At 43.7% G+C, this 288,358-nt stretch overlaps 1 protein-coding gene and 1 pseudogene across 1 annotated transcript; one reads left to right on the forward strand and one right to left on the reverse strand.

Moving 5' to 3' along the window:
* Positions 1 to 9,651: 9,651 nt before the first annotated feature.
* Positions 9,652 to 202,053, reverse strand: LOC124795355. The gene is made up of 8 exons (XM_047259346.1): positions 201,914 to 202,053; positions 64,209 to 64,394; positions 41,955 to 42,095; positions 15,142 to 15,265; positions 14,185 to 14,349; positions 13,883 to 14,008; positions 11,083 to 11,265; positions 9,652 to 10,625 (listed from the first exon to the last, which is right to left on the reverse strand). The coding sequence occupies exons 1-8, from the start codon at positions 202,028 to 202,030 to the stop codon at positions 10,522 to 10,524; spliced, it is 1,146 nt and encodes a 381-aa protein (XP_047115302.1). The 5' UTR covers positions 202,031 to 202,053; the 3' UTR covers positions 9,652 to 10,521.
* A 24,655-nt stretch (positions 202,054 to 226,708) lies between these two features.
* LOC124796478 lies at positions 226,709 to 226,826 on the forward strand (annotated as a pseudogene).
* Positions 226,827 to 288,358: the final 61,532 nt, after the last annotated feature.

Genomic DNA, 288,358 nt, shown 5'->3' on the forward strand with positions numbered 1-288,358 from the left:
AGAAATGGGTATAGCAACAGGCAGATAAGACATGCATTTAGGCAAGTTATACATAAATAACAGCAAGAAGAAAAAGAGAAGCACAAATCATTAGAATACATCTCAATTGTAGGCAACAGAGAAGTCAGTGCAGTAACACAATGTCAGATGTGTATTTTGCCCACAATATAAGATGTTGACTCTACTAGGTTAAGTAAGGCCAATGAAAACCAGGGGTGTATCAAATGCAAGCCATATATAGAGGAAACTGTAGTCATGATAGAAGAGAGGTGTCAGTAGCAGAGACATCACACTGAATTATGCCAGGCTACCAAATCAGCAATGGCCAAACATAGAGAAAAAACTGGCTATGCTATAGACTGCAACAAGACTACAATTCATAGGCATTCTTCTTTCTCTCAGGAATGCTTGATTAAAGAGGCCACTGAAATTAGGATCCAAGATGGCCCAATTAACAAAGATAGTGGCCTACAGCTGAGTCAGATGTGGAAACCCAACTGAGCAGGAAAAAGGAAAAACATTTATGTGCAGTGAGGTCTGCACCTGGTGGCCATTCCTGTATGGCCAGCTACAGAACAGCTATAGAACAAAGACTGAAGACCCGAATCTGCAACCAGGCATTACCACCTTCACCACCCAACAAGGCAGCTGCAGAGATAGTGACAGGAACGGAATGGTTGAGAGCATAACACCCAACATATATAGGACACTGACCCGGGTAGAACAGCAGTCATCAGGACCCACCTCAAAGGTGATAACAAGTCTTTTTGCCAAAATGTCATGGAAAACTTAGGATGTGACCCAGTCAGACACCTGAGGATTTTACAATTTTGTGTTAATACATTAAACTGATGCTTTGGTAATATCCACATCTGTCAGCACCTGCTTTCCTTGGAATTGGGATTATCATATTCTTCATGAGGGCTAAGGGTATTTCTTCTGCCTTATATATCTTGCACACAAAGTGGAATAGTTTGGTTATCTAAAAGATGTTAACAGTTCTGTTTCAATGACATCTATTCGAGGTATTTTGTTTTGTGGTATACTGAGATACCATACAAGAAGAGATTCTGCCAGTTGGTATCAGAAGTACCGTGAACGTCTGTCTGCAGCAGGAACAATACTGCACGTTAACCAATAATGCTGTCCACAAGAACCACATCCCCTGGAGCAGCAGCACCACCAAGAAGAGAGATACAAGCTTAAGTAAACATGCACAAGCAAACATTGTCAGTTGCAAGTTGTAAATCAGTCCAAGTCTTGATATTGCTTTCCTGCAGAACATTCATTGTGTCTTCAAGTTGTAAAGTGAGACAGAAGCTGTGGCTGACAGGTAGACAGTAAAAACAGAACAGTTAACAGAATTATCATGTATGGACAGAGACTGCCTCCTTAGCGATTTAAGTGAGTACTGTTACATTTGTTTTGTAAATAAAAAATGCCTTCCTTTGCATCACTGCAGCAAAAAAAGGCATTTTTCTTTACAAAACAAATATTTCTGTGCTTGCTGTGGAGGATGGCCATACAAACAAACTTGTTGAGTACTGTTAGTTTGGAACAGTTGTTTGAACATTATATGAAGACAGAAGATTAGTTTTCTTCCAATTTTAGTTCAGAGAACATTATTTACTTGTGTTCATGGAACTGTAGTCAACACAGGATAGATGGGCTAAACTTGCATTCCACAACTGCTGTAACCAGATTTACCAAAGTTGAGTAAAATATTCTACTATTCATTATTTTGTATTACTTTCTACTTTCATTGTGTGTGTGTGTGTGTGTGTGTGTGTGTGTGTGTGTGTGTGTGTGTGTGTGTGTGTGTATGCACTGCCCTAGAACCCATGTTTCCATCCTACCAGGACAGTTTTAATAGTCTTTTTCAGCAGCACAAGATTTTCATCAAAGTCTACATCCTCAGTCCACAAAATGTTTTGACTCATGTCTGCAGCACTCTGTCAAATTCCTCAAGCAGTATCACATTTCCTGTCTCGTCTTCATCAACATCTTCTTCCATTTCCATAATATTGTCAAGCTACCTTCTTTTGTACAACTCTCTTGCATGTTACTTGCACATTTCAGCATTCCCTTGTTTGCTTTGTACAGATGAGCCATTTGAGCTTTTGATTTTAATACAACTATTTCTATATTCTTCAAATGTTTCTTTAATTTTGCTATACACAGAACCTCTGTTTCTTATAGTCATACAAGCCTCTACATCACTGTGCTTACCTTCTAGCCATTGACTCTTTCCAGTTTTGCTCATTCTGCCAAACTCATTTTTTAGATGTCTGCTTGAAACCATGCCACATCATGTAAAACAGAAGGCAAATCAGAACAATCTGTTTTGTGACATTTTGTCATCATGATAGGAGACAGCAAGTTACAATACAGTATACAGTTTTCTGTAGTTCACTAGCCCACTACACACTTGTGAGGCCTGGAGTGGAAGGCATGAGTAATAGACTTCTGTCCTCGAAAGACATTTGACAAAATTATTTCACCTTGTTTCAGTGGCCAGAAGGAGAAACATCATGACTAGGTGATTGGTTTCCTTGATCATAGCTTGTGGTCCATCAACCTTATTCACTCTTCCTCACACTAACACCTGATCCTGTCCCATGACAATGTGAAGACAGCACTTAATAGGACAAAAAATTATTCCACAGTGTTCCTCATCCATTTATATGGTTTTGCTTAATTGTAGAACAAGCAATGCAATGAAACTACAGTGATACTTTTTTCTTATTTGTGCCCATCAGAACTTTGGTAGTGACATCAAACAAATATTTATTTGCAGAGATGCCAATACAAAAATCAAACAGAGAAGCCAAACAAGTTACTACGTTCAGTCTTGATTAATACTTCCTCGTTTTGCCTGAAAATCCTGGAAGGAATACAGTAAGTCGATAATTATAAATTATTTGTTTTTCTCTTCCTTTACAGTTAAGAAATTTTACTGCATGCTTCAGGTTTTCAAGAAATTAACCTTTAATAATTGATTAACATAAATATACATGAAAATCTCAGTATTTTTCTGGATACATCTCTGGATTATCATATTTGGATAATCACATCATTGACTGCATGGTTTTTGTAAGCTGTTCAGCAGCTGTCTTATGATAAATGACTCTTAGTAGTGTATTGGTAATAACTTGACTAAAATACAGGACATATACAGGGGTTATGATGGTTTTAGAAAAGTAATGAGGCTGGGAACAGTGTGCATGAACTGACAATGCTGTTGCCTTATTGCTAATATGATAGATAGGTTGCATTGAGCATTTAACTCAGTACAAATTTGAACTTCCTACAGACTAAGATTCACATCTTGCAAGTATGTGAAGCAAAATTATGTTTGTTAAATGTGTTGCTAACATGAATTGAACTGACAAAAATACGAAACACATTGTGTAATCAAATTTTCTGTAAATCTTGGTGAGATTGCTGTTTATGGGGAACATTCTCTATCCAGGATACAAGTTTTCAGACTGCATAAGTAATTTTTCGCAGACTGACAATTAATAGAAGACAAAGGTCATCTGGGAAGAAATTCAAATTCAAGAATGTATGGGTGGAGTGAAGTATTTTATGAGATATTTATTGATGGTGAGAACAATCAGTAGTAAGTTAAATTTGAATGTGTTAAGTGTCCATCAATTTTCAGTACAATATTTCGACATGCAGAACGAGTGCACAAACATGGATTCAAAAAACATAATGACAGAGAGGAGAAAAGTTGGTAGAATGCGTGTGTTCATCTTCAGACCACCTTCAGAGGGAGTCAGATTTCTTTAGTAGTATTGCCATGATACATGGTGGTACAGATTCTCAAATTCCAAAGTCGGATATGACACGTGTACACTTTCCCTATCCCAAGAAAATGAACATGAAAGAACCTAAATTGAAATGGATTTTTTTACTTTCTTTTACAGTCAGGGAATCATATTCAAATACTGCGACACCAGGAGTCACACAAACAGTTTATCATAACATACTTGAAAGGCTCAGGAAAAAGGTAGCATGGGTGTGCCCACTGTCCAGGCATTGCATGTACTGGGGGTGCTGCACCTCAACAATGCTCTTTGTAACACAATAATCCCTATTAACAAATGAGTGACAAGGAATGTCATTCTTGGAGTTACTCAACACCTCCCTACCACAGCTAATCATTGAATCTCAATCCCTGTTACTTCTCTTTATTCCCTGACTCAAAATAGTCTCAAAATGTCATCCCTTAAAAATGTCATGACAAAAGCCTGCTGGAACAGCTACAGGAGGGAAACTATTTTGAAGGGGATAACCTTGATGTGTAAAAATAATTAAGAAACACTAGAAAATTAGTGAATTACTTTTCTAAAAGAACCTCCTTCATTTGACTGGCAGTTTTAAGAACCTAAAACTTCTGTCAGTGTTGGTAAGAAATCCAAACAATGAAAAATCCAGAATGAAAAGGAAAGTTGCTACTCACCATTTAGAGGAGATGCTGAGTCACAGATAGGCACAACAAAAAGACCACACACACACACACACACACACACACACACACACACACACACACACTTGACTGCAGTCTCAGGCAACTGAAACCACATTTAGCGTGTGTGTGTGTGTGTGTGTGTGTGTGTGTGTGTGTGTGTGCGCATCTATCTGGTGCCTATTGTTGACAAAGGCCTTAATGTCCAAAAACTTTATTTGTGACAGTCTTTTTGTTGTGCCTATCTGCGACTCAGCAGCTCTGCTATATGGTGAGTAGCAACTTTCCTTTTCATAATATTGGTAAGAAATCACACACTTTGTGGCCAGTTATTTCAGTTTATCTGTGTTATAACTAATGTGAACATATTGCTCACTTGTCTCACAGGTTTTTTTTTTTTTTTTTTGTTTTTTTTTTTGCTGGAAATACATCTCCGGTCTACTTAGAAGTTCCTATATTTTATTGCTTAGCGCATCCATCATGAATATTTTCATACACACCAAATTAGTGTTGGTTTGAGAACCTTTTCATTCTTGACAGTTTTGAGTATTTAAGTCACTGATAATACATTAAGTGGTAACGTCAATGTAGTCTGTTACACATACCTTACTCTCATTATAATGTCAATGAAATCCACAGTATTTAACGTAAAAGTATTCGACCATCTATATCTGCATCTACATGACCATTCTGCAGTTCACACATAAGTGCCAGGGAGAGTCTGATGTAAGGAAATATTATTATTATTATTCAGCATCAGACTGAGAAGGGGAAGCAACATATACTTGCACGGCTCCCTTTCCCATTTAGAAAGTGCTGCGTACCATTGTGAAACAGTGAGGCTTTGTGCGAGCAATGTACGATTTGAGAAGTGAAGTTGGCTAAGAAATTCCCGGACATCACTCACACTGAAAATGTACCTAAGAGCCAGTTTACAACACAATTTGAAAAATATTACAAGGGGGGGGGGGGGGGGGGAATAAAAGTAGTATGTTAAAGTTGGCCTCAACTGTTCTGTCCACACAATGACACGTCAGACAGGACATGGTTGGATGGCAGTAACAATGACAGAGCCTGAGTGGTGACTTGTTATGTCCATAAAAGTTTATAAATCATGTAGAAATGTCCATTCATTAACCACTCTGTGTTTTTCACACATACTAGTCTCACATGCAACAAAATAACAGTATTTCTGAATAGATTAAACAAATTACAAATCTTATAATGACACCTATGTAATGGTGTGTCTGTATTATACAGGAGATAAAAAGAGAGTAATATCGTCCGGCAGTGGACAACGGGTTGCGCGCTTGTTTTTAGTAATATTCAAATTTCTTCAGAGTCTGTCTCTAATATCAATGTTTTTACATGTGCGTTGAATCAGTCTATAGTCTCTTAGGCACGTCAGTGGCGCTGGATTCATTTCTCCTCGTAAATCGTTAAAATACATCATTACAATGTTTAGTTAAATATTACACATTGGCAAATAAATGGCTCTTGGCCTCTTTCATTACAACATCTCAGAGAGGGTTCATCAAATCACTTTCACACCATCTCCCTACCAACCCACTCTCTAATAGTATGTGGGAAAAATGAACACTTGAATTTTTCTGTGCAAGCTCTGATATCTCTTATTTTTTTCTAGGTGGGTGTCAACAAAATATTTATGAATTTGGAGGAGAAATCTGAAATTGAAAGTTTGAGAAAACATCTTGCTGCAGTGAAAAATACTTTTGTTTTAATGATTGCCATTTAGCTTGATCATATGTGTATTTAATTAATCTACAGTTTAATATAAATATTCTGATGTACAGATAATGATTCTCTAACTATGAGCTGAAAATATGAGAATGTAAATAAATAAATACTTGGACTGATTTAAATTGTTGAACATGTTTTTAGCCTTTGCAAGTTATTTAGGTACTCATTACACAAACTGTTTTCATCTTGCAAACAGATGATAACCATTCTTCCAAGACTTCACATTTGTTCATCAAAATGGTTCAAATGGCTCTGAGCACTATGGGACCATTTGTTCATCAATCAGCCGTACTGTACATAAGTATTATCTTTAAGTTCACATATTATTGTCAGCAAACTATGAGGTGATATTCCTGTAATACATAAAACTTTTATATTTCATCTTCCTTTTCTAAAGTGTCTGCAGAAAAGTCTAATATTAATAGCTACTCATTAATAATTCAATGAAAATCACCCTAACTTTAATGTCAATGAACATCATTTCTTTTCTGCTTTTAAATGACAGTTACCATTCATTACTATGTTCTAAGAACTTATAATGGAGCAATTATTAAATGATATTTCTTTGTTGATGACTGTATAAAATGGAAGCAATCTGAGGTTAAAACTTGTACATCTATGAAGCAACTGATCTGGAGTCTGGTACAATCGGCATAATATTACGAGTTGTATTTTCAAAGGAGTTTCAGTTGAATTATGGATACTGTGACAAATCCTACAGAAATAGAAATGTTTTGTTTACTTGATAGCAGCATCAGTCTACTAAAAGAACATTGCGGCTGATTCGTAGGTTTTAATGTTCTGTCAGTATAATGATGATGCTACCAAGCAAAGAAAATGTATATTTCTGTAGGATTCATTATTTTTCCAATCTGAGTATAAACTGGCTGAGAGTTCTGTATAACTAATGCTCTAAAATCTGTTCACTACTTCTGCTACTGTGCTTATGATGCACAGAATGTGCTCTAGAAAACTGTAAAAAGTTAATATTAGCACAATTTTTTGACCCAGATTTCTTTTTTCCAGTCTGTGAACAGGCAATGCTCTTCAAAGTCCTATGCTAAGACAGATAGTACTTCAGCTACCACAGTGTCAATTACCATGGTGATCAGTAGTAGTTCTCCAAGATTATCAGCATACTCCATTTTTTCTGGGGTAAGTAAGTAATTCTATACATATGATTTCTTTGTTGCCAGCAATAATTGCTGTGTCAGGTTCTTTAGGCAGTCCTTTTAGGCACTTCGAAAAAAGAAACATCCTACTCTGTCTTGTCCCCTTATTTTTGCCCAATCTGATTCCAAAAACAAGCTGGTCACTCTCAACCTGGAGTCTGAGTGGTCTGATCCTCCTTTCTAACATTCCCCAACTTACATGTCTTTCCTCCCTGATGAAGCAACAGTTCCAAATGGTAAGGTAGTACTTTCTACTTTTATATGTTTCTGTCATCAGTACTTTCCATTTCACGATCAGCAATTGCACCTCCTCCTAATTACATAGTTTTCTAGTATCAGCCAGTCACATGTAATTAGTCAAGCTCATGGAAATGCACTTGAATGTGCACTGCACTTGAATGTGCTTTCAAAATGAGCGATATTAATTTTGTCAGCATCAGCGTCTTAACATTATTTTAAGCTCAATTGTAAAAATAAGAGTTTGGAGAATTCCAAGACTCAGTGCACAGTTTTCTATTTGATTCATTATAGTTTCATTGCTGATAGAAGTAATGAATACACAAACAAATATTGAAATGAAAGTCTTACTATGGCACAGGATTGCACATTTCAGGGTCTGTGTGGTTCTGTGTGAATGTATGTACTTTTGTTAGAAAAACAGCAAGAGATCGAAAGCTAGTGTCAATGCTTTTTCCTGTTATATGTGTCTGTGCTCTTGAATTGCTGCACTGTAGGTAAATAGCTGGCTTTCCCTTGATTTACATGTTGCACCATCCAGGAATTTCCATTATTGTTGTGAAATGAAAAACGTAACTTTTCAGAATAGTACCAATGAGTAGCACAAATAATTGATCAGAGTAACACAGACGCTGAGCACTTCAGCAAGACATATATTATTCATGTAAATAATAAGGCAATTGCACATATTCTAAAGTGGCTTGTGTTCTCTTTCAGTTATTTTCTTTTCCTATGTGTGCAACTCGTATTTTGCCTAGTCAAGTACTTATTCCTATTTACTTTGAATTTATGCTGTTGTCATCCTTTACTATCAATTAGCTGATAAGGATAGCATATTTATTGCTCTAAATGTGTGGTTTGAGGGTGGCACTAAGTTTTTTTTCTACCTTTTGAAGAAATGGCTTGTATAATTTTCAAATGGTCTAATTAAGGTTGTACATTGTAAAATACAATTGGCTGTAGATTATTCACACTGACTATTTATACTATTTAGGGCAATAACATCGAAGATAAGCAAAATAAACCTGTCCCTTTGAAAACCACAAAAAGCAATTACATACTACTGACTGCTCAATACTTCACTATTAGAAATGTATTCATTTCCATTTTGTTTTGTCAAACGGACATTATGACTTTTTTCCCCACTCATATTTCACAAGTAAATTAAAATTAAGCATAAAACAGCGATAAACATCTTGGTAAAAATGGAAATGCCATGTGGCTAGGGCCTCCCGTCAGGTAGACTGTTCGCCTGGTGCAAGTGTTTCAAGTAGACGCCACTTCGGCAACTAGCGTGTCAATAGGGATGAAAGGATGATGGTAAGGACAACACAACACCCAGTTCCTGAGCGGAGAAAATCTCCGACCCAGCCGGGAATTGAACCCCGGGCTGGTAAGTATGAAAATTCCGTCGTGCTGACCTCTCAGCTACCAGGGGCGGACAACACCTTGGTTATCAATGAATTTCAGACTCTTCTTTTTGTGTAATTGAATGAAGGTTTACTTCAATCCACACCATGTTTGGCTTATTTATAATTTAAAGTCCCTCCAGTGGAAAGTTATACAGCTGCTACTTGATTAATGTGTTTACGTGTTGCAATTAGCCACACCATACTGACTACGCTGTGCTTCATACCACGAGAAACATAGACATGACAGTTCTGTTCTCAAAATAATGGATTTGAAAATAAACCATTATGCAGTAATTACAAATTGTTGCTTTGTTTTTCATTTACTGATGGTGTCCTCCTCTGCCAAAAAATTTACAGATGAATATTTCCATAATATGTACAACATGCATGTCCTTTCTTACTGAAAATTGTAAAGCTACCATTATTAATTTCACAGTATGTTGCTGAAGAAATGGTATACAATCTGTTACATTTGTCATTGGAAGGGCATTATTTCTTAATTTAAATTGATAAGTCTTGTTTTTCAGACATTTTTATTCAAAACTCACACAAAAAAATTCTTAAATAATTTAAAGTGAAACAAACTGTTCTTCAGTTTGGTCCCTTGATTTATTAAGAACCATGAGATATATTAAACATCACAAAGGTTTAAATATGCCGTCTTTTACATCTTTTACATGAAAAATAATGTTTGTTTCATAATAAGGAACAGCAAAATAAAATTAGCACAGAAATCTTGTCACAAGATAGCAGCTGACTGAAACAACATGCAAATGTTGGAAGATACACCAGATTTCAGAACACTTCATTCCGTCATTACTATTAGAAAGAAAAAATATTGGGACAAAACCATTCTTAAGTATTAGGCAAGATAGGCACCAAAATCCTTAGGACAATGAAGACCAAACACTTGAGTTTTCTGTTCTTCAGATATGGAATTTGGCAGAGGATTACTACAAAGTCATTTTAATTTCAGAGTTTCAGTTTACTGCAATCTCATTAACAGACATTTTATTTTTTATTTACATTTATTTTAATTTTTGGTTGTTCTTTACTTTATACAAAAAGATTTAAAAATTACACTAGAACAAAATTTCTTCAAAACTGAGTATCCAAAGAACACATAAATAATGTTTTGCACATCAAAAAACTATTTGTTGTCTAAGAGCTGACCACATTACTTGCTAGCACTTTTCTTCTTATTAGCAGAAAAGACCATAGTTACACGCATAAAAATGAAGTGGTACCTTGAACTTTACAGAGGATAAATGTGCTGAGATTTATAACTTTAATTAAAAAAAGTCATTTATTAATTAAAAAACACAGAAAACTGTAAATAGGAGAAAAGTTCTTCAGTATGGAACAAGCTGAGGAACATATAAGCAATATTTGGCAAATCAAGAAAGTCATTTGGTTTTTATGAGCTGTCCACATTATTGGCAGAGCACTTTTCCACACGTACATGTCACACCTGTGTACCCTGAACTGCACAACTTGTTCTCCTTGTAGTTTCAGGGAAGAACTTCCAGTTAGGACGTTCCAATCTCTGTGCATCACTATGAGCTCGATCTGAAAACAAGAAAAGATATAGCACTCATTTTTTCTGTTTTTGTGGCATTGATCTACTATTTAATAAAATAAATAGTATTGTTGTTGAATTTTGTCACATTCGACCACAGCCTAATGTCCATGTAGTGAAAATCAACAACAATGCGAATGTTAGTCATTAAAGCAAGAAGTTTGTTTGATAAAAAATATATTGTTTGTATTTAAAAATGCTAAAAATTAAGAGAGAAACATAGTAACGTAAAATAAAATTTATATGCATCAAGCTATTGTGGGAACTCTGCCACAGTGATAAATTTTATGGTTGAAGACAACTATATTAAAATGGAAATAAGGTAATGGTTGTAATCATCAAGTATTTGTCACATAGAAAGCATTTATCATTTTCTTCAAACTTAATACATTGATTGTGCAGAATTGTACTGATCACAGTTTGCAACTACATTGGATGTACATTTACCTCTAAATTTCATCAGCTGTGGAGATTCCAAAATGTCAGAGTTACATTCTGTGGCAGTCCTTGTACGGTGAGGTAACTGAGTGTGCCTGAATGATGCTATTGATGTTAGTACTGAACGAGCACTGGAAACAGTCTGTGTTGGATTTCTTTCAGGGAGACGGAGTCTATCATGTGGTTCAGAACCTGTAAAATAGATAATGTACTATTAAATTTAGTAGATATTGAAAATTTCCAAAGTAATTACTACTACAGAGGAAAATTCTATAGTGATTGTTTTAGCCTATGTTAATTTTGTGTAAATTAAATTAGTCATGAGCTAAAAGTGACATAACCCTCTCTTTCCATTGAGAAGCATCACAAGTAAGGTATATCAGGTAAACAAAATAATGTCTGTAAGTGATGAGAACTCATTGTGATGTAGTTTATAGCAATATCAATAAAGAAACTAAATCAGATATTCATATCTGAAAGTTAGAGAGAGAGGACAATCCTAGAGCACAGAAGAGAAGACTGGAAAAGAAGAAGTCACTCAGAACACTGACAAGCGATCTAGACCTGATTCAAAGGCAGCAAACCCTTATCTTTTGTCTTCTTGTAATGAGAAATATACACTGGTGTCCAAAATTAAAGCAACAAATGGAAATTTTGCAAGGTTGCATTTATTTTTCCACAAGACAGTATTAATAGGTGATAGTAAAGTAGAACCAATGTAAAGAATACAGAATGCAAACAAGTGCAACCTGTGTAATGTGTTCATTTTTTCCAACTTAATGGATTTGCTCACACATTCTGACAATTGGTTAATGTGTTCAGTATGGGATGTGACCACCTCTGGCAGCAGTAAGGGCCTGACAATAATGTGGCATGTTGTAAATGATGTCATCAGTCTTATGATGAAGCAATAATGCCCTTTCTTCCTGCAGAGCTGCTCGCTTCTTGGAGAGTGGTTGGTGGATGCTGAGGTGATGCAAGATGTCTCCCTAGTGCATCCCAGACATGCTCTATGGGATTCAAATCGGGAGAGTGAACAGACCACGTCATGCTTGCAGTATCTTCTCTTTTCAAGAAAACATCAACCACATGTGCTCTATGATGTCGAACGTAAATAGTAAGTCTAGGCCCACGGCACCTCGCAACAATGACAAATGAGGTCCCATGATCTCTTCACAATAACGGACAGCAGTTAAACCTTGCCAATTCACCTGTACAATTTTATGAAGAGGGACATGAGTGGTACACATAACCCCTGTCCACACTATTAGGGATCCTCCTTGATATCAATCTCTTTCCACAACATTTGTGTCCCAAAATCATGTTCCCCATTCCCTCGAATGCGAATCCATTGAGAACCACTCTCCAGACTAAATCAGGATTCATCAGTGAAAACAAGACTGGCCTGCTGTTTGACCATCCCAGGCGGCATGTTGATGTGTCCATAGACAGTCCATTCAGTGAAGATATGTCAGAGGTAGACACACAGCAGAGCACTGCTGAAGCCTTCTGCACACCATTTGCCTCCATAGCTCAAATGCTAGTTGCTATGCAATGCAAGATGGTACTGTCATGCCCTTAAACCAAATAATGGTCTTCTCTTCTGAAATCAAACAAAGGGAAATCCAGAATGGAATGTAACAATATCAGAGAAGGAAAGTTGCAACTCACCATATAGCGGAGATGCTGAGACGCGATAGGCACAACAAAAAGATTCACACAATTATAGGTCTTTGCCATTAAGGCCTTTGTCTGCAATAGACACATATACACATACGCACACACACACTCACACAAACGCAACTTCCACACACATATGCAGTCTCAGACACCTGAAACCAGTAGTCTGAGACTGCAGACGTGTGTGCAAGTTGCATTTGTGTGAGTGTGTGTGTGCGCGCGAGTGTGTATGTGTGTCTATTGCTGACAAAGGCCTTAGTGGCTGAAAGCCATAATTGTGTGAATCTTTTTGTTGTGCCTATCGCGACTCAGCATCCCCGCTACATGGTGAGTGGCAACTTTCCTTCTGTAATATTGTTACATTCCTCTCTTCTGAAGTCACATTTCAGCCCTACCCTGGTCTTCAGGATACAGTTTCAGTCTGTGTAAACGGTTGCCACATCTGAGAAGCAACAGAACAATTCACATTAAGCCATCAGGCCAAATCAGTTTGCGACTGTACGGCTTCTTTTCTTTCTATGGCCCTCCACTGTAGAGAGTCTGGTAGGTATCTTCTCTGTGCCATACTGCACCACATATGACTGTGTACACAGCGATTGTGGATGTCAGACTACCCGGCAAACACTCCTCATTTTGTAGATGCCCTGATGCCATTGTCGGCATGGTTGTCCACTGACTGGAATGCCATCTTCTGTGCAGAACATGATTGTACAGACACCTGGTTGACAGTTTGTATGATTATATTGTGAATTAGACACAAAATAGGGAAATAGCACATTGTTGCTTTAATTTTGGACACCAATATAGTAAAAATCTTGAGCAGCTACCTTATTTTACATTTCTCATCATGCTCCTGTATCATACAGGATTGTTTAAGATATTTCTTTAAGAACTACCATGGCCTACATTGCATGTGACAGAATAATTATAAATGAAAAAAGCCTTCTGTAGCTTCTGCAGGCACATGCTGTATTTATTTTCTCCTTTATCTCTGAAGTTTTATATCAGATGAGTTTACCATTTTTTACTTGATGCCAACGTCAAGGCCCTTCCACTTCTGGCCATATTAACAGATTTTACCACTTTTCACATACTTTGAAATGTAGTGTATGCAATAAAATATATTTACCTGAAGACATGAAGAACACATCACTGTTGAGACGATAGCTTGTAGGTCTGCCCCTGAAGGTCGAAGCAACTGATGGAGGATTTTCCGATTGTATGTCACAGCTATTGATGTCAATATCTGTTAACACTGGTAAAAAATTCTGGTTTTATTTGTGTGCAAGTAGCGTTACACATGTAATAAATTCTTGTTCCTACAACTCAGACCTATATTTCATATGAATGTTTAAAACTGATGACTGTTTCAAATGACATGATATGGTACAGACAAATTTAAGGGTAGAGGATAATGCTCAAATCACTTACATGAAAGTCTATTTTCCCTGTCAAAGTGCTTACGTAGGAACCATCTTTCATCATCGTCTGTGTCTGTACACTCTGTTCTTCGGCGTTCTTCAGTTCGGAGATGCTGGTGACGATGATGTTGTGCCAGATCAGGAACACTGTCTGATAGCTGTTGCTCAAGGTGACCTGCACAAAAATTAATGTTTGAGTTAAAAATGTATACAGTAGTTTATTGTATCTACTATATCCAGCATGTATTGATACAACTGATCTACAAGAACTGATTCATACTCAACATGAGAATACTTCCCAGAAGAACATGTGATTTCATATGAGCTGTTTATTTTTTAGATTTCTTTAGTGTAAATCACTTTCAGTCTAGTGGCACTCAATCTGGAGATGGCAGATATAAACTCTACTGCTATAATATTTGCTCATCACCAGTATTTGAGGATCAAATACTCAAGAGACAGTTGGTTACAATTCTTGATCACTGGACTGAATATCAAACCTCTCCACAAACTCTTGTGGAGGGAGAGCATGTGCTGTTGACAGCAATCTATCTGTCTGATTAGAGCTTTAAACTTGGGACTAACTGAGAGGAGTAGGGTGTGTATTGATCCTGAATTTCATCCTCTCCCTTCCTTTACTTCCATGCTAATCCATAACAACACGAACTCAGATCTATAATGTACATGCACTAAACAATCATCCACAGTGTTAAGAAATGCCTGTGAGATATGACCCTACAGAAAAGGATTGAAACCATATCTTAGTGTACATAAACCCTTCAGATGAATGGCTAGGTGGGTCAGCTGAGAAAGTTGTCCAAGTTGATTGTGAATCATTGTGTAGAAACCAGATTTGCCCTACCCCTCCAACTCAGTCCAAGACACAGTGGCTGTACAACTTCTCACTTTTAGGGGTTTAATGATGTAGCATGAATCTGAAGACGTAACGACAATTATCTGTGCTTACCAGAGTTCCTGGTTAACAACCAGTCTTGCAAAGGTGTTCCACGGTGAGGAGTTGGCGATGGCCAGCCTGGGTTGTGAGATCGTCGTAGAGCACGACGCCGCTCCTTGCTTGCCAGTGTACATTCCTGAAATTACAGACAAACACCAGTCAGTTGGTTACATTGCAGTACTGTAAATGAATTCCCTACAATAAATTAAAAACAGTGAGCACTCCTGAATTAAGGCACCTGTCTTCAGTTCTGACAGATTTGTCTGAGCTATCAAGGTTAGTCAGTGCTGTTACCTCACAACATTCTATCTTATGATGGGAAGTGTGTTTAAATATAAGCTTGTAAGCTTCTAAAATTGTATTTCATCACATCAATAACATTACAAATTCAACTTATGTGAACACTAATGTCTACTTTCCTGTCAGTATAGAGGTCACTGGGGATACATTACAACCACACTCCAGAGTGAAAATTGCATAGTAAAATACTGTGTTAAACATCGTGAAGGATAATTTCTAGTGCAATCTACTTCCGAATAGCAATTTTTGACCAACCCACTTGATCTTCCAACCTTGGTTATGTATCACACAGATCTGAGTCTGTTACTCCATTTCCAACTGAAGTACAAGTGTGCAGGTTCCCCACAACAAATTTCTTTTGTTTATGTTACTATTGGGCGTTAATATGCAGAAATTTTCCAGGAATTCCACTTTGTTTGAATTGACATGAAAGTGTTGGGGGGAGATGATTGAACAGTTGATGTGAATGTCAACTGTAGTTTGGATGACTATAAAAAATCAAATAAAATCATACTGAGATTGACATGTATACTATCTGATCAAAAGTATCCAGCCACCTCAAAATGGGGAATCGACCACTAGACGCCACAAGAGGCCAGTATAAAGGATATTTTTTTTTGGCTGGTGGGGGGGGGGGGGGGGGTACTGTGTCGTCAGCGGTGAAGCAAAGAGCAGAATGGGCTGGTCAGGAGAGATCAATGATTTAGAATGGGAACTGGTCCTTGGATGTCACCTGAGCAACAAACCCATAAGAAGGACATTAAGCTGGGCCCAAATTTGTAACGTTCAAGTCGATTGCTGGAGATGTGACTGTGCAGTGGAAACACAAAGGAACAACCACGGCTAAACCAAGACCGCACAGACCACAGAAATGGTGTACATAACTGTTAAATGGAATTGAACGAAATCAATCGACATGTTTGACAGAAAATTGTATCATGCTTCAAGTCTAAATATTTGTTAATCTTCGTGCATAGTTCTGTAGTTCTAATTGTCAAAGAGGTTTACTAAATTGTAATTTGCCATGACTAAACTCAGACTAGCAAACCACGAGTTTCCTCGCTCTCGATTTGTATATTATTAGCGTACTTGCTGCCTGGGAGCTGTTTAGGTTACTGCGGCTCCCGTAGTAGCAGTCGATGCACGCTCCAGTTGTTGTGCAGTTGCGTGCAGCTCCTGCTGTTACGGCCTGATTCCGGCCCTACCCTAAATTGTTCCGCGGAAATTTGTTTCCAGTTAAAATATTTGACGTTCAAACACACTCTTGCTACGAAAAATAATAATTAACTGTAATCCTCTAAAAATTATTTTCATCTCTTTTCGCTACAAGTGTCTCCTGCCTGGTGTTTGGTTTTCTGTACAATAATAGGTCTACTAACGTTTGTCGTTATTCTCCAGCTTAATTAGACAGGTAGCACACAGGAAACGTTGTCCTGAAATGCTCGGTCTGTGCTGCAAACATCTCGTATTTATTTGTTTCTGCTACCGACGAGTGATTTTTTATTTTTATTTTTTTATATTTTTTATTTATTTATTTTTTTCAATCTACCTTATGCTGTAATACTTTGCTTTTCGCTCAGGTCTTTGTCAAATGTGGGTTGGTCTGTGAGCGCGTGTAGATGGCTCAGCGTTATCGTGAAGCTGAAAGACCCGGATTCTATTCCCAGTCTGACACATACGTACTTATTATCCATTCCAGTACAAACGTGTCGGCATATGTGAAATAACCTACCTTTAACCGTTGCAAATTTGGCCCCAACTTAATGTCCTTCTACAGCGAAATACTGATAACGAGGACGTGGATGACAGACGAAATGCTCATAGATCCAATATCGTGCTCAAAAGCTTCTAGTATGTCTATATGTGTGCGTCCAAAAAGTTTGGGGCTCCAGTGATAGTGACTTTTGTTCATACTCTTATTTCCGATCCAAACAAAAGAATCTGAATGAGTCAGCAAAAATTTCTTATAATAACAGGCAGACTTCATTGAAGGTCACAGATAAACGTGATCGAAAACTATTAAATTAGCTCCATAAATATGACTGGAAAGATTTGCGTCCCAGCCAGAGGCTACATGATACTATACCTACTTTCTACACCACTGTTCTTAATGACACTTGCGTCAAATATGTATATATAGACGCCGAAAGCTCTCAGAGACTTTGCTGATAACTAACCTACGTAATCCTGAGAGACATTTTTTACCTCAGTAAACGTTCTCCTTCATGAGGAGTTTTCCTTTTAAGATTACGGAATAGATCGGGTGGGCTTCCTGTGTGCTTCATAAATAAACAAAATGATTTTTGTCACTGATGGAGGCATTATATGATGCAGAGGATCGTTTAAAATGCTGGCAGGAAATAAGATTTGAATATAATGCTTTCAATCCGCAGTCAAGCGCGTCATATTTCGTCTGTAAAGAAGACGTTATGTTCCAGGTCTCTTTATTCTTTCCTGCTCTTCGATGGATGATGTCTGCGTGTGTGATGTATCATAACGCTTTTCATCACGAACTTCAATTTACTTTTAATTAGTAACTTATTCCCTGGGTGTGAAGATAGCTGAAAATACAGACTTGTTTACGATTGTTTACAGACAGCTGCAAACGACTATTACGCACGTCGCATGGATAATTTATTACCATCTTTTTTTCAAGGTGAAACCCGCGGTTTACAAAATTTTAATGCAAAGCACATAAATAGTCACACACGTTAATGCTAGCGCGCTTTCTAAGTAAATGCCGTATCCGACAGGGCCATAAATCTGCGACTTTCGCTAAATAAAGCTATCTGTAGTTTACGCTTTTAGATTCTGCTTTACGACATACACAGAACATGTTCCTTCCACTCGTTTCTGTTCTGTGAAATTTTCTTTGTTATAGATTTCACATCAAATTTTGCTCTTATGTGCGCGTTCCTGATTTTATCTGCTCTGCTACACATTTTTACTGATCTGAGTAGCATCTTTTCTAATGTTTCCGATTGTCTAAGATCCTTAATTCTTGGAGCGCAAGTCTGATCCATCCAACGAGGTGGAAACTATCATTAGTTCATAAACTGTCTTCTGCTACTATAGGGGTTCTTGCAGTTGTCCTTGCGCTCTTTTGAATGTTACACGGACAACGGTACATCATCGTACCAAACATTTGGCCCAACTAAGTGAAAATTCTGACTGATTAATGAACAGTGATGCTGTGTGCTAAATGCAATTGGGATACATATGGGCCATCACCATTGATTACGAAATACAAATTACAGTCATAACGAATCTTGTCCAACCAATCAACTTATACAATGAAAGACTCGTTTTACAGAGCTCATTGGTCTTGTGCGGGATAGATGCTCACGTATAGTATCAGCCTTGTCACTGGAGCAAGTTTTTTTATTGTTTTTTATGATTTTTCATTCCACCTCTGAAGGAGATAGTGGGTTGCAGGAGATCACAGCACTGTCAGCCAGTAGCTGTAATCTACGCTGTTGTGTCACCATTTACTTACGACAGTTGGGTGTTTATTTAATTTTTTTAGAATTTTTAATTGCATGCAGATGAGTAGTTGAGAGGAAGATGTTGCTCATTAAATTTCCTTCATTCCAGATCCCTGAAATCGCCTTACAGCTGGGGGAAAAAATTCTAAGTCGAAAAAAACTCCAGTTGGGATTGGTTGCCTGTTGTTCAGCTTATATATTTTCATATTTTCTCAGTGATATAATGTTATATCGTGATCTTGAAATTCTGTTGATGTAGAAAATTTCCGTTTAATTCTGTAAAAGATGACAAACTTGAAAATCTAGTCGATGTAGATAATATTGCCTTCTTCTATAGGAATTGATTGAAGTAATTTTCGTCAATAACTTGTTCTTTCTACGCACTCGACAAAAGTTTAGAATATCGTAGAATTACTGCAATTACTTCTTACAGTACATCCTTTGAGATTTGTACAATACCTTATTAATAAAATAACGTAATTCCTCTTGAAAACAAAATCGATTTTGGTTAGCTATAAAAATCATTACAAAACAATGCAGACTCTTTCCGAAATGTACATCTTGAAAACAAAAACAGTGAAAATCCTTATCTCATGGTGACGATTATCAGTGTTTGGTAGTGAGTATATCCTCCGCGCGCACGGATGAGTTCTTCAACTCCACGAGCCATGCTCTGGATGAGATCCTCAAGTTTATCTTGGGTCATGAGGTCCACTGCTCTGTGGCAGCTTGAGCGAGGTCCCGAAGATTGTCTGGTGGATTCGGACGCTGCGCAATGGCCACCGTCAACAGGACCCATGCATGCTCAGTTGCACTTACGTCAGGGAGTGTGCTGGCCAACGCATTCGGTTGATGTCGCGTCTTTGAAGATACCGAGACACTGCTAGAGTATGGCGCGGTCTTGCACTGCCAGCGACTAGCATGAATCACCGACTTCACAATATCTGTAGCGCCTTACAATCGTTTGTAGAACCTCTTGAATGTATCGGGGACCGGTCAAACTGCCGTAGATGAGAATTAGAGGAGTCCGCCGTCCCACCATTATTGCCGCCCAGAACATTACATTTCCACTTGCAAACGGATGGATTTCCTGAACGTATCTGCGTTCCCGGTGTCGTATAGCACTTCTTGAAACCCTAACGCGTGTAGTGTCTGGTCGCAAACCAATCCTGGTCTCGTCAGCAAACATGATATAACTCCATTCTGCAACGGTCCCTCCGCAGCTCGTGGTCGTGCGGTAGCGTTCTCGCTTCCCACGCCCGGGTTCCCGGGTTCGATTCCCGACGGGGTCAGGGATTTTCTCTGCCTCGTGATGACTGGGTGTTGTGTGCTGTCCTTAGGTTAGTTAGGTTTAAGTAGTTCTAAGTTCTAGGGGACTGATGACCATAGAAGTTAAGTCCCATAGTGCTCAGAGCCATTTTTTGCAACGGTCCAACGTTGATGTGCAAGAGCCCAGGTCCTTTCGATTGCGTCGTTTCCGTTGATTCAGAGCAAAACTTCTCAATGATCATCTGGAATGACGACCACTCTGATGCAATCCTCTCGGCATTTTTTGGTCTGAGATACGAATCCCTATTGCCCAGGAGAAGTCATCTCCAATATTTCTGGCAGTTGATGTTGGATGCTGGGCACCTGCGAGCCGGCAGTTGGAGGAAATGATCCTGCATTGATGTTGTCATACGAGGACCACCACTGCAAGGTCTATAGTTCACATTCCCGTCTCTCTGTACTTTCTCCACGCCTTAGACACCCCACTATGAGTGACATGTAACCGATCGCTAACATCTTGCTGTGTATAACCTGCTGAAAGTAAAGCCACTATCCTGACTATCAAAGTGCTGCATGCCTCTACGTGGCATGTTACTGCAGTGCTGAACACAAACCGAATGAAGCTGTTGTCGATACTGGACTACTCGTGGTGTGCTGCTGTGGCAGTGGTATGTTTACATGACTCGGAAACGGCCCCAAAGCATGTCAGCAGTAAACACCATCCAGTATATGGGCTCTAACTCGATAATGCATGAAGTGCCTAGGTCAGTGCGACATCCAGTATCGTTGACTACTTTTTACGATAGTATTCCAAACTTTTGTTTATCAGTGTATATCAGGCTGCTACATCATCCCAAATCCTTGTCAGAGTTCTTGGCCTGTTGACAGTCTCATTGATTTCATCGTTTTCCAGAGGATTCTGCTGGAGTGAATTCGATACTGCACCAAGAACAGTGTACAGAGGAAATGCTTATTAGAATTTCGGAAAATTAAACGTTGTAGGATCGTGCTGCAAAAGTGATTTTGTAATTCCATTGTTTTATAGTCTGTTGAGCTCGAATCTGGTGATTTAATCTTTTCTTCTGTCTATCATGTTCTTGGTTTCAAGTGTTTTGTGTTTTGTGAAGGGAGTTTGTTGGGAACTCATAGTGTGAATCTCCAGCTACTCGAAGCATCGTCCAGTCAGCAGGTAGAATTTTTTTCGTTTGTTTAGATGACACAATCCAAGGTTGAGATCCACATTCGAGAATGAGTCGGACAAATATTTTCTATGTAAGAAGGGCAATTGGTTGCTCCACTCCACGTGTTAGTTATTTCATGAGACGTACTAAATTAAGTAGGCTTTCAGCTTCTTTAATCTTTTCAGACGTGTTTTTCTGCCAATTTAAGAGTTCATTTAGATAGAGTCCAAGATATTTGACGTTTGGTTGCGAAGTAATTTCTTGTCCCAGAAGATGAATGTTGAGGTTGTGGGGTCCTGTTGTTGGTGATCAGTAAGACTTCTATGTCTGAATAGTAAAAGTTGACTTTTGATTGGATTAGGTCAGATTCTCCATTTACTGAGCGAGATTTCAAGTCTGCTGATGTAGTTGTTGCTTTTTTTGTATTAAGGTTTTTGAATTTGATGAAAGGTTTCCTCTTGTGGGTGTTATTTTTGACAAGGGTAATAGCCGCTGTTTTTATGATAGTTGGCAGATGGTCACTGGAAATGCTATCCCATATTTCTACTTCTCTGCAGTTACTAGCAATTTGCGGTGTGCAAATAATGTGATCAACTATGGAGGTTCCAGTTGATTGATGAAAGTAGGTGAATTATTTTCTAAGAGGATCAGATTTTCGTTTAGAGTTGCAATGAGAAGGTCGCCATTTTTGTTGTTGATTTTGTCACCAAGAACAATGGATCTGGCATTAAGGTCCCCTAAGACGACTGCTGGGCCAAGTGTAGAGATATAATCAAAGAGATTTATTGGTAGTTCCTCAGTGAGAGATACATATACAGCTGCAAAGAAGGTCGGTTTCCTATATTTTCCTACTATTTTTAAGACAATAGCTTGATGGGTGTTCAGTTTTTCTGATAAATCAGATCATATAGGGGCAAGTTGTTTTGTATGAAAGATGGCGACCCCTCCTTCTGAACATCTTCCTCTGCCTGTTTTGGGTTTGTCTAACCTATGACATGGATAACTGAGAAGTCTTACGTTTCGGCAATTCCAATACTAATAATGTTTTCTTTTCGAACCAATTTTTCTAGGAACTCTCTTTCAGTACAGAAACCATTTTCGTTGACAAAGCATATAGCTGCAGTGTCTTTTCTGGACGTGAGTGTGAAAAGACTGCCAAATTTGCAGAGTGCGTAGCAGTAGGTTGGGATTGGGAAGATGAGTCAAGTGGGTTGCTGATGTAGATGTGCCTTTTGTTCCGGACATGCGTAATTTCCATAGCCTGCGGGAGGAACTTTCTGGAAACCGTTTTCATCGTTTCAGTAATAAGGGATCAACATACCGGGAGAATGTAGAGTAGTGCAGTGATGAATGCACGCATAAAGTTGAAGTTTGTGAACGTTCCTGCACTGAGTAAGTTGGTTCATCAGTGCATTTGATCTTCTCCGTTCTGTCGGCGGAGATGGGTTGCTTCGGCCTTTCTGAGCAATTTGAATCGGTAGCGAGAAGAGTACCACTGTTATTGCTGTATTTAAGTGTTTCCTTTTCACTCCAAAAGAAATGCAGACTATTTTATTTGGATCCATCTTTTAGTCTAAATGTTTGAAAGTTTTACAGTGTGTAGATTTGTCCTTTAGGTACAATATTTTCATTTCTCCACATAATTTCCATCCCTCTCAACTGCCTTACGCCATTTTGGAACCAGCGCCTGTATACCCGCACGGTAAAATTCTGGACCAACCTGTTGGAGCAACTGTTTGGCAGCGTGCACAAGGGAGTCATCATCTTCAAACCTTGTTCCACGAAGAGAGTCTTTCAGTTTCCCAAAGAGATGATAGTCACATGGAGCCAGGTCAGGACTGTAAGGCGGGTGCTTCAGCGTTGTCCATCCGAGTTTTGTGATCGCTTCCATGGTTTTTTTTTTTTTTTACTGACATGTGGCCGTGCATTGTCGTGCAACAGCAAAACATCCTGCTTTTGCCGATGTGGTCGAACACGACTCAGTCGAGCTTGAAGTTTCTTCAGAGTCGTCACATATGCGTCAGAATTTATGGTGGTTCCACTTGGGATGATGTCCACAAGCAAGAGTCCTTCGGAATTGGAAAACACCGTTTCCAGCAGAAGGTGTGGTTTTGAATTTTTTTTTTTTATTGAGTGAATTTGCATGATGCCACTCCATTGATTGCCTCTTTGTCTCTGGTGAAAAATGATGGAGCCATGTTTCATCACCTGTCACAATTCTTCCAAGAAATTCATCTCCACCATTTCGTACTGTTCCAAAAGTTCGCTGCATACCGTTTTTCTTGTTTCTTTGTGAGCCACTGTCAGCATCCTGGGAGCCCACCAGGGACCAACCTTTTTTAACGCCAACACTTTTAGTATTCTGCAAACACTTCCTTCCCCTATCCCAACGTAGCGTGACAATTCATTCACTGTGATGCGTCTGTCAGCAGTCACCAATTCGTTAACTCTCTGTACATTGTCTGGAGTGTGTGCAGTACGAGGCCTGCCACTGCGAGGACAATCCTCAATATTGCCGTGCCCGCTTTCATCACGTAACCTGCTTGCCCACCGACTAACTGTACTGCGATCGATAGCAGCATCTCCATACACCTTTTTCAACCTCTTGTGGATGTTTCCCACTGTCTCGTTTTCACAGCACAGGAATTCTATGACAGCACTTTGCTTCTGACGAACGTCAAGTGTAGCAGGCATCTTGAAGACATGCTGTGACGGCGCCACTCACGAGAACAGGTTGAACTAAGTTTGAAAACAAGCGGGAAGGAAGTATATACACACTGTAAAGCTTTCACACATGCAGAATGAAAACTGTATTTTTACAAAAATAGTGTGCATTTCTTTTGGAGTGATCCTCGTAGTTTGCAGTCGAAAATCAGGTTAGGTCCGTTACATTTCCATATTTGATGCATCGATACAGTTTTTGGAGGTAATCCGCTTCATACTTAAGATATTTCAATCGAGTAGCTCGCAACTGTGATCAGGTACTCTTTGAGCCTCGGGGAGCACCTGATGAAGACTGCGAGTTAGTCAATCGAAATATCGTGCAAGTACGACACGGAATATCAGCAGAAACCCGATTTTCAAAGATGGCAACACAATAACTCTTTTTCAGGAGATTTCAGTGTCACAACAACAACCTAAAACAGGTTTTAACTATCAGTACTTGGGGCCGGCGGCAGACTTGTCGCGCCTTTACTACCCCTGGTCTATTGGTGGCACATATCATACTAATTTATGTAGGCTACCAATTAGACTTCAAAAAGAATATAATAATTCCAATCCCAAAGAAAGCAGGTGTTGACAGATGTGAAAATTACAGAACTATCAGTTTAATAAGTCACAGCTGCAAATACTAACGCGAATTCTTTACAGACGAATGGAAAAACTGGTAGAAGCCAACCTCGGAGAAGATCAGTTTGGATTCCGTAGAAATGTTAGAACACGTTAGGCAATACCGACCTTACGACTTATCTTAGAAGCCAGATTAAGGAAAGGCAAACCTACGTTTCTAACATTTGTAGACTTAGAAAAAGCTTTTGACAATGTTGACTGGAATATTCTCTTTCACATTCTAAACGTGGCAGGGGTAATATACAGGGAGCGAAAGGCTATTTACTGTTTGTACAGAAACCAGATGGCAGTTATCAGAGTCGAGGGGCATGAAAGGGAAGCAGTGGTTGGGAAGGGAGTGAGACAGGGTTGTAGTCTCTCCCCGATGTTATTCAATCTGTATATTGAGCAAGCAGTAAAGGAAAAAAAAGAAAAATTCGGAGTAGGTATTAAAATCCATCTAGAAGAAATAAAAACTTTGAGGTTCGCCGATGACATTGTAATTCTGTCAGAGACAGCAAAGGAGTTGGAAGAGCAGTTGAACGGCATGGACAGTGTCTTGAAAGGAGGATATAATATGAACATCAACAAAAGCAAAACGAGGATAATGAGATGTAGTCGAATTAAGTCAGGTGATGCTGAGGGAATTAGATTAGGAAACGATACACTTAAAGTAGTAAAGGAGTTTTGCTATTTGGGGAGCAAAATAACTGATGATGGTCGAAGTAGAGAGGATATAAAATGTAGACTGGCAATGGCAAGGAAAGCGTTTCTGAAGAAGAGAAATTTGTTAACATGGAGTATAGATTTAAGTGTCAGGACGTCGTTTCTGAAAGTATTTGTGTGGAGTGTAGCCATGTATGGGAGTGAAACATGGACGATAAATAGTTTGGACAAGAAGAGAATAGAAACTTTCGAAATGTGGTGCTACAGAAGAATGCTGGAGTTTAGATGGGTAGATCACATAACTAATGAGGAGGTATTGAATAGAATTGGGGAGAAGAGGAGTTTGTGGCACAACTTGACACGAAGAAGGGACCGGTTGGCAGGACACGTTCTGAGGCATCAAGGGATCACCAATTTAGTCCTGGAGGGCAGCGTGGAGGGTAAAAATCGTAGAGGGAGACTAAGAGATGAATACACTAAGTAGATTCATAAGGATGTAGGCTGCAGTAGGTACTGAGAGATGAAGGAGCTTGCACAGGATAGAGTAGCATGGAGAGCTGCATCAAACCAGTCTCAGGACTGAAGACCACAACATCAACAACCAATTAGTAACGCCGGTACGTATGTGGCCCGAGCTGCCGCCCCACAATGTAGTATTGGCTCTTGACCATTGCCCTAGTATGTTTCTGGCGCCCAGAGTGTGTTGATTGCAGGGAGCAGCGGGGTGATTAATCGCCGCGACGGCGGAAGCTGTGAGGCCCGCCGGCTCCACGCCGTCTGGCGCGCCGGCAGCGGCGGACGTCCGCCCGCCCACCGCCGAGATAGAGAAGCGCGACAGCTCAGCACGGCGCGGCACCGTTTGCGCTGGGGCGACCTCGTTCTCGCTTTGCGTGACAAACGGGACAGATCTGCACCGGCCTTCGCCGCCGTCTCGACAGTCGAGAAAAAGGCTTTGCAGCAGCAGCCGTCGGACAATCGCGGCACCATTCGAAAGTATCCTCCGCGTTGCTGATTTGTGCTCGTTGCTTTTTGTACAAAACGTACTTTCTCCAACTATTGTCTTTTTTTTTTGGTAGCACAATACGAGCTTTAGAGTAGTAGCTTGTCACAAGGCTACAAATGACTGAGCAGTTACTACAAATAATCTGACCTTCAGGAGCGGGAAGGCGATCAAATCTTACACAATCTTCTTCCGAAAATGGAGACTCGATAGAAATCTCAATTACATATTCGCACGTAGCCAACAGAATATCTACTTCTAGGCCTGAAAATCATTCACAGGACCAAATTAACGAATAACCAAAATACTGAAATGGAAACTGTGGAAATTTGTAGCAGAGTCAGGAAACCTATTGATGCGCTTTCGTATTTAAAACATTTCACGACAACTACCGGGTGGAAATCAAAAGAAATAAACAAAAGAGCGAAAGCGGTCTGGGGTGCTTTTAGTAATCGAAATTGTGGTTTCAAAAGTAAGCTTTCGATAGGGCTCAAACAGACAGTTCACAGTTATTATACGTCACCAGTTTCGGCTTGAGACGAAACTTTTAATCCAAAAACAATTCAGGACCTGAGGTTGCTTTGGGAGCGATCTTAAGGTACGTGTTGGGAACTGCCAGTGGGGCAGAAAAACAAACGAATGGATCAGGGAAGAAATTTGAATGCAGAAAGTGGACTGTAATGAAAATAAAACTGAAGATGGTGACATGTAGCCAGACAAATTTATGTTATGGTTATCTGACAATGCTAACGGCAATGATCCTGACAGATCGCCGAAGTTAAGCGCTGTCGGGCTGGGCTAGCACCTGGATGGGTGACCATCCGGTCTGCCGAGTGCTGTTCGCAAGCGGGGTGCACTCAGCCCTTGTGAGGCAAACTGAGGAGCTAAGTGACTGAGAAGTAGCGGCTCTGGTCTCGGAAACTGACATACGGCCGTGAGAGCGGTGTGCTGACCACATGCCCCTCTACATCCGCATCCAGTGAGGCCTGTGGGCTGAAGACGAAACGGCGGCCGGTCGGTGCCGTTGGGCCTTCCATAGCCTGTTCCGACGGAGTTACCTGACAATGTCGGCAGGAGATCGAGCTCTGAATTTGAATAATGTAATCTTCTTTCTAGTTTCGGCAAGTTAAATTACCGTCTATATACTTCTATATACACAGACCATTGTGGCACTCTACGTGGTACACGGTTATTTAGCCGTTCATCAAAGACTTGTTTCCAGGTATGTCCGTTACTACATGACCGTGCACTACATAGCACAGTGATGTATGTATGTAGACGATCTGAAGATGCCAATTTAACTCGCCGAACGTAGTTGGCTATAGGTGTATCTGTTGCGATGTGGGCAAATAAACTTCTCTAGTAAGAAGATTACATTATTCAAATTTATGTTACAACAGTCGCAAACATCTAGTAGTAAGTTAGATGCGTCTAGCTGAAGAAAGTGACTAGCAGCAGACTTGCAGAAACTATAGTCGTAAGCTATCGGTTCCGCAGAGGCCCTGAATGTCATCTCTTTAGGTTTATGATGTATTGACATGGGTGAGTTTGCTAAATGTGGACAAACTGTAGGAAACGATCCCTGAGAGGAATAAGTAGCAAAACAGACCATATGTGTTTGGAAATGCGTTCCAGAGGAGGTATATCCACTTGAAGGTGAAAACAATAGAAAGCACACAGAGCATACCAGGCAAGTGGGAATGTTCTGACTGTACTAGCGTTTCAGCCCAGGCTCCATAGGGCAGAGTGCTGGAGCACCGTCACATAGTGGCCACACTACCCTTCGCATCCCAAAGGCACGTCTTCCAGCAGGGGAGAAAGGCTCACTCGCAGGAATTGCAGGCATGCCTCGCCTGCGAGGCGTTGTAGAAGGATGACTAGTCCCTCAAATCGCCTCCCCCCCCCCCCCCCATTATCCCCAACCAAATATTGAAGCCGACAAGGTGTTGATGGTTTGCTGTAACCCTACCATGGGTATTCTCCGTATCCCGCAAGTGGGTGATGTGACGGTTGGCAATATCTGTGGTATCCTCCAGCATCATGGTGGACTATGCGACGAACCAGCGACTAAACCATTGCCGCCGAGGCAGGTCCGTATGTAATAAGGCCAAGTGATACGGACAGTGACAGCTGTTCTGCAAAATGTTCCACACAGTCGTCTGGCTTAACTCCCCCCCCCCCCCCCTCCCCCGCCCGCGGGCCACCTGCCTTGTACTGATACCAGAGTCACTGTCAAAGATCTTTTATCTCCAATTTCAGGTCTGTGTAACTCCCATGAAACGCATTTCGGGCCATATATCCATATGACCGGTTTTACTCACTATCCCCATAGAGAACGTTCCATACATTTTGTTCCCATTTAAGAAAACCACCCTGCATAAGAGGACTTTCTGTCACCCTTCCATCCTTCTTCTCCTTTATGCCTTCAAAGGAGGTAAGGTAGAACAGGCCTTAACAACAATAAGGTCATTAATAGTAGAGATGGAGCAGGGACTGGGCAGAGGAAAAGGTTCGTGTCTTTTCCAAATGGAGCATCCCACAGTTCGCCTTTATTTTACTTAATTTCGCGTTGTAACGGACTCTGAAAGTAGTTTCGATGAGTACACCACGAATTTTGCCTCATCCCCATTTTCAGTTATGAATGCTGTGTCATCTTCAGATCTCGTTAACTGTTTCATTCATACAGGTCTTAACAAGATACAAAAGATTCCATATCCTCATCTCCTGGGTCGTTATAGTACATAGTTGTCAAGATGGCATTCCTTTTTAAACTATCAGTGTTAAAATTTGTTTTTCGTTCCAGTATATGTTACTGCAAAATCGTGTTTCGTGAACAAGCTCCCAAGCTTTTTCTTCGTTTCCACACGGATGGAAAAAACATCCGGCTTCGCACCTGATAGCTTTCATTTCGTAGTATTTGCAACTCCGCTGCGTGTAACGAACAGGAACCAGACCGTAGTTTGCAAAACATCCGGGCCAGTATCGCAGAAGTGGCCGGGCACAGCTGACCCGCACGCGCGACAGCGCCTGAAATCACGAATTGTACAGGAAGCTGCGGTAGGATGTGTGACGTAGAATTCCTGAGGTAGTGAGTCACAGACTCTCACAGGAAAGTGATTCTGCCAGCTTGATTCTTTATACGGCTTTTCTATGTAACAGCACGCGAAAGGTTTTAGTTGGTCACGCTTGCATTAGTCCCCTCCCACAAAAAAAAAAAAAAAAAAAAAAAAAAATACTTCACCTTCAAGTAAACATGTTCTTCGAATCTATATTACTGGTTAAGCGAGCGAATTTTTTGCGATCTTTTGGTCTTAAGCTCTCGAATTATGAATTTTGCGTATAAGCTCTCGAATTGTGAAAGATAATCGAGTGAACATGCAAAGTTTCAGTTAAAATACGTACATATTGTAAAAATGTATGTGTGTGTGTGTGTGTGTGTGTGTGTGTGTGTGTGTGTGTGTGCTTCACTTCTCCTCCTAAACCATTGGACTGATTTCAATCAAACTTGATACATATATGCTTTACTGTCAGTCAACAATGCCTGTGAGGGTAAGAAGAACCTAACATAGTTCACAAGATATGACGTCATAAAAATGAGACGCTTGAAAAACTGCCGCATCATGCACGACGTTTAAATCTATTACTTCTGTGTTACTAACTATAATCTCAATAAATTTCGCAGACAGTATCCAAATACCCCGGCAAATGGGCAAATGCACCTACAGAAGTAAGGAGTATATCATGGTACCAGACAGGTCAGAAGATATGACGTCGTAAACACCGAAATGCTTCAAAAACTGCCGAATTATGCACGATGTTTAAATTTATTACTTCCTTTCTACCAAGTCTATTCTCAAGATATTTTGCATAGAGTATCTACATATGCCGCAGAATGTACCTACACAGTTACGTCATTGTATGATACATAGATCAGGAGATATGACGTCATAAACACTGAACTGTGTGAACAACTAGCGCATGATGTTTGGCGTATAAATTTGTTACTCCTCTGGAGACAGCATACACTTATGGCGCTGAGTGTACCTGCACAAATGCGTCATTGAACGACACACAGTTTAAGAGATATGACGTTATAGACACTGAGATGCGCGAAAAATTGCCGCAGCATGCGTGAAGTTTTAATACATTTGTTCTTTATTACTGAAGACACTCGTGCAGTCGAGTCAAATAAAGGAAAATTCTTGACATCTGACACCGCTTTCGACACCTAGCGCCTGAACGGAAGTGGTGGGAGAGGAAAGGAAGAGAAAAATATTAAAAGTGAAAACAAGATGTTGACACTATATCAATGACAAGATCATTATAGGCAGAGTGTAAGCATGGAATGAACCCGGGGAAGATAAGAAATCTGAACTGCCTTGGCACTGCCATTCGTGATATAGGGAAACGATAGAAAATCTAAATTTGGACGCTTAGGCAGTGATTACTCACTCGCAAAAAACAAAAAACAAAAATGTTTTGATTACGTGCACACAGCTGAAAATGGAAGTACATAGAAAACTACAAGGTGTACAACTTTGCTTCCGCCGTTTGCCGATAGGTGGCGACAACGGTAAGTAGCGGTCGAAAGAAACAGATTGCAGACGTCAGACAGTTAGTTTGGACCTCGGTCAACATAGCCTCATTCAAACATTAGTCGATTTGTGTCTGCATCATAAAGTTGTTCTTGGTTGAAAATGTCAGTTTACGAGCCTAATTCTCGTCATTTGCGGGAAGTGTTACTGTTTTGTTTCAATATGAAGAAAACAGCGGCTGAGTCTCATCGAATGCTCTCAAGTACGTATGGTAAGGATGCTATTAGTGAAAGAACGTGTCGTGAGTGGTTTCAACGCTTCAAGAACGGTGGTTTTAACATCGTAGACCGGCATAGTGGTGGAAGAGAGAATGTTTTCGAAGAAGCAGAATTGGAGACATTGCTGAGTGAAGACCCGCGTCAAACTCAAGAAGAATTGGCACGATTAGTAGGAGTGACACAGCAAGCCATTTCAAAACGTCTCAAGGCTATGGGCATGATACAGAAAGAAGGAACTAGGGTGCCGCGTGAGCTGAAACCAAGAGACGTTGAACGGCGTTTATGTGTTTGTGAACATCTGCTTCAGAGGCAAAAACGGAATGATTTCTGCATCGCATTGTGACTGGGGACGAAAAATGGGTTCATTACGATAACCCTAAACTCAAAAAATCATGGGGATATCCCGGCCATGCTTCCACGTCTACGGCCAAACCGAATATTTCGGCTCCAAGATCATGCTCTGCATTGGTGGGACCAGCTCGGCGTCGTATACTATGAGGTGTTAAAACCAAGAGAAACAATCACAGGTGCTCGTTGTCGAACGCAATTAATGCGTTTGAGCAGAGCATTAAAAGACAAACGGCTGCAATACAGCGAGAGACACGATACAGTGATTTTGCAGCGCGTCAACGCTCGACCCCACGTTGCAAACGAGGTCAAAACGTACTTGGAAACGTTAAAATGGGAAGTCCTACCCCACCCGCCGTATTCTCCAGACATTGCTCCCTCTGACTATCACCTGTTTAGATCAATGGCGCATGGCCTGGCTGACCAACACTTCCGATCTCATGAAGAAGTCACAAATTGGATCGATTCATGGATCGCTTCAAAAGATGAACAATTTTTTCGATGCGGGATTCGTACACTTCCCGAAAGATGGGAGAAAGTAGTGTCCAGCGATGGAAAATACTTTGAATGATACATGTGTAACGAATTTGTTTCATTAAAGCCTCAAATGTTGAGGAAAAAACGGCGGAAGCAAAGTTGTACATCTTGTATGACAAATTTGTACTTAAAAATTTTGTCCTTCCGTGTCAGACCAAGTAGTTTCTTGATGGCAAAAATGCTTCTGGGTGTCGTACAGCGTCATTGTATAAAATACACTACTGGCCATTAAAATTGCTACACCACGAAGATGACGTGCTACAGACGCGAAATTTAACCGACTGGAAGAAGATGCTGTGATATGCAAATGATTAGCTTTTCAGAGCATTCACACAAGGATGGCGCCGGTGGTGACACCTACAACGTGCTGACATGAGGAAAGTTTCCAAGCGATTTCTCATACACAAACAACAGTTGACCGGCGTTGCCTGGTGAAACGTTGTTGTGATGCCTCGTGTAAGGAGGAGAATTGCGTACCATCACGTTTCCGACTTTGATAAAGGTCGGATTGCAGCCTATCGTGATTGTGGTCCATCGTATCGCGACATTGCCGCTCGCGTTGGTCGAGATCAAATGACTGTTAGCAGAATATGGAATCGGTGGGTTCAGGAGGGTAATACGGAACGCCGTGCTGGATCCCAACGGCCTCGTATCACTAGCAGTCGAGATGACAGGCATCTTAACCGCATGGCTGTAACGGATCGTGCAGCCACGTCTCGATCCCTAAGTCAACAGATGGGGACGTTTGCAAGACAACAACCATCTGCACGAACAGTTCGACAACGTTTGCAGCAGCATGGACTGTCAGCTCGGACACCATGGCTGCGGCTACCCTTGACGTTGCATCAGACAGGAGCGCCTGCAATGGTGTACGCAACGACGAACCTGGGTGCACGAATGGCAAAAGGTCATTTTTTCGGATGAATCCAGGTTGTGTTTACAGCATCATGATGGTCGCATCCGTGTTTGGCGACATCGCGGTGAACGCACATCGGAAGCGTGTATTCGTCATCGCCATACTAGCCTATCACCTGGCGTGATGGTATGGGGTGCGACGGGTTACACGTCTCGGTCACCTCTTGTTCGCATTGACGGCACTTTGAACAGTGGACGTTACATTTCAGATGTGTTACGACCCGTAGCTCTACCCTTCATTCGATCCTTGCGAAACCCTACATATCAGCAGGATAATGCACGACCGCATGTTGCAGGTCCTGTGCGGACCTTTCTGGATACAGAAAATGTTCGACTGCTGCCCTGGCCAGCATATTCTCCAGATCTCTCACCAATTGAAGACGTCTGGTCAATGGTGGCCGAGCAACTGGCCCGTCACAATTCGCCAGTCACTACTCTTGATGAACTGTGGTATCGTGTTGAAGCTGCATGGGCAGCTGTACCTGTACACGCCATCCAAGCTCTGTTTGAGTCAATGCCCAGGCGTATCAAGGCCGTTATTACGGGCAGACGTGGTTGTTCTGGGTACTGATTTCTCAGGATCTATGCACCCAAATTGCTTGAAAATGTAATCACATGTCAGTTCTAGTATAATATATTTGTCCAATGAATACGCGTTTATCATCTGCATTTCTTCTTGGTGTAGCAATTTTAATGGCCAGTAGTGTACTATAATTATACACTTAGCCTTATTGCAACAGCCTTCCTCTTTCCCTGAGGAAGGTCATTGCAATAAGGTCGAAACGTTGGTTTTAAGTTTACAAATATAGTATTTTATACGATGACGTGGTACAACACCCAGAAGAATTTTAATCATCATGAGACCGGTCGCAGAAACCTACGTAGTTTTGACTAAAGAGTGTCTTGTTATGCGCCTAGTTTCAGTGTGCAGACGTAGACGTAGCGTAACGTGGTGACAGAGCACTGGCAAGCAGGCAGCAGGGGCGGCGCGTCGCGCTCTGCTTACGTCACGAGGCCGTCGAGGGCCAATGCTCCAGCCGGGCGCCACCTTCCCACCAACAGCTCCCAGACAGACTCACGGTACACCGCCAAGTGTCGCGTGCTTGCTGACCAATAGTAGTCACAAGCACACGTTTACGCTTTCGCGGCTTATCATCCGTTCATAACCGTCTCATAATGCTACAGCTTTCTTGCATCGACTGGGAGTAGAGGGGAATTTCCTATCTCCTGAGGTAGTGATCACTATAACTCAGTTGTCATTCAAAAAGTCGAAACATTAATCGGGGTACTAATAAAATCGGTAGTACGTTTACAGCCATGTAAAGAATGGCAGCTAACTCTCAATATAGATAAACGTAAATTAATGCGGATGAATAGGCAAAAGAATCCTGTAATGTTTGAATACTCCATTAGTAGTGTAGCGCTTGACACAGTCACGTCGATTAAATATTTGGGCGTAATATTGCAGAGCGATAAGAAGTGGGACAAGCATGTAATGGCAGTTGTGGGGTAGGCGGATGGTCGTCTTCGGTTCATTGGTAGAATTTTGGGAAGATGTGGTTCATCTGTAAAGGAGACCGCTTATAGAACGCTGGTGCCATCTATTCTTGAGTACTGCTCGAGCGGTTGGGATCCCTATCAGGTCGGATTGAGGGAGGACATAGAAGCAATTCAGAGGCGGGCTGCTATATTTGTTACTGGTAGATTTGATCATCACGTGAGTGTTACGGAAATGCTTCAGGAACTCGGGTGGGAGGCTCTAGAGGAAAGGAGGCGTTCTTTTCGTGAATCGCTACTGAGGAAATTTAGAGAACCAGCATTTGAGGCTGACTGCAGTACAATTTTATTGCAGCCAACTTATATTTCGCGGAAAGACCACAAAGATAAGATAAGAGAGATAAGGGCTCGTACAGAGGCATATAGGCAGTCATTTTTCCCTCGTTCTGTTTGGGAGTGGAACAGGGAGAGAAGATGCTAGTTGTGGTACGAGGTAACCTCCGCCACGCACCGTATGGTGGATTGCGGAGTATGTATGTAGATGTAGATGTAGCCATGGTTGCTGGACCGCAGATCTAGTTTAGCCCACAAACCGTGCCCAACAAGGGGCCAGAAAGCGGGCAGAGATTGAGTCGTCTGCTTAATGAAATGGAACGGGTGCTAGCTGATAGCTATAATCACAGAAACAAAATGGAAACTAAAGAAAAGGTGCGCGCAGGAGGTAGACATGAAGGATGGCGAAATGTTGAACAAAAGAGTGTAGAGGAAATGCATGGATTTCACCATCTGGAAGATAGAGTAAGTAGGAAGGAAAGACATAGTAACAAGGATTGCATGAGGAGAATGGGCTTTCAGAAAAAGAAACAGCTAACAACATCTAGACATATAAACCCTGAGAGCAGAAGAACATTTATGAAAAAGTTTAACTGGGAGCACAGCTCTATGTGATTGCGAAACATGGGCAATGGGGAAGGCGGTAATGAAACGCTGAAGTCATCAAAATATGGTGTTAAAGAAGACTAGTGAAGGTTCAGTGGACTGATCCGGACGTCCTGCATAACATAATGAATCGAAGATAGAGAAAGGCTGGACACAAATTAAGACATGAGTCGTCACTGAAAACTGCAAATGAAGGGATTGTGGAAAGAAAGAACTGCAGCGGCAGGCCTATATGTGAGTTCGAACAGCAGATCGACCATGATCTGGCATGCAGCAGTCACGTCAGAACGAAGAAGAGGAACGGGAGGCGACAGAAATGGAGAACTGAATCTAACCAATCTTAAACATCTGCGTTAAATATCAGACGTAGTTCAGGGAACGCTGTTTTTAGTTAACGATTCACCTCGCGGTTAAACTTCCAAGGAACTCGGTCGTTCTGAAAACAAAGTCCTCGTCAGGTAGCGAAAGAAGCCTCTTCCAACAATAGACCAAAACAAATTCGAACTAATCGTGTGTCTTAGAAACTGTTTAGTACAAAACAGGCACAATTAACTCACCATCTATCACAACGCACCAAAAATTTTTGAAATTGGAGATGCACTGGCAGCGCGAGATTAGCCGAACGGTCTTAGGCGCTGCAGTCATGGACTGTGCGGCTGGTCCCGGCGGAGGTTCGAGTCCTCCCTCGGACATGGGTGTGTGTGTTTGTCCTTAGGGTAATTGAGGTTAAGTAGTGTGTAAGCTTAGGGACTGATGACCTTAGCAGTTAAGTCCCATAAGATCTCACACACATTTGAACATTTGAGATGCTCTGCAACAATAGTTTATGGATTACTGCGGAATTGCAGAAGTGAATTAAGATGCTGCAGGTACTGACCGCAAACGAAAGCAATTTCAGCTGTCAAAAATACACTCCCCCCTCCTCCCCGCTCAAAAAAAGGATGCACCACAGAGGAATTATCCTAATGGGGCGAAAATCGTTAGATGTGTTGTACAAGTACAGAAAAACACATCACAATTTCAGAAAAAGTGGATAATTTAATCAAGAGAAACAACTTCACAAACTGAACAAGTCAAGTCCACCTCTGGCCCCTGTGAAAGCAGCTGTTCAGCTTGATATTGATTAGTAGAATTGTTGGATGTCCTCCTGAGGGCCATTGTGCCAAATTCTGTCCAACTGGAGCGTTAGACCGTCAAAGTTTCGAATTGGAGAGCCCTGCCCATAATGCTCCAAGCGTTCTCAATCGGAGAGAGACCCGGGGTCCTTGCTGGCCAAGGTAGGGTTTGGAAATCACGAAGACAAGCAGTAAGAACTCTCGTTGTGTGTGGGCGGACATTAACTTGTTCAAATGTAGGACCACGATGGCTTGCCATGAAGGGCAACCAATCGGGGTGTAGAATATCGTCGACGTACCGCAGTACTGTAAGGATGCCGCGATGACAACCAAAGAGGTGCTGCTATTAAGTGAAATAGCAACCTGGACCATATCTCCTGGATGCGGGCCATATGGCGGGTGACAGTCATACTGGTATATCGTTGCCCTTCTTCGTTGGTCATCGGGGCTCAGTTTGAAGCGGAACTTATCACTGAAGGCAATTCTACTCCATTCAGTGAGATTCCAGGCCGAATGTGCGCGGCACCACTATAAACTTATTGCTCTGTCCTCACCTCCTCGTCTCTCTAGGTCGACCACTTCCTTCTTGACGCCGTTTTCGGCCATGGTTCAACCATTCCTACCGACAGCGTCGAATAGTGGCATGGCCCACATTCAAATGTCGAGCAATTTACCGATTACTCCGACTGGCTTCTTTCAGCCCAACAATACGCCCTCTCCCGAATGCTCGTACATTGTTCAAGTGCCTGTCCTCGACGCATAATTACTGTCCGAGTACATGGAATGAAATTCGCAGACTTCATGCCCTGATTTCGACATGTCGTCTGTTCGCTATAAGTGTCAAATGATTCAAATGCCTCTGAGCACTATGGGACTTAATATCTGAGGTCATCAGTCCCCTAGAACATGGACCTACTTAAACCCAACTAACCTAAGGACATCACATACATCCATGTCCGAGGCAGGATTCGAACCAGCTACCGTAGCGGTCGCGCGGTTCCAGACTGAAGCGCCTAGAACCGCTCGGCCACAGCGGCCGGCTGCTATAAGTGTCAGTTGCTCTGTGAAATTTTATTACAGCGCCACTCGTTCATCCATCGGCCGCCAAAGTTTAAAGTTTTTCATTTTCCGTCTACACCTGTACGAATAGCAGTTTGCGACAAACTTGCATAATTCCTTCGTAGTGCTTCGTTTTTCGTCTTAGAGTGTATTAGCATAAATAATAAACAGTTAACGATAACCGATTTCCAAAATAGGAATTACCTACGTTCATTTCCGTCTTGGAACTGTTGTACTTGGTGATAAAAACAAATGACTTTTTTGACTTGAAATCGTTGTGGTACAACATTCACAAAATATTAGCATGTCCCCTGTAAATGTAAGGTTGATTCGTACAGAAAAATACCGACGTGCCACATAATAATAACGTTACTTATTAAGGACAAATAGCGGCGTTAGCGTCTCAGGTTCACTATCAGATTGCTGTTCTCCTTTATTTTTGCATTTAAATTACCCTGAACGCGAAGTGTCGGCTGTTTTTTTTTCTTTTTTTTTTATTCTGATGAAAGTTTCTGGCGATAGTGGTGCTGTACAGCAACAACCCTATCAGAAAAAGGACTGCTGTACTTTAACCAGTCCTAGTAATGAGCTGAAAGAGGAGAAATTCTGCGCCTATAATAAAACCCAAGGCACTGGCTAGCGAAAAAAAAAAAAATAGAAAATTATGAGTAACTACAGGGTGGTTCATTGATCGTGACCGGGCCAAATATCTCGTGAAATAACCGTCAAACAAAAAAACTACAAAGAACGAAACTCGTCTAGCTTGAAGGGGGAAACCAGATGGCGCTATAGTTTGCCCGCTAAGTGGCGCTGGCATAGGTCAAATGGATATCAACTGCGTTTTTTTTAAAATGGGAACCCGCATTTTTTATTACATGGTCGTGTAGTAGGTAAAGAAATATGAATGCTTTAGTTGGACCACTTTTTTCGCTTTGTGATAGATGGCGCTGTAACAGTCACAAACGTGTAAGTACGTGGTATCACGTAACATTCCGCCAGTGCGGACGGTATTTGCTTCGTGATACATTACCAGTGTTAAAATGGAACGTTTACCAATTGCGGAAATGGTCGATATCGTGTTGATGTATGGCTATTGTGATCAAAATGCCCAACGGGTGTGTGCTATGTATGCTACTAGGTATCCTGGACGACATCATCCAAGTGTCCGGATCGTTCGCCAGATAGTTACGTTATTTAAGGAAACAGGAGGTGTTCAACCACATGTGAAACGTCACGATCAACGGGCCACACTTATAGCAGGCAGGCTGCTACGAAGCAGGACGTTACATATGGAATCTGGCAAGGACTTCCGAACGGGGCGTCAACGATCGTCAGTAGGAGATGTGGTACACTTCCGACTGTACCGGTTCGCAGAGCCTACGCGTTCCCGCTGCGATTCTTCTGAAATGCAGCCGGACGGAAGCAGCTAGTTGAGGTGCAGGAACTACAGCTGCAGGGACCGTCCCTCTCGTGTAAGGATAACCGCAGCGGAAGCCTGATTCACCAGAAGCGTTGGCGGACATTGCGGGAATCGTTGCACCACGACTATCCGCCGCGAAATCTGAACAGAAGAACGAGCCAGCTGCATTCCTAAGCTCACAGGTGGCAGCATTCCGTAGCTCGTCTCTTGAAAGCTTGCGCAGAAGTTCGTTGAATGATGTACTCTAGTTACGTAATTCGTATTCACCATGAGTGTGGTTCAAGTTTCCATTCGTCCATGATGATATTTGTTTCCGTTTCACCAACTATCTTTAGACGAATGCTTGGACGGTTCTTCCGACGAAGTCACAGCCGGTTCTTCTCTCCGTTCTCGTGCCACTTAGCTTCTGCTTCATCTCTAAGATCTTTGATGTTAACCAGATGTTAAGTTCTTAGTTTACTTCCATACTGCTCAATGCAGATTTGTTTTTAACCCGCCACATTGTGTAATACGTAAATACAGAGCAAAAATCTGCGTACTTTTTCGACGAATGTTCCTGCGGCAGATACGTGAGCGCTGTGGTAATCCCCACGATGGCACCCAACTCTGAAGTTTTCGCTCCAACTGAAAGTGCTGAACCTGACCCATACCGTAAAGTGGTGTTGCTAGTGAGGAACGAATCTCCAAAGTATTCTTCGCCCAGACTGTAACGGTACGGATATCACAAGGCGTATGTATAATTACAGAGAGTTTATTTACTAACATCACATCTTTTGACATTTTTCAGTAAACTTGACAACCGCACTTGTCAACTATTACATAATTCAGCATTGTGTTACTGCATTCAGTAGGCACGTGATGTTCCAATATGGTGTGCTTCGTTCTACCTAGCTATAAAATTCCCTACAGTCACAATAAAAAAAATGGAATAGTATCATCTTCGGAGAAGAATTTAATGTATCTGAATGCGATACCAGATACTAACTACAGTGTTACTTCGACTCGAAACGAATAAAATTTTTCTTCATAACAAAAATACAGTAGCTGTCCTTATCAATAGCTCCACGAATTTCTGTTGTTAAACCTACATTAAAGAAGACAGATAAAGGGAAATACCCTATGGAAAGAAAAGCGAATTCTCAAACGAGTTGTGAGAAAAATTGTGATATCGCAAGGGCATCAAGGACTTGGATCCACAAAAAAGCCAGCAGCAAGCTGTAAGTGTATTTGAACTCTCCACTTATGTCGAATAATTGTTTGCACCTGATTTAAGGAGTAAAAAGAATATACGTCTGCTTTTAAAGTGTAGAGAATTTGGACCGGAAGAAGCTGCTATGTTCAGTAGATAGCGCTCAAGCGAATGAAATGGTTGGGTGTGACACATGACTAAGGTCCCATCAGCATCCTTACTGATCGTCTGAGTGAAAAACGCGACATCTAGGTTGGACAACACAGGAAATCCCAACGTGTCTATGGAGTAGCGAGGCCATTCGTCTCTTCATTGACCAGTAGGGAAGAGACAAAGCGAGCGCTAAACCTATCGTTAAATCGCAGCTGATACTGTGGTTAACACCACCTGGATGACAGGTGTCAACATCGGTTAGTTGAAACTATAACGATATACAGCGAGTTGCATATGCCACAAACATATCGTCGACTAAATAATTAAAAAAAAATAATATTTTAGCACCCATAACATCCAGAAATATTTCCTTGCTAAGTCGTACTGAATCCTCTTCCTCCAGTAGTAGTTTTACCAGCCGCACGTCACAGGACATAGAAATTAGGACTGGTGCAGGAATACCACTACTGAACGCCAGACGCATGTAAGAAGGTCTCTTCGGCTGATGAGGTGAGTTACAATTTGGTACTCGCCCTTGGGAGAATACATTGCAGGCCGGTAATAACAGCTTGTTGTGGGGAATTCTTACGTTCTTCGTCTGTCATTGTCACTCCCTCAAAATTCATAAAAGGGTTCGTGGGCAAATATTTGCTAGCATTCATGGGCTCGGAAGAGACCTGTAGTTTCGATTCACCTGTATATTATACGGCCTCATCGCTCCCATAGAGGGTCAGAATGGTTCAGTGAACATTATACGTGCCCCAAGAACCATACTGAGCATCGATAACACACTTAATCTTCAAAGCTGCTGAAAACATGTCAGAGTAGCATGTGTCGCTGGAATCTTTCGAGTTCTGCTCAGTTCTGTCTCAATATGACTCTTCTACCACCTCAAAAAGATGGGATGAGGGGAGGTAAAGAGGGAGTGAGCGTCTAAATCAAGTTACTTATCTGAAATGACAGATTCTTGTAGTGAAGTGGAAAACAAGTATCGTAGTCACTTAGTTACACAGGGTAGTCAAAAATAGTCTGAAAAGCGTGTAACTGTGTTGCAGGACAGGTTGTGCTCAGAAATAAATTTTTGAGAAACAAAGTTCGATACGTTGCGCCGTTTCCGAGTAATTTAGCATTGAAATTAGCCAATCAGATCGTCGCGCTCGTAAATTCACGCAACAGCACCCGCTAAAATGAGATCGTGCACAGACACTTTTTGGTCTGTGAGTTATCACTTGTTGAAATGCTCATTACCAGTTAAAATGTGCCTTTTTCGGGAGTGATAAATTTAAGCTAGGTGAGCAAAAGGTACATTTGTTCTGTTTGAGGAAACAGAAACAGGAACAATTTTGGGGGCACTGTCTCTGACAGGCTGCTTGAATTTCCCCGCGCAACTACCTCACTAGCTAACTTCAATGACAAGCAAACCGAAAATGGCGCAACGTACCAGTGTTTTTCTTAATAACAATTTCTCAGCACAGTCTCGCCTGCAACGCCTTTACAAGCTTTTCAGACTGTTTCTGATCATCAACGGAGGAAGAATAAGCTGTGTGTACGAGGCATAGAGTGCACAGCATTATCGACTCTGAACTAGAGAGCAGCACCGAATACGTACCTCTAGCAGCTCGAACCAGTCCTCGAGTCCGTCGGGGGCCCGTAGCAGCAGACGGCCGTCCCTGGGACCCAACTCGAGGGCCACCGTGCTGTAGCTCTTGCGGTTGATCCACTCCACGCGCTCCACGTCTACCAGCTTCAGCTGTAAAAAGAGATACGACAGTAGATTATCACATATGTCACTTCGCCCATCTACAGTTTTATATATTTTCTACATGAGAAAACCGCCGTTGTGTAGGCATCTGTTTACAGCTGTGCTTTCACACCCCACACCACGCAACGTCTGGCCTTGTGCTTAGTGTTTATAACGTCATACCTACTGAATTATGTGTCGTACAATGATATAATTTTGTAGCTAGATTCAGCAGCATTTGTCGATACCGTTGCGAAATTTATTGTGAACACACTTAGCACCAAAGAAGTAGTAAATTTAAAGATCAGGCATGACGCAACAGTTTCCCGCATTTCATTGTTTATGACGTCATATCTCCTAAAGTATGCGTCGTACAATGATATAATTTTCCATTTTCATTCAGTGGTTCATGTCCATACTGTTTGCAAAATATGTCGTAAATACAGTTAGCAGCCGATAATATAATTTTGTAGCTACATTCAGCAGCTTATTTCGATACCGTCGCGAAATTTATCGCGAACAGACTTAGCACCAAAGAAGCAGTAAATTTAAACGTCATGCATGACGCAGCAGTTTTCGGGCATTTCATTGTTTATGATGTCATATCTCCTAAAGTATGTGCCGTATAATGATATAATTTTCCATTTACATTTAGCGGTATATGACCATACTGTTTGCAAAATATGTCGTGAATACAGTTAGCAGCCGGCCGGGCACAAAAACGTGCAGTAAGAATTATATGTCGTGTGAACTCAAGAACATCTTGCAGAATCCTGTTTAGGGAACTAGGGTTACTAAATACTGCTTCCCAATATATTTATTCCTTAATGAAATTTGTCATTAAAAATATATCAGTTTTTCAAACCAACAGCTCAATTCATGGAATCAATATTAGAAATGAGAATAATCCTCACAAGGATCTAAAGTCACTTAGTCTTGTACAAAAAGGTGTGCATTATTCAGGAACACACATTTTCAATAACTTGCCAGCAGCCATAAAAAGCTTAATAATCAATGAAATTCAGTTTAAGAGAAGGCTAAAGGATTTATTGGTGGCCAAATCCTTCTACTCCATTGATGAATTTCTCAGTAGAACCAACTGATATAACTTCTGCACAATTTCAGTGCAGTAATGTGTTCATTGTAAATAAGTGTGTGTGTGTGTGTGTGTGTGTGTGTGTGTGTGTGTGTGTGTGTGTGTGTAAGTAAGTACAATCTAACTTCTGCAACAGTTCAGTGCAGTAATGTGTTCATTGTAAATAAGTATTTAGTAGATGTATTACGTGTTTATTACCGTATAAGTAAATAAAAAACTTTTTTATTTTAAATTCAGTGCATTAGTATTTGTAAAATGATTCTTTCATATAGCTTTCATTAAAAAATGGCAACCATGCCACTTGGGACCTGTGGAATGGTACATTAGCTTATTTGTTTGAGTTGTAAATATTTGTCATGTATTGTTGTTTTTCTGACATGTTCTACATCCTAGAGGACCTCCTCACTACGGATCAATTGGAATGAAAGTAAATCTAATCTAATCTAATCAAAACAATACATGAACTTCAGACTGTGTGATTGGATTGAAGAGTTCCCAGCAGACAGACACAGCGTCTCATTCTCAATGGAGAGACGTCTTCAGACGTAAAAGTGACTTCGGGCGGACCCCAATGGAGTGTTCTAGGTTCATTGCTTTCCACGACATGTATAAATGATATAATAGGCAAGTTCCATGAGGCTTTGCGCGGATAAAGGTGTTGTATACAGAGAAGTCGCAATGCTGGAAAATTGTAGCGATATGCAAGAAGACCTGTAGAGGAGTGATACTCGGTGCAGAGAGTGGCAGTTGCCCCTCAGCATAAACAAATGAAAAGTATTGCGAATATATAGACAGAAAGACACATTACTGTATGACTACACGATTGCAGAATAATCACTGTACGCAATTACTTCGATAAAATATCTAGGAGTATGCGTACGGGTCGGTTTAAAGTGGAATGACCATGCGAACCCTATTGCAGGAAAAGCAGTTCTTGGATGGGCAAGTTCTTTCGAGCGCTATTGGCAAGCGGGGTGCACTCTGCTCGGGTCACGAAAACTGAAAACTCACAATGGCCGGGAGAGCGGTGTGCCGACCACATGCATATGGTAACGCCATCGGCGGAGGTTGATGCGGCGGTCGGTCGGTACCATTTGGCCCTTCGAGGCCTGTTCGAACGGAGTTCTTCAGTTTTAGGTAGTGTAATTTAATCTGTAAACGCACGATTTCTCCAGACTAAGCGGCAGACAATTGTCAGAAGCTTAGTGTCACTAATAACACAACATTGTATGCTCTTCATATCACAGAAATAGTTCCGCTATGCCATTTTTTCCCCTCGTTTGCTATGATGAACAAGTTCTTTCTGGTCACATTCGCATGGATCTGATTCCCGCCTGTTGACAATCGGTAGGCATCATGGCACTCGCGAGGTAAGAGGCTTGTGCTGGTTTCCAGGTATTGTCAGGGTTCTTTTGGTACCACGACTATCGGCAATAGGTGCCTTCTAAGAGAGCGCACTTCCTCCGCCTTGAGTCATAGGGTGTCTGTCGTTTAGGACCTGTTGTTAAACGACTTAGCCGAGTGTTTGCCAACGACGCAATTATTTACGACAAAGTGTTGTGACAGGAAAAATGTACGATGTCCGGCTTGCTGCTGATAAGATTGTGGCGTGGGACGGGGAGTGGCCGCTGGAGGCTCGAAGTTGACTCACAATTCTACTGATGTTGAGGCTTCGCAGTAACAACTTGATACGCCGTGCCTGATTTAGTATGGAGTCGCACAGAAATGTAATCAGATAGCGACTTGCTTCATCCGCAAACTGGAATTGGCACTGATTACTTACGAAGCATTGAAAAGCAATAGCATGTGATTAGTATTCATTAGTCGGCTATGAGATGAAGTGATCCTCTTGGGTCAGACAGGTGGACGAAGCAGTGAAAGAAACTGAAAAAGGTGATATATACGAAACATTTTCATAATAAAATATTGACGCGTCCTGTAATGAATATAATCTTCTCAGAACTTTCATACTTCAGTTGAAATGTTAAAAAAAATGGTTCAAATGGCTTTGAGCACTATGGGACTTAACATCTGTGGTCATCAGTCCCCCTAGAACTTAGAACTACTTAAACCTAACTAACCTAAGGACATCACACACATCCATGCCCGAGGCAGCATTCGAACCTGCGACCGTAGCAGTCGTGCGGTTCCGGACTGAGCGCCTAGAACCGCTAGACCACCGCGGCCGGCTTGAAATGCTCGATTCTGTATAAATTTAGACCTGACTTGAGTTAATTTTTATATTTAAATTATATATTCCACATCTAAAAATAATTCTTCATATATTGGATCACAAAAGCACTATTTTTCTGATAATATAATTTCATTTTTCGTATCGATCCATTTAGCAACATCGATCTTGAACCATGAAATTAGTTATCACAATTGTTAACTTAAGTGAGTCAAAAACTACTTTACAGCGAAGCTAGTATTTTTATGCTTTAGTTTTCATGCACATAAATTTCTGTTTTCAATTTTAATTTTTCTAGTTATATTACTGATAATTCAATCAGCAATTATAGAAAGACAAGAAGCTGATAGTTTTCATATATACTGCCAAAATTTGCAACCTCCATTATTATTAGGGGCATAAAGCTTTATGTAAATAATTATTTCCCAGAGACGTTATGTAAATTATACCCGAAAAGTAATTTCAGTAAAGAAAGATTCATTTGAAGTACGTCCTGTTCTATAAGGATCCGGAAGCTAGGTATGTATTACTTACAAAAATCTTAGGCTTCAAACGCTCCATAATAGTTTCAGTTGTCGTCGAGATTTGTCAATGTAACTCACAAGTTTTTTATGTTATGTTGAAATGCTGCACAATACATATACTTAACAATTGGTGTTGTAGAAAGTGTCAGGAATTTATGAAAAAATACTGATGGTATCAAAAAGCAACAATATTCCAGTGACTTTTACTGAAACAAAAAACCTTGGACCTATTCGTTGGAAAGCATAAACAGAAACTGACATCCTTGACAACGAGACAGCCACAGAAAGATAAGTAACATTTACCTGCTAAAAGAATGTTTCTACCCTTATGAAATTATATGAGCGTTGACAATGCTAGAATAGTTTGTCCGACGAAGGCTATTTACTTTCTGTACATCTACGAACATTTTGATACGAGGGTATATGTAACATTAGAGCCCTATACTGCACGAGAATCCGAGGCAGCGCATCAGACCGCATTGAGTACGACTGGCGTGAACTCTTCTCGACTGGTACAGGTTGCGTGAGAACGTTACAGTAACAAAGAACCGTACAAACTGACTGCTACAGTCGCTCACATGCAGCTTTCGTGGGAGTTGCGAAGAAATAACTGGATCAAGTTACATTGAGCGCCGAGGCACATCACCTGTTCCCGGGAACAGTATATACGAGGGCGTGCTGAAAAGTAATGTCAACGAATTTTTTATGTGAAAACTCGGAATGGTTTTTAAATAAGACAAAACCTTATTAACGTTCCACAGCTTTATTCTTCATTCCTACAGATTTGCAGCACTCTGCCGCTAGAGGGCTCCAAATGGTAACGCAACTATGTTGATGCTTGACAAACAGCATTCTGTATTCGAGTTTCGAATTCGAAGAGTTCGTCCACACATGGAACACCCTCTCCTGCAGCACGACAATGCCAGACCACATACGAGCGCTGCGACATATGCAACAATCTGACGCCTTCGGTTCACTGTCACGATCATCCTATATAGAGTTCCCATTTCGCCCATCCGATTTGCATCCGTTTCCAAAACTTAAAGAACACCTTCGGGCACATCAATTTGATAGTGATGGAGTACCGCATGCAGATATTGTGGCTCCACCAACAAAGTCAAACATTCTTCAGTGACGGTATCATCAAACTGGTCTGTTTAGAAACAGTTATGTAGACATGAAGAATAGAGGTGTTTTATTTCAAAAGTTTTAAGAGTTTTCACATAAGAAGGCATTACTTTTCAGCACGCCCTCGACTCTCCTATCAGGTACATGATAATCATTATCAAGTAAGTACAGATTCAAATTGCCCTGTAAAACTGATTTTACTGTTTATTGCGGAAGAAGTGGTACTGAAATCCCAAGCCTTTTGCGTTTAACATGGACTTATGAGAACTTCGGTACCGTTGTCACAACGCGAACGACCGATTCCTCCGCCCACGCTTATCCTTCTGAAGTTCTCTGTGTGTAATAATTACATAAATAGTGCTCCATCTCCAGCGACCTCGCTACAGACCACACGTAAAATTACTTTCTTACAGTGGGGGTGATATCAACTAGACGTTCATTAGTGACGAAAGATGAATGCTGACAACAGAAGGATTCCGCAAATCAGTATTCCCGACCCAGGCAACTTTTAATGACATGGTTATCCACTGTGTAGTCTATTTCTCTCCCGTACTCCCCCTTCACCTGTCTCCAAAGCAAAGAGAGAGAAAAAAGAATAGATACAGAAGACAATTTCAGTCTTTTTTTCTCTCGTTACTATTGTTCTACACTGTCCTCCGACACAAATGCACGGTTGAATAGCTGCTCTAATTGTCTTGCTCTGGCGATGGCGAGTACCTGGTATCTCTATGGAGGCCTATTGATAAGAAGCAAAAAACGGCAGGGCATAAAGTCTCTTCGACAGCGAGGTCATTAAGAGGCGGAGTAACATCTCGGGCGAGAGAATTGGCCGTGGCGTTATCGCAATAATTATCCAGATATCCACCTCTAGTGCATTAACGGGTGCGTCACATAAAGTAGTATAGAGCCAGGAGGAGAGAGAAGGAAGGGAAAAGAAGAAGGATTAGGGCTTAACTTACCGTCGACGACGAGATCGTTAGAGGTGGGGTACAGTTCAAAAAAAAAAATGGTTCAAATGGCTCTGAGCACTATGGGACTTAACATCAGTGGTCATCAGTCCCCTAGAACTTAGAACTACTTCAACCTAACTAACCTAAGGACATCACACACATCCATGCCCGAGGCAGGATTCGAACCTGCGACCGTAGCAGTCGCGCAGCTCCGGACTGAGCGCCTAGAACCGTGAGACCACCGCGGCCGGCAGGGGTACAGTTCAGATTAGTTATAAAGGAGGACGGATATCGGCAGTGTGCTTTCCTCAGTAGGGAAAGGTAGTGCCCCCGAAAGGCAAGGTTCCGAGTTCCAGTCCCTGTCCGGCATACTGCTTTAATATGTCAAGAAGTTTCAAAATTTTCTTTTTATTTTTTTTCAGCAAAGAAATATTCTTGCAGTTGTGTGTTGCGTCATCTTGGTGTGTACCAGTTGAAAGAATGGTTTCAGTGTATCATAGAACTCGTAAAATTGATTCAACGACATACGAGAGAAATGGAAAAAATTTCTCGAGTTCTGGTGAAGCGTCTCGTGACAGCAGTGGGAAACTCTTAAACGTAATCTGTGACAAGTTGCTGAGAGGCATCGGTTCTTTGATTCTCGTATTTCGTGTTTCTTATTAACGATCATACTCCTGTAACTTAAATATCAGTATAATTATTTTTACAGATCTGAAGATGGTTCTGAATGAACCGAAACCGGTCATATGAATAATAAAAAATTTGCAATCAAGACGGATTTAAAGTAACATATGATCATACTTGTAGCAATCACAATTAACTTCTCTGTCACAAGCATTTTTACTACCCCTCGGTAGCTGAATGGTCAGCGTGACGGATAGTCAATCATCTGGGCCCGGGTTCGATTCCCGGCTGGGTCGCCGGCCGGAGTGGCCGTGCGGTTCTAGGCGCTACAGTCTGGAACCGAGCGACCGCTACGGTCGCAGGTTCGAATCCTGCCTCGGGCATGGATGTGTGTGATGTCCTTAGGTTAGTTAGGTTTAATTAGTTCTAAGTTCTAGGCGACTGATGACCTCAGAAGTTAAGTCGCATAGTGCTCAGAGCCATTTTGAACCGGCTGGGTCGAGGAATTTTCTCCGCCCAGGGACTGGGTGTTGTGCTGTCCTCGTCATCATCCTGTCATCCTCAGGTCGCCGAAGTGGCGTCAAATTGAAAGACCGGCACCTGGCGAACGGTCTGCCCGACGGGGGACCCTAGCCGTACGATTAAATAAATAAACTTTTGCTATTCGACAAAGCGAACCGCAGACCCAGCCGTAACAAAAACTAACTTCATCACATGACTTGGTTTAGCCACGTCGCAGTTCAGAGTAGTGCACATTATTACCTCGCAGTACGAGCGCAGAGGGAGGTCGCGGAAAAGGTTTTTGAGGCCGTCGCGACGGCTTGCTACAAACTTCTTTAAACTTACTGATGATGGTGAAAAAGGAGTGACAGTACTGACCAAAAAGGATGTCGGACGTGCAAGCAAACTGTTTAACTTGAGTAAGTCGATAAGGAGCAAGTTACGGAAGCGGGAGAGGATGTCGAGTGAACTGGGATTCAAGTATGTACCACAAAAAAGGTGAAACAAAGCGAACACAATAAATATCCGATTGACGATAGGTATAAAGATGGCATTAGCAGCAGTTTCGGCGACATTATGAACGATACAAACGCTAACTTCGTGAAACGATGTAGTTTTAAAAGACACATCGTACATGGGCTTTTCACGAAAAAAAATAAAATCTGTGTGGGCACTGCGGTTCCTTGTCGTAGAGTTTTCTTGAAAGCGTCGGGATAAAATCGTAACATGTGTTTCGAATCAACGTATAATTTAGTTATTCATCTCTTTAGTACAAAGATAACACACAATAGTTGTTTGTTGTGGTCTTCAGTCCTGAGACTCGTTTGATGCAGCTTTCCATGCTACTATATCCTGTGCAAGCTTCTTCATCTCCCAGTACCTACTGCAGCCTACATCCTTCTGAATCTGCTAAGTGTATTCATCTCTTGGTCTCCCTCTACGATTTTTACCCTCCACGCTGCCCTCCAATACTAAATTGGTGATCCCTTGATGCCTTAGAACATGTCCTACCAACCGATCCCTTCTTCTAGTCAAGTTGTGCCACAAACTTCTCTTCTCCCCAATCCTGTTCAATACTTCCTCATTAGTTATGTGATCTACCCATCTAATCTTCAGCATTCTTCTGTAGCACCACATTTCGAAAGCTTCTATTCTCTTCTTGTCCAAACTATTTATCGTCCATGTTTCATTTCCATACATGGCTACACTCCATACAAATACTTTCAGAAACGACTTCCTGACACTTAAACCTATACTCGATGTTAACAAATTTTTCTTCTTCAGAAATGCTTTCCTTGCCATTGCCAGTCTACATTTTATATCCTCTCTACTTCGACCATCATCAGTTATTTTGCTCCCCAAATAGCAAAACTCCTTTACTACTTTAAGTCTCTCATTTCCTAATCTAATTCCCTCAGCATCACCCGATTTAATTCGACTACATTCCATTATCCTTGTTTTGCTTTTGTTGATATTCATCTTATATCCTCCTTTCAAGCCACTGTCCATTCCGTTCAACTGCTCTTCTAAGTCATTTGCTGTCTCTGACAGAATTACAATGTCATCGGCGAACCTCAAAGTTTTTATTTCTTCTCCATGGATTTTAATGCCTACTCCAAATTTTTCTTGTGTTTCCTTCACTACTTGCTCAATATAGAGATTGAATAACATCGGGGAGAGGCTACAACCCTGTCTCACTCCCTTCCCAACCACTGCTTCCCTTTCATGTCCCTCGACTCTTATAACTGCCATCTGGTTTCTATACAAATTGTAAATAGCTTTTCGCTCCCTGTATTTTAACCCTGCCACCTTCAGAATTTGAAAGAGAGTATTCCAGTCTGAAAGAGAGTATTGCAGTACAATAGTATAACAGTAAAAAGAATAGATAAATCACAAATTTTTCATGTGTGGGAAGGATCTGTGGGCTTATGAAGACAAACGAGTGTGTTGAGGGATGTTTTAAGGTGTGCGTAGTATCACAATAGAGGAAATCAGCATGACAACGAGTGGCATATTTCATAAAATAGACAACGGCCTGAAGCAGATCAAACGCGTACGTCACGTGAGCTGCGATGAGCTCTACGTAATACTGTGAGTGATATGCTCCTCGATGAGCCAGCTTTGCGCCGAGTTTTCATTTCCTTTTCGGCGCTGCCGTAGCTGCTGCATTCACCAGGCACTGCACTTTTTAGGCATTTTGATTCCTTTCGACTCGAGATTTTCTCTGACGTGGCGCTTCCGACTGTTTTGTAGCTGCCTCTTCACTCCCGACCAACCAGTTTTGCACCAAGGTATTTCCGACGAGTGCCTACCCCACCCTTTCGGCTTCCTTCAACGCGGCAACACAGACCTGTACCTTCATTGCTACTCGTTTCGTTAGCAGCTTGCCTGACCACACCTTCGGAAATTGCAAAATAATCAAAAACAAAGTCACGTAATTGTGACCAGCAAGAATATCATTATCAATAGTAAGATACGCTACAGTTGTAATATTTACTTATTTCTAATAAGGAAAGCACTACTTTGCTTCAGGAGATATGTTCCATCTTCAGGTGCATTTGCAAAATTTTAAATGAGTAATAATACCTATCCTCTTCATTAAGATAATCAAAGCTAAATAGAACCAACAGCAATTCTTAGCAGAATAGTTACATTAAAATGTGAGTCCACAAAGGATGCATAGCTATTGTTAAAATAGGTTGAATATGTTAAAATAGTGCCTCCCTGGTACAGGACATGCAAGAGAAATCCTCCTCTTCAATTCTAGGTCTGCCAGAGAACCTTTCGCAGAGAATGACCTTCGTAAAAGGATAAAGGTCCTTGATTAGAAAAGCGGAAACCACCGACAAATGAAATACAACACATAAAAAATTAAAGTGCAAACATCCCTAATGCCCCATCACGAAACTTAAAACGGTCCAGGTTTAGGGGCGCGCCACACACGGATCCGCATTAAGACAGAAGGCTAGTCTTCCGAACACTGAAACGTCCAAATCAGGGATTACTGCTCACATGCAGGTATGTGGGGAAACGAATGTAACCCCCCCCCCCCCCCCCCCCGAGTATGCGACTTACCAGTGCTTCAAAGATCAGTTCGAAGCACAACCCCAAAGTTGAAATGCTGGTGGGAGCGGCGGTGTACCCGTGACGTTAGCGAGAGGATTGCTCATGCCATCCGACGGTCAGAATTCACATTAATGTAGCCGCCAACAACAGGTCTAACAAACCACAAACTGTCATCCACTGCAGTGAAAGCTGCTCTCGTGTACCAACGAGGCACTAATTACAAGTTTACCGCGTCCGTACGTGAATACATTGCAAACCCACCAATAGGGTAACCTGAAGATGGGACATACGTCCTGAAACCGGGCAGTGTTTTCCTCTTTAGAAACAAATAATTTTACAACTGTAGCTGATTTTACCATTAATCATTTGCCGTGAAGGGAGACAATATCAATGTCACTGATCTTCGTTTCACTCGCAGCAATTTAAACTGTACTCTTAACATTCCTGAAACACATAATCGGAAATCTAAACATATTCGGAGAAAAACAGCAAGAATACGAGTGCCAATTCTGCTGGTTTCATTCGCACGTATCTGGTTCCACTCGCAGAAATTCAGTCTTCCATTTTTTACTCAGACTAAAAATTAAAAAAAAAATTATGTTTCTGATCTCGCTTTCCGTTCTTCTTCAGAGATTTGGATTGGTTCTTTGGTTTTCATTTTGACTTTGAACCTACCTTTCTTGTCTTTACGTGTGTTTTTTTTTAATTTTTGTCTATGAACATTTTCTATGATTTGGAGTTCTCTTAAGTCATTTCCTATTTCCTTAAACCAATTTGGTCGGGTCTTTTGTTGTGGAACTGACCAAACCTTTTTTGTTAATCTATTTGGGCTGATTCTGAGGAAGTGACCCTAAAAACTAATTCTCCTTTTCCTCATTGGATCTGAGTGTTTTTCGGTAGTTCGGTAAAGGGTTGCATTTTTTATGTGAATTAGTTCGTTGTTGAGGAATCTGGAGCCAAGGATATTTCTTAATATCTTCCTTTCTTTGATCTTCAGTCTTTCAAATGGGCCATGGTTGGTGATGGACAATGTTTATTTCAATACAATGTATTTTTTTTCCTGCGTTTAATAGCCAATTTACTTTATTTGCTTGAAGAAAGTGGCAACCTTAGTCTTGAGAACGACTAAAATGTGAACGGATGTTCTTATTGACAAAAGGACAGGAAACGCCACGGGTGAATATAAACCAGTTTCACACAGTGGTATTTCAGATCAGAGTTCTCCACCCCCCTCCCCTCCATCTACCCCCACCCACTTTTACGGCTTGTTGGACTGTCGGAAAGGCCATGGCTAAAATATTTCTGGTCGGACACATCACGTTGACATCACAGGTCGCACAAGTCCACGACACCCAATGTTGTATAGACGTCTAGTGTGTGTCGGGGCAGCGCTCCACTGGATTGTACGTTGTTACTAATACAGTGTCCCGCCCCCCGTTTTTCGAGCGTAAACACGACAGTGCTGCCGCCCTGGTCAGGTCTTAAATTTACTTTGCCGGGTAATAACTGCCTAGTACTACAAACAACACACCGACAGGCGGCAGCTCGGCCGCCACGTGGCATCTAAACTACGGCGAGCGAGACTTCCGCTCTGTGTGCCGCAGACCGGCTGCTGTTAGTGGATCACACCATCCAGAAGCACGACCTGCCGTGTGAAAGGGGACTTTGCCAGCCGGTGCCCCCCGGTGGGGTTTTGCGTATCACAGACCGCTGTGTGCGAACTCCCGCCTTCCGGTGCGGCGGAGCTAGCTCCGTCCCAACTAACTGGAGCCCATTTCCTCTGTGAAAGTCCCATTCACCCCGAGCTCGCGCTGACTTAGCATTCGCAGCAGCCATGAGCTCCCCTTCCTTCTCCTCTGGCGATGCCGCACTCGTTTGTACAGCAGTGATGCCAGATGCACACACTTTCTGGGACAGCCGCAGCTCCGTTCTCATGCGGCAATATTCACTGTGACGACGTAACTCGCGGCATTGCGTCAACGTGCCACTAAGTACACAACCAGGTTTCTCAGGAGAAGAATTGTACAGTGCTCGTAGGTCTATGGTCTCTGCCAGCTACGTCAACGTTTATGAAGGCTTCCTGTATAAGGGCGAAGGGTGTCTGCTGGGAGGGAAGAGGGCTTAGCGTTTAGCGACAGTTGCAGCCGACATGTTGTTGTTGTGGTCTTCAGTCCTGAGACTGTTTGATGCAGCTCTCCATGCTACTCTATCCTGTGCAAGCTTCTTCATCTCCCAGTACCTACTGCAGCCTACATCCTTCTGAATCTGCTTAGTGTATTCACCTCTTGGTCTCCCTCTACGATTTTTACCCTCCATGCTGCCCTCCAATACTAAATTGGTGATCCCTCGATGTCTCAGAACATGTCCTACCAACCGATCCCTTCTTCTAGTCAAGTTGTGCCACAAGCTCCTCTTCTCCCCAATTGTATTCAAAACCTCCTCATTAGTTATGTGATCTACCCATCTAATCTTCGGCATTCTTCTGTAGCACCACATTTCGAAAGCTTCTATTCTCTTCTTGTCTAAACTATTTATCATCCATGTTTCACTTCCATACATGGCTACACTCCATACAAATACTTTCAGAAATGACTTCCTGACACTTAAATCTATACTCGATGTTAACAAATTTTTCTTCTTCAGAAACGCTTTCCTTGCGTTGCCAGTCTACATTTTATATCTTCTCTACTTCGACCATCGTCAGTTATTTTGCTCCCCAAATAGCAAAACTCCTTTACTACTTTAAGTCTCTCATTTCCTAATCTAATACCCTCAGCATCTCCCGACTTAATTCGACTACATTCCATTATCCTCGTTTTGCTTTTGTTGATGTTCATCTTGTACCCTCCTTTCAAGACACTGTCCATTCCGTTCAACTGCTCTTCTAAGTCCTTTGCTGTCTCTGACAGAATATCAATGTCATCGGCGAACCTCAAAGTTTTTATTTCTTCTCCATGGATTTTAATACCTACTCCGAACTTTTCTTTTGTTTCCTTTATTGCTTGCTCAGTATACAGATTGAATAACATCGGGGAGAGGCTACAACCCTGTCTCACTCCCTTCCCAACCACTGCTTCCCTTTCATACCCCTCGACTCTTATAACTGCCATCTGCTTTCTGTACAAATTGTAAATAGCCTTTCGCTCCCTGCAGCCGACATAGAAATTCAAAATTCGTTTCCTCTTGATAAGCTCTACTCTTAGAGGTTAATAGATGTTTTTGGTGATGAAAGCATGAGAAATTTAACTAACTTTGTGTGCCGCATTTCATTAACTTCATATGAAATACTTTCTGCGAAAATTCTACATATACATGCTGCATCACAATTGATAGCGAAAACTGTCTCGGGAGAAAGTACAGGGGTTTGATAAAACGTAGAAACACAGCGAGAAATCCATGCTTGAAGATAAACAGATACTCGTCAAGCTTGTAAGCTGCGCTGTTGTATCTGACCAAGAACACGTCACCTCTGCAATATCCTCGATACGTTGTAAGTGTCTGTCGTGGTAAGAACAGTGTTCTGTGTAGTTGTGTGTGCACTACATCGGAGATAAGTGAATTAGTACGTGAGAAAATTGTTCCATATTGAAGATTTATACAGCACACAGGGGAAGCGGAAAAAAAACAGCCATTAAGCCACAATGCAGACAAAAGTGCGTGTTTCGTGATCCTGTTCCGGTCTTCGAAGAGAATCTTGCCGAAAAATAAGAGGACGACAGCTGCAAAGTCACTAAATGTTGCACTCGCGAACCATATCAGCTCCGAAACAGCAATGGAACTTCGTGGGCTGGGAATTGCAGAGAGAGGTGGAATTCCAAAACCACTCATCAATGATTCAAATGCTCGTATCAGGAAAACGTGGTGCCGAAACCATAAAACCTGGACTATAGAACAATGGAAGAATGTCATTTGGTCCGATGAGTCTCGTTTAACACTGCTTCTGAGTTTTGGAAGAATTTACGTCCCAAGAGTGAAAATGGCGGGGGTCCAGTGATCTGGGCAACCATATTGTGGTATACCATGGGCATTCTGCAAAGTCGATCTACAGCCAAGGATTATGTGGCCATATTGGCTGATCAGGTCCATCCCATGGTACAAAGTTTGTCCCCAAGTGATGATTCTGTGTTTCAAGGCGACAGGACCCCTGTTTACAGAGATCTCATTGTTCAGGACAGTTTTTTGAGCACGAGAATCAACTGTTGCATCATCGCGAGCCATCACAGTCGCCAGGTCTCATTATTATTGAGCCTCTGTAGACTACTTTGGAGACTATCCACCAACATCATCATTACCTAAACTTGTCACTGTTTTGTCGGAGGAGCGGTACACGATGCCCTTGAAAACCAAACAAGGCCCGTATTTATTGACTGCAAGACGCCTGGAAGCCCTTTTGAATATCAACGGTTTTCCTAGACCGTATTAGGCATGGTGATGTGTTCTTGGTGTTTCCATTTTTTGTCCATTTCCTGTGTACGATAATATGTATTAAAAATGTAAACTTCTCGATTAAGGCCCCATATAACTGGGGTCATGGTTGGCGAATGTTGTAGATGCGTATTGGGGCGCCTGATCATTTTCATGCTGATGTAAGACCACACGTAACACGCCAACTTAGCGCAAGATGGGTAGGCTGAGCCTTCAGCATCACCGGCATCAACCCACTCGATTTTTCTGCGATCATCTCAGAAGTAAAATTGGAAATTTGTGGTAATATCTTATGGGACCAAACTGCTAAAATCATCGGCCCCTAAGCTTACACACTACTTAATCTAACTTAAACTAATTTACACTAAGGACAACACACACACCAATGCCCGAGGGAGGACTCGAACCTCCGACGGAGGGAGCCGTGCGGACCGTGACAAGACGCCCTAGACCACGCAACCTTCTCAGAAGTAAAGTATACAGCAATCCCGTTTGTGTGATTGAAGGATTGCAGCAGGGAACTGTACAGTCTTTTCAAGACTTTCGTCATGATTCAGGGATGTTTGAAAGAATTTTTGTCAGGGTTTCCGTGATGATCCAGGGATGCTTGAAAGAAACTCACTCACTGCATGGGTGAGTGGAGTATCGCATACAATAGCGAGAAAGACAAGTCGAACGGCTCCTTCAACCAGCACGAGTATTCAGTACACTGCAGCGCTTAACACGATGAAGTAGTGTTGTATTTTTTGTTAAGGTAAGTAATAGGAGATGTTTCACACAAATTAGATGGGACTTAATCGATAAGTCAACATACCAAATACTTTTGTACTACCTAGAACAATATTTCCTGCTGAAGTCAGTAATGCCTTCTAACTAAGCATTCGTGATTATCTTGTTAATGTCACGTTCGCGGGTCTATGTTTACTGAAACGTTTTTGTTTCTATTATCGTAAACTTTCACCCGCGACAGTGTTCGGTATTCACTATGTACATCCTCTAGATACACAGTGTTAACTGCAAATGGAGGTATAGTAAGGATAATATGGTGTCCATCGTCGATTTTCATGCAGGCAAGTATTTAAAAAAGTGGGTGTACTGACTACAGCTTCACAAAAGATTTACTCTCTTACGAAGTATATGTGTCGAAAATACGCAAGTACTCCAGTTATTGAGACGTGTTCAGCTCTTATATTATTGCTGGTTGCTTGTGAGAGAAGGTGGCACTTCTATACGCTACAACCATTTCGTTCCCGGAAACAGGGCAGCTACCTTTCGTCATCTAATATATCAGTGGTCTGCCTAAATAAATCAGTACAACCCGTTCAGCAAACACCCTTATTTTTCAACATACGTCCTCAGCGAAGCCAGCGTCAGAGACGAGAAGTAAGACTCTGACGAGAGAAATTAGCGGTAAAACTGTATTTAACGTTGATACTCCAGCACGAGCAACGGACTGAAGCGAAAACAAGCTTGGTGTGGAAAAGCTCACCGCGCCTTCCGCTTATGTAGGCCCGCGTTGAGGACGTGTATTGTGGGTTGCCTGTTTCGCACGCAATGCTTTCAAGGGCAATCTTTTGATAGGTCTGCAGCAGTTGGGCAGACAGAGGCTTGGAATACGCATCCTAGGAACATAAAGTTAATAAAAGAATAAAAAGAAGGAAAAACCTGCACAAGCAACAGCAGCCCATTTTCTGGCTTATTTAAATATACTATTGTCCTTGTATTCTTGTTGATTCAGGGAACTGTAATTAATCACAAGAATGCGAAAATGTGACGAAAAGTTATTTAACACTTCATTGCCAAATACAGATTATTGTTACTTGTCTCACTAAGAATTTTGTGTTAAAAATACAATAGGAGGATGGATCGCAGCTCGAAATAATTTGTAAACGAAACGAAGTGGTTGACTTGTAGGGGAAAAAAAGAAAAGCACGAAAAAATGCGTTACTGACTCGTAAATGACGCATTCAGTTTTCAACACGTGATTAATATTAAATTACGCATGTGTGTCAGCAATCAAAGAACCGTATCATTCGTTTAGAAAATAATTTAAATTAGTTTTCACTGATGCTCTAGCTCGGACTCTTTCAATCTGGAAACGAGTCAAAATAACTAGACGCTAAATTCACTGACAAAGAAGCACTGTCTCTTCTAATTTAAGCTTCGCAAGGCCATCCGTGTTAGCGCTATTGCATTATTATTTCGTCGGCTTTCTCAACAAACTGTACACGTTGTTTCTTGTTTTATGTGTTTCAGTTTTTCCACAAATAAATTCTTAAATATTTTTTCCACCGTTTTCTTCGACTATAGAACCCATTTACTCTGTAAATCTTGTAATAGGTTTTACTCATCCTTAATGTCCCTAACTCCATCAGCTGAATACTGATCGTACTTTAGTTTTTAAAACTATGTTAAATGTCAAGTATTACAAGTATTAGCGTGATAAAGAGTTTTGTGGCTGTGACAGTTGTAACAGAAATAAAAAAAAATCAAACTATAGTTCGCATAAGGAGAAGGGGGGGGGGGGGGGGGGGGAATACGCGAGACAACAGATGGTGCTGTTCAATATATTGTTTTGTATTCTAATTGAGTTTTGCGACGCCGGCCGGAGTGGCCGTGCGGTTCTAGGCGCTACGGTCTGGAGCCGCGTGACCGCTACTGTCGCAGGTTCGAATCCTGCCTCGGGCATGGGTGTGTGTGATGTCCTTAGGTTAGTTAGGTTTAAGTAGTTCTAAGTTCTAGGGGACTGATGACCTCAGATGTTGTCCCATAGTGCTCAGAGCCATTTGAACCAAGTTTTGCGACGTTCTTCGATCAACACTGTGATACGTGTCATAAAAAGGCCGTCTATTTCGTCATAAGAATGTCACAATATGCTGCAGCTGCTGCTTCCGGCTGCACGCAGCCATTCTCATCGCTGCTTCCTGTTTCCAGTCGTCGTTGTGTGCAAGAGTGTCGAGGCACTCGCAGCAGGGTATCACGGTACTGAATAGTGAGCTGTCATTTAGTGCTATGGCATATCCCATGTTTCAAGACTAATATCAAGTACCGAAAAAAGCAAATGTAAACGAAAATGGGGATTGTGGCAGGTATGATCCAGGCACTACTAATACATCTTTACGTTTGCCTAAGTGCCGTGTAACAAAACGACTGCGTACATGTGAAATTATTAGTATATTATTATGACTTCTTCGTTACAAAATGTACCTGGGTTTTCTTTCTTCCCTAAGGTCGCTATATGCTATGTAGTTCTACAACTAACTGTGGTATAAACGTTCGATACCACACTCGTTAGGGGTTGCAGTTATCGACCGCGGCCCGTGTTAGTGTCGTTGGACTCGCGAGTCGCGGCCAGCGCCGCTCCGCGGCTTGTATCAAGTTTCTAGCGAGATCTCGTCCATCTTGCTCGGGAAGTCAAGTAGAAAAGTAACATAGCCTTCAGCTGATAGGACGCAACCTCTAACAAGGCGCTTAGTAACGTATGGCCTAAGTGAGGCCTCAATAGCTATCTATTTATAATTATATGTATGCCGCCAAGAACAATCCTGTACAACCAGTTAAGTACAATATATAATATTTTTTACCAACGACTTCTAATTATTTTGGTCGTTGTTTCTGTTTAGCATTGGGCACCAGCCAACATTGGCGACGACTCGTTCGTTGTCGTCATAACAAAAATGGTTGGCTCTGAGCACTATGGGACTTAACATCTGTGGTCATCAGTCCCCTAGAACTTAGAACTACTTAAACCTAACTAACCTAAGGACGTCACACACATCCATGCCCGAGGCAGAATTCGAACCTGCGACCGTAGCAGTAGCGCGGTTCCGGACTTAGCGCCTAGAACCGCTCGGCCACATGGCCGGCGACCACAGCAATACAACAACCTTAATCTGGCGCATCTATCTATAACGAGCGCTTCGAGAGCACGTATGGGGAGACGTTTTGGCCACTGTAGTATTCAATGCGGGTAACATAAAGAGATTGCAACAAGTATTAGCTGTGCGATAATGTTCTGACACAAAAATGTTTTCAAGAAAGGGGCAGAAACGGAACAGTATTCTGCGTCTCTCTCAGCGCAGAATGCAACACGCATTCGCCTTCTGATTTGCTCACCACTGTACAGGACGAAGCAAACGAAAGTAATAATCAACGATAAATGACTACCTACTGCCGAGGTCCTCAGTCAGGAGCTTTTAAAGACTCTGTTGACGAAATGAGCCTCTTTAAGTTGTAACGACCGCAGTCTTTCTTACGAATCTCCGCTACTGGAACACGTTCATTTTTATTTATTTTTTTAAACTATACTAGCGAACACTTGCAGACGGTGCCCAGGGAGTGAGTTGGCCACTTTCCGCCGGACCTTTCTCCCGGCGCTGCTAGTTCTGCTTGTTAATCAGGACGGACAGCTTTCGTTGGAGGATAGAAAAGCAAGTAAGAGGAGCTGTCTGGCAGCGGTAGAAGCAGCTTCCCCGTACAATTTGCTGGTACAGCTGAGACGTTCCGTCATCTCATTCTCTGTGATGCGTGGCGTCGCGCGAAGATTCACTCGTGTCCCCGGCCAAAAGCCATGTAGTCAGAGGCATGCAGGACAAACCATGCGACGTATTGCACCACTGAACCGCAATGAAACCTTTATCGGCGGGCCCGGATCGATCATCGTCACTTCTACACTTCGCGCGCCAGCCTTGATGGAACCCGCGAGACAGGATTTAAACTGTAACAACTTCAACACTAATAAAAAAAAGTCCGGTAGTAATTTAACTCCTGCGGATCTCGGCAGTTAGCGTGTCTGGTTGCGGGTCGGAGCACCCGCGTTCGATTCGTGATGGGCCCAAAGTGTTTTCGTTGTTGGGAGGACTGGAACAGGACAACTGAGGAACTGCTTGGAAAAGAATGACTCCAAGGTGCGAGAAGCTGACAACAGTGATATGCCGTATCAAAGTGTAGGGACGGTCAAAAGGCTTCCGTGTTTAGGGCGATGCTGTAACATGCATATATGCAACGTAGCGCGACTCCGATGCAGGTATACGAGCACCGATATGGAGGCAAGGGTTAGTGTGACATTCGTGTCTTTCCAATGCGTCTACGGTAAATAAGGCATCATGAACAAGGCGACGTTATTACCAATGAGTATGAAGATGGTATCTGAAACTTCCTGGCAGATTAAAACTGTGTGACGGACCGAGACTCGAACTCGGGGAGACGAGGTAGTTGGTAGAGCACTTGTCCGCGAAAGGCAAAGGTTCCGAGTTCGAGTCTCGGTCCGGCACACAGTTTTCATCTGCCAGGAAGTTTCATATCACCGCACACTCCGCTGCAGAGTCAAAATCTCAGGAAGAGGATGTGCAGCAGGCAGTTTCGGACTTCTTCAGGCAACAAGACATGGTGTTTTACCAAACGGGTATCTTCAAACTAGTGCGACGGTGGAATGATTGGCTCGATGATCACGGCATTTTGCCTGATTGGCAAGCCGATTCTGGACTGTACGCCATTCGAATGGACTCTTCGTGATCGTCCCTTACAACACCATACGTCAGAAGATGACACGGAGGCAAAACCTTACCGAGGAGAATCTATACTGTTCTGGACAACATGCATTGCCAACAGTGAGTACCGTGCCATCAACTAGATCGTTGCTACATTGATAGAACTGTTTACAGCGACTAAACAACACAGCAGTTTAAAACCATGTAGGTCGAGAGTCAGATTGAAATCGAAACACTTGCAGTTTCCACTATAGCAAAAGGTGTTTATTAGCTTCAATGTATGCTCACCAATCATCTCTCTATCATCAAGCGCCACCTCCAGCTCGTCATTGGCTCGATGTTTTTATGTGAAACTTGTTCTGACAAATCTCGTGTGGCCACACTAAGACGCAACGCTCGATTATGAATTCGGAAATGACCGATCATAATTTCATGCCCACAAAGGGGAACGCACGAGCAATCTGTTTTAAGCTCCCAGTACTAGCAGAATATCGTTACTGGTCATTAAGGATCACTACCTCCCAATTCAGCGGCACTTGCCTAGAGCTGCGCGCCGACTCACAAATCTTGCTTCAGCCATCTTGCAGAAACTGCATAAAAATTCAGCCCTTCTAGCCAATCAGACATGAGGAACAGAATACAGACATTCGGACTGGAGATCCCTTACTCCCACTTATAACACCGCTTTTGTGCGTTCCGCTGCCAAAACTTCTTGTAATATCGTTAATGATGCTCCTTGAGTACCTGGAGGTAACGGAAACCCAAGGAGAAGCCGGCTACCTCTAAGCTAGCCTAATAGTTCCCGACCACAACAGTCAGCATATACTGCGTCCTCCCCTTCAGCATAATTTATATGGATTAGAGATACCCAACGCACAAGCTACGGGCCTCAGAGAGAGAGCTTTCTAGCTGATTAGGCTCGGGGGAAACTCCGTACAACGCCAGCCCCTGCACAATTAACAGTTAAGATCACGTTCTCCAGCAACAGCAGTCCGTCGGGACAGATAAAAAACGTAGTTAAATCCCTGGTTGGAAGGTCATAGTGCGGTGTCTCTGATGTTGTAGAAACGGCACAATATTTCAACGAGACAGCTTGTTCATCATCTTCAGGCGTCACTGTGCAGTAGGCTGCAGAGTGCATACACTCATGTTCATAAAAAAACAATTTAAATGACTAGAGCTACGCCGTTCATATTTACAGGACTAGTACATTAGTATGTTCTGTAAAAATGATTAGCATTTCAGTCGCCGGCCGCGGTGGTTTAGCGGTTCTAGGCGCTAACTCCGGAACCGCGCTACTGCTACGGTCGCAGGTTCCAATCCTGCCTCGGGCATGGTTGTGTGTGATGTACTTAGGTTACTTAGGTTTAAGTAGTTCTAAGTCTAGGGGACTGATGACCACAGATGTTAAGTCCCATAGTGCTCAGAGCCATTTGAACCATTTGAACTACACACCCAAATGGATACACAACATTCTCTCATGCCAATAATGCTCCTTCTTTCAAACTCACTGATCTGACGTGTGTACGTCGGCGAGCCATCCTGTACTTCTGCTCAGGTCACACTGATCCATTACGTTCTGTTTATAGCGACAAACGAGAGCCAAAGACACATTTTACCGGTAGGCGGTGTTGCGCCGCGATATCGATGTTGACCTTGAACCCGCGGGCTTACGTGGTTCAAACGCTAATCTGCTGAACATAGTAATGTATATGTCCCGTGAGTATGAACGTCCTATCTCTAGTCGTTCAAGTGTTATGTTTCTTCTAAAAATGAGTGTCTGTAGATGTAGATTTTTGTGCCTGTTAAAACATTGTGCAGCTCCCACTGCAGCATCCGATGCAACCTGAGAACCCTTCAAGCAATTAGTACGTCGAAAATCTTCAAACACCGAAATAAAATCGATGCTCCAATTAAAATCTGAATCGGATAACTCTGCTTCCGAGTTCTTGTCCCATCCCGCTCCAGAATGATTTGTTTGTTGCAAAACGCTGACTCCGAAAGGGTGAAACGTCAGTATTCTTGCAACTCGAGACCACTGCTTTACTCGATCCAGAGGGGTGAAACGAGCGATACATTTACTGGCTACCTATAGCAAACAAAGAGTGTGTGCGATCGGCGGACCCACCTTGAAGATAAACTGCCCCATGTCGGAGATGCGGCCCGGCGTGGAGGCCCTCTTGAAGCAGTGCAGGTAGTCCCTGGTGAGGACGAAGTAGCGCTCCTTCCAGCGCGAGAACAGCCGGTCCCGCTGCTGCCACAGCACGCCTCGCTTCAGCGCCGGCGAATCGTAGCCGGAGCCCGCGATCAGCGACTGGAAACACACGAACAAGTACACAGAGTTAGTCATCAGTCAAGAGGACACATTGCTAAACGTACATGACACCTCGAATGAAAGCTCTCTAAGTGCCTGAGGTGCGAGGTTTCAGGGATGGAGAAGGGTTTGTACCTCTTTAATTCAGACGAATCTTGCACGAGAACGAGACATCCACTCGACCTCCTCCTTATCTACCAGCTAATTAATTATGTGCACAACGGTAACGGAAGGAAATGATGGTGAACCCAGCTAGTTGGTAAAATAAGGAGTGCACAATCACAATTTATTAGAAATTGTAATCTGCCAAAAAAAAAAAAGAGAACTTTATTGTGGTGTGCGTACTGTAAGACCTTCGGTACACACACCATCAGATTATTGGACTTGTCGGTCTAACGAAGTAGGTGAGTGTCAGCAATATGTCTCGTGGTTTTATCGTGGCGTGTTTATCTTCTGCTGTAAGGTCAGACGATAGAAATTCCATTTGCACTCTTAGAGTAGCAGATTGACGGTGACCCACTTTAAAGAGAACTTGATTAAATTTCACACACATCTATTAAAATAATAAAAACGTAGATATTACGTAACTTGATTCTGGATGCTGTTTACAATTGACAATCTGAAGTTCCTTTGGTCTTGGTACGTTAATCTTATTCTCACATATCACTGATACTTGACAAAGTGTCTATTCATTTATCTTCATGGCTATGTACAGGAATATGGTAATCTTATTAGGTGCAGACTAATGCAGACTGACTAATCGGAGGTCTGTACACTCGTTATAATACCTCGCGCGTTCTGGTATCACTGCGCGAGTGTGATCCGCGAGGAGAAAAGGTTCTACGTTAGCAGCAATCTCATTGGCTGCGTTACATATTAATACGCGGATCGGCGGAAGCAGAATTTGGTCCGTCTCTAAGACAGCGCCATCTCGTAGTGCGGAGACGGACGAGCGCTGCGCCTGCGCTGTTGTGCTTAACGGGGCGCACTCTATTGGGAAAGATGTGTACACGCTGACTACGCGGAACTATGTACACAACATTTATAATAATAAACAATAGGAAATGGGATTCTGCCTATAGCTACGAAATGATATGCGGATTAAATATTACAATGAGATTTAAAATATACATCAGGACATAAATGCACATGATTGTCTTCACACACAGTAAGTTAAACGATAGGGTATACCAAATATTATGAGAATAAGAGTTGACTCGAGAACAAGGGGCTCCTACTCTGTGATGCAATAGATTCACGATAATGACTGGAGGTCCTAATGAATCAAATATTAATCTCCCGACTATATAGCAGTATCGCAATTGGCAGTGAGAGCTCAAATGGGATCACATGGAGAAACAAGCAAGTTGGCCTTGGAGCAAAGCGAGCGCGCGTGCTGCTGAGGGATTCAGTATGAAATTGATAAGGTCCTACAACGCTGGAGCCGCAAAATACTGAACTAGTACTGAAATCTGCAGCACGTCGTCGGTAGGCAGAGTCCTGATGATGTAGGCGCCGACTTCTGCCGTGCACCAACCAAGTGTCAACCCCTGGCCGCGAAGGCTGTCCGAGAATTCTAAGTTCTTCCGAAAAAGAGCGACCAAGTCGAAAGACCGTCCGACTCCGACTAAGATCAGATCCCGAATCCCCCTCTGCGATGCGATGCAAGCGGCGAAGCCAGCATTGCTCTACTTCCTACTCTCCTCGAAAACTGCGCATCAGCATTCAGTTCTGATTCCAAAATTCCCCCACACTGTCTCAGAACATCATTCGCGCCAATAGCGACCGTTCCCTCCAATTTCGAGCAGGGCTTTATGACGTCAACTAGCCTCACTTTAAGTTGACCAATCATGCCTCTGCCATTCAGCTGAGGGCACTGAACTTGCCGTTTGACCGGCTAAGAAAATAACCTGCCTAGACTACCGGCCATCCGGTGCCAGACAGTCGCACTCAGCATGGCACAGTCTACAAGTTTTCTCCAAATCAAGAGGACAATGCAATCAGTCGGTGCCAGGAATCTTCGTTCTGGACGCGCCGGAACGGCAAACAAACTGCGGCGACACTCAGACGTCTCGCAAGTCGTTTTGCCCTGCATACAATAGGCGACACTCGACCGACGTCAGTCGTTCCGCCAGGCGCTTAAACCTATTGTAGGAACCCCTCAGAATTTAGGTAAGTGCAGCCCCCAACCGGAAATGCCGTGTGCCGCGTCCTCCGATGCTCGCCTCGCACAGGCCACCCAAGAAAGTAAATGGTTCAAATGCCTCTGAGCACTATGGGACTCAACTTCTGAGGTCATTAGTCCCCTAGAACTTAGAACTAGTTAAACCTAACTAACCTAAGGACATCACACACATCCATGCCCGAGGCAGGATTTGAACCTGCCACCGTAGCGGGCTCGCGGCTCCAGACTGCAGCGCCTAGAACCGCACGGCCACTTCGGCCGGCCAAGAAAGAAAAACAACATGTTTAGGAATCAAGTGAAAAGTATTTTTGAGCTCTCAGTACAAATACTCTCATTACAATAACCTTTTTTAGTCTGTTACTACCGTGCAATGACATAGAACATTAATAAAATTGGTGAAAATGAGAGGAGACATGCAAAAGAGGGCATGGAACCTCTCAGAGGTTTGCCGGCCGTTGTCACCGTGCGGTTCTAGGCGTTTCATTCTGGAACCGCGTGACCGCTACGGTCGCAGGTTCGAATCCTGCCTCGGGCATGGATGTGTGTGATGTCCTCAGGTTAGTTAGGTTTAAGTAGTTCTAAGTTCTAGGGGACTGATAACGTCAGATGTTAAGTCCCATAGTGCTCAGAGCCTTTCAGAGGTTTCTGGGCCGATCTTAAACCGACGCTATCTGTTAGCGTAATAGATTCCTACGAAAGGTTCCGCCTGATTAAAAACGTGTGCCACCGGACCAGGACTCGAACCTGGGACCATTGCCTTTCGTAGATTACGGGATTAGCACGCCTGGTAGGATGTTATTGTATCTGTCGGCAACAATTTATTTCCAGTACCACGGAATACCAGAGATGTACAATAGTTTCTTTTATTTCTGTTTCCCGACTCATAGAAGCCCTCTTGTGTCACACTTTTGTCCAAAGCAGGTATACCACTTCCCGAAACCCCTCTTCCCGCCCCCTCCCCCGAACAACCCGACCTCATATTCACCTCGTGTCGCCCAAGGAGATATAATGCTCTTCCATGAGCTTAAATCAGCCCTCAATGGAGAGCGTTTTAAGGCAGTTGAATTGATTCAACGGACTGTGACCACTACTTCGAATAACAGTCCAGTTGAATATTTTGCGAGAAAATGTAAAATAAGACCAGTAACCAGTACTCTAGCAGCGACAACACCGACCAGGCCTGCGCTAGCTGCTGCCACAATACAGCAGCGCTGCTCAGTCGTTGCTAGAGTGCTGGTTATTCAACGGGTTTTGCTGTCCCGAATAACACATATCGATAAAATGAATACCGAAGCAGATTAATTTTGAGCGCTTAATCGAATGGGAACATAAAACACCTTTAAAAATCACTATGTTTGCAACGCTAAAAAACCGATTATTTCCATCGACACCAGAAGTCGAACGAAAGACGTGATGACAAGTATTTGTTTGGGATGACTCAAATCAGAAGTTAACGAAATCGCAAATATCTCCCGAGTAAACAAAATATGTGATGGGAGATCCTGGTGGGGCTAGGTGAGACACTTCAATAAAAATAAATGGCAAGGAGTACCAAGAAGTGGAAGGAACCTGTCTTGACAATCACCAAGGCTATGATCAAATTAGAACTACGGAACTGGCTTAGGAAACAGCAAGCAGGATATTGGACCCAGTTCCATAAACAAAAACATGGTAAGGTAATGATGCCCAAGACATGTTTTAAAAGAAGCTCTGTAATCCTGGGATTGCACAAGAAAGAGATCAAACTCATGACTGGATTGATGACCGGCCATGGGAACTTCAAAAAACACCTACACACAATGGGTATAATCGAAGAGGAACCTAAATGTAAAATCTGTGATGAAGGTGAATAAACTGCATCACACCTAATCTTTGAATGTATGGCATTGGAGAGTAAAAGATACAGAATCTTCGGGAGAACTAGACCTGAAGAAATTGTGTCTAACGAAAAACTGGTAGAGGGACTCCTTGCACCATTTAAGGGCATTGGTTGGCTTTACTAGATATACAGGGAGCGATACCGCACAATAACCCTAGTTTCGGTGCGGGCAGTGGCGGGTTAGACCTTTAGCTCTCCTGTTAAAATCAATCAATCAACCAAGGAGTGGAAATGTTTTAAGATTTATATTCGAAAAGAACACTAGATAACAAGAAAACAGCAAAAATTCAAGAAAGGACAGCAAACGGAAACCTATGTTCTTATTCCTTGCAGAATATATTCAGGTCAATAAATGTTAGCAGGAATACAAAAAGGCAAATATATTTGACTATATTATGATCTATAGTAACGCTTCGATCGGAAGGCTGGGTGCTGACTAGAAAGGTTCAAAATGGTTCAAATGGCTCTGAGCACCATGGGACTTAACATCTGGGGTCATCAGTCCCGTAGAACTTAGAACTACTTAAACCTAACTAACCTTAGGACATCACACACATCCATGCCCGAGGCAGGATTCGAACCTGCGACCGTAGCTGTCGTGCGGTTCCAGACTGAAGCGCCTAGAGCCGCTCGGCCACACCGGCCGGCGACTAGGAAGGAAGAATAATGGTTGTTGAGAAAGGAAAAGAAGATTTTGAGATAGATACTTGGGGCAGTGAGAGACGCAGGGTGCTGGAGTATGACGATCAACGCAGAATGCAGTCACTTCTTGGACAGACGAATATTGTAGTAAAAATCAAGCAAAGAAGAATAATACGCACTGGTCTTGTACAGAAAATGCCAGATACTCAAAGTGTTAAGAAAGTGTTCATAGGAAAGCCCGAGGGAAGAAGAAGACGGGGAAGATCCAGGAAAAGCCGGCCGCTGTGACCGAGCAGTTCTAGGCGCTTCAGTCCGGAACCGCGCTGCTGCTACGGTCGCAGGTTCGAATCCTGCCTCGGGCATGGATGTGTGTGATGTCCTTAGGTTAGTTAGGTTTAAGTAGTTCTAAGTCTAGGGGACTGATGACCTCAGATGTTTAGTGGCATAGTGCTTAGAGCCATTTGAACCAAGATCCAGGAAAAGGTGGCTCGAAGATACGGGAGAGGACTCAAAGCAAATAGGAATCAGGAATTGGCGAAAGAGAGAAATGGACTGAGAAGAACGGAGGCACGTAAAAAAGGAGACCACGATTCTACTCGGACTGTAGCGCCGACCAGTAAGCAAATATCTGCTGAAACACAATAGAACCTAGTTTAGCTCACGATGTGTCACCTTGTCTTTTCAGATAGCCGCGGGACTCAAGTGTAGCTTCATTATTGTCTAAGTCAGTTTGGCAGCCAAAAGTAATGGAGGGATGATACTTGTTCCAGTATCACGTAGTCACGGACGTGAAGGATAGAGAGTGGTGTGGTGTGTCGTGTCGGGTCGTGTCGTCCTCTTGCGAGTTTCGTTAGAAGCACTGAGGGGAGGGGAGGTTGTAACAGAGCCACTGTACCTCGCAGCCCCCCCCCCCTCCCCTCGACAGTGGAGAGCTCTCGGCAAGTGTGGCAGCGCGCGATCTCGCTGCAAGGGCACTCCCCAGACAGCTGACTACGCGCTTCTTCTACTCATGCGGGGCGAGACGCCAGGGCTCCGACAGTCAGCAGCTTCCGTACGAGTAGCGAGGGGGAGATATCACTGGTGCGACAGGGGCGCAGGAAGCACCCGCTGCATGCTAGACTCGCTGCTCAACACACTTGGAAAAGTTGAGGCCCGGTACAAGTGGCATCTTTTACTCATGGCTGGGGATGTTCGGAGGCGCCTCAATAACCGTACTCCCATTGTGGCTATACAACTTCACTGCTGACCATTAAAACTGCAACAATGTAAAGGCGGCATGCGACAGACTGGAACGTAGTGTGATTCGATATGCAAATGATTAGCAATCCGCTACCGTCGCACGAAGTAGGCAGCGGCTACGCCATCTACCAGGTGGTTATAATTAAACTTTTCCTATTTAACACGTTATAACAAGGAAACTAATTACCGTACGAGTACCAAATTTGGTAGTAAATGCCTTCGAATTTTTGTGTGTGAAAACCCTTAAAACTTTTTAAATAAAACAAACGTTGTCAACATTCTACATCCTTATTCTTCATGCCTACGTATTTGCTTCGAATTGTAGCGTGTAACACGGCGGTGTGAAAAGCAACGATGTCGGTGCGCGAGTAACAGCGTGATGTAATAGAATATCGAATTCGAAGAGTCCGTCCGCGTGTGGAGCATCGTCTGCTTCAGCATGTCAATGCGAAACCACGCAAAAGCGCTGTAACGTCCCTAGCAATCCGACGTCTTGTGTTCACCGTCATCGATCATCTTCCAAACAGTTCCGTCTTGGCTCCATCCGATTTTCACCTGTTACCAAAAAACAAAAAACACAAAAAAAACAAAAATCGAGGACTTCACTTTGATAGAGATGAAGCAACGCAAGAAGTGACGTTGTGGTTGCGTTCAACAAGGTCAAACATTCTGCAGTGACGGTATCAACAAACTGATATCTCGTTGCGAGAAATGTGTTCGTCGCTAGGGTGACTATGCTGAGAAATAAATATGTAGACATGAAGCATAAAGATGCCGAATTTTACTAGCGTTTGTCTTACATAAAAAGCTTTAAGAGTTCTTAAATAAAAATTGGAAAGCATTATTTTTCAACGTGCCCTCGTACAATGAAAATATTAAATACAACCACTTTACTATTGACATAGACTGCTTCATATCACCGTGTTTGTCTCTGTTGCGATTTCATCCGTAGAAACAGATAGATAATGCACAGCATATCTATCCCGCTGACTGTTGTTAGAACATTCAACACAGAATTCCAGTTGTACGGTTAGTTCAGAATCTGCCCCACGTATTCTTTCGAAAACTGTCTTCTTTCTCCCTATGACGACAGCATGCAGAATCACAGGAGCATTGTCAGATGCGCAGTATCAATATCATTTAGTACCGAAGTTTTTACTCTTTCACATATTGAAGCGAATCGTGGATTTGAGAAAACTGGAGAAGAAGAGAATCGAAGCGTTTAGGATGTGGAATTACACAAAGATGCTGAAAACTAAGGTGTCTCCGCATAATCTACCAGAAGAGGAATATGTGGAAAACAAAGACTAGAAAAAGGGATAGAATGTATTAAACTATCGGGGAATAACCTCCACGCTACTAGAGAGAGCTGCAGAGGACAAAATCTGCAGCAGAAGACCGAGACTGGAATGCATCCAATGATTAACCGAGGACGTTGGACGTAAGTGCTACTCCGAGATGAAGAGGTTGGTACAAGAGAAGAAATCATGGCACACCGCATCAAACCAACGGAAGACTGGTGAGAATTCAGGAGAGCGGTTCAGAAATGATACAAATGTTTACTGAAATGGCTGACGTTAGCGAATATTTTATATCAGCAACCAATTTTATAAACCTAGAAGATTTCAAATAGAGGCAAGTTACGATTGCATCTTTCTGAGAATCAAAGGTGATATTCACGTGATTCACTCTCGCAGAACACAAGTAGATAAAAGACTATAGATGTGATCACCGATGAAATATGCTGTACATCGATAAACAGTCATACGCACATGTTATGCGTAGCTTATCACTGCACTGCAAGCGTCTACTAACAATAGACCTGGTTGATCCACTTCTGACCAAAAGATTTCCGCTGTGCTGTTAACCCAAAATTGAACACATCGCTCCTTAACAACGGAGGAGGTCAAGTTAATCATCTTTTGTTTTAATGTTTGCGACGAAGAAAACAGTTATCTCTCATTGCAAAAGTGAATAAAATATCAAATTACCGATGCAAGATAACATGAAGACTATCTGCTGCAGACGCAGCGTAGGTTTTGAATACAGTGACAGATAATGAATGCAGACGCCAGTCACTGTCTCCGTTGACACAAGTGCTTTCCTCGTCACGTGGTAACTTACATAACCACAGGAAAGCAAGTCGTCTATGACAGTCGATAAACGAGGCAGTTACACCTGTCGAAATATTTAGCGGCAGTAATCAACTCTCCACATACCAGGACGTCACGGTCAGCCGCTGTGACCGAGCGGTTCTAGGCGCTTGAGTCCGGAACCGCACTGCTGCTACGGTCGCATGTTCGAATCCTGCCTCGGGTATGGATGTGTGTGATGTCCTTAGGTTAGTTAGGTTTAAGTATTTCTAAGTCTAGGGGACTGATTACCTCAGATGTTAAGTCCCATAGTGCTCAGAGCCATTTGAACTACACGTCACGAAAACCGAGCTTGGCGCACTGTGTAAACGCCTCTCGAGAATAAGATTCAGAATGACTACGCCGTAGCGGGTATAAAGTTAGACGTTGCGTATCTTCAACTTCTCTTAGAATTTTGTCTCTGTTTTACAGCTTGCGTGGAACGTAATTAACTTACAGCAGTCCCTGCATTCGTAGTCAGCTGTTTACAGCGCGAATATGACACATGATTCGTCTGAGCTGTGTGTCACTCCCGACGTGCAGCTTAATCCACTGGTCATATCTCCTCGGATATTGCCACAGGTTCATTATTCTCTGCATGGTCGACAAGGAGCTCGAATTTAGAAAATTTCAAGCTGCGCTTGGTTTTGCAAAATCTCACGAAAACATGAAAGAAGCTCACCAATTCTGGGCTATTTTTGGTGTAAGTGAATAACTACCTGTAACTGCAGATATAATACATATTGTCCTTCTGCATGTTTGCTGTACAAGCACTTTAGGACCGCAATAGGAAAAAAGGCTCTCGATTCTGCAGCAAAATCTGTCCCAAATTTCTCTGAGGGACTCTTGGAAGAGCTCTTGTGACATTGTTTACAGCGATCCGCCCGTTGGATGAAGCCTTTTAAATCCGGTCACCTCTTTCGTACTTCACCTGCTCCGTTTCCCAGTGCCGCTATTCCCACATACTCTGTGGGAAAAAATAAGGAAGCGTGTTGGAAACGCAGGTTCAAATGCAAGTCATTCCATATTCATTACCTTGCTGGTCCTCCATATCTAAACGGTTTGCAATGATATTATTTCATGTCAATGGATCTTCATTAATTTCAGTGCTTTTGATTCATTTCAAGCACATCCCATGCGGCAGGGTAAGACATGGCCCTCGATCAACTCCGTTTCGAACATAATCTGCGGAACAATCTCTGATAGCAGTTTCCGGAAATCATACATGGGGAACATCAATAACGGCGAAAGTTTTGAGTTAGGCTTGGAGACATGCTCTGATACCCTAATAGTTAAGGCGACTACTTGCGAAAAGTAATGAATTCGGGCGGAAGGCAGATCTGGCAGAACTGTTCAAATGTCACGACATACTCCTTCGTACAAAATTATTGAGACTTTCTTGGTCACTTGTTGGTGTATTGCCTATTGGCTTCTAACTCGTGCTCCCCGGCCGACTTTTATAGTTCCATTAGCAATGGAGCAGAAACTCTGACAACGCTAGCCACTAATATTGGTGAAACTTCAGAAAAATCTTTAAACAAACGTTAGCCGAAGATCGCGACCAAAAGCACACAGGCAGTACGTCATATTCCTTCGTTCAACTCCTCGGTCCTGATTCAGGTCCAACACTTTATAAAACAGTAACAAAGTATATCGACTATGACGTTGCCTAGAACAGTCATACCGAATTCCCAATTTGACTCCCATGACCATTTAAGAAATGAGACATGGTGTCACATTTTATTTTAAAATAACAACTACCTTCTTACCGAACGATTTCGTCGCACTTCGTATTGCAGACTTCAAAACGACAGCATAAATTAACGAATTATGACAGGCGAGCATAACATGATGACGCTGCTGCGTATCGAGGAGTCGGGTATCTGCAAGTGAGAGAAAGCCGTCGCCAGCAGGTTCCGCGTCTCCTCGGCCGTCCGCGAACACCTCCCTGCTTTCTACCCCAAACGGGTGACGCAGAGACGGGCTTTTCAAGGGGGGACGTGCCAATCAGCTGGTTCTGAAAGCTGTCCGGCGCCTGCCCTTGGTCGACGATGTCCGATGGTATCGTCCACACTTTCACACCACCCCACAGCGGAACGGCTCTATATGGACATTCAGATACCGTCGTCTGGAAGATTTCTGCTACGAGACATATTCATATAGGTTATCGCCAGTAAAAAAAATACCATTACCTGACGAAATTCCGCGATTAAACTTCAATGGCTTTATACACTCCTGGAAATGGAAAAAAGAACACATTGACACCGGTGTGTCAGACCCACCATACTTGCTCCGAACACTGCGAGAGGGCTGTACAAGCAATGATCACACGCACGGCACAGCGGACACACCAGGAACCGCGGTGTTGGCCGTCGAATGGCGCTAGCTGCGCAGCATTTGTACACCGCCACCGTCAGTGTCAGCCAGTTTGCCGTGGCATACGGAGCTCCATCGCAGTCTTTAACACTGGTAGCATGCCGCGACAGCGTGGACGTGAACCGTATGTGCAGTTGACGGACTTTGAGCGAGGGCGTATAGTGGGCATGCGGGAGGCCGGGTGGACGTACCGCCGAATTGCTCAACACGTGGGGCGTGGGGCGTGAGGTCTCCACAGCAGTACATCGATGTTGTCGTCAGTGGTCGGCGGAAGGTGCACGTGCTCGTCGACCTGGGACCGGACCGCAGCGACGCACGGATGCACGCCAAGACCGTAGGATCCTACGCAGCGCCGTAGGGGACCGCACTGCCACTTCCCAGCAAATTAGGGACACTGTTGCTCCTGGGGTATCGGCGAGGACCATTCGCAACCGTCTCCATGAAGCTGGGCTACGGTCCCGCACACCGTTAGGCCGTCTTCCGCTCACGCCCCAACATCGTGCAGCCCGCCTCCAGTGGTGTCGCGACAGGCGTGAATGGAGGGACGAATGAAGACGTGTCGTCTTCAGCGATGAGAGTCGCTTCTGCCTTGGTGCCAATGATGGTCGTATGCGTGTTTGGCGCCGTGCAGGTGAGCGCCACAATCAGGACTGCATACGACCGAGGCACACAGGGCCAACACCCGGCATCATGGTGTGGGGAGCGATCTCCTACACTGGCCGTACACCACTGGTGATCGTCGAGGGGACACTGAATAGTGCACGGTACATCCAAACCGTCATCGAACCCATCGTTCTACCATTCCTAGACCGGCAAGGGAACTTGCTGTTCCAACAGGACAATGCACGTCCGCATGTATCTCGTGCCACCCAACGTGCTCTAGAAGGTGTAAGTCAACTACCCTGGCCAGCAAGATCTCCGGATCTGTCCCCCATTGAGCATGTTTGGGACTGGATGAAGCGTCGTCTCACGCGGTCTGCACGTCCAGCACGAACGTTGGTCCAACTGAGGCGCCGGGTGGAAATGGCATGGCAAGCCGTTCCACAGGACTACATCCAGCATCTCTACGATCGTCTCCATGGGAGAATAGCAGCCTGCATTGCTGCGAAAGGTGGATATACACTGTACTAGTGCCGACATTGTGCATGCTCTGTTGCCTGTGTCTATGTGCCTGTGGTTCTGTCAGTGTGATCATGTGATGTATCTGACCCCAGGAATGTGTCAATAAAGTTTCCCCTTCCTGGGACAATGAATTCACGGTGTTCTTATTTCAATTTCCAGGAGTGTATATTAAAATCTGATATAGCAAACAGCTTACTCGAGGGACATTTAAAGACTACGATACCATGTTAGAACTGAGGATGGAACTATATATTCTAATGCAAATGTGTTCAGAGCCAGAAATTCTTAAACCCCACCAGTTCCAAGGAAAAGTAAAAACATGTCCGCTTAGCGAACCCCCTAAAAGTCATTTGGTTGTCAATAGCGGAGGATTGAAAATACCTGTCAGTTACACGGTACGTAGCAATGCATTATTGCCACATAAGCAGAACTCTTCTGTTAAAAAATGCATTAACTTTTTCCCTCGAAAAACATCAGTGTTTTAGTGTACATATTAAGCTACCGACAGGAGATAAATAGCTGAACAACTGAAGAAGCACCAGCATTTTTCCGAGTAATGGCCTTCCTCCCAATTTACTACGATTTATTTCGCTGGCGTATGCACAAATAATATTAAGCTGCATAGTGATGTCCATTATTAATGTAGGGTACAGATTAATTTCCTAAGAGTTGTTATTTTTTTTTAACGTATACATTGATTCGTTCCACGACCCTGAAGTTTCTCCTCCCTGATGAGACCTACACAACATGATAAATGAATGAATACACTTGCTTTGAAACTTCCTGGCAGAGTAAGATTGTGTACTGGACCGGGACTCAAATCCAGGACCTTTCCCTTTCGCGGTCAAGTGTTCTACCAACACAGCGACCAAAGCACGACTCATGACCCGTCTTCGATACTTCAGTCGCGCTAGTGTGTCCTCTCCTACCTTCCAAACTGTCATGAACATCTCCCACCTTCGAAACTGTCCTGAACATCTCCTACCTTCAAAACTGTCATGAGCATCTCCCACCTTCCAAACTGTCATGAACATCTCCTACCTTCAAATGGTTCAAATGGCTCTGAGCACTATGCGACTTAACTTCTAAGGTCATCAGTCGCCTAGAACTTAGAACTAATTAAACCTAACTAACCTAAGGACATCACACACATCCATCCCCGAGGCAGGATTCGAACCTGCGACCGTAGCGGTCGCGCGGTTCCAGACTGAAGCGCCTAGAACCGCACGGCCACTCCGGCCGGCCTCTCCTACCTTCAAAACTGTCATGAATGGCCCAGTCGGTAGAGCACTTGCTCATGAGACACAAATGTCCCGGATCAATTTGCCAAGAAGTTTCATACAAGGGCACACTTTGTTGCAGAGTGAAAACTTCATTCTGGACTCTGCTTTGTAATTCCACTAATATAGTTTATTATCATCCTGCTTGAAACGACACGAAAACGCACATGAATTTACTTTAAATGACAACACATTCACCGCGAGAATTTAAGAGGAAGACAAAAATAGCAAACAGTAACATTATAAAAACTACAGACTGAGATGGAGATGAAGCACAGTTGTGAACCATGGCGAGAGGATTAATGCGAGCAAGTAGTAACTGCACATAATGAAGCATTTTGAACAGAGACGTAATTATTCAAAAAGGACTGCGAACACAGTACCAACATTAAATCTTTAATCGGTGGGTAGTAGAACCAGACGAATCCAACGTGGGTACCGCGGGAAACCGGGGGTTTCAAACACTGTTACGGGTTACATGAACACGCACTGAAGAGATCCAAAATCTCACAATGATAAATCACGAGACAGCATCATATAATTCCATTTTACTTCAGGTAGTCAATATCAATATGAAACTGATAAATCAGGCGAAAAAATAACATCGATAATTTTTAAAGTGGAATCCAAAGTTCGTTTGACCTTACAACTACGAAGTGTTTTCGGAAATTCAGCCGAGGTTGTTATCCATTATTCAATACGATATTTGGACACATTCATCTAGTTCATGTTCTACGAACTTTGTTCTGACGCAGCGGGTGCGCATACTGACACGGAGAAGATAAATATGCCAGTCATCGAAACATCGTGCAGAAAAATGGATTCAACAACTCGGCTGAACACGGAAAAAGACATTTGATCAGTCACGCTGAGAAAACCTGAGAGATCATAACAATCTAGATTCTTTTTGCAACTGAGAAATGGGCGCGGAAAAGATAAGAAACAGTAGAAATCTTAACTCACCATAGGGAGCGAAAAAGATATTGTACGAAGTACAAAAATACACCACAGGAAACTATACAGATCAGATGCTGCAGTGCAATAAACTTCTCTGTCAAACGTCAGCTGTGGCGTTACGTCATAGAACTGAAACAGCACGATATTCTTCGATTTATCGACGCACGAAACTACTAACGCTTTTTGCAGTAGACCGTAGATACAGATAGAATATTCATGATCTCATGTCTGCCGTGTCAAGGTTTGAAACCAGCTTCCAAGTCACGTGAGGTAGGGTAAAAACCTGAGTTTTGTACGGTTAACTCATCGTTTTTCGAAACTTCTTGTATTAATTCCCTTGTTGTCTTTTTACTTGTGGCCAAGTGAAAGGGTAACGATAATTTGAACATTGTGTTTTACAAGCGACAGAATTACAGTTCTTCACTGAATTCCTTTATTTGTTGCAATGCGAGTTCACCGCTTTCACATGAATAAAAGACAAAATATCAGCTTGGCAGGAAGACAAGAAGCATAATATATTCGAAAACGTTGATTATAGAGATAAATCTGGTATTGAGTTAGATATTAACATTTTGCTGTCTCAAAATCTTCGTCATTCATCGAGATTTTCATGTGAGGACCAACGTACTTTCACAAGACTGGTATACAGGGTGTCCCAGGAGGAATTGTCAATGCTCAGGGTATAACAGGGATGAACATTCGAAGAAAAGAGGTCTCCTAAAAATGGGTTCTGTAATGCATATCTTAAAAGCTACAAGAACTTCGCTACTATGACACATATCTTTTCTGCCGAACAACTGCTCGTAGTATTTAAGCCATGTGTTTTAGAGCCATGGCTGCCACATAATTTTTTCTTGTTTTGGTAAATATCACCTCTTTTTAAACATGGGAAGCAAAGAATTTGCAATAGAAAAATTTGTTTCACATTATCGAAGATGAAGAAGTGGTCAAATCTCTTAAGGCATGCATTTTATAGCGCATTTCTACTAGACAGTTCTGCTTCGAATTGTCAGCTGGTCGAGATGTTGATTGCAATATAGACTAAGGAGTCATATGAGTCTACTTCATCTATGGCCTAAGATATCAGCATTAGACAAATACGACTTGCAAAAGTTGACGTGTTCTTTCCAGTGCAAAGTATAGCAACCTCTCCCAAAGCTATTCGCTCGCCTGGTCTTTTATCAGCGTTCCTAACTCACGAAACTCATTTCCGTAGTGGACATCAAGAAATCGTTGATAGCTGATGAACAGATGGAGCCCAGATAGAAGAAGAAATGTTGAACTGTACTACAGGTTGGTTTTTGTGAGAAGTAGACTCTGTTCCATTATTTCAGATTGGCTGTGGAAGACGACTGCAGTTACAGTATGTCTCGGTGACGTTTCATTTCTGTAAATAATAGATTCCTCATCATAGTCACTTGTTGCTAAAGCAGTACATCAGTCATGTAAATTATCTAACGAGGACCTTTCGAATTTATTGCCACGTGAGCTTTGACTGTCCACCGCCAGGAAATGCCAGTGGTCTACGAGTAGTTCCCGCAGAGTGATCACTGTGGCGTCTCCAAAAATCAGGATTCTCCTCTCTGGGGGTGGGTACTTAAAGTACAAGAGTAAGAAATAAAAAAGAGCGTACAGAAGAAAACGTACGAGCATCTTCTGTTAGAAGCGTTACGTTTGATTTTGCTTCAATGACACGCAGTTGATATGCCGTTAATCTTTACAACAGAAGTGCCCTTGCGTAAAAACTGGCTATTACCGCTGAACCTCGTTTCTGCAACGACGTGTCAGACCATTATCTCGCGTTTCAGGCAGCAATTTATAATGTTCTGCTTGGAGCGTTCCGCATTATCGTGGCACCTGTTCCGGCTCGAATCGTTTCGCGTTTGCCGCTTGCGCCGCCGCTGACTAGGCGACGGCAGAGAAAGCGGGGGCGGCTAGGAGCGCCTTGTAGGTCGCTCCGGCGACGCCGCCTGTCAACACGTGAAGACCACGCCTCCCGGGGTCTCTGTCCAATCGATCGGTCGCGCCTATTACAAACTACTTCGCTTTTGGGCAGCTTCACAGGCGATTGTAAAAACCGCTGCCGCACTTTATTTGCTTTCCACATCAACTTCGTAAACGGCAGCTAGATCCAGATTCAGCCCGTACACCGGATTAGAATGAATTGTTATTATTATTTTTTTTTTTTTTGGACAGAATCTAATCCGTTTCATTACATCGATTCAGGTGCAAAGTACACACAGAAAATTTAGTACGGTAGTGCATAGAAAACAGAATTCGTGATACTCGCGCGTATGACGTCTTCATGAATTGGCAAGACGTGAAAGTAAGTGTCACAGGTGGAGTTGTATTCTCCAACAGGCTTCAGGCCTCTGTCCAGCGATTGCGATTTTCGTGTTTCGAGGATTACCGAAACATTGACCGCCCCTGGTAGCTGAGCGGTCGCCGCGATGGAATGTCATACCTAACGGCCCGGGTTCGATTCTCGGCTGGGTCGGAGATTTTCCCCGCTCAGGGACTGGGTGTTGTGTTGTCCTTATCACCATCATTTCATCCCCATCGACACGCAAGTCGCCGCAGTGGCGTCAACTCGAAAGACTTGCACCAGGCGAACGGTCTACCCGACGGGAGGTCCTAGCCACACGGCATTTCCACCAAAGCATTTCAGGTGAACGTTGGTAGCCGATTTCTTTGATAAGTGCAGTCCAAGTTAACTAGAGTTTCGATCATGACATGCAAATACAAGTACAAAAGAAGTGTGGAATTTTTTCTGGGTTATTCAACAGGTGTTCAATCACAAAAATCGGATAGTCCTTCTCTATCTGCCTAAAATGCGTACTTTTCACTTGCGACACGTGAGTGTTGTGCTGTCAGTATGAATGTTTAGCATGGGTGAGTGTGACGACACCGTGCAGAGTAAAGCGTCGTAAAATAAATATCGTGTGACTAGGGCCTCCCGTCGGGTAGACCGTTCGCCAGGTGCAAATCTTTCGATTTGACGCCACTTCGGCGACTTGCGCGTCGATGGTGATGAAATAATGATGATTAGGACAACACAACACTCAGGCCCTGAGCGGAGAAAATCTCCGACCCAGCCGAGAATCGAACTTGGGGCCTTACGATTGACACTCTGTCGCGCTGACCACTCAGCTACCAGAGGCGGACGTAAAGCGTCGTGTATATGTTTTTGATGACGATGATGGAAGAGGAAACAGAACTCAGAACTTCTGCCGGCGTATAGTCTACTACTCTTGACTAACGTCGTGGGGCAACAGCGGTTAACTTCTCCTTTAGACGGACGGATCGACATTACCACCACCTGGTGCTCTCACGTCATGACATATCGCGGACAGGTTTGAAATTAAAACCAGAAAATTGGCGCAAAGTCTGGTGATCAGGAACTTTACTTGCCCCCTCCCCTCTCACCCTCTCCTCCCTTTCACTCAAGTCCCACTTCTTCTTTCCGTTGGCGAGCTAAATACAACCACTGAAGGTCTCTTCCCCTAGCAGGCCTCGATTTCCCACCAACGGGATACGAACCAGCTGACGTACAGCCGAGCGTCGCCAGACAAGCGTGCGTTACCGGCTTTGGCTACGGAGGGAAGCTCTCAGCAATTAAGTACTCTGTATTGGCGAGGCTCTTAGCTCGGAACTTTTCTCCATTTTCCCGAATATGTCAAGATGGCAACGATCGTCTAGTTAGGATGCTAAGTTTACTAGGTTAGGGGTAGATATAAACAAAGGTTGACGATGAAACTTGGGGATGGAATTAGCTTCATACGATCGACATTCCGTATGCCGCCTTAGATGAGTAGTCAGCGCAGATGACTACCATGCCGGAGATCCACGTTCGACTCTCGTTACTCGCAGGGATTTTCCCTTGGTCCGAGGACTGGTACAGGCAGCGCTCAGCCCCGTGAGACCAACTGATGAGTTACTCGACCGATTATTAGACACAATTATTTCAGTAAAAGCAATCTTGATCGCTCTGTTGCGTTCTTCACCCATCTCCAGAATGAGTTGCTCCACGCCGCCGCCTCCTGCTGTTACAATACAGTAAAATTGTCCGATGATGAACCTATAAAAGATCGAAATCGGTCACCAAATGAAATAAACAACTTACGATCAAGACTGCTTTATTGAAACAATTTTACTGTAGTTTTACGATCGCTCTATTCTCCGCGGACGGTGGGCCACAAAATTCTCGATTAGTCGATGTTCCTAAGTCATAGCGAATTTTTTTTATTTATATCTCAAATGAAGACCTACTGCCTGTTGTTTTATAGCAGGTCGTACATTGTATGGTTTTACATGTTACATAAAACAAATTCAGTTTTATTACTGGTATATTTTCGTGTTGAAAATTTTACAAAGGGATTATATATACAAAAATGCATATACGCAATTTTGTTTAAGCTTGTTGCTAACTTGGATATATATATATATATATATATATATATATATATATATATATATATATATAAGGTTGTGGATGTATTTTAAACTAAAATTAAAGGCGTGAAAGCGAAACTTTACTTTTTTGATCAACAGTTTGGGATTGCCTATTGCGTACTCCTTTGAAAGTGGCCGTGAACATCAGACATACGCAGCTGATTGAAGACTTGAAATAAAAAAGGCTGTAAGTGCCATAATAAGGGACTTTGAGGTTTTGTGTGAAATGGGATCTGCAAGCCAAGTCCAATAACATATTAAAGGCTCCCACTGCCACGAACAAAAGTGTAGAGTCAAACGCAATCAACAGATAGTATACGGTTTAACAGCCACTGCTGTTAATACATGGAAGTCTATGTTTCGCGCGCTTACTCCTTATTCTTAGACAAAATAGCGGAAGCAACAGATGTCTAACGTCTTGTGTGGGAAGAAACGAAAAATTAAAGGAGAAGGTACTGTGGCAGCAATGAAGAAAAAACTAAAACATGAATACATTAAGTTAAAGTAATAAATGTATTCCCGCAAAAGCTCGTCCTGCAAGGAGGCATGTCTCACTGCTAAACGCTAACCTACAGTACAACTGGACAGAATGTTCATTCTTCTTATTGCAGATGTATTATTCCAGAAGATGTAAAGGACAGGGGCAGCAATCAAGACAAAGGAATTTATCATCAGTAACATGAATGCACCTGGCTTCTTAGATTTCAAGAAAGCTGCAGATTGTAGTATAAACACAGCAAATCTTAACGTATCTAAAGTACAGTGACTATGGTTGGACAGACATAAGCCTCATGTAGTTAAGGACAGGAAAAGCTTCAATGAAACTGAGGCCTGGGAAGGTATCACTATTTTAAGAAAAGGTGTACGAGTACAGGACATGAAGAAAAGGTAACTACCTGCCTGGATGTTATAGTCCACATCTTCGAAGGAAAGAAGAAACATTTGATGGAAATGATGCAGTACCTGACAAATTATGATCACATACAGCTTTAAAAAAGCAGATAAACTTTTAGTATCTTTTTGTTGACTGTTGAACTATGGCTCAAAATGGTTCAAATGGTTCTGAGCACTATGGCACTTAACATCTGAGGTCATCAGTCCCCTAGAACTTAGAACTACTTAAACCTAACTAACCTAAGGACATCACACACATCCATGCCCGAGGCAGGGTTCGAACCAGCGACCGTAGCGGTCGCGCGGTTCCTGTCTGAAGCGCCTAGAACCGGTTTATATATATATATAGAGTTCGTTGAGTTTGGTGTAGGCGGACGTCACAAGACGTCCGTTCAAGTTGATCGTTGATTCCTTGACTCAATTTTTTTTTTAGTACAGAGAGCACGCATCCCTCTGACCGAACACGCTGAGCTACGGCGCCGGCTCTAATCGGGGCACATTTTTTCGTTCGTTGCATCTGCTCGGGGGGTCGGCTGAACTATGGCGCTCTCAGTAAGTGTTCCATATTATTTCAATAAAATGTTTGTAATTTCGTTTGTAAACTAGATCCATGTTATAGTTAACTTTCAAATAAAACACATTAATAGTGCAATTATGACGTTTTATTACCTTGTATACAGAAAACTCATCTTCCTCAAACTCGTGATTTTGGCACTTACAGCCTTTTTTATTTCAAGTTTTCAGTTAGAGAATGTGTCTTCCCTGCTATGCTAATCCACTATCCGCGTTGACACGTCACAGTACTTCGAACTTGCCGTGCGCCAGACCGAAACAGCGATATAAATACATCCGCCATGTCAGCAGGCGCCGTTAGTCAGAACTATCTCAACTGGTTGCAAATAACACCGCTGTCTACAGGCCCATTGGCCCTCGAGGAAGAGCGGAATGATAACACCCAGAAATTGTAAACTGAGGCGAGGAACGGAGTGGTGCTGAACACGAGGGCTGTGTCCGCAGCGGTGACCCTGTGACAATGAGAGGCGTGTCCGTGGTCTCGGACGAGCGCCGTTCTGGTCCCTGGTCGCCATGACACGCCACGCTGCCCCAGCTGGGCTGGAACGCTCGCTTCTTATTCCGCACGGCCCCCCCCCTGTTTGCTCGGCCTCTGAAATGGAGATATCAAAGCACTCGAGGAATTCCGCAGGCGAAGCGTCCTCGCTTTATGTAAGTGGGTCAGCAGGAGAGCATCGTCTCTTATCTCCACTGAAACAGTTGCCCTATTCGACTCTGCGAAACGAGACAGAACAAAATATCTGTAGATGCACCGCCTCGCTTGCTAGTAGCAAATGAACACTGGTTTGTTTTCATTACACGTGTTCATCCCGCATTCAGTGCATCAGATGAATGATTCTTCATAAACGGATATGCAGTAAGAAAAACGCCATGCGTCTCTGCCATGCGTGGAACTCTGTTATGCGTGATTCCTTTTCGAGCTGCTGAAGGCAATAGAGCATTCTTCCGACGAGCTGTGCAGAACAGTGATAAACGGCAAACATGATGACCAGTGTACGTGGCTAATAACTATTTGACCCAGCGACGTTATGTAGTCTCAATATATCCTCCCTGTCTACCATTAGTATAACACGTACCTCGGCGGACACAGTCTGTTTACAGAGCGTTTTCTTGCCCAGCGTGAGTCCTAAGGTGCCACTACATACCAGTTTTAAATTCTGGATTTACCGTTATTTTAGTTCGGTGAAGAAATGACATTACCACTAAACAAGATGGGAAGGATAGTTGTATATGCCATCTGTTTGCGAATCGTGTAAATTTGGTTCACGGTTCTCTACCGCTAAGAATCTGGGCCCAACTGTACACAAACGTATCAAAATTTGAAAAAAAATCGGTACGTCAAGTATTTTACTTTATACAGTTTTAATACAGTAAGAAAATGAATATGACTTACAACGTGCACTTTGCCAGTTGAATGGACTGTGTGAACAATACGACGCTTACATCTGAGAAAAAAAGGTAAAGTAATGACTTTCTGCTGAAAAGATCTGGACCGAAGCTAAATCATTGCGGAGAAAATGAATTTGGGACGCGTATTATTCTTCGCCTGCTTGGGCTGTTTAATGGGCCCAAAGATGAAGCTGTGTGCTCAACCCGACAGTTGCTTTGAACAACCGCAGAGCTTTCCTATCCCCGAATTAGTTAGAGGTGGTATCCACTTTACCTACTCCGACTTTTGAACTGATTCGTCCAGGGATTTATTGGAGGACGTACAGCTTATCACGGGCTCCGAACCACGGTTAAACTTGGGTTTTTTCAAAAAAATGGCTCTGAGCACTATGGGACTTAACATCTGAGGTCATCAGTCCCCTAGAACTTAGAACTACTTAAACCTAACAATACTAAGGACATCACACACATCCATGCCCGAGGCAGGATTCGAACCTGCGACCGTAGCGGTCTCGCGGTTCCAGAGTGCAGCGCCTAGAACCGCTCGGCCACACGGCCGGCGGTTTTTTCACATTACCACACCTTAACGGTACAGATCAGAAAGAGAGAAAGTGACATCCCAGAACCAATTGCAGATTGAAATCCCAAAGCTTTGTCTTTGTAAGTTTACAACCACCCACCTAGCCACAGAGAGACAGTGGTAGAGTTCCAGATGTAAAACAGACTGTATGTGTAAATACGTTTGGAATCGCCCGTAATAGGTCAAAGAAAAAACATCAAACGGGGACCAAGAGTAGTTCATGTAGCAAAAGAACTCGAGGAACAATATGAAGGGTGGAAATGAAATTTCTGGAAAGGACAACAGGCTCCTCCACAGCAGACCACATACGAAATGAGAGAACTAAAAAGGAACCAACTGAATGTAGTATACGAAAATTCCGCTACATCTGGTTCGAACTTGCACAGTTACTGACCAAAAAACGGCTACCCAAATTGGCTCTAGCTTATAAACGGGACGGTAGATGAGACCTAGGGAGAACTGAGAGTAGATGGGAAGACAATTTCTGAAGAATGGACTGTCTTAAAGCCTAATTCACGACGGAGAAGCGCCTCCCGACCACACTGGAGCTGTTCAGAAGAATAGATATTTGTATTTTTTGTCTGAGGTACAGACGGAAACGAAAGAAATGATGAAGCTGTATTCGGATACAAATCTTTCGCTGGGATCTCAACGCGTGTTCTTGCCCGCAGCGTACCCTGCTCCCCTTGTTCTCCGCTGCTTATTTTTCTGTATTGTTTCGCTGTGAAGGCAGCCGAGACAGATATTTGGAGTCGCTATTGCCAGATACCGCCGGAGTGAAAGACAGCGAAATGAAAGCACAGCGCATTGTGGCAGCGGATAATAGCGGGACGTGTGCGCCCATCGACGAGTCCAGTGCTCCACCAAGACAGCGTGCTTCATATCGCAGCAGAAACCTCTCCAGCAGAGAGGGATTCTGCCAATACAGGTACGACGCAGAGGGAAATGAAAATTTCGCCGTTGAGCTGCAAGTAAATTTGATGTTATTTCTAACGGTGTGTTAGAAAAAAAATCGACTATGAAGCGATTGATCAGTGAGTCTATATTTACTGACGTTTTGCAGCTTTCTTGTCTTCATTGTTTTATTATGCTTTGTTTTGTTGGTGAGTTCCTACGTAAGTACTAGTTGATTTTGCAGTGGAACCTTTCGCCGCTGTAACCCCGTCCGTGTGCACACATTTTAAACAAATACTCGAACTGATATTTGTAGTGTAAGGGCCGGCCAGAGTGGCCGAGCGGTTCTAGGCGCTACAGTCTGGAGCCGCGCGACCGCTACGGTCACAGGTTCGAATCCTGCCTTGGGCATGGATGTGTGTGACGTCCTTAGGTAAGTTAGGTTTAAGTAGTTCTAAGTTCTAGGGGACTGATGACCTGAGAAGTTAAGTCCCATAGTGCTCAGAGCCATTTGAACCATTTGTAGTGTAAGAAAATTACAATTCTTTTGTCTCGTAGACCATGCCACACAAAACAGGGAGAAATCAAAATCTATAACGCATTTATTTGCAACTTCACTTTTGCAGGTGTTCAATCGAATGAGGAGTACTCGCACTTATATGTCAAAATGAGACCTACCTTAGTCCAGTGATGTAAGATTAAACCAACATAACAGAAAGAGGTATGATCAAACATCATTCTGTTTTAGATGATAATTAAATCGACACCCTACCTGCAAACAGGCGTTGATATACATCATTAGGGACATGTTGAAAATGTGTATCCCGACCGGGACTCGAACCCGGGATTAAAATGGTTCAAATGGCTCTGCGCACTATGGGACTTAACTTCTGAGGTGATCAGTCCCTTAGAACTTAGAGCTACTTATACCTAGCTAAGCTAAGGACATCACACACATCCATGCCCGAGGCAGGATTCGAACCTTCGACCATAGCGGTCGCGCGGTTCAGGACTGTAGCGCCTAGAACCGCTCGGCCACTCCGGCAGGCACCCTGGGATCTCCTGCTTACATGGCAGACGTTCTATCCATCCGAGCCACTTTTTTTTTATTATTCATTTTCTTCAATGTGTTTGGTCGGTGCGGACGTCACATGACATCCGGCCAAGTTCGTTTGTTGATCCTTCCACTCAGCTTTTTTTTTTTTTTTTTTTTTTTTACAGAGGCCAACCAGCTCTCTGACGGGACACGCCGAGCTACGATCCGCCGAGGGCACAGAGGATAGTGCGCCTGCAGGGACTTACCCTTGCACGCTCCCCGTGAGACCCACATTCCCAACATGTCCACACCACTACATTCGTAGTGCGCCTAATAGGTGTTTTACTTCTTTTAGTGACTTGTTAAAAATAAATAAAGGTATTAAGTGTATCTATGTGATCTAGTAATTGTTGCTGAGCAACCAAGTTCACAAATTTACTAATTTAATGCAGTCGAAAATGTATTTGTAGATAGATATCGAGGCGGACAATTAAAACGCTCTTTTTCAATATTTTGTAAGTATTTACTTCGGAGATCAGACTTTCCAATAAGACTTACAAATACTAGTCGAAAAACAAAGCTTCTGTCTAATTCTTTTAAAATGACTTTCTTGTCGTGGACTAGACATTAACTAAATAAGATCTTATTACAGACTACTATCCTCGGTAGTGAGTAAAACCTATGTGATAATCACTGGGTAAGCCAATTGCAAAAATGTATGAAAACAACGGCAATTTGGGAAAAAGCATTTTTTTAATACATAATAACAATGTCTTACAAAAGTAAAGATTTCCGAGACGATAGATAATTCGAAGAAAAAAGTTTGTGTGGCACTAAAAGCTTGACATTTTCAGCGAAGCAGTAAAACTGCTGAACGCAAATCTTCGTACAGTAATAGAAATTGCGGCTATTTCTTGAAGGAAAAGGACATAGATACGCAGTAAACTGCGTGGAGAAAGTAAACCAGGTGTATCAAGCAGTCCAGAATGATAATTAATTGCACACCGTGGGCTATAACTTAAAGGTAGATGCAGTAAGGCAGGAAACACGCTACGCAAGTCACTACCGCAGCAACAGGAAGCATGTCGTTGCGAAATTACTACTTTGCAAATTTAATCACCAACAGATTCCGTTAGCACAGGTGTGGCCTCTTTTTCCGGTTACGTAATACTTTACAAATGTCCCTCTTCTTCAAATTATGTAAGAGTTGCAGGCGACAGAACTTGCAGTTGCATGCCGACGTCTGTTTCGTGACGCAGGGCGCAGTCATGAAACGTGAAGCACTTCTAGTAATTTGTTATTCTAGCTTATTTCTCATTACCTAGCAAGTTGCAATCGACCTAGATATTTCGAGTCTTTGGTCTCCTGCTTCACTGATGTCCACGACGCTAGTGGAATACGGTATTCGATGTCTGGAAACATATCGTAAAATGAGAATTTCAATGTAGTAACACTAAAGGATGTTGTAATTTACATATTGATTATGGACTTTAAAGTACAGTTCACAAAGTAAAGTTATTTAAAAGACACGAATAGAACCACGTTACGAGTCTCATTGGTCCACATACTTGCGTGTGAATTTAGTTACAAAGCAGCAGTCTATATCTGAGATTCATAAATGTGATGGTGAGAAGAACTGTCGTCACTCGGGTGTAATTAAACCCATCTACTGTGTCTGCCGCACGTCGTTTGTCTGGGCACCATCTGAGTCGACCGTACTTTATTGATTAAACAGCTTGCAACTTTATGCAGCGTTAGCATTTCAGGGTGGCTTGAGAAATGATCCCTGCGGTAACTAGGAACATTCGCCTAGCGGTTGTCGATTGACGCAAGACCGAGAAGAGCTGCAACCAAAGGTTACATCATTTCGAGAGACATCTCTGCCACATTGAACATGCCGAGTAATTAGTTTGCAGAAAAGGATAGACCATGAAACAAATTGTGATTTAACACGATAATCAACATAATTTCCATATAAATTGCTAATTAGCATTGAAAACGCTATTTTAATCGTTAGAATGTCTGTCCTTTCGCAGTTTACGACAAACGGAGAAAACAGGCAGACACAGTACTCTGCTCGTTACGAAGCAAGTTGTGTGTGCTTAGCTTCTATGTATGTTAACGAATGAAACGCCCCCCCCCCCCCCCCTCCTGGTCCAGATCAATAATTTTTAGCTGTGGCTTTTCAGGGATGGGTTTTAATTCCTGGTTTTACGTTGCTTTTTCTGACGAAGAAGATTTCAGGCTCAAGGGTCAATTCACTATGGATTGTTGATAGACCGTGCGGTACTGTCAGTATTCTTTAAGTTTCGTCCATTGTGTATCTACAGCATAATAGGTAGAAGGTCACAATTTTCCTATTTGTGAATGTACAGAGTGTGGACCAATATATGGAAACACCAAAAACGTCATGCCTAACACATTGTAGGGAGACGTTTAAAACAGCTTCCAGGCGTCTGGTGATGGACAAATACAGGTCCTGTTCGGTTTTCAAGGGAATGTTACACAAATCGTCTTGCAAAATAAAAATAAATAAATAAAATAAAAATTAATGCAAGTTCGGCTAACGATGATGGAGGTGGATAGTGATCGCGCGCCCTTCTCTCCAAAGTAGACCACAGAGATTGGGATGTAGTGAGCGGTGGCCAGGGGAGATGCGATAATTCATCCTCGTGTTCACAAAACCAGTCCTGGACCATGTGACTGTCGTTTTCGAACACAGCATCACCACTGATAGGCCGGCCGGAGTGGCCGTGCGGTTCTAGGCGCTTCAGTCTGGAACCGCTTGACCGCTGCGGTCGCGGGTTGGAATCCTGCCTCGGGCATGGATGTGTGTGATGTCCTTAGGTTAGTTAGGTTTAGGTAGTTCTTAGTTCTAGGGGACTGATGACCTCAGACGTTAAGTCCCATAATGCTCAGAGCCATTTGAACCATGACCATTGATAAACAAACACTGGACTACGGGGTGGTCCTGAAATCATCGTCGATCCTCCGCCATATTTCACCCTTGGAACGTAAACTCAGCCAGAAGTTGGACACAGCGTGAAAGAAGACTCTTCCGACCAAATTACTTTCTTCCGTTGCGCCAAATCCAGGTTTTATGCCTTCGGCACCACGTTTTCCCGTTAAGGACATTTGTATCACTGATGAGTGGTTTTGGAATTCAAGCGCTCTCTGCATTCCCAGCTTATGGAGCTGACAGGGTTCGAAAGTGCGACATTCAGTTCTGCAGTGACTTTTGCAGCTTTTCGTCACAATTTACTTCAACGACCGTCCGCTACGATCACCCGACGCAGCGTTTCGCCGCGTTGTGACTTAGCGAATGATGTTTTACCGCCGTATGCGGTATAAACCTTCGATACGGTGCCTCTCAAAACACAAAATACTTCGGGTGCTGTGATTGTGGAAGCACACACCGTACGAGTGTGGCCACGTTCACTTGGCCACGTTCACTCCGACATAATGCACACACAAACACACAGAATACTCCGGAATGAGAATTTCACTCTGCAGCGGAGTGTGCGCTGATATCAAACTTCCTGGCAGATTAAAACTGTGTGCCGGACCGAGACTCGAACTCAGGACCTTTGCCTCTCGCGGGCAAGTGCCCTACCAATTGAGCTACCCAAGCACGACTCACGCCCGGTACTCACAGCTTTACTTCTGCCAGTATCTCGTCTCCTACCTTCCAAACTTTACAGAAGCTCTCCTGCGAACCTTGCAGAACTATCACTCCTGAAAGAAAGGATATTGCGGAGACATGGCTTAGCCACAGCCTGGGGAATGTTTCCAGAATGAGAAATATCCTTTCTTTCGGGAGTGATAGTTCAGCAAGGTTCGCGGGAGAGTTTCTGTAAAGTTTGGAAGGTAGGAGACGAGGTACCAGCAGAAGTAAAGCTGTGAGGACGGGGCGTGAGTCGCGCTTGGGTAGCTCTGTTGGTAGAGCACTTGCTCACGAAAGGCAATGGTCCCGTGTTCGAGTCTCGGTCCGGCACACAGTTTCAATCTGCCCGGAAGTTTCACACAGAATACTGTTATAACCACGACTTACAAGTACAAAGTACTGAGGAGATTGCACAGACGCCGTTCGTGGTCAAATGCAATAGCGAAACCTGAAGGTTTAGCTAGCAATCCGTATTTATATTCAAACATGCATTTGTCTCTGTGTTTCCATAATTTTATCTAACCCCAATATCTAAGACAGTTTCCCAGTCTGAATACCAGAAACAGCTCTCCTGAAGAGTTTTCTTCCGGGACGGTTGAGGAATGGAGCTGCGACTTTAGCCCTTCCGGCTGCATCTGCGGTGGCAACGAAAGCTGCAGTGTGAAGGCCGTGGGACAGGATGTCGTGAGTCAAGAGTGACTTAGCGGCGTTAGCGGATCTGCGGGGGCCCTACGGCAGCCCAGACTGCACAGGTGCGCAGCTGGTGGGCCGCAGCCCGCGCCCTCACCCAAATACGGCGGCAAAACACCGGCAGGGCGAGCCGAGTCGAGGCGAGGCACTTTCCCTCTCTGCGGCCGCGATGCGTTGCGTCACGCCGCCTGCGGCAGCCGGGTTGACTGCCCCGGGCAGCCACTGACAACCAAACACTCGCGGACTGTTGTCGGTAGGTCACCACGTTTACGTGTTTCTGTAGTTCCATCTTGTATAAATGGAATGGGACTGCGGCCGGTCAAAGGCCCGAAGAAAATAAATACCGACAGCCGCAATTTTATCAATTATTTTATTGGACTACCAGTTATGGCGCCTCAATAGCACCAGCTTCAAGCCCTTATACACATAGCTAGACAAGTCAACCAAACGTCCACGCTATTAACGGGATCATTAGTTACAGATGGCTTCCGTAGATTTCTGGAACATCTCTGTAGATGTCGTTAGAGATGGGGAGAGTCTACGTCTGCAGAGAAGTTTCGTAAGTCTACGAAGATAGTTGAAACTAGTGATACCTGTAATAGCATGGACGTTTAGATGACTTATCTAATTACGTGTATAGGGGCCTCAAGATCCAATGAGGCGCCGAAATTGGCTGTCCAATAAAATTATTAATAAAATTGCGGCTATCGGTATTTGTTTTCTTCAAACGTTTACTTACGGAAGACAGAAACCAATTTCAAAATGGCTCTAAGCGACGGGACTTAACATCGGAGGTCATCAGCCCCCTAGACTTACAACTACTTAAACCTAACTAACCTAAGGACATCACACACATCCATGACCGAGACAGATTCGAACCTCCGATCGTAGCAGCAGCGCGGTTCTGACTAAAGCGCCTAGAACCGCTCGGCCACAACGGCCGGCAAAAACCAATTTCCATCTGCCGTGTTTACACGTCAGGCCAAAATTGAGTTTGGTTGCTCGATCGAAACTTGGTTTTCCAGGAACGCTATCTGTAAATCAGTTTTTTTTAAATTGTTCAAATGGCTTTGAGCACTATGGGACTTAACATCTGAGGTCATCAGTCCCCTATAACTTAGAACTACTTAAACCTAACTAAGGACATCACACACATCCATGTCCGAGACAGGATTCGAACCTGTGACCGTAGCGGTCGCACAGTTCCAGACTGAAGCGTCTAGAACCACTCGGCCACACCGGTCGGCTGTAAATCATTTGATCCGATTTCTTCAGTAGATGAAGTGAGCTTAACTATCAGTACTTTCGCTACATTGTTAGCAGAGAGAGAGAGAGAGAGTACGATTTTCATATACTCGTACTACACAATTTTCTGCTTCAGTCACGATTAACAGCAGTCTGTACTTTACTATGAGGGAGATGACTTGTTTGATGGTGTGATAGAAGAAGCAATAGGAGTCGACAGGGAAGAGATGGACGATCCCGTATGGATCAGAATGTAAAAGAGCTTTTGATGACTTGAGATCAAATAACGGAGAAGGGACAGATAACATTCTATCGGAATTTCTGAAATCATTGGGAAAAGAGGCAACAAAACGGCTGTTCTCATTGGTATATAGAGTGTATGAGAGCTGTGATATATCATCACACTTTTGGAAAAACATCATTCACACAATTTCAAACATAGCAAGTGCCATCAAGTACGAGAATTATCGCACAATAAGTACGACAATTATCGCACAATCAGTGTAAAGGCTCATGCATCCTAGTAGCTAACAAGAATGATACATAGAAGAATGGGAAAAAATTTAAGGACTGTTAGGTGCTGAGCAGTTTCACTTGAGGAAAGGGAAAGGCGTCACTTCTGACCTTGTGGTTGATAATGGCTTCTCTTCTTGTCTGAACCGCTTATCGTCGACGTTGTTCTTCCATACAACGGCACTCCAGACAAATTGAATCAGGAAAGACTTCCCAAGACTTGGATTTATATTCGATGTCAAAAAATTCCTCTTTTTCAGAAATGCTTTCCTTGTTATGGCCAGACCGCATTTTATATCCTCTCTACTTCAGTAATGATGAATTATTTTATTACCTGGATAGCAAAAGTGCACTACCTTTAATGTCTCATTTTCTAATCTAATTCCCTACGCATCACCTGATTCAACTGTGCTACATTCCATCACCTATGTTTTACTTTTGTTGATTTCCCTTTTACAACATATTTTCGTTAATCATCTATTACTTCCAACTGCTCTTCCAAGTCCTTTGCAGTCTCTGAGAGAATTACGATGTCATAGTCAAACTTCAAAGTTTTTATTTCTTCTCCATGAACTCTAATTCCCTTTGCAAATTTCTCCTTAATTTCCTTTGTGGCTCGTTCAATATACGGGTCGAGTAACAGTGACAGGCTACATCCCTGTATGTGTGCCAGAAATTGAAGCGTACCTCCGCTCAAAATGTTACTAATAGATTTTTTAATTCAATATATACCACGTAAATGTTCTAAAATTGTTGGATGATAACTTAGTGCAGTGTTCTCGACAGGAGAATAGTTCCTAATATAATCTATTACTCATGTGTGCTGATGACTATAATGACTGGATGGGCAACGAAAGAATTAAACAGAAGAGTAAAGAGAGACCTCTAACCGTCCGGATAACCGAGCACGTTAACAAGTCCCGCCTCAGTTACACGAGTCGCTTGCAGGTTTTCACATGGACATCTTAGGAGGGAGGGGGAGGGAGGAAGGGAGGGGGGTAACAAGGTGGTGAGAGGAAAGGCATCCGGCCACCCCTCAAATTAAACATGCCAATTCCGTTAATAACCACGTCGACCCCGCGTAAGGTACAGGAGAATGCCGAAAGGAAAACAAAATGGGGGGGGGGGGGGGGGGTGCAATAGTGCAATAGGTGTGTGTGTTATCAGTTTAATGGCAATGAGACATGAACTTAACTGTCGAAAACGGTACAGAAACTGAGAACAGCGCAGGACAGACATGAAATACAAACAAATGGATGAGCCGGCAGATTGGCGTGGAATGCATAATGGTGACGACAAGTAAAACGCTATGGAAGTGGACCAGGCATTTAAGTAGTATATCTGTGGGCATTCCAGCTCCCTTACTGCAGTGCAAACATCACAGACTGGAAAGAAAGAGAGGCACACAGTAATCAGGCGCTATCCTATTAGTTTTTATTACTCCTGAATATCTAGATTTTGGCTATAAAAAGCTATCTTCAGTGCAATTGAGTTACAGTCCAACAAACTCGGGGCAGTTCATGTCACCCTATGATTTTACTGGTGTTTCCTCCTGTCTGTACGCCAATAAGATCGTATGGTGACATGAACTGCTCCGAGTTTGTTGGACAGTAACTCAAATGCACTGAATGCGGCTATTTATAGCTGAAATCTAGGTATGCAAGGGTATGCAGCTCACTGCTGTGTGCCTCTCCTTCCTTATACTCTATGGTCGCTGTGCACAACAGTTCCTTATGGAATCAAAGTCAATCACAGACAGGGACCCTCGAGCCATGCCCCTATCTAGGACGTCACCATCACGAAGTCACAAGCCACGCCCTCTCTTATCAATGACGTCAATGTCATCAAATGACAATCCCCGCCTCCTTTTAATGACGTCATTACACCGATTCTCTCAGCCCTCCTATGCCCTTCCCTTCCCTCTCCAGCCAACCACAGCGTAGTATGTCAGCGGCCATTTAAATGAAACCGTTAGTCAAAGCGTAATATTTTTGTAGCTATTAAAAAGAAACAGTATTTTAGCTTACTAATAAAAATTTTCTGGGTTTGTGATCGCATTGTCAATATGTAAAACTACCGACGTTTCGGTCCCTGTTGTGACTCTTCAGGGTGTTTTTGTTCAAACAAAAACACCCTGAAGAAGGCCACTTGCAACAGAGACCGAAACGTCGGTAGTTTTATATATTGACAATGCGGACACAAACGCAGAAAATTTTTATTGAATTTGACAATGACCGCGGAAGCCTACGTTTATAGCATTTTAGCTATCAAAAAAATTGAACAGCCGGTGTAGCTGTTGTAATGGAACCTATCAAAGGCTTTACTTTACCGAAGTATGAGATACCCTCCAAATTCAACCAGTTTAACGAGTATTTATGATTATAGAAAAGTTATTGTGTATGTTAATAATGATTGCATAACATGTCTCCATAAACAGTCAACCCATTAAATTATACTGCATAACTGATCCACACAAAAGTTAATATCACTTGATCACTGATACAGCAAATGTCATCATGTAAAAACACTAAGTTCATCTTAAATAATTAAAATGAAGTACGAAAAATAGTGGCCAACTTACGTATTTTGGATCTCCCTAAATAAAAATCACCCAGTGAAAACTATTTGTTCACTAGGACCGTTTTCACTCAGTATTCACGTAAACAGTCCTATTTTAGACGAAAACCAATGTAATTCTTAATAATTCATGTTATTTACTTATTTATGCAAATTAAAGAAGTCAACTGACAAACTTCTTAAAAACGGCCTTTTTGTAATAAAGAATTATTCTGTCAAGTCAACAAATCTGTCTGTCATTTTAATAACCTGTTAAATTATGTCACTCGATATAAATTAATAACTTTTCTACACAAATTACGATAACAGATGTACATGTGACTTATATCTCTTTTTAGTAGTTCTTTGACAAGGTTATAAATACAAGCAGCAATAAAGGTCGGGAGCGGAGTCTGAATGTCACTTTGGTAAAGTGTATGTGTGTTATTGTTCGAGGTGGATAAACATTGCAAAGAACATGTAAAAGAAGTGCTACTTTGTATTGTGTCATTGTCTTTGGTGGACAGTGGAATTAAATGGCCACCAGAGTAATAAATATTTGAAGTTTAAATATTTGTTGGTTTCGCTCATTATTTATCATCAAAAGCACATAAAAAAACACGGGACCTCATCTTTTTACTCCTAGACAACCAGATTTAGAGTCAGCATTAGCATCGAGACACAGCAGCGATCCAGCAAGCAGCAGCGATTACCACAATGCATTTTAATGGCGCCAACCTAACATCAAGTGCTAACAAGCTCCGTAAATGTGAGTGAAATAGTGCGATTATAGCAATATCTACGACTAGGCGACCATTATACTGTCAAATTACGTAAGCTTCACTCGAATTGCGTAAAACTGGCGTTACGTTAAAAAAGAAGAAATATTGCCAACATTTGCAAATCGGACAGCTATTCCCGTGAATCTTCACCACCCAGTTTAGAGCGACTCGGTGGTGTTTTTCCTACGGACGTAGTACCGGAAATGTCAGTGGCGACGTCACAGTGAAGCAGAAGCGGTGGCTGGTGGCGCCTGGAGCAACAGAGGGCTACGACCCGCGCGTGGCTGCGCCCGGAGGCGTCGTCCGTGGGCGGCGGCAATGCTGACCCCTGCACCCGCCGCGCCAAGCCTCGTTAAGCAATTAGTACGCCGCGACACGTCGCGCCGGGCCCGTGCAGATATCTGTCCCACCGGATTCACTGGGAAATCTGCCGACTACGTACCACAACTTTCGTTCTTGTTCAATAAATTACGCGACGTCTCGGTTAGACGCAGTCTTCATCAGAACACTAAGGGCTTGCAAAAATGGCTCAAATGGCTCTGAGCACTATGGGACTAAATATCTGTGGTCATCAGTCCCCTAGAACTTAGAACTACTTAAACCTAACCAACCTAAGGACATCACACACATCCATGCCCGAGGCAGGATTCGAACCTGCGATCGTAGCGGTCACGCGGCTCCAGACTGACGCGCCTAGAACCGCACGGCCACACCGGGCGGCAAGGGCTGGCACCTTGACAAGTGCACACGCGTGTTGTAACGGAACATACAAAATGACTAAAGGGATTGCACGGATTTGCTATATTATTTGACATGTTGTCCCAGGACTTTGCACATCTACATCTACATCCATAATCCGCAAGCCACCTGACGGCGTGTGGTGGAGGGTGCTTTGAGTACCTTTATCAATTCTCCCTTCTATTCCAGTCTCGTATCATACGTGGAAAGAAAGATTGTAGGTATGCCTCTGTGTGGGCTCTAATCTCTCTGATTTTATCCTCATGGTCTCTTCGCGAGATATACGTAGGTGGGAGCAATATACTGCTTGACTCCCCGGTGAAGGTATGTTCTCGAAACCTCAACAAAAGCCCGTACCGAGCTACTGAGCATCTCTCTTGCAGAGTCTTCCACTGGAGTTTATCTAACATCTCCGTAACGCTTTCGCGATTACTAGATGATCCTGTAACGAAGCGCGCTGCTCTCCGTTAGATCCTCTCTGTCTCTTCTATCAACCCTATCTGGTACGGATCCCACACCGGTGAGCAGTTTCAAGCAGTGGGCGAACAAGTGTACAGTAATCTACTTCCTTTGTTTTCGGACTGCATTTCCTTATGATTCTTCCAATGAATCTCAGTCTGGCATCTGCTTTACCGACGATTTATTTTATATGGTCATCTCATTTTAAATCACTCCTCATGCTTAATCCCAGATAATTTATGGAATTAACTGCTTCTAGTTGCTGACCTGCTATATCGCAGCTAAATGATAAGGGATCTTTCTTTCTATGTATTCGCAGCACATTACACTTGTCTACATTGAGATTCAATTGCCATTCCCTGCACCATGCGTCAATTCGTTACAGATCTTCCTGCATTTAGTACAATTTTCCATTGTTACAACCTCTCGATATACTACAGCATCATCCGCACGCTACGGTCGCAGGTTTGAATCCTGCCTCGGGCATGGATGTGTGTGATGTCCTTAGGTTAGTTAGGTTTAAGTAGTTCTAAGTTCTAGGGGACTGATGACCTCAGATGTTTAGTCCCATAGGGCTCAGAGCCATTTGAACCATTTGCAGTCGTTGAGGAAGAATGGACTGCCCTTCCTCCACAGACAATCAGAGACCTCACTGAAAGTGTCGCCAGCAGAGTTGAAGCGGCCGTAAAGGCGAAGGGTGGACACTTCCTGTATTAATGGTGGCTGGATACCCTGCAGAGATGGTGTAGTTGTAGCAATACACTCGAAGAAAGTTGGATAGCTGTTGTACCGCCTGAACGATGAACAGAGGTCGATGTCCGACCAAGTAAGGGGTTAGGGCGAGTGCAAGAGGTCATCGAACGCGAAGCTCGTGTTTCCGAACGCAGCGATAAGCGCTAAAAGCACTCAGCTCGCCGCCACCTGCGTGACGGGAGCCGGCGAGTCCTCCGAGCCAGCTGTCGTGCTACACGCATCCAGTCCAGCCCCGCCTAGCCACCGGCTCTCCGAACGGGAGCTGGCGCCCGAGAGGCATGGGCGGAGGAAACTGTGGGATGACAGCCAGCAGCCTCGTCAGCAGGCAGCCGCTAGAGATCCGGGCAGCGCTGTCTGGATAACGCGACTTTAGCTCGGGTTTAAGCACTGATGTCGTCGTGGTCTTCCTATCGAAGACTACTTTGATGCAGCTCTCCGTCTTAGCCCGGCCCGTGAGAGTCTCTTCATCTCCGCACAACTACCGCAACCCACACCCACTTGAATCTGCTTCGTATATTCGTGCCTTGTTCTCTGTGATTTCCGTTAGACAGTTACGGCTGATGCAGTTATGCGTCGTCTCTACTGATTGAAAACACTTGAAAGTGTTACTAAGATTGGCAACTTTGAAACTTACTGGCAGATTAAAACTGTGTGCCGGACCGAGACTCGAACTCGGGACCTTTGCCTTTCGCGGGCAAGTGCTCGGTAGCTCAGGTGGTAGAGCACTTGCACGCGAAAGGCAAAGGTCCCGAGTTCGAGTCTCGATCCGGCACACAGTTTTACTCTGCCAGGAAGTTTCATATCAGCGCACACTCCGCTGCAGGGTGAAAATTTCATTCTGATTGGCAACTTTATTTAAATGTTCAGAAATGTGAAACTATGCTTTTCACAAGTGGCGTCATAACATCGGAGGTCATCAGTCCCCCAGACTTAGAACTACTTAAACCTAACTAACGTAACGACCTACACATCCATGCCCGAGGCAGGATTCGAGCCTGCGACCGTAGCAGGCGCGCGGTTCCGGACTGAGGCGCCTAGAACCGCTCGGTCATGGCGGCCGGCTGCTTTTCACAAAACGAACGAGAAAAAAGCAGTATTCTGGGGTTACGAGTTACAGCTGCAATCGATCAGTTCATTCAAAGACCTGGGTGTGACACATTGTAGGGGTATGAAATGGAACGATCACATAAGCTCAGCCGTAGTTATAACAGGTGGCAGATTTCATTTTATCTGCATAATAATAGGGAAATCGATCTACAAAGGAGATTTCTTGTAGATCAATCGTGCCACACAGCCTTGGAAAATTGCTCAGTTGTGTGGTGTTGTACCAAATAGGGCTAACAGGGGATACTGGACGTATATGGAGGAGGGCAGCACGAGTGGTCACAGATTTGTTTGACCCATGGGAGAGTGCCACAGAGATTTAAAGATAATCAACTGGCAGACACCTGAAGATGGACACAAATTATCCCGAGATATTATATGAATGTATGGTGTAAGAGAAATTATATGAATGTGCGACATGCCGGAAAGAAAAGACACTACGCAATCATATAATTGGTTAGCCTCGATGGGCAATGAATCTACCACCTTCAGTGCAGATGCACAATTGAGTTCGACCTCCTGTGGGAACCTCAGAGTAGCGAGCATAGATGACACGGACGGAGACTGCGGATAGGTGATGGTAGGTGGGAATGTGGATCGGCTGAGAGGCGTTCCGAGATAGTACGCGCATTTGCGATAAACACTCTGTCCTGGTGGCGCAGCGCTTAACGAAATGGCCTAGAAAGCAGGAGATCCCGCCTTAGAAGTACGGTCTGGCACACATTTTCACTCGTCGCCGCTGATTCCGCATAAAGTTCCGATGCGGCTGATATCATTAGCTCCCTCCCTTTCCTTTCTACGCCCTCCAACTTCAGTTTACATAATATCACGATAAAGCCTACTTACAAAGTTTCGAGAACCGGCTTTAAATAATGACTATTGAGGTATACTACAACCTCCTACGTATAGATCGTGAGGACAAGACTAGATTAATTACAGCGTGCACAGAGATATTGAAACTGTCATTCTCTCCAAGTTCCATAAATGAATGGAATGTGAAGAAGCGCTGATAACTGGTACAATGGGAAGTGCCCTCTGCCATGCGCTTCGGGGCGGTTTGCAGAGTATATTGTTGTAGAAGTAGATGTACTACAATGGGACGATAGACCCGAATCTTCCACCTTTTTCTTTCAAGCCTTGGTCTCCCTATTACCGGATTAACTATTCCTTGTTGTCATAGGATGCGTCTCGTTACCTAACCCCTTGTGGTGCCATACGCATGTTATTCTCTCAGTTCGTTCCAGTACCTCTTAACGTTATAAACTCCCATTCTGTAGTGGTGTCTATCCTGTAATGAAACGGTTTTAATCTGTAAGAAAGTAAGTTTGGGATCTCTTAAACATTCACGGTAAATGCCTCGGTGATGGCTGGATGATGCAACGGCTATCATTTCCCAGCTATATTCAACCGCTGTCGACAAGGCTATGTGTAGCAGTATTTCCATCACCATAGCGTCTCGGAGCTGCTAAAGCTTTCTTTTATTTCCGTCTACTCTTTTTCGATGTATAGATTGAACAGTAGCGCATCCCTGAAACGCTTTTAATCATCGCATTTCATTTGTAGAACAGGTAACAGTGGAATGCTGTTAACAACAGCTGTACCTCAGCGTGCAAGAACCCGTAACGAGCCTAATGTATTGCAGATTTTGGAGGTGAAGCGATGTTTGCCGGGACGGATCAGTGAACGCGCGTGACCGCTGCCCTTGGATAATGGATTCTGGAGGGAATTCCGTTGGCGCGGTACGTAGGTCGGGACCGGCGCGGAATGCTGTCCTCTCTGCATCAGCTACTAACCTGTCCCAGGCGACACGAGCCAACAGCGGGCGCAAGGGCGCAGCTCCCAGGAGGTTACTCCCGACCGCTCGTCAGGCCTGACAATAACCATCGGTGACCCACCAGGGAGGCACAAAAAGCGCTGTCGTATTGGTCGCTGATGACTCTGATGTCAACAGGGAGGTATTTTCGTTGAAATATACTACTGCTGGTTTTCCGAAAAGCGTTCGACACGGTGCCACACTGAAAACCTGTGGTCGTCAAACTTTTTTTGCACAAGAACCAATACTGACGTTATGGAGCTGCACCTCTGGCCGCATATTTACTGACCTTATTATTCACTAGTAACCTACATAAATACACTACTGACCATTAAAATTGCTACACCACGAGTATGACATGCTACAGACGCTAAATTTAACCGACAGGAAGAAGATGCTGTTGGCGCCGGTGGTGACACCTACAACGTGCTGACATGAGGAAAGTTTCCAACCGGTTTCTCAAAAAATGGTTCAAATGGCTCTGAGCACTATGGGACTCAACATCTTAGGTCATAAGTCCCCTAGAACTTAGAACTACTTAAACCTAACTAACCTAAGGACATCACACACACCCATGCCCGAGGCAGGATTCGAACCTGCGACACTAGCAGTCCCGCGGTTCCGATTTCTCATACACAAACAGCAGTTGACCGGCGTTGCCTGGTGAAACGTTGTTGTGATGCCTCGTGTAAGGAGGAGAAATGCGTACCATCACGTTTCCGACTTTGATAAAGGTCGGATTGTAGCCTATCGCGATTGCGGTTTATCGCATCGCGACATTGCTGCTCGCGTTGGTCGAGATCCAATGACTGTTAGCAGAATATGGAATCGGTGGGTTCAGGAGGGTAATACGGTACGCCGTGCTGGATCCCAACGGCCTCGTATCACTAGCAGTCGAGATGGCAGTCATCTTATCCGCATGGCTGTAACAGATCGTGCAGCGACGTCTCGATCCCTAGTCAACACTTGGGGACGTTTGGAAGACAACAACCATCTGCACGAACAGTTCGATGGCGTTTGCAGCAGCATGGACTATCAGCTCGGAGATCATGACTGTGGTTACCCCTGACGCTGCATCACAGACAGCAGCGCCTGCGATGGTGTACTCAGCGACAAACCAGGGTGCACGAATGGTAAAACATCATTTTTTCGGATGAATCCAGAGTCTGTTTACAGCATCGTGACGGGCGCATCCGTGTTTGGTGACATCGCGGTGAACCCACATTGGAAGCGTGTATTCGTCACCGCCATACTGGTGAATTACCCGGCGTGATGGTATGGGGTGCCATTGGTTACACGTCTCGGTCACCTCTTGTTCGGATTGACGGCACTTTGAACAGTGGACGTTACATTTCAGATGTGTTACGACCCGTGGCTCTACCCTTCCCTGCGAAACGCCACATTTCAGCAGGATAATGCACTACCGCATGTTGCTGGTCCAGTACGGGTCTTTCTGGATACAGAAAATGTTCGACTGGTGCCCTGCCAGGACATTCTCCAGATCTCTCACCAATTGAAAACGTCTGGTCAATGGTGGCCGAGCAACTGGCTCGTCACAATACGCCAGTCACTACTCTTGATGAACTGTGGTATCGTGTTGAAGCTGCCTGGGCAACTGTACCTGTACGCGCCATCCTAGCTCTGATTGACTCAATGCCCAGGACGTTATTACGGCCAGAGGTGGTTGTTCTGGGTATTGATTTCTCAGGATCTATGCACCCAAATTGCGTGAAAATGTAATAACATGTCAGTTCTAGTATAATATATTTGTCCAATGAATACCCGTTTATCATCTGCATTTCTTCTTGGTGTAGCAATTTTAATGGCCAGAAGTGTAATTACGTCATGAGCCCTCAGCAGACTAGCTGTAGGAATGGCGCGGGAAGCTGGCCGCCAGTCCCCAAGTGGTCTCTGTTTCAGATTGCTGCCATCTTCAGCATACAAGTGCGACCAGTTCTACAATTGCAGCGATTAGAGTTGGTGTCAAATAGCATCAGAACCGACATGGCATCCTCAACATACAACTGTTACCAGTTCTATTGTTCCAGCTACTAGAGTCGCTGTCAAATAGCTTAAGATCCGGCATGGAAGGAATTAACAGACGCTCTGATAGATCGGTATATCCCTCACGAAAGTGACACAGAAATGCTGAGGGAACTTAATCGGGATTCTATTTTTGGCAGCTCAGGTGCAGCCAAACAGCATTTTCGCACCAAGCACAAATTTTGCTAAGAGCTGACTAATAGATGTTGCAAGTTTTGCATTTAAAGTTCATAATAGCTGTAGATGTCTTCTACACAAACACTACCATTGAATTGATATTTTTAGCCACGTCACTGATTCATAACTTCGCTAGCTGTGGTATTACGCAACTGTGAGACACTCCTCAGTCAGTATAGGTATAACTTCATCGGCAACAAAATTGTTCAAATGGTTCTGAGCACTATGGGACTTAACAGCTGAGGTCATCAGTCCCCTAGAACTTAGAACTACTTAAACCTAACTAACCTAAAGACATCACACACATCCATACCAGAGGCAGGATTCGAACCTGCGACCGTAGTGGTCACGCGGTTCCAGACTGAAGCGTCTAGAACCGCGCGGCCACTCCGGCCGGCTCATCGGCAACAACTTTGTGCCAGAAACTCTTTCTAATGGGTCATAAAAATGACTGGATATCTCATACCAACACATGGAATCATCAACATACAAGTGCGACCAATCCTGTTACTCCAACGATTCGAGACCTTGTCAAATAGCGTAAGAACCGACATGGAGCGAATTCACAAAGGTCGGTGGTATGGCCGCTACTAAATGGTATCTCAGAAAACAGAAAAAAACCTGAGCTCAAAGCCGATGAATCTACATCGGTCGAGCGAGGTGGCACAGTGGGTGCTATGAGCTGGCGTATGAAAGAAGCAATCCTAGAATTTCTAATCTATCAGGCCTAGTGTTCTAATGGTGAAGTGTGCGCATAAAAACCGAGAAACCGTGGGATCTAAACCCGGTCGACAGGTGGTCCACATTCCATGTTAAACTGTAGGACCCCTTCCCCCGGGTGTCCTGCGGTAGGTTAGCGACACACAAGTAGTCGAACTGGTGTCCAATTGAAAGGGCTGTACCAGGCCATTGAACCACGTGAAATTGTTTCCGTAAATCTTGTCGGGGTGAAACATTAAAAAAGTGTCAGCCACAATCTCCTCCACTCCTTTATCCAACCGACAGTTCTCTTTGAAACGAGAAGTGTAACTGCAACCTTTGCTTGCTTTCTTCAACCAGTCCGACGACCGTGGCATCCTACAGACGTCGAGGTCATTACAGAGGGGCCTCAATCCGGCAGAAGTTTACGTCGTCAACAAATCGTTCTTGCAGTACTTGGCACGAGTCGGCAGAGCTACAGCTACTGAGTCTGGGAGGCATCATCAGGGGTGTCCAGCGGTGAGCGCAAGGCGTGACGGCGGTGGGTGACGCGGCGTGACGGAGGCGGTGGCCGTGGGCCAGCGCGCCGGCCGGCTATTTGCGTGGCGGCCTCGCGTCACACGCAGCCCTGCTGACGTCCGCTCGCGCCGCGGCGTTTCGTACACAATCGGGAAAAAACGCTGGCTCTGGTCTCCCTCATTTTCACCGTCGCTTACACCCGCAGGCAAGTGTTTCTCCACCGGCTGGCCCTTTGCTGAGAGAGGTGCCTATCTGCGGCTCGGTAATAGAACATCTACTGCAGCCTTCCTGTACCGCACGGTAAAGACGCAGGTTAGCTTTCAAGAAAGCAAGTTACAAGCGGGTAAAATCGGTGACTCCAGGGGATAGTTTCTCGGATTCCAACAAGGCGCCAGTTGATGATCTAGAAACAGTGGAACTTTTGCAAATTATATTAAAAACACGCATACAATGGGGGGCACCACGATCGGCAACATACTTCGATGAAAGGATGAGCGTCACAGAGATGCAGAAAAAACTAAACTGACAGACCCTTGAAGACAGGCGCAAACTATCCCACGAAAATCCACTTACAAAGTTCAAAATTAGCTTTAAGCGAAGAATCTACGAAGGCGGAAGGCAAGAGAATACCACCTAAAACATGACTATACCTAGTATACACCATTGTATTCAATCCAACATCTGAGTTGATCGCTGTTTACCTATTAATTGCTGGCCGGGGTGGCCGAGCGGTTCTAGGCGCTACAGCCTGGAACTGCGCGACCGCTACGGTCGTAGGTTCGAATCCTGCCTCGGGCATTGGTGTGTGTGATGTCCTTAGGTTAATTAGGTTTAAGTAGTTCTAAGTTCTAGGGGACTGATGACCTCAGAAGTTAAGTCCCATAGTGCTCAGAGCCAATTGAACCTATTAATTATCCCTGCAGTGTGGTTGATGAAACGTAAACGTAAGCGCCACACAGACCTGTTCCGACTGGCCGAATACTGGCTTACCAGCGGTCTACGAGTATGATCGTGGCCCACACTGATCAGCAGGAAGCCAATCACCCCAGCCGTTATTGCGAGAAGATGAACCGGTGCCGCTGTTTCTTTATTCAAGTATCTCCTCATTTGGCCTCACTAGGCTAAGCGGACCCCGTTCCAAATGTTATCCTTGGAAACAATCTGAGGAGGTACAGTGAAACGAATCCAAGTCCTTCCACAAGGAAAGCCCTTTCGCTACCGGGGCGATCAGTGTGGCTGACAATACGCTAAACCTGTCTTCAATCTTATGCTGGTTTGAACACCATGGTGCTTTACTAGGCGAGATGCTATGCCCTCATCTTCCTCTGTTCGAAAGAGCTGGCGCAGCGGTTAGCACACTCCACTCACATTCGGGAGGACAAAGGTTCATCCGGATTTAAGTCTTCTGCGACTTCTCTAAATCTCCCCATACAAATGCCAGAGTGGTTCCTTTGAAAAGGCACTGCCAATTTTTTTCCTAATCCTTTCGTTATCCGAATGGTTCAAATGGCTCTGAGCACTATGGGACTTAACATCTGTGGTCATCAGTCCCCTAGAACTTAGAACTACCTAAACCTAACTAACCTAAGGACATCACACACATCCATGCCCGAGGCAGGATTCGAACCTGTGACCGTAGCGGTCGCGCGGTTCCAGATTGAAGCGCCTAGAACCGCACGGCCACACTAGCTATCCGAGCTTGAGCTCCAGTGCCCACGCTCTCGATGGAGCGTTAAATTCTAAACATCCTTTCTTTGTCTTTCTCCGATCTTTGACCTGACTCAGCCAGCCGAGGTGAGAGGTGATGGAGGTGTGGTGGTTGGTGCAAGGGGGGGGGGGGCGGAGGAGAGCTCCTGTTCAACGCAATTTATTGACATCCGAATAATTACCAAAGCTAAAAGAAACGATAAGGCATCTGGAACCGACTGAGGGTGAAACCCTGAACCTCCATATCTTCGTATTTGTTATCTGACACTTAGCTACTTAGACACCAGTTACTAAAAATAAATTTGTGTAGAAGGACGAAGGAAGACAGGACTGTAACACCTCGTTGAATTCTGCGACGATAGAGACAACATAATAGCTTAGGTTGCTGACGGAAGCGGACCTATTTTTCATGGGGGTACGCGGTTTCAGTCGTCAGAACGGGAGCCCACTGACTTACACTATATCATCGTGCTCGTTGATGATGATAACCGTAGTTTGATCCACTGCCTCCATTGTCTCTCACGACCTTGGCATACCTCCAACTCCGTTCCAATGTCCGGCGTTAAATTCCAAACCGTTCGGCATTGTCTTTTGGAGTGAGGACACAAGACACTGTTGATTGTCGCCCTTTCATCGGGAAAGGACTATGAGCTCGTCCCCTCCACCGCCCCCGCTTCCCGCCCCCCCCCCCCCCCCCACACACACAATGAGGCGCGTTCGCGCCCTCTCGCACGCACGCACGCACACACACACACACACACACACACACACACACGTCCTCTTTGTTATGAGTTGTCTACCCGCTGGCACGAAGCCTATTTTCTTTCTTTACTGACACTCTTTCATGACGAAACTAACGCTTCATTACACCCTACAATCACACATTATATCTTACAACGTTACGCCAAAGTCCTCCCAGAAAACCGAATATTTTGCGTTCAGTCGAAAGTTGTGCACCATACTGTAATCCACACATTCATAACTGTTATCGGTGTGTTGTTCATCGTTACAATGAATCCACAACTGTCTTCATCAAAATTTAATTTCAGTACCAGGACTTTCACAAAACGTGAATTCCCCTAATATTTTACACAAGTTTCGAGAATCCGAAACATGTTTTTCTACGCAAGGTGCCAAATATTTTACTGTGTGGTCAATATTAGTAAATTTTATGTCTACAAAGGGAATGAACCCATTTTTTCTCCAACTAAACAATCTAAATTTTAGCCCCGATTGAAACCTAACATAGAGAGTACTTAAGTGATACTTTGTTTGGAAATATTTGGAATGAGAGTCTTCGCAATAACTGATCGAATATGCCCTTAATCTAAAGTACCTACTTGGCAACGCAGTTTCACGAAAGAAACCAAGTAAACGCAGGATAATGAATTGGAAAATGCACTACATAGGCAAATTTGCTTTTCGATGCTTGCAAAATTCCATTTCTGTTAGCGAAACTTTCACTGTGAACATCAGAAAAACACTCAACAGGCACAACAATCTACTGAAAGAGAAAAAGTTACATTAATATTTTTTTCACATTAATAAAGATTACGAAACTTGACCGTATAGTAAAATACTTGCGTTACTGACTGATACCCTAACTGCTTAGGATACTCCTCGTGATTTGGAAGAACTTCAGGTTCGAATTCCGGTACGGCACAGATATTCAACGATCACTACATATTCAAATCTTATATTTTCAGCTGAAAGCACTCGTGAAATAATTGAAGTATCCACGTCACGCGACGACTCACAGACCAAGCGCCAATAAGAAACTCAGTTCATTTAGAAATATAAAGTGATGATCCACAAGCCGGCCGGGGTGGCCGTGTGGTTCTAGGCGCTACAGTCTGGAACCGCGCGACCGTTACGGTCGCAGGTTCAAATCCTGCCTCGGGCATGGATGTGTGTGATGTCCTTAGGTTAGTTAGGTTTAAGTAGTTCTAAGTTCTAGGGGACTGATGACCTCAGAAGTGAAGTCCCATAGTGCTCAGAGCCATTTGAACCATTTTTTTGATGATCCACAAGGCCCCGGGAGTAGACAACATTCCATTAGAACTACTGACAGCCTTGGGACAGCCAGTCCTGACAAAACTCTACCGTGAGACAGGCGAAATACCCTCAGACTACAAGAATATAATAATTCCAATCCCAGAGAAAGCGGGTGTTGACAGATGTGAAAATTACCGAACTATCAGTTTAATAAGTCACAGCTGCAAAATATTAACGCGAATTCTTTAAAGACCAATGGAAAAACTGGTAGAAGCCGACGTCGGAGAAGATCAGTTCGGACTCCGTAGAAATATTGGAACACGCAAGGCAATACTGACACTACGACTAATCTTAGAAGATAGAGTAAGGAAAGGCAAACCTACGTTTCTAGAATTTGTAGACTTAGAGAAAGCTTTTGGCAATGTTGACTGGAATGCTCTCTTTCAAATTCTGAAGGTGGCAGGGATAAAATACAGGGAGCGAAAGGCTATTTACAATTTGTACAGAAACCAGATGACAGTTATAAGAGTCGAGGGACATGAAAGGGAAGCAGTGGTTGGGAAGGGAGCGAGACAGGGTTGTAGCCTCTCCCCAATGTTGTTCAATCTATATATTGAGCAAGCAGTAAAGTAAACAAAAGAAAAATTCGGAGTAGGTGTTAAAATCCACAGAGAAGAAATAAAAACTTTGAGGTTCACCGATGACATTGTAATTCTGTCAGAGACAGCAAAGGACTTGGAAGAGCAGTTGAACGGAATGGGCAGTGTCTTGAAAGGAGGATATAAGATGAATATCAACAAAAGCAAAACGAGGATAATGAAATGTAGTCGAATTAAGTCGGGTGATGCTGAGGGAATTAGATTAGGAAATTAGACACTTAAAGTAGTAAAGGAGTTTTGCTATTTGGGGAGCACAATAACTGATGAAGGTCGAAGTAGAGAGGATATAAAGTATAGACTAGCAATGGCATGGACAGCGTTTGTGAAGAAGAGAAATTTGTTAACATCGAGTATGGATTTAAGTTTCAGGAAGTCGTTTCTGAAAGTATTTGTATGCAGTGTATCCATGTATGGAAGTGGAACATGGACGATAAATAGTTTGGACAAGAAGAGAATAGAAGCTTTCGAAATGTGGTGCTACAGAAGAATGCTGAAGATTGGATGGGTAGATCACATAACTAATGAGGAGGTATTGAATAGAATTGAGGAGAAGAGGAGTTTGTGGTACAACTTGACTAGAAGAAGGGATCAGTTGGTAGGACATGTTCTGAGGCATCAAGGGATCACCAATTTAGTACTGGAAGGCAGCGTGGAGGGTAAAAATCGTAGAGGGAGACCAAGAGATGAATACACTAAGCAGATTCAGAAGGATGTAGGTTGCAGTAGGTACTGGGAGATGAAGAAGCTTGCTCAGGATAGAGTACCATGGAGAGCTGCATCAAACCAGTCTCAGGACTGAAGACCACCACCACCACAACAACAACGATGTTTATAATCGTCACAAAAGCAAAGTGTTCCAATTTAGTGCCTTTTTCTCAAAGTGAGAAAGCTGAAATTTTGGTAATGTGTATTCTACCAGCACGTTAATTGGCGACCACACGAATTACACAGTAAAAAGGGGATAGGTAGGCCCTGGAGCGAGTAATGAAAGGACAAGGCGCGACTGCTGGCCGGAGGGGAGAGACACCGGTGTGTCCAAAGGCTGTCGCGAGCGTGAATCAGGTGTGAGTCAGGCGCCGCGTTATGCAAACGCTGCATTCCTGCTGGGGGTCAGCCACCGGGGCTGGCGCGGCAGGACGCGGCCAGTGTCACGGCGAACATCGCCTCTCTATCGAGCCGTGATTCACTCCACACCGCACTACGCCACAAAGAAAACCTCCGTGAGGACAGTGTTTCACAAACAAAGCTAGCAGCGTAGACGAAGGGCGGCCAGGAGGAGTAAATAAAGAGAGGCGTGGAGGTTTAGGGTTTAACGTCCCGTCGACGACGACGTCGTTAGAGACGGAACACGAGATCGAATTGAGGAAGGAAGGGGAGGGATGTTGGTCATTTCCAAAGCAGCAACACCGGCATCTGCCTTAAGCAATTTATGGAAACCACGGAAAAGTCGAATTTGGGTAGCAAATCGCCGAGTTGCCAAATGCATGTCTGGCGGCTTCTCCAATGCGCTACCTCACTCCCGTGAGTGAGATCAGGTAATATTTGGCAAAGCGTGAGACCAAAAAGCTACTGGAACAAAGAGCAGTCTACAACATTCGAGCCGGCTGCTGTGACCGAGCGGTTCTCGGTGCTTCAGTCCGGAACCGCGCTGCTGCTACGGTCGAAAGTTCGCAGGTTCGAATCCTGCCTCGGGCAAGGATGTGTGTGATGTCCTTAGGTTAGTTAGGTTTAAGTAGTTCTAAGTCTAGCGGACAGATGACCTCAGATTTTAAGTCCCATACTGCTTAGAGCCACTTGAACCAACATTCGAGAGAACCAAGCGGGAGTAATAAAAATGTAAAATCAGGAGAGACAAGAATCTCGCTCAGCTATTTAACTTCTTCACCTAAAAAGGCAGTAGAAGAAGTGAAACGTAATTTCAGTACAGGAGTTAATTTGGCAAGCGGAGCAAATACGCAAGTTAAATATCGTTGACGGCACAGCATGTTAGTTGGAGGAGCACTCCGTCCTCAGGCCACGAATGGCCTACCGTGACCATCCGACCGCCGTGTCATCCTCAGGGGAGGATGCGGATAGGAGAGGCGTGGGGTCAGCACACCGCTCTCCCAGTCGTTATGATGGTATTCTTGGCGAAGCCGCTACTATTCGGTCGAGTAGCTCCTCAATTGGCATCACGAGGCTGAGTGCACCCCGAAAAATGGCAACAGAGCATGGCGGCCCGGATGGTCACCCATCTAAGTGCCGACCACGCCCGACAGAGCTTAACTTCGGTGATATGGGAACCAGTGCGGCAGTTGAAGGAGCGGGAGGTATATTATGTATATTGAATGTAGTAGACGCACTACAGTTTTTTGGCTTTTTAATTGGAAACAAAGCACAAATGAAATTAAATCAAATCGTAAGCCAAGGAAATAGCGGGTTATCAAACAAAAAGCTTGGAGAAATGTAGACGAAGTGTTGGAGGAAGTTTGTAACCTGAGATGCGAGATTACACAAGATAATGAAATTGAGGAAAATGTCAGCAGATTACAACAGGCAAAGGACTCTCTCTTTTAAAGCGTAGTGTTAAATATAGATACAGAAATGTTAATAGTAGGAAAGTCACTGCACAACACAACGAAGCGTTCGTGAATACTTGAAGGGGCTTAGTGATCTGAAAAGAAAATACAGGGCAGAATTCGACCTAGGAGTGTGATAAAAAAATTTTTTTTTTTAAATGTTCAAATGTGTGTGAAATCTTATGGGACTTAACAGCTAATATCATCAGTCCCTAAGCTTACACACTACTTAACCTAAATTATCCTAAGGACGAACACAAACCCCCATGCCCGAGGGAGGACTCGAACCTCCGCCGGGACCAGCCACACAGTCCATGACTGCAGCACCTTAGGATTGTGCGAAACTAGATGCAATCGAATGGCGTTATGAATTTACATGAAAAGGGCAAACTGGCGGATTTTAAATGAATAACTGATTGCATCAGACGCCAAGAACCTCGACCGAGCGGGGTGGCGCAGTGGTTAGACACTGGACTCGCATTCGGGAGGACGATGGTTCAATCCAGCGTCCGGCCATCCTGATTTAGGTTTTCCGTGATTTCCCTAAATCACTCCAGGCAAATGCCGGGATGGTTCCTCTGGAAGGGCACGGCCGACTTCCTTCCCCATCCTTCCCTAATCCGATGAGACCGATGACCACGCTGTCTGGTCTCCTTCCCCAAACCAACCAACCAACCAAGAACCTCGTAAATGGGAGGGCCACAACATATCCACAAGCAATCTTTCTTTCCAGACGTATTTATAGTACTTGCGATTCATCTGCTGCTTTTCCTGTACCTGCTGTGTGATATCCATTCCGAATTTACACCACAGCACAGCATTTTAAACGTGCTTTTCTTTCTTTACTATTTCTTGCGTCTTCTTTTTGCATGCGCAGTTTACGTTTTTGTTCCAAGAGACGCTGTTATCGTTGACACAAACGGCATCGAAAGAGCTGAACCTAACTCCTAAGCTGGACAACACTGCTAGTGGGTCACGCGCTTACAAAGGAGATGAGGTCAAGTACGCGTATAAACAGAGTGCATAGAGCGGACGTATCGGCAAACACCGCTGCCGCGGTCACGTGGAGACGTTTGCGAATAACTGTACGGGGCGGCGTGGAGCGGCGTGCGGCGACGGGCAACCGCCCACCGTACAACAGGTTGCAGCGAGCCCGGAGCCCGCTATCGGTGACCTTTATCTCCACAAGCCGTCCATGCGCTCGAAAGGCCACTCCCAGCACCTGCGCCCATACGAGAGAATGCCTGTCCGCTCCACGACACGAGCAACAAATGAACCGCGAATTTAAGCCAGGTGACCCCGTGCCTTCCCGCGTTCACAACGACAATGCCTTTCATTGTAAATTCACAGCGAAAAGGTAACACTGCACTGGTATTCGGATGGTGGCGAAATTCCAAGACCCTGCTTGTTCACAGTCAACTATGTATAGCGAGTTTTCCCAAGATCACTTCAAACAAAATACAGGATGGTATCATCAGTCCAACCATTGCCACAACGATCTCAATATCTTTTACCTCACAACTATCAATAAATTTCAAAGCAAGGCTCCGCGTTCTGATCGGCCAATCGGAGCCGACCGACCGCCGTGTCATCCTCTGCCAACGGTGTCATTGGATGCAATATGGAGGCTCTGAGCACTATGGGACTTAACTGCTGAGGTCATCAGTCCCCTAGAACTTAGAACTACTTAAACCGAACTAACCTAAGGACATCACACGCATCCATGCCCGAGGCAGGATTCGAACCTGCGACCGTAGCGGTCACGCGGATCCAGACTGTAGCGCCTAGAACCGCTTTGCCACTCCGGCCGGCCAATAAGGAGGGGCGTGGGGTCAGCACAAGGCTCTCCCGACCATTGCTGGCTTTCTTGACCTCGTAGCCGTTACTTCTCACTGAAGTAACTCCTAGCTAACATCACGAGGCTGAATACACCCCGTTCCAGTCCTAACATCGCGAAAAAGTCCCTGACGGTACCGGAAATCGAACCCGGATCCTCCGCATACCAGGCATACACGCTGACCACTGGGCCTCTGAGACAGTAAATGGGCAGCATAGTCATTGTCTGTGGCGCCAGAAGCTGCCAGTACTGTTACGTTCACAATTACTTCCTGCATTTCAATACGAACTACCATCCATAGTTAAGTTTTCGCGATGCAATATGTTGGTTGCGTCTTTTGGCAATGTATGCTCTCGGAATGTTAACAGTAAACTATACCGTGATAAACAACGCCTATCCTGTAGTATCTGCCACAGGACTTTGAAGAGCATCAATACGACGCGTTCGTGCTTGTTAACTGAAAAGTGTGGGGAAACGTGCTGCTGTCCTTCGGATTTTCTCTGTTTCCTCTATCACTCCAATCTGGTAAGAAACCCGGACTGAAGAGCAATACTCAAGTACAGGCCCATCGGACGTTTTGTAAGCTATCTCCTACACATTTTGAGCTGGGGTGTCAAAGTGTTCAGTTTTTTACCGAACTGTTCGGTATTTCATCCCGTGTTCGGAGTTCGGCAGCGAAGTATGAGGAGTTCGGTAATTTAAGAATTCCATTGATATCAGTGATTTCGATAGTTTGTACGCAGCAATCTGTATTCTAAATAAAACTTGGGAACAATCACAAAGTCAAGCATCTACATCCACAAAATAGTTTTCTGGGAAACGTTTTTTTAACCGAGAAGAAATGCCTAACATTAAAAATAATTATTCAAAGGGTAATGCAGCTATGCCTGAGTATAAAGAGACTTCAGTCACGTGAATCATTTATGGCCTGACGCTGGAAACAAAATGCTTGTCGTTAAGGTAAAAACAGAATTATGCAGTCGGTGTAATTTGAAGTTTGCAACATGCAATGATTTTTACCAAAAAATTATAGGTGACAAAAGATTCTGAAAGCTGTATCCAGCAATCACAAATATAATTTTTACTGTTTACTAAGTGTTTTATTATGTTCACCTTCAGGTCAGCAAAACCTTTCGCCAAGAAAAGTTCGGTAATTTGGTCAACTTAATCTGGCAACCCTGATCCTGACCATCAGTCTGGTATCTACGTTTCCTGTGACTGTTTTTTGCTTAGTTGTTTCACTTAAAATCGCTCCTCACATTTGGCTCTGAGCACTATGGGACTTAACATCTGAGGTCATCAGTCCCCCAGAACTTAGAACTACTTAAACCTAACTAACCTAAGCACATCACACACATCCATGCCCGAGGCAGGATCCGAACCTGCAACCGTAGCAGTCACGCGGTTCCGGACTGACGCGCCTAGAACCTCACGGCCACCGCGGCCGGCCCTCACATTTGCTCATACATATACCATGTGTGTGTTTTGTTATATCCCATAACACAACCTTCGGTTAGCTCGAAGTTACTTTTACGTCTCATAAAATTTCGCGATTAAGTACAACAGAAATGACGAATAACATGCTGTGTTCTATTTGTTATGAAATCATCAGTCGGTCACAGGTTTAATGTGTTACAGTCACAATGCATACATTACATCGAAGTAATTAAATCATTCGTTCCTTTGTTTTCGAATCACTAATAACAATGCAACAGAATACTTATCAGAGCAGAACAAATGCGTAACAAATCCGTCTATCGAAAGTCTTTTGAGTTAATTCCGAGCGCTGAAGAAAGGCGTGACAGACAGCAACGGTTCACCGTACACAGTAAACAAAGGCATTGTTTCTCGAGCGTGTGTGTGCCCCGTGAGTCAAACGAGTGGTGGTTTATTTTTACCTCGATACGGTAGACGTAGCACCTCTCAGATCCTTGCCCTCTGTTTTTGAAGGTGCACTTAGGGCTGCTTTATCTGTCACTGGCTGTATCAATAACCTCGTATCACGCGTACATGCGTGTCGGCATCCGGTGTTATCTAGGAGATACCTCCGTAACGGTCCTGGGTGGTAGCCGATTATGCTTACGGAATGGGAAAGACACTTCTAACGGACTAGTACTTTCAATCTACTGTAACCGCACGTCAGAGCAACCGGAAAGGTGGTCCGCGCATCACAGTCTCTACGTTGGTAGAATCGATCTCAGTGTACAGCATATGTTGTAAGGTAGGTTTACCGTACGTCCATCATAAAAAAAGAGAACAGTGCATATAAAAAGAGGACATAACTTCTCGATACAATATTGCCGTTTACAATTTAAAAATAAGCCATTTAGAACTACCCTAAACTAAAACAATTACTTTCCGTGGTTATTTTGAGACTAAATATGCAGTACCTTGACAGTTTATTCGTCATCAGTAAACTCAATTATCTCATTGTTGTCTTTTTCACTATTATGCCAAGATTATTTGTAGGATGAATACAACTCTCTTAACACTTTTTTGACGTTCGAGACAATCACAAAAAATGTGTAGGCACTGTAGGAGCAGGATGAAGCCAGCCCGCCAAATCGTAGTTTACTCACAACAGTATACTAATAAACACAAAAATAGCTACCTGATGCTCTATCATAATTAACGTTTCCAAGTCGCGTGGATTAGCTGCAAGAGCAACCGTCAAAGGCGGTTTCCTACACTACTGGCCATTAAAATTGCTACACCACGAAGATGACGTGCTAAACACGGGAAATTTAACCCACAGGAAGAAGATACTGTGATATGCAAATGATTAGCTTTTCAGAGCATTCACACATGGTTGGCGCCGGTGGCGACCCCTACAACATGCTGACATGAGGAAACTTTCCAACCGATTTCTCATACACAAACAGCAGTTCACCAGCGTTGCCTGGTGAAACGTTGTTGTGACGCCTCATGTAAGGAGGATAAATGCCTACCATCACGTTTCCGACTTTGATAAAGGTCGGATTGTAACCTATCGCGATTGCGGTTTATCGTATCGCGACATAGCTGCTCGCGTTGGTCGAGATCCAATGACTGTTAGCAGAATATGGAATCGGTTGGTTCAGGAGGGTAATACGGAACGCCGTGCTGGATCCCAACGGCCTCGTATCACTAGCAGTCGAGATGACAGGCATCTTATCCGCGTGGCTGTAACGGATCGTGCAGCCGCGTCTCGATCCCTGAGTCAACAGATGGGGACGTTTGCAAGACATCAACCATCTGCACGAAGAGTTCGATGACGTTTGCAGGAGCATGGACTATCAGATCGGAGACCATGGCTGCGGTTACCCTTGACGCTGCATCACAGACAGGAGCGCCTGCGATGGTGTACTCAACGACGAACCTGGGTGCACGATTGACAAAACGTCATTATTTCGGATGAATCCAGGTTCTGTTTACAGCATCATGATGGTCACATTCGTGTTTGGCGATATCGCGTTGGACGCACATTGGAAGCGTGTATTCGTCATCGCCATACTGGCGTATCACCCGGCGTCATTGTATGAGGTGCCATTGGTTACACGTCTCGGTCACTCCTTGTTCACATTGACGGCACTTTGAACAGTGGACGACACGCGACGTCGCGGCTTCCTGCAAGCACGGCACGTGTCCTCTTGTAGAGCTACGTACTTCTCCCGTACGCACTATATGGTGACGCGAAGGGCGCTGTTACCTCATAGTGACGTCACGGCGTGTTTGTATAGCGAGTAGACGCTTTCGCTAGATTCAGTACCCACAATACCCGCTCACGCTTGGATGAAGTGGAATGTAGGAAGAAATATTACGGTTTAACGTCCCGTCGACGACGTGGTCATTAGGGACGGAACACTTGCTCGCATTGGGAAGGGTGTGAAAGATAAGACGGCTGTGTCACTTTCAAAAGAAACTTTGCAGCATTTCCCTTAAGGGGGGTAGGACGTCAAACGGGCCGACTTGGAGCAGGAGAGGCACCACAGGACATTTTCTTTCCTACTGTCTATACTTTTACAAATAAATCCATAAAACTTTGTCAGCATGACCAGGAAGGATTCAGGATTCACACTGATAGCAGTGGAAATGCAAAAACATAACAAAATAATTTTTTTTAGATATGAAATTTCAACATTTTTTTCACTTACTGTTGGCTGCATTTGTTGCTATAGGTACATTTTTCTTCACAAGTAAGAGAGATTCTTTGATGAATTTTACACAGCATACAAACCATACTTACAGGTGTATAAAACTCTAGAATTTTCTAAATCTATAAAAGCTGCGGTAAAAATTGAGATAATTAACTACAAATTTTGATATTTTTTCTAAACATAAAGTTTAAAACGTAACAGCTCATTCATTTATTCATAAATTAAATAGATTCTAAAGTTTCAGACACCTGTATTTATGGTTTGTATGCTGTGCAAAATTCATCGAACAGTCTCTGTTACTTATGAAGAAAAGTGTACCTATAGCAACAAATGCAGCCGATAGTAAGTGAAAAAATGATGAAATTTCACAAGTAAAAAAATTATTTTGTTATGTTTTTGAACTTCCGCTGCTACAAGTGTGAACCCTGAATCCTTCCTGGTCATGCTGACAAAGTTTTATGAATTTACTTGTAAAAGTATAGACAGTGGAAATTAAAATGTCCTGTGGTGCCTCTCCTACTCCAAGTCGGCCCGTTTGACGTCCTACTCGCCTTAAGAAATGTAGTGAATCCACCAAAAAATCTAAATCTGGAAGGACGGACGAGTTTTTGAACCGTAGTTCCGAATATGTGTACTGTGTGTTAATGCTGTGCCACCTTACTAGAAGGGTGGAACTGAGGAGACGGCAAAAATACAGGGTGGTCTACGAAAAGCGGACACAGTGAAATTTCCACATACCGAAAAATAATTTCATTAACCTATAGCAGGTACGGGGGCATTTTTTTGTTGTACGGCTAACATTTGTGATGTTTTCATTGACCGAAATATAAAACTACTTTGATTGCAGGGAGTATTTTTTTACCGTCACTCGACATCACACGAAAAGATGAATACGCTGATCCATTTGGCAACGCTCATAGTGAAATTATTCACAAAAATAAAATACTGGCAAATATTCAGATGTGCGTGAAATCTTGTGGGACTTAACAGCTAAGGTCATCAGTCCCTAAGCTTACACACTACTTGACCTAAATTATCCTAAGGACAAACACACACACCCATGCCCGAGGGTGGACTCTAACCTCCGCCGGGACAAGCCGCACAGTCCATGAGTGCAGCGCATCAGACCGCTCGGCTAATCCCGCGCGGCAAATACTGCCAATTGAACTAAACATTAAGTAGAAATACACTGATGCGGCTCAGTTTTTTAGTCGTATTAAGAGAAGTAGAAACGAACAGCGTCGCATTCAGGATATCTTCCAGATTTTTGTTTTTGCGAGAAGGGTATTAACGTGTGCTATACCACTACACTCTTGTCTTCGTGAGCTACGCAGTGCCGCTGAAAAATACTGAGCTCCAGTAAAAACACTACATTTACTCTTAAATTTTAGTAAATAATAACATTTCAAATGTTAACCGTGCAACGAACTACTTGCCGCCTCTTTACATGCTACAGTTTGGCGGAAACCGTACTCCGATATCTGCAGCCATGGCGGGAATTTTCAGGTATGCGCTTTACAGGAGCGTATGTTCCATGGATGAGAGGGAATCACCAAATCCGAAGGAAGCCAGATGTAATATCACGAGTCTGTCGTTCTTGGAGAAAAAGGCTGAAGGCTGTGTGTGCATGGGTGGTAACCGATTGAACACTTGCTGCATTGTCGGGGTAGATGGATATCATAGGACAGAATGGCCATATCTCAACAAGATTTGGCTCAAAACATGTACAAGGTGTCCCACCTACCTTCGCCACCTCACGTATTTCCGAAAAAAAAAGTGAAATACAACTGGCCAGGGATGGGCCCATGTAAGACACTCACACAATGGGCAGATATGCACAATACATAAACGAAGACAAACATCAGCTTCAAGCACAAAGCTACTTTTTTTAGTGACATGTGTATGTTTTTTCTATGGAAATGAAAACCAGAGATACAGTTAGTGACGGAAGACTTGTTTTCAGTGGCCTTAACCTCATACGTCTGAAATATGTAGACTTTACAGCAGGGGTGTCCAGCCTGCGGGCCGCATGCGGCGCAAAGGAAGTATCAATGATGTCCAAGAAGCGAGAACCTATTACGTGATCTTAAAAAAATTCCATAAAATTTCTTTTATGTTAAGTTACGATAAACTGAATATTTTCAATCTGAAACTCCCGCCTCTCGATGCATTCTCTCATTTGTCCATTCCGGTTTTTTTTCCCTCGATGGTTATTGTAAGTGCTAAGTATATTATGTGCCGCCCAGAAGTAACAGTCTTCTTCAAAAGTAACCCTGGAGAGCCGAAAGGCTGGACGACGCTGTTTTAAAAGCTGACAAAGCTGCCACAGTTTCTGCAGTATTGCGCGGAGCAAGGGTTTCCTACAGCAGGCTTGAGGACAGTGTAGGCAACACGCATTACGGAATAACAGCATTGCGGCAAAACCGTCTCCATTATTTAAAGTCTTCAGTATTCAAGAAGACATACGACTTGGAGCAGTGAAACCAAGTCTGTCATCACTAATTGCACGTCTGGTTTTTATTTCGGTAGAAAAAATATACATGTGCCCTTATGCCATTTAAAACAAAAGGTAACTCAGTGTTGGAAGTGATGTTTGTTTCCTTGTAGGGATTGTGCAATCCTGCCCATTGTGTTAGCACCTGACATACGTGGACACCTGGCCAATTGCATTTTTCACATTTTGTTTCATTTCGGAAATATATAGGGTAACAAAGTTAGGCGGGGCACTGTGTATGTAAGAAGGTATTTTTAGTTTAGTTCAATACCGTAGCTTGTAAGAAAGTGGGTCAATTCTTTTGAACACGATTGCATTTGAGACGTTTGAAATTTCCGTAAGTAGCAACAGTCACAGTATGTGAACATGCAGCGCTGAGGAGCAGCGTTCCTGACGAGAGAAAGCAGAAGGAAAAATTAGCGAAAGCGCTTGAGCACCGTGGTGGAACTGAGCGTTAGGAATGAGGAAAATAAACCGATTAACTCTTCTGGGGATGCGCGCCTCCGACTCTCTCATTTATTACATGCCGGAGGCTCGTTAAGAAGCTAGACACGCGTCCCGCTCAGGGGAGAGGATCCCTAGACGGAGATTTCCAGTGATAGATTACGGCAACGCCACTGGCGCCGAGAGCAGACATCTTTATGGCGGGGATAGAATTTCTACTGTGCTTTGTCCTCTCTGCTACCTCACCGGTGCGGTGACGAAGTATTACAAGAGGTATCCGGTCTCCTCATACTATTAGGTTGGTGCGTAGGTTCGTTGCGTTTTCCATTATCTACATCTACATGGACACTCTGCAAATCACATTTACGTGCCTGGCAGAGGATTCATCGAACCACCTTCATAATTCTCTATTATTACAATCTCGTACAATGCCGAAAGAATGAACACCTTTCCCCACGAGCTCTGATTTCCCTTATTTTATCGTGATGATCGATTCTCCCTATGTAGGTCGATGTCAACAAAATGTTTTCGCATTCGGAGGAGAAAGTTGGTGATTGGAATTTCGTAAGAAGATTCCGTCGCAACGAAAAACGCCTTTCTTTTAATGATTTCCAGCCCAAATCCTGTACCATGTCTGTGACAGTCTCTCTCATATCTCGCGATAATACAAAACGTGCTGCCTTTCTTTGAACTTTTTCGATGTACTCCGTCAGTCCTGTCTGGTAAGGATCCAACACCGCGCAACAGTATTCTAAAAGAGGACGGACAAGCGTAGTGTAGGCAGTCTCCTTAAAAGGTCTGTTACATTTTCTAAGTGTCCTGCCAATACAACGCAGTCTTTGGTTAGCCTTCCCCACAACATTTTCTGTGTGTTCTTGCCAATTTAAGTTGTTCGTAATTGTAATACCTAGGTATTTAGTTGAATTTACGGCTTTTAGATTAGACTGATTTATCGCATAACCGAAGTTTAACGCTTTCCTTTTAGCACTCATGTGGATGACCTCACATTTTTCGTTATTTAAGGTCAACTGCCACTTTTCGTACCATTCAGATACTTTTTCTAAATCGTTTTGCAGTTTGTTTTGATCTTCTGATGACTTAATTTGTCGATAAACGACAGCGTCATCTGCAAACAACCGAAGACGGCTGCTCAGATTGTCTCCCAAATCGTTTATACAGATAAGGAACAGCAAAGGGCCTATAACACTACCTCGGGGAATGCCAGAAATCACTTCTGTTTTACTCGATGACTTTCAGTCAGTTCTACGAGCTGTGACCTCTCTGACAGGAAATCACAAATCCAGTCACATAACTGAGACAATGTTCCATAAACACGCAATTTCACTACTAGCGCTTGTGTGGTACAGTGTCAAAAGCCTTCTGGAAATCCAGAAATACGGAATCGATCTGAAATCCCTCGTCAATAGCACTCAACGCTTCATGTGAATAAAGAGCTAGTTGTGTTTCACAGGAACGATGTTTTCTAAACCCATGTTGACTGTGTATCAATAGACAGTTTTCTTCGAGGTAATTCATAATGTTCGAACACAATATATGTTCTAAAATCCTGCTGCATATCGACGTTAACGATATGGGCCTGTAATTTAATGGATTACTCCTACTACCTTTCTTGAATATTGGTGTGACCTGTGCAACTTTCCAGTCTTTGGGTACGGATCTTTCGTCGAACGAACGGTTCTATATGATTGTTAAGTATGGAGCTAATGCATCAGTATACTCCGAAAGGAACCTAATGGTATACAGTCTGGACCAGAAGACTTGCTTTTATTAAGTGATTTAAGTTGGTTCACTACTCCGAGGATATTTTCTTCTACGTTACTCATGTTGGCAGCTGTTTATGTTTTTAAAAAAACACAACAGATACAGATAACAGTGACTTTAGTCATAAATAATGTGTTATCCTTCACTATTTACAACAGCCTGCCAACGCTGGGGTAACTTTTCGAATCCGTGACTGTAGAACTCACTTGATTTTGAGACGAAGAACTCGTCAAACTATGTTCGGAGCGCACTTTCATTCGGAAAGGGAATACCTTTAAAGTATTCCACAGAGAGCGGAAAAAGTGAAAACCTGAGGGCGCAAGGTCACGTGAATAAGATGGGTACGGGATGACCTCCCAACTCAACTCCTCTATAGTTATTCTTGTCAATGTAGCAGAATGCGAGCGGGAGTTGTCGTGGAGAAGCACCACTTCACGCAGTCTTCCTGCTCGTTGTTCTTGGATTGCGTCTGCAAGATGGTTCAAAATGGCTCTGAGCACTATGGGACTTAACATCGAAGATCATCAGTCCCCTAGAACTTAGAACCACGTAAACCTAACTAACCTAAGGACATCACACGCATCCATGCCCGAGGCAAGGCTCGAACCTGTGATCGTAGCGGTCGCGCGGTTCCAGACTGAGGCCCCTAGAACCGCTCGGCCACATCGGCCGGCGTCTGCAAGATATCTCAGTTGTTGACAATAAGTATCAGTAGCGAAGATCACACCTCGGAGAAGCAATTCGTAGTACGCCACACAGTGGCTGCTCCACCAAATGCATTACATTATATTTTGTGGATGCGCGCAGGCCTTTGTACCGGAGTGGCTGTTACGTTTGGGCTCAACCATTGTTTTCTTTTCCTTATGTTAGCGTAAAGACACAATTTCTCGTCATCAGTAACAATACAATATACCAATGGTCGGTGTTGTTCGTGAGCCAATTGACGAGGAGTAGAGATGAACATATGGTCGCCAGCTGATTTTTGCGATTTTGGCTTCAAGTATGAGGTACCCATTCAGCCTATCTTAGAACATTGTCCATTGCATGCAAATGATGCACGATGGTGGAATGACCACAGTTCTGCACACATACCATTTCCCGAGTGTAGTTAAGTGAATCATTGTGGATTAATGCATTTAAACGATGTCCATCAAACCCCGAAGATTTTCCTGACCGTAGAGAGTCACTAATGTCAAAACGACCCTCCTTACAAGGAGGAAAACATTTCCTTGCCGTGTTGTGTCCAGTGGTATTACCCCCGTACACGCCGCAAATCTCTCTGGCTACCTCCGCTGCTGTCACCCCTCCATTGAACTCAAACAGAAGAATATGTTGGAAATGATCCGGTTCCTCCAATTGTCACTCCATAGAGCCGGCCGTTGTGCCCGAGCGGTTCTAGGCACTTAAGTCCGGAGCCGCGCTGCTGCTACGGTCGCAGGTTCGAATCCTGCCTCGGGCATTGATGTGTGTGATGTCCGGGTTAGTTAGGTTTAAGTAGTTCTAAGTCTAGGGGACTGATGACCTCAGATGTTTAGTCCCATAGTGCTCAGAGCCCATTTGTCACTCCATTGTGTCCACAGCTGCACTCACTACCTCCAAACGACAAAATGACAATATGGAAACTCAAGTAGCAACAGTGAACTATAAATACAAATGACAATCGATAAATAAACCCATAGCATACCAATATGCAAAACAAAAACGTTACGAGCTTATGCACCAACCTAATACACAAGACAAGACATTCTTATCGCTGACGAGTGCCAGTGGATCTGAACGCGTCGAAGAAAAAAATGGAAATTTGTGGTAAGGTCTTATGGGACCAAACTGCTGAGGTCAACGGTCCCTAAGCTTACACACTACTTAATCTAACTTAAACTGACTTAACGCTAAGGACAACACACACACCCATGCTCGAGGGAGGACGGGAAACTCCGACGCGGGCAGCCACGCGAACCGTGACAAGACGCCCTAGACTGCGCGGCTACCCAGCGCGGCACGTGTCTAGGAAATATATAAAGTATGTGATGGCGAATCAATCGACAGTCCGTAAATAGGCTGGTCAAAACAATTAGATCGGTCAACGCATGCTGACGTATACATGTGAAAATGTGTCTGGGTGAATTGAATACAATCGTAGGAAGAGGTGAGAGGTCCACCTCTCACCTGGCCACGTCATTACAAGTGGTTCATTGTTCGCGTGTAGGATCCCCAGAATTGTCTGTAGGTGACGACCGCGTTTAATTCGATGCAAGTAAAGTTGCTGCAACGTCTCGACAATCAGCTTACAGGGAAATGTGGGGCGCCATTTGTAGTACGCATGTGTGATGTAGCAGATTACACACCTCAGGAAAGAAGAGGTGGCAGAGTTTTAACTCTCCGTTGAAGTTTGGCTGGTAGTACAAGGTCAAATAAACAAGTAAGAAGCAGGGACTCTCCCGCCAACTGTCGTACGTGTTTTGAATGTCCATCCCGACATTTTCTTACAGTGCATTGAATAAACCGTGACGTACAAAAATTAGAATAGCAACGGGGATTTGAATCCCCGACAGCAGTCTAAAAATGCCTCTATCGCCACGTGAATATCGGACAACGCAGCGGGAACAAGGCGACGTAGTTAACCTTGCCGAATACAACTACTAACTTTATTTTGCAATGTTTTGTTAGTAACATTATTTACATCTAAGTCTACATACGCTCTTCGGGGAGGATAAACCATTGTACAAGAATAGTTGCCCTTTCCTTCTTGGCGCGCGGGGTAGCCGTGCGGTCTTAGGGGCCTTGCCACTGTCTGCGAGGATACCCCCGTCGGAGGTTCGAGTCCTCCCTCTGGCATGGGTGTGCATGTTGTCCCTAGCGTAAGTTAGTTTAAGTTAGATTAAGTAGTGTGTGGACCTAGGGATCGATAACCTCAGCAGTCTGGTCCCACAGGAACTTACCACCCTTTCCTTCTTCCTTTTCTTCTTTACTTCACGGCAAGAAAGATAGTTGAACTGATACTAGAAAAAACTCCAGTTTCTCTAATATAACGATTGTTCCATTACTGTGTTGATTTTGTCGAAGTGCTCTCGAGCGTCATTAAAATCATAGGAAGTCCCATTTTAAAGAACTGTAGGTCCTTCAAGATTTCGTAGATAATTATTGACAAATGCGAACAGTACACAAAAATATTCGGCTCTTTGCGTAAAACCATTGTCCGAAATATTTATTTACCTATATCCATACGTTCAAGAAGTGACGGAGGTATCTGCGTTACGTGAAACTCCCTGTATACGCTGGTGTAGTAAATTTTGTGGGTATACATGAGGTGCTTCAGGATATTTGTCATTTAGTTGTCGCTTCTTTTATTCGTGCAGTAATCTGTATACTGGGAGTCCCATTTACCTTGACTACCCAAGATAACCTTTTGTACAGAAACAAAATAAAAAATGTATAAAACAACTGTTGTTTAGCTACCAGAGGGACATTAACCGTCATAACCTCTTGAGCTTTTGTTCGTTACGGAGGTGTGAAAGGCAGTACCTCTTTTTCAAATAGCAAACTATATTTTTTTGTTCGGTAATTCACTGCGTCTCCTGAAGATCTGCTCAAGAATGTATGGCGCCCGGGGTAAACTAATCTGTCCACTTGCTGGAGTTGACAATAAACAAGCGGAAATTATTGCAGTTACAGTTCCGCTAACTGTAGATTCTCTATAGATGAGTAGTTATGCTAGGTACCGGCACTTTGTGCTAGTACATGACAATCGAAGTCACTTTAGTGTTACGCTGTAAATAATGTCATGTTTACGTGACTGATATACTGGTGTCACGTTCTTGGGCGTGCGTTCAGAAGACGAACTGGATTACTGTATAAAAAATATAGGGTGCTATTTAAAAAAACATACGGCTATTCAAGTCTTCGGAATGAACAACGTTAAAGGAAAGGCAATCACTCTTGTAACATTTGTTATTCTGCCTCTGACCTAAAAGCTATTTGTAGTTGTCATGATAAAACGTGCACCATGTGTGTCAGAAATGCCAAGTTTCATTGTGATTTGGAGTCCACGTTAAACTGCAGGTGTCCTACAAGTGGACGGGTAAGGAAAGTCAGAGGATAACAACGGCAATGTCTCGTAGAGCACTGCGGGCGTTAAACTAAGCCTTCGGTTTGAGGACAGCTTCAATTGTGACAAGTAGTTGGGCTGAACGAGGAAGAACTCCGATTCTCAAAGACATATCTTGATTTATGAAACTTGGATGTACGTGGTGGTACATGTACAGCAGTTTCCCTACATCTACATGACTGCTTTGCAATTCACATTTAAGTGCTTGCTAGGGTATTCATCGAATTACTATCAGATTATTTCTCTACCGTTGCAGTTACGAATAGCACGATTTGCGGAATCCACTGGGCGCTTGTTTACAGGTGCAGAGCGCTGCTGACGCTGAGAGGCCGAACTCCGGCCGTGCAGACGGCGGCAGAGTGTGCAGGCTTTCGCCTGCGCGGCTGCCGGCTTTCCCGAGACACGCCCCCACTGACCTCCCAGCCTGGCGGCAACAGGTGGCGTCCCCAAGCCACCTACTGGCTCCAGCTCTGCCATCTCATCTCCATATCTTCAATACCGAGGTGTCCTGGCGGAATCCCTGTAGAAATCATCGCTAGAGTGCAAATATGGACCACGCATGACGCAACCTTAGAACAGTGGTGGTGGTGGTTAGTGTTTAACGTCCCGTCGACAACGAGGTCATTAGAGACGGAGCGCAAGCTCGGGTTAGGGAAGATTTGGGAAGGAAATCGGCCGTGCCCTTTCAAAGGAACCATCCCGGCATTTGCCTGAAACGATTGAGGGAAATCACGGAAAACCTAAATCAGGATGGCCGGAGACGGGATTGAACCGTCGTCCTCCCGAATGCGAGTCCAGTGTGCTAACCACTGCGCCACCTCGCTCGGTTGCAACCTTAGAACAGGCAAACCTCAAAGCTTCAGAACAGTACACCGAAAACACTGTCCTGCAGCCACCATTTAATGATGTTGCCATGAGCGCAAACTAGACTTTCTATAAGCGATAGTCAAATTAAAACGAGACGGATGGAAAGACGTAACACTGCTGTGTCACCGGCTGTACTAAAAAAATGGTTCAACGGCTCTCAGCACTATGGGACTTCACATCTGAGGTCATCAGTCCCCTAGAACTTAGAACTACTTAAACCTAACTAACCTAAGGACATCACACACACCATGCACGAGGCAGGATTCGAACCTGCGACCGTAGCGGTCGCGTGGTCCCAGACTGAAGCGCCTAGAACCGCTCGGTCACACCGGCCGGCACTTAGATGGCCAACGGTAAATCGAGAGTTGTCCCGACATAAAGTACCGATCAAATGTGAAATACGGTCACAGGCGGCCTGCTGGAAATACGTCACAAAGACTCGTATTACTTTTTTGGCTCCATGCAGAGAACGTATAAGGGACAGTCAAATGACAACGAGAAAGTGGTAAATGCTTCCAGGAAAAAAATGTTTGCGATTGTCTACGGAACCACGACTGAATCTACGCTTGCATCCCTTCGTCCGAAGCAAATAGACGACCACGAATATATTTCTTCGAGGCCCGAAAAATATGAAAATTACATGGGGAGAGTTCAGGACTATGGAGGGCGTGTAAGGGCTTCCCAGCGAAAATTATGCAGCGGCTCCAAACAACCTTGGCAACATGTGGGGTTGCATTACCCTACAACAAGATGATGCGGTACGCTAATATTCCTGGGCATTTGGACTCGAACGGTGCGCTTCAGTATTTTCTAAGCGTCCACGTACCTCAGTGTGTTAATTGTGGCGCCGTGTTCGAAAAAGTCAATAAGCAAGGGGTTCTTGCAGTTAAAGAAGAAGGTCATTACGACTTTTCCGGAGCTGCAGAAGTTTCGCTGGGAAGCCCTTGCACAGTCCCGAGCTCTCTCAATGCGATATCCATATTTTTGGAGCCCCGAAGAAAGACGTTCATGGCCGTCGATTTGCTTCGGATGAAGTGCCCGCCTGGGTACAATCAGGAGACCGAAAACACTTTTCCCTGAAGACATTGATCAACTTGTCTCACACTGGGATAAATATATGAACAGTATTGGCGGTTACTTTCGGAATAATAAACAGTTTACTATTTTCCCATCTGTCTCGTTTTCGTGTGAGTGCCCCTTACACGTTCCACTGCGTGGAATCGAAGAAGTAATACGAGTCTTTGTGACGTGTTTCCAGCAGAGTTACTACGACCGTATTTCACGTTTGGTCGATACTTGTTGGGACAGTTCTCGATTTACCGTAGGCCATCTAAGTACAGTCGACGACACAGCAGGAAAACAAGTAAGCCCCGGAAATAGCCCCCCCCCCCCCCCCTCGCCCCTGTTGCATCACCCAGTGTGGTGGCATGGTACTTCAGACAGTGGTCTTCCATTCGGGAGACACGGGGGTCTGAGAATCTCGGTTTAGGATTTCCGGCATTTCCCTAAATTATAATTTCCCTGAAGTAAGATGTAGTACACTCCTTCGATTTTTTGTGGATTTTTTGGGGCCACGGACAGCTAAAGCAACTTCTGTTAATCGACTGCACGTCGGGTCTACAAGTTTGTTTTGTGGCGGTGTTCGTAGCGACAAACAATTCGCTGTAGAAACGGCTTACGAAGTCACCGCCACACTTTTAATAGCGGGCCGACCGGTCCGCTGGAACAGTGAACAGAAAGATGAAAACCCAAACACTCTGATTAAATAAAAGTCGGTACTTATCTTTATTAACGAAGATACACAAACACAGTAGTGAACTCCGTATCTACAGAAATCTGTCTAGTTCGAGTCGGAGCGGCTAGGTCAGCGTCGGCTGACGACAAACAACAACTCTGCTGCGATGAACACACAACTGACTAGCAAGTACACAATTCGGTGGCGAGTATACAACTGAGCGGCGAATACAGAACTGTCCTAGCGCTCGCGACTCCAGCGCTTAAGAAGCCAGAAGCCAGCGGTGGCGCGCGCAGACTTGCGGCGATTTGCTGTCTCGCTGGCGCTGCTTATGCGGACGGCGTCCGGACTTTGATGCTGCCAACCTTTTGGCAGCGGGCTCGGGTGGCATTACTGGCTAGGATATAACAGTTTGGTATCCCCTCTGTCTGGTCCCAGTCTAGGAAGGTGGCGCAGTGGGAAGACACTGGACTCGCTTTCGGGAGGAGCTGAGTTCAGTTTTTCCTTTCGGCCATCTACAGTTGTGCTTCTTCTATTAAGACGAATGGCCGGATGGCTCCTTTGAGCCAACGTGGCTGATTTCCTTTCTCGTTCTTCTGTTGCTTCTTCTGTAAGGATTTCGTCTTCGATGGGTTGTTAAATCCTAATCTTCCTTCATTTCCTCATGCCATGTGCGTATTCATGTTTTTTGTCCAACCTCTGTAACGGAACTACACTAATGTCAATCAGAATGAACAAACGGTGGCCTAGCCAGTATTGTCAGTATAAGATGTTTGAATTATCTATTCACTGTCAGGTTTGGTGTCAAAGCGCGTACCTGGAAACCGGAAGGTTGCAGAACCGAATCCTTTTTGGGATTAGAATTTCATTGTGTCTGAAACTTAGCCTTCACCTTGCAATGCTGAGTAGATCCGTCAAGGAAGACACGTGGTTCGGATTCCACGTTAAACTGCAGGTAAGAGGCCGTAGGGACACAATGAATTGTTATTCTGTGGCCATAATTATGTTGTTTGAGCCTAATATACGTTCAATATAGTCCATACTTATCGAAGACCTTCCGCGAAGTTACGCGTTAATGGAAAAGATCGTAAATCACTGACCTTAAGAGTAAGGTAACTGATGCACAGAATTATAGAACACTATCGCTAACATACGTACGTTGCAGAATGCTGTTGCACTTTTCCTGAGAGCAAATTAGCTTATCTGACAGAATCATCACGAATTCAGGAAAACTGCTTAGATGATGTACATCGTGTTTTGAAGACTAACACCAGGACCACATCGGCGATGATTCCATGGAAATGAATGTAATGCTGACAACTTCACTGTCGAGAAAAAATCTCAAAAAATAATTAATGAGCCGGCTACTGTGGCCGAGCGGTTCTAGGCGCTTCAGTCCGGAACCACGCTGCTGCTACGATCGCAGGTTCGAATCCTGCCTCGGGCATGGATGTGTGTGATGTCCTTAGGTTAGTTAAGTTTAAGTAGTTCTAGGTCTAGGGGACTGATGACCTCAGATGTTAAATCCCACAGTGCTCAGAGCTATTTGAACTAATAATTAATGATGAGTAATGAAATTTCGGGAATACGCTTCTCTAGGTAACATATTTCAGTGAATAACATTACAAAATCACAGGTTAACTTAAGCGCGAGATAAGTCATTACAAATGTGAAATGCCGGTACATTAATGACCGTTGCGGATGCATTGTGTTGTAATGGTGCCGGATGTCCGTCTGCAGGATGGAGTTCCAAGACTGTTGCACTTGGTCGGTCAATACAGGGGCGGTTAATGCTGTTTGTGGATATCGCTGCAGTTGTCGTCCGATGACGTCCAATACTTGCTCGATTGGAGACAGATCAGATGATAGAGCAGACCAGCGCTACATGTCGACAGTATGTAGAGGAAATTGGATTTCAATTGCAGTATATGGGTGAGCGTTATCTTTCGCTTTCCCGCAACTAGGCAGGGTCGGCATGGTTACTCGGATTTGGCAATGGTAGTGGAAGGGGTGGCCGGATTCCCTTCCTGCCGCCATCCCGTACCCCCTGCGACAAATGTAATCCATGGAATAATACGAAAGTGCTCAAATGTCTGCGAGCCGTGTAACTGAGACGGACTGTGGGGACCATCCCGGTATTCACCTAGGGGGATGTGGAAAACCGCCTAAAAACCACATCCAGCTGGCCGGCACGCTGGCCGTCGTCGCTAATCCGCCGGGCGGATTCGATCCGGGGCCGGTGCGCCTACCCGAGTCCAGGAAGCAGCGCATTAGCGCTCTCGGCGGGTTATGGGTGAGCGTTACCCTGTTGAAAAATACGCTCTGGAATGCTGTTCACGAACGGCAGCGCAACAGGTCAAATCACGAGACTGAAATAGAATTCTGCAGTTAGGGTGCGTGGGACATTCATGAGAGCTCTTCTGCTGTAATTCGAAATCGCACAGCGTACCATGGCTCCAGGTGTACGCCCAGCGTGTCTGTTACACAGACAGGTTAGTTGCAGGCTGTCAAAAGGCTTCATTCTGACCAACTCAGGCCATCACTTTCACTGGGGCACAACAAGTTTTCATCAGAAAACAGAAGAGACTTGCACCTCGCCATGCAATAGGCTGTCGCTTGACACCACTGAAGTCGCAAATGGCGGTGATTTCGGGTCAGTAGAATGCACACTAGAGGGCGACCGGCTAGGAGCTTTCATTAAAGTAACCGATTTGTAACATTTCATTGGGTCGCTGTGGTGCTGTTGCTCAGACTGGTGCGGCAGATGCAGTACGATGCGCAAAAGCCATATGCTCTTGGTAGTGTGACGTGACCGTCCGGAGCTCGGTCGTCTTGCGACCGTAAATTCTGCCAGCAGTCTCGTACAGTGGTTACATTCTTGCCAAGTTATTCAGTAATGTCGCAGTCCAATTACGCGATCTCGTTCAAACTCGGAGAGATGTTGATAATGATGTCTTTGTCGCCTTAAAGGCATTCTTTCCTAAAATTAACTCACCACATCCAATCTCAAAGATACAATACTGGCCATTAAAATTGCTACACCACGAAGTTGACGTGTTACAGACGCGAAATTTAACCGACAGGATGCAAATGATATGCTTCTTCAGAGCATTCACACAAGGCTGGCGCCGGTGGTGACACCTACAACGTGCTGACATGAGGAATGTTACCAACCGATTTCTCATACACAAACAGTAGTTGACCGGCGTTGCCTGGTGAAACGTTGTGATACCTCGTGTAAGGAGGAGAAATGCGTACCATCATGTTTCCGACTTTGATGAAGGTCGGATTGTAGCCTACCGCGATTGCGATTTATCGTATCGCGACATTGCTGCTGGCTTTGGTCGAGATCCAATGACTGTTAGCAGAATATGGAATCGGTGGGTTCAGGGGGGTAATACGGAGCGCCGTGCTGGATCCCAACGGCCTCGTATCACTAGCAGTCAAGAAGACGGACATCTTATCCGCACGGCTGTAAAGGATCGCGCACCCACGTCTCGATCCCTGAGTCAACAGATGGAGACGTTTGCAAGACAACAACCATCTGCACGAACAGTTCGACGACTTTCGCAGTAGCATGGACCATCAGCTCGGAGACCATGGCTGCGATTACCCTTGACGCTGCATCACAGACAGGAGCGCCTGCGATGGTGTACTCAACGACAAATCTGGGTGCACGAATGGCAAAACGTCATTTTTTCGGATGAATCCTGGTTCTGTTTACAGTATCATGATGGTCGCATCCGTGTTTGGAGACATCGCAGTGAACGCACATTGGAAGCGTGTATTCGTCATCGCCATACCGGGGTGATGGTATGGGGTGCCATTGGTTACACGTCTTGGTCACCTCTTGTTCGCATTGACGGCACTTTGAACAGTGGACGTTACATTTCAGGTGTGTTACGACCCGTGGCTCTACCCTTCATTCGATCCCTGCGAAACCCTACTTTTCAGCTGGATAATGCACGACCGCATGTTGCAGGTCCTGTACGGGCCTTTCTGTATACAGAAAATGTTCGACTGCTGCCTTGGCCAGCACGTTCTCCAGATCTCTCACCAATTGAAAACGTCTGGTCAGTGGTGGCCCAGCAACTGGCTCATCACAATACGCCAGTCACTGCTCTTTATGAACTGTGGTATGATGTTGAAGCTGCATGCGCAGCTGTACCTGCACACGCCATCCAAGCTCCGTTTGACTCAATGCCCAGGCGTATCCAGGCCGTTATTACGGCCAGAGGTGGTTGTTCTGGATACTGATTTTTCAGGATCTATGCACCCAAATTGCGTGAAAATGTAATCACATGTCAGTTCTAGTATAATATATTTGTCCAATGAATACCCGTTTATCATCTGCATTTCTTCTTCGAGTAGCAATTTTAATGGCCAGGACTGTAATTAACACTCAGGGCCGTTATAGCATGTATTTAAAGCAAACGTGATTTGCATCCTCCTAGTGGAGCAAAATTTGAGCAGATATCATTATCTGAGGTGTAGAAACACGACTACCAACTTTCGTTTATGTTGCACAACTTTTTCTTGGTGCTGTGACTTTTTCCGTTAGTGTGGTTAACGCATTGACCGGAAAACATGGAAACATACAGGAACGCGGGTGTGCCTAATCGTGGATGTCAAGTCCAGCGCTCACGCTACACGTGGCTGTTTAACCAGCAGCGACGACAGCAATGTCTCCATTGCAGGCAAATCGGACAAGAGGCCACTAGTGATTGTCGACACGGCGCGAGCCCGCCGGCGGAATGCTGAGTGGTGGCGCCACAGGATACTGCAGGCGGGACGCATCCTGAGCCACCAAACAAAGGGCGAGTCTTTGGTCACCGGCCAAAGCGGTATGCCGCGCAGACTGCCGTCGCGCTGAATTCAACGCGCGTCCGCAGTTCCGCGGCGACCCCGCGGCGTGACGGACCGTGACTCACCGGGACTGGGGATCAGCAGCAGCTCTTTTTAACGGCTTACGCACGCAGCTGATTCACTGGCAGCTAGTGTTTGGAGGATTGCGTTTCGAATATCACTGTAACCAATTAGTTACATTACCCTGTCAGAGCCTGTTAGTGGCCTACATCCTATAAGCAGAGAGAATTAGTCTATGTCGAAGAATTAGCCAATGGCGAACGTCGTCCCTTATTAGGTACAATATTGCAGAGGGCGTTCAATAGGTAATGCAACACTTTATTTTCTGAAAGCACTTATATTTTATTCAGGATTCAAATGGCTCTGAGCACTATGGGACTTAACTTCTGAGGTCATCAGTCCCCTAGAACTTAGAACTACTTAAACCTAACTAACCTAAGGACATCACACATTTCCATGCCCGAGGCAGGATTCGAACCTGCGGCGTAGCGGTCGCGCAGTTCCAGACAGTAGCGAGTAGAACCGCTCGGCCACCCGGCCGGCTTCAGGATTCCTATAACCATATTATTCCCCACCCTTTGGGCTATAAAACCCCATTTCTCAACATTATCTCCGATCAGTGCGACGGCCTTACTCCAGTTTACTGGGAGGGCCCGTATGCCTGGAAGGTAACACTCTGCTGGCCAACTCCGGAGCCAACGTCTTGCTGCATCAATAAAATGGCTCTGAGCACTATGGGACTTAACATCGGAGGTCATCAGTCCCCTGGAAGTTAGAACTACTTAAACCTAACTAACATAAGGATAGCACAGACATCCATGCCCGAGGCAGGATTCGAACCTGCGGTCGTAGCAGTCGCGCAGTTCCAGGCTGAAGCGCCTAGAACCGCTCGGCCACCCCGGCCGGCGCTGCATCAATAACCTTCCCATCATCTACGTACTGCTTCCCGCAGAGTGCACCCTTCAGTGAACCAAACAGATGGAAGTCGAAAGGTACAAGATCCTTGCTGTAGGATTGGTGGGAAAGGACGGTCTAATGAGGTTTTGTGAGCTCCTCTCGGGTGCTGAGACGTGTGTGAGACCTTGTGTTGTCCTGGAGAAAGAGGTTCGTTTGTATTGTTGTGGCGACGAACATGCTGAAGTTGTTTCTTCAATTTCCTGAGGAGAGCAAAATCCCATTTGATCAAAGTGGTTCAAATGGCTCTAAGCACTATGGGACTTAACATCTGAGGTTATCAGTTCTTAGACTTAGAACTATTTAAACCTAACTAACCTAAGGGCATCACATACATCCATGCCCGAGGCAGGATCCGAACCTGCGGCCGTAGCAGCAGTGCGGTTCGGGACTGAAGCGCCTAGTACCGCTCGGCCACAACGGCCGGTACCATTTGATCGTTGCGCCATGATGGATCAAACAAAATAACCCCTCAGAGTGTCGGAAGTTTGTTTTGGCGGACAACTAGAGCATCGCAGATATTCATAGGCGCTTGCCGAATGTCTACATAGCTCTGGCAGCTAACAAAAGCACGGTGAGTCGCTGGGCGTCTGTCATCATAGCAACAAGGTCGCTCAAACCTGCCCGATCTGCCGCGTGCTGACCGGTCCCACAGAGCTATGTCTCCTGCAACTTGAAACTTGCGGACTTATCGACTGAGGGTGCGGCTTGGAACTTTTCATTCGGAGGAGAGATTGTGTGGCGCCACTCCATTTATTGCCGTTTGCCGTTTTGTTTCCTGTTCGAAGTGGTGAGCCCTCGTTTCGTCGTCTGTGACGATGTTCGACAAAAAACTGTCACGATCAGCCTCGTAGCGCACAAACAATTCCGCACAGATGGCCCTTCGTTGCTCTTTGTGGTCTCCTGTTAGGATACGAGGAACCCACCGGGCACACATTCTTGAGTATCCCAACCAGTGGAGGAATGTGTCGGCACTGGCAACAGACACATCCCGTCGAGCTGCGAGGTGTTTGACTGTGATCTGTTTATCACCTAGAATGAGACTGACAGCACGTTTCAACATTGCAGGAGTCACAGCTATGTGAGGCCGGTCGGCACTTTGAATGCGACTGTCCGCAAGTTTCAACTTGCAGGAGACACAGTGGAGGACGGTCGGCACGCGGCAGAGCGGACAGATTTGCGCGACCTTGTTGCTATGATGACAGACGCCACGTCCAGCGACTCACCGTGCTTTTGTGCACTGCCACAGCTATGTAGACTTTCGGCAAACGCCTATGAATATCTGCGATGCTCTAGTTTCCCGCCAAAACAAACTCAATGACATCTCACTGCTCGGAACACACCTCCGTTACAGACGCCATTTTGAAGGCTACGTATAGTGCCGCCACCTGTCGGGAACTTCATGAAACTATAGAGCCTGAAGCGGGGATATTCCCAAACGTCCCACAAAAAAATGCAGCACTTTTCCATCGAAATCGGCTGGGAAAAATGTGTTACATTACTTACTGGCCGCGCGGGATAAGCCGAGCGGTCGAAGGCGCTGCAGTCATGGACTGTGCGGCTGATCCCGGTGGAGGTTCGAGTCCTCCCTCGGGCATGGTTATGTTCAAATGGTTCAAATGGCTCTGAGCACTATGGGACTTAACATCTGAGGTCATCAGTCCCCTAGAACTTAGGACTACTTAAACCTAACTAACCTAAGGACATCACACACATCCATGCCCCAGGCAGGATTCGAACCTGCGACCGTAGCGATCACGCGGTTCCAGACTGAAGCGCCTAGAACCGCACGCGTTGTTGTGTGTGTTTGTCCTTAGAATAATTTAGGTTAAGCAGTGTGTAAGCTTAGGGACTGATGACCTTAGCAGTTAAGTCCCGTAAGATTTCACACGCATTTGAACATTTGAACTTACTGAACGTTCCTCGTAGTAAAAAACTAGACAAACATAAAGAGACAACATACGTGAGTATCTGAAAGCAAATCTTCATACAGGGTGACAATTATTGAACTACGTGAAAAAAAGCGTAAATTAGTTACAAACCACGGCGTGCAAACACTTCATTCAACTGTAAACCTTACTACAGATATTCGGATTTAGGTTATGGTATGTTCGATATGCCTGTCATCATTGGCGATGATGTGTCGCAGCCGGATAGCAAAATTCTGCATGACCCGCTGAAGTGTCGGACATCGACCTGTCGATGAGCTCCTAAATGGCTGTTTTCAGTTCAGCAAGGGTTTTGGCGTTATTGCTGTACACCTTATCTTTAATATAGCCCCACAAAAAGGAGTCGCACGTATTCAGATCCGGAGCATATGGCGGCCAATCGAGGCCCCTGCCATTGGCCTCTGGGTACCCCAGAGCCAGAATGCGGTCCCCAAAGTGCTCCTCCAGGTCATCAAACACTCTCCTGCTTCGATGGGGTCGAGCTCCGTCTTGCATGAACCACATATTGTCGAAATCAGGGTTCTTTGGATAATTGGGATGAAATCATCTTCCAAAACCTTCACGTATCGTTCGATAGTCACCTTGCCATCAAGGAATATCGCAAAGATTATTCCGTGACTGGATATTGCACACTACATAGTCATCCGTTCAGGGTGAAGATACTTCTCGATCGGGAATTGCGGATTCTCAGTCCCCCAAATGCGCCAATTTCGCTTATTGACGAAACCATCAAAGTGAAAGTGGGCTTCGTCTCTAAACCAAACCAACGCATGCGCATACCAATTCCCAACCGAGCAGTTTGAACGTCCTAACGCAAACCGTTGAGAAGTTATGACGATTGTATTTCATACAGTCCAATAATTGTTGTCCTGAATATACGTATTCAGATTGAATCCGTATTAGGTAGAAAGAACCAGGATTGTATGGCGGCTGGGCCCCACCACTCCACTCGCTGACTCTCAGAGTTATTTTAGTCTAAGTGTAGCTGATGCTGTCAACTGGTCGTCCCGTCACGGCTGCTGCATGATGCGGCTTCCCACTGTCCACGCGGTTGCTGTCACATTTCCAGGCCCACAACGAACTCTCTAGTTGCTTGATTAGACTGTGCGCAAGGGACACCTTTCTAGCTGCCCTTATCTGGCTCATGCATTTAGCAGAAAGACCGCACTGCCACGTCTTTCGTATGCGGAAACCACACATCCTTATCGCGACCTCGGATTCTTGCTAGAGAAAATTCTCCCGACGAAGTACCTCGCCTGCTCAACTTACAGTGCTAACCACTTGCGTGCGTTTTCTACGATCCATATTATTTGGCTGAATATTTCTCAGTTTGTATTTGTTTGAAAGCCTCATTGGACATAATCTATTCAGAAACGTATGGGAAGATCGGGTAGAGTCGAAGGAGAGCTGTTTCTACACTACAGCGCTAGTGTCAGCACCTGTCATGGTACTGCAGTGTGAGCTCTCCAAAACCAAGGCCACTCACTCTATTCTGATTCAAGACAATAGTGTGTTGAGAAATAGCAACAAGTAATCTATTCCTGGTGATTTTTTCGATGTAGTATTTTGTTGGAAGTAATATTATATTTTTCCTGCATATTTATGTACAACAGTTATTATGCTCTGTATCAGGGGTAGTCAACCTTTTTTATCTACCATGCACTTTTGTATCTTTGTTAGTAAAATTTTCTAACTGCCCATCGGTTCCAAAGAAATACTGATTTACAAAGTAGGACAGTAATTTTATTTTAAAAATTTACGAAGCAGAGTTACAGCAATTAAAGCATATAACAATAATTACTTATCAATATGTTGTATCAAAATTTTATGAAAATCTAATGAAATCTAATGAAAATACCACCGCCCACTATGAAGGCTAGAAAACCCACTAGTAGGTGTTAGGGAACAGGTTGATTGCCATTGCGCTCCTACCTTTGCTCTACGCTGTAGACTGTGACAATGTCTGTCCAAAAATAAAATAAAATAAAAATAAAAAAGGGAGCGTTAAAATATCACGACGGTAAGTTCCGGTTGTATCGGACAGGGGAATTTTGGGTTGTGCTGGACAAAACAAATGCCATAAAATCTTAAATCTTTATGTTTTCTTTCTTTAACAGGCAAAAAGACAGAAGAGTGGGCATAAATTGGGTGAAGATAACATGAAGGAAGCCATAGAAAAAGACCTCTTGACCTCACAATAAGAGAAGCTATAGATAAGTATTCCTTAACAAGAATTACATTAAGTGATAGACTCAGAAGTGCGGGGGTAAACGAAGAGGTGGGCACTGAACATCTTATGGAAATAATAAGGGTCTTTTTTTTTTTCGAGAACATCCAGTGGCGAACAGGAAACAATATTTTACGATCATGTCAAACTTACACAGCTAGCTTAGCTCTTGGGTAAAGATGAGTTCATAAATTTAGTGCTCAAATATGCAGAGCAGCTGAAAATAAAGCATCGGTTCAATAATTCATAAATGAAGGCTATTAAAGACTTACTATGATATTATGAGGAAACACGCAAAATCAGGACTGAGTTTGCAAGGTGGAAAAAGCGTTAACATTTCAATGGATGAATACAAGATGTGCTATTAGGGATGGACAATATTCAGGCTTATGACAGGAACAATCATTTGAAGCAAAAAATCTAGTAAACATGAGCTTTGGAATGCATATTATAAGAGCTATGAGAACTTCATCTTCTATACTGTGAAACAAATTTCTTCTACTTCTAGCTCTTTGCTTTCCATATTCTGGGAAGAGAGAGTATGGACCAGAAGAAGAAAAAAGTGTCTATAAATAATGGCTCTAAAATGCATACATTAAGAGTTATGATCATATGTTCAGTACAAGAGATGTGTTTCACACAAGCGCCTCTCAAAATATGGAAAGCAAAGAGCTTGCAGTAGAAGAGATTTGTTTCGTAGTGTAGAGAATGAACAAGTGCTCATCGCTCTAAAGGTATACATTTTAGAGTCCGTGTTTACTAGACTGTTTTGCTTCGGCCTAGGACACCCTCTATTCTTATGAAATCGGATTTTTGTAATTCTGTTAAGTAACGTATCGCATTTCAAACAAGTTGCCGACATCTGAACGATTCCATGTAGCCCAATACGCGATAAGTCTCGTTCACAGCGGTACTCCACGCAAGTTAATCTCGTGTGAAAACCGCTACAGTTAAGTGGATTCTCTGCGTTCCATTAAGATTTACAATCGTACCATTCCTTCGCCTAACGCAACTGGTCGACACCACCTGTCGTGACGCCAGCTGTAGCACAATGTCGTGTACTCAAAACCTTGGCCGGTCGGAGTGGTCGAGCGGTTATAGGCGCTACAGTCTGGAACCGCGCGACCGCTACGGTCGCAGGTTCGAATCCTGCCTCGGGCATGGATGTGTATGACGTCCTTAGGTTAGTTAGGTTTAATTAGTTCTAAGTTCTAGGGGACTCATGACCAAAGAAGTTAAGTCCCATAGTGCTTAGAGCCATTTGAACCATCATAACCTTGGTTTGCGGGTCCATACTCATTACTTGATTTGCTGCTGATTAAAATTAGCGAATTTTCTTAACCTTCGATTTTCAAGAGTGTGGACGCACTGATTAACGAATTTAATGGCGAGAATCAGAACGACCAGATTCGTTTCTTTCTTTCTGAGCTACCTGATATGTTGCAGCACTTTCAATTTACAATCATGGAAAAATATCAAGGCTTAATACGTGGGAGCAAATAGCTCTGGAGTAGTTCGGAGGTTGCAAAGTCGCACGGCCTCACTCAGGCATCGTCGCTTGTGGTGCCAATAATACAGGCGTACCTCCGCATGTCTGTAGGTCAGTGAACATCACCACGTCCGCCGGCGCACAAACTGACAGGCGTCATTCCATGGCTGAGTAACCACGCCACGGCGAAATACCAAGGGGCAGAAGCGAGCAACAGGCTATATGTCACCATGCGTGGACTTGCGCTTCCTTCGTACGTCAGACATTGAAGAAACGTAAGTTACCATTACTGTCCACCAACAGTGGTTCGTTTTCAGGGTGATATGGGTAATGCGTCGCTTGTCTGAACCTGTACCAAAGCCTCATTTATTGTGAGATTACATTGTCCAGCGCGTCACTGTGTTCATTGCCGGTAAGCGATATGCGTTTCGCGACCCTTTCCCACGGACGAAATCTATTTATAGGCGCATCGGCTGGCACTCGGCGACTGCGCAGGAAGCGCGTGGCTGCGGGTGCGTTGCTCCTGGCAGGGCAGGAAGCGAGCTGTGCGTGGCGTGTGAGGCGCGCCCACAACTCGAGGCCGCTACCTGTTGCTGTCGATTTACACTCCAGGGAACGCCATCGGCTCCTTCACTCTCTGCGACGGCGGCTACGTGGACCTTCCGGTCCTGGAGTTTCCGACCCTACTGTACGTGTCACAGATACCGTTTCACTTTCGACCAAGCAGTCTTGCACAATACACTTCGACATTGGAAGCACATATTTTATTTTCTCTGCTTCCAGGCCAAGTTCAAAATAGATATGAATAACTCTTTTCCGGATTGAAAAATAAGATGCTTGGGTCTTCCGCCAGTACCTCGTCTCCTACCTTCCAAACTTCACAGAAGCTCTCCTGCGAAACTAGTAGAACTAACACTCCTGGAAGAAAGGATATTGCAGAGACATGGCTTTGGCACAGCCAGGGGGATGGTTCAAATGGCTCTGAGCATTATGCGACTTCTGAGATCATCAGTCACCTAGAACTTAGAACTAATTAAACCTAACTAACCTAAGGACAACACACACATCTATGCCCGAGGCAGGATTCGACCTGCGACCGTAGCGGTCGCTCGGTTCCAGACTGTAGCGCCTAGAACCGCACGGTCACTCCGGCCGGCCCAGAGGGACGTTTCCAAAATGAAATTTTCACTCTGCAGTGGAGTGTGCGCTGATATGAAACTTCCTGGCGGACCGAGACTCGAACTCAGGACCTTTGCCTTTCGCGGGAAGTGCTCTATCAACTTTTTTTAAATCTTATTTTATTCGATAGTGTTCGTTGCATTTATTCGGCGCGGACGTCCCTTGACAACCGTTCAAGTTCATTGATGATCCATTCGCTCAGGTTTTTTTATTGCAGAGAGTAGATGATCCTCTTACTGAACACGCTGAGCTACCGTGCCGTCACCAAATGAGCTATCCAAGCACGACTCACGGATCGTCCCCACAGCTTCACTATCGCCAGGAGAGCTTCTGTGAAGTTTGGAAGGTAGGAGACGAGGTACTGCCCGAAGTAAATCTGTGGTGAGGTGTCGTGAATCGTGCTTGGGTAGCTTAGTTGACATAGCATTTCGCCGTGAAAGGTTAAGGTCACAAGATCAATTCTCGGTCCGGCATAGGTTTAATCTGCCAGCTAAGTTTCATATCAGCGCACACTCCACTGCAGAGTGAAAATATCATTCAAGATGCTTGGCTGTTCACCGAAAACTGAAATATTAGGCTTTGAAATGGCTACGATTAAAGCTTTGGAACTGGTGTTCCTCGAAACATTCCTTTCCAGTTGCAATTTTCATTCGACCAATGTCTGTGGAAGAAAATACAAGAAGTGTGATTGACAGAGGAATAGAGGGACAGAGAAGCAGCTCGATTGTTTTGCCGCATGTGTGCTGCAGTGGCACATCTTCCGTTACAGCGTGGATGATAATAATGGAGGAAATGCCCAGTGGAGAGAAGGTCACGCAATTCACAGGCTACATCGCTAATCAATGGCTGGAAAATTGTAGTATAGCAATTGAAATGTGGAATGTTCTTAACCAGCAGCACAGAATCTTGACTGTCGTCGAAGGTTGGCTTAGAAAACTAAAGGCCTCAATAAATGAAAAACATTCTAGCGTATACTTACTGATAAATAAGCTGAATGTGGGAGCACTAAATGCTGTATTTGAAATTTTTAAAAAAGTTTCCGTTGTCCCGCCTCTTCAAAACGAAAAAAGGATAAAAAGATACGTAAAGTTTTACAAAAGGTTAAAAGACATTATAAAAACTTATGACGACAACAAGATTTATAAAGACGTTTAAAATGTCTGAATTTCTTAGAAAAAATTCAGTCGGAAATTAAATTTTATAAAATAAGACAGAAAGTTTAATTATTTCCTGCAGTAATGTTGTACAAAGAACAAAAATTAAAAAGACATATCAACACGTCTGTGTGTAGTAAGCGTGGCTAATATTAAGCCTGGGTAAAATCTGAAGGTATGTTCTTGTTACTAAAACGGTCGGAAAATCTACGGCTAAAATACTTGTGGTCGGAAACACCACGTTGACTTCAGGGGTCGCGAAGGCCACGGTCAGAAAGCACTGTACGTTCGACTTATAGGAGTCAACATAAAGGGTGGACAATGCAGCACTTACTCATGAGTGGGTCCAGCCTGTAAGTTGGTGCTGTCTCTCCTCTGACATCGAAAGGGACAGTCTCGTTTGTATGGCCTGTAGGACCACTGACGTAACTAGAGTATGGCACACGGGGCGTATCTCCACGACGCCGTTTCCACGGTAGCAGTTCTGTGAAGGGCGGAGAAAATGGCGAAGGGCAAAAGAAAAGGGGAAGACGGAGAGTGAAGTACAAGGCGGGGGAAGAAGGAGTGATAGTAGCATGAGACGAAAAAAAGAAGAAGGAGGAGATAAATGATTGGAGGTTACTTAAAGGATTGAGGTGTATGAAAGGACGTAATGAGAAATTTCAGGATGGGCTGAATGTTGAGCAACAGTACCATTGATAGAGAGACGTATGTTTGTTGTTCTCTCTTTTCAGATGAACATGCCGAGTGTGCCAACGGAAAGATAGCGTACAGAGTATACGTCATCTTTGTTGTTTTGTTTGGTACGGCTTTTGGATTGGTCGTTAATGAAACAACCGAAAAAGATTGACGTCATTATTCGAAACGATGTGACACCGAACTGTGCTTTGTTCCTTGATTTAGACAGTATCGTGCAAAAAGTGTTATTGTAATGTACAGCTTCTATTTCACTGTAAAGTTACGCTGATCTCAATAAATGAATAGCCTGGGTAATAAGCGACGAGGAATAAATAAAACAAAAATGGCGACATGTCGGCAAGTAGGAGGGGCACAAAGTTGAATTTTGCCCGGGGTGTCAGTTGCCCTAGTTACACACACACACACACACACACACACACACACCGAGAGAGAAGAGGAGGGAGGGAGGGGGGGGGGGGAGCTTGGCTCAAAAAGTTACAATGTATTTACGAAGTGTAATCCAAGTAAAACGTAGCTCATGTTGAAGTTAAGCGAATAGGAAGAAAAATTAGCATTCGACGTACCATCGACGACGTCATCAGAAACTGAGCACACAGTTGGAATAGGGAATCAAATTCAGCTGAACAATTAGGGACTATTCCTGTTTTTTTTTTTTCAGGTCGCTCTGGGTAATCTAAATTTGGATGACCAGAAACGGATTTGAACAGCCCTCCTCCCGGATGCGAGTCCATTGTCCTACCACTAGGCCACCTCACTCGGTGCTTAGCATAACCAAGAAGTGATGCACACGATTGGTGTATTATGCAATAATTATACTATGCTTGCTTAGATTTTGTAACCGGTAGTGAAATAAAAAAATAATATAGGAGTTGTAAGAGCATCTGTATTTACTGTCACGTGTGGATAAAGCAGCATGTCTTTCACAGGAGTGTTTTTCCTGAATCCTTACTGATTATTTTTCTGAGAGAAACTTCTCTGCCGCCAAAAACACCTTAATGTTGGAGCCCGAAATATGTTCCAGGATACCGCCACAGAGGTTCGTTATCAACCCTTTTAGTAAACTGGACCAACCTCTTTTCCAGTGTTGGCGAAACTGTCACGCGAGACGTATTTAATAAACACGAGCTAGGAAATGGGCTAATTCCACTGTGAACTGTTATTACTGCAGAACAATCGCGGATCCGGTCCTGAGAACTGGTTTTTTCAACTTTCCCAGTAAGTTTTTACAAGAAGTGAGGCGGCTTGCTTTGCCAGTTCAGACAATCCATGCTGTTCTCGTTTTTACGCGCACAGTACACTCAGTTCAACATTATATAAAGCACACAGTTTTCTAATTAATGTCGCACAAGTAACAGTTCATCTTTTTCGAACAGAAACTGATATTTCCTAGTATACCATCTGTTAATCGAAATCTTGCCATTTGCTTTGCCCACTTATCAGAGTGATATTTCCGCTTCACATTCACACGTACTGATATTTACAGGTATTTGTGTGACAAAGCGGAATCTGTTTGTGGGTTCTTTTCGGGGTAAGACAGTCGTTAATATGCTTGTTTGTTATTCTACAAGCAAAGGGTCTGATTCCCCATTCCGAAATAGTAAGGCCTCCTGTATTGGCTATTGTCTCCTGAGGTAGACTGAGGTCTTCAGAATTACTCCAGGCGAATGCCTAGGGGGTTGATTGAGCAAGACCACTGTAGATATCTTTCCACGAGTAGTTACAAGGCCAAGGTAACTAGAGGTTTGTCTCTGATAACATTCATAGTAACTGTGTCATTCCTAGCTTACTTTTTTCCACAGTTGCGAAATATTGAACATGTAAGTTAAGCCAAATACATCTTTAATGTCGTGCGGGACACTCCACTTTTTCTTTTACATTTAGTTTCCAGCCTTTGCACCTGACTGAGGTTTGTTTAGTAGCATTAACATTCTATGTATGGATTGGAAGAGGTAAGTTTAAAGGACACAATTTTCCGCTTAACCTCTATAAAGCCACGGCCGCACAACCGGCACATCGCTTCCGACACGTGTCTAAAATTACAGTCAGTGCAGAACAAAGTAGTAAAGTAGATTCTGAAAGCCACTCCGAGGGAACGACAGAAATCCGTGAAGTCTCGCAAGTGGAACAAATGAAGATCATCATACAGAATACAGCAGATAAGGCATTCATTAAAATCAACGTCCAACGCACAACACCAGACATGTACGAGTTATATCACAAATGTAAATAATAAAATATCGTAATGGTTTCATACTCCACCAAGACTAATAACGAGGAACTGACGGATGCGGAACTAATGAGTAAAATACGTTTGTTTTTGTGTCTTTTTATACACTAAAGCGCCAAAGAAATGGTACAGGCATGCGTATTCAAATACAGAGATGTGTAAATAGGCAGAATACGGGACTGCGGTCGGCAGCGCCTATATAAGACAGCAAGTGTCTGTCGCAGCTTTTAGATCGGTTACTGCTGCTAAAATGGCAGCTTATTAAGATGGAAGTGAGCCTGAACGTGGTGTTTAGTAGGCTCACTAGCAATGGGGCACAGCGTCTCCGAGATAGCGACGAAGTGGGGATTTTCCAATAAGACCATTTCACGAGTGTACCGTGAAAATCAGGAATACGGTAAAACATAAAACCTCCGACATCGCTGCGGACGGAAAAGATCCTGCAAGAACGGGACCAATGACGACTGAAGACAATCGTTCGACGTGACAGAAGTGCAACCGTTCCGCAAACTGACGCATATTTCAGTGCTGGGCCATCAACAAGGGTTAGCGTGCGAACCATTCAACGAAACATAATCGACATGAGCTTTTGGAGCTCCTGTATCCTGGGCTCCTCCAACACAGACATTGGACTGGTGATGACCGGAAACATGTTGCCCGATCTGACGAGTCACGTTTAAAATTGTATTGATCGGATGGGCGTGTATGGGTGTGGATACAACCTCATGATACCATGGACCCTGAATGTCAGCAGGGACTGTTGAACCTGGTGGAGAATCTGTAATGGTGTAGGTGCGTGCAGTTGGAGTGATACGGAACTCCTGATACGTCTAGACACGACTCTGACAGGTGACACTTACGTAAGCATCCTGTCTGATCACCTGCGTCTTTTTATGTCCATTGTGCATTCCGACGGACTTGGGCAATTCCAGCAGAACAACGCGACATCCTACACGTCCAGAATTGCCACAGAGTGGCTCCAGGAACACTCTTCTGATTTTAAACACTTCCGCTGGCCCCCAATCTCCACAGACATGAACGTTATTAAGCATATCTGGGATGCTTTGCAACGTTCTGTTCAGAAGAGATCTCCATCCCCTTTGAACTTTTACGGATTTATGGACAGCCCTGCAGGATTCATGGTGTCAATTCCCTCCAGCACTATTTCAGACGAGTCCTTGCCATGTCGTGTTGCGGCACTTCTCCGCTTTCTGGGGTGCCCTGCACGATGTTAGGTAGGTGTACCAGTTTCTTAGGCTCTTCCGTGTATTACTGTATGTTCGTATCTTTACCTTGTATAGAGGTATAACCTGTTCCAGACGAAACTAAGAAGTGAACTACAACGACATAAGGTAGAAAACACCGCACCGTTCAAAACGATAAATAAATAGTGCATAAAAAAACGAACTACGGCAACAGTCGTGGCAGATCGTTATGGCGAAGGACGTGCAGAACACAAAACATGAGGGACAAAACTGAAATACTTTAATAGGCTGCCCTCTGTCAGAGATACTGGATTCTGCGGCTCTGGGAAACACACATTGCGCGGGACACTACAGAACCGGTTACTAGGCAACGCATATTCTGCAAAAAGTGCGGTAAAACAAAGACAGTCAACAACTTAGTCGTTTTGTGGGCGGTCGAACGTTGCCTGTCTTGTGATGGCGGCGGCAAACGCTTTGTGTAACAACAAAGTGTGTGTAACAACTTCACAGATTGCGCCACTTTGAGTTGCCGGCCGTTCCATTGTAGCCACTAACGTGCGTCAGATCTCAACAAACAAAGTAGCAACCGCAAGTCAAACAGCGGTGCTACGCTTAAAGCAGTAGTACGTGACAATAGGGTCAAGAAGCATCAGACTAGCTTGAATGAACAGGCGACATTCAGAGCTCAGAAACGAGACACCAAAACTATCAAATAAGACTCTCTACAGCAGGAATGGGTGAAATTCTCACTTATTTTAACTTACAATACACGACAAATTTACACTTTTCCGTAGGTCTGTTTTTAAACAAAAACGTATTTGAAATAAATAATCAGTTATTTTTCAACAACTACTGGTTGAAATACTTCTTGACATACTCCAGTCTTAAACTTAACGCATCCAACTACATCCCACCGGCTTTCCGTCGTCTGTCCATCTTTCTTCCGTTTGATTCTTATCACAAGGAATCCAGCAAAGAACTTTCTCCTAAAGTCAGTTCTTTTGACTTTATACCCTTCTAAACGAAAATAACTACATTCGATTTTTTAAAAATTACTTTTATAAGAAATAAACACCGAGCGAGGTGGCGCAGTGATAAGCACACTGGACTCGCATTCGGTAGGACGACAGTTCAAACCCGCCTTCCGGCCATCCTGATTCAAGTTTTCCGTGATTTCCCTAAATCGATTCCGGCAGATGCTGGGATGGTTCATATGTAAGGGCACGGCCGACTTCCTTTCCCATCCTTCCCTTATGCGGTGGGACCGATGACCTAACTGTTTGCCCCCCCCCCCCCCCCCTCCAAAAAAAAAAAAATCAACCAACCAATCGAGATATAAACCACACTGTTACACACACAAAATTCCACCACTTGTTATTCTAAAAGATCTTTGTTTTAAATTCATTCGTCATACCATATTATACCTGCTGTTACAACATTACTTTTCGTAACTTATCAAGCTTCACTACTATAGTGCCCTCAGCAGGTCTTCGAAAAGTTGTTTTCTTATTTCCAACAGCTTTATCCAGTAGTTTGCCTTCACAGACGTTTGTTATTGGTCTGTTAGGGCTCGTTGCATGGTCAATAAAGTTTTAACTTTCTTCTTCTGTTTCGTCAACTGATTTTTGTGTGCCTGAACCGATATCGTTTCGGCAACTCTCTTCTACATCCACATTCCACTCACTTATAGCTATTGCTCTTTTGTCTTCATTGCCTATTACTCACTTCCATAGTCACAAAGCAGCACATTTGAGAATAAAAATATTTATCAAGAGCCCGTTTTCTATGATGTTCCAAGATTTGCTTGAAAACAAAGTTGTCTTGACACAGGTGATTCTCTTGCAAGTGTTACCCGCTTTCTGTAATGGCTAGACCTCCTCATAAATAATTTTCCCTAAATAATGAAATTGTTGTATCGTTCCCCACTGTTTTGTGTTCTAAAGAATGGAGCACGGCGGCTGACACCAAGAAGGTACATATAACTTAAAACCCGAGTGCAATATACGACTTAATCCACTCCAAGGAACCTAATTCATTAAGAAGCAGGGATCTCATACATCACTGAAATCTAAATCTACCTACATGCTCCGCAAACCACCATACAGTGGATGGCGGAGGGTGTCTCATACTACTGTTAGCCATTTTCTTTCCTGATCCACTTCTCGAGCGGAGCAAAAACTCCGAGGCGGCCGGAAATCGAAAAGGGGCCCTTCTGCCGAGGCAGACCCTACTTCAGTTCACGAAACATTTTCGCAAAACACGCATGTTGATCGAATCTGTCGATTACAAATCTAGCACCACGCCTCTGATTTGCATTTCCAAAATTTTGGTAACAGATAAGATAGTTCGTAGCAATCTCCTATTGTATGAATAGAACAAAATATTTGTACCTTCGGCTATAAACATCACAATCTCACTACATCGAGATAATTAACTTTTTTTGCAGACGTGGCGCATACAACACAAAAACCGCTCCTGGAACTGTGATTAGCCGCCTCTGACAAACACACCGCGGATTAAAAGGCAGAGAGATATTCTTCTGGCCCTTCAGAAGAATCTGGCTTTCAGACCCAAGCATGAAAACAGTAGTGCTGTCTCAGTTTCAAGATGCTGAATGGACCCAGTTCAAGTCCTTCAAAGAGCGGAAAGCTTTGGCAGTAACGAGGTTCAGCCCAGAGTCATCTGGGAAATACGTGCGGTGCCCGCTCTGTCACTAACAGGAAGATGGCGACCGTCTGGCTTTGTTATAGTTACTTCTGGCGCCAATTGGACGGAATGGGTTTCTTGGCGGACAGCTGCCAGTGCCTTGCCGCTGCCGCCATCCCAACTCAAAGAGGGAAGGGCTTTGTTAACGCCGACAGGAAGAAGCTCGCCAGATAAGGCCCAGATAGCTGCCACAGCCGCAGAAGCGGTAGCTGTATTTGTATGGGGCCGTGCTGGTGGCAGGGCCGAGAGTGTTACGAGCACACACATCACGCCGCGACTGGCTGTTGGCGACTCGCGCTCAACAAGCTCAGGTATCTGCAGCTAGTCCAATGCAGTCGTGAAGGCTCATATGCAACATAATGATGATTGGAACCCTAAATAATAATACAGATGGGTTGCAGAAATATCCGTGAAGTATTAATAGTGTACTGGCTGATTCAGCTACATCTGTCAAATATCTATGCCTAACGTTACGAAACAGAGTTAGAAGGAACACATAAATTGGAAGAGTTCTGTGAAAGCGTAGTTCGCGAGAGCTTCTACATCAGCATACATATTCCGCAAGCCACCCCGCGGTGTATGGTGGGCGGTACCTTGCAGTACTACCTAGCCATTCCTTTGTTTCTTCCACTTGTAAATGGAGCGAGGGAAAAACGACACGCTTTTCTCTTTCCTTCTCTTTGCGATCTTACAGGTAATGCAACTTCAGATGCTCTAATCAACAATTATTTGCGAAAAGAACGTCCTCTTATCTCCATGGATTCCCATTTCCGTAATACTCGCGTGCTGACCGAATCTACCGGTAACAAATCTGGCGGCACCCCCCACATTGCTTCGATGTCTTCCTTTAATCCGACCTGGCGGGGTTCCCAAACACTCGAATAGTACTAAAAAATGGGTCACACTACTGTTCTATACACGGTCTTTTTATATAACGGACAGCCAAATAAAAATGATATTTATGGAAAAAACTAAGTAAACCGTTTATTATTTCAAAAGATATCGCCATGGCTGTTAATACTTTTATCTCACTGTGAGACAAGACGGTCAGTGCCTTCAAGGAAAAAACGATGGCGGTTGCCTACGGGATTATACCCCGGCCCACACGTTGCCAAGTCATTGCATAAGTTTCGCTGAGAAGCAAGCCCTTACAGAATCCTCCACACAGTCCCGATATCTCCCCATGCGATTATCTTATTTTTGGAACCGTTAAGAAAGATATTCGTGCCGAGCGGTTCTAGACGCTTCAGTCTGGAACCGCGCGACCGTTACGGTCGCAGGTTCGAATCCTGCCTCGGGCATGGATGTGTGTGATGTTCTTAGGTTAGTTAGGTTTAAGTAGTTCCAAGTTCTAGGGGACTGATGACCTCCGAAGTTAAGTCCCATAGTGCTCAGAGCCATTTTTGAAAGATATTCGTGGCCGTCCGATTTGCTTCGGATGGAGAACTACATGCGTATGCACAGACATGGTTCCGTAAGCAACCGCAAACACTTTTCCATGAATGCAATGACCGTCTTATCAGACAGTGGGATAAATTTATTAACAGTCATTGAGATTATATTTGAAATAATGAACAGTTCACTTACTTTTTTTCCATTTGTCTTTTGACTAACCGTAATACATGAATATGAAAATAAATTTAGCTTCTTGTTTTTAACTTAGGTTCCTTGATTTTTACTAATACTTCAACTGTTTGTCAATTCGAAATTGATTTTCACTGTAGGGCATCATGACATTGTAAACACTCCACAACTGATCATTACCCCGTCTTGCAATGTAGCTAATCTTAATATCAACAGGATGTTCTTAACAAACAATGGTAAGAAACTACATAATTAATTAAAAGCTGCACCAGCTGCTGCTGAAAGCTTCACTGAGTCCAGTAATGGTTTTCAGCCTTCATATTAAGCCGTTTTCAAATAGATCTGAAAACTGACATAAATATGACACATATACAGGGTGTCCCATGAGAAAAGGCCAATATTCAGTAACATGACAGGAATGATCGTCAGAGGCAAAAAAGGTCTAGTAAACATAGGCTCTAAAATGCATTCCTTGAACAGCTGCGACTTCTTGTTCACTTTAGATAATGTGAAACAAGTCTCTTCTACCGCAAGCTCTTTGCTTCCAATATTTTCGGAAGAGGTAGTGTGTACTAAAACAAGAAAAAATTGCCCAGTAAACATGGGCTCTAAAATGCATACCTTAAGGTCTATGAGCACTTGTTTGACAACTGCGAAGATGAACAAGTGCTGATAGCTCTTAAGGTATGCACTTTAGAGCCCATGTTTATTACACTTTTTTGTCCATACTCCAATCTCTCCAAGGATGGAATACAAAGAGCTTGAACCAGAAAAGATTTGTTCCACAGTATCGAAGATGATGAAATGCTCGTGGCTCTTACAGTATGCATTTTAGAGCCCATATCTGTTAGATATTTTTGCTTTGAATGATCGTTCCTGTGATATCCCGGGCGACTGACCATTCTTCATGGGAACCATATACAAACTTCATATACAATAGATGAAAAAAACAAGACTTAAATTTATATATATATATATATATATATATATATATATAAAACTACGGTATAAAATTTATAGTATGCTGTACAGTAGCCACGTCCAAACGATAAAAGTGCAAATGGGGTGGATTTAAAATGTTTCTTGCCCAATGATTTCATGAGAAACATAGACTGTTTAATTCAGTACATTGTAAATATCCTTTGGGATGGGTTTAAAAAGATTTATGTTTTGACATATTCGATAATTCCAAATTGTATGTAATACGAATAAGGGGCTAAAAAACTGTTCTAGATTTAATAACAGAGTAAAATAGTTCCAGTTGACGGGGCATCCAAGTCAAATATAGAATTATGTCTTTTGGTGAGGGAAAGTTGAACATCACGAAACTGCAAAGGTCGTTATCGTAGCTTAGATGGAGTGTGGACAGCTTACAGAGTGGACTCAGTATAGTCCTCAACAGCAAATGGGAACAGTTTTCTGTTAAATAAACAGACAGTTCCGGAATCAGCACATGGAGAAACAAACAACAAAATGTTTTAAAAACATTTCATCCATTTTGTCGTTTGGAAATGCTGCAATCGTGTGTTTTATCATACTCTGTAAAATGTTAACTACACCTACTGACAAAAAGGTTTGGTACTTTGGCACGAGTACATTGAAGATACGAGACACGTAAGCCCTTGGACGTACGAGTAGATAAATAAAAAACTGAACTCAGGTACGTTAATGAGTATATTAATGTAAAGATAAAAATCGGACGAAACCTAACGAAATAATAGCTTGTAAAATTCTTCGCCTGAGTAGAATTTCTTAGGCTGGAGAACTGTCACAAGCTTGTATTAACCAACGTCAGTTATTAGTTCAAAAATGGCTCTGAGCACTATGGGACTTAACTTCTGTGGTCATCAGTCCCCTAGAACTTAATAAACCTAACTAACCTAAGGACATCACACACATCCATGCCCGAGGCAGGATTCGAACCTGCGACCGTAGCAGTCCCGCGGTTCCGGACTGCGCGCCTAGAACCACTAGACCACCGCGGCCGGCAGTTATTAGTTATTCGATGTCGACTGGCTTAGTAAACTTTTGTTATTATGGTAACCATAAAATATAACGGCATCTCCTATTTGTATGAAGTGTCCATAATCAGTTTCAACGTTCCGTTAATGCCACGTTTTATAGAAAAATACGCAACAGCAACGCCACACGTGTGAAAGCGCACAAGTAAGTTTGCTCAAAGAATTTCGGGGCTAGCCTGAACATGTACTGGACTAACTCGGGCCACGAGTAAGATTGCAAGACATTTACAAACCGAACGGGGTAGCGCAGTGGTTAGCACACTGGATTCTCATTCGGGAGGACGACGGTTCAAACCCGCATCTGGCCATCCTGATTTAGGTTCTCCGCGATTTCCCTAAATTGCTTGAGGCAAATGCCGCGATGGTTCCTTCGAAAGGGCACTATAGCTTTCCTTCTCCATCTTTCCCCAAACCGAACTTCTGCTCCGTCCCTAATGACCTCGTTGTCGACGGGAGGTTAAACACTAATTTCCTCCTCCTCCTCCTACATTTCAGGCTCAAGCTGTGAACTTCTCTAGCGAGTGGGAGACCTCACATTACGTTCATGGAGCGTGGTGGCGACTACTTGGAGAGAGTAGCCCTTGAATGTAGGAGCGAGTACCTTCTCGTATCGTATGGATGAGGGCGCAGAGTCACGGACTAAGCTTTCGAGAGAGGGCACTGGCCACTCTCGCATGTCCTGAGCAGACTTTCCCTGCGTCTCCGAGACTCGTTAGCTTGCTCTGCACACTGCGCTTTGCGCGTTTTCTCTGTTTCTGCACTTTGCGCGGCAACGAAATGATCTGTGGTGCCTTAGTATATGCAGAGACAAGAAATGGAGACTTTTGTATCCTGAGAGGACTACAGTGACTGTTACAAATTTGTATGTGCGACTTCGTTCTACAATCAGCTGTGAGATGCTTGACAGACAACGTTTTTCATATACTGGAGCAACAAATTTTTAAGCCAGTGTAGAAACCATGGGTGGTCCATATCCTCATGATAGTCACCGGTTTTTTTCCGATCGAAAAATTAGAGGTCCTTCAGGCACAAAGCCGTTTGAAGATCCTGCATGGACCACAATTAATCGTGATCTTCCTCCTGTTGGCTAATGACCGCTGCTATTCGGAGTATCATCTGTCCAGCATTTTTCAATTGATTCTCCAGCGTTGACCCAGGTTTCGTCCAACCATATGACTGGGAGTATGTCCTTTCCTACAATTTTGTGGAAGAAAATGGTACGAGCTGTAACGACATGAGATTTTTCTAGTAACAGTTTTCGTCCACCTAACTTTTTAAAACGGAAGCCCATACTTTTTAGTATCATCTTAAGTGACGTTTTCCCCCCTCAGAAAAGTTCACTTTCTTTTAAAGAAATTAGCAACTTCACTATTGTGGGGTATTCTTTCCTTTTACAGTATTTATATGTGCCGACGAATTGCATCGGATTGGAAAGAATCAATATCTGTAATAGGACGAGGCTGCTTCTTTTTCTTGCCCGGAGCACCTAAAAACACAGTTTCTTCCACAGGGGCTTTCTTCCACACTGTTTATTTCACTGTCTAGTAAGTCTTGAAGTAGCAGCCCTTTCCTTATAACCGTTCTTTCAGTGAGTCCTAGAGTTTTCGAGGCACGCTCTAAAACTTTATCAGCAGGAATCGACACATGCCCATGAACAGAAACAAATTCTTGTTCTTGCTCGTAAAACTCAAGCGTCCTCCGTAATAATTCGACGCCGGAACCGGCTTTTGTTCGGTGCTGTTATTGGCTCAGTAGACGCGGCGCTTCCCGTTCCTCACTTGTTAGTTATACCAACTCTACGGCGCTTGGGGAGTGACCGTGAAGTGACATGTTTCAGCTGCCCGGCGATAGTATTGTATTTTAAAGTCTCTGTTCCGAGCACTCCTCGCGTGTATGGTGGAAATACTCGGCCCATATTTGCCTCTTTGCGAGTGTAGATTGGAGTTTATTGTCGGTTAAATGCTTACTCCAAATGCAAGCCTGATTTATTAGCCCAGCAGCACCATGGACTAATAAATCCCATCTTTGGCAGATGAAAAAAAACTGTTTTAAAAAAGCTAAAACTAGCCATTATACAAGTAGCTAGGTTATAAAGCAAGTGTCTCTGAATGCAACTGAATGTATTGCTTTAAACTAGGTAAATAGTTGCTCGTTGAAGTGTAACGAAAAGAGAGACTGAATCTGCACAACGTATTTAACATAGACTACGATAACGAGGCTTACGTAAGAAAATCCAAACAAGAAACATTCCCAAATAGAAAAGGTCAGACATGCAACGTTCAATTATATATATCATGTCTATAGTCGTATAAAACTATGGGAAGTGACCCACGGACTAAAAATATTTCTAATTTAAAGCAAAAAACAATAATTATCTTTTGGGTACTGTAGAGTTTATCAATTCCCGCGCTTACGAAGGGAATCTGGAGAAAACCCCTTCATTATGCACGGTATGCATATTTGTTAATCCTACACATATTTCCGCTATTTTTGTGTGTTATCGTCAATGGTTTATTTTTTACTAGTCCATTTCACATAACGGTACCAGTTGTTTTGTACTGATAGTGTCAATGTAACATAATATTTGTAGGTTGTCACAGTTTTTGGTGCTGCCGTTTTCTTTACACTGGCGACATTTTACTTATTACACAGACATTGTATTCTATATTATCACGAATACTCAACGTGACAATATGATGCACATTTATTGAGATATTTTAGACTTTGTGAAGTTCAGAGTGCCTACAGTAACCATTATATATATATGGGCAATAATTTTAGGTTGATCAATGACACCTAAAGATGGCAACTTGGTTCCGAAACAGGTAATATGAATATTACATATTTTTAAGTGATCGTAACGTAATAAATTCTCATGAGAACAGTATTGCGACTGTTGTCAGCACAGCTGTTCCAAGCGTCATCATTATCAGCCCGATGGTGCGTTATGCGGAGACGGCCGACTACTAGCGGCCGAAACCGGCTATACTTGCAATAAATGACACTGCATTTTTTTTCCTAATTTTATTTATGAAGTCGCACACTTCCATTTGACAGTTTATCAATTTCTAAAAATACATAAAATGGCTGCAAGTAGCTCGTGTGTTACTGTAGCGTTATATGAAGCAGGATAATAAAAAAGTCCACGAAGTGTTGTATCATGTTTGGGTAAAAGAAAAGTAGACACTTCATTTTGTGCCAGCGATAAAAAATGTCGAGCTGTGCCATGTTTACGAGACGGATTGATAATGAATAGGCAGCTAATAGTAGCTAGACATACCATATAAATTGTGTTGACGTTATGTTCGCTGTGTGGCCAAATCTGGTGTTCCTGACATGTTCTACAGCATTCATGTGGACTCATTACCATAGGATACTAATGCAAGTTGCCAAGTCGTGTGATCAGGGCCTCCCGTCGAGTAGACCGTTCGCCGGGTGCAAGTCCCGATTTGACGCCACTCCGGCGACTTGCGCGTCGATGGGGATGAAATGATGATTAGGACAACACAACACCCAAGCCCCTGATCGGAGAAAATCTCCGACCCAGCCGGGAATCGAACCCGGGCCCTTAAGATTGACATTCCGTGCGCTGACCACTCAGCTACCGGGGGCAGACATAGGATACTAATGATTCACTTTAAAATGGCCATCGATTCGAAATTGCCACATCACATGAGGAAAGTGTTAGGGCTACCATTTAGATAGTAGTAAATAAATCGTTTCTTGGATCAAGTATAAACTCTCTCCAATTTTTCAAAATAAAAAAATGTGATAAAATAGCGAAACGACAAAGAGATGCACATGAGCGAATAGTCTTTACTGAGGTTTGAGATTTTTGAGGTGGGCAACTACCAATTTGTGAATAATGGTTACGTGAACTACGTGCTAAAAACACAGCGAGCTGATAAAAGAGGAATCTGAACATTCTTCGTGAAGCCAAACAAAATTTATCAGTCGAACAAAATAGACACCAACAGCCGTCATTTTATTTAATAATTTGGCAGTGTTAATGTTGTTGTAATTTAACTGTATTCTATATTTTTAATTTGCCAAGGTTAGTTGTGGTCCTCCAGCCCTGGAAACATGTTCTCAGAGTTTCCTTCAAGTCCGAACATTGTCGCCTTCTGCTCTTGAAAGGTTATTGTAATTTCCTCTGAAAGATTTTGCAAGTTATTGTGGGCCTTCCGCCGTTGGTGTTCCAAAACGAAATTTTTAAACTTACGGTCATTTTATTTAATAATTTTATTTCAAAAAAATGTTCAAATGTGTGTGAAATCTTATGGGACTTAACTGCTAAGATCATCAGTCCCTAAGCTCACACACTACTTAACCTAAATTATCCTAAGGACAAAACACACACCCATGCCCGAGGGAGGACTCGAACCTCCGCCGGGACCAGCCGCACAGTCCATGACTGCAGCGCCTTAGACCGCTCGGCTAACCCCGCGCGGCAACAATTTTATTTAACTGCCAGTTCCGTACTACGTTAGCACCATATTCAGGTCCCTACACACGAAGCCACGTAAGTCATCTAGGCGGTTGTACTGTCATAGTGGACCCTTCGCACCTCTAACGACAATATAAGCCAATGAGGCGCCGGAACTGCTAATTACATAAAATTATGGCTGTTGGTATCTATTTTCTTCAAGTCTTCGACTAGTCGCAGTATCATTCCATTTATACAAGAGGGGTTTATCGCCGTCCCAATGGGCCTGATTAGCGATTTGAAAATAAAATAGAAGTAACAAAAACAGTTCGAGTGCCTTTATGAGGACATGATTTCTTCTTGTTGTTTCCGATGACTGCAGCGCAGAGGGGGAAGGAGTAGCAACCAAGCGTGACGCAGAGGGCGGCGTCGATTGCCTGGTGGTTATCGACGTCCGCTTCCGCTTCCTTGACAGGGCGGCGGTGGCGGCGGCAGTGGCGACGCGGCGGCGAGCTGTCCCTTGTGGCTTGCGCCATGCCCAAAAGCAGCAGCGGGACTTTTCCGGTCATATCTGCCGCAGAGCCGTGCGGGCATTGACTGCGGCTAGCCGGGCAGTGCCACCTCTACTGCCCGCCAAGTCCTGTCCGGGACCCTCAGCAGGCATGCTGCTAGCTGTGACTTACAAGCGATGCATTAGTCCCAACGATGGTCTGATGCAACCCGCCACGGCTTCCTTTCCGTACAACAGTAGGCATCCAAACTCATCTATTTACTGGATATGTTCCAGCCTCTGTCTTCCGCTGTAGTTTTTAACCACTAAAGCTCCCTCGAGACCGTGAAAGTTATTTCCTGACGCCTTAACACTTGCTCTCTCATACTGTCTCTACCTCTTGTCAGCGTTTCACTACTCGTCGATTCTGTGGAGAAGCTCCCAATTTCTTATCAATCTACCTAATTTCCAAGAATAATATACAGAAGAAGGGAAAAGAAAACTGAGGATCTCTCACATGACGATCAGTTTGGCTTTACGAAAGGTAAAGGCACCCGAGAGGCAATTCTGACGTTGCGGTTGATAATGGAAGCAAGACACAAGAAAAATCAAGACACGGTCATATGATTTGTCACCTTGGAGAAAGCGTTCGGCAATGTAAAATGGTGCAAGATGTTCGAAATCCAGAGAAAAATAGGGGTAAGCTACAGGGAAAAACGTATAATATACAATACGTACAAGGACAAGATGGAACAATAAGAATGGAAGACCAAGAACGAAGAGCTCGGATTAAAAAGGGCGTACTCTTCAGTCTACACAGTGAAGAAGTAATGACAGAAATAAGAAAAAGGTCCAACAGTGAGATTAAAATTTGAGGTGAAAGGATAACAGTATTAAGATTCGCTGATGACATTGGTATCCTCAATGAAGTGAAGAAGAATTACAGAATCTGTTGAGTGGAATGAACAGTGTAATGAGTGAAGAATATGGACTGAGAGTAAATCGAAGAAAGACGAAAGTAACGATAAGTAGCAGAAATGAGAACAGCGAGAAGCTTAACATCAGATTTGAGGATCACGAAATGGGTGAAGTTACGGAATTGTGCTATCTAGGCAGCAAAATTACCCATAGTGGACGGAGCGAGGAGGACATCAAATGCAGACTAGCTCTGACAAAGAAAGGCTTGTTTTAAACATAAGTCTTAATTTGAGGACGAAATTTGTACGTTTGGAGCACAGCGTTGTATGGTAGTGAAACATCGACTGTGAGAAAACCGGAAAAGAAGAGAACACAAGCACCTGAGATGTGGTACTACTGAGGAATACTGCAAATTAAGTGGACTAATGAGGTAAGGAACGAGGAGACTCTCCGCAGAATCGGTGAGGAAATGAATGTGTGGAAAACACTGACAATAAGAAGGGACAGGATAATAGGACATCTGTTAAGACACCAGGGAGTGACTTCCATGGTACTAGAGGGAGCTGTACAGGGTGAAAACTGTACAGGAAGACAGAGATCGGGATTTTGTCCTCCTTGCTTCGTCGTTTTGTTATTTTGCTTCTGAGGCATAAGAACTCCTTCACTTCGTCTACTCCGTCGTCCCCAATTTTATTGTTAAGTTTATCGCTGATCTCATTTCCGATATTTCTCGTTACTTAGAAGCAACGAATACTGCTCTAGTACGACGTGCTTGGGAACGATTAGTGAGAAATCGAGATTCAAAGTTTTACGGAGCTTGTTCCATATCTTACCAGAGCGCCAGGAGCCGCACAGCAGCCTTAGCGTAACCGGCTAAGGTGGAAGACTAGCAGGTAGTTTGCCCTTAACTGCGCTCGAGTCCCATTTTGTTCTGTTTCCCTAGTTTACCCCGAAACAGCCCGGTAATGAGTCTTCAGTCGTCAATGTCCTGGTAACGGCTCTATTTCAAAAACGTGCGCCGAAACGTATGAGTGTGCTGTGCGCCTATGAAATGTTGATTAACAACTCGAGCACTGTAATTAGAATTCTTCTGGGTATTGTACCACGACTTTGCACAAAATACTTTAATTATAAACTGTAAAATCAACGGTCTTCCTCGAGGGCGAGACTGCGAGTCTTGTTCTGAGGAAAGCCGTTGTCACACTGTTGTAATTAAAGTATTTAATTCAATGATGCGCTACAACACTCAGAAGGGTTTTAATCATCATGACACCGCCGCGGAAGTCTATGTAGCTAAGTCCATCAGTTCTGATATCGAAATGAAGCGGTGTGCTAGACATGGGATAGGAAAGAAGGCAACCCCGTACATTCTACGAACAGAGGCCACAACTGTTTTCTACGATACTACAACTCCAAAAGCAAAACAAATACAATGTATATTATTCATAGCAGGTACAGCTCGGGGTCGTCTTCACTGCAATACGTGCGGGAATGTATCGATAAGTAAATGTTCTTTTCATCACGTTTCCTTACTGTAGATCATTACACGCCGCCTCTAATGTACCACAATGATGACGCGCTCTCACACGGTACTACGTTCAACACATACCGTTTTGTTTCTCGGTTGCGGTCAACAAGTGTTCCATCGAACGGCGGAATTCTTTATCAGAGATTGAGACTAGTCCAGACAAATAAATCGGTTTCATTGAAGTATCCAAAGGTAAATAAGCAGAGTGGACTGTAGATGCTAATCCACGACAGCTACACAAACACGAAAACCGCCAAAAAATATTAGTCAAGGAACAGTAAAATCATTTTGGGAATAACAAAAAGCGACGGAAAGGCGAATTTAGAGGCATCAGAAAATGAGGTGAAGATCTCATAGTGACTGTTAGGAGCAGATTCCCCAAATCATTTCCAGCTACGCCCGCATCTCGTGGTCGTGCGGTAGCGTTCTCGCTTCCCACGCCCGGGTTCCCGGGTTCAATTCCCGGCGGGGTCAGGGATTTTCTCTGCCTCGTGATGGCTGGGTGTTGTGTGCTGTCCTTAGGTTAGTTAGGTTTAAGTAGTTCTAAGTTCTAGGAGACTGATGACCATCGATGTTAAGTCCCATAGTGCTCAGAGCCATTTGAACCATTTTTTTTTTTTCCAGCTACTCGAACGGTGGTTCAATCAGTAAGGCGACAGGCTATTTCTTTCGTTTTACATTGCGTGGTAGGTAATGGAGTTTCTGTCAATAGAAATTTTTAAAAGAGCTCAAAACCTTTGTGTTTTTTGTGTTGGTTATTCTTCGAGGGTAACACTTTAAAAAAATTGCTTTGTGTGGCGGGTAAGAAAGGTTTTCTTTCTTCCTAGCTATAAGGTAAGACGGTGTTGGTAATGCTCAGATTATAATCAGTGTACCGTGTTCTCCTCTATCGTATTGGTTTAAATAGACTTCCCAGTGGTTTCATGACACGTTTGATAGTTAAAAAAAAGGTTGAAATGGCTCGGAGCACGATGGGACTTAACATCTCAGGTCATCAGTCCCCTAGAACTTAGAACTACTTAAACCTAAGTAACCTAAGGACATCACACACATCCATGCCCAAGGCAAGATTCGAACCTGCGACCGTAGCGGTCGCACGGTTCCAGACTGAAGCGCCTAGAACCGCTCGGCCACTGCGGCTGGCTGATAGTTAAATATCGGTTACCCACACAGGTGACTAATGTCGCTTTATCAGTTCGTAGTCTAATTCTTTGTCATAAGTAAATAACTCGATGACGATAGTCTGAATGGCGAGTAGTGGGCATCACGTATCATTACAGCCTTATCAGAAACCTCACACTGCGTCCGCACAGAATGGGCTCTTTTATCTGCTATTAGTTTTATCACAAAGTGATTAATATTCCAAGAGCAACAGATTTTCGCTGTAGCACTACAGGGTTATTTACTTAATACCTAAAATCAGTTCACATATACAGAGTACAGTTTTCATGAAAAACTTATCATAGATTAAACTCCAATGTGGTGAGGCAACTTCGATGTTCGCCGAAATTGTAGCACTCGATACAAGAGTAATACATACCAACTGCTACCTAGAATCAGTTCACATATACAGAGTACAGTTTTCATGAAAAACTTATCACAGATTAAACTCCAATGTAGTGAGGCAACTTCGATGTTCGCCGATATTGCAGCACTCGATACAAGAGTAATACCTACCAACTACTTTTAGTTATCAAAAACAAGTACAAGAAAAATGGTTCAAATGGTTCTGAGCACTATGGGACTCAACTTTTGAGGTCATTAGTCCCCCAGAACTTGAACTAGTTAAACCTAACTAACCTAAGGACATCACACACATCCATGCCCGAGGGAGGACCTGCGACCGTAGCGGTCTCGCGGTTCCAGACTACAGCGCCTAGAACCGCACGGCCACTTCGGCCGGCAAAAACAAGTACATACAAGTGACATCATGGTATAACGAATGAGTTGAAGCTCTGTTATAGAGTACAGTCTGACATTTAAGTATCTAATGACTACGCCATAGCGCAATTTTATAGAATTTTGTATTCAAAGACATTTGCAACCTAGTGCATATTTGGATACCATCGTCCATGATATTATGTGATGCGTGAACTCGGCAATCTGAAGACGAAACCGGCAATCGAAGTACTGCTTTAAATTGAGTAGAAAATTAGCACATTATTGCTTGTTGTTTTCCCTGTTAAGAAATATTGTATGAAACTGTACCCTCAAATTGCAAATAGGCGAAAGGTTCAAAAATGGCTCTGAGCTCTATAGGACAACTTCTGAGGTCATCAGTCCCCTAGAATTTAGAACTACTTAAACCTAACTAACCTAAGGACATCACACACATTCATGCCCGAGGCAGGATTCGAACCTGCGACCGTAGCGGTCGCGCGGTTCCAGACTGTAGCGCCTAGAACCGCTCGGCCATTCCGTCCGGCTAGGCGAAAGGGTTTATGATAAATAGTTTTAATGCCTTATCCCCTTAGATTTCTTTTTTCATTTGATTTAGCTTTAAGACACTCGGTAGTGACATTGGTGGCCAACTGGGTATAGCGCTAGACTCTGATTCTGGAGATCACAGGTCTAGTCCAGGGCAGGGGTGGGGACTTTTCCTCCTTCCAGTTCCTCCAAGACGGCTCCAGGTCCAGCTATCAAACTGAATGCCGTGGACAATCCCGGGGATAAAAGCCTGCCGGGGCAATGGGCCCGCCACCCTCCCCCTGCTAGTGCCGCACCGACGAAAGGCTGCATTCTCCTTAGTCACGCCAGAGGCACTACAGACTTTACTTTCCCTCTTAGGTCACTCGAGCTTACAGGCAGCACACCTGTACTGATATCTCTGTCATTTTTGAACATATGGTATGTACCTACAAAAACTCACTTCAGTTCTTCAATTGAGTCATATACCTGACACACAGCTCGAAAGAGAAGAGGAAAGATCAGGACTTAACGTCGGATTTCAAACGAACGGAGGAAGGAAACAGCGCAAAATCTAGACGTGAATGGCGAGATGGTGAACCCCAGTCCTCCTGAAAGCGAGTCTGTTGCCATTACCGCCTTGATTGCTATAAAACTGGAAACCACACAGACTGCCAATTATGCGCTGTTGCATAATATACCTTAAGTTCTGAAGGGTAGCTCAAAAATCGGGAAGCATGCAAGCTAAAGTAGATAACAAAGAAAAAGATTCCAACAGAATCCGATTGTAATAGAGTATTGGCGGTAAAGGTCTGAAATCTGTCACGTTGTTTAAATATCTAGACGTAATGCAACACGGCAATATAAAACGGGATGCAGATATGGAATCAGTTGCAGGGAGAGAATAATATTTGTTGGGGTGGGGGGGGGGGGGGGAGGGGGATTATGAGAAAGTGCGGTTAATCTGCAAGTATTCAGTATACTACTCGGTCCAGTTCTGAGTACTGCTTCAAACTTTCAGTTCTTTATCGCGTAGACATCAACCACAGAGACCGAAGAACCTGGGCAGCGCTGCTAGGATTATAACAGGTCAGTAGAGGTCCATGTAAGAGTGTAACGGAGATCCCCGGGAAATTAAACTGTGAGTCTCTGGAAGATTGGCACCGTTATTCTAGCGATGTCCTTTCGAGTAAATTTAGATAACCTGCATTCGAAGAAGACTACGTAACATTCTGTGAGCTCCGTCACATAGTGCGGAGATACTATGAAAATGAGACGGGGGAGATTCAGACACATACCGAGACATAGAGACAAAAAAGTTTTTTTTTCAAACTTTACAGCTTCAGGTAGTATAATAACACTCATCACAGCTAGTTCGGCCAAACGTTGGCCACCTTCAAATTCTGCACCAGGTAGTATAATAACAATCATACATAGGTGGTTAGCCCAAACGTTGGCCACCTTCAAATACTATACGTCCGAGGCTTCATTTATTGTGATCACTAGGTTCCCCAACTTCTGCCTACGACGTAACGTATCCAGCGTAAGGCCAAAAACGATTATTTTTGTTATCATATTACATGTCTGTGTCCAAAATAATAAATTTCGTGTGTCTCCCAGGACGGGTGCAACTGTTTCAGCTGTAAGCCACTTCGGCGACTTCCGCGTCCCTTACCTACCCCATTTATCCTACTGGGAAAAGGAGACCTACAGTTTAACGTGGACCCGAACACGAGTCGTTCCAGGCAACTTGGTGAAGGGTAGATTACAAGCACGCAAAATTTTCGCCGTCCGACCGGGATTACATCCAGTGACTTCTCGGTTTCCAGGCACGTACTTTACCACATTTTTTTCTTTTCTCCCCGTTTTGTCCGTTATTGTTCGTTGCATTAGGTAGTGACGGACGTCACATGACACCCATTGAAGTTCATCGTTGGTCCCTTCACTCAGTTTATTTTATTTTATTTTATTTTTTAATAACAGAGAGCAGCCAGGTCTCTGACCGAACACGCTGAGTTACCGAGCCGGCACCACTAGATAAAAAAATGGTTCAAATGGCTCTGAGCACTATGGGACTCAACATCTTAGATCATAAGTCCCCTAGAACTTAGAACTACTTAAACCTAACTAACCTAAGGACATCACACACACCCATGCCCGAGGCAGGATTCGAACCTGCGACCGTAGCAGTCCCGCGGTTCCGGACTGCAGCGCCAGAACCGCACGGCCCCCGCGGCCGGCACCACTAGATCACCAAGACCGAGTTTCTACAGTAAAATGAAAATGCATGATTAATTCTTTTCTATTGCTCACATCTGGTTTTTCTACAAGAAAGGTCGCTCGATACATAGTAAAGTAAAGCTGTCGTCAAGCCGATGGTTGCTTGGAACACCGTACAGGATTTTACTAGGCATTGTCCTATAGGAGGATCCTGCTTTCCTCCGACGTCTGAACTCACTACCTCAGCCACCCACAACGGGTAATTGTGAGCCATGGAGCAACTGCAAAAGTGCCTATTAGACTTGAAATTGGTGATAACTGAGAGAAGAAGACCGTAGGATCGATTTTAGATCGAGCCCAATAGCCACTGAGTCATACGTGAGTACAATAGGACTGTATGGTAACACGCTAAATGGCTTGGGGAACAAGTTTGTAGCTGTGTATATAAACAGTGCATACACAGAATGGCACACTTAAAGCCTACGTCCACTAAAGAGGTGAGATCTATGGTTTGCAAAGCAGCAGTTATAACCCGGGCTGAGGGAGCCCGCCTACATAGCAGTATTTCAGGCTGTATAAATGAATTACGAGGGTCGTTCAGTAAATAATGCCCCACATTTTTAAAAACCGCCATTAATATACTTAGACAAACCTCATTTTTGGTGCTTCACATTTGATGTTTGTTCTGTGCGACGGTGAAGTTACGAAGCGTTCTAGATGATGGCAGGGCCGTAGTACAGCGTCAAAATGCCGTCTACATACGACTCACGTTACAAGAAGCGTGCTGTTATTGAATTCTTGCGTGCAGAAAAAGGAACCGTGGTGAACATCTGTAAACGTTTGTGTGCAGTGTATGGCGATGCTGCAGTTGACAGGAGTACAGCTGGGCAATGGGTAAAGAAAGTTACAGCCTCAGGAAATGCCGAAACAGAGCTCCATGATCAGCCACGCTCGGGACGTCCTGTCACAGCCACTGCTCCAGACATGCTGAATCTTCTGGATGCCATAATTCGTGCCGACCGGCGCATCACAACTCAACAATTGGCTCTACAGTTCGGTAAGCATTGGAAGTGCGTCTGCAATGATCGAGAGTCTCGGATATTCAAAGAGGCGCTCATGATGGGTTCCACGAATGCTCACAGCGGACCGCAAGATTCAAAGAAAGGCTATTTCATCTGAATTGTTCGAGCTTAAAGATTCTCTACGGGAAACATATGGCGAGTGTGTCAGTCATGCAATGAAAACATGGTCACGCCTACAGGACAAGAGCTTTTACCAGTAGGGAATACATGCTCTTCCACAACGTTGGCGCACAGCCATAGAACGTGATGGAGACTACGTAGAAAAAAAATAGGTCATGGACACGATATATTGATGTATATTGTCACTAAATTCTGACTCTTAACAATAAATATGTGCTGAGAAAAAAAAGTGGGGAATTACTTACTGAACGACCCTCGCAAATGAAGTGAAATGGCGCAGTTGGAGCTGATTAGGGCGGCGCCTACTTGCGCGCCTAAAGCACTTCCAGCTACGCGAGCGGCTGGTGTGGTTTCCACGTCAGACTTAGTGGCGAGAGAACGCGGTGATTTGCTTTCACTGGGAGAGCGTATTAGGGCGCGCGGTTTCCACGGGAGACGCCGCCTGTAATTGGCTGTTAGTCACGCGCCACAGCCGACACGTCTTCTCGCGAAAATCCAGTCCCGTGGCGGCGAAGACGGCAGCGGAGGTCCGGTTGCCGACTGTACAATAGCTAGTCACAATAGTCACTCAGCCATCGGGGAAACACTGTCAGGAAAAGGCGACAACTTCGTCTACCGAGGAAAACTCGGAGCTCCACTTTGATTTTACAGCGAATTTCACGGTTTTCAGACTGAAGACTAGTCTGGTGCAGCTCTCCTCGCTAAGTCTATCTTGTACAAGCCTCTTCATCTCTGAGCGACTACTTCAATCTACATCCATTCCAGCCTGCTTACGGCATTCAAGTTTTTGTCTCGCCCTGCAATTTATACGCTTCCCTCGCTTCCCTCTATTACTAACACGGATTCAAAAATTTACTTTATTAAGAAACAGGTTAATAATTATAGCTGTGTCCGCCATCGTAGCGCAGCGGTAGGATTACCGCGTACCACGCAAGGGGACCCGGGTTCAATTCCCGGCAGGAATTACTACGCATAATGCACTATAAGCTTATATCGTGTATTTTTATGTAATTTTTTTTGTTTTTTCTTCATTTTAACTGTAAACCACTAAATTCAAATTGTGAACGGCCGGGCTATTGGCCCCGAGTTCTTCTCTCAGTCAATAGATGGCAGCACTTTTGCCACTGTGGTTTACCAATTTGCCTCCTCGTTCGCATCCGCTACTCCCTGTTCTGCGCTCAAAGGAAGCACACCGTTCCGCCGTGAGGGATTAGCCGAGCGGTCTCAGGCGCTGCAGTCATGGACTGTGCGGCTGGTCCGGGGGAGGTTCGAATCCTCCCTCGGGCATGTGTGTGTGTGTTTGTCCTTAGGATAATTTAGGTTAAGTAGCGTGTAAGCTTAGGGACTGATGACCTTAGCAGTTAAGTCCCATGATAAAAAAAGAAAGAAAAAAAAGCACACCGCTCATGGTACACGCGGCGCTCGGGGACCACAGCACAGCGTTAAGTGTCGTCATATCATTTGTATACATTCCCTACCCAGGCAGTCGTCCGTAATACTGTCTGGTGCCACTTGCGCATTGACATAGATTTCATAACACCTAGCCCGACAGGCGGTTTCAACATGTTTTTTAAAACTTTTCAGAAATTTTTGTTTTTGTTTTTTATGTGTTTTGCAGCGTGTAAAAATTATCTCCCGTCTTTTACTATTTCCGGTACGACACCTGAGGATGGGCTTATAACAGTCCGAAACCGGTCGTGCGAAAATAAAGTAATTTACAACTGAAGCGAGCTTTCAACCTCTGCTCCCGGCGGGGGACTGGCTGTTGTGTGTTGTCCTTCATCATCATTTTCATCATCACTGACACGCAAGTCGCCGAAGTGGCGTCAACTAAAAAGACTTGCAATACGGCGGCCGAACCCCGAAGGGGATATCCCGGCCAATAAATGCCATGCGATCGTTTTCATTATAGCTGTTAGGTACTTTAGGCCAGTTAGTAGCTCCAACTACATGTGGCAAGAGCAAGTCATTAATACTTATTTTCTATTGGGCAGCAGGTTAAATGTTGAAGAGTGGACGCATGTACAAAAAACGATTAGTCTATACTGACCGCTGTAGTCCATATAGTGGTGCAGTTACGATCGTGCAGAAAATACCAGGTAGTAAGTTCTATGTCGTGTTTGCGGCAAGACTGTTAGACGCGGAAAAAAAACAACGAACAAAAAAATGGTTCAAATGGCTCTGAGCACTATGGGACTTAACTTCTAGGGTCATCAGTCCCCTAGAACTTAAAACTACTTAAACCTAACTAACCTAAGGACATCACACACATCTATGCACTCCGTCTTCAGGCCACAAGTGGCCCACCGGGACCATCTGACCGCCGTGTCATCCTCAACTGAGGATGTGGATAGGAGGGGCGTGTGGTCAGCACACCGCTCTCCCGGTCGTTATGATGGTTTTCTTTGACCGGAGTCGCTACTATTCGGTCGAGTAGCTCCTCAATTGGCATCACGAGGCTGAGTGCACCCCGAAAAATGGCAACAGCGCATGGCGGCCAGATGGTCACCAATCCAAGTGCTGGCCACGCCCGATAGTGCTTAACTTCGGTGATCTGACGGGAACCGGTGTACGTGTACCCACTGCGGCAAGGCCGTTGCCACACACATCTATGCCCGAGGCAGGATTCGAACCTGCGACGTAGCGGTCGCGCGGCTCCAGACTGAAGCGCCTAGAACCGCTCGAACAACGAACATAATGAAATCGGTACATATTAAGGTGCAAATTATCACAATATCTGCACTCATAACTCTAACACCCTGCATACTGCAAAATTTGTTGCAAGAAGTGTAATGAGAATCAGTATCATGTATACTAGCTCTTTAAAGGGAAACAGGAAAACTGAAGTAGCCAAGTGGGATACAGTTTAGAAAACTTGACGGCGTAACGCTAAGGCACGAGTAAACGTTCTCATCTTCAGCCAACCAACCAGAGAGGGACTCAGGCAACGAAAGGACAAGTAACCACATTATTCGATAATAACTGACTTTTGAAGCAACACAATTGCCAACCCGTGGCCATGAGATAGCAGGCTGCAAAGCGACCGAAGGAGGCCAGTGTTATTCTGCGGCGGATGTGGCGAGGGGCGCAGCAGGAACTGACCGGGCGTTGAGCAAGCTTGGCTTGTGAAAGGGCTGGCGCCGCCATCCGTCCGTCTCGTGTTGCTGGCCGCCGGGGCGGGCGCGTTTGCTGCCCTCCACGCCAAGCAAGTGGCAGCCATCTAAATATAATACCCTACGACACTCTCCTGTTTCGCTCCATTGTGGCAGATCGTGACTAAAAGAAGGGGTCGGTTGATAGGGCACATCCTGAGACATCAAGGGATCACCAATTTAGTACTGCAGGGAACTGTGGAGGGTAAAAATCGTAGAAGGAGACCGACAAATGAATACAGTAAGCAGATTCACAAGGATGTTTGTTGCTGCAGTTATTCGGTTCAAAATGGCTCTGAGCACTATGGGACTTAACATCTGTGGTCATCAGTCCCCTAGTACTTAGAACTACTTAAACCTGACTAACCTAAGGACATCACACACATCCATGCCCGAGGCAGGATTCGAATCCGCGACCGTAGCGGTCAGACGGTTCCAGACTGAGGGGCCTAGAACCGCACGGCCACACCGGCCGACAGTAGTTATTCGGAGATGAAGAGGTTTGCATAGAATAGAGTAGCATAGAGAGCTGCATCAAACCACTCTCCGATCGTGCGGTAGCGTTCTCGCTTCCCACGCCCGGGTTCCCGGGTTCGATACCCGGCGGGGTCAGGGATTTTCTCTGCCTCGTGATGGCTGGGTGTTGTGTGCTGTCCTTAGGTTAGTTAGGTTTAAGTAGTTCTAAGTTCTAGGGGACTGATGACCATAGATGTTAAGTCCCATAGTGCTCAGAGCCATTTGAACCATTTGAACCACTCTCCGAACTGAAGACCACAACGAAACTAAGCAACACCGTTCATTTAATCACTAGCTGTAATCCACGAACAGAATTACTCTTTGTCCAGGGCGAAACCATTAAACGGACGTATCATTCGAAACTGAGTTGTCTGCTTATAATTATGCACATTTCCATCGCCAGAAAATTGATCAGAAAAGAAGTGAGATACGGTGGTGCACCCCATAGGTCACGTTCATCCCATAACGTTACGTGCAATGAGATCGTAAGTGAGTCTTGGTGGTATCTGATTTGAGGATATTTGATTTACTTTTTTTAATTTTAGCTCGTTCGTCTCAGATGCACTGGCATACAATTTTTGCTACTGTTATTACTAGTTTCAGGCTGACACGCCCATACTCAAGCCACACACCTTGTTACTAATCGTAATTATTCATACGGTGTGGTAAGACTAGTTACAGTTCATGAAAGGTATGTGGTTTGAGATGCAATTGAGGTGAACGAAATAAAAAAAAGGGATATGCAATTTCAACAGTACTGAACAGTTGCGGTTATGGTTCGACACGGAATTTTGTTCTGTCTTTCACTATCATCAGACACTCACCTACAACAAGACAAACACCACAGTACCCTGTACAAGCAACGACGAACACAGTTACATAGGTGGCGCTTCAGTCCGGAACCACGCGGCTGCTACTGTCGCAGGTTCGAATCCTGCCTCGGGTATGGATGTGTGTGATGTCCTTAGGTTAGTTAGGTTTACTTAGTTCTAAGTCTAGGGGACTGATAATCTCAGATGTTAAGTCCCATAGTGCTTAGAGCTATTTTTTAACAGTTACATAATTGCCATATTATCTGCAAATACATTGAATGCAATAGTTACTTAGTTCTCTAAGGACTTACTACATTAACAATACCTCATCCGCATATTACATACCAATGCCCTTACCTACCACAGAGCTCTCCGTGTTTCCCATAAATCTCGAGTATTTACGAGCCTGTCTGTCGCTCAAAGTTTTTCTCTATCGCAAAAAACATACAAACTGTTCGCAATAGTTTGCACTGGAAATCAAAAGAAGTGATTACCGAATTTGTATATAGCTCGCAATGCCTATCACGTCCGTCTCCGTAGCTGAGTGCTCAACATGGCGACTGCCATGCAGAGGACCGAGGTTCTATTCCCAGCAATTTTTCCTTGCTGGGAAGACTGAACAGGAGCGCACTCACCCTCTTTATGCCAGTTAAGAACCTACTTGAGTGAGAAGTAGCTGCTTCGATTGCTGCAAAGATGACAACGGCCGGGAGAGCGGTGTGGTGGCCCTACGGCCCACCGATTAGCATCCAAATGAATCCAAATGACGCCATTGGCTGGCGATGACACGGCGGCCGGTCTGTCCCGATAGGCCCGTCTGAAGTCTGAACCATTCGTGAAATGTATTCGCTGTCACGGATATGGACAAGCATCTGCTAAATGGAATGGCGACAATGAAAATTTGTGCCGGACCTGGTCTCCAGCCTGGATTTTCCGCTTATTGAATGCACGTCCGAAGGAACATTGAATCGTAATTCGGAATGACACAGGCGCTGCAATATCGTACGTTCTCTATTATCTCGTTGCGACTATTACATTAAATTTCTTACACGCCCATGCTAAGCGCTACTTTCTACAACATTTTCCTGCACACGAATCTGTTCGTTAAGTTCAGACATGTTGCCTGGAGTATAAGAAAATGGAAAAACAGTTGCTGATACTAGGTAAAAATGTTGTAGTTGAAAAAGAAATACATTCTATGAGGACCACATTAATAACATGTTCTGACCGCATCAAAGCGATTTCACGAAAAGCGGTAGGAACCTCATCAAGCTTTACCAGAAAGAAGCGAGGTAGGTGACGCGATGCTGCGTACAATATTCACTCGCATTCGAGGGGACAATGGGTCGAATCCCTGTTCGGTCGAATAGATTTAAGCTGTCAAATGGTGCAAATGGCTCTGAGCACTATGGGACTTAACTGCTGAGGTCATCAGTCCCATAGAACATAGAACTACTTAAACCTAACCTAACCTAAGGACATCACACACATCCACGCCCGAGGCACGATTCAAACCTGCGATCGTAGCGGTCGCGCGGTTCCAGACTGTAGCGCCTAGAACCGCTCGGCCACCCCGGTCGGCATTTAAGCTGTCCCTGGTTTCCTTAACCACTTAAGGTAAATAACAGGACGGTTCTTTCGAAAAGAAGATTTTATTGCCCGTGTTAGATTGTGTCCAATCTCAAAGTCCTAGCCGTCTCCAGGACGTTATATCCTAATTTAACTTTCTTCTTTTATCGAAAAGAGGCCATTTCTTTAATATTTATTGACGCTGACAAACCAAAGTTCCTATTACATAAAGCAGGTCGCATAATACGTCTACCCTCCTTCACGATATGACGGTTTCCATATTTGGGATTAATTCATTATATGAAGCGGAAACAACCAAAAAACATTGTCAAATATAACGCCAGAATTCACACATGTTAAATTAACTATACTGCTAAACACAAATGTCGTCCGTTTCTGTACTGGCCCCGGAAGAGCTCTGCATAACGGACACTGTTTAGCATTCCGCGCACACTAAAACAGGACTACGGCTGTTAGCGTCACTTGACATAGGTGACCGTTGTTGGAAGCTTAAAGTGAATTATCCGGATCTGTAAAGAATGGGAAATGGGTACACTGTTTGAAGGCCAGAACCTAATGGCACAGCAAAGCACACGCAAAATGCTGTAACGTATTGCGAGGACACCTGTAAAGGAAGTGTACAAACTTACACCTGAAAATACGATTCTTCTTTGAAGTGCACGGCGTAGTGTACATGGCTACCAGGCTAATCAAGCGCTCCATCTTCGACGATTAGTCATAATGGGGCAACAAAATTCTAATTCTTGCGACATAAAGCCTAATATTTGCGAAAGTCCTCAGTTCAGTTTCACGGCATTAGTGATGAGTGACTTCAACAACTAACAGCAAAATAATAAAAATAGAATCGAGCGGTCGGAAGTTCCCGGTGCTAATTCCAAGGCGAGTGAAAGTTCGTTTTCAGCCGGGACGCCTTGACTCGTTATCACGCGGGCGTTATCTTTGAACAGAGCCCGTGTATTCAACACTAGGGCTTGGCAGTTGACCAGTCGACCTTGCCGGTCCCCCGTCATAGCCGCTGTGTGTTGTCGCGCTGCTGGCGACGTATTTGCAGAGAAACTACAAGGTAAAGCTCAACAGGGTTAAACACACAAACGATGGCCACGGTTCTTCGCCGTGAAGCGCTAGCTAAAGTGTGTGTTGTACCACCAAATCAGGTCAAACCAGTAAATCAGCGTAGCGCTGTGTGAGAGAGGGTGCAGCATCAAAAATGGTTCAAATGGCTCTGAGCACTATGGGACTTAACTTCTGAGGTCATCAGTCCCCTAGGACTTAGGACTACTTAAACCTAACTAACCTAAGGACATCACACACATCGATGTCCGAGGTAGAATTCGAACCTGCGACCGTAGCGGTCGCGCGGTTCCAGACTGTAGCGCCTAGAATCGCTCGGCCACCCCGGCCGGCTACAGCATCAAACGACTTTTTCCACGAAACGTTACAGAATATTCTATTTTGTGCAATTTTTCTCTTCATCGCTTCATTTCAGTATCAGCTAAAGCCTAACATACCGAATTTAAGAAATAATGGTATAATTAACTAACTATGAATGTGATGAAAGTTATCAACCAATGACACGGATTTGTGCACGACTTGCTAGGAATGGTATATATCAGATGCTCCTACGGCGTATAGAGCGTTCCTGTGAGATCCCAGATTGGCGTTAACAATGTCATAGAGGCATTTGCTGTATACGAAATGCTGTGATTTGTCTCAAGAGTGCTTCGACTACATATACCACCACAAACTCTGCCCGTCACAGTTTCAGTAATATCTCCCCCCTTTTTTTCCAATGTTATTTTCATTAATTTGGTAACATCAGTTCTAGTCAGGTCACCGAAGTTAAGCGCTGTCGGACTTGGCTGGCAATTGGATGTGTGGCAATATGAGTCTGCTGAGCGCTCTTAGCAAGCAAGATGCACTAAGCCCTAATGAGGCCAATAAGGAGCTACTTGATTTAGATGCAACGACTCCTCTTACGAAAACTGACAACGGCCGAGAGAGTGTTGCGCTGACCACCTGCCCCTCCATATCTGCATCCAGTGACGCCTTAGGACTGAGGATGGCACGGCGGTCTGTCGGTGGTCGGTACCATTGGGACTTTAAGGCCTATTCGGACAGAGTTCTTGTTATTGCTGCGTACATGATACTATGGATGAGGACATCAATCACGATGCGCTCACGCTAGGCTATGTGGCTAATCGCCGGCCGCTGTGGCCGAGCGGTTCTAGGCGCTTCAGTCCGGAACCGCGTGACTGCTACAGTCACAGGTTTGAATCCTGTCTCGGGCATGAATGTGTGTGATGTCATTAGGTTAGATAGGTTTAATTAGTTTTAAATTCTAGGGGACTGATGACCTCAGATGTTAAGTCCCATAGTGCTCAGAGCCATTTGAACCATTTTTTTTTTTTGTGTGAGTGTGTGTGCCTAAACCGGATTTCACCCGTCACTGTCAACAACACGAACGGCACCCTACACCTATTCCCCAGTTATCTGTTCTAAATACTTACAGATAAGATGCTACAGTCACTCTTCGTGGAGGACCGACACGTGCACAGTATATGAGGAAAGAATGCCTTTCCAATTAGCCAGCTGAACATATCGCTCAGCGCCATTCCAGCCACAAATGACATGCGGCTGTTCCCTAGTTCCTCTTCGCTGTGAACTCAAATAGCATTCTACTCCGTTGCTTCATTCCCAGTCTGAAACATTTACAGTAAGCTGTGAAACGGAAGAGTGAAAGCTCACACGAGATATACTTGTAGGAGCGTTCTTTTATCTGCTGTTTCGTACTACAGCAGTAGCTACTGCAATGTCTCAGCCTCATTTTTGCTCGAGGAATAGATAAGTGCTGTTTCTACAGAAACAATTTCGATGGGTCATTCTACGAAGCTTTTCAGCCACGGTTCATTGTAAGCACCAATCTCGAGATTTAGGCAGGCGCATAATTCCGTTGAAATGTCTGACACAATGTGATAAATTTTCGGCTTTACCTCTTCCACAACAGTTCCACGTTGCAAGCCATATTCATACATCGCAGTCACCATACGAAACTGGGAAGGTGTGTAAGATAAACAGCTTCACCAAAATCATGCGGATCTATGGATACTCCACGCACCACCTTTCGCTCTCCGTTTGCTTTGGTAGTAATTTCACGGTGGCTCTCTTTCCTGAATTTTCTCAGTTGAAAAAATCTCGAAACTCAATCAATGATTGAACGACGTGATGCAGGGATAAGCTATTGAACTAGTTCGGAAGGAGGGCGGTGCAAGCCCCCATCCCGCAGTCTACATACTGGCTGGTCCCGGCGGAGGTTCGAGTCCTCTCTCGGGCATGGGTGTATGTGTTTGTCCTTAGGATAATTTAGGTTAAGCAGTGTGTAAGCTTAGGGACTGATGGCCTTAGCAGTGAAGTCCCATAAGATATCAACACACATTTGAGCATTTGATGACAAGCCTCCCACCTTCCGTGTTAATGAGTAGAAATATTGGAAAAGTTCTTGGTACTTTTGTTTAAGTGGAACTCGCGCTCAGTGGGTATGACACTCTGGCCTTTCCGCATTTAGAACACCTAAAGGGTGTAAACGTACGGAGTTATGCGTTTTATTGCGACGTGTAAGTTAATGAAAGGCACGAATGGTATTCCGTCGTCAATAGAATTCCAGTACACGCTGAGTACGTCGTAAATTAAATGCATTTATACAAGTAAATATACGTTAAGCACATAACGACTACAGATGTTGCTCTTGACAGTACAAGAAGGTGCCGCAACGAACAATCGTGTATGTTTGGTCAGGGAATGGAAAAAAGAAGGAAAACTGTGGTAATGTGCTTTAGACATTAGATGTGTCACACCATGAGACTTTTGCACTAAATCATGTTCTAATCTAGGATTGAGAGGTGGTAGGTCACCACATCACTAGTCTTACGACTTCTTGGAATTTTTTTTTTTTCACAGCAACTAAGGAAGGCAGCATATACATTCACTTTAATCAAGAATTTATAAATGCAGATCATTGTCTACTCCTGAACAATAAAACCTTTTGTTATGTCCTTCATCTCCGTATGAGACAATCTGCCGAAACTGTGAAAAATCTATGGTTCCAATGGCTCTAAGCACTATTGGACTTAACATCTGAGATCATCAGTCCCCTAGACTTAGAACTACTTAAACCTAACTAACCTAAGGATATCACACACATCCATGCCCGAGGCAGGATTCGAACCTGCGACCGTAGCAGTTGCGCGGTTCCTGACTGAAGCGCCTAGAATCGCTCGGCCACAGTGACCGGCTTCTGAAAAATCTGTTTCAGCATTAAAATAGAAATGTGCACTATACTCTTAACTTCAATTCAAAATTCTCAGGAGAATTGTCTTAGTTGTAAGTAAGCTATCGAAAGAGAAAGTCATTTTCGCATTATTTGCCGCTGAGATGACAGCACTTGTTTTCTAGCTTTTGCCAGGTTGCCCCAACTACTTCAGCTTTTAAATGAAAAATGGAAACTACAAATACTTAAAACCCTATGTGTTGTCCTTAAACTCCACGCTGAACAATCACTGAAAGCGGTCACACTCGTTGCATATCTTGGAGTAAGCGTACTGAGTGATTTAAAACGGGACGTCGACGAGAAACTAATCGTAGACATGGGAGACACCAGACCGAGATTCATTGGAAGAATCCTTAGGATGTGTATTCCATCCACGAAAGAGGTAGCGTACAAAATATTCATTCGACAGATATGGTCGGCAGTCTGGCAGCCTTACCAGATAGGATATAATATATATAATGTCGTGTGACTAGGGCCTCCTGTCGGGTAGACCGTTCGCCGGGTGCAAGTCTTTCGATTTGACGCCAATTCGGCGACTTGCGCGTCGATGGGGATGAAATGATGATGATTAGGACAACACAACACCCAGTCCCTGGGCCGCGAAAATCTCCGACCCAGTCGGGAATCGAACCCGGGCCCTTAGGAGTGACATTCTGTTGCGCTGACCAAATTTTCTTTTTTTTAATCTCATTTTGTTCGTGATAGTTTGTTCTATATGTTCGGGGCGGACGTCCTATGACGTCCGTTCAAGTTCTTCGCTGATCCATTCACTCAGTTTTTTTAATGCAGAGGGCAGCTAACCCTCTGACCGCGCACGTTGAGCTACCGTGCCGGCGACCACTCAGCTACCGGGGGCTGACCCGAGATAGGATTAACAGATGCAATGGATATGATCCAAACAAGAAAAACATTCGCCACGCTTTCGTTTACTTAGCGCGAAAGCGCCACTGAAATGCTCAGCCACCTCCAGTGGCAGACACTACAAACAAGGTGATGTGGATCACTATGCAGTTTATGTTAAAATTCTGAGGGGAGTCAACCAATATACTGGCTCCTCCTGCGTAAGTTCCACCAAAAGACCATGAAGGCAAATTTAGATTCAAGATCGTACAGAGGCTTGCCAGCCAGCAATTGTTCTCTTCTGCGCACCATTCGTGTTGCGAACTGGAAAGGGGGAAGGGGGTTGGAGTTAACAATGGTCTAGGAAGTATCACCCGCCAGACGTCACAGCGTGGCTTGCGGGGAATCGCATCCAGCTGCAGCTTCGCTTGAGCGCGGCGCCCGATGCAGTGGATTCTACGAACAGCTGATGGAGCTCCCGTTTCCCACATCCCGACCAGCCTGCGGGCCGTTCTGTGAAGCGTGTGATTATTAAATGTCGCGGTGGGACAAAGGGCGACCCGATGGCGCGGGCCAGCTGGCCGGCGTGGCGCGGACGGCAGCGGCGGGCTGTAACAACATCCTGGCAGGAAGCGCGATGCTCCGCCATCCGCAGATAACGCTTCCTGCGGCTGCCGGCCACTCCGCTCCTGTCCTGCCGTCCCACCAGCACCGGGTCCTGTGTTGACACCAGCCGTCACTACCGAGCAACATCGCGTGGCAGTCTGACAATGCGTACAACACAATATCAGCATCCCAGACACGCCTCACTCATTTCCTGAGATGTGTACCTACTGACAGCGTTTGTCCATTGTATTTAAGTAGAGCTCGTGTATCTGACGCTCTTCCTAAGTTATAGTAATACAAGAAATACACAAGATCAAATGAAGGTAGTCTGGTTCCTTCAACCCCCACAAACCAACCATCAAAAGAAGAGTAGCGCAGTTCGGTATGGAATCGTTCAATGAACACGAGGCCATTACAGAGGTACTCAGCAAACTCCACTGGCAGTTGCTACAAGAGGTCTTAGAGAGGGAGAGAGAGAGAGAGAGAGAGAGAGAGAGAGAGAGAGAGAGGGGAATATATAAAGCAGACTGTTTGTATGTGTCTATGTCTGGTATCTCCTCCCAGCCCCCTGGATCTGTTTCAACTAAATTTGGGACAGAACCAGAAGGCTTAAAGAATATCAGCACTGTGGGGTTTATAATCTCCTAGCTTAAACAGAAGCGGAGATATGGACAATGTTATTTCCACGCCCAGTATATAGGTTGCCCTGCATGGAAGGCATGTAGTAGTAGTAGCATCCTGGATGGAGAGATTTATAGGGAGAGAGAGGATGAAAAGAGAAGGGGGAAGAAGGGTAGGGATGGAGGCTATGGTAGGATGAATAGGACATAGGTTGGAGGAGGAGGAAACGAAGTGTATGGAGAAGGACCAAGTGGATCGCAAGGAGAGGGGGAGAAGGGGATGTGCAAAGAGGGAGGGAGAAGGACAAATACGGAGAGAGACGGGGGGAGAGAGGGGTGAGGAGTAGATGGACAGAGAGAGGGGAGGATATGATCAGAAAGATGGGGAGGAGGAGATAGAGAGGGAGGAGGCGGAGATGAAGAGGCAGAAAGGGTGGGGAGAAGGAGATAGAGGTGAGAGGATGTATTGGAGAGGGTGCATATGCAAGCGAATCCGAGGGGGAAAAGGCTAGTAAAGTAGTGTCACTTTTGAATCAACCACATAACATTTGTGATAAGACTACGAGTCACTCGACATGACTGGAGAGCAGGTTTTCAACTTCTTCTAAAATATAAAAGAACCTTGTACCTTTGACCACAAAACAAGCTGCCACTCTCGTACGCGACGTTGATTTATGGCCTTGTCACGAATTTTATGTGGCTGAGCCAAAATTGTAATACTATGCTAATACATGACAACGGTAACTTCACCTTAAATGGTTCAAATGGCTCTGAGCACTATGGGATTGAACTTCTGAGGACATCAGTCCCCTAGAACTTAGAACTACTTAAACCTAACTAACCTAAGGACATCACACACATTCATGCCCGAGGCAGGATTCGAACCTGCGACCGTAGCGGTCGCGCGGTTCCAGACTGTAGCGCCTAGGACCGCTCGGCCACCTCGGCCGGCTAACTTCACCTTATATGGAAAATTACGTATCAATTTCTCCCTCGTAAAACTCACGAAAGAACCACCCCGAGAAAATGTGACAAATTAGGGTTTATATGGGGGTTATCTGTTTTCACTTTTTTTCAGGCAACATTCTAGAACAGAACTGGGAAATAGTATAAAGACAGCGGTATTAGAAGCGCCCTCCGCCATTCAACATTAGATTATAAATTCTGATGTACTATGACAGCCATGGAAGTGACTGAGCTGCCAGCAAGCTTGTTATTGGTGTGGTATTGTGGTCATCTATCACGATGTTGCGCCATTGACTTTGTTTCCGTCTCCCGTGAGTCGCCGACAACTGACTAAAACTCCAGCTATAAGAAACAAATCAAACATTTTCTACACTTCCAAGTAGCCAAATTCACCTTCTGCCGATATGTACCTGGAACATCAAAACAATTATGTTTTCCCTTCACTAGACTTCTACCGACAGTACCGTAATAGTGTAAACACGAATGGTGATGGAAAGTTGAATAATCGATAAACTATGTATCACACAAAACTCAGTTCTCTTGCCGAATGAAGTTACGCAAAGGTTGAGGCTTTGGAAATGCATTCCGGAAGAACGAAGTTGAAATCTACGTCCAACCATCCAAATTTACGTTCCCCGTGGTTTGTCATAATCGATTAAGACGAAAGACAGTATGATTGCTTTCAAAAGGACACAGTACGTTTCCTTCCGCATCCGTATCCCATACGATCTTGCGTTCTCCCACTAGTGACGTCATCGTCGTCGATGACGTTAAAACCTAATCTTCCTTTCTTGCAACAGTCTTAGCAGGAAAAGTATTGACGGGGCATTGTTCGCCAATGCACTAACAGCATAACCAAGACACGCGATGAAACAAAGAATTTTGGTAAACAAATCAGCAGAATTACTCAGTCATTCTTGGGTAAAATTGCTCAAGCTAATGTAAAAAAAAGGCATGTCTCTGATGACGGTTAACAAAAAATGGAAATTTACCAGTAAGCGCACCCCCGATTTCTTATAGAAGCCAAGAAACTACGTATAAAATAGCTTCAAACTACTGAGTTCAAATGTTCAAATGTGTGTGAAATCTTATGAGACTTAACTGTTAAAGTCATCAGTCCCTAAGCTTACACACTACTTAACCTAAATTATCCTAAGGACAAACACACACACTCATGCCCGAGGGAGGACTCGAACCTCCGCCTGGATCAGCCGCACAGTCCATGACTGCAGCGCCTTAGACCGCTCGGCTAACACCGCGCGGCAACTACTGAGTACTTTACGAATGAGTTAATGTTAAATATCTTACGTCAAGCATGTAAAACGTTTATGGTTCAAGATGCAAAATCTAATTAAGTAGGTTTTCTTAGTTTCAAATTGTTTCCCATAGGACTAATGAAGTTCTACTGCACGAAGAGCGAAAATGTTGTAGGCGACAAATTTTGTGCCTTTCATATCCTGTGGGGGTTTTCAGCGAGAAAAAGTTTCGACAAGGTCTTAAATTATGTGTAAAGTGCTCTCATTGTCAAATACTAGATGAAAATAGTCCGAGTTGTTCGCGTACTGTAAATTACACTGTCTCAAGGCATAATGGAACCTTCTAGAGACAAGATATAGCGAAAGACCGGTAGTACACAATATGTACAAGAACCAAGAAGGTACAATAAGAGTGGAACATCAAGAAGGAAGTGCAAGGATTAAAAACGGTGTAAGACAGGGATTCCGTCTTTCACCCCTACCGTTCAATATATACATCGAAGAAGCAATGGCGGAAACAAAAGAGTGTTCAAGAGTTTGATTAAAATACAATGTGAAAGGAAATCAGTGTTAAGACTCGCTAACGAGACTGGTATCCTCAGTGAAAAGAAGAAGAATTATAGGAGCTGTTGAATGGAATGAACGGTCTGAGTACAGAATATGGATTGAGAATAAATCGAAGAAAGCGAAAGTAATGAAAAGTAGCAAAACTGAGAACAGTGACAAACTTAATATCATAACTGACGAATTCTGCCACCTAGGCTGCGAAATAACCCATGATAGACGGAGCAAGGAGGGCATAAAAAACAGACTAGCACTGGCAGAAAGGGGCATTCCTGGCCAAGAGAAGTCTACAAGTATTAAACATAAATATCAATTTGAGGAAGAAATTTCTGAGAATGTACATTTGGAGCACAGCATTTTATGGCAGAGAGACATGGATTATGGGAAAACCGGAACACTAGAGAATAGAAGCATTTGAGATGTGGTATTGCAGAAGAATGTTGAAAATTCGGTGGGCTGATAATTTAAGGAATGAGGAGACTTTCCGGAGAATCGGCGAGGAAAAGAATGTATGAAAAACACTGACAAAAAGAAGGGACAAGATGATAGGACATCTGATAAGAAATCAGGGATTAACTTCCGTGGTACTAGAGGGAGCAGTAGAGGGCAAAAAGTGTGAGGAAGGCAGAGATTGGGCTACATCCAGCAAATAATTGAAGACTTGGGTTGCAAGTGCCATTCTGAGATGAAGAGGTCCGTACAGCAGAGGAGTTCGTGGCGGGCCGAATCAAGCTAGTCAGAAGAATGGAACTTAGAAAAAAAAAAATGAAAATAAAATAAGAATCTAAACGCACGACATCAACTGCCCAACAGTTGTGCGTTTGGAGTTTACACGTCGAATAAATAGATGTCCACATTATCGTGTTCATTGTATAGGGTATCTGTTCTACATGCGCCAATGTTTGGTGTCTCCATTCGATTTTCGCTTAGGGGCCTGAATATGACGCTAATGAAGCATCGAACTTGGTTGACTAAATTACAAAATTTTTAGGAAAAGTTACGGCAGTTGGTGTCCTTATTCTGTGAGAAATACGTTAAGAGTGGTTACTGAGAACAGGCCAATGGGTTAACGACAGAAAACGGAGTGCCTGACCTGCCGAATGCATTTTTCTTATGTCTTGTAGATGGAACACTCATGGCTATACAAATTAATTGACCTACGACCGATCTAAATTAACGAACCGTTACAACATTTCGCGCCACGTCAATCACTCGATTGCAAAGTATTACACGCAGAGTTCCTTTGGCAGACTAGATGAAAGCAGTGCTAACTCCTGTCTGCTGGTATCTCTCTAACAACGCATTAGGCGTGTTTCGAGACTGACTCGGGGTCGAAAGACATTAAAGTGCGCCTTTTTAGGGGCGTTGCGAGTACACCGACGATGTGGAAATTCGGCGAAGTGCGCTGAAAGGGAACTGCTGCATTTGATAAGCGTCTGGCGCCGCGCTACATTCCCGGAATGAGACTCTCGCCACCCGCGGAAGGCGCGACGTCAGAGACACCTGGCAGCAGCGATAGCAGACGAGGCGAACCCCGCCCACGCCCACAGCCAGCACGCGCTCATCGCAGATGCGGCCGCGCGAGCGCGGCCGTGCATTCCCGTCGCGTGTCGGAGCCGCGGCGCCACCACGCAGTCGTCTGTTTCCGCTCGCTGCCGCCTCCTGCTGCCCAGTGCTTGGCATTAGCGCACTCGCAGGGGAAGAACCACACAGCGCTCACTGATTTTCCTCACTGATTTTCCTCATCTTTTGCACGGTGTACTCCATACCTAAGGACCGCATAAACGAGCGATAGATCTCGCGACACCGCCTGCAATTTATCAAGCAGAATTTTGAATGCCTCTCTCATGAAGGTTTGCTGTGTCCACCACTTTAAAAAAAATAAAAAACAACTTATTTCGAAACTTCCCAGCGGCTTACAGCTTTTTAATATAAATATTGTCGACTAAATCATTATGCTTTCTCGTGTAGTTTTGGATGGCAAGAACTATTGTGATTTATGCAGTCTGTGACTATCTTTCTCCGGAATATGTTCAATGGGTGTATTGGACCATTTTGTATGAGTACGAGGTCTAGAAATTTATTCAGTTATGATGTTCGTGCTCCACTGTACACGTGATGTTGTTCGTAAGTTATTTCATTGTCAGTTGAATGTGTCTATTTCCTTTTCTGTTTCTTCAAATAAAATTATGTGAGTTGTTACATATCTGCGGTAATAAAGAAGTTTGTTAGCCATTTGAGGATGGTTTTGAAAAAAAATATATTACTATTGTTTAGAAAAATATTAGCTAGTGAACCAGCAATTCAATTTCCCCATTAATAAATTGTCTCCTTGTACACATGGTTGCTGAACGTGAAGTAGTTGTGAGAGACTGTTAATTTTAGTATAGTACCTATCTTTTCACTTCGTTTACTACCTGTTCCCTAGTTAAGACGATAAGTTACCGGCTACTCTATTTTGTCCTACTCCTCAATACTTTTGCACCAGACAGCTGTACCCTTCGTTGCTTAAAAAATGGTTCAAATGGCTCTGAGCACTATGGGACTTAACAGCGGAGGTCATCAGTCCCCTAGAACTTAGAACTACTTAAACCTAACTAACTTAAGGACATGACACACATTCATGCCCGAGGCATGGCACACAAATACTGCGACTGGACGTTCATCGAGTGGCGACAGGTGACTTTTTCAGATGGCTCACGTCTTATACTCCATCGGACAGATGGCCGTTGGGGATGCGGCGTGAACCGTCAGAAAACTAACATCCTGAAACGATCGTCGGAAGGTTCCCGGCAGGAGGAGGGAGTCTTGTGGCCCGGGGGATGTTTTCGTGGTATTCCCTTGGTGATCTCGTCATTCTGGAAGGCACAATGGATAAACACAAGTATGCTCGTATTCTTGGGGACCATGTCCACCCCTACACGCAGTTTGTTCTTCCTCGGCATGATGACATCTACTAACAGGACAATGCAACGTGTCACGGGACAATGCAACGTGTCACGCTGCTCAAACCTCAGGTGCGTGATTCGAAGAGCACCAGGCTGAGTTTCCCGTACTCCCCTCGTCACCAAACTCTCTCGATTCCAACACAATGGAGAATCTGTGGCACTTTACGTGCCGTGGATCGTCACCCGAGAAACCTAGCGCAGCAGGCCATGCCACTAGATTTGACATGATTCCACATTCTATGTCCATCCCGATAGCTGAGTGGTCAGCGCGGCGTCTGTCACGCCAAGGGGCCCGGGCTCGATTCCCGGCTGGGGCGGAGATTTTCTCCGCTCAGGGACTGGGTGTTGCGTTATCCTGATTATCATTTCGTCATCAGTGGAAAGCAACGGTAAAACACCACTGGAATCACTTCCCTAGACGCTCATGCGGTGGACCTCTCTGACGAGACTTCCCCCATGACAAGACGTGCCGTAAGGCAGAACACCAAGTTTTTTCCACATCCTATCCGCATCTTACAGAATCTTATTGAGTCTCTTGCTGCACGCCTCGCAGTGATCCGCGCTGCAAAAGGTCCACATTCTGGCTTAACGTCTCCGTGCAGTGTGCTTAAACCGTTTGCGTACTTTAGTCTCCGCTGCAGAGTATGCTTCACCTGTGTCGAGTGCATCCACTCACACCAAACCGGTTGATATTGCAATCAATGAGACCTTCCGAATCTTGTCGGGATGTATGACGCCAACTCCAGTCGATCAAATCTACCCGATTGTTGGAATAGCTCCCCCCACTATTAGAAGGGCGGTTGCTGCTGATGTAGAGAGGGCTAAGCAAACTTATGATCCCCGACATCCGCTGCATGATCTTCAGGCTGTAGTCCGTCGACTGAAGTCGAGAAAGAGCTTCATCGCCAGGACTCAATCACTAGAGGGAACACCAGAGTCTAACCGCGTCACCAGGTGGAAGAGCAAGCTACCGCCTAATATCCCTGTAAAGGAAGAGCTAGCTCCAGCTATTTGGAGATCGCTCAGTCGTCTTAGGGTGGGCGTTCCTCTTTCCAAGACGAACATGCGGAAATGGGGCATTCTTCCAGCTGATGGAGATACATCCTGCGAGCGCGGAACAACACAAGATCCGGCCTACCTGCTAATTTGTCCTCAACTTGAACAACCCTGCACAACACAGGACCTGATCGAGGGAAACAACAAGGCCATCGGAGTTGCTACCTTCTGGAAATGCTGACCGGACACGGAAATGAATGAATGAATTGGAGACTGATATCTTTTCGGCAAAGGATGTCAACAGATACGGGGTGCAAGCTCGGATAGGGTATCAATATCAGCGATGTCCTTTCCCAACGAAACAACCCCTGCATTGAAGGTTATTCACTGACGGAATTTGGGGCCCAGCCTGGCATTTGTCTAAATGAGAGAGGGAAATCACCTCAGGCTGGCCGGTGTAGCTGCTCTCGATAATCTGTGGCGTGGCTTCGGTCCAGGTCTAGCCTTTCTTGTCCCGTAAGCTAGCGCATAACGCATGAGCAGGTCACTAGCTTGCCTGGTATTTAACTGAAAACATACTGAGTTTACAAAGGGTCAGTACTCGAACAGCCAGCTTTACCATTAGGAGTAAATGAAGAGCACTAAAAGAAAGGATTCCAAGGTAGATGTAGATGCCCTAATAACCGTCAAGGCGAGTCGGATCTCAAGAATAGGTCACCTTAGCCCGCATCTCGTGGTCGTGCGGTAGCGTTCTCGCTTCCCACGCCCGGGTTCGATTCCCGGCGGGGTCAGGGATTCTCTCTGCCTCGTGATGGCTGGGTGTTGTGTGCTGTCCTTAGGTTAGTTAGGTTTAAGTAGTTCTAAGTTCTAGGGGACTGATGACCATAGATGTTAAGTCCCATAGTGCTCAGAGCCATTTTTGAAGCCATAGGTCACCTTAAACGGGGTCACTGTGGCGTTGTAGCCACTCGTGTTCTATAATGGAAACAATGGTGTCACACGGGGCTGAGGCGAGTGAACGTTGAGAGGTCGGCTGTGGAACGTGGAATGCGTCGCTGTCCTCTCACACGGAGCGGCGCCGATGTGGCTGGCTGGTCGGAGGCTGGGCCAGCCGTGGCGTTCCCAGGGCCCGAGGGCGGCAGATCGCGTTTCGCGCCGAGCCAGGTGGCTCACCACTCGGGCGGCCTGCCTGCGATCAGCTGCAGTCTCCGCCGCAAGAATGTTACGGAAATGTTATTCACTTACCAAAGAAATGTGTTGCAAAACACTCGTTCGAACGATTCTTGGATATTGCTCATTGGTGTGGGACGCTATCAGATACGATAACAAGCAGAGACAGTGACCCACAGAAGAGTGGAGCGTTTCGTTCCTGGTTCGTTTAAAAAGCGCTACAGCGTTAAGGAGATTCTCACCGAACTACTGTGGCAGACTGTACAAGAGAGACATTGTGTAATCCGGAGAAGTTTACTGTAAAATTCGCACGTTCTAAGAAGACACGAGAAAACCGGAGAGAGTAAAGTTCAGAAGGAGGCTTACCGACAATCCTTCTCTCCACGCATCGTCTCCCAGTATACTGCTTCCACAGTAATATCGCAGTACAGTCCACTTAATTTCTTTCTATATGACTGATGCTTCTTCATTATTAGTCGGTTACATTCACAGAGAAACAAACTCTGAAGTTGCAAGATTTCTTCACTTCCTTTTTTATGATAATAGAGTCGAAACGACAAATACCTGCTTCCTGTATTCATTCAATACAAGATACTGCTGTTTACTGATACTGAGAAATCATATGTGCCGCGCGGGTTAGCCGTGCGGTCTGTCATAGTCCGACCCCCCCCCCCCCTCCCCACAGGAGGTTCGAGTCCTTCCTCGGGCATGGGCGTGTGTGTCGTCCAGTTAGTTTAAGTTGTGTGTAAGATTAGGGACCGATGACCTCGGCAGTTTCGTCCCATAAGCCCTTACCACAAATTTCTAAAATCATATGTGCCAAATTAGTATGCAAAAAATTTTGAAAGAGAATAATGTATGTTTTACCTAAACTAGAGATAAGTATGTGGCTGCGACTACCATTCAACGACAGCAAGAATACGCTTAACTCTCTATAACAGCTTATCTTTCTCCTAGTTGTGTGATCACAATGTTTTTTTAATTGGTCGGATAGGAAGTTCGGCCCACTGTGTGTATATATATATATATATATATATATATATATATATATATATATATATATATATATCCTTTTTTTCTACCGTTCGCGTTATGCTTACAGTTAAGCGTGAAGTTGCTATCGCAAACAGAGGCACATGCTTCTCGCTGGTTCGCCAGGTGTGTCGCCAGCGATCTGAGGAATGTCGCCACGCACTCAGCCACTACCGAGAACACTACATATCACGGGCGGGCTTACCCAGTGAGCGGAGGCTGACGCCACCGAATAGCGGAGGGTCCGGATGTGCCATGCAAGCTTACGCTTTTTCATATCTTGTTCGAGCTTTCACGTGAATGCCAGCAACAGAGCCGACGAATACTCACTTGTCCGTTTGCGGAATCTGTCGGAATCGATCCACAGAAACTGCGGTGTAAATGCACTATTTGAGCAAAACCATCCGGACACCCCTGTGTAATGCGGAAATAAGCACTAGATGTCAGGGCCCGCAAATATCAAAGCAGGCGAGGAGTGCTGTGCTGTCAGCACAGAAGCAGTACAGAAGCCGTAAGGTCAGTGCCTTCGAGCGCAGGCTAGTCAGTGGATGTACTCGGAGTAACAAATCCATGGAGCGTGGGGGCGGCTTCTGAAGTTGTCCAACCCTATTGCTGGTGAAGCCATTGTGGATGTGAGAGGAACCACCATAGCTAAACCAAGACCAGGTAAAGCTCACGCAGTGATTGAGAAGGACCGTTGTGCATCGCTGCGGATAGTTGTAAAATATCCCATGAAATAAGCGCAAGCAATCACTCGTGAGTTCCAGAAGTACCACTAAGTAGAACAGTTAGCACAATGACTATGCGTAGACTGTTAAAAAGGATGGGCCGGCCGCAGTGGCCGAGCGGTTCTAGGCGCTTCAGTCTGGAACCGTGCGACCGCTACGGTCCCAGGTTCGAATCCTGCCTCGGGCATGCATGTGTGTGTGATGTCATTAGGTTAGTTGGTTTGAGTAGTTCTAAGTTCTATGGGACTGCTGACCTCAGATGTTAAGTCTCATAGTGCTCAAAGCCATTTGAACCATTTTGAAAAAAGAATGGATTATTATGGTCAAGCAGCCCCTCACAAGCCACACATTTCTATCTGTGTTAACCCATCAAGGAAAGTGGGACTACAGCCAGACAGGAAGTAATTGAATAATGTTAAAAAAACAGCGGCTGTATTTGAATCCAGATCGTTTATTCTTTTTAATACATGCTACCAGTTTCGACACCCCATAGTGTCGAAACTGGTAGCATTTGTTAGATAGAATAAACGACGTTGGATTCGAATACAGCCACTGGTTTTGCTAACATTATTCAAGTACACACTTCTGTAGTCAGTGGTAAGTGATGCTTGAGGTGCGACAAAGAGCGGCACAACTGGACAGTGAAAGGGCAGTTTGGAGCAAAGGGCGATTTGGAGTTACAACTCACGCTATACCCTATGGGAATCCAATAGAAGTGTTTGGGTCCGGAGAATGCCTGGGGAATCTTAACCTGCCATGGTCTGTTGTGACAACAGTGAAGTACGGAGGAAGTAGTCTTATTTTTGGACAACATGGTTGTGGAGATGAAGCAGCGATTAGAATGATTAATCAATTATTCAAAAACAGTCTTAATCGCATTTATTATTATTATACCGCCAACCGGTTCAACCCGACGTAGGAGTCATCTTCTGGGCGTTTACACCATTGGTCGACTGCTGGTGGTGTCACTCCTGTCTACATAACAGCAGGAAACTGTTATGTAGACAGGAGTGACACCACCAGCAGTCGACCAATGGTGTAAACGCCCAGAAGATGACCCCTACGTCGGGTTGAACCGGTTGGCGGTATAATAATAATAAATGCGATTAAGACTGTTTTTGAATAATATATAGTATTATGGTATGGAAGGACTGTTTTCGGCGGTCGGTGTGTGGTCTCGTTACTGCGCTTGGGAAAACGCCAATTGCAGAAGGATATGAACATATTTTTAAAGCATTCTGTGCAGCGTACAGTAGAGGAATAGTTCAGAGACGATGATTGTATCAGCATGGCTGTGAACCCTGTCATAAAACGGCATCTGTGAGGCAATGGTTTGTGGACGTGAGTTAGAACGTGGACTTCCCTCCAGACCCCAGCGTTCTCTGTTTCCGGCTTTTGAGGAAGAATAGGCTGCCATTCTTCTACGAGACATTCAGACACATCACTGATAGCATCCGCACCAGAGTTCAAGACGTTGAAGGCGAAGGGTCGACACACCGAATATTAATGTCCACTAGTAGTTGTCCGCATACATTTGATCAGATAGTGAAAAAAATGTTCAAATGTGTGTGAAATCTTACGGGGCTTAACTGCTAAGGTCATCAGCCCCTAAGCTTACACATTACTTAATCTAAATTATCCTAAGGACAAACACAGACACCCACGCCCGAGGGAGGACTCGAACCTCCGCCGGGACCAGCCGCACTGTCCATGACTGCAGCGCCTCAGACCGCTCGGCTAATCCCGCGCGGTCTAAGATAGTGAGCATCAGGACAACGGCACTAGGAATTTTAGCCTCTCGTCCTGAGGATGAATGTGGGATCTTAACAACTGCACCACCTCTCTTGGTATCGAAGACAGAAAGTGAGGTAAACACGTTTGTTATCTAGTTCTGGTCTGCATGAGTGCGGGTGCTGGTCGGAAAGGAACGAGACACGGTGACATCGACCGGCGCCAAGCGGCTGGACCTGATAAGAGATGCCTGGGATGCGGGCCATCGGCAGTGTGTCGTAGTGTCAGTGACGCGTTGATCAACGCCGACATCTGTAAGTGGGAGGGTCATGGGCTCGCCGCTTGAGTCAGCTGGCGACGTCACGCGAGACGCAACTGCGTGCTGATTCATTCATTCGCTCCTCGACCTCCCAGACGACACCGCCTCCTCTGACTGCGCCCACGCGGGAAAGTCGCGAAGTCGCATTCCCGCATAAAATACGCTTCCGGGGAAGAGCTATCCTACAGAATGTCTTCTTCATAAAAACGACGCCATCGGATGAAACATTCTTCATTTTGATTCAAGGGCGGTGATATTTCTGACCCACACTCATATTGTGAACCACTTCTGGCTGAATGTTAAAGCACTTGTACCGTGTGTTTCAATCGTTTTTCCCTAAATTTTAAGTATAAAGAACAATTAAATGAAAACCGCACAGCCGTCACAACGGGACCAGGGAATGGTTACATTCGAAAGTAGTCACTACAGGCATTAATACATTTATTCCATTGCGAGGCGAGACGATCATATGGGATTGGTTCCCAAGTATGTGAATGGCTCGAAGACTTCTTAAGTAACAGAACCCAGTACGTTGTCCTCGATGGTGGGTGTTCATCGGAGGTGAGGGTATCATATGGAGTGCCCCAGTAGTAGGTCCACTGTTGTTTCCTATCTACATAAATGATCTTTTGGATAGGGTGGATAGCAATGTGCGGCTGTTTGCTGATGATGCTGTGGTGTACGGGAAGGTCTCGTCGTTGAGTGACTGCAGGAGGATACAAGATGACTTGGACAGCATTTGTGATTGGTGTAAAAAATGGCAGCTAATTCTAAATATAGATAAATGTAAATTAATGCAGATGAAAAGGAAAAAGAATCCCGAAATGTTTGAATACTCCATTAGTAGTGTAGCGCTTGACACAGTCACGCCGATTAAATATTTGGGGTAACATTGCAGAGTGATATGAGGTGGGACAAGCATGTAATGGCAGTTGTGAGGAAGGTGGATAGTCGTCTTCGGTTCATTGGTTGAATTTTGGAAAGATGTGGTTCATCTGTAAAGGAAACCGCTTATAAAACACTAATACGACCTATTCTTGAGTACTGCTCGAGTGTTTGGGATCACTATCAGGTCGGATTGAGGGAGGACATAGAAGCAATTCAGACGCGGGCTGCTAGATTTGTTACTGGTAGGTTTGATCATCACGTGAGTGTTACGGAAATGCTTCAGAAACTCGGGTGGGAGTCCCTAGAGGAAAGGAGGCTTTCTTTTCGTGAATCGCTACTGAGGAAATTTAGAGAACCAGCATTTGAGGCTGACTGCAGTACAATTTTACTGCCGTCAACTTATATTTTGCGGAAAGACCACAAAGATAAGATAAGAGAGATTAGGGCTCGTACAGAGGCATATAGGCAGTCATTTTTCCCTCGTTCTGTTTGGGAGTGGAACAGGGAGAGAAGATGCTAGTTGTGGTACGAGGTACCCTCTGCCACGCACCGTATGGTGGATTGCGGAGTATGTATGTAGATGTAGATCAATTCCTGTCTCGTAGAACGCGGTCGGCCGCTGACGAATCCACAGCCGCACCCACTCTTGCACTTCCTCGCCGAAAAGAAACCAAGGCCCACGCCAGACATGTAAAAATCGCACGGTGAAAGTTGCGGGCTGTATGGGGGATGTTGCAGTGTTTCCCAATCAAAACGCTGAAGAGTGGCCTTCGTCCGATTCGGAGTGTCGGGGTGGGCTTTATATTGCAACAGGATGATTCCGTCTGACAACATTCCTCGGCGTTTTGACTTTAGGACGCGTCGCGGTTTATGCAAAGTGACTTCAGAGCGCTGCGCACTGATTGTGGTTCCACACCCAAGGAAGTGGAAGAGAAGAAGGGACTGTGCAGCGCAAGAAAGAGATCAGGACTTTACCGAAACTTATGTGAAGAGCTTTGGATTTCTCTATCTGGGGGAGATGTGGGATGTGTCCACCGTTCGCTTTGCCGTTTACCCCCGGTCTGTCGGAATGCTGTCGGCGGAACCATCCTGTTCCACGATAACGCCCACCCCCACACTGTCAATCGGACATAGGCTACAGTTCAGCGATTTGGTTGCTATTCACTGCAAACATCCCGGCTCTTTCACCGCGTGGTTTTCACATCTTTAGCAACCTGACGAAAGACGTACTTGGTCGTCGGTTTCAGTCGGACGAGGAAGAGCAAGAGCGGGTGCGGATGTGGATCCGTTAACGGCCGACAGCGTTTTACGAAACAGAAATTTATCGTCTCTTCCCCCAGTGGGATAAAGATTTTAGCGCGTGTGGCGATTACGTTGGAACGGAATCATCCCTTGTTCTCGTTGGCTGGTGTCCGGTTTTCATTTGACTGCCGCTCACACATGCAATGGACCAGATATAAGATTGCGAACATCTGTTTTAAACATTTCAGCAACAAGAAGCGGCTGCAATAAATTAGCTTCAGTTATGACGGATTAGATGGTCTTTTTGCCGGTGATTGTACATGCTGAAATAATGCGAAAATCAAATGGGTGGAAAGGGACAGTAACACCAACAAACAGAAGTTCGTTGACTGTAAGAATTTGGTTGAACCGGCATTTACCAAACAAGCGAGAGCATGTGCGTGGATTGTTTGTGTTTGGTGTGTGTTACGGGCGCTCAACGACGGGATTATCAGCGCCCTTACACCCATTAAAAGCCAGCCGCTGTGGCTGAGCGGTTCTAGGCGCTTCAGTCCGGAACCACGCGGCTGCTACGGTCGCAGGTTCGAATCCTGCCTCGGGCATGGATGTGTGTGATGTCTTTAGGTTAGTTAGGTTTAAGTACTTGTAAGTTTAGGGGACCTCAGATGTTAAGTCCCATAGTGCTTAGAGCCATTTGAACACAAATTAAAAGAAACGAATGTGGAAAACACGTAAAATGTGCTCATACACGCTAAGACAACGAGAAAGAATTTTGGAAATTTGTGCTAAGATCTTATGGGAACACTACTGAGACCATCGGTCCCTAAGCTTACACACTACTTAAACTAACTTACGCTAAGGACAACACACACACACACACACACACACACACACACACACACACAATGTTCAAATGTTTGTGAAATCTTATGGGACTTAACTGCTAAGGTCATCAGTCCCTAAGCTTACACTTTACTTAACCTAAATTATCTTAAGTACAAACACGCACACACCCATGCCCGAGGGAGGACTCGAACCTCCGCCGGGATCACCTGCACAGTCCATGACTGCAGCGCCGTAGACCGCTCGGCTAATCCCGCGCGGCAGACACACACATACCCATGCCCGAGGGAGGACTCGAACCTCCGACGGGGGCAGCCGCGCGGGCCGTGACAAGGCGCCCTAGAGAACGCGGCTAGCCCGTGCAACGAGAAAGAATTAAAGATGCTATACATGAGAATAAAACACAAGTAAAACGAGAAAGGAGCTAAAAGGAATGCACAGGAAAACGTGACTGGTTGGCCACTTACTTCAAATATGGGCGAGCCAGTCACCCTGTGAACAAATTAAAACCTTCTCCCTAAACGTAAAGCCGGCCGGTGTGGCCGAGCGGTCCTAGGCGCTTCAGTCTGGAACCGCGGGACCGCTACAGTCGCAGGTTCGAATCCTGCCTCGGGCATGGATGTGTGTGATGTCCTTAGGTTAGTCTACGTCTACATGGTTACTCTGCAATTCACATGTAAGTGCTTGGCAGAGGGTTCATTGAACCATTTTCATACTACTTTTCTACCATTCCACTCTTGAATGGCGTTTGGGAAAAAGCAACACCTAAATCATTCTGTTCAAGCTCTGCCTTCTCTTATTGTATTATGATGATCATTTCTTCTTACATAGGTGGGTTTCAACAAAATATCTGAGAAAGTCACCTGTCGCCACTCGATGAACGTCCAGTCGCAGTATTTGTGTGCCATGCCTCGGGCATGGATGTGTGTCATGTCCTTAAGTTAGTTAGATTTAAGTAGTTCTAAGTTCTAGGGGACTGATGACCTCAGATGTTAAGTCCCATAGTACTCAGAGCCATTTGAACCTAAACGTAAAAACGTTGGACAATTCACAAAACTTTAAAACTCTAGCTAGATTCGTTTGATTATTGTCTGAAATAGATTGCAGATCCGTCAGCAAATCCGCCGCGGACCACTGGTCGTAAAATAAAACGCTGTCCAACAAAAGGTGGCGCATAGTGATCTGCACGCCACGAGCATCATACATTGGAGGGTCCTCTCGTCGGAGTAAGAATCCATGCGTCATAGGGCTGTGGCCTATGCGGCGAAGAGTAAGGGCCTCGTACCGTCAACATTGCTGGAAGGAAGTTCGCCATGGCCGAGTTGTGGGCTTTACCACATGGCGCTTGTTGTCCGTCACTTCAAGTCGGTCGTCTTCCCATCGACGCATAACTGTACCTCAACAGCGAGGTGATAGCATGCATGGGGATTTTCAGCACATATCTATTTTCGTTAAATTTTTGAAAACATTAAATGTTTTAATAACAGCTGTGGTGACAACAAAACCAGGCCTTGACACATTGAGAATTTAATTAATTGTTTGCCGTGCGTAAAATTTATTACGGTATCAGATGTGAGAGAGGTGACACACTTTGAAATTTAAAATTTTCCCGGCGAACTGAATCTTCGAAAAGATTACTGGATTGCTGCCGGTCGTCGTAAACTTCATACCACGGTATTTCAACTGGACACCTGCCAGTCCTCTTCAGGTTAGTCATCAAAGATTTCAGCCGTCAGTCTTCCATGGCTCACCTGAGGATGACTGGCCAGTGTCCAGTTGAAATACCGTGGAGTGACGTTTACGACGACCGGCTGCAGTCCAGAAATCTATTCGAACAGGTGACATACTCCTTAATGAAAATTAGTAATTTGACAACAATGCAGTGAAACATTAAGGAAAAAATATCGCAAATCTGTTGTTACGGACTTTAGTACAAATATTGGTTTGATGCAGACTGTTATTTTGTTTTCTGTCCCTTTCATAACTACGGCAACCTATAGCCTCTTGAATATGGCTACAGCAGAAAAAAAGAAAAGCAGCGAAACTACAGCCATACAATCCTGCAATCGACCCTACTTTAGAGAATAAAACACCAAAGTTTTCTGGCACAACTTTACAGAGACAAATTAAAAGATACTGAATGAACCAAACGCGCTGATGACAGACGTTACAGAATATATCCGCCGAACACCGCGGCTGCGTATAAGCGTCGCGTTTGCACAGGAAGGAAGAGCAGTTTTCGCCAAGGATATGGCACATGCGATCTGTCGCAAACCTGAACCGTGTGCGACAAATCGAAAAGATATGGGCTCATGTGTCGGGCATCACGTGTATTCATTTAATGGTGTAATGATTCTCGTTACTAATGACCAAATGAGACGAAACAGATCAGCTTTGACAATAAAAGCGCCCATTCTGTTGTAGCGAAACTAAAAACTGCGATGTATTTAGTTTAGTTGCCCATGCGACCAATCGATAGGAACTACAAACTGGGTGGAGCTCCTGGAGAGATCTCCACAAGCGACCACTGTGCTTTGAAAATAGTTGACTGCCTATAGTTTATCAAACTGAAGGTATATTTCTCAAAACTGATACGTGAAAGACGGAAATAGCGCCAGCAACGGTGTAGCTGCATACTGGAAAGAGCTAGCTGGTGAATCACGCCAATTGCAGGGAGAGCATAAACTGTTATCACGTTAGCGACTAACACTACACTGATTCAGCGTTCTAAGAAATTAAACAACCGTACTCGATAGCTTCGGATCAAGCCGTCATTCTTGCTCTTCCTGGCTACATCCAGATCATTACGAAAACATTATTGAATTAAGCTTCTACACTGACAGTTTTTTTTCCAAGCTGCTGCATCAGATACTCACCAGACAACATACGTTGTTAAACACCCTAGTAACTATGCAGCAACATTTTCAATTAAAGTCCACGAATTCTCACAATGTTTCAAGAGAGAAATCATTACCATCCATTTGGTCGAGGGTCTTCCAGTAGACATGGACATTAAATACATAAATTCCTTCTTACCCAAAGGCCGCATCTTCTCCTTTCGTTTGAGTTTTCTATTCGTAGTTAACAACTTCCTGCAGATCGTACCAGTTATCGGGTTAGAATCCCTGGTTTTCAGAGGGAACACCTAATTCTTAACGATTGAGTAACATATTCTCTGCCTCACAGCTTCAAATGTACCACTACCTGTCTCTACTTCCCAAAATTCACAGAATCTCTCTTCTATATTGTGCTGGATTAGCACACATTGAAAAAAGAATATCAGAGGGAAATGCCGTAGCAACAAACCTAGGCATTATTTCTAAAATGAAAGTGACGGTCCGGTACACAGCTTTAATGTACGTGTAGCAGAATGGGCATAAAGAATTGCGAAAATAAACCTGGGGAGCCAAAACCGACTATTTGAAAGAGGCTTACCTCCCATATACTCAGAACAAACGAGGTAATACACGTACGTTAAGAAGAACTGGCCCGAAAAGTGTTTCCAGAATCTCGTCACAACAAAACCCAAGCAGCAAAGAGATAGTTTCAATGTCTGAACAATGGACATTTCCATCATCATCGCATCTTCCGGGGCAGTGCTGTACTAGCTCTTCTGCCTTTCAATCCACCCGCTTCTGTATGTGACTTCAGGAACAACTATACGTAGTGCGTAGAGATTTCTTAGTAGGCTACGTCGACACTACAGAGTCAGGTGATAAGTCTCACATCCTACATCGAAAACTGCCCAAGTGTGTGTGTGTGTGTGTGTGTGTGTGTGTGTGTGTGTGTGTGCGTGCGTGGAATACCTGGTTAGACTGACAGGGGTCGTAGCGTGTATGAAAGCAAGACTGCGCTAATGGTTCCAGCAGCTGTCCAACTGGAGCAAGAACCAGCACTCAGAGAAAGACGCCGAACATCTTCCGGAAATTTATTAGGAAATTCTAAGAAACTATTTTCAGGACGAAAACAATATTCTTCAACACCCGACGAAGCTCTAAGGATAAAATTTGGATGATAACGTCTCGTATAGCGATTTATAACAAGTTACTGTTCCAGTGCCTCATACTTGAATAGAAGGGGAAGAAGCCTTCATTTAATGTATGGGTGATCGGTGATTATGTGCTAATTCCCTTGTCGGTCCTTAGATTTCTTCCTTACGAATTATCAGTGGTGTTCCCCTTCGCGCCGGTTTGTTAAAGTGAAAAATGGAGAGTTGCATCGTCCTGAGGAGTCAGCGTTAAATTCTAGGAACCCTTGAAGAGCCGTTAAGTTGGTTCAAACGCTGAAGTGTGAATTCCCTAGTAATCAAGTGGAAAGATCAGAAGAAGATAACGGCTCACCACTGTCATTACGACCATATCTAGTGAACTAATGCTGTGTTCAGACCAAGTTACAGGTAGAGGTTGGTTGGTTTGGGGGAAGAGACCAAACAGCGAGGTCATCGGCCTCATCGGGTTAGGGAAGGACGGAGAAGGAAGTCGGCCGTGCCCTTTCAAAGGAACCATCCCGGCATTTGCCTGGAGTGATTTAGGGAAATCACGGAAAACCTAAATCAGGATGGCCGGACGCGGGATTGAACCGTCGTCCTCCCGAATGCGAGTCCAGTGTGCTTACAGGTAGAGAAAGGTCGTAACTTTACCTACCAAGCCACCTGACCTGTACGTAACCTCAGCGTTGCTCAGTGAAAAGGGATTCCACTAGATTCTGGTTTCTACTAAAATATACTATACAGCGGATTTCTGTTCCGATCGCACATGTGCATCTTTTGACGTGCTACCACCGCCACTGTATTTGGACCTAGGTTGCACTTCATCAGGCCTCAAGCTAACAGACTGAAAGTGTAAAAATTGACTATACGTGTGATCCACGGTAACATATCTTGGAATAATGCAATCCATCACCGACTACTCTTTTTATTATATCTTACGGCGTTTTTCGAAGCAAGAGGCAGAGAAAAACACTTGGCTGCAGCCATCTAGTAGTTATGAATACGGTCGCTTCTGGGATGACTGTTACAACGCACAAAATTATGTAGCCTGTATAGCAAATACAATGACTATGTCAAAGTACGAGAAGTGAAATGTATACGACATAGAGTATACAGATACCGACTGTTAGTCCATTCCTGCGATTTGTGAATCGGACACACTTGCACAGAATCTTGGAGCTTAGAATTGAGTGCCAAGGCATAACCAAGGCCTATAATACCTCCTAAACAGTGAAGAGCTCGATATCTGCTGTATTATGACAGGCACTAGATGAACGGTGGTTAGCGTTCAGCTATACCGGCGCAGGAAGGGAGCCGGCAACAGGTAGCTTGCCCGGGGGACGAGAAGGGCTCTGCTATTAACACACCCCGCATTCCTCGCCAGCCGCCTTCAGGCACCCACAGAATAGTTAAGGCGGGAAGTCAGGTGTCAAAGGCCGATTTCTCTGAAACGAAGCCGCGGTACTTTGTCGCCGTGGTACAGACTGTTGTCGACAATGATGATCACGTGTCTGCAGCCATCAATACAGAACTTACGAGTATGATCGTTTCATTGATGATTGTTAAAAAGAAAATCATCTTACGGAGTCAGTTATTTATTTCTAGCTCGAGGAACGCAGTTTGTTAAAGTCGGCTTATTACAAGCAGTGACTTGTCAGAACTCGTTACAGAATTCGATCCCGCAATGGATTCAGTCCTGTTCCTGCGAGAAGCGTAGCGTCGCCGCCAGCATAAAGATGAAAATTTCAAAAATGTAGAAGGAATGTCAGTTCATCCAGTGCGGAAACAAGTATCTCCATGTAGCCAAAGACTACCCAAGCTCGAAAATAACCTGACTTACCATTCTTAGAAAATATGAAGTGAAGTTAGAAATTAAGAAAAGATGTGGACTCAGAAAATAATATTGGTTTAAAGTATGTGCTCAGATTGAGCGTCAGCTCGAAAACGATCCTGATGATAAAAAGAAATATTATATGACATCGCGGACGCGATTTGCTCAAGTCGGAGAATTACGTTACACAGTTTTTCGTTAATGCACAATGAATTTAAGTAAAGCAGTATCATAACAGATTGAAACAAGAACACTAAGAATGAGGGTTATTCCGCGATTTGGGACCTCTCTGTCTTCATGCAGGCCTCATCGGTTGCTCTTTACATAATTGTAAAGCTTAAGTGCTATATATTCGATGTAACACAAGAAACAAGTGCTCATACAAGGATGAAACATACCTTCTATACGTATTATAACCGAGCAAGTTAGAAACTACAAGATCACTGGAATGGCACATTCCTGATACGCAGTCATTGTGCCGACCCCGTTGAAAAATGTATCCGCAAACAGCAACAACCAGGAAGATGTTGCAGCCAAGAGTAGATGATGAGATTGCCAGCTAGCAGGCCAGCTTTCATTGTCCTTTTTCCAAAATGGTATTGTATATTTAGAGGATTTCAAAAGACATTTCTCGAGAAATTACACCGACGTCGTATAATTTTTGAACACTGATAAAACAAATCCTTGAGTAATGTATTTTCTCGGTATAAAATTATCATTCATAACGCATCCAAATGGGCAATTTACCAATCCTTACACAGTTTAGTAATACTTATCAATGATATCCATTCGTATCATCATTATTTGGGAGGAGTGCAACAAATTTGAAAATATACAAATAAAATGGGAAATTGTGTTCCGTTTTTCCGTCGTTGTCGATCTGAGAAACATGAGATCATAAGAAAAACTAAAATTTACCGTTTCCCTTTCCCGAAAAAAAAGTACACTGAGTCACCACCTTGGAACAGTTTACTCAAAACTTTCCGAATAGCGAACGGAATGTGACAATACGCTAACGCTGGGAATAGCTACAAATACAAACGTTCACAAAACAGCGCCAACAATTACGCGTTATGCACACTGCATTTCCTAGCGTAAACACATGCTCTCGCTATTTGCTGGTATTCCTCAGTCATAAATACAAAATATATAGTCACAGAATATGTAGAAATACTGTTAGTGCAAACTTGCACAGAAAAAAATGTCTCACCAAGAGATTTATAAAGGCCCTGCTACATAACTGTCGAAAATCCAACTAGTATTATACAACCATCGTCGAATTTGTATCATCGTACAGATTAACAACGTTCCAACAGCCAGTCAATACATTCGACTAAGATTTTCATTTCGTGTAATTAATTATAGCATTGAAGAAACAAGCGTTAAATGTTTGTGAGAAATACCTGGCAGCATGCGGAACGCGTTGCGGTGCCTTCCTGACGCATGCGCGCTCGTTCGACGCGCGCCAGTGTTGGGGAGTCCAGCAGGAGCTGCGGCGTCTTCGGTTCCGTCACCAGCATCGCGATAGCCCGTTGCTGTCGCTACCGCGTCTGAAGCAAAACTGACTCTTGAGTGGCCACTGTTGCTCCACGCCCCACGCGCAGGCTGCGGCGCGCCGGCTGCTCACAGCGCCCCTAGCGGATGCTCGCTCAACCTCTCTCAACGCGCCGGCACTTCCGATTGTTGGGATACGGGTATTTGCAGACACGCGAAAAAACTGCGTCTCACGAAAGCATGAATCACGCAACGGGGCTACTTCATATATCTGTTCCGGTTATTTGAATTTAACTTGAGCTTCCAACAGACTACAGATAACAGTGGAAACACGATAATCACCTGTCAAATCTTAACAACTAACTTGGACATATGCACTCGAATGGATGTTCATCTACGGAGAGGGGTACTTTTTCTTTCTCAAGTGGTTCCCAGAATAATTATTCTCAATCAGCTTGTTAAACTGTACTCTCACTGCGTAACTTACAGTGCGTTTGCTCCTCGCGCCATATTAAAAATCGATGAATAAATGTCATTGTTCTGGAGAGGCTGTATTTCCGTTCTGTGGAACAGTTACTTTCTCTAACCATTTTAAGAGGGCCTTCCAGCATGAAAAAATATTAAAAATCGTTCGTCCTTGATTTATCTAGATAACTGGTGGTATGGTTCTCCCATATCCGCTTCTAACCCCCAACACAAAAATCAATATCTCACGATAGTCTACATTAAAGGCTTTATGTACAGGTGACGAGCACAACTTTCTCTTGCCTCTTGTGGTCCGAGATATGTTAAGAGGGAGAACAGCCAACCGCATAATTACAATTAATGCTAAGTCATAGATGTGTCAGCAAGTATCCCGCAAAACTGAGTAACCTTTGCTTTTTCCTCCAATTAGGTTCCTCCTGAAATGTTTCTGATATCCACGAGGCGCTTAAATTTTAGAGAGGATTCTTTTTATATATTCGCTCGGCATATTACGTTCTTTCCACTTCCTTGTTATTCATGATTCGGTCAGGTTACCTTTTTCCAGGCAACGACAATGACTCGAGTTCTTGAATTCTTGGTACGTTATGGAATATTCTCTGTTATGTGTTGTGAAACTAATTGGAAATTTGTAGTAAGTTTCTATGGAACCAAACTGCTGAGGTCATCGGTCCCTAGGCTTACACTCTAATTAATCTAACTTAAACTAACTTGCGGTAAGGACAACACACACACCCATGACCGAGGAAGAACTCGAACCTCCGACGGGGGTGCGAACAGTGGCAAGGTGCCATTAGACCGCGCGGCTACCCGTCTCCGCGGAAAGTAATTCATCCTATTGTTATCGAATGTATTCCGCTAATGATCTAGTGTGTTTTTTTTTCTTAAAATAAATTTCAAATTTTCCAATATACGTGTAAATAAAAATTGGCTAGGTGGTAGCAGGACTGGGGATTCCGCATAAACTTAATTATGTCTACAGACACTTCATTCACCCCGGGAATCGAGGATACCGACGATTTTTGCCTGTTATCGGCATTGATACTGGCAAGACATCAGTCCCAGGGATTCTAAGACTTTCGAGAATGTTTGAGTCGGGTAACAGATGATGGAAGAAATATTTATTTCCGTGTGATATAATTAAACATTAACAATTTTCGGATTTTTTCCATTGGTTATAGTGTAAGACCTTATTTGTCGCCAAATCTCGTGATTCTAGGTGCACGGGGAGTAACCCGTAGGTTTTGATGAGTGAATTTGCGAGTATCAAAATGTGTGACATAAATCACTTTATCTTCTGGCTGCATTGACTCAGAAGCTTACATTTATTACACTGCGAAATGTCTATAGACCTTAGTATGACATCAGTTTGAAACTGATTTGTGTGCCCGTTCCAGAGAAAAAGGGGGCGTAACAAAAGGACGAACCGACAGACGGACGGACAAAAAAGGTGATCCTATAAGTGTTCCATTTTTACCGACTGATGTACGCCTCCCTAAAAGTATAAACAATTATGCGTCTGTTATTTTATTTTATGGAGCTTAGGTACAGTTTTTGTGAAGCATTAGAACTACAATTTTCCAGCTGAATCAAAACAGCGTTTGAAAATTGTAGAATTTCGTAATCTATGAAATACTTTCCTTCCATTGTTGTTCGTAAATACTTCCTCTGTATGTTTTCATAATTTTCCTTCTCAAGTGATAAGTGGACTTCAGTTTCGTGTTAAAGAACATCATTTAGTTACAGAATAGGAAAAGATTATATTTCAAATTTCATACCGCACAGTTTCTCCAGTAATTAGGACAAGTCGTAGAACTCTACTTTTAGTTTTCTTCGAGTACGCTAGAGCACAATGTAATCTGGAAATCTCCCTGACAATTATTTAACGTAAAATACCACCTATCGTCTTAACTATTCATTTTGCTTATACAATACCGCCATACGTTTTAAGAACACCAAGGGCAGTGAAGCAAGGTAGCCTTGCTACAGCATTCATCGCTCTTCACAATTCGAAGCGTCACTCACAGCAGTTTGCTTCTAATAGTAATTGTATGTTGTTCTCGGCATTTCAGATTCTCAACATACATTGCGTAGCACCGAGTAGTTCTGTGGCAATTTATTTCACTTCCATATATTCCTGAGATTATTTTGCTGTCGTTCTTTAGCACGTATGATGGTCTTTCCTGTGTGGCACATTTCTCAGTACTGAGGTAACAACAAAGCATGTACGGAAACAAGTTTAACATATCTTGAAAGAAAGGAAAAAATAGATTGAAAACGATTACGAAAATTAGTGTTGATGTAACTTCTTTCTAAAATCTTATTCATTACTATCACAAAACGCTTAGCGAAAATTTACGTAAATTTAGTTGTATGGTACGTGAAGAAGAAATGAATGAATTTTTCTCGACACTTCTACTTATTTTAATGGAAGTAACTGTGAGGGAACCAAGCAATGGTTCAGAATGTCCAGTCTCTCAGATTTTAGAGAGAAGTTAGACGCCAAGGCACTGTGCAACTTGAGGAGTGTGTTACTGATAAGATCAGGAACTCATTAGCCTGGTAATGGTCTCTAATGTCACAAAGTTACCGAACAGAAAATTTGTTGTCTGCGTAATATCAAATAATTGTAGCGTACGTATTAAGTTCTGCAGTTGTAATATTCAAAGTATCACATATATACATGTGGAAACTAAGAGTACTTTCTTCAATCAACGGTGAGAAAATCTCATATAACAAATATATAATGGGAGATGCTACATGCCTCTGATTTTCAAATTGTGCTCAAATTTTAAACAGGTGCAAATTACAAAGATGTGTAATGAAACACATAGGTAATCCCACTATCGGCCAACTCAGAAGGTAGTGTAGTCAATACAGCGCAGATGTTTCTCTAAGGAAACAGTACAGGCTGGGGCGAATAAAAGTGGCCCAGAGAACAAAGTTCCAGGGTACAAAGAAACACAGCAGAGGGAAGGAAATAAAGTACTAAACTGACTGTATCAAGTGTTGAAAGTGACTACCATTCAACTCTTGGCACTTGTGGGTCCTGGTCAGCAAGCTGCTGAAGGCGGATCGGAGCTGGACTACTGGAATATTTCGAATGAGATTGCAGCAGCAATCTCATTCGAAATGTTCTGCTACAGTTCTTGAAGACTATGAGGGTTGTTGCGATACACCTTAGACCTGAGAGTTACCCACACAAAGTAATCGCACACTGCAGATTAGATGACCTGGGTGGCCAGCGAGGGGGTCGAATAGATTGACCTCTGCTAACAATTCTGTCAGACGTGAAGATTGTGTAAGTATGCTCCAAGGCTCGGCCGGCTGTATGGACAGCTGCTCCGTCCTGTTGGAAATAACTGTAAGTCATTTCTTCCTCCGTTAATGCAGCCACAAATAGTTTCAAAGTTTTGGCAATACAACGCGCCGAAGTCTGGGCCACTAATTTGCCCCACCCTGTAAAATGAAAGTGATACGCTTTGATAGTCAAGTATTTGCTCTCAAAATAATGCGAAGAAATCTCTAATCTTCTGTCATATCTCAGTTTCATCCAATCAACGTGCGATGGGCAGACGTCCTAACACTACATGCAACATGTAAGTAATATCCCCTCCATGATCCACGGAGCACCTTTCTCCGTAAGTGGTTTTCAGATTAGTGCCCGTATCACTCGGCACAAGGATATCCGTTGCAGCAGGCGGACTCCGCAGAAGAGATTACTGATGATAACGCTTTCAGAACGGAATATTCTACATTGACGTATACTCTGCATGTCAAGGAGTAGAGCACGAAAGATACTTCGCACTACATATGGGACAAGGAGTAAAAGTTCGTAAGGTTCTTATGCGTAACACACGATGGTAATAGATCTTACAGTCTGTGGCGAGGACATCGATTAAAGTGAATAGTACTTCGAGCCAAATCCTCGTCAGCTGCCTTTCCGCAATGAAACTAATTTCTCCAATGACATTATACATAGAAAACAACGATTTCATCACCGACGTCTTCTAGATATTAGACTGTAATTTTCCTTCTCGAAGTCGAAGTTTCCTACGTTTACCTAGCAGTCATTCGATTAGGAAAATCGAGCCATCAAAGAAAGGATAACGTGATGTCGACACTATGGACGTAAAAGACGGAGCGCAAAGGCAATCGAGGTATGGCGAAGAAATGAACTGAGCAAGACATATGTAAATAAAAAATAAATTAAAAACGACTCACAGGTGACAAATATTTTGCAGAAAATTCAGAATCGATGATCAACCAGGATTTAATCATGATCTTCCTATAAGGCTTACAACCACATATTTTTAAGTTTTTTATGTAAAGTCACGTCTTAATTTTTGACTTATCTTCAGTTTACGTGGCATAATTATTTACGTTGACTGTATTTTGAATGCTTCAGATGCCCTGTGTGGAATAATAATTTCTTTGCCTACTAAGTTTTTTCAGTTGTATTAACTTCCTGTATTTTCGTATTGAAAGTGTTATTATTAGAGTTAGATATTGAACTTGGAAAACTGTAGATGTTGAATTACTTATTATTTTACACAGGGCAGCAACAGCAGCGTCGAAAATGCGATTGACCTGAACATTATGATAACATATATACAAGTTGTCTCTCCTATGAGTCGTCAGGCAATTTTCTTTGGTGCTTCAGCAGATATCTGCAGTTGTTTAGCTGGAGTCAGTCCAAACAGTGTTCATCACGTCTTTCATGTGAGTCCCAAAATCGACGGAAAGCGTCGGTTTGGTTCCCGTTACATACAAAATGATTTCTGAAGCGGAATTTTACGGCCCATTCGATGGATGCGATCCCAGATTAGTTTGGTGCGATGATCGTTTTATCGATATGTATTAACAGGGACAGCAGACGTCGATGCTCTCCAACAGCGACACAACTGACTGCTGCAACCAACCATGTAGCACTACCGACAAGGGAACCTCCCAGTCGCACTCCCCTCAGATTTAGTGATAAGACGTCCCGGTCAAAAACTGAACAAGGATCAAGCAAGAAAACAAGAAGAAGATGTACAGATCTATGAAAAAAAGCAATGTGGAAACAGTGAGCGGTTTAAACTTAAGTACTGCAAGGTTGGGAAACGTTAACGACCTGTGGTTAAGTGGTCTGGTATTTTCTGCGACAAATTTTGGCTCTCTTTTTACGGTTGTCGCCCTCTTATGTCGATTCCGGTATTCTCCTCTATCCGGACGCTGTTTATTACCTGAGGACGAAACACTACGCTGTCACGTGGATCAGAGGTCACGCGATTCATTATTTATTTGGAGGTTGTATCATAGAAATAGTTGATTTTTGGAATTGCTTAAACGACTGTCGCTGTGCTGTTGTGAAGAACCCTAAGTACAGTCATTACTTTTCGAACTTCTTGCTGAGCATCACCGACCATCCGCCACGTTGGATTATTCATCGCAGGAAATAAATTTGACACATTCACACAAGGAGATGAACAGATGATGTACCCTCACGACATTACAAGAAGACATGCTACGAAATTGGGGAAGCGGCGTCTGTGGAGTTTCGACGCCGCATGTGCGTGTTACAGAAGTGTAGCTTTGTGTTTATTTTTCTTTCTTTTAGAGACAAGTCATGGAAAAGGCGGATTACTTTTTATCAATAAATAACTGAATATTCTCCTGTGGCTATTCACCCCTTCCATCTGTTCCTGAGCCGGCCGGAATGGCCGAGCGGTTCTAGGCGCTACAGTCTGGAACCGCGCGACCGCTACGGTCGCAGGTTCGAATCCTACCTCAGGCATGGATGTGTGTGATGTCCTTAGGTTAGTTAGGTATAAGTAGTTCTAAGTTCTAGGGGACTGATGAACTCAGATGTTACGTCCCATAGTGCTCAGAGCCATAAGTTCCTGTTTGGCTACGTAGGCATCGTGGACAGGCCTCGTACAATGACCCTGCCCACTTTGCCCCCGACACCATTCCTTACTTCCTTGACCCTATAAAAAAAAAAGAGCGGTTAAGGGGTTGGACAAAAAAAACAACAGAAACAGTGGTAAAAAGCCTGCGAAGCGGGGGAACCGGATTCGAAACTCCATCGAGCCACTTTTATTTTTTATTTTTTTCACAACATTGTGAACTGCCCGGTCATGGAAATTTTGCTATCTTTCTGTAGTCTTGCCAGTTGTCATAATATACATTGGTTACAGAATATGAGTCATGTGGTAAGGATACATTACCGTTTCAAGTAAATGTGATGAATGGTGAGAGCAGGCGAGATACCTCATAGACGCCTCACAGAAACGAAAACAACAAATTAACGGATGTGAACTATGTTACAACCGAGGAATTCAAGAGTCAAAAGTTCCAGAACGGAACGCAACTTCAAAAACGTTAAAAACAAACGTTCTGACATAGCACATGGGAACTGTGTGATAGTGAAACTGTTGCGTTCATTGCACCTTATGCGACAGACTACTATGTTTTCATCATTTCCTTGGGAGTGATCACATTCACATTCATACATACACCTAAATCGGGCAAGGAGGCATGTCTGACTTATTCATCGTAGGTCCTATCATATAACACAGGTACTGTCACTAATGCCGAGTATGACACACCAGGCGGTTGTGGCCGAGCGGTTCTAGGCACTTCAGTACGGAACCGCGCTGCTGCTACGGTCGCAGTTTCGAATCTTGCCTCGGGCATGGATGTGTGTGATATCCTTAGGTGAGTTAGGTTTAAATAGTTCTAAGGCTAGGGGCTGTTGACCTCAGATCTTAAGTCCCATAGTGCTCGGAGCCATTTGAACCATTTGAATGACACAACAGACGTGTTTTCTGGTGGATGACTCGTCACCGTATCATCAAAAGTTTGCAGTTCCCATTCACCAAAGATAATTGTTTTCGGCTACTAATAGAGTAGTTGTGCAGAATCAACTTTCATAATAGATCCCTTCCTTACTTCCTTACACCTCGCTGTTGTAAACGGCACTTAGGTGGTGGGTCGTAAAATCAGGGCGGCAAGTGAAAAAAAAAAAAAAAAAAAAAAAAAAGTCTTTCTGCAATACCGCAGTGGGAACGTCCAGCGTCTTGTATCCTTATAACACGAACTCCTTCAAACACAGTGAGGTGTTGATGATGGCGTCTTTGTCACCTTAAAGGCATTCTTCACTAACAGCAACTCACCACGTCCAGTCTCAAAGATTACTAATGCCCACGGCCGTTACAGCGTGTATTCAAAACAAGTAAAAACAAACCTGATTTTCATCCTCATAGTGGCGCTACTAGTGCCGCTCTTATGCAACTGGCGCGAAATGTCAATAAACATCATCTTTTTGATGCAGAAACACGCCTACCAGCTTTCGTTTATGTTGCACAACTCCTTTTTTCCCGTCGGTGCAGTTCACACCAATGTTTTATTACACTACCCGATTATTATTTGTATATATGGCACTAAAAAAACATGAGCACATCGCTCTCTAGGTCTGTCTTTCTACGTTTCTTTTGAGAGAAGTGAAAATGAGAGCAGCATGAGGGATGAAGTTCGCCCAAGTGAGCGCCTGATCGATAATAAGGAAAACTCAACCCTAAAAACAACGACGAGAAAGATATCTGACACCACAAAGTTAAACCCAAAGAGTTATATCGCAGCCAGGGGAAGTGTGGTAGATTATACTTGTTCATGAAATTCAACATCTGAGTGTGGAATATTATCAAGCCGTCAATACTGACCTCAGACACTCAGTACATATTGACAACACGGAGAATATTTTGGCGGCCGTCAGTGGCGCTCGTTAGTATTTCAGGTGTTGACAATCGCATCTTCAGACAGTTAATACAGAGACGGTTTGGCAGTATTATTGAACGTCTGGAGGCTCCTTAAACAATTGTCTGTATTTTTAATAAATTACCCAAAGTTATTGAACTAAATTTCGATTTTTCAAATTGTTAAACTGTTCGTGCGTCTATCTAGACAAGCATTAGCACCAAAAGGACTAAACGAAGCAACTCGGAAATATGTATCTAGAATTGTATCAAATAACCTAGTTTGACTCCGTGGTTGTGGATTAAATTTCTTGAATAAAGACACCTACAAGCTTCTTTTTTAAAAGAAAATCTCCATTAATTGGAATACACCTTTTCGGTTTTCACCTATCTTCAGGTGATATACAGTTATTCCAGGTCTCTCTTGCAAGAGTCGTCAGGAACATTTTCTCTAGTGCTTCGGGAGATACTTGCAATTTCGTTTACGCGTAGAGTAGGTGTTCCCGTGGTCTAGGGACGCCGGCATGGTAGCTCAGCGTGTTCGGTCAGAGGGTTAGCTGCCCTCTGTAATAAAAAAACTGAGTGAATGGATCGATAACGAACTTCAAAGGGCGTCTGGGGACGCCCGCCACGAACAATTGCAACGAACTATAACGAACGAAATGAAATGACAAAAAAAGGGGTAGCGTCTTTGATTCATAATCAAAACGTCTTCGGTCCCGGGTTCGATCCCCGCCACTGCCTAAATTTTGATAAATAATCAGCATTGGCGGCCGAAGACTTTCGGCATAAGAAGTCAGCTTCATTCTGCCAACGGCCTTGTCAAAGAGGGCGGAGGAGCGGATAGAGGTTCGGGGCACTCTCTTGTCCTAGGGCTGGGAAATTGCCCCTAAAGGCGGAAGAATCAGCAATGATCAACGACATGAGGATGCAGAAGGCAATGGAAACCACGTAACGTGTATCCACAGGACATGTGGCCTGTAATTGAAGAAATTTCATGATGATCTCTCCATTGGCAAAAGATTCCGGAATAGTCCCCCATTCGAATCACCGGGAGGGGACTGCCAAGGGGGAGGTTACCATGAGAAAAAGAATGAATAATCTACGAAAGGATAACGTTCTACGAGTCGGGGCGTGGAATGTCAGAAGCTTGAACGTGGTAGGGAAACTAGAAAATCTGAAAAGGGAAATGCAAAGGCTCAATCTAGATATAGTAGGGGTCAGTGAAGTGAAGTGGAAGGAAGATAGGATTTCTGGTCAGATGAGTATCGGGTAATATCAACAGCAGCAGAAAATGGTATAACGGTGTAGGATTCGTTATGAATAGGAAGGTAGGGCAGAGGGTGTGTTACTGTGAACAGTTCAGTGACCGGGCTGTTCTAATCAGAGTCGACAGCAGACCAACACCGACAACGATAGTTGAGGTATACATGCCGACGTCGCAAGCTGAAGATGAACAGATAGAGAAAGTGTATGAGGATATTGAAAGGGTAATGCAGTATGTAAAGGGGGACGAAAATCTGATATTCTCGGGCGACTGGAATGCAGTTGTAGGGGAAGGAGTAGAAGAAAAGGTTACGGGAGAATATGGGCTTGGGACAAGGAATGAAAGAGGAGAAAGACTAATTGAGTTCTGTAACAAGTTTCAGCTAGTAATAGCGAATACCCGGTTCAAGAATCACAAGAGGAGGAGGTATACTTGGAAAAGGCCGGGAGGTACGGGAAGATTTCAATTAGATTACATCATGGTCAGACAGAGATTCCGAAATCAGATACTGGATTGTAAGGCGTACCCAGGAGCAGATATAGACTCAGATCACAATATAGTAGTGATGAAGAGTTGGCTGAAGTTCAAGACATTAGTCAGGAAGAATCAATACGCAAAGAAGTGGGATACGGAAGTAATAAGGAATGGCGAGATACGTTTGAAGTTCTCTAACGCTATAGATACAGCAATAAGGAATAGCGCAGTAGGCAGTACAGTTGAAGAGGAATGGACATCTCTAAAAAGGGCCATCACAGAAGTTGGGAAGGAAAGCATAGGTACAAAGAAGGTAGCTGCGAAGAAACCATGGGTAACAGAAGAAATACTTCAGTTGATTGATGAAAGGAGGAAGTACAAACAAGTTCCGGGAAAATCAGGAATACAGCAATACAAGTCGCTGAGGAATGAAATAAATAGGAAGTGCAGGGAAGCTAAGACGAAATGGCTGCAGGAAAAATGTGAAGACATCGAAAAAGATATGATTGTCGGGAGGACAGACTCAGCATACAGGAAAGTCAAAACAACCTTTGGTGACATTAAAACCAACGGTGGTAACATTGAGAGTGCAACGGGAATTCCACTGTTAAATGCAGAGGAGAGAGCGGATAGGTGGCAAGTATACACTCAAAGCCTCTATGAGGGGAAGATTTATCTGATGTGATAAAAGAAGAAACAGGAGTCGATTTAGAAGAGATAGGGGATCCAGTATTAGAATCGGAATTTAAAAGAGCTTTGGAGGACTTACGGTCAAATAAGGCAGAAGGGATAGATAACATTCCATCAGAATTTCTAAAATCAGTGGGGGAAGTGGCAACAAAACGACTGTTCACGTTGGTGTGTAGAATATATGAGTCTGGCGATATACCATCTGACTTTCGGAAAAGCATCATCCACACAATTCCGAAGACGGCAAGAGCTGACAAGTGCGAGAATTATCGCACAATCAGCTTAACAGCTCATGCATCGAAGCTGCTTACAAGAATAATATACAGAAGAATGGAAAAGAAAATTGAGAATGCGCTAGGTGACGATCAGTTTGGCTTTAAGAAAAGTAAAGGGACGAGAGAGGCAATTCTGACGTTACGGCTAATAATGGAAGCAAGGCTAAAGAAAAATCAAGACACTTTCATAGGATTTGTTGACCTGGAAAAAGCGTTCGACAATATAAAATGGTGCAAGCTGTTCGAGATTCTGAAAAAAGTAGGGGTAAGCTGTAGGGAGAGACGGGTCATATGCAATATGTACAACAACCAAGAGGGAATAATAAGAGTGGACGATCAGGAACGAAGTGCTCGTATTAAGAAGGGTGTAAGACAAGGCTGTGGCCTTTCGCCCCTACTCTTCAATTTGTACATCGAGGAAGCAACGATGGAAATAAAAGAAAGGTTCAGGAGTGGAATTAAAATACAAGGTGAAAGGATATCAATGATACGATTCGCTGATGACATTGCTATCCTGACTGAAAGTGAAGAAGAATTAAATGATCTGCTGAACGGAATGAACAGTCTAATGAGTACACAGTATGATTTGAGAGTAAATCGGAGAAAGACGAAGGTAATGAGAAGTAGTAGAAATGAGAACAGCGAGAAACTTAAAATCAGGATTGATGGTCACGAAGTCAATGAAGTTAAGGAATTCTGCTTCCTAGGCAGTAAAATAACCAATGACGGACGGAGCAAGGAGGACATCAAAAGCAGACTCGCTATGGCAAGAAAGGCATTTCTGGCCAAGAGAAGTCTACTAATATCAAATGCCGGCCTTAATTTGAGGAAGAAATTTCTGAGGATGTACGTCTGGAGTAGTGAAACATGGACTGTGGGAAAACCGGAAGAGAAGAGAATCGAAGCATTTGAGATGTGGTGCTATAGACGAATGTTGAAAATTAGGTGGACTGATAAGGTAAGGAATGAGGAGGTTCTACGCAGAATCGGAGAGGAAAGGAATATGTGGAAAACACTGATAAGGAGAAGGGACAGGATGATAGGACATCTGCTAAGACACGAGGGAATGACTTCCACAGTACTAGAGGGCAAAAACTGTGGAGGAAGACAGAGATTGGAATACGTCAAGCAAATAATTGAGGACGTAGGTTGCAAGTGCTACTCTGAGATGAAGAGGTTAGCACAGGAAAGGAATTCGTGGCGGGCCGCATCAAACCAGCCAGTAGACTAATGACCAAAAAAAAAAAAAAGCTGGAATCATCTCAAAAAATGACTGGTCGTCACGTCTTTTATGCGATGCCCATTACAGACCGAAGTCGTTTATTTCTTCCCCCTTACAAACAAAATGGTTTTTGAAGCTGAATTTTATGTGCACTTAATATGGCACTCCGTCTTCAGTCCACAAGTTGCCCCTCGGGACTAGCCGACAGCCGTGTCATCCTTTCTGAGGATGCGGATAGGAGGGGCATGTGGTCGGCACACCGCTCTCCCAGTCGTTATAATGGTTTTCTTTGACCGGAGCCGCCACTATTCGATCGAGTAGCTCCTCAATTGGCATCACGAGGCTGAGTGCACCCCGAAAAGTGGTAACAGCACATGGTGGCCCGGATGGTCACCCATCCAAGTGCCGGCCACGCCAGACAGCGCTTAACTTCGGTGATCTGACCGGAACCGGTGTATCCACTGTGGCGAGGCCGTTGCCCACTTTGTATGGAGCGCTCCCAAATTAGTCTCGTCCGATATTCGTACTATCGGTGTGTATGAAGAGAGACAGCAAAACACGATGAGAAACTCACAAGGGAAACTGCCTATAGCTTCCCCTCAGACTTAATGGTAAGAGGGCCCGTCAAAGCATAAAAACGGGGAGAAGGCGTACTGAAGAATGAAAAAAAGCAAAATAGAAGCAGTGAACGATCCAAGTTTAACAAGTGAAACATTGAGAGTATAGCACAAGCACCGTCGTCGTGGTTAAGAGGTCACGGCGTTGGCCTCTAAGGTGGCCGAACCGTGTTCACAACTCCCTCGTGTCTTTTTTTTAAATTTATTATTATGAATTTTTTCACTGTTCGCTGTATTCAAATTTGTGTCTGTGTTGTGGTGTAACGCCCGCTTACAACAAAAAATGGTTCAAATGGCTCTGAGCACTATGCGACTTAACTTCTGAGGTCATCAGTCGCCTAGAACTTAGAGCTAATTAAACCTAACTAACCTAAGGACATTACACACTTCCATGCCCGAGGCAGGATTCGAACCTACGACCGTAGCGGTCGCTCGGTTCTAGACTGTAGCGCCTAGAACCGCACGGTCACTCCGGCCGGCCCAGGACACTTTGTAATTAATGATTTGTACTGCATTTGCCCTTGACATTTTGTGCCGTGCTGCTGGAAACTCTGACGTATCGTTTGGCTGAAACGTATTTGGTCTGGCCGAGTAATGGGAGTTGCAACACTTGTGCGGTGAGACTTTCCTGCGGAGTCTGGGGCTCTTGTTGAGGTAAGCGGCTATTCGTAGGTGGCGTTCAGGCAAAGAATTTGTTCCCCGGCTAGCAGCATTGCATAGCGTGCTGTAGTCTACGACACTTTTCATCTGCATACACTTCTACATGACTACTCTGCAATTCACAATTAACTGCCTGGCAGGGGGTTCATCGAGCCATCTTCAAGCTAGTTCTCTAACGTTCCACTCTCGAACAGCGCGCGGGCAAAACGGGCAATTAAATCTTCCCACGCGAGCTCTGATTTTTCTTTTTTTTTTTTTTCAATGATCATTTCTCCCTTTGTAAGCGAGCGCCAACAAAATACCATCGCATTCAAAGCAGAAAGTTGTATCAAATAAATGGTTCAAATGGCTCTGAGCACTATGGGACTTAATTTCTGAGGTCATCAGTCCCCTTGAACTTAGAACTACTTAAACCTAACTAACCTAAGGACATCACACACATACATGCCCGAGGCAGGATTCGAACCTGCCACCGTAGCGGGCGCGCGGTTCCAGACTGCAGCGCCTAGAACCGCTCGGCCACTCCGGTCGGCAGAAAGTTGGTGGTTGTAATTTTCTGAAAAATCTCGCCGCAACGAAAAACGCCTCTGTTTTAATGATTGCTACTCCAACTCGTGTATCTTATCCGTGACACTATCTTCCCCATTTCGCGATAATACAAAATAGCTGCACTCCTTTGAACTTTTTCGATGTCCACTGTCAAATCTATCTGGTAGAGGTCTCATACCTCACAACAGTATTGGAAATTTGTGGTAAGGTCTTTTGGGACCAAACTGCCGAAGTCGTCGGTCCCTAAGCTTACACACTATTTAATCTAACTGAAACTAAGTTACGCTAAGGACGACGCACACAGTCATGCCCGAGGGAAGACTGGAACCTCCGACGGGGGTAGCCGCGCGAACCGTGCAAGACGCCTTAGACCGCGAGGCTACCCCACGCGGCCCATAACAGTATTCCAGAAGAGGGCAGAGACGCGTGGTGTGGGCAGTCTCTATAGTAGACCTGTTGCCTCTTCTACATCTACATCTACATCTACATTTATACTCCGCAAGCCACCCAACGGTGTGTGGCGGAGGGCACTTAACGTGCCACTGTCATTACCACCCTTTCCTGTTCCAGTCGCGTATGGTTTGCGGGAAGAACGACTGTCTGAAAGCCTCCGTGCGCGCTCTAATCTCTCTAATTTTACATTCGTGATCTCCTCGGGAGATATAAGCAGGGGGAAGCAATATATTCGATACCTCATCCAGAAACGCATCCTCTCGAAACCTGGCGAGCAAGCTACACCGCGATGCAGAGCGCCTCTCTTGCAGAGTCTGCCACTTGAGTTTGTTAAACATCTCCGTAACGCTATCACGGTTACCAAATAACCCTGTGACGAAACGCGCCGCTCTTCTTTGGATCTTCTCTATCGCCTCCGTCAACCCGATTTGGTACGGATCCCACACTGATGAGCAATACTCAAGTATACGTCGAACGAGTGTTTTGTAAGCCACCTCCTTTGTTGATGGACTACATTTTCTAAGGACTCTCCCAATGAATCTTCCAACTATTCTTCCAATAAAAAACAGTATTTGGTTCAAAACATCATCTGTGTGGCAGTTCAAATTTAGATTATTCGTAATTGTAATTTCTAAATGTGTAGTTGGACTGACAGCCTATAGATATGTGTGATTTATCGTGCAGTTCGACGGATTCCTTTCAGTACTCATGTGGATGACCTTGCACTTTCGATTGTTTCAATTTAACTGCTACTTCTCGCACTATACAAATATCTTGTCTAAATCGTTTTGAAATCCGTTTTGATCTTCTGATGACTTTATTAGTCGGTAAATGACAGCATCATTTGCGAACAATCTAAGATTGCTACTAATTGTCAGATTGTCTCCTAAATCTTTTCTATAGATTAGGAACAGCAGAGTCCATAAACACTTGTTTATTTCTGGAATTAGGTTTAATATACTTTCACCAGTGACTTTTTTGTTTGTTTTATTTGACATTTACGAGTTACAGCCTGGTTTGCCCATCTCCAGACGGTGGTTACATACAGTATGTGCTTTTATAAGTGTTGTGGCTTGGCAAGACAGCCAAGCCACTATGAGGAAGCCGAAAGGCACGCGTTTAAGCTCACGCAGGCTGGCGTGAGGTCTGGAACAGGACAAGGTAATTAATATAGCCAATAACGTACGTAGCTGCTGGAATACTTAACATTAATCCTCAATTGGTGAACATCGCTCGTGACGGTACATGTTTTACAGCATCAATAGTAACTGGTAATGGCGCCTTGCTAGGTCGTAGCAAATGACGTAGCTGAAGGCTATGCTAACTATCGTCTCGGCAAATGAGAGCGTAATTTGTCAGTGAACCATCGCTAGCAAAGTCGGCTGTGCAACTGGGGCGAGTGCTAGGAAGTCTCTCTGGACCTGCCATGTGGCGGCGCTCGGTCTGCAATCACTGACAGTGGCGACACGCGTGTCCGACGTATACTAACGGACCGCGGCCGATTTAAAGGCTACCACCTAGCAAGTGTGGTGTCTGACGGTGACACCACAATAAGGACATAAGTTTTGCATAAATTATTACTTCCAGTATAGTAACGATTTCATAAAGATAACGGCAAATTATCTTAAAACATTCTTTGGCCGGAGTTCCTTCAATCTTTCATTATATCAACAGTGACGAAGTTCTAACACCCAATATGGATGAAATAAGTTTAATGTATATGTTTTACTTGTTAAATGAAGATGTACTTATGAGTGAGAGAATGAAGGATGTAGTCGCATGTCGTTTGCCAGCGTTCCGGCTGCAACGATTTTGTATTCGGTGCCCACCCATACAGATTATTGATTGTAAAAATCTCTGAAGGAGAATGCCGCTATGATTCTGCAGGAAAGGCATAGCTTTTGAAAGGTTCTTGTCGGTGTTCATTAGCGAATATTTTACAAAATACAAGTCATTTATCGAACTTCGTGTCGTTTCCAGAGAAAGCCACGAGTAGAGTGTCTCTTTTCGTTCTCCATTAAATTTACTTACAATATTTACAGGATTGCCAATTAGTATCACGCGCATTTAACTTATTTTCGATATTTATATAATTTCCAACGATTGTGACGTTTCCTTCTTCACCGTGAATTTCCGTGCACAGGACAGCCAATCCAGCAATGATTTTAAGTCTCCCTAAATTTTGAGTGGTTTTAAAGCCTTTGAAATAGTCTCGTCAATCTTAATTGCTGACTTCGTTCTTCATTTCCCACCGAAATTTAAAATTAATAGGACAAACCGGTGATCGCAGTATTCTACGTATCCCCGAAGATTTTTTTTTCCATTAATGGATAAGCATTTGGAAGAACTTTTGATATTAATGTATTTATCCTTCGCTCCATCCTTCAGAGACACTGTTAGTGCGACGGCGCCTTCCACTACAGTTCAACGTATCGCTTGGCGTAAGCTTGTTATCGAACAACTGACCAACAAAATAGTCGTAGAAATACTGAAACTTTGGTTTGCAGACGTGCTGAATACACAGCCAACCGTTATCCAAAATTTCCAAGGGAAAACGTATTAGAACTGATCACATTGTTACGTAACAGCGTGTTTCTTCGTTTTCCTTTTAGGCAAGAACAAGATCGCAACACTGAACTTGCTTCAACAAACATTGATTAAAATGATTATTGCAACACGTAACCTCTGTTTCAGTAAACAAACTTCTAGCTGATAGTAATTAAGAAGCGGCCTTGCCCAGTAACACTTCGCAAGGATCGCCGTACACGGGGGTGTATCTTACTTCTGGACCAGCCTGTTAGAGGTTCACTACCTGAAGTGTCTTGGGCGCCACAGAAATGTCGACACATTCCATCCCCGCACGTATCTCACTCAGTCTGCACAAGTGTCAAAAACTAAACCCATGGATAGCGTTCGGATTTTAAGACTGCGGATCATTCCGTTTGCCATAATCAATACAGCAAGGATTTAGTACATTCCGTGAGGTTGCCTGAAGCTATTCACTTCCAGACCTGAGTTTCTCCAACGTGCAGAGATTGGTAAAAATCTCTGTGAGAATAATTGTTGCTGCTGGCAAACAAGAAAATACAAAGATACACACAGAAAGGAAAGTGCAGCTAAATATCTCTCTCAGGCTTGGAGATTCAATTCTAACAGAGTTAGAGAACTATAAATCCATGGATATTATGACTAACAGGAACATGACATGTAAAATTTATGTCAATAAATTTTGGTCCATAATAAATGTCAAAGTATTCGTAATATGGGATATTTTGCTGACGTCACATTTAGATTTACTTTTAACAGTTTACTACAGAGTAATCTATCTATACTCACCTTATTGTTTAATATGAAGAAATTCATCCCATTTATGCGTAAAGAAGTAGGGGCTGATGGAGAAGTTGTCAGATGCATTACGAACTCGCTCTTAGTATAATACTGAAGAGATAAAACTAGGGAACTAGATATATTAACTGTTGCTTGGGAACTATATATATTAACTGTTGCTTCATTGTCTGTCTACGCTACAACTGTAAATTAAACTGTTAAAATTTATTTTGCTCCTTAAGTTAACGGCACTTCCGTAACTTACATGCTACCCTCAGCTGGAATAGATCCTGTTACATTACCTTTCACTTAAATTACATCTGCATCTACATGGATGCTCCGCAAATCACATTTAAGTGCCTGGCAGAGGGTTCATCGAACCATCTTCACAATGGTTCTCTATTACTCCGCTCTCGAACAGCGCTCGGAAGAAAAGAACACCTATATCTTTCCGTGGAAGCTCTGATTTCCCTTATCTTACTATAATGATAGTTTCTAGGATGTAGGTTAGCGTCAGTAACATATTTTCGCATTCGGAGAAGAAAGTTGTTGATTGAAATTTCGTGAGAAGAATCCTCCGCAACGAAAAACGCCTTTGTTTTAATGCTGTCCACCCCAAATCCTGTATCATTTCAGTGACACTCTCTCCCCTATTTTGCGATAATACAAAACGTGCTGCTCTTCTTTGAACTTTCTCGATGTACTCCGTTAATCAGATCTGGTAAGGATGCCAGACCGCGCAACAATGCTCCAAAAGAGGACGGACAAGCGTAGTGTAGGCAGTCTATTTAGTAGATCTGTTACATTTTCTAAGTGTTCTGCCAATAAAATGCAGTCTTCGGTTTGCCTTCTGCACAATATTTCCTATGTGATCTGTCCAATTTAAGTTTTTATGAAATTGAAATTTAAAACGTTAAAATACATACACCGAAAGATAAAAAGTCTAGTTACCGTCCATTCAAAAAAAGTGAATGACTAAGATTTGTCAACAGGGTTATATCATTTAACATACTGTGGTGTTAAACTCAGAATTAAAGATCGCTTGTTCTCACTTTATAGTACTTAAATTATTCTCTCTGTGTAGGCTTGTATCGCATCCAATGACATGCTGATCGTCCCGTAACGAGCTTTATTAAATTCAGGTTTTATTATTCTTATTAATCCGAAATAAAACTGCAGCCACTATGACGAGTTAATAAGTACTACTGTCTGTCAGAGAACAGGAAATGCCGATAATTTCATAGCCTTAGGAGCTATACCTATTGTACCAGATATATAAAATAACTTTTTGCATCATACCCACCATGACAGGTGTTGCATATGTCACGTCGTGGAGCTCACAAATACCTATACAGGGTGATTCAGCGATGATGTAACAAATTTTTATGGATGGCGGAGAAAAATGTATCAATTTGATGCAAGGGATCCAGGTCCGTAAACGATCGAGTTGAAAGATTCAATTTGAAATCTTTCTCATACCTCTGACAGTGGACTATATGAAATGGCGTTATTGATATTAAGATGGAGAGTAGGCAACGTTCATAAGTGGTAGTATAGGACAAAACGAGAAAAGTACGTTTGGTAAACATGGGCTCTAAAATGCTTGCCTTAAGAGGTATGATAACTTGTTCATCTCCGTCACTGTGAAGCACATCTGTTTTAATGAACAACTGCCCGTAAATCTCAACGTATGCCTTTAAGAGCCCACTGTAACTGGAATTTTTTTTTCTTATTTTGTTCCATACTGTCTCCTCCAAAAATATGGAAACCAAACAGCTTGCAGTAATAGAGAGGTGTTTTACAGTACCAAAGATGAATAAGTGCTCATAACTCGTAAAGTAGGCATTTTAGACTCCATGTGTACCCGATATTTCTTCCTTGTTTTGGTCCATAGCGCCACCTCCGAAAATCACCTACCCTGCAGTCTTAGCAACTACAGTACCCGTACACATATTCCACTGTCAGTGGAATCAGAAGGATTTTGCTTACAACATTCAACTAGGCCGTTTCTTTACCAGTGTCCCTCACCCCAAATTGACATATTTACACTTCTCCACCATCCCTGAAAGTTTGTAGCATCACCACTGAATTAACTTGTGTATGTTCTTTGATATAGCGTTACCTGAAACTTCTATTTCCACGGAGTGGCCGTGCGGTTCTAGGCGCTACAGTCTGGAACCGAGCGACCGCTACGGTCGCAGGTTCGAATCCTGCCTCGGGCATGGATGTGTATGATGTCCTTAGGTTAATTAAGTTTAATTAGTTCTATGTTCTAGGCGACTGATGACCTCAGAAGTTAAGTCGCATAGTGCTCAGAGCCATTTGAACCATTTGAACAAAGTGTCCTGAATTAAGACAGAGCAGGGCATTTTGGAAATGGCAGCGACATTCTGAGAGGAAAGTCACCGTCAATTCTAACGTTGAGCTGCACTCCATCGTCCTTACTGTGCGCGGTATATTCCTCCGAAATGTAAACGGGCGCAGAAAGCGACGTATACTGGGACATTAAATTTGATTTGGAATGGGACCCACGCCCATAAATGGCGAAACTGACTCATAGTGAGTACATATAGCATGGTCTGTTTCACTTTTGTGCTACCAAGGCACGCCGTCATCAAACCGTATCCAGAACAAAGCTACAGGTAACTTGTAAGGATTCCTTCAATAGGTGATACGAAGTTAAGATAGTTTATTGTTTCATATCAGTTGCCCATTTTTTAAATTAGATTACTTGTTTCGATCACTCTGGATTATCCTCAGATCTAAGTAGTTGCGTCAGCAACGCATCTTTTCTACTCAGAACCACATATCAGAATCCACATATCAGGACTCTGATCTGTGGTTATGAGTAGACAAAACGCATAGACAAGACGGGTTTCTGACGCTACTTCTTAGATCTGAAGATCGTCCAGAGTGGTAGAAACAAGTAATCTAATTAAAAAATATGCAACTGAAATGGAACAATAAATGAGAAATATCTTGAGTATCTAAACGGCCTTGCCGCAGTGGTAACACCGGCTCCCGTCAGATCACCGAAGGTATGCGCTTTTGGGCTGGGCTAGCACTTGGGTGACCATCCGCTCTGCCGAGCGCTGTTTACAAGCGGGTTGCAATCAGCCCTTGTGACGCAAACTGAGGATCAACTTGATTGAGAAGTAGCGGTTCCGGTCTCGTAAACTGACATACGGCCGGGAGAGCGGTGTGCTGACCACATGCCCCTCCATATCCACATCCAGTGACGTTTGTGGGTGAGGACCACACGGCGGCCGGTCGGTACCGTTGGGCCCTCATTCGGCCGGAGTTCTTTTTTTTCAATTATCCAAACAGTTTCTGAATCTCACAGGACTATTATTCGACTATAGTGCAGCTATGAAGTAGCAGCCTTTCAGTAGAAAGCAAGAAAGGGACTCCAGTTTCTGTACAGTATGACTCATCATACGAAGGCGTTACGATAAGTGTTGCTAACGGTTCTGCTCACCTCTTCAACATTCCATTACCCAAATGAAACTAATGCAGAGGTAACATAGCTCTGTCAGTGATACGATCCGTTACCTTAACGACTGTACATTGCAGGTAGAGTTCAAAGCTCACCAACTGTCGTTTGCAGCTGATCATAGCAGCCCTTCTGGTTGGGAAGCGACGAAGGTAGCGCAATGAACATATTGCTACAACACCAACGTTGTAGTTGGTACTCAATGTTCAAGAATAATTTGAGTCAAGGCCTTACGTGGCAGTATCTCTGAAAAACTGATCTCCGCCGTTTCCCTCTTTCCTTTTTTTTTTCTTTTTTTGTTGAGAAATAACTTTTGGTTTACTATCATATTCGTGGTATTATGTCTCTTCTTCAGTCCTGTTCTTCCAAAGCAAAACGGGAGAAAATATCCTCCTTATGCCAAGCACAATTCTTTTATTATTCATTTACCCATATAAGTTTCAACACTTCATGTGCTTTCTGCAATGTTTTTTTATCATTTCATCTAACATAATATCATCAATTATTTTGCGCTAATAGTCTCGTAACTGTACTCCGTACAGTTTGTTATAGTTTATGTTATTGTCGTTATTTAGACTGCTGTCTGTTTAACAATTTGTAAGTGCTCTCCTAAGCTGGTGACGTAATAAGGTCAGTCAATGAAGACCAAATGAGGTCGAATGTGCTAAACAATTTGTGCAGTCACAAATTTTTGTTCAGTTATACGAGGGAGTGCCACGAACAATGTACTAGAAATCCTGACCGGTGGGGCTGAGTGTGGGAGTGGGGGTGCGTTTGAAGGTCGTTTTTGTGCGTTTTCTTGAATAACTAAAAAATTATGGCTTCTAGCGGAAACATACCCCAGTACAAAATTTGACTATATTAAGCTTCCTACAAAAGGTCCTATTCACTTTTTCTATAGGGCTAACAGCTTGCGCTTACAGAGCGTGATAATATAAAAATCTCACGTGTGGTTTTTGAAGGCCAGATATAACATTTCAGGTTTCATGAAATGACGTCGACAGGAGCAGCTGAATCGCCCTGTATAAATGAGAAATGGATAGAATTTTGATGACAGTTGGACATCAAGATAATGCAGGATGCATCACAACTGCGATATGTGCAGATTGTCAAGAAGAACAGATGTGAATTGTTTCAGTAAACATGCCTGTAACCGACAGTAGAACTTCGATTTCAGAGTTTGTAAAGCAAAATAGTTTTCGAAGAATCCACCTGACGCGGGGACCTAATATTTGTTTTCACTTTATCCTTAATGTTTCCTCATTTTACATGCTCTCGTCAGTGGGTTTTAGCCCCAACCCGCATAGCTCAGAAGTGTATATGTGTTTCTTTAATCGTATAAAATTTGATGAAGAAGCTATTTTTTCAAAATTGTTTTTATTTTTCCTTCGACACCCATTTTTGCGTTATCTCTACAGTGTTAATTCTGTTTCATTTTTACTAAAATAAGGGACAAAGAGATATTTTTAGTGTTAACGAAAGGGCATGTCAGGGAACTGTTGCGTTATTCTCCTATTTATAAAAAAAATAATGCAACACCTACGAGAAAAATAGTAACATACACTACTGGCCTTTAAAATTGCTACACCAAGAAGATGACGTGCTACAGACGCGAAATGTAACCGACAGGAAGAAGAAGCTGTGGTATGCAAATGATTAGCTTTTCAGAGCATTCACACAAGGTTGGCGCCGGGGGCGACACCTACAAGGTGCTGACATGAGGAAAGTTTCCAACCGATTTCTCATACACAAACAGCTGTTGACCGGCGTTTCCTGGTGAAACGTTGTTGTGATGCCTCGTGTAAGGAGGAGAAATGTATACCGTCACGTTTCCGTCTTTGATAAAGGTCGGATTGTAGCCTATCGTGATTGCGGTTTATCGTATCGCGACATTGCTGCTTCCGTTGGTCGAGTTCCAAATACTGTTAGCGGAATATGGAATCGGTGGGTTCAGGAGGGTAATACGGAACGCCGTGCTGGATCCCAACGGCCTCGTATCACTAGCAGTCGAGATGACAGGCATCTTATCCGCATGGCTGTAACGGATCGTGCAGCCACGTCTCGATCCCTGAGTCAATAGATGGGGACATTCGCAAGACAACAACCATCTGCACGAACAGTTCCACCACGTTTTCAGCAGCATGGACTATCAGCTCGGAGATCACGGCTGCGGTTACCCTTGACGCTGCATCACAGACAGGAGCGTCTGCGATGGTGTACTCAACGACGAACCTGGGTGCACGAATGGCAAAACGTCATTTTTTCGGATGAATTCGGGTTCTGTTTACAGCATCATGATGGTCGCATCCGTGTTTGGCGACATCGCGGTGAACGCACATTGAAAGTGTGTATTCGTCATCGCCATTCTGGCGTAACATCCGGCGTGATGGTGTGGGGTGCCATTGGTTACACGTCTCAGTCACCTCTTGTTCGCACTGACGGCACTTTGAACAGTGGACGTTAAGTTTCAGATGTGTCACGACCCGTGGCTCTACCCTTCATTCGATCCCTGCGAAACCCTACATTTGAGCAGGATAATGCACGACCGCGTGTTGCAGGTCCTGTACGGGTCTTTCTGGATACAGAAAATGTTCGACTGCTGCCCTGGCCAGCACATTCTCCAGATCTCTCACCAATTGAAAGCGTCTGGTCGATGGTGGCCGAGCAACTGGCTCGTCACAATACTCCAGTCACTACTCTTGAACTGTGGTATCGTGTTGAAGCTGTATGGGCAGCTGTACCTGTACACGTCACCCAAGCTCTGTATGACTCAATGCCCAGGCGTATCAAGGCCGTTATTACGGCCAGAGGTGGTTGTTCTGGGTACTGATTTTTCAGGATCTATGTACCCAAATTGCTTGAAAATATAATCACATGTCAGTTCTAGTATAATATATTTGTCCGTTTATCATCTGCGTTTCTTCTTGGTGTAGCAATTTTAATGGCCAGTAGTGTATAAGTGGGTCTTGTATAATATGGAATCTCCAACCAAACCCCAAACGTTCTCTCATTCACCGGAACTGATTTACAGAAACCAGGATAACTAACTTCAATGTAGCCAGATATGGGTTTGAACCGTACTGCTCTTGTAAGTGATTTCACTGCGCTATTTTACTCTGTGCTGGCCGATTTAGTTGATACGAACGCACAAGAAAATGTTTGGCGAACTTTCCCTAGGGGAACAGGCATTTTCTCTTTCGAAATGTTGTTGATTTAACTGGGTTAATGCGTGTTCTAGAAAGACAGCAATATAATTCAGTTTCTCTAAAGTACGCGTTTCTTAAGACATTTCAGAAGCAAATCAGAGATTAGAGGTCGTATATGCAGGAATACAGACAGACGATTTTTGCTGAAATTTTGAGCGAGTGAAACAAGTAAGGGGACAATTAATAAAGGCATGAACATGCTCTGCCACACAAAATTCATTTGTTTAAACAATACGTTCGTACGAGTATGACAATGGCCTTGCCACACCGGATACACCGGTTCTCGTCAGATCACCGAAGTTAAGCGCTGTCGGGCGTGACCGGCACTTGAATGGGTGACCATCGGGGCAGCCATGCGCTGTTGCCATTTTTCGGGGTGCACTCAGCCTCGTGATGCCAATTGAGGAGCTACTTGACCGAATAATAGCGGCTTCGGTCAAAGGAAACCATCACAACGACCGGAGAGCGGTGTGCTGACCACACGCCCCTCCTATCCGCATCCTCATAAGAGGATGACACGGAGGTTGGATGGTCCCGATGGGCCACTTGTGGCTTGAAGACGAAGTGTTTTAGCTTTTTTTGTACAAGTAGATGTAAAGTCGAAAAATATCGTAGAGAGTCTAAATACAAAGATATGGTAATGGCAAACCGAAAACGAATAAAGCCATTATTACGTTACTTTTACATTGTTACTAAACGATGTACAGTAACAACTGTGCAACCTCAAAATAAGTCGCACTATGCCAAGCGTTAACCGCACTTTTAAAAGCGGCGGTCTGGGCTTTCACTTTTCCGTTATACGGTAGAGAACTTGCGATTAACAAGGTGGAACTGGCAAGGTCACCAATGAGTCAGGATCCGAGTGTTCGTCACCAAACGCTTACATCATCTGTTTTAACACCGACACGGTTCAGAATTTGCGCAAAGAAAAATACGAAAAACAAATACGACGAAACGAACCCATATTTCAGAATCCACAAATGCACTGCAGTGTCATTCGGGTCTGAAGCTTTCGACGGTGTCATGGACGCGAAAAGTACGCGATGAACCTGTTTTCACGCACGAGTTTCATTCCACACCATGTCAAGGGAGATTATCTATCTAGTTGACTCGATCTGAGACAATAACAAAAATACAATAATAGAAAAAAGGAACTTTGAGGTTCAAAAATGGTTCAAATGGCTCTGAGCACTAGGGGACTCAACTTCTGAGGTCATCAGTCCCCTAGAACTTAGAACTACTTAAACCTAACTAACCTAAGGACATCACACACATCCATGCCCGATGCAGGATTCGAACCTGCGACAGTAGCGGTCGCGCGGTTCCAGACTGTAGCGCCTAGAACCGCTCGGCCACCGCGGACGGCTGAACTTCGGGGTCTTGCCTATGTTTGCACTGGTATCTTCTGTCAAAACTGCACATAAAGTGCTTGTATCATAACTAAAAAGAAATATAGCTTGAACCGTTGTGCGGTAGATAGCTTGTACCACGAAGTCCAGTAGAACATATTTGTATTAGGAGATCGGAATCTGGCGGCAAGGCGGGTAGCCGTAGGGTGCCGGAAGTTGATGGCTAGTACTAGTTCGGCAGTTAACTGTCTCCGGCTCTGAGCGTATCAGCGAAACACGGGCAGGTTTCTGGACTGCGAACCATTATTATACCTCGGTTGCGGCCGGCTGCAAAACCTTTGGACACGTGGGGCGCCTACCAAGGGAAGGAGGGTGTTGTGTGCTTCAGCGACCGACCGGGCATGGAGGCGGCCGGTGGACCGCAACTGTGTTGAATTTCTGTGTCGGTTCCACGCTGACCTTCCTGGATAGTTGTACTGATATGTCTGGTGAGCTTCCGACTTGGTTTATCAGATGCGAGTGAGCCCAGCATCGGCAGTAGCCATTGCCATTTCCTGTATCAGTACTATGACTGTTTAGTTCCGTAGTTTTATGACTGTTCGAGGTTCACGGCGGGTTCCATATCAGGCGTCTGGTTACTAGAGCCGCCTCTGTCTTTAGACTATTGAATATGTTTATTTAACGCTCCAACCTGAGTGTTATTTGAGGAATTCGATCTCAAATTCCTAGTTGGCTGCTGTAAGGTGTCAGATTTGTGACGGTGTGCACTTACACTAAGTGTGTTCATGTGCCACGCCCCGCATGTCCTATTGCTGGAGCACACAATTTCATTTATTGTCTTGTAGGGTATTTATACTATCATGTTTGACTGTGCTTTTTTAATTGTTTGTAAGAGTGGGGACACTTTGTCTTAATTATTTAAGTCTGTCCCAGTGAGGACTTTATTTTGCGTATGTTGCTACTATCATATACGTGGCTGTAATGTTATTCAAAAGGTTATGTTGTACATACTGTTAGTCATGAGTTCGCCGGCTGGTGTGGCCGTGCGGTTCTAGGCGCTGCAATCTGGAACCGCGTGACCGCTACGGCGCAGGTTCGAATCCTGCCTCGGGCATGGATGTGTGTGATGTCCTTAGGTTAGTTAGGTTTAGGTAGTTCTAAGTTCTAGGGGACTGATGACAACAGATGTTAAGTTCCATAGTGCTCAGAGCCACTTGAACCAAGTCATGAGTTCGTTAGCCAGCCGAAGGCGTTTGCTTGGGTTTAGTGCTCCTCACCGCGTGTCGGCTACTTGTTTTACACCTCGCCCATGTGGGGCGAGTTTGGTACAGTTTGTGCTTGGCAGTCGAACTTCCTGCTCGGCAACTGTATTTGTAAGTGTTTAAATTTTGACTGCCTTAAACGTTTCATTGAATTGCCTCCGATAACTCATCGAAAAGCCGGCCGCGGTGGCCAAGCGGTTCTAGGCGCTTCAGTCCGGAAGCACGCGACCGCTACGGGCGCAGGATCGAAACCTGCCTCGAGCATGGATGTGTGTGATGTCCTTAGGTCAGTTAGGTTTAAGTAGTTCTAAGTCTAGGGGACTGATGACCTCAGATGTCAAGTCCCATAGTGTTTAGAGCCATTTGAACTCATCGAAAAGTTATTTACTTGTTTTTATTGTTGCTGTAATTTTGACTCGTGCGGTGGCGTTCGGTCTATAGCAGACGCCTGGCCCAGTTCCTGTACTAAATTCTGTATTCCTCTGTTAATTAGGCTACCTTTTGTGTTTCTTTCGGTGGAACTTGGGTGAAATCCGCCTGGTTGATAGAACTAGAGCAGCTTCCGAAAGTGGAGCAAAGTCCGCGTTCGACCGAACGGCCAGCCGGGTGCAGGCGGTTCGCACCACTTCGTCTTTCAGAGCCCACTATCCCTTGCCTTGTCTTAATCATCACGTGCCTACTACAGCTCTCCTTTTAAATTTGCCTTTTATTTCTAGCTCCTGTAAACTGTTGAATTGTTAACGGGCTACTTTGCCAATTGAGTAATTACTATATTTATATACTTAAATGTCTTTATGCAAGTGTGGCTCGGCCAACTGAATGGTTATTAATCCTGCTTTTTGTATGAACTGTTGGTTTTTGAGCTGGCCAGACACTAGCAGATTTAAGATCTACTTATTTCACGAAGGTTCTCACCGACTATTTGTACTATTCGGGACGCACTATTTAACATCATTTTGTCTGGATATTTCTACTGCGTGCCTTGCCCACCTCCGCTATCCAGCGGTAGAGTAACTGTCTTGTATGTTGCTTACTTGCGGAGTATACTTCTATTTTGGATTGTAAGTTTCTTTCGAGAAATAATTTTTAGCTCGCTTATTGTATTTCTACAGTTTTTATTATTGTATTTAATCTGTTTGTTATTAATCAATCTGGTACAGTTTTATGATTGTAAATTATTCTGTTTCTTACTAGTCAATACACTGGACGTGTCTTTCCAGTAGATGTTTGATAAATCTAACTCAGTGCGTTTTGTTAAAATAAAGAGAAAGTTCACAACACGAATGATGTTCAGTCTCCCTTTGGCTCTGACTTCCTTACCACAGGCAGCGTGATGCGGGCATAGCGTGCCATAGTAGCTATCTCACAAAATATCTGTTCATCTTGCAACCACTGTCAACATATAGGGAGCACATATATAAGTGGTTGAACATCACATACAGTACATATCTCATCTTTTGGTTGACAGCTAGACTGCAACGGATGCTGGCAGTGAACCTCTGCCCTGAACGATGCTCAGAAACTAATTTTGTATGAACTGTTGGTTTTTGAGCTGGCCAGACACTAGCAGATTTAAGATCTACTTATTTCACGAAGGTTCTCACCGACTATTTGTACTATTCGGGACGCACTATTTAACATCCACGATATTAAGGGGATACGGAATCACCTATCCCCGCAATGTTAATATATGCCTACTATAGGGAACATTTTCTCACAAACTACTGGAGACAGAGAGGTAAAAATTTTACTGTATGTGCATTCATATGTTACAACAATACTGAAACAACAGTTTATTGTCAAAGTATTTTCTTACAGAGATATTGTACATTTATTTTTAAGTAAATTTTTTCCATCGCTTTTTACTAGACTATCACCCCTAAGTCTTTTGTAAATCAAGTAATTAAAAAATCGTTTCAGTATATAATAGGGACCTATGTCACTACGTCATAAAAATTTCAGACTTCTAGGTTGACCAGTACCTGAGATAATGTTCCTAGATGAAGTAAAAAGTAAACTTACGGGAAACGGAGAAAGAAGATTAAAACATTCCTGATCCGTAGCTAATACCCCCTTCACAGTCTTCATAATCATCTTCAAGTCTTCTTTTGGCACCCCTCTGCACCTGTCTTGCTTTTTTCACTAATGTCTTGATTATATTATCAGCATGCCTTAGTCTGTGCTGATCTAAAAAGAACATAGCACGTACCGTACGGGAACCAACACACATACCCAACTTTTGAAGGACCTGGCATTTAGTTATATTTCCAAGATTGAAGGTTGCCACAGCATCATACACACCAAAATGTAGTGTATTAATTCCGACAAACACTGTTTTTGGGAGACGATGCCATATCACACTATTCAAGCACTCGTTGGGGTTCTGCGTTTTTCCGTGAAGACATTTCATCAGAAGACTTCTGTCAGCCAGATCTCTGAAAATGGGCTTTATTTCTGCCATGATGGCTGATGGTAGACTGTGGTGGTGAATGTATTTCTCTCCTGTTGTTAGTCCCCTATTGTATTTACACCAGCTGTTTTCACCTTTGGGGCACAAACCATGTTGTGGATGCTCATCCGTGGATGCGGTGTGGAAATATAAAGCCCATATAGCTCTCCTCATTTCTTCAAGATTGCCTGTATTTTGCCTGATTGCAAGGCCATAGCAGTTCTGAATGTGGTCTATTATGGAATCAGTCAATCTTCCTCTGCCATCCAAGGTTTTCCCATCATCTAGTTTTTTCCCTTTCATAACTGATTTTAACCTTCTCAGCCTGACACCCATTCTCTTCTGCACATGTCCTATACATTCAAGTTTGCTTATATTTACACTGTTCCCATATGGTTTGCTTTCCAAAACTTCTTTGAATGCTTTAGAGTCACCATCTCCCAGATATTTGACATAGCGAACATTATACCACTGTGAAGAGCGATGAAAAATTTTCTTCACCCCAGCAACCTCCATGCCACCACTACTACCATAATAATTAGCAATACAGTCATCACTGTGTTCATTTTTCAGCCTGCCTGTGCACCTACAGTATTTAGACATTATTGCAACATCAATAACCTTGCCAGTATCAACACTAGTTGCTGTTACAACACCATTGTTGGAGGTGTGGCCCCTTTTCTGCCACGTGCCATCAAACGCCACTGTGAGGTCACGACTGCCGTCATTTTCTTCCACTACTTCTTCCACAGCAGCCTGCATTGACTTCTGTGCTACATCTTCAACTGCAGATCCTAGTACATAATTGTAAGCTTCAAACTTTGAAGGTGCACTTGGAAGATTTAGAACACCACATAGCATATCACCAGCTGCTTTGCCCTTACCAATTGCTCGCAATCCATAAACTAACCTAATATTTACACTATAAAGTTCAGTTTTCTTGTATCCATTATTTACAGTTACTGAAACCGAACTTGGAAACTTACAGCTGTATTTACAAACACTGCATATTAAATTAAACTGGGCAGCCAGGCCAACATGGGATTCTACTTTCAGAGAAACGTTTCCATGACATTTTTTGCAGCACAAACTGTTTTCAAGAGCTTCACACAATATATTCGTATCAATGAGTTCAAAAACTTCATTCCCTCTATCAAGTAAATTATATTTCTCTTCCAAATCTCTTAGTTTTTTATGAGAAGCACTGTTTTCATTTGGTGTAAGTTCGTTCGGCAAATCAGTAATAAGTGGATTCACATTTTCCAACAGTGATGATGATGAACTGCTTTGCTTTGCTAATGAATCATTATTTCTTTTCTTTTGCCAGTTCACACGCTTTTTAAATACTTTTGCTTTAGCTCTAGGCATTTTCACTGCGAAAAATGAAGCACTAAATACGAAATAACTCAACAACTACTACTTTCTTATATCACACTGTTTACAAAACAGTCCCGCCACAAAGTCAAAGAGTAACTTGAGGAAACCAGAGAGAAACATTTTCGGGCAACTAGTGTATAAATAGTCGCTGGAAACCGGGATATTTGAATTCATGTCACTTTAAAGGTACTGCCAAAAAGTTCATGGTCAGCCACGAGAGACGTGTATAACTAAAGCGCAATACCCGATCTCACAAATATATAAAAATAAAATAGTTATAATTGTAGTAGAGCTATGTATGATACGTCATTTTAAAGAGGAAACATGGCAGAATATAATACGCCAATAAAAAAAATTCGATTTTTTAACCCAAAATCCGATTCCGTATCCCCTTAAAGAACTAACAACTAGAACGCTTGGATGACTGATGATGAAAGTATCATGCTGCAATCACTGATTGTGTTCATGAGGAGGACACGATGATCTGATTGTGGTGTGAACTAAATCTATGTTATTACTTAATATTAGACTGATTTTGGCTGTGTAGCATCACGACCGATAGCTAGAGTGCAAAGGTCAGTCTGATGCAATGTCCATGAAAAACATGCTCAGTGCTTACTCGTCATTAAACTTTATATAATCCTCAGTTGATATTCTTGCTTTCAGGAGCTAACTAAGGTATTATTAGAGACATCACAGATACCAGTATTTCAGTAGAGGTGTTGTGGCTGCTTGCTGATTTTGGTGCACTCATATTCGTTTTCGTTAAGCAGTTGCAGTACTATTGGGTTTTTAATATTTGGATACTCATTCACTTGTAAAAGTAACAGGTCTCAGTGCTTTTGCGCTGGCCAACCACCCTGTCCATCGTTGTTCCCTTGGCGAGCACGGAATTGCAAAGCTTGTACCTCCGTTGACCAGTCCTTTGTTTGGACATACTCAGATTCGGCAACTTTTAAGGGTCACAAGAAGCGTTTAGGAAAAGGGTCGGGTAATCCCTCACTCGAATTCGGCAACTCTGCACTCAGGTAGCAGAACGGCTGGATCCTCTGAATGAGTCACCAGGTTCAAAATGGTTCAAATGTCTCTGAGCACTATGGGACTTAACATCTGTGGTCATCAGTCCCCTAGAACTTAGAACTACTTAAACCTAACTAACCTAAGGACATCACACATATCCATGCCCGAGGCAGGATTCGAACCTGCTACCGTAGCAGTCGCGCTGTTCCGGACTGCGCGCCTAGAACCGCGAGACCACCGCCGAGTCACCAGGGATGGGATTTCTAGCTGTGAACATACCTCGTCAGTTCTGTGGTATCTTTGCGGGCTTATATAATGTTTCATTGTGTTCTTCACATTAAGGTTATCGAAGGGAAGAATTGTCAAACTGACATATTTTGCGACCTGTTTCTAGTAATTTTGGTGATGTACATTCAGCTTGCAATGGCTATAAACTCAAACCTTATAGAAGCGTTTTAGGATCTGAAGAATGTGGATGGCGATGCCGTATTGTAGCAACTCGCGGTGGTCTGTAAAATGGTTCAGTATAGGCAGCGAAAACGTATTATCATGATTGGAAGGCCAAAATGAGCTCACACACCAGTTCCAGAAAACTTGCTAAACAAAAGAATGTTATCAAATTCTATTAAAAGAAAAGACGAAGCTTTGTACGAAAGACCAGCAAAGCTTATTCGTGAAGAAACAGGTGGCAATCCATAAACAGTAAACACTTTAACTAGAAGCGATTAGGGTACACACACAACATTACATACGTTCGATTGAAGAGTATGCAGAAACTGCCAAAATCTATGGCGGAAGTTCAGAGTGCCTTATCCAAGATGGAGGTGACAACTACAAAAGGCGAAATTTTATCCTCAGTAATGACACAGAAAATGGCCATGTTATTTTTTTTTTTTTTTTTGCCGACTCAAATCTCGAAATTCCACGTTAGTTGGGAACTATATTGATGGATGGTATTTTTCAGCACGCAGCAAAATACTTTCTTCAACTCTTTCCAATACACTGTTACTTTGAAGATTCTTAAGTACCACTAGTATTCAGCCTTACGGAAGATAAGGAGAAGGAAACCTATAAGAAGATTCTTGAAATGTATTCGTGATGAATGGGGGAGGAGACAACTGTCTTTTAAACCAAAAAAACGTTGGTCATTGACTTCGAACACTCCATCGATGAGAACGTGAAGAATGCTTTCCCTTCAGTCAAGATTGTTGGTTGTCGGTTTCATTTATCTCAAGCATGGTAAGCACAATTGCAGGTGTTGTTTTATGAAAGATATATTTTTGTTGAACAATAAACGGCCATAAATTATACAGAATGTTTATGGAATCTTCCTTCCGTACTTGGAAAAACATAGACATTTTACGAATTGAAATACACAGCATTGATGTTCATGGAATAATAATACCATGTATTTCAATTGATAATTTTTAACTCCCGACGTAAAAACAAGTGGTGTTGCAAGTCTGACGCGCCTATGTGTTTGTCCGGTATCTGAGCTCGCAAACTAACGGAGCGATTTTAGTGCAGCTTGAAGACTGGATTCATCGGGATGACTCTTACTATATTTTCTACATTCTACATAGATACTCCGCAAGTCACCGTAGGTGCGAGGCGTAGGCTACTCTGTACCAATACTAGTGATTTCCTTTCCTGTTCCACAGGCAAATACAGCGAGGGAAAAACGACTCTCTATATGCCTCCGTATGAGCCTTAATTTCTCGCATATTAACTTCGTGGTCCTTATGCGCAATGTGTGTTGGCGGCATTTGAGTTTCAGAAGTATCACCGCTTACTTGTTGTTCGAACCAACCCGTAACAAGTTTACCAGCGCACCTATGAATTACTTAGATTTCTTCCTTGAATTCGACCTGGTACGGATCCCAATCACCCGAACAGTACTCAACACTTGGTCGCACCAGCGTCCTATACGCGGTCTCCTTTACAGTTGAACCACTCTTTCCTAAAATTCTACCATTAAACCAGAGTCGACCATTCGCCTTCCCTACCATTGTTCTCACACGCTCGTTCCCTCTCATATCGCATTGCAACCTTACTCCCAGATATTTAAACGATATGACTGTGTCAAGCAGGACACTAGCAATACAGTATTCGAACATTACATGCTTGTTCTTCCTACTCATCCGCATTAACTTACATTTTTCCACGTTTAGGGATAGCTGCCACTCATCACACCAATCGGAAGTTTTGTCTAAGTCGTCTTGTATCTTCCTATAGTCACACAACTTCGACACCTTACCGTACAAGATGGCATCATCAGCAAACAAATGCAGATTGCTGCCCACCCTGTCCGCCAAATCAGATATGTACGAGTGACGATACGCCTGTCTCTGATAAACACTCGCCGTTGAGGGCAACATACCGGGTTTTATTATTTAAGAAGTCTTCGAGCCACTCACACATCTACCAAAGTATTCCATATGCTCGTACCTTCGTTAACAGCCTGCATTGAGGAACCGTGTCAAATGCTTTCCGGGATCTAGAAATGTGGAATCTGCTTGTTGCCCTTCATCCATAGTGCGCAGTGCGTCATGTGAGAAAAGGGTAAGCTGTGTTTCGCACGAGCGATGCTTTCTAAAAACCATGCTAATTCGTGGACATAAGTTTCTCATTCTCAAATGGTTCAAATGGCTCTAAGCACTATGGGACTTAACAGCTGAGGTCATCAGTCCCCTGGACTTAGAACTACTTAAACCTAACTAACCTAAGGACATCACACACATCCATTCCCCGAGGTAGGATTCGAACCTCCGACCGTAGCGGCAGCGCGGTTCCGAACTGAAGCGCCTACAACCGCTCGGTCACAGCGGCCGGCTTCTCACTCTCAAGAAATTTCATTGTATTCCAACTGTGAACATATTCAAGGATTCTGCAGCAGACTAAGTTACAATATTGGTCTGTAATTTTTTGCATCAGTTCTTTTTCCTGTCTTATATACTGGAGTCACCTGCGCCTTTTTCCAGTCGCTTGGGACTTTGTGCTGAGCGATAGATACACGATAAATGCAAGCTGGGTAACGGGTCAACGCCGTACTCTTTGTAAAGTCGAACAGGGATTCCATCCGGATCTGTTGATTTATTTACTTTCAAATCTTTCAGTTGTTTCTCTACGCCAGGGGTGCTTATTACTATGTCGTCCATACGGAAGTATGTCCGGCGGTCAAATGATGGTACGTTTGTGCGATTCTGCTGCGTGAACGATTTCTTAAACGTGAAATTTAAAACTTCGGCTTTCGTTTTGCTATCTTCAGCTACCACACCAGATTGGTCAACAAGGACTGTGCGTTCCCTTTACAACCTAGAATGCACCATCCTCTGCTTCCTCAGCATGCTCCGAATTTCGTTATTGACCCATGGTTCGTCTTTCCCATCCTTTACCCACTTACTAGGCACATAACTCTCCAGACTACGATTTACAATCTGCTTAAACTTTGCCCATAATTCCTCTGCATCAAATTTGGTCCCTTCCCCTACCCCCTCCCCCTTTAAACCAACCAACTAATAATTGCTTATTTATTATGTCTAGCAAAAACACTGTCCTAGCCATCTTGACTGGTTTATTAACTTTCGTAATCATAGTTGCTATAATGACATCATGATCGCTAATCCCCTTTTCTATACTGACATTGTCGATGAGGTCCAGCATATTTGTAACTACAAGGTATAAGATATTTTCATGGTGTGTGGACTGCCACGCTGGCTGCTAAAGGCCTCAAAAAACGCGTTCAAAACTATTTTGCATGAATGTCTGTCTGTACCCCCCGCAACGAATCCATAGACATCCCAGTCTATACTCTGTACGTTAAAGTCGCCTCCAACTAGTATTGCATGATCCCGGTGTTTACGCGCTATTGACCCTAGACCTTCTTTGAATGACTCACAGCAGAATCAGGTGGCCGGTAAAAACGTCAAACAATTAACTAAGTTTCACATACACCTGTTATAAGCGACTAGATAACTTCACTGTCACACTCAACTTCGACGTCACTAGAGATAATGTTTTTGTCAACTGCAGTGAACAGTCCCCCTCCTATTGGTCTCCAACCTGTCTTTCCGATACACGTTTCACGGCTCACTAAATATCTCAGAGCTTTCCAGTTTGGGTTACACCCAGCTCTCGGTCCCAATAATAATTTGAGAAAGAGAACTTTATTGGAGGGCAGTGAATTCGGGAACTTTATAACGAATACTGATGAAATTACAACAGTCGAAGTGCCTTTACTCTGGACGTCGTTCGACTTACCTTCGTATGGACTGACTAGTGTTCATCAGAGCACTGCCTATCAAAAAAAACCATCATTAGCACTCTACAAGTACTCTGGTAGTCGAGTAGCTGCTTCCTTTGTGTAGTGCAACCCTGATCTATCAATGGGAGTCCTACAAATCCCCACGCGATAACGCAGGTTTAGAAATCTGTAGACTAGATCGTCACAGAGTCGAGACCCTCCACTTGACTCCAAACCAAAGGACCCCGATCAACTCTAGGAACAATGGTACAAATTGCAAGCTCTCCTTGCACCAGGCACGCGAGGCCAGCAGTCTTCACCATCTCCGTTAGCCGACTGTACGATCTGAGGATCGCCTTAGAACCCATGCGACAGGAGTCGTTGGTGCTGACGAGCCACATCTTGCAGACGACTGCAGCCCGCGAGCTCCATAGCCGTAGGCAAGGCCGCCTCCACATTTCGAATGTGGCTCCCGGCAGACATAGCGAGCGCACCCTGGTTTGCTTTCCAGCCCTGAACGCTGTCTGCCTAAGTTTTGTGATGCTTGTGGTGTGCACATCTCTGTCCGGCACATTTTAACAGACTGCATTTTATACCGTGATGCAAGGGCAGAACCACAAGTTTATGGGGATCTGCCTTGTGTTTTAGCTAACGATGAGACGTGTGTGTGTAGGGTTTTTAAGTTTTGTGATGTGTCTGGACTCTGGCCTAAACTTTTAGGCTGGAGGTTTTAGTGTATTGCAGAGTGGCTGACTCCTCCCAGTTTTTCCTTGCGGTCACCCAGCCACTTCATGTGCTACATTGTTTTAGCTCCCTCTACCATTTTCTTCCTGTGTTGTCCATGTTTTACTGCTGACGCCCTGCTTCATCCCACGCTTCGGTGTGGGTGAGCACATATTTTTCAATGATTGTTCCCCGTGTTTTATGTTCCGTTTTATGTAACTGTTCTGAGTTTTTTTCTTGACACCCGTCTCACTATGTTACTGATCGGGCGCTGAAGACCTTGCTGTCGTCGTCCCCAAAACCCCTCTACTACTACTACTACTACTACCCTGCCTAAGGAGGTCCACAACGCGCCTGACATTGGAGCTTCCAATAACTAGCAAATCCCTGATCGTAGCCAACAGCGCATTCAGCTGTTCGCGAACTGCGGCCACCTCCTCCTGCGTCCGCACAAAGCACGCACACATCCTAGCCATCCTAGCAAGACTAACTGAAGAAGTATAAAAGTAGTCAGAAGTCTAGCTATGCTACTTGCTTCCGTCCTGATGTGTCAACAATGGACGCTAATGCGTTAATGAGGTATGTAGCTGGCTGTTGAGTGACTCACTATTGTGCTACACACTGGATGAATGGATGAATTTACACTTACAAGAACACGAGATGAAACCTCTTAAACAGAAAACACGCTCGAAATTTGATAAATGTACTACGACGAAAACACAGAAAAAGATCAACATAGTATAGGGAGTAATTGCAAGAAAGAGCACTGGCGAAAAACTTACCGGCGTGATTCACTCTAATTGTCACGCAAATTACTAATTTTGCGAGTTTGGGGAAATATATAGCTATACCTAGCAAGAGAATATATCTATGAAGTAAAAAAAATGAAATATTTAAAACGGACCAATGAGGCTAGAGTACGACTGTTCGTATACCCGGTTCTGAATTCTCTCATCGCAAATGTTCTTCCGCCACATACGCAGAAACAACTGAAAGTTGGTGTCCCCATCAGACTTCACGTAGCCTGTGTTAGTTTCTTTTTTAAGTTTTAAACAAATTTCTGTTTTTATTCCTAAAATTATCTAAAACTACGCGATTTCGGCGGCCTTTCTGCTCAGCGCTACCAGGGATAGCGAAAATAACGTACGTGATAGACCTCACTTAAGAAGCAACTTTTGTCTTTTAAATTTGTAGAAATGATACTTTATACTAACCGTTTCAGGTGGTGAAAATTACAAAAACTTGGTTTATCGTCTTTGTACAAAGATCAGAAGAGTAAAAAAGGACAGGTGTTGCTCTACACTTTTGGACTTATTTACTTAAGCCCCCCAAGATGTTCCTGATGTTTTTGGCGACGTGGTCAGCATACAGCCCCAAGACAAAAAAAAAAAACTCTTGAAATTTGAAGATTAAATTGCGAAAATTATGTCGATGAGGAAGAACATGCATTGTTTCCTCCATGCATTTGGGCAGCGGATCCTGCATCCTTCTGGCGTACTACTAACGCTTGTGAGAGTTCTCATTCTCGATTCAATGCTTCGTTTGAATCCATTCACCCAAATATCTTCAAATTTTTGAGAAGTTTGAAAGCCGCACAAATCAACACGTAAATAAAAATTAATTTTACAAAAAATTGCCACATCAGCACAACGGACACAAATGCCTAAAAGAGGTAAGCTTTCATATAGCAAAAATTAGTTACAAAAAAGTAGTGAACTTAGCAAAATAGATTTTGTAATGTGCGTATCATACAAAGCAGCCGCAAGTTGAGCATGAGCATATGAAATAAATTCAGTTGTTTTCATGAAATATTCTAGTAAGTGTAATGTTATATAAATTTTTTGTTTTGTATATACATTTTGTTTTCATTTATATCTCTTTCATTGTACCGCTGTTTCCAATGCTGTTTTGAAACCATTGCAGATAATGATGGAGAACTTGCTGAATTCATGTGAGCCGGGCTCGGGCAGGTAGAAGTTGCTGAATTCGCGTTTTCCGTTCGGGAACTGATTTAAGAGAGTTGACGATTTCGAGTGTTTGGTTTCCCAGCAGCAACTAGAAGTTGGCAGATTTGTGTGAGCCGCTTTGTACCAACTGGCTAACCACCGCTGGGTTAGGAATTCCCCGTTGCCGCTTAAGTTGACCGTCGCTGCCAAGGTCGAAGAACACTTTCGTGGTCCCAAGATTTTAACTGGCTGGGCCTTCTCCAGCATATGTGTTATGTTACTGGTTCTCATGGCCTCCTTCGTTGCTCAAATCGCATAACAGATTCCCTAGATCATATTCGGAAGAGACGGGTTGCTGTGGGTTATCCGCATGAGCATCATCTTTGTTATTACTCACTTGCTTCTTTTAATTTAGTAGTTCATGGATATTAAACGATTTTTGGTTCAGACTGCATTCAGCATGACGACTGGAGTAAAATTTTGGTGGAGAAATCATTCAGTTTCAAATTCAGTATGGAGAGTAGTTGTATGTAGTTTAATCGCAATGCGGAAGACATCGTAGTGTGTAAGACGGTTACCACAGAGGGATCCCTCACAAGTGGTCCCGAACGGCATGGGAGCTGTGGCATTCCCTTTGGTAGCAGTCTTATGATAATGGTGGATTTTTTCCAAATCCGAACATAGCGTAGAAATCAAAAAGACACCCACTGTACGAAGCATTCACAGGTTTTCCCATCTTTTTCTGGTCGTTAGTTTGCCAAATTTGATAACTATTTTGATATTATTAGCTGTGGAATGGGCTAAACCAGTAAATATCCCCGAAGATGAGAAATAAGCCAATTATTCTACAGAAATAGCGCTGGTAAGCTAAGAAGTCTACCACTGTGGTGGCTTTCTGTCTATCTTGATTGTGATAATTTGTTTCCTTGCTCGTTATTAGGCTCAATGCTGCACTACCCATATTTCATTTGGTGCTAATAACCATGCTATCATCTGATCATAAACTAGTGCGAGTTTTTTCTTTGTACAAATGGAATTTTAAGGAATTATTGGTGTGAGAACCATGTTTCGAAATCACAATGCGAAAATGTGTACACTGTGATGATATTTTTGTTGCTGAAGATTGAAAGACCTGAACTCAAGGTGAAATAAGAACTTTTCGTATAGCAGCTGTCAGTGTTCTATTCACTATGTTTCATACAGTATATATCAGTGCATATTGGTTTAGAGCGAAAGTGTTGTCACTGTTTAAAAAATGGAGATTGCAGAAAAACTACAAATTATAAAGGTGTCAGTACGCTAAACAATGTCTGCAAAGTATAATCAGATGTATTAAATAACTGATTAAAGATTGTTACAGGATTGCCACTTCTAGAAGAACCAATTAGTTTCATAATAGTAAGGCCATGTAGCGATAATATATTTACTATGCGACAAATAACACAGTAAATGAGAGAATTTACGTAGATATCTACCTGGCTTTCATAGATTGTGAAAACGCATTTGACAGGACGGACAGAGAGAAACTGTGGGAAAATGAGACGAGACGTGGATAGCCAGATACTTAATAAACTGCACGTAGAGTCTGTGTAATGGAACTTATATTTGTCGTCCCCAGTTACACAAGGGAAATATTTTAATAAATCAAGGTGTGACATAAGGGTGCACTTTGTCGCGTACTCTTTTTAATACTAATGCAGACTGTGCCATCCACAAACTTAAAAAAAGGCACCAGATAGGACCAATATAAATAAGAATAACGAGATTACCATAGTATTACATGCTAATGACGCTGTATTAATGGTAGATTCTGTAGACTAACTACAAAAATCTATCAATCTTTTAAACTTAGTTCGAAAGGCTTTAATTGTAAAACAGCAGTAAAGAAAACTAAGGCAATAGCATTCCATGGAAATACGTAGTTCTGAACAAAATTGTAATTGAAGATCAAATTTTAGAACAAGTACAGTACTGCAGTTACCTAGGGAGCATTCCCACTTTTAATGAAAATAGGGATGTAGATATTAAACTACAGAGATATTAGAGTATATATGATACTACAAGCAGAACATGGAAAAATGACATTTTATAAGGCAATGGCTCTACCTGGCAATAAAGCCTGGATTAGGATGAGAAAAGATTCCAATCATTTTCAGATGGTTGAAATGAAATTTTTACAAACAATCCAAGGTTACACTAAACCGGACAGAACTACTAATGAAAACATTAGAGATGAACTGTGTATTTTGGCAGCAAATGAAAAAATAGAACTTACAAAAACTGGAACCAAAATCTTGAACGAATGGAAGAAATAAGGATTCCAAAGATGACCTTTACAATATAAACCAGAAAGACGGACGGACATAGGATTGCGAGCAAAAAGATGGAACATGACAAAACAACTCTATAGGCCCAATCTATGAAAGGCAGAAGAAGAAATGTCAGATACGCACCGCCATTCAGCAAATATATTTCTTGCCAACGTATTTCAGTATTCCTAGTACATCTAACTCCGATCTCTCAATTTATTTTTTAAAGTTCTCTAACCAACACAACTGTAGAGCACTAGGTTATTCGTTCTGATGATACCATTTTCCTGAGTAGTTCTCGATCTGAAGTCCGAATTAGGCATTTTTCCTAATCTGTAATATTTTACGCAGGAGGACGCCGTTGTAATTAAACCATACAGTACAGTTGGATGTCTTCTGTAAGTGTAATGCCATGATGTCTATTATTACAAGACCAGATCAGTCAGTTTTCCAAACTGTTGATGTTACACTTCAGGTACTATATGTTAGTTTGGCCTCTCCACGAATACCGTTCCGGTGGGACTGCGCCTAGAGTACGGCCCATCGAGACAGGGTCCATATGTTCATGGGAGAAAAAGCCTAAATGCTTAACAAATTTCGGAAGCTTCTCTTCAAAAAAATTTCGCTTCTGATGAAGGCAAAAGCAGTAGGATCTGGTTGCAGAATTTGAGCGGTAGAATTAGGTATGCAGACGAACATTATGGTGCTAGCACAGGTGCGAAAGTTTTTAAGGCACCCATATTACTGTAAGGACAGTGGAGCGGCAGTTGTGACTTTCATAGTAGGTGAGTTAAACCCAGCTGGTAGTAATATTTGGCGCCACTCTTGTGTACAATCATGGAACTAGTAACTAGCGCGAGGAAGTGCTGGTCGAAGAAAAGGACTTGCTGAGGCTTATTGGAAGAAACCAAACTATTTCCAATAGTACCGGAATGAAACTTCCTGGCAGATTAAAACTGTGTGTGGACCGAGACTCGAACTCCCGAGTGAAAATCTCATTCTCGAGTACCGGAATGTTTGATTTTAATAGGACTCTTTGACTTTAATGTCCTTGGGTTGTTATCCAGAGACCTTTTTTCTGTTCTGTGAGTGTCGAGGACTGAGAAGAGCCTGTCGGAGATCCTTAGCATTGCCGGATTCCAGTAAAGTACTTAGATCTTGGAAGTTTTCTGAGTGCAGTCAGACTGCTACGGGACAACTACTAGTAGCGTCTAAATTGTGACTTTTTGACCTTCTCTCGAACGTTCAGGTGATGCTTGCGACCCTTAATTCTATCAATTTCTCTAATATTGCTGTGCGTAGAGTTGACAGTGATCCGTTTCTTGCAGTGTAATTACGCCACGATAACTGAATCGCGTATGTCGCGAAGACGTGTAGCGTGTGGGCTGTAGCAAAGACATTACTACGTCGTCCTCTTTAGAAGAGCACATGTGGACTAATGTAAGCTATGGGTGTAAAGATTTTGACGCATAACAGAATTCACCTGCTAACGAGATAAAATTAAAGCATTACGAATAAAATATGGTAATCAATAGCAGTTTGTAAGGTACGTTTTTACAGGCTACGTAAAAAGTAAATTTTTATAATATTCATCCATTTAATTTTGACTTTTCAGGCTTAGGGTGGAACAGGAGGTCCCAGTTTCACCGACTACCTATACTCACACTTTCTTCCTGAATTACTGCAATTTAGGCTTGGGTTGAAAGTCGTAGTCTTTGAGATTTCCAGAACATGTTCTTTCCTCAATTATAAAATTTGTTCTATCCAATTTTCCTCTATTATCGCCTTGCCTTTACACAGTCATTTGCTGCAACTTATTATCGATCCAATGAGCTACATGTCAGTTTGTATTTTATTACTTTCTTTCCTAAGAAGACAGTGGTCTCATCTATTCATAAACAGGAGCGTTATAGTTGGGTTCTTTATCCTCGCTTGCACTTTCATAATCATGGCTTATGTCGTCTAGCACGTATTAATCTTACTCTTTATATCTTTGTCCTTGTCCTTCGTTCTTATTCTTTCCAGGAAAGGGAAATTACGTCTTAGACTTCTTTCTGTTTGAGGATGTTTGGGTATCATATTGATGTCGGGCTGTCATTAACTTTTGCCAACGGTAAGATACAACACTTATCCAAACCAGATATATATTAAGGTTTTATTTCTGTGAGTGTAAATCATTTGATATTTACAAACATTTATTTCTACTGTAAAACAGACCATAATGGTAACATTGGGATGAGGCTAATGCATAGGACTTGTTGATGCAGAAAGGCTAACGAAGCCGAAGAGCACATGATCTAAATCCACAACTGATGTGTGTTCTACAAGCTATAATAGGGCGTCCATTTTGTACACACATGTCCGACAAGTAGGTTGAGAAATGGAACAATTATTATTTAATTAAAAACTTCTTAATATAACACGTTTTTAAAATGTACTAAAAGGTGTAAAATCAGTCTTTAGTCCCGCTACCAGCGAAGTGACCAGCGAAGACATTCTGGGGACGCCCCAGACAGCGACGGGATACCAGCGTGACTGTCACCCGCCATACCATCTCCATATAAGTATACAGGGTGAGTCACCTAACAATACCGCTGGATATATTTCGTAAACCACATCAAATACTGACGAATCGATTCCACAGACCGAACGTGAGAAGAGAGGCTAGTGTAATTGGTTAATACAAACCATACAAAAATGCACAGAAGTATGTTTTTAACACAAACCTACGTTTTTTTTAAACGGAACCCCGTTAGTTTTTTTAGCACATCTGAACATATGAACAAATACGTAATCAGTGCCGTTTGTTGCATTGTAAAATGTTAAAGTTGACGCTTGAGTACCACTCCTCCGCTGTTCGATCGTGTGTATCGGAGAGCACCGAATTACGTAGGGATCCAAAGGGAGCGGTGATGGACCTTAGAGACGGGAACAGCACATTACGTCCACATGCTAACACCTTTTTATTGGTCTTTTTCACTGACACACATGTACATTACCAAGGGGGGAGGGGGGGGTGAGGTACACGTACACACGTGGTTTCCGTTTCCAATTACGGAGTGGAATAGAGTGTGTTCCGATATGTCAGGCCAATAGATGTTCAATGTGTTGGCCATCATTTGCTGCACACAATTGCAATCTCTGGCGTAATGAATGTCGTACACGCCGCAGTACATCTGGTGTAATGTCGCCGCAGGCTGCCACAATACGTTGTTTCATATCCTCTGGGGTTGTAGACACATCTTGGTACACATTCTCCTTTAACGTACCCCACAGAAAGAAGTCCAGAGGTGTAAGATCAGGAGAACGGGCTGGCCAATTTATGCGTCCTCCACGTCCTATGAAACGCCCGTCGAACATCCTGTCAAGGGTCAGCCTAGTGTTAATTGCGGAATGTGCAGGTGCACCATCATGCTGATACCACACACGCCGACGCGTTTCCAGTGGGACATTTTCGAGCAACGTTGGCAGATCATTCTGTAGAAACGCGATGTATGTTGCAGCTGTTTGGGCCCCTGCAATGAAGTGAGGACCAATGAGGTGGTCGCCAATGATTCCGCACCATACATTTACAGTCCACGGTCGCTGTCGATCTACCTGTCTGAGCCAGCGAGGATTGTCCACGGACCAGTAATGCATGTTCCGTAGATTCACTGCCCCGTGGTTTGTGAAATCCGCTTCATCGGTAAACAGTTAGAACTGCAACGCATTCAGTGTTAATGCCCATTGACAGAATTGCACTCGATGATTAAAGTCATCACCATGTAATTGCTGATGTAGCGACACATGAAGCGGGTGAAAGCGGTGACGATGCAGTATGCGCATGACGCTACTTTGACTCAGTCCACCGGCTCTCGCAATGTCCCGTGTACTTTTGTGTGGGTTCATGGCAACAGTAGCTAACACACCAACTGCACCCGCTTCTCCTGTGACGGTCCTGTTACGGACCCGTTTGCGTGCTACGACCATACCTGTTGCATACAGTTGGCGGTAGATGTTTTGCAATGTGCGGCACGTTGGTTGCTCTCTGTCCGGGTACCGTTCTGCATACACCCTGCAGGCTTCAGCTGCATTTCGTCGACACTCGCCATAGATGAGTATCATCTCCGCCTTTTCAGAGTTCGAATACACCGTGGTCACAGTTCCTACAACATTACCCTATCACAGACGTCTGGTAACACGGTGCACTACAGTTGGTCTGCATGCGGAGACGCATGCAGAATAACAATAGCAGCAAGCGCTACATGCGGACACTGTGACAGCTAGACCAAACCACAACAGTGCACTGCAGCCGCACTCGTAAACACGTTCGTTATCGTAAACATGTCCCTGCAGATGCTGCTCGCCGACCGTGGCCCGTGTTTGTTACAACACGCAACTGAACGTCGGAGGTTTCAAGCGACAACTTTAGGTTACATTATCTCCGGATGTAATTAACATTTTACAATGCAACAAACGGCACTGATTACGTATTTGTTTATATGTTCAGATGTGCTAACAAAACTAACGTGGTTCCATTTTAAAAAAACGTAGGTTTGTGTTAAAAAACATACTTCCGTGCATTTTTGTATGGTTTGTATTAAACAATTACACTAGCCCCTCTCCTCACGTTCGGTCTGTGGAATCGGTTCGTCAGTATTTGATGTAGTTTACGAAATATATCCAGCGGTAACGTTAGGTGACTCACCCTGTATAATTCCAGCAATACCGGCCATGGCCGGACATGTGGCCGAGCGGTTCTAGGCGCTCCAGCCTGGAACCACGGGACCGCTACGGTCGCAGGTTCGAATCCTGCCTCGGTCATGGGTGTGTGATGTCCTTAGGTTAGTTAGGTTTAAGTAGTTCTAAGTTCTAGGGGACTGATGACCTCAGAAGTTAAGTCCCATAGTGCTCAGAGCCATTTGAACCATTTTTTTGGGAAACTACGAATGTAGTGTGCGGACATACAAGGTGAGAATGTGGGTTCAGTGGGGGGTGTGCGCAAGATAGTCCCTGCAGTCGCAATATCATCTGTCCCCTCGGTGGCTCAGTTGGATAGAGCGTCTGCCATGTAAGCAGGAGATCCCAGGTTCGAGTCACGGTCGGGGCACACATATTCACCTGTCACCGTTGATATATATCAACGCCCGTCGGCAGCTGAAGGTATTAATATAATTCTAAACAGGGAGTGGTTGTCTGGGGAGCCATTTTATTTCATATCACGACCCCTTTGGTCATCATCTGCAGCACCTTTACAGCCATTCTGGGCTTACCTCTCAGCTAAATAATGCCCGGCGTTATAAGAGTTTCTACTGCCTGCCTTCGTACTTTCGAAACCCCATCTTGGTCAGCAAGGTCGCTGGATTCTCTCTCCGACTGAGAACGTTTTGAGCATTATGGGCACAGTTTTCCAACCATCTCGGGATTTTGACGATCTAACGCCCCAGTTGGACAGAATTTGGTAAGATATCTCTCAGGAAGATATCCAAAACCTCTGTCAATCAATGCCCAGCCGAATAATTTCTTGCATAAAGGCCAAATATGGACCAAAGCGTTATTGCCATGCTCAGTTTCTGAAGGTCTTTCTCTCGAATAAATCATCCAATTTTTCTGAAATTGTAATCATTTATTTGACTGTACATGCACGTCACATCTACCTATTTCCGTCCCATTAGATAATTCCTTCCTGATGTCCCGTTCCTTTTTTCGTTTTTTTTTTTGTTTTTGTATTTTTTTAGTCTTAAATAGTTTTTTAACGATACTGCTTTTTGATATAAGGTAGAATTAATAATCGTTATTTTCGAATGCCCGAATTTGAAAAACTCGCCATAACAGTTTAGTCTCCATGATATGTACATTTAGACCGCCTATAAAACATCCGGTTTTAGTTGTTAGATTGTGATCTGATGAAGAGCGTTCTAGGTGTAAATCTAATTGAGCTATAGAACATGAAAATTTAGACGTTAGTTCAAAACCGAAATTCGCTCCGTAACAGAAAGAGCACAGGCGACTCCAAGGAAAACCAGAACTGCTGAACTCCGTTTTGAAATGAAAGTGTACAAGATCCAGAAGTATAGCCTAGTTTCTACTCTCGCACCGCTGCCAAGATGAGTATAAAGGTGTTTACCAGTAAAGAAATGGCTCCAAGCACTCTGGGACTCAACATCTGAGGTCATCAGCCTCCTAGAATTCGAACTACTTAAATCGAACTAACCTAAGGACACCACACACTTCCATGCCCGAGGCAGGATTCGAACCTGCGGCCGTAACAGCGGCGCGGTTCCGGACTGAAGCGCCTAGAACCGCTCTGCCACAGTTGCCAGCGTTTACCAGTAAACACCTGGTTCTTTACAGAATGGAACTCCCATGTCTAACACAGCTTCAAATATGTGATTACTTCCTAATGTATTAAATACTTGAAATCAAGCACCAATGCGGAAACAAGTTTAGAAAAGGTTTGAAATTATGTTTAAAGTTCGTTAGAAGTCGCTAGGTTTTCTCATGATCAAGCAGTGGATGAATATAGTTGGGTAATTTGCGCTCCGTTTTAAACAAACGTTAGTTTTTCACGAATCTCAATGTTTATGACGTCGTATCTCTTGAAGTATGTGTCGTACAGTGATACAATTTTGCAAATGCATTTAATGATGTATGTGGATACTGTATGCAAAACGTGTAGCGAACAGAGTTAGTATTCAAGAAGTAATAAATTAAGATGTCATACTTGATGCGTCAGTTTCGCTGATTAACACATCAAGATTGCTCGTCAGTCTGGGATCAGTACCATACAGGATTAATGGAGGAAAGTGAGACGATCCAACGAAGAGCAATACATTTCATTACAGGTTCATCTAGTAAGCGTGAAAGCGTCTCGAAAATGCTCAGTCAACTCCACTGGTAGACGCTGCAAAAGAGGTGTTCTGCATCATTGTGTAGTCTACTGTTAAAATTTCAAGAGCGCATATTCCTAGGAGAGTCAACCAATATAATGCTTCCTCCTATCTACACTACTGGCCATTAAAATTGGTACACCAAGAAGAAATGCAGATGATAAACGGGTATTCATTGGACAAATATATTATACTAGAACTGACATGTGATTATCTTTTCACGCAATTTGGGTGTATAGATACTGAGAAATCAGTACCCTGAACAACCACCTCTGGCCGTAATAATGGCCTTGATACGCCTGGGCATTGAGTCAAACAGAGCTTGGATGGCGTGTACAGGTACAGCTGCCCAGGCAGCTTCAATACGATACCACAGTTCATCAAGAGTACTGACTGGCGTATTGTGACGAGCCAGTTGCTCGGCCACCATTGACCAGACATTTTCAGTTGGTGAAAGATCTGGAGAATGTGCTGGCCAGGGCAGCAGTTAAACATTTCCTGTATCCAGAAAGGCCCATACAGGACCTGCAACACGCGGTCGAGCATTATCCTGCTGAAATGTAGGGTTTCGCAGGGATCGAATGAAGGGTAGAACCACGGGTCGTAACACATCTGAAATGTAACGTCCACTGTTCAGAGTGCCGTCAGTGCGAACAAGAGGTGACCGAGACGTGTAACCAATGGTACCCCATACCATCACGCCGGGTGATACGCCAGTACGGCGATGACGAATACACGCTTCCAATGTGCGTTCACCGGGATGTCGCCAAACACGAATGCGACCATCATGATGCAGTAAACAGAACCTGGATTCATCCGAAAAAAATGACGTTTTGCCGTTCGTGCACCCAGGTTCGTCGTTGAGTACACCGTCACAGGCGCTCCTGTCTGTGATGCAGCGTCAAGGGTAACCGCAGCCATGGTCTCCGAGCTGATAGTCCATGCTGCTGCAAACGTCGTCGAACTGTTCGTGCAGATGGTTGTTGTCTTGCAAACGTCCCCATTTGTTGACTCAGGAATCGAGACGTGGGTGCACGATCCGTTACAGCCATGCGGATAAGATGCCTGTCATCTCGACTGCTAGTGATACGAGGCCGTTGGGATCCAGCACGGCGTTCCGTATTACCCTCCTGAACTACCGATTCCATATTCTGCTAACAGTATTTGGATCTCGACCAACGGAAGCAGCAATGTCGCGATACGATAAACCGCAATCGCGATAGGCTACAATCCGACCTTCACCAAAGTCGGAAACGCGATGGTACGCACTTCTCCTCCTTACGCGAGACATCACAACAACGTTTCACCAGGCAACGCCGGTCAACTGCTGTTTGTGTATGAGAAATCGGTTGGAAACTTTCCTCATGTCAGCACGTTGTAGGTGTCGCCACCGGCGCCAACCTTGTGTGAATGCTCTGAAAAGCTAATCATTTGCATATCACAGCATCTTCTTCCTGTCGGTTAAATTTCGCGTCTGTAGCACGTCATCTTCGTGGTGTAGCTATTTTAATGGCCAGTAGTGTATATCTCGCAAAAGACCATGAAAATAAAATTAGTGATTTTCGAGTCCAACGGAGGCTTACAGCAATCGTTCTTCCCACGAACCATACGTGACTGGAACAGGTAAAGGGGATTTGACACTGGTACACATAGTACCCTCTACCACACGCGGTATTCGTGCGGTGGGTGGAGGAGTATAGATGTAGATGTAGACGTACTGCATGAACAGCAAAAATCAAATAAACGAAAAACTTTCTCCCTATCACTATTTTGTGGCGGTGGCTCCGAGAAAAAGTTTCGGAAAGGTTTGAAATCGTGTGTAAAGTTTATTGGAAGTCACTAAATGCTCTTATCCTCAAATACGGGATGAATATAGTCTGATTATTTGTGCGCAGTCAGTTACGCTCCCTCGAGACGTACACAAAGTTTCTAACTGTAAGATCTGTCTTACTGTGTTAGAGTTTTTGCATAAGACCAATATCTCTTAATGAGTAAATTACGACAGCGTTTTAAATTTTTAAAACTTGAAAATAATTACATGATATAATGAGAATCAAATTGTTGCTGCTGATCGGGGCTGTTATATATGCGACTTGCAATTGAGACCAACTACCGCGCACCGTCGTTCAGTAATCTAGATGTCTGTGGGATTGAAACACAGCTGAAATCGCTAAAACTAAACAGGGTCCCAGCAGCTGTCAGAATCACTGCCAGATTCTAACATAATTATCAGATGTAAGCCCTTCTCTAAATGTAATACATCGTAGACCCCTCGAATATTAAACAAGTCCCATTAATTGGGAGAATGCACAGGTAACAATCGTCTATGAGATGGGTGGCAGAAGTGATCTACCGTCCAATATCATTGACACGTATTGTTGCAGAATCTTAGGACATATACTTAGCATAAAGATAATGAGGTACCTCGATCAGAAACACCTACGTCATATCATCTAGCATGTATTCCGGAAACATCGGTCATGCGAAACCCAATTCGAGCTTTTCCTACATGACTTGCAAAAGGCCACCGATCAAACCAACCAGGTAGTAGCAGTTCAGAAAAGCATTTGACTTAGTACCACACAACTTATTAACGTTAAGTACGATAGTAAGGGATACCAAACAAAATTTGCACAGGGTTGAGTATTAAAAAAAAAAGTGTTTGAATTCTTTGGGACCAAACTGCCGAGGTCATCGGTCCCTAGACATACACACTACTTAAACTAACTTATGCGGTAGAGAGGATGAAAAGAGTTATCTTGGATGCTGAGTTATCGACAGGTGTAGAAGTAACTTCAGGCGTTCCCCAGAGAGATTAATTGGGCCCCCTGCTGTTTATAGTATGTATCAACAATCTAGCAGACAATATCAGTTGTAACTTCCGACTTTGAAGAAGATGTAGTTATCTCTATCTGAAGTAAATGCTGCACAAACTCCCAGTTAGACAGCGATAAGAGTTCAAAATGGTGCAAGAATTGTAAACATTGGTTGCATGTTCAGAAAAGTAAAGTAGTGTACTTCACAAAATAAAAAAAGTGGTATTCTATGATCACAGATTCAATGAATCACAACAGAAATAAATTATAAAAATATGTGGGTGTACGAAGTTTTGGGGATATGGAATGGAAAAAAAATCACATGGCATCAACTGTAGGTAAAGTAAGTGGCAGACATCAGTTTATTCGTAGGACATTGGAAAAAAGCAGTAAGTCTACAAAGGAGGTTGCGTACAAAACACTTGTACGACCAATCCGAGAATATTGCTCACGTGTATGCGAGCTATACCAGGTAACGCTAACAGGAGATATTGAGTGGGATGTGATCTGGCATCGGCTCACACAGAAACAACGGGCTTTCAGGCAGACAATGAATGATAAACACTTTATTAACGATAATATAAACAGAGACAGAACGGGGCGTGAGTCGTGCTTGGGTAGCTCAGTTGGTAGAGCACTTGCCCGCGAAAGGCAAAGGTCCCGAGTTCGAGTCTCGGTCAGGCACACAGTTTTAATCTGCCAGGAAGTTTCATATCAGCGCACATTCCGCTGCAGAGTGAAAATCTCATTCTGTAAACAGAGACACTTTTTATTACCCATAGATGACGCTGTTAAATGAGTCACAAGAACACAACAAGATTTCAGGATGCAATTTGAACTGATAACTGTCTGAAAGCTTGATAATTAGTGACCAGTCTTAATTAAGGTTTGCAGTTAAACACTCTCATTGTATTTGTCACAGAATAAATTTCTATATTCTGACGAATCACAATTTGGGCGACAGTGTGAAACACTAGGACCACTGAATATCAGGTTCCAGTGTTGGAGTCCATGGAGGCCAAGGTCGAAGAGCGTTCTCGTGTTGAACTACTGGCAGCTTGTAGAGGATTTCGTAGGCTTTGGCGTCCAGAACGAGTATTAGCTTCAAGCGGACCCTCGTCTGGCACTCAAATTGCTGGCTGTTTGGGCACTTTGGAGAGATGATCCTTGGTTGATTCAGGGAACTGAACTGTATTTGTAGCGACGGGCTATACCCTAAATATTTGCTGGCAAAAGGATATCTCACTGTTGCTTGGAAGCTTATGATTTGCAAAGGTAAGCACGATATGTTGATGTTGTTGTTTGGAATGTTTCCAAACAAGCTGTGTGTGTGCTGACCAGTATCGGACTGACAGCACATGTGCAGTGGGTGACGTTTGCAGTACTGTAATGGGGCCACCTGTCGGCCACAGGTGCGTGCCAGGTAGCTGTAGTGGCAGCTGCATTGCCTGGATATGCTTTGCCTGGATACATCAGAAAACATACAAAGAGGTGTTATACGTTTGACTCACTGAATAATATCACGGATGTGATAAAAAGAAACATGATCTAGCAGACACTTGAAGATATATCTTCACCATCTGGGGAAAGAACCAGTATTAAGTGATAAATCTGGGATTATACTACAATCCCCTAGTTATCGCTCCAGGATTGACCGCGATGGCAAGATTACGTTAATTGCAGGATGCACAGACACATTTAATTAGTTCAATACGTAATTTCTGCGGAAGGTATGTAGCTATTTCTCTTCGTCAAACAGTAAGCAAATGATCCCACGTTCTCCTACTTACGCTTCTTTCTGTTTCGTTTCTGAATCAACTATGTCATTTGCTTTTCCTTTTACTTGTGTTTTATCATGTTCCACTTTATCTCCCTCTTCTAACTTCTCTCATATCCACTGCTGCTAGCGCTCGTAGCTAAATCTACCTGCTGATGTAATTTCTTCTTGTTGTTCACTTCAATTTTTAGGCAATATACCTGTTCCGGCTTTATGTTTTTCTTCATCTTCCAATGTCTCTTTTTCCTGGTGCCTTGTACTTCTTTACGGTCGCTGGAATTCCGACTTCAGGCATGCGCGAGGATGTTGGCTTTATTTCTCCCTATATACTTCCACTTCATCGTTCAAGTTAAATATTTCTAGTTCTTCTCACATGTTCTAATTTCTTCTAAGACCCCTTCTTGAGCAGTCGTTGACAGATCTTAGAAATCTCATTTCAGCCGATCGTATGTTGCTTTTGTTTTTATTTTTTTCAATGCATGGTTCACTGCTTGAGTCAAGGCCTTTTTTAAGGGATCGAAGGCGTGATAACTCTAAGGGGAGGGATCAGGACTATAGGGCAGGTGCTCGAGTGACTCCCACCTGTCCGTAATGGATGAGGCTGGCCTCACAGATCGAGCGACGTCTTGCGTCGAAACGTGACCAGGACGAAATTTGGCGCTCTGTTTCACAACAGTGGTTTTCGACAGACGTGCTGCCCGTTACACATTCTCTGCTAGATGTCTACCGGTGTTTGTCCTTCGGCAGTCAAGAAAAGAGTCAACAGCATGTTGGTCCTGCATTGGTAATAACGTCGTCATAGTTAACGTTTCGGCTTTTAATGCACACAAGTCGGAAAAGACACGAATGCCACACTAATCCCTTACCTATATGCCGGTGCTTATATACCAGCATCGGATTCGCGCTACGTTGCATATACGCTGCAGCAACGCCTTCAAACGGAAATTTCTGATCACTCTTTATAATTATAGTTGCTGAAATTTACTGATTTTGTCCTGTACATCAGTTTCGATATTCAAGTTGATATCACACCTTAAATGTCTAAAACTGGAGACTTGTTCCAGAGTCTTGTCTTGGACAATTTTTGATCGGGTTGCGTGATTTCCATGTTGTTGTTGTTGTGGTCTTCAGTCCAGAGACTGGTTTAATGCACCTCTCCATGCTACTCTATCCTGTGCAAGATTCTTCATCTCCCAGTACCTACTGCAACCTACATCCTTCTGAATCTGCTTTGTGTATTCATCTCTTGGTCTCTACGATTTTTACCCTCCGCGCTGCCCTCCAATATTAAACTGGTGATCCCTTGATGCCTCAGAACATGTCATACCAACCGATCCCTTCTCCTAGTCAAGATGTGCCACATATTTCTCTTCTCCCCAATTCTATTTAATATCTCCTCATTAGTTATGTGATCTACCCATCTAATCTTCAGAATTCTTCTGTAGCACCACATTTCGAAAGCTTCTATTCTCTTCTTGTCCAAACTATTTATCGTCCACGTTTCACTTCCATGCATGGCTACACTCCACACAAATACTTTCAGAAAAGACATCCATACACTTAAACCTATACTCGATGTCAACAAATTTCTCTTCTTCAGAAATGCTTTCCTTGCCATTGCCAGTCTACATTTTTTATCAAAAATGGTTCAAATGGCTCTGAGCACTATGCGACTTAACTTCCGAGGTCATCAGTCGCTTAGGACTTAGAACTAATTAAACCTAACTAACCTAAGGACATTACACACATCCATGCCCGAGGCAGGATTCGAACCTGCGACCGTAGCGGTCGCTCGGTTCCAGACTGTAGCGCCTAGAACCGCACGGCCACTCCGGCCGGCACATTTTATATCCTCTCCATTTCGACCATCATCAGTAATTTTGCTCCCCAAATAGCAAAACTCATTTACTACTTTAATTGTCTCGTTTCCTAATCTTATACTCTCAGCATCAACTGATTTAATTCGACTACATTCCATTATCCTCGTTTTGCTTTTGCCGGTCGGAGTGGCCGAGCGGTTAAAGGCGCTACAGTCTGGAACCGCACGACCGCTACGGTCGCAGGTTCGAATCCTGCCTCGGGCATGGATGTGTATGATGTCCTTAGGTTAGTTAGGTTTAAGTAGTTCTAAGTTCTAGGGGACTGATGACCACAGCAGTTAAGTCCCATAGTGCTCAGAGCCATTTGAACCATTTTTTCGTTTTGCTTTTGATGATGTTCGTCTCATATCCTCCCTTCAAGACACTGTCCATTCCGTTCAGATGCCCTTCCAGGTCCTTTGCTGTCTCTGAAAGAATTACAATGTCATCGGCAAACCTCAAAGTTTTTATTTCATCTCCATGGATTTTAATTCCTACTCTTAATTTTTCTTTTGTTTCCTTTACTGCTTGCTCAATATACAGATTGAATAACATCGGAGATAGGCTACAACCCTGTCTCATTCCCTTCCCAACCACTACTTCCCTTTCATGCCCCTCGACTCTTATAACTGCCATCTGGTTTCTGTACAAATTGTAAATAGCCTTTCCCTCCCTGTATTTTACCCCTGCCACCTTTAGAATTTGAAAGAGAGTATTCCAGTCAACATTGTCAAAAGCTTTCTCTAAGTCTACAAATGCTAGAAACGTAGGTTTGCCTTTCCTTAATCTATTTTCTAAGATAAATCGTAGGGTCAGTATTGCCTCGCGTGTTCCAACATTTCTACGGAATCCAAACCGACCTTCCCCGAGGTCGGCTTCTACTAGTTTTTCCACTCGTCTGTAAAGAATTCGTGTTAGTATTTTGCATCCGTGGCTTATTAAACTGATAGTTCGGTAATCTTCACATCTGTCAATACCTGCTTTCTTTGGGATTGTAATTATTATATTCTTCTTGAAGTCTTTGGGTATTTCGCCTGTCTCATACATCTTGCTCACCAGATGGTAGAGTTTCGTCAGGGCTGGCTCTGCCAAGGCTATCCGTATGATTTCCATATTGAGCCACAAATTTAGTTTTAGTGGGGAAATTTTCAGGCTGTAGCATCGTCTTCCTAGTTCATACAGTCCATAGACTACACCGGATGTTGTAAGTTTGCTTCCTTATTCTGTCTGTATTGAGACTACATCGTCTGGTTAAAGCACAGCATTTAGATGGCGCTTTCGTTTCAGTTGTATACTTTCATGTCCTTTATTCTTCTTTTTTCTTACGAGATCCTCAATATAAGTGTTTGGAATGATGGTGATGAGCTACATCACAGGATGACGCCTTGAATTATTTTTTTTTTCTTCTGTTTTTGTACTGCCTGTATTTATGATTATTTTTGAATCTTCACGAAAACTGTTGTTTGTCTGTATAAGATTGACCGAGCTTTTTCAGTTTCAGTAAAAGCAACACGTGATTTTAGGCTGACTTCACTTCGTTTTCTACAGTTCTTTAAATGCTGAAAATGCTATCGTTCCGGGAGCATCCCTTCCTAAATCCACTTTGTTCTTACCCCAGGAGTACAGCTCCAATTGCTCAGCTATCATTTAATATTTTTGTGTAAATTTTATAAAATCTGCATTTGAAAGTCTTATATATCTGTAATTGTCGTATGCAAATCTTATTTCTTTTCTAAAAATAGAGTTTACCTCAAAACAGGGACTTCACATCTTCGTCAGGACTCATTCGCTAAACATAAAAGCATTAACTCGCACGGTGTCCCTTCATCCTCTGTCAGTTCAATAATTACTCCATCTGCACTGCACCCTTTAAAGGTTTTTAGTCTTTTTAAAACCTGATGCAGCATCTCTAATGTTATTGAGACATAGTAATGTCATCAGTGAATCTTATCATTTCCATCCTTCCACCTTGAATTTTAATTCCACTCTTGAATCTGTCTTTTATTTCCGTCATTGCTTCTTCGATGTATAGATTGTAGAGTAGGAGCGAAAGACTCCATCCCTGTCTTAGACCCTTTTTAATCCGAGAATTTTGTTTTTGGTCTTCCACTGTTATTATTCCCTCTTGGCTTTTGTACATATTGTATATTATCTGTCTTTCCCTGTAGCTTACCCATATTTTTCTCAAAATTTCGAACATCTTGCACCATTTTACATTGTCGAACACTTTTTCTAAGTCGATAGAACCTATGAATGTGATTGATTTTTCTTTGATCTTGCTTCCATTATCTTCTTTCCATCATCCTGTACATTTTCTTGTGAGCAACTTGAGTACATGAGCTGTTAAGCTAATTGTGCGATAATTCTCGCACTTTTCAGAATTGTCTGGATGACGTTTTTCTTAAAGTCTAATGGTATATCGCCAGACTCATACATTATAAACACTAACGTGAATAATCGTTTTGTTGCCACTTTCCCAATGATTTCAAATATTCTGATGGAATATGATCTATCCTTTCTGCCTTATTCGACCTTAGGTCTTCCAAAGCTTTTTTTTTTTTAAATTCCGATTGTAATACTGGATCCCCTATCTCTTTTATACCGACTCCTGTCCTATATACTGTCTCCATTACAGATGAACGACATTTTCCTAAAAATTTCCTAATAAACCGAAGTCGACCATTCGTCTTCCCTACTATAATCCTTACATGCTTCTTCCATTTCATGTCGCTTTGCAACGTTACACCCAGATATTTAAGAGGACATGTCTGTGTCAGGCATCTCACTACTAACGATGTATTCAAACATTTAGATATTGTTTTTCCTACTCATCTCCCTCAACATACGCCGGCCGCGGTGGCCGTGCGGTTCTAGGCGCTTCAGTCCGGAACCGCGCGACTGCTACGGTCACAGGTTCGAATCCTGCCTCGGACATGGATGTGTGTGATGTCCTTAGATTAGTTAGATGTAAGTAGTTCTAAGCTCTAGGGGACTGATGATCTCAGATGTTAAGTCTCATAGTGCTCAGAGCCATTTGAACCATTTTTCCATCAACATGCATTTCTCTACATGCACTCCTAGTTATCATTCATCACTCCAACTAGAAATTTTCTCTGAGTTATCTTGTATCTGAAACTTCCTAGCAGATTAAAACTGTGTGCCGGATCGAGACTCGAAATCGGGACCTTTACCTTTCGCGGGCAAGTGCTCTACCAACTGAGCTACCCAAGCACGACTCACACCCCCTCCTCACAGCTTTACTTCTGCCAGTACCTCATCTCCTACCTTCCAAACTTTACAGAAGCTCTCCTGCGAACCTTGCGGAACTAGCACTCCTGAAAGAAAGGATATTCCGGAGACATGGCTTAGCCACAGCCTGGAGGACGGGGCGTGAGTCGTGCTTGGGTAGTTCAGTTGGTAGAGCACTTGCCCGCGAAAGGCAAAGGTCCCGAGTTCGAGTCTCGGTCGGGCACACAGTGTTAATCTGCCAGGAAATTTTATATCAGCGCACACTCCGCTGCAGAGTGAAAATCTCATTCTGGAAACATCCCCCAGGCTGTGGCTAAGCCATGTCTCCTCAATATCCTTTCTTTCAGGAGTGCTAGTTCTGCGAGGTTCGCAGGAGAGCTTCTGTAAAGTTTGGAAGGTAGGAGACGACGTACTGGCAAAAGTAAAGCTGTGAGGACGGAGCGTGAGTCGTGCTTCGGTAGCTCAGTTGGGGAAGTTGGCCTTTGGCTGTGCTGCGGTGAGGACGCGCTGTTTGTGTTCCTGCCGCGGAGCGGGCGCTCGTGTTGTGTACATCGTACTCGGCCGTTTCGCGCGTGCCGTACTCAGCATATAGATCACTATGGGGCACCAATACAGAAAATCGACGCTCAAATTTACGTTCCGCAACGAATTTGCACGGCCCAAAGCACTCGAAGTCGAACGATTTCTACGAGAAGAAGTTAAAATCCCGGCGACCGATATTCTCGGCATTCACTTGTCCATTGTGAGTAGTATCGTATATGTCAAGATCATCAACGATGCAATATGTGAACGGATCCTTCGGGAAACGAAACAGGGCCTCCGTTTCTGCCATACTGATGGCAATGTGGGGACTGTGCACGTCGATTATTCTGGCATGGGACTTCGCACGATCAGACTTTTCGAACTTCCTCACGATCAGACTTTTCGAACTTCCTTTCGAACTACCGGCGGAGGACGTCGTGACAGCGCTGCGCCCCTACGGCACGGTGCATGATCATATTGCGGAAAAATGGACGCAATTCCAGACATATCCTGTGCTGAACGGCGTCCGCCAGGTCCGAATAGAACTTAAAAGACATGTACCTTCATATCTGAATACCGGTGGCTGCCGTGCCATCGTCATCTACGATGGGCAACCGAAGACCTGCTCTGGTTGTGGGAAGGAGGGACACCTCAGATCCGAATGCATCCAACGTCGCATCACTCAACTGCCGCCGGCTGACGCGGACCCGCCATCGCAGCCGAAGCTGCTTCCCGTGACTTATGCAGCAGCTCTCACGACAGCTACCACTTCACCACGACAGCCGACTTCCACTGTTGGGTCGCGGTGCCAGCCTCCAATGAAGGGCGATGACGACACACCGGTTCCACCAGCTACGGATTCAGCTCCGATGCCGCCGCCCCCGTCGACGGATAACAACATACATGACGATAGCATGGCCGTAGACTCGCTTATTGTGCCTACGGCTGCCTTTGTGAATCTTTGCCATCGTCTGACACAGAAGGACACACCAGGAAGCAACGCTCTCCGAAGCGACGGAAGCGGAGGCGTAGAGCAACTTCTGAACGGGATGCGACACAGCCTCCAGAGGACGACGACTCCACCTTCAATGACGACGCTACCACAGAGGCAGGCGCCATTTGCTGCAGTGTGGCACCACAGAACGGAACTGAGGACAAACCACTCATATCTGCAGTGGCAAAAACGGATGCCGATATGCAGGACAGATGCTGCCCAGCACCTTCTGGAGTGCAAGCACCTATGCCGTGTCGTGAGGAAGCTAGGGAAGCCGATCTTGCTTTGAGTTCCCCGACATGAGCGGATGACCACGACGACGACGGCACCATGCAAGTTCCGCCAACAGGGCCCACGCCATTGGCACCGGCTCTAGAAAGGACTGCAGGTGAGGTTTGGGGGGATGTGGAGGTGTCAATACAGTCAGAAGCGTCATAGGTAATTCCAGTCTTAATGGATAACTTAACACCTGCGGTTCGGCAACAAGCTTATCGTATCGCCACGCTTAACCTCAACACGATACGAACGGTAGTGAAGATCCAGTTGCTGCGTGAGATGCTTCGTTCTTCGGATGTTGACATTGCCTTGTTGCAAGAAGTATATATAGCGGCCCTCCCCGTTTTCTTCGGTTATGTGACATATGTGTCACCGGCGGTACGGCAATACTAGTGCGCGACGGAATTGCCATCGACGAAGTGACTTACCTTCCGTCCGGAAGGGGACTGGCGATCACAGCACAGGGCACGCGCGTCATTAACATTTACGCTCCATCAGGAACTGACCAACGCCGCGAACGATCGCTGTTCTACTCGGAGGATATCGCCCCCCTCTTTATCGTCCACTTCGATCAATATGTCTTCGGCGGCGACTTTAACTGTGTGCTCCACCCCAAAGACCAAGTCCCACACTTCTCGACTTGTCAAGAACTTCGGCTCCTGGTTCGAAATCTGCTTCTCACCGACACGTGGGAGACAGTGCACGGTGACCGTCCCGGGCCGACATACCTTACTAGTCACTCAGCCAGTCGCCTAGACTGCATTTGTGTCTCACGAGCTCTAGCGCCGGGAGTATTGGACGCCGAGCGTTGGCCGCTTGCCTTCTCCGATCATAGCGCTTTCATATGCACACTCACTCTACAGCAGCAGCGGATATGGCGCAGCCGAGGACCCTGGAAGCTGAATGTGGCACATCTTCAAGCCCCAGAATGCCGTCAGATTATCGCCAACACATGGATGGATTGCGAACGTCGTCTTCCCCGATACCCTTCGACTCTAGCATGGTGGGTGGAATGTGCAAAACCAGCGTTTCGGCGTGTGCTAACACAATTCGGAAAAGATATCGCAGCTTGGCATCGTCACACATTGGACTTTTATTACACGATGCTCCGCGAACTCGCCAGCCAACCACCATCTCCAAACCGACAAATGGAAAGCCGCAGCATTAAAGGTAAAATATTGTCTCTTACGAGGAAATGTTTGGAGAGGGTCGTTGTGCGATCGCGACGTCAAGACCGACCGGAAGGAGAAAACCGGTCTATGCATCACATCGTGCTCGACAGCCGCCGACGCCGACAGCAGCTGATCACAGACCTCATATTGCCAGGTGGTAGGGTCGTAATGACTCAGGTGGCGGTTACAGAAGCCTTTGCAGATCACTATCGCCGGTTTTACGACGAGGTGAATACAGAGGAAGCGGATGAGCACGACATACTGCAGCACGTTCGCACACCCTCGACAATGCAGCAGCGGCGACGCTGTTAGCTGGACTTATACACGGCACGACATCGAGGACGCGCTTAACAAGGGAGCACTCAACAAATCTCCCGGGCCATACGGACTGCCGCTCGAGTTTTATCGGACTTCCCGCGATCTAATGATGCCTCGATGAATCATCATGTACCAAGAACTGATGACCCCTGGTTCCCGCGTGCCACCTGCATTCGTGGAAGGTCTCCTTACACCGATACACAAGCCTTCCAGAGGTCGGACGGTCGAGGACTACAGGCCAATTACAATGCTAAACTCGGACTATAAAATCTTCGCCCGACTACTCGCCAGCCGTATAAAGAGGGTTCTGCCCCTACTCCTCTCCATGGAGCAAACGACACAGGGCGGAGTGACCAACATGCAAACGGCACCCAGCGAATGCAGGGATTTAATAGCCATCGCCACATCCTGTCGCCTTCGAGCTGCTCTGATCTCCATTGATTTCGACCACGCCTTCGTCAGCGTTCACCACAAGTTCCTTCTGTCCGTTATGGCCCGCATGGGCTTCCCGCCTGACTTTCTCGACATCTTTCAGCGCCTTTTCCGTGGAGCTGCATCCCGTGTACTGGTGAATGGACGGATTGCCGGTCCCTTTCCGATCCGACGGTCAGTTCGCCAAGGATGCCCACTCTCCATGATCCTTTACGCGATCGCACTCGAACCACTTGTCGGAGGGTTGAAAAACAGGCTCTCGGGCATGTCATTGAGGGATCACACCTTTCACTGCAGGATATATGCTGATGACCTATTACTTGTCCGATCTGGTGACGAGGTACGCTCGGCGATACAATAGGTCAATCGCTATGGATTGGCAGCGGGCAGCCTCACGAATGTGGCCAAGTCGACAGCGATGCTCATTGGGAGAGGTCTACAGGAGGACGCTTCAGCCCCACTCCCACTAGTCAACAAGGTCCGGTTCTTGGGCATAAAATTTACGCAGGATGTGCGCCGCACGGCTGCCATGAACTATGCACGATTACTACAGGCAATACGCACAGAAGTTCGCCGGAACCTACTTCGACGGATGGACCTCCTACAGCGTGTGGAATACCTCAACCTTCACGTGGCGACTAAGATGATCCACATGGCCCAGGTCCTACCGATATCGACAGCGATGGCCCACAGACTGCAAGCAGCATTTGAATATTACCTTACTGCCGGGCGCCTATTCAAAGTCCGCTACGAAACACTCACCCTCCCTCCGCGTGATGGCGGACTGAGACTTATAAATGTACGAGCGAGAGCTACAGCGTTATACTTGTGCACAATGATGAAATTGTGGACCCACAAAGATGCGTCCCCTACGGGACGTCTGTTAGAGGAATTGCTGCCGGCGTCTCTTCTGCCATCTGTCACGGTTGCGCACATTACACCCTCACTCTCGCACCTCTCGGCATTTATTCTTGAGTATAGTTACGTGCACCCAGACCTCCCCAGCACTCGCACTCCCAAGGCGAGAGACGTTTGCAGGCTGCTGCTAAGGTCCATCCCTCGCAATGTGATTGAGAGGAAGAGCCCTACGACCCTATGGCCTGCAGTGTGGAGAGCGGTCCAGAAGCCTTTCCTCCCCACGCGGGTACGAGTCGCGTGGTACCAGGTGGTGAACGGGAAGATTGTAATACGACGAAGGCTGCACGCTATTGGGATGACGGATTCCCCCCTTTGCCCACGTTGCCACCTCGTGGATACTGACGAACACCGTTTAACATGTGGATCGGCGTTAGAGGTATGGCTGCTAGTGCAGAAGATCCCCGCCTACTACCTACGTATCGCGCCTCGCACAATTGAGCCACGGCTCCTCCTTTGTCCAGAGGATACTTATTTCCCACCTGCGAAGACTCACGCTCTCACATGGTTAAACGGCATGTCCATATACTACCTCTTTCGAGATGATGAGAAGATGGTACTTGATTACTGGCAATTTCTCCAGGACAGTCATAGCACACTTGAGTGTACACCCCGATACCGACAACTATTTGCGAAATATTTGCGCAGTGTGTTCGAAATCCCCCTCACAGTTGGGGAGTACCGGGCAGAGGATGACCGCCGTCTGGAGCTCTAAACGCTGCGAAAGGTTGTACCAATTTGGAACATGGAATCTGTACGCAGATGGGCCATGCACATGGAATGGCGTGCGGGATTGGTTACATTTTTCTTTCTTTATTCTCTATCATCACACTATTAGTTTCAAATTCTATTTCATAGTTTAGGAGGAACTCTTTTTCTGTTGTTGCTACGGAAGTACATTCTAATTTTGTTTGTCGTAACTGAAAGACGCGTTTTTCCATATAAAAAAAGAGTTGGCAGAAGAAAAAAAAAAGTTGGTAGAGCACTTGCCCGCGAGAGGCAAAGGTCCCGAGTTCGAGTCTCGGTCCGGCACACAGTTTTAATCTGCCAGGAAGTTTCATATCAGCGCACACTCCGCTGCAGAGTGAAAATCTCATTCTGGAAATGCCTTATATCTTCCTACAGTCACTCAAAGACGATACCTTCCTGTACATCAAAGTGTCATCAGCAAACAGCCGCAGATTGCTGCTCAAACTCTCCGACAGGTCATTTATATTTATAAAGGGTAAGAGCGGTCCTATCATAATCCTGTGGGGCACTGCTGACAACGCCCTTGTCTCCGATGAAAACACGCCCCCGAGGACAACGTACTGGGTTGTCTTAGTCAAGACCTCTTCCTGCCACTCAGGTATCTGGGAACATAATCTGCATGCTCTAACCTGCGTTAACAGTATACAATGAGTCACCGTGTCCAACGCTTTCCGGAAATTGAGCAATATGAAAACTGGTTGTTGTCTTTCATTCATGGTTTGTAGGATATCACGTGAGGAAAGGGCAAGCTGAGTTTCGCACGAGTGAAACGTTCTAAAATCGTGCTGATTTATGCACAGAAGCTTTTCCGTCCGAAGGAAATCCAGCTCTCCTGTTTTTGAGCTGTTTTATTTTGGAATCACCCATATAGGTCTCTGATTGTCTATGTAAGATGCTTGGGGTATCCTCTGTCTTCCATTATTGTCCACAATCTGACATGAATTCACAGTGGTTTTCAGAGAATGGATGTAGATAAGGATTAGACACTGGTAACCAGTCATACCACATATTTAGCAGAAACGTTACCCAAGGGAAATTCTAACTCACTGACTGACGTTTTAGTTTACTTTGATATACACGAGGTGATTCAGATGCCCCCACTACTGCTGTTTTATGCAACTCCCAATGTTATATCTTGCATTCATAAACCACGCGCAAGATTTTCATATTCTCTCGCACTCTACGTGCAAACTATCAGCAAAGAAAATGAACAGGAACTTTTTGTAGGGAACTTAATGTAGTTAAACTTTGTACCGGGATACCTTTTCGCTGAAAGCCACGGTTTTCGAGTTATTCAACAAACACGTACAAAAGTAACTTTCAAATGCACCTCCACATCACACTCATCCCTCACCAGTCAGTATTTCTAGTACGCTGTTCTTGGCACTCCCTCCTGCCAAACTATTCCCGATATTCGAACTTTTTTATGTGTATTATGTGATTACGCCTCCGGCATTGTCGGCTATTGCGTTAACATTAATAATTTAAACGTGCCCGTGAGGATAATGAAGGAAGACCGATTTTTGTAAATGTTACGCCAAAACTAATTACGTTGACAATTCGATCCAAACGTAACATTACAAATGCAGCAGCTTCTTAGTCAGAAGGCCTGACGAATACAAGGTTGTAATCGTTTATTTTATGGTGTTAAAATTCACAGAACTGTTGGGTAAAATTTACACAAATGTCAGTGATGAATTCTTCTCGGGTTATCAGCCGAGTGGTGACGTCGTCTTGTCGCAACGTTTCAATAAGTTTCGTACCCATCATCTTCTGGTGACTTCTGGCGAAGTCGCCAGAATATGATGGGTACGAAACTCATTGAAACGTTGCGACAAGACGACGTCACCACTCGGCTGATAACCCGAGAAGAATTCATCAGTGGAATACGCCGAGAAAGACTGAAATCGCATACACAAATGTCAGTTTCACCATTTGTAAGTCCTCGACTAACTCGGTGGTAATAGGGCCAGTGGCTGAAGAGAAAGAAAGGTCGGATGTGGGAAATAATTCGTGCAGTCGCAGATATTGTGCAGTGGTAGGAGGATACTAGAAATCCTGACCGGTGGGGCCTGAGTGTGGAAGTGAGGATGGGTTTGAAGGTCAATTTTGTACGTTTTTCTTGAATAACTCGAAAACTGGCCTGTAGCGAAAACATACTCCAGTACAAAATTTAGCTTCATCAAGTTTCCTACAAAAAGACCCTATTCATTTGTTCTGCAGCACTAATAGTTTGCGCGTAGCATGCGAGAGAATATAAAAATCTTGAGTGTTGTTTATGAATACCAGATATAACATTTCGGGTTGCATAAAACGCAGTAGTAGGGGCGGTTGAATCGCCCTGTAAAATATTGAGAGTTAAAGAAGTGAAGATTTCTTTAATCCTAAAGTTTGTGTGAAAGTAGCGTTGCTTTTCTAGTCAAGGTCCCATTGGAGGTGGTATGCATTTTTCCTCTGAACTTTAACCGACTTACCCAGACAGTTAAAAATGCAGTTTAACGTGGACCAACCACAGCGCTACTTGACATCTTTCACACATGCTAATTATTTCATGGGCGAAAGAATCCATATTGACAGGCAAGTGTTTTAGGAAAGATTGAAATATGCATTCAAAACCTTTAGGTGTATAGTCCGACCCTTACCTAATTAGCATCCGAGCCACATCGTTAAGAGTACAGATTATTAATTTATCTGAGATTAAATTTGCTACCAAAAATCTTCATTTCGATAGTGAGCTCGTGTGATGTGCACTGTGGCCACGATGAAACCTAATTTTGTGTTCGGTAAGAAAACTAGTTGAGCAAAGTAATGCTATCAGCATTCAGGTGGCTCGCAACGCCAGATCCATCACTGCTAACGTCTGGAATTTCCCCATTAGCGTCAAAACCGGACAGGTATTCCTTTTACCTTGGATTTGTGTCGTCACTTTGGTGGGCGGTGCACGTGCTGATAAAAGCTTTTGTTTCCCCTATTGCGTTCCCTGATGGGGAGGGATGTGCGTGATGACTAACACCATGCTACCTTCCCGCTTACCTACAGGTATGACTCACAGGGTTGCAGACGTACATCCCTAATGTGATTCTCACGTAGCTCACCCTCGAATGGCGAATAACTGGCGCAGAAGCACGATTCTTCGGCTTTCTTTATGTATACACTTTTGTCTTAAAGGAAAGACGCAAACCCACTGTCATCGAAGGTTGCCATTATAGTTGCCAGTTTTCTACTCTAAAAAATATCCCACGAAGTATATCAACAAGACCAATGAACAGGATAGGAAGTTCTAAGTTTGTAGATGGGCATATTGAGGAAAACTTCAAATGGAAAAGTCGTATACCAGACCTGATAAAATTAAAAGTTCGGCTACTTTTGCTAGAAGAATAATTGCCAACCTTGTTGATATAGACGTCAGTAAGATAACCTATTTGCATACTTTCGTTGACTGAAGACTAACGGGATAATATTCTGGGTAGCTCCCCACTTAGGAAATAAGTATTAAATGCACAAAAGAAAGTACTTTGAATTATGTGTGTAGTTCACAAACGTATATCTTATACGTATCTCTATAAGCAGCTGAGAATATTGACTACAGCATCTCAGAATAAAGAATGTTTATAAATTGCGTCCGTAAGTGAAGCAAAATATTACAAAATGTCAGTATGAATGTGAGTACAAATATGCGAGTTACGAAAGGTGTTCCTGTAATGACCGCTGATTATTTCAGACGTACGTTTTTAATTACATTCGTCTCTACAGATGGTCTTGGTATTTGTTTTTACTTTGCCTGATTGTCTTTTGTTCGACAGCACGTGTGGGGTGGAATCAATGAGGATCATCTTATTGGCCCCAATTTATTCCCACAACGGCCGGTCGGAGTGGCCGTGCTGTTCTAGGCGCTGCAGTCTGGAGCCGATCGACCGCTAAGGTCGCAGGTTCGAATCCTGCCTCGGGCATGGATGTGTGAGATGCCCTTAGGTTAATTAGGTTTAATTAGTTCTAAGTTCTAGGCGACTGATGACCTCAGAAGTTAAGTCGCATAGTGCTCAGAGCCATTTGACCCATTTGCCATTTCCACAACGGCTTATTGGACTGGTTTTTCAGAAATTAGGTGCAAATGGTTCAAATGGCTCTGAGCACTATGGGACTTAACATCTGAGGTCATGAGTCCCCTAGAACTTAGAACTACTTAAATCTAACTAACCTAAGGACATCACGCACATCCATGCCCGAGGCAGGATTCGAACCTGCGACCGTAGCAGTCGCGCGGTTCCGGACTGAAGCCCCTAGAACCGCTTGGTCACAGCAGCCGGCTGAAATTAGGTGCTTCGTTTTCACGTTAATGTAGGTCTAGACATAAGCCAACGAATGTGATCTATGTACGATAGAGGCTCACCTCACTTTACGTCAGTCGTCCGCCGGTATGTCGCTAGCCAATTTCTAAGTCGATGAATTGGTCGAGTGAGATCCACTACATGTCACACTCGATCTCCAGATTCGAATTAAATAGATTCTAATCTCTATGGAAATTTAAAACCCTTGGTTTATTCAGTTCCTGCAACTACTGCCGATGTTCTGAGGGAGTATATCCAAAATGGGCCTGAACAACTACGTACTACAGAAAATTTCAACAGAGTACGGCAAACCACGGAACGCAGGCTCACGACATGCATCGAAACGGGAGGTGGTCACATCGATAAATTTTTGTAAATGTACGTGGTTAACTGTGTCACATGGAAAATTAGCAATGAACCCATGTAAATCGGTGATGAAGGATTTTCGGGCCCATCTTCATATGGAATTTTCGTAAGGTTTTGGCGCTAGGAAAACGTCTATAGCGGGCCGGAGTGGCCATGCAGTTCTGGGCGCTACAGTCTGGAACCGAACGACCGCTACGGTCGCAGGTTCGAATCCTGCCTCGGGCATGGATGTGTGTGATGTCCTTAGGTTAGTTAGGTTTAATTAGTTCTAAGTTCTAGGCGACTGATGACCTCAGCAGTTAAGTTGCATAGTGCTCAGAGCCATTTGAACCATTTGAACCAAAACGTCTATACCTTTATGGACACCCATTTTTTATAAACATCTGTTTTATTTACTTGTGAAATTTATCAACAATCCATTTGTGTTTGAAATATTCACAGATACCACACTAGGAGAAAAGAAAAAGATCAGCATTATAGTTTAATGAGTCTAACTTCGGCGTAGATTGGGGTAAAGTATGCAGCTGTTAATTACTTTGATAATTTGTCTATGGAAATAAAACATATGACAGAACAGAAGTGTGTTCCAATGTAAGTTAAAGGTCTGTCCTTAGCTACTCCTTCTATATCACAGGAGAATTCTTCAATAAAAACAAATAACCACTTATACAGTAAAAAACCTGTAATTAGCCAGCATGTTGTCAAGTAAACCTTTTTTTAAATATGTATTTTTCGTCTGTTCAGTAGACACGTTTCACCTCATAACGTTTATCACGAAATATGATCTCTGGAACACGGAACTAACTGTGTTCTTGCTGTCATTTACATTGGTGCAGACCACTTGAATGGGTAATGACTCCAGGAACCTAGTGTCATTTTTAACAAAGGAAAATTCTAAGCCGCGCGGGATTAGCCGAGCGGTCTGAGGCGCTGCAGTGCAGTCATGGACTGTGCGACTTATCCCGGCGGTGGTTCGAGTCCTTGAGGATAATTTAGGTTAAGTAGTGTGTAAGCTTATGGACTGATGACCCTAGCGGTTAAGTCCCATAAGATTTCACACACATTTGAACATTTTTTTTTAATTCTAAGAGATGACCAGCCATTCATTTGACAGAAATCTGTGTCAGAACTGGGAGATTATAGCAATTGCAGAGTATTGCAGAGCTTTCCCAAAATGGCATTTCTTTGAAAGTTGCCGATTACTGGCTGCTTTTTTATCAGTGCTTTAAAAGGTTTTACTTAGCAGATTTCAAAATTTTGAGTTGCTAATAAAATATATCAGATTGACCATGTGGCTATCCAAAAAAGATTCCAAAACGGCAATAAAGATATTAGAACCTTTAGAGGCACCGATTGTGACACAGACAGTATGTAAATCAGATCAAAAATTTTAAAAAATTAAAAAGAAAAATAAATAGAAATAGAACGGAAATTACTAGGTATAATTTACGAAATCTGACCGAAGAATCTACAAAAGAAAACTTTACCAAAGAAAAGGAAAGCAACCTAACAAAAACTAGACTGTCCAACAGGGAACAACAAGATGTCGAAAGCAGATGGAGACACCTGAAGAACAGTATTCAGGAAGTATCTTCTAAAGTTATAGGGAAAAGAAAACGCCGTAACAAAAACTGGTTTAACAAAAAGTGTCAAGAAGAAGTTCTGGAGAGAAGAAATGCGAGAAAAGTGTGGATTACAGAAAGGAACAACATGAAACTGAAGGAAAGATATTTGCAAAATCCGACAGGCAACACAACGAACCCTAAGACAAGATAAAAGGGAATACTACAACAGTATGGTAAAAGAAACAGAAGTTGATTTCAAGCACCACAGAGCAAGACAGATGTACCAAAATATTAAAAAATCTTTGGGTAAATTTACTGAAAGGGGACAGTTTATGAAGGATCAGCATGGGAAGATACTGACCAACAAGAGTGACATACAAAAAAGGTGGAAGACATACTTTTCACAATTACTCAACTACAAATTTGAAGAACCTGATACAGACGATCTACAAGTTACGACTCCATCAGTAAATGAAATACAACAAGCCATATAGAAATTAAAGAATAACTTGTGTTGATGACCAGATATACGCTGAATTATTAAAGAATGGAGGACCACAACTGGAAGTAGAACTACAATCTTTAATAGAAACTATTTGGAAAATAGAAACAAAACCTGCAGACTGGAAAACCGCAATTATATGCCCCATATTTTAGAAGAATGATCCCCTTGTGTGCGACAACTATAAAGGAATTGCTTTACTGGATGTTAATTATTAAATCCTATTAAACAAACTGATCCCAATTATTGAAGAATTAATTGGTGACTACCAATGCGGTTTCCGCACAAATAGATCCACATTAGATCATCTTTTCACTCTAAGACAGATAACTGAAAAGGCGTGGGAATTCAATGTAGATGTACACATATTATTTGTAGATTTCAAAAAGGCCTACAATAGCATACACCGACAGACTTATAAATATAATGAGGGAATTTGGAATACCATCAACGCTAATAAGATTAATTAAAATCTGTACAGATGAAACTTTATGTCGCATCAAGACTCCTGTAGGAGACACAGAAAATTTTAAGGTGTTCACTGGACTGATTCAAGGAGACGCCATTTCACCTATTTTATTTAACCCCGTCTTAGAGATGATCGATAGAGAATTTAGTAAAACTAATCCACAAGGGATCCAAATGCAGGAGATGAACATTACTAGACTTGCCTACGCAGATGATGTAGCATTAATAAGTAGTTCCAAAACAGAATTAATCAAAGAAGAAAAGACAGAATATCTGGTCATAAGTAAGAAATACCAAAGTGATGCGCCTTTGGCTGTAGATGGATTCACTTTCAAAACAGTTGACCGCTTCAAGTACTTAGAAAGTCTGTTATAGTAACAATAATGGAATGGATATAGAAGTAGATGCCCGTCTGGCAACAGAGATATTTACATGGATCCGACCTGTCAATCTCAGGTATTTAGTTTCCGACTAACGTGCAGCCCCGGCTGTCGAATCTGGCCTCTTAGATCCGTCTGGAGGTCACAGCCCTTCGTGTGTGAAGTAAATTGGTGGTTTATCCTCGAAACGAGGATTGCATTTTCGACAGGCAAGAGGCCAGAGGTGAAGGAATTCAGCTGTTGAGACCGTCTCATCGAAAGATTTATTTAATAAGATGTTAGTACGGACGACTGTGGATAGAAAATTACGGTAGTTGCCATCGATTTGTACGCTGTTTACTTACAGTTCTTGAACTACAGATTGAAACTGAAGAAATTACTGAATGATAGGAAATTAAGGGAATAGGACCTGGGTAAGTTGAACGAATCAGAGGTTACTGAGTTTCAGTGGGAGCGTTAGGAACGCAGGATTCAAGCAGGGGAAAGGAATACAGTAGAAGAATAAATGAGTTACTTTGAGAGACCGAATAGGGAAAACAGCAGAGAAATACAGAGGTAAAAAGACAAGGCCAAATAGAAATCCATAGCTTACACACGAGATATTGAATTTAATTGACAGAAGCAGGCGAATGGAAATATTGGGGTCTAAAAAATAATATTGACTGAATGTGTAAAATAGTAAAGCAGGGACAGCTAGAAGACAAAAGCAAAGGTGTAGCGGTACGTATAACTAGGGGAAGATACAAGATGCGTCTCAAAAATTAGGTGAATGCCCTCAGAAAATAAAAGAATTAAGCTACAAACAAAATACGTTTACTGGCCTTCAGAGTAATCACCAATAGAAGAACACTCTTCCGAGGTTGGTTGTAAAGCTACTGACAACAGTCAGGAAACGCTTTTTGTGAAATCGCTCGAACCACCGTTGTTGCGGCCAAAATCTACGAAACATAATCCCTTCAGAGCAAATTCAAAGTGAGGAAACAAAAAGAAGTCTGCTGGCGAAAAATCTGGAGAATAAGACTAAAAGGTGGAAGAAATATATAGAAGAAAAACAAACTTGAGGGTGATATTATAGAAAGAGCAGAGGAATCAGGCGAAGATCACACGTTACTCAGTCTGTACGTCCAGCAGGTAACAAAGGAAACTAAGGAAAAATTTGGAAGGAATAAGAAATAAGAACTTTGGGATTTTCTAATTACATTGTAAGTCTTGTCAGCTACTAGTAATAACCGTATAAAAATCCCTACAGTATGTCCTCTGTAGCCATCACTTACAGGCAGGAAAACGTAACGGGGGACATTCGCCGTCTGTCATTCCACGCCTCACTGCTCGCTTCCTCATAACAACCCCTCCTACCTGAAAACCCGAACAAAGCTGATCACTTTGCAGTCAACCACAGTGATATCTTCTCATTTCCTGACAAACATAATTTTGATTACTCCCTCTTCCTTACAATCTATGAACGTACAAATACCATTGTCCCATCCCTGGCTCCCAGCTTTCACTAAATGGATAATATACTACCAACAGAATTACGTCCACCAATTACAGTACACGACATAAAACAAATACTTCACAAAATCACCAACAGTTTCCCTTGTCAAGACGGAATTACCTATCGATACCTCAAAGAAAGCTGTCTCGCCTTTATGGTCACCCTTGCAACGCTGTATGCCACTATCCTGTCCATAGGTTACTATCCTGAACAGTGGGAAACGTCCATAATCCTACTTTTCCTCAAACCACACAAACACTGTACTGATACCACCCCCTACAGCCCCACCTGCTTCACCTCAGAGTTTAGCAAGGTCTTCGAAGCCATCCCCTCCCGATGCATTCATAAATATCTGAACCAACAACATTTTCTTCCCAATTTATCCTCTGAAGACCAGCTGCTGCACCTCATTCATCTCATATCCCAACGGCTTATCAACCGTAAACCCGCTACTTTTGTCTGCCTCTCCCTAGACGAAGTCTATGACTGTGTATGGCATTCTGGTCTCCTTCTGAAACTCTAAATTTAAGCTCTTTCAGTTAACTATATTCGCCTTATTGCATCATTCCCACCTAATCTCGAATCTTTTGTTAGTGTTACCAATAAGAATTCCTATACCTCTCTCCTTTCCTTTTACCTCCCGTTCACTGCCGATATCCGCCCGCCCACCTCCTTCAATATACTGATAACACCGCTTTCCTTGCCCTCTATTCTTTGGTCCAAAAATGTTAACGATGCCTCCAGATCCACTCAATCAGTTTATCTCCTAGAGTAACTAGTGGCTCCTCAAGATCAACTCTCCAAAACCTAGACAATAATTATAGGAAGAACTAACCACACCTTCCGTCCCCATGACTTCTACCTTACCATTTGTGACCACCTTACCCAGTTACCAAATGCACTAAAATGTACTGGACTAACCATCGACCAACAACTAACACGGAAACCTCACCTTCTAACTACCCAACAGAAATCCTCCAGTGGACTAAAATCGTTAAAACTGAAAACTGGCCGAACTCGTGGATTGCACCTCTACACTGTCCTGCACACCTACAATGCCTTGATTTAAACCATCCTCTCTTATGCAAATGTTACATGGATAGTCGCTCTGCCTAAGTTCTGTAAGCCCCTCTTTCTCCGCAGATATTCTCCTCCCCCCGACAAGGGGTCTTTAGCATCCCATCAAATTCCCACCTCTCCTCGCTCACACTGAACACCTTCGAACTACCTACGCCATCCGCAAACTTGACTCCAATAATCCTGTTGTTTCCCCTGTAATTTCAATCCCAGTACACTACGTCGCCTCTGCCAAAACATTCCTCTCAATCCACACCTGCACACGCTCCATATCCTCTCCCAACAAAATTTCAACCGTCTCCCTCTCCCATAACACGAACCCCGTCCCGATATTTACGCATCCCATCAACTATAAATCCGCTCCACCCATCCCACCTCATCAGGGGTCTCTTTTGCTTCCCTCCCCTTATTTCCTTATCGCTTTCCCCCTTCTTCCCCTGCTCTCTTTTCCCCCTTCAAATTATGGCCTTACCGATACCCCCAACAACTCTTCTTGTCTCACATCATCCACTCCTACTCCATCGATACTCGACATCAGTCCTCCATCCTTATACCCCAACCTCATACTTTCCTCAATGCCCAATTTTCTCGCCTTCACTTACGGACAACCTTTCCCAGGAGAGGTCCTTCTAGTTTTAATGGCAGTGAAGTGCTTAACATCAGTGCTGTATATCGTGTTTTAAATGTACTCTTATTTGTTTTCATTTATCTTTTTATTATTACTGTGTTAAATTAAAAACGTAGAAAGCTACGTTTCTTATATATAAAAACCCTCACTCGTATAAGGTGAGGGGGATAAAATAACAATAAAGAAAGAGTTTGGTCCACAGTTGGAGTACCGTCTAGAAATGTTTCAACCTCCTCCTTGTACGCTCTATTTTTTTACATTCTTGTTCGTGTAATGCTCATGTTCGAATTTACACAAACAAGGTATTTCACGTTACAATAGGATATTTGATTTCTCGAAATCGTCTTACTTGTCTACTCTCATAAAATGTGTTGTGGCGTAACAAGCTAGCTACGCCACACTGAGAAGGGAGCCGAAAGGCACGCGTACACACACGCCGACTGGCGTCAAGTCTGGAACAGGATACGTTATGACTGCTATCAAGAAAATACGTATCTTTGGAATATACTTAACTTTATTCTTTGTTGGTTTACAACGTTCTTCTTGAGACATTTATACGATAACTCTCAAACTAGGTAAGGCTAATGGCGCCTTGCTAGGTCGTAGCCATGGACTTAGCAGAAGGCTATTCTAACTGTCTCTCGGCAAATGAGAGGAAGGCTTCGTCCGTATTGTCGCTAGCAATGTCGTCCGTACAACTGGGCGAGTGCTCGTCCGTATCTCGAGACCTGCCTTGTGGTGGCGCTCGGTCTGCGATCACACAGTGGCGACACGCGGGTCCGACATGTATTAAATGGACCGCGGCCGATTTAAGCTACCACCTAGCAAGTGTGGTGTCTGGCGGTGACACCACAAAATGCTTTTTTTTTTACTCGTGAGTTTTAGTATTTAACAAAACGAAAATGAAATTCAAATAATTTGAAAGTCCGTTAAAACGCCCCATTTGAGTCGTGTGGCACCTGGGACTTCGCTTTGTAGCACGCTGCTCCTATTGTTGTAAAGATCATCCACAGGGGAATTTACGCTTCGAAAAAGGGTAACAAATGGTGTGTAGCACCATATTGTACAAATACATCAGCAAAAATTTTTGAAAAATTGTTTTTGTGTGCTTCAAAGAATGAGAAGAAGCGCTAATAGAGATCCAAATGAGATAGTGGTCACTACATGTGTCTACTTCCGCAAGGACAATTTTGATGTAAGTAAACACTCCACAAGAATACGTTGTAGCTTGCAGTGTAATTGACCGCGTGCTGGACTTCTAATGGAATGTTCGCAAGCTGGATCCACGTAAGGAGCAAGGTTTTTTTCCTTGTTCCATCCTTTTCGCTTAATACTACTGTCTTCTTCAATTTACTTTATGCATAATACAGTTGTGTAAGAGCTGTAAATTCGACGTCATATTGCATTTTAATATTTATTTTCCTTTGCTAGCTTCATTTTATACGTCAGCGATTTGAGATGAATCACAAGGATGATGCTAAGGAACTGCATTTCATGCCTCATGTAGCTCTTCTTCTGAATGGTCTGAGAAACCATTCAACAGCTTTCGACCACAATATTCTTCTCAAACAGGTCGCTGAAGGCAACAATTTGCCACCTCCAACTGTCTCCATTGAGCCTGTTGTAAAGCTGCATGATTATGACAAAGAGACAAATTTGAAATGCTTGGAACGCACAAGGAACTATAATAGGACCAGGGCATTACGATGAAATGAAAGCTGGTCCTGCTGAAGCACTTTTAAATCACAGTGTTTATTCAGCAATTAATTATGCAAGAGAGCAACAGATTCTTGAAGGCTCCGCTGCGTCAACTGCATATTCTACAGACATACTTTTCCAGTGATTTAAATTAATGATCTGGAGGAATCGAAGAACTGCAGTGCATAAAGTTCCTGAAGGCAAACTCAATTATGCTCTACTGTTCCCCACGAGTGTTATTATGCTGTCTGAAAATTCGAAAAAAAGGTACCTAGAGACGGTAGTAGTTCTGGTAACAACCACAGAAATTAAATATTAAACTTATCTTCTGTATGAAAAAGTTTCCACTGCGTCCTGTAGAGCGGGCTTTACTTGTTGCCCCGGAAAACCTTTTTAGCGTGGTCCGAGCAAGTAATTCAGTTCCAGATTCTCTCAGTTTTAAGATAATTCTTCGACTCTTTGCTGTGCCACAGTACTTCCGTCCCAGTCGCCATGCAATGCAGTTTTCACGCTTCACATTTCCGGAACATAAAAATATAGGTCTTTTTGAAGAAAGAGAAGACCATAAACGCAACAACTTTCGGAAGACTTCCACTATCAGCTTTCACAAATTTTCTTTCCCTTGTTACTTAAGTGTTGTAAATGCGTTTTCCATCACTAAATAATTAAACTGCTTGCACAAAATGTACGAAAAAGCACAAGTAACTTCGGTTAATACTACTGTAACACACGTATAGCTTCGTCTCAGTCCTAGCCTGTGGCGTCACCAGTGCTTCAGCCAATAACAGAGCGTTTCCGACCACATGGCCACATCTTGAAATTTTAAGCTTTAATTACATAAATTATTGACAGAATATGCTATTTGAATGTTATAACCAATCCGTATAACAATGATCCGAACCATATTTTAACATAGGAAAATAACCTATTCTATGGTTTTCTATGAGGCCATTGGTACTCTCGTTCACTATGCTTGTAGCAACTAAAACTTACTTTCACCTGAAAAACACAGGAAATTGTTTAGACTTTCTGAACGTGACCCGTTGCAGAAGTCCGTTCGTGTGAGTTCAGGTGGGGAGAAGAAATCGCTGATTTGGAGAACTACAGGTAACAAAGACCTGCAGATCGAGTGTCCACTTTTCAGAATCTACCGGAAATATCCTTGGCCCTTCGCTAAAATCCACTCCTGTTAGTTAATGTGAGAGAAGGGAGATTAAAGATTAACGTGCATACGACAACATCATTAGAGAGACAGCACAAAACCGGATTGGTGAAGGATGGGAAACGAAATGGGCCGCGTCCTTTCAAAGAAATAATCCCGGTGTTTGTCTCAATTGATTTAGGGAAATTACGGAAAACCCAAATGTGGATGGCCGGACAGGGATCTGAAGCAGTGTCTTCCGAAAAACGACTTCAAAGACTTATCATTGTGCCACGTAGCTCGGTTACTTAATGTGACATGCACAGCTTGCCACCATATGTCTTTGGGGAACGACAAATGACCGCACGTATAGCTACGACCTTCTGTTTTTTTTATATGAAGATGGTATCTGTTCTTTCGGACATGTCCGAAAGAACAGATACCATCTTCATATGGTTAAGGCTACCCTGACATTGACCTTCTTCTTCTGTGCTGGATGCACACGCTTTTCCCGAACTCTCACAGAACTCGGTGAGATTGTCTGCCGCGAGTAATGAGTGTAATGGGCAGGGGCACTACGAATGCAGTGTGTGGACATTAAGTTGGGAATGTGGGTCTCACGGGGAGCGTGCAAGGGATAAATCCTTGCAGTCGCATTATCCTCTGTGTCCTCGGTGGCTCAGATGGATAGAGCGTCTGCCATATAAGCAGGAGATCCCCAGTTCGACTCCTGGTCGGGGCACACATTTTCAACTGCCCCCGTTGATGTATATCAACGCCTGTCGACAGCTTAGGGTCTTGATTTCATTATCATGTCAATCTGTTTTTTGTCGTGTATTATTTTCTTTCTTTCTTTAGATAAGCCGTATTCTTGTTGCCATAACGTCCGACTTCTTCTTTATTTCGTATGGCGGTATCATTGTGGTGCCGCGTACGTCGGAGCCCTGCAGTAGTTAATCAAAGCTTTAGACTGCAGTTACAAAATTTCGCTTGTCCACATACACGGGACATTGACTATTCACTAAGCATTATTCATTAGAGTCTAAATCCCGGGCTGTCGCTGCTGACGGATATATTAGAAAATCTTATAAGGTGAAAGATGTTCAGTTTTAGAGTAGGCTTTTATACTATCAAGTACATTTATTTTATTTTGTGAAGTATCGTTTATGTATCACGTATTCCTTTCTAACTTATGGAGCAGTCCCTAAATTTCGTGATACTAGACAGACAGTTAAATTTCAACTAGTCCAGCCACACTTTTTCATATCTCCGCGTACAGTCTGTAAACTAAAGAGCGAGCAGCGGTTGCGGTGGAGGAAGTGGTCTTTCCCGGAAACACGCCTTACCTGGCATAAGGGATGACTAAGGATCGGTTTTCCCTCTAGCAGTGCAGTGCAGCCTGCGGTGATTTCCGTAGATTCTGTTCGTGTGCGTTTCTTCCGTTAGTTACATCAGTTACTAATTTTTTGTATTTCGTATATTGTTAACACATTTAGAGGAAATAACACTCTCGGGGGTGTCTAAGCGCTGTGTTGTCACTCATTTAAAAGGTGCGCTGCGGAAGAGACAGTATAACATGGGAATGGGCCTGTAGGTGCTCCCAGTCACTTAGTTGGGTAAACAGAATGGGGAATCGTCTGCTGTCTCTTCACTTTACCGACAGTGTATACAACTTCTGTTGGCTTACGTTGTGCGAGCACTGAAACCACAAACCTCTCTGCGTGCTCGACTGACACGTCATTACGGAAAATATGGATAAAAACGACTTACTGGTCACGTTTGTTACCTACATTTCGGCGACAAAAATCTGCACCACCTTAAAGCGGATTCGATACTACATGAGTGAGGAGTATATTTTCGCTGCCTTCGTGCTTCTCCTTTACCGAGGGAATAGCCCAGCGTACCTGGAAGACAACACAGGTCATACATACTTACAAATAATTATTTAAATAATTTTTTTAATATAACGTCTTTTTAAATCGGACTAAAAAGTGTGAAATAAATTCTCCCAGCTCCGTACAGATTCCTAACCCCATGCAGACAGTCACGTAAATTTGTGCATGTGAATTTTTGATAGCCACGACAATATATAGGAAACTTATAAAGAAAAAAGTGGGGTACATACATTACGTAAATCATATATGAATAGCTCACCTTCTAACTATTATTTATTATACGCGGCCCACGTTTTTTATTATAAATTTTACAATTATTGTCATAACTATCAAAAATTCACAAGCGCATTTTTTCAGAACTGAATGTATGGGGCTGGGAATCTGTTTGGGCCTACGAGAAATTATTTTACACTTTTCAGTCCGATTTAAAAAGTGCTATGTTAAAAACTTATTTTTATTTATGTAATTATTTTCTACTCTTTAGTCTTGTGCGTGTATGAAATTTCTCAGTTGACTTTCAACATTTTGATGAGATTATATCTTTTATTTAAATAATAATATATATACCAGTTTCTTACCTGTGTCTTTCCTCGTGTACCATCTGTCACATGTATTACACAACTCTTCTCCTCTCCCTATGTCTGTCCATCTCCTCTTCCATTCGCCCCCTGCTCAGACGTACCTGTGCGCTTGCATACCGCCTGGGAATCATTCCGATACTACCCACATAACATGCCGGTCTTGCGGGATATCAGACATTACCAAACTTTTCACCCCCATTACCATCTGTACCGAACAAACCGACTAGAAAGCGAGTTAATGTTGCATTGTCATACATTTATGAGCTCTGTCTAAAATTTCAAGTCACTAGCTCATCGGGAAAATCGCGACTGGAACAGAAAAGGGAGGTAATGACAGTGGCACGTAAAGTGCCCTCCGCCACACACTGTTGGGTGGCTTGCGGAGTATAAATGTAGATGTAGATGTAGATGTAGATTTAGGTTTTCCGCGATTTCCCTATATCGCTCCAGGCAAATGCTGGGATGGTTCCTTCGAAAGGGCACGGCCGACTTCCTTCCCCATCGGTCACTAATCCGATGAGACCGATGACCTCGCTGTCTGGTCTCTCCCCCCAAACAACCCAACCCTCTGGCGCGCCACAGGGGAGTGTTACGGGACCATTGCTTTTCACAATATGACCTAGTAGATAGCGTCGGAAGTTCGTTGCGGCTTTTAGCGGATGATGCTGTAGTATACAGTGAAGTTGCAGCATTAGAAAATTGCAGCGAAATGCAGGAAGATTTACAGCGGATAAGCACTTGGTGCAGGGAGTGGCAACTGACCCTTAACATAGACAAATGTAATGTATTGCGAATACATAGAAAGAAGGATCCTTTATTGTATGATTATATGACAGCTGAACAAACACTGGTAGCAGTTACTTCTGTAAAATATCTGGGAGTATGCGTACGGAACGATAATGATCATAAAATTAATCGTTGGTAAGGCGGGTGCCAGGTTGAGATTCATTGGGAGAGTCCTTAGAAAATGTAGTCCATCAACAAAGGAGGTGGCTTACAAAACACTCGTTCGACCTATACTTGAGTATTGCTCATCAGTATGGGATCCGTACAAGGTCGGGTGGACAGAGGAGATAGAGAAGATCCAAAGAAGAGCGACGAGTTTCGTCACAGGGTCATTTGGTAAGCGTGATAGCGTTACGGGGATGTTTAGCAAACTCAAGCGGCAGACTCTGCAAAAGAGGCGCTCTGCATCGCGGTGTAGCTTGCTGTCCAGGTTTCGAGACGGTGCGTTTCTGGATGAGGTACCGAATATATTGCTTCCCCATACTTATACCTCCCGAGGAGATCACGAATGTAACGTTAGAGAGATTCGAGCGCGCACGGAGGCTTTCCGGCAGTCGTTCTTCCCGCGAACCGTACGCGACTGGAACAGGAAAGGGAGGTAATGACAGTGGCACGTAAAGTGCCCTCCGCCACACACCGTTGGGTGGCTTGCGGAGTATAAATGTAAATGTAAATGTAAATGAAATTAGTTTAAAATCAAATGCAAAATACGCAACGGACAGACAGACAAGAAAGCGACCTAATAAAAACATGTTAAAAAGAATGAAACAGTTTTCGGTCGGTCTACCCACCCACATTTCTGAAAAGTTTTAGTAGCCAAGATACAATTTTACGAAATATTTTCACAGATATGTGATTGGTTTGAATAAGATTTCAATAATAGAAACGAAAGTAACATCGGACGTGCTGTAAGCAAACGTAGTAGGACCATTAGACCTCTCAATATGTGTATAAAATAACTTGTCAGTTAGTGTCAGCTGGGCTGTCAGACTGTTGGCTGCCAATTTTATTGTCTACAACGAGCTTTCGATATCAGATGTCTGTAAGGTATTGCAGAAGGATTTGCACAGAATTTCCACTTGGTCTGATGAATTGCAGCTCTCTTAAAATACGGATAAATGCTAGATACTTGTAACATTACATGTTATGAACCTTCCTAGGATGGCCACGTAGGAGAAATTTCGGGAGAGAATTTTCCGGGAAGAGTCGGATAACATACTACGTTCTTGCGTAATGGCCATTGCGAGAAAATTCTAGATATTACAGCCAATGTAGAAACTTTCCGACAGTCACTCTTCCCATGCGCCATTCGCGAGTGGAATAGGATAGGGAGGATCAGTTAGTGGTACTAGACATGTCCACCGCCACACACCATGAGGTGGCTTCCGGAATATGGTGCAGATGTAGACGCACGTTTAGATGGTCGACAGAGCTCTCAAACAAATAAAGAGTCGAGTAAGATATAATAATACGTCAGTGAGGTCACAAATTCAGCACCCTTTTATAATGAACAACCCACCAGTGCTACCGCAAATTCGTTACCAATTTTATTTCGAATTACTTAAAAATTCATTTGCGATTTAATCCATTAACGAAATTTCCGAGAGAGAAGAAACTTCATGATGGTACTTCCAACATACTGAAAAACCGAAATCTGGCAACAGATTTCTGCTGCTATCATATTGAGAGGAGTTAATAGTTTACTGAAAGTGGCGACAACCGTTTAGACTGTTCATGTTTTAAACTGTCGTCTTCTTCTTCGTGTAAGGCGTAGTGACATAGTGGAAACCACCGTTTCGACGGTATAGGAAACCTCTGTCTGAAAAAGAACGTGGCCATTTACTCTCTCTGAGGAGGTAGGCTCGGCCTCTTGGCGTCCCACGTAATTCGCAAAAGCTTTATTTTTTGAAATCAGAAGATCACCAGAATGTGGCATCAATCTGTCTCGAATAGGTCTGGCCGTAGCCCATTCAGTTTGAGCATCGAGACGGACCAGAACCAACCTGCATATGCCATAAGACTAAAATAGAACCTTATATTTGGAAATAAAAACCACTTTCAGGGAGGAAACTGAGAACCAGTTCAACCATCCGTGGATCGTCTGCTAATATTAAATTTAAGGAGTCGGGAAGGCTATACTTAACACAAAGGGCCAAAAGAAGGGGACATTCCACTAATGGCTGGTTCAAATGGTTCAAATGGCTCTGAGCACTATGGGACTTAACATCTGTGGTCATCAGTCCCCTAGAACTTAGAACTACTTAAACCTAACTAACCTAAGGACATCACACACATCCATGCCCGAGGCAGGATTCGAACCTGCGACCGTAGCAGTCGCGCGGTTCCGGACTGCGCGCCTAGAACCGCTAGACCACCGCGGCCGGCATTCCACTAATATATCCCACATTGTGGGAGTGGGTCTTTACGTGGGAGGACCAATGGGTAAACGGCGTAAAACAGTGGACTCCTTCCGAGAGAAGCGGAAGGAAGAGCGCCAAACTAAAGTAGAATCCTTGATTGTGCGGAGTTTATTAGTATGAACAGAAGCGCTCCAGATGGCATTCCACTTTCGGACAAAGAGAGATTTGACATAGATCTGATTATCCGCAGCTGGGATCATGAAAGGAAGTGGAGGTTAAGTGTCTGCTTCTCTGGCCAAACGGTCAGCCAGTTCATTCCCTGGGATGGTTCAAATGGCTCTGAGCACTATGGGACTTAACTTCTGAGGCCATCAGTCCCCTAGAACTTAGAACTACTTAAACCTAACTAACCTAAGGACATCACACACATCCATGCTCGAGGCAGGATTCGAACCTGCGACCGTAGCGGTCGCGCGGTTCCAGACTGAAGCGCCTAGAACCGCTCGGCCACACCGGCCGGCTTCCCTGAAATGCCCACATGACTTGGGACCCAGAGAAAAACAACTGAACAGGCGGCTGGCTCAAGGGTAGAGAGAAGGTCATGTATAGCAGAGACCAAAAGGTGACGAGAGTAACATCCGTCGATAGCTTGCAGGCTGCTCATTGAGTCTGAACAAATTAAAACACGGTGGAGGGAGGCCTGAGAAACAAAAAGGAGGGCCCTGTGAATGGCTAAAAGCTCTGCTGTGAATACACTACATGATCCCGGCAGTAAATGGTGTCCGAAGCCAGTAGGAGGTGTGAAAGCTTATCCCACCTTATCGATTGTAAAAGATGGTGGCACCCTGGAACTCTGCAAGGATGACATATACAAGACGCCAGAAAACCATAGGAGCGACAGAGATCTTAGGACCCTGAAAGAGATCGGTCCTAATCTGTGGTCTAGGCACCATCGAAAGGGGGAGGGGTTGTGGGAGGAAATAAACGGGGTGCAGTTCAGTGAGTGGAGATGGAGATCCCGACAGAGGGAAGTGAGACGCATGTCAACCGGCAGTCCCACCTGTAGGCAGGTGTTAGAAGGTAGGCAAAGAGCACAGCGTACACAGAATGGTCAGGGAATTGCGTTATAAACAAGGAGTTGGCTCGGTCGCATGTGTAGAGGGGGAATCCCTGCTTCTGTGAGGAGACTATGAACAGGACTAGTGCGAAAGGCGCCACCCCACAATGATGGACAGGGTCAATCAGTTTCAAAGTGTAAGAAGCGCTGAGCCATAAACCTGGCTACCATAATTTAGTCTGGACAACACCAGAGCACGGTAAAGATGAAGAAGAGTGGAACGGTCTGCACCCAAAGATGTGTGGGCCAGGAGACGGAGAGCATTAATCTTCCGCATACATGTAGTCTTCAGGTGGCGAATGTGGGGCAGCCATGTCAGCTTGTTATCAAAAATAAGGCCCACGAAAAGGGAGGATCTGGTCGCCTAAATAAAGTTCTGGATCGGAGTGTACTGTAGGTCTGCGGCAGAAACGCATAACCCGCGTTTTGGAGGGAGAAACCTGGAAGCCCGGGGAGGTGGCCCACGCAGAGGCCCGTCCGATGGCGCCTTGGAGCTGCACCAGATACAAAAATCGTCGATTTACAACGCCAGGGTAACCAGAGGCCCAACAGAGGTCACAAATCCATTGATGGCAAAGAGGAAGAGTGTGACACTTAGCACAGAACCCTGTGGTATACCGTTCTCCTGAATCAGCGGGGAGCTGAGTGAAGTTCCAGCTCCAACCCTGAAGTCTGCTGCTCGTGGTCTTGCGGTAGCGTTCTCGCTTCCCGCACACGGGGTTCCGGGTTCGATTTCCGAGGGGGTCAGGGATTTTCTCTGCCTCGAGATGACTGGGTGTTGTGTGTGTTTCATCATCATTTCATCCATTCACTCGCAAGTCGCAGTAGTGGCGTTAAAGAACTTGTGGAGCGGCGGCCGAACCGACCAGCGAGGGGTCTCCCGGCCACCAATGCTATACGCTCATTATTATTATTATTCCAACCCGGAAGAGCCAGTGAAATAAAAACTCGCGCATAAAAATCGGAAGTGGACCACGGAAGCCCCAGTCATGGAGGGTAACTAAAATGTGATGGCGCCAAGCCATGTCGTATTTTAACACTATTACCTAATAACTGAACCTTTAGCTCTGTCACGGGAAAAGCTACGTATAACACTAACGTGCCGTGAAACAAGCTAATCCTCTGAGAGGTTTTCAAAGTTCAACCGTGCGTGTGTCTAATGGAAAGGGGTATCGGACTATAATTTCGAATTTTGTGAAGTTGACATTAAAATTCAAATTGCTCTAAGCACTATGGGACTTCACATCTGAGGTCATCAGTCCCCTAGACTTAGTACTACTTAAACCTAAGTAACCTAAGGACATCACACACAATCAAGCCCAAGGCAGGATTCGAACCTGCGACCGTAGCAGCAGCGCGGTTCCGGACTGAGGCGCCTAGAACCGCTCGGCGACAGCGGCCGGCTGACATTAAAACCAAACAGGTCTTAACCTTGGGAGTTAACAGACGTGTAAGTGAATGAAAAAAATGAACGGTCGCCAGCCTAATTAGGCACATTAATTTGGAAATATATATTTGAGAAAACTGGATATTAGTTATTGAAGTTTTGTTAAGACTTCCCTTTGAACAGCAAACAGGATACAAACTGACACAGTGCACTCTGTACTGTGTGTAGTAGCTGTTACCAATAACACACACACCAGTAAATTATGGGGAGCTAAATTGCACCGAGCTCATGCTAATGACGGCCACAATCAATAGCACTACTTAATCGAAGTATTGAAACATCACTGTATGAAGTTCAGAACTAATCTTGGGCATGAGGGGCTTCTATCTTGACCGACATGAATAACACAAATAAAGATTAATAACATCTTAAATACACTGTTTAAGTTCCTATGCATGTAGCAGTTTTCCTTAGCAACAGTAATAGTTCATTTTTTTCTTAATAGGACGACAATATGATGGGGACCCATAAACTGGTATAGCTTCACTAGCCAAGGTCTTTGATTACGGCTAATCTCTAAAAGCTAATCATTCACTTAAATTACTGTGCAAGGTAATAAAATGCAACACTGGGCTTAAATAACTTCAAAAGGAACCATTCAGGATGGGTACCAAAACTACACTATCTTTGAAAATGCGCATAACTTCACTTTTAACAGTACTGCCGCAAATCGGTTCATTAAGGATTTATAGGCACTTGTACTTTACTGTGATGCAGGTATTCTTGGCAATAACATTTACACAACCTTGTACTGTAATCCTACAAAACTATATTTTATAATAAACTAAGGATATTTTAGCAAAAACGTATCCAACTTCAATTTTATGGTTTCAGCTTTTAAATAATTAAGGTTTTCACTTTCCTATTGATTGATCTTCAAATTTTTGCAGTTAAACTTCCTACCTTAAGAATTTCACTTGGAGTAGTCCATAAAAATGCATCCAAATTTTACTCCTACTTTAACTTTTGCTACTATTTTCCTTTAGACAAAAAAATCACTTTTAAACCATGAATGCCAGAATTGTTCATTTAAATCAGGATACTCGGTTTTAGTAGCACATGGGTGAGGACCCTGCATAGTTTCGTCATCAGGATTGAAGTTATGGTTTCGAACACGAATTGGTGTTTTATGTGAATATTATTGAAACAACACACAAATTAACTGGTCCATGCCAATGTATATTACGTAACTGAATATATGAAGTCTGTGAAGCAGTGGCGAAAATGAAGATTAGTGGTTGTCGAAATGGTGGCTAACTGTACTCACGACTCTTGATGTGCACATGCTCTATAAAATCACTTCTTGGCGTCGGATTTTCAACATACACTCCTGGAAATTGAAATAAGAACACCGTGAATTCATTGTCCCAGGAAGGGGAAACTTTATTGACACATTCCTGGGGTCAGATACATCACATGATCACACTGACAGAACCAC

Source organism: Schistocerca piceifrons, chromosome 4 (genome assembly GCF_021461385.2).
Source record: "Schistocerca piceifrons isolate TAMUIC-IGC-003096 chromosome 4, iqSchPice1.1, whole genome shotgun sequence".
NCBI classification, from domain to species: domain Eukaryota; kingdom Metazoa; phylum Arthropoda; class Insecta; order Orthoptera; family Acrididae; genus Schistocerca; species Schistocerca piceifrons.

Coding starts and splice junctions, on each gene's coding strand:
- LOC124795355 (XM_047259346.1), bottom strand. CDS start 202,030: ATGCTGGTGACGGAACCGAAGACGCCGCAGCTCCTGCTGGACTCCCCA. Junction 64,395..201,913: donor CGCGTTCCGCATGCTGCCAG/GTATTTCTCACA, acceptor GTGTGTTTCCAG/TCGCTGATCGCGGGCTCCGG. Junction 15,266..41,954: donor ACTGGTTCGAGCTGCTAGAG/GTACGTATTCGG, acceptor CTGTAATTTCAG/GAATGTACACTGGCAAGCAA.